This window comes from Lineus longissimus, chromosome 19 (genome assembly GCF_910592395.1).
Source record: "Lineus longissimus chromosome 19, tnLinLong1.2, whole genome shotgun sequence".
NCBI classification, from domain to species: Eukaryota; Metazoa; Nemertea; class Pilidiophora; order Heteronemertea; family Lineidae; genus Lineus; species Lineus longissimus.
Genome location: NC_088326.1, coordinates 2,403,855 through 2,606,238, shown reverse-complemented (window position 1 = coordinate 2,606,238; position 202,384 = coordinate 2,403,855). Strand labels below are relative to the sequence as shown.

The 202,384-nt window shown below is 42.6% G+C and overlaps 18 protein-coding genes and 2 long non-coding RNA genes across 32 annotated transcripts; 11 read left to right on the top strand and 9 right to left on the bottom strand.

The window, feature by feature from the left end:
* Positions 1 to 527: 527 nt before the first annotated feature.
* Positions 528 to 7,898, top strand: LOC135503259 (bone morphogenetic protein 7-like). Of its 2 annotated transcripts, XM_064796751.1 has the most exons (7): positions 528 to 739; positions 1,108 to 1,197; positions 4,552 to 4,983; positions 5,380 to 5,563; positions 5,855 to 6,249; positions 6,497 to 6,567; positions 6,827 to 7,898. In XM_064796751.1, exons 3-7 carry the CDS (start codon positions 4,596 to 4,598, stop codon positions 7,085 to 7,087), a joined length of 1,299 nt encoding a protein of 432 aa, XP_064652821.1. In that variant the 5' UTR covers positions 528 to 739; positions 1,108 to 1,197; positions 4,552 to 4,595; the 3' UTR covers positions 7,088 to 7,898. The 2 variants fall into 2 exon arrangements, with proteins under 2 accessions (XP_064652821.1, XP_064652822.1); XM_064796752.1 differs by having other exon boundaries at positions 528 to 1,197.
* Positions 7,899 to 14,012: 6,114 nt separating this feature from the next.
* LOC135503162 (uncharacterized sodium-dependent transporter YocR-like) lies at positions 14,013 to 23,181 on the top strand. Of its 2 annotated transcripts, none has more exons than XM_064796555.1 (12): positions 14,013 to 14,777; positions 16,024 to 16,195; positions 16,388 to 16,571; positions 17,139 to 17,253; positions 17,545 to 17,746; positions 17,843 to 18,005; positions 18,269 to 18,391; positions 19,091 to 19,239; positions 19,552 to 19,643; positions 20,098 to 20,249; positions 20,408 to 20,537; positions 20,793 to 23,181. In XM_064796555.1, the coding sequence occupies exons 1-12, from the start codon at positions 14,739 to 14,741 to the stop codon at positions 21,090 to 21,092; spliced, it is 1,821 nt and encodes a 606-aa protein (XP_064652625.1). In that variant the 5' UTR covers positions 14,013 to 14,738; the 3' UTR covers positions 21,093 to 23,181. The 2 variants fall into 2 exon arrangements, with proteins under 2 accessions (XP_064652625.1, XP_064652626.1); XM_064796556.1 differs by lacking the exon at positions 19,091 to 19,239 and adding an exon at positions 18,804 to 18,946 and having other exon boundaries at positions 14,016 to 14,777; positions 20,793 to 23,176.
* A 1,228-nt stretch (positions 23,182 to 24,409) lies between these two features.
* On the top strand, positions 24,410 to 27,843 carry LOC135503161 (uncharacterized). Its single transcript, XM_064796554.1, has 4 exons — positions 24,410 to 24,780; positions 25,361 to 25,574; positions 25,942 to 26,042; positions 27,157 to 27,843. The coding sequence occupies exons 1-4, from the start codon at positions 24,729 to 24,731 to the stop codon at positions 27,714 to 27,716; spliced, it is 927 nt and encodes a 308-aa protein (XP_064652624.1). The 5' UTR covers positions 24,410 to 24,728; the 3' UTR covers positions 27,717 to 27,843.
* Positions 27,844 to 27,949: 106 nt separating this feature from the next.
* Positions 27,950 to 34,088, bottom strand: LOC135503159 (organic cation transporter protein-like). Its single transcript, XM_064796553.1, has 11 exons — positions 33,789 to 34,088; positions 33,147 to 33,580; positions 32,769 to 32,872; positions 31,379 to 31,533; positions 30,701 to 30,869; positions 30,371 to 30,518; positions 29,954 to 30,063; positions 29,442 to 29,662; positions 28,866 to 29,047; positions 28,617 to 28,753; positions 27,950 to 28,286 (listed from the first exon to the last, which is right to left on the bottom strand). The coding sequence occupies exons 2-11, from the start codon at positions 33,543 to 33,545 to the stop codon at positions 28,205 to 28,207; spliced, it is 1,707 nt and encodes a 568-aa protein (XP_064652623.1). The 5' UTR covers positions 33,546 to 33,580; positions 33,789 to 34,088; the 3' UTR covers positions 27,950 to 28,204.
* Positions 34,089 to 34,939: 851 nt separating this feature from the next.
* Positions 34,940 to 40,133, bottom strand: LOC135503336 (uncharacterized). The gene is made up of 3 exons (XR_010449886.1): positions 40,011 to 40,133; positions 36,558 to 36,768; positions 34,940 to 36,238 (listed from the first exon to the last, which is right to left on the bottom strand). It is a non-coding gene; the product is annotated as an uncharacterized LOC135503336 (long non-coding RNA).
* A 1,895-nt stretch (positions 40,134 to 42,028) lies between these two features.
* On the top strand, positions 42,029 to 44,048 carry LOC135503104 (uncharacterized). Its single transcript, XM_064796442.1, has 2 exons — positions 42,029 to 43,259; positions 43,481 to 44,048. The coding sequence occupies exons 1-2, from the start codon at positions 42,144 to 42,146 to the stop codon at positions 43,712 to 43,714; spliced, it is 1,350 nt and encodes a 449-aa protein (XP_064652512.1). The 5' UTR covers positions 42,029 to 42,143; the 3' UTR covers positions 43,715 to 44,048.
* Positions 44,049 to 44,530: 482 nt separating this feature from the next.
* LOC135503033 (neo-calmodulin-like) lies at positions 44,531 to 51,541 on the top strand. 2 transcript variants are annotated; one of them, XM_064796297.1, is made up of 6 exons: positions 44,531 to 44,777; positions 45,558 to 45,753; positions 49,566 to 49,596; positions 50,061 to 50,204; positions 50,834 to 51,082; positions 51,356 to 51,541. In XM_064796297.1, exons 2-6 carry the CDS (start codon positions 45,577 to 45,579, stop codon positions 51,394 to 51,396), a joined length of 642 nt encoding a protein of 213 aa, XP_064652367.1. In that variant the 5' UTR covers positions 44,531 to 44,777; positions 45,558 to 45,576; the 3' UTR covers positions 51,397 to 51,541. The 2 variants fall into 2 exon arrangements, with proteins under 2 accessions (XP_064652367.1, XP_064652368.1); XM_064796298.1 differs by having other exon boundaries at positions 44,531 to 44,682; positions 51,356 to 51,444.
* LOC135503399 (uncharacterized) lies at positions 51,535 to 56,260 on the bottom strand. Its single transcript, XM_064796959.1, has 4 exons — positions 55,562 to 56,260; positions 53,692 to 55,157; positions 52,830 to 53,070; positions 51,535 to 52,574 (listed from the first exon to the last, which is right to left on the bottom strand). The coding sequence occupies exons 1-4, from the start codon at positions 56,258 to 56,260 to the stop codon at positions 52,125 to 52,127; spliced, it is 2,856 nt and encodes a 951-aa protein (XP_064653029.1). The 3' UTR covers positions 51,535 to 52,124.
* A 1,038-nt stretch (positions 56,261 to 57,298) lies between these two features.
* On the top strand, positions 57,299 to 60,979 carry LOC135503032 (U5 small nuclear ribonucleoprotein 40 kDa protein-like). Its single transcript, XM_064796296.1, has 7 exons — positions 57,299 to 57,480; positions 57,778 to 57,907; positions 58,304 to 58,397; positions 58,711 to 58,876; positions 59,203 to 59,325; positions 59,531 to 59,734; positions 59,967 to 60,979. Exons 1-7 carry the CDS (start codon positions 57,376 to 57,378, stop codon positions 60,180 to 60,182), a joined length of 1,038 nt encoding a protein of 345 aa, XP_064652366.1. The 5' UTR covers positions 57,299 to 57,375; the 3' UTR covers positions 60,183 to 60,979.
* Positions 60,980 to 63,455: 2,476 nt separating this feature from the next.
* On the bottom strand, positions 63,456 to 78,328 carry LOC135502873 (protein PHTF1-like). Of its 5 annotated transcripts, none has more exons than XM_064796031.1 (16): positions 78,277 to 78,328; positions 76,237 to 76,364; positions 75,850 to 75,906; positions 74,677 to 74,755; positions 74,317 to 74,413; positions 74,013 to 74,130; positions 73,612 to 73,736; positions 72,175 to 73,330; positions 71,656 to 71,718; positions 69,772 to 69,855; positions 68,502 to 68,654; positions 67,623 to 68,027; positions 67,140 to 67,358; positions 66,660 to 66,815; positions 66,242 to 66,337; positions 63,456 to 66,072 (listed from the first exon to the last, which is right to left on the bottom strand). In XM_064796031.1, exons 2-16 carry the CDS (start codon positions 76,276 to 76,278, stop codon positions 65,920 to 65,922), a joined length of 3,003 nt encoding a protein of 1,000 aa, XP_064652101.1. In that variant the 5' UTR covers positions 76,279 to 76,364; positions 78,277 to 78,328; the 3' UTR covers positions 63,456 to 65,919. The 5 variants fall into 5 exon arrangements, with proteins under 5 accessions (XP_064652101.1, XP_064652102.1, XP_064652104.1 ...); XM_064796032.1 differs by lacking the exon at positions 78,277 to 78,328 and adding an exon at positions 76,843 to 77,247; XM_064796034.1 differs by lacking the exon at positions 69,772 to 69,855.
* A 365-nt stretch (positions 78,329 to 78,693) lies between these two features.
* LOC135503004 (cholinesterase 1-like) lies at positions 78,694 to 86,425 on the top strand. The gene is made up of 13 exons (XM_064796254.1): positions 78,694 to 78,794; positions 79,027 to 79,361; positions 79,679 to 79,828; positions 80,074 to 80,242; positions 80,400 to 80,591; positions 80,831 to 81,036; positions 81,399 to 81,549; positions 81,969 to 82,153; positions 82,330 to 82,459; positions 82,728 to 82,890; positions 83,180 to 83,346; positions 83,826 to 84,048; positions 84,457 to 86,425. Exons 2-13 carry the CDS (start codon positions 79,101 to 79,103, stop codon positions 84,500 to 84,502), a joined length of 2,043 nt encoding a protein of 680 aa, XP_064652324.1. The 5' UTR covers positions 78,694 to 78,794; positions 79,027 to 79,100; the 3' UTR covers positions 84,503 to 86,425.
* A 3,807-nt stretch (positions 86,426 to 90,232) lies between these two features.
* LOC135503246 (tRNA-splicing endonuclease subunit Sen2-like) lies at positions 90,233 to 122,672 on the top strand. The gene is made up of 8 exons (XM_064796723.1): positions 90,233 to 90,322; positions 95,645 to 95,843; positions 96,193 to 96,299; positions 116,373 to 117,330; positions 119,331 to 119,384; positions 121,009 to 121,147; positions 121,914 to 122,164; positions 122,336 to 122,672. Exons 2-8 carry the CDS (start codon positions 95,646 to 95,648, stop codon positions 122,393 to 122,395), a joined length of 1,767 nt encoding a protein of 588 aa, XP_064652793.1. The 5' UTR covers positions 90,233 to 90,322; position 95,645; the 3' UTR covers positions 122,396 to 122,672.
* LOC135503398 (uncharacterized protein K02A2.6-like) lies at positions 91,146 to 95,264 on the bottom strand. Its single transcript, XM_064796958.1, has one exon. The coding sequence runs from the start codon at positions 95,262 to 95,264 to the stop codon at positions 91,146 to 91,148; it is 4,119 nt and encodes a 1,372-aa protein (XP_064653028.1).
* Positions 96,664 to 111,425, bottom strand: LOC135503247 (uncharacterized). The gene is made up of 3 exons (XM_064796724.1): positions 110,911 to 111,425; positions 99,151 to 99,355; positions 96,664 to 98,220 (listed from the first exon to the last, which is right to left on the bottom strand). Exons 1-3 carry the CDS (start codon positions 111,076 to 111,078, stop codon positions 98,186 to 98,188), a joined length of 408 nt encoding a protein of 135 aa, XP_064652794.1. The 5' UTR covers positions 111,079 to 111,425; the 3' UTR covers positions 96,664 to 98,185.
* A 2,839-nt stretch (positions 122,673 to 125,511) lies between the features above and the next one.
* On the bottom strand, positions 125,512 to 165,671 carry LOC135502724 (oxysterol-binding protein-related protein 1-like). Its single transcript, XM_064795700.1, has 24 exons — positions 165,584 to 165,671; positions 164,801 to 164,935; positions 163,703 to 163,788; positions 163,400 to 163,474; positions 162,831 to 162,942; positions 162,153 to 162,238; positions 160,924 to 161,068; positions 160,454 to 160,566; positions 160,038 to 160,277; positions 159,587 to 159,712; positions 159,066 to 159,171; positions 147,855 to 147,958; positions 147,227 to 147,404; positions 145,018 to 145,156; positions 137,134 to 137,209; positions 132,553 to 132,687; positions 131,526 to 131,800; positions 131,085 to 131,163; positions 130,753 to 130,871; positions 130,433 to 130,550; positions 130,097 to 130,249; positions 129,780 to 129,903; positions 129,304 to 129,394; positions 125,512 to 129,113 (listed from the first exon to the last, which is right to left on the bottom strand). The coding sequence occupies exons 2-24, from the start codon at positions 164,922 to 164,924 to the stop codon at positions 129,011 to 129,013; spliced, it is 2,907 nt and encodes a 968-aa protein (XP_064651770.1). The 5' UTR covers positions 164,925 to 164,935; positions 165,584 to 165,671; the 3' UTR covers positions 125,512 to 129,010.
* Positions 165,672 to 167,606: 1,935 nt separating this feature from the next.
* Positions 167,607 to 170,832, top strand: LOC135502725 (uncharacterized). 2 transcript variants are annotated; one of them, XR_010449819.1, is made up of 3 exons: positions 167,607 to 167,786; positions 169,782 to 169,878; positions 170,215 to 170,832. It is a non-coding gene; the product is annotated as an uncharacterized LOC135502725 (long non-coding RNA). The 2 variants fall into 2 exon arrangements; XR_010449818.1 differs by having other exon boundaries at positions 167,610 to 167,786; positions 170,211 to 170,832.
* A 2,279-nt stretch (positions 170,833 to 173,111) lies between these two features.
* On the bottom strand, positions 173,112 to 175,308 carry LOC135503069 (kelch domain-containing protein 9-like). The gene is made up of 2 exons (XM_064796358.1): positions 174,601 to 175,308; positions 173,112 to 174,221 (listed from the first exon to the last, which is right to left on the bottom strand). Exons 1-2 carry the CDS (start codon positions 174,768 to 174,770, stop codon positions 173,393 to 173,395), a joined length of 999 nt encoding a protein of 332 aa, XP_064652428.1. The 5' UTR covers positions 174,771 to 175,308; the 3' UTR covers positions 173,112 to 173,392.
* Positions 175,309 to 175,353: 45 nt separating this feature from the next.
* LOC135503083 (uncharacterized) lies at positions 175,354 to 179,991 on the top strand. The gene is made up of 2 exons (XM_064796406.1): positions 175,354 to 175,419; positions 177,074 to 179,991. Exon 2 carries the CDS (start codon positions 177,074 to 177,076, stop codon positions 179,744 to 179,746), a length of 2,673 nt encoding a protein of 890 aa, XP_064652476.1. The 5' UTR covers positions 175,354 to 175,419; the 3' UTR covers positions 179,747 to 179,991.
* Positions 179,992 to 182,539: 2,548 nt separating this feature from the next.
* Positions 182,540 to 188,535, bottom strand: LOC135502919 (myotubularin-related protein 9-like). The gene is made up of 13 exons (XM_064796117.1): positions 188,403 to 188,535; positions 188,117 to 188,264; positions 187,783 to 187,942; positions 187,414 to 187,565; positions 186,939 to 187,067; positions 186,613 to 186,769; positions 186,087 to 186,191; positions 185,670 to 185,898; positions 185,049 to 185,272; positions 184,758 to 184,827; positions 184,464 to 184,563; positions 184,015 to 184,139; positions 182,540 to 183,498 (listed from the first exon to the last, which is right to left on the bottom strand). Exons 2-13 carry the CDS (start codon positions 188,261 to 188,263, stop codon positions 183,414 to 183,416), a joined length of 1,683 nt encoding a protein of 560 aa, XP_064652187.1. The 5' UTR covers position 188,264; positions 188,403 to 188,535; the 3' UTR covers positions 182,540 to 183,413.
* A 199-nt stretch (positions 188,536 to 188,734) lies between these two features.
* Positions 188,735 to 200,120, top strand: LOC135502958 (zinc finger C2HC domain-containing protein 1A-like). 5 transcript variants are annotated; one of them, XM_064796182.1, is made up of 12 exons: positions 188,735 to 188,788; positions 193,105 to 193,172; positions 193,396 to 193,530; positions 193,739 to 193,765; positions 195,991 to 196,129; positions 196,407 to 196,555; positions 196,765 to 196,915; positions 197,322 to 197,381; positions 197,624 to 197,697; positions 198,137 to 198,294; positions 198,779 to 198,820; positions 199,600 to 200,119. In XM_064796182.1, exons 1-12 carry the CDS (start codon positions 188,773 to 188,775, stop codon positions 199,760 to 199,762), a joined length of 1,182 nt encoding a protein of 393 aa, XP_064652252.1. In that variant the 5' UTR covers positions 188,735 to 188,772; the 3' UTR covers positions 199,763 to 200,119. The 5 variants fall into 5 exon arrangements, with proteins under 5 accessions (XP_064652252.1, XP_064652255.1, XP_064652254.1 ...); XM_064796183.1 differs by lacking the exon at positions 188,735 to 188,788 and adding an exon at positions 192,727 to 192,840; XM_064796185.1 differs by lacking the exon at positions 197,322 to 197,381 and having other exon boundaries at positions 199,600 to 200,120.
* The last annotated feature ends 2,264 nt before the right edge of the window (positions 200,121 to 202,384 follow it).

Here is a 202,384-nt window from a genome sequence, read left to right as displayed (position 1 = left end):
GTTGGAGCTGAATACTTCAGTTCTCCCCTCAGGTGCCCAATACCACCTACAGCTTTGCATTTTATCACTTAAACATGCCACATTAACTTTAAAAACCGTGAAGGAAAATGTCCGTCAAAAGACTTTTCACTTCCTGATGTCTGGTCGCGTCGCCAGCGGGCATGTTCGTGGGCTGGTTTTCTGACCCGCGTTGCGTTCGAACTCTCCAAAGAAGACGAACAACCAGGGATAATTTGGCTTCACGAAATAATAGACTTGTGTTCAGTTTATTATACTGCACTACCTGACAATAGAAAGATTATAGTCTTTTCAGAATAACCTTCTCGGGGCGTTTAACGTTCTTTCCAATTTCTGTAGATGGAATGCGTTTCAAATGAAAGTTCAGACGGAATATTTTTATGTCCATTCTCCGCAGATATGGCTATTGGGCATAATGCATCACAAACAACTCGTCAGCCGGGATTAGAAAACTAACTTGACATATTCTACAAAAATCCATTGCCATTGAATTGGAAACCGCCTATAACCTTAAACAGTTTATACCAAGTGGTTTGGTGTGTATACTAAGGAAAGGAAAGAGTTTATGACACACGAAACAACAAGTAACCCAGGGCTAAAGCTAACAGAAGAAGCTAAAATTGGAATATCTAGTCTAATAGGAATAACACAGACTGGAATACTGGAGGAATGTTGAAGAAATCAGTTTGGAAATGGTCAAGAATTCGTTAGAGGATTTAGCGTAAGCATTTTTCACTTTTTGCTGTTCAGAAGTCAGGGGTCTGATATCGAGGTTTCATGCATTTATGACTGAAGTTGGAATAAAGACAACATTTGAGACTTATAGGAAGGACACAGACGGTATATTATACTTCCGGGGAATACTGACGGACAAGTGCAAAAATAACAGGCGGAATTGTCAAAACTTGGAGCATTTCTCCAACCTCAAGAAGTCAAAAATTGATAAAGTCATTACTAAAACTGGAGGAGAATCTAGATACCTATAGGAATAAGACACACGTTCTCAAAGGAAATGCACTTATTGTGGCATATTGAGGAAATCAGTTGATCACACCGCTGAGACAATTTATTTCATTTTTCTACATGTAGTTCAAAGACCTGAGTCAAGATCCGGGTTTGAAATTCGACATCAAAAGTCATGAATGAAATGCAGTGACCGGATTTTACTCTTAATTACTCGTAAGTATAAAGAAAGCGTATGATTTATAGTTATTCTGCTTAGTTTGACAGCATTTCTGCAGATTTTTTAAAGCTTGTATGTCCACGTTATCGTACCAAAATGCTTGTGGTAAGTTTTGTTCTTCAGATTTCTTAGTTTCTTAGAAATACATCGTTTGGTCTCTGTTCGGCCATGTTGTTTTAGCATGTTTACAAGTTAGCTTCTGCTCTGTACACCTGGCATTCATTAGGTGGACTAAAGCTCTGTACACACTGACAACATTTTGGGAAACATGTTGGCCAACATGTTGTCCAGGTGCGATGTTATCGAAAATTTGGCCCTATATACACATGACAACATTCGACAACATGTTGGGCAACTTGTTGTCGAATGTTTCCGAGAAATGAGGATTTTTGAGGGAATATTTTTGAGGGAAATTCATAAACAATGGAAGATTCCAAGAGAAGAAGATGTATTGTCGGTGGCTCTGCCATAATTTTACGTATCCTGATTGAAAGACGGCGAAGAAGACGTAAAGATGAGAAAAGAGTGTGGACAAGACCATGGATTTATATGAGACACCAGCATGGGGCAAATTTTGTAGCTATTTCTAGAATAGCAGCTTTCTTTTTGTTCTTGTCTTTATATTCCCTGGATGTTACATCCCATAAACAGGCACAACTTTCCCATACTGCAATAAGTTGTTCAACTTCACTCAGTAACCATTCCTTGCTTGAGGCTGCCATTTTGACTACATCACATGGCTTAAGGTAGATCATGTGATTTGTGGCCTATTTCTGATTGGATAAAACTCGACAACATCATTAACATCTCGGCAACAAAATTGATTTTGTATTATTTCGACAACATTTGAGCAACATTTGGCCAACATGTTACCGAATGTTTCCGAATGTTTCCGAACTGTACACACTGCCAACATTTTCGATAACATCGCACCTGGACAACATGTTGGCCAACATGTTTCCCAAAATGTTGTCAGTGTGTACAGAGCTTAAATCTACAACCAAACAATTAGTGTAGCTGAGTCATGTTAAGCTCTGTACACACTGACAACATTTTGGGAAACATGTTGGCCAACATGTTGTCCAGGTGCGATGTTATCGAAAATGTTGGCAGTGTGTACAGTTCGGAAACATTCGGAAACATTCGGTAACATGTTGGCCAAATGTTGCTCAAATGTTGTCGAAATAACAAAATCAATTTTGTTGCCGAGATGCTAATGATGTTGTCGAGTTTTATCCAATCAGAAATAGGCCACAAATCACATGATCTACCTTAAGCCATGTGATGTAGTCAAAATGGCAGCCTCAAGCAAGGAATGGTTACTGAGTGAAGTTGAACAACTTATTGCAGTATGGGAAAGTTGTGCCTGTTTATGGGATGTAACATCCAGGGAATATAAAGACAAGAACAAAAAGAAAGCTGCTATTCTAGAAATAGCTACAAAATTTGCCCCATGCTGGTGTCTCATATAAATCCATGGTCTTGTCCACACTCTTTTCTCATCTTTACGTTTTCTTCGCCGTCTTTCAATCAGGATACGTAAAATTATGGCAGAGCCACCGACAATACATCTTCTTCTCTGGAATCTTCCATTGTTTATGAATTTCCCTCTAAAATATTCCCTCAAAAATCCTCATTTCTCGGAAACATTCGACAACAAGTTGCCCAACATGTTGTCGAATGTTGTCATGTGTATACAGGGCCAAATTTTCGATAACATCGCACCTGGACAACATGTTGGCCAACATGTTTCCCAAAATGTTGTCAGTGTGTACAGAGCTTTAGCTGACCATTCCTAGTAAATAACCAAAGAAATGGATTAGAGTTGTGTTGACGAGATTAGGAAGAGGGTAATTCTACTTAACAAGGCGGCGGGGGAAGGGGTTAATCTAAGAAATATCATACATGGCATTGGTTGTAAGCAACTAACATTTAAAGGGAATCTATAGGCGGGAGTCAAGTGGACAGGTTTTAGTTACACGACGCCACCAATAGGTGTCTAAGCTCTCTCGCAGTACGGCGGCACCGTTGACACTTGTACGAAGAAGACAACTGAACCCACTTTCCCAACTGCATTATTATCAGTCACATGGAGACATCCAACCGTCTTGACTAAAATCGCCTAAAAATGAAAACAATAGCACACCTCAGAATGGAAAGCTAACAAAAACCTGTTATGCCATCGAACAAAACTGATGTGACAATCTATTTTTGCAATAGATTTCTGTGTAGGAGACGCAACATTGCATCTCTGTATGAGCTTTTTATATAGTTTCTATTGCAATATATTCGAATGCGGCGTTTCTTGGTGATGGCGAGGTGAAAGTGGTGTTGCCTCCGACGCTGCGGACGCCGATTGGCAGATGTGCCTCAGGTACCAGTTCCCCAAAGGGGATATGAAAAATCCAGGTCTCGCTGAGGACACTCTGAATTGACAATCGTTGGGTTTGATGTACTTCTTCCATCCTGGCCAGTGTGACAGTAATCAGTGTCTCTGTGGAAACAACGTCCTATCCTATTGTTAGATTGGTGCAGACCTAAAAGACATCAAATATAAGCCCACGGTAGAATCTTTTGTTTTGCGGGCACTGTTACCTGTGGACAGACTTCTATATTATCAGACCTGGTAATTTCTTTACTGTCTGGAACGTTCTGTTGTCTTTTTGCTGCATGTTGGTAGGTTCTCATTTTTATCGCTTATATGGTGAAGATTAATATTATAGGTTTCACAATCCATACGAACGACGAAGTACGGACTACGAACTCAGTGATGACATAAAATCCTGTGCTAATTCCTTTATTTTATGGGACATCCGTAGCCGTATATCATCTTTTATACCTTTAGTTGTAGAAAGAAATCGTGGCAATTTTCAAAGAAATCGTCCATAAAGTACCTTCACATACGTTTCAACGTTCAGTAACTCTTCGTAAGGCATGCTAAACCTGCCTATTGTACTCGACTATCACCGAAAATGAGCTCCAAAAGGAACTCCAGACGTGATATCAGAAACTGCCACTATTATCTCTGCATAATTGATGGTGCTTTTACTCAGCCGGCTGTTCCATTGCCTGTCAATCAATTATAAAATACCCGGATTATCAATTAGTACATGTAACCTGTCAATCAAGGGCGGATGCTCGTTGCGAAGTGAAATTAACAGTGTTTTATGAGACACGTGGATGAAAAGTGCATGCGATGTACTTTTGTGAGACAGACATGTACCTGATATGTTAAAGCGCTTCGCTTACCACAGTCTGGTGTTTGAAAATGGGACATTCAAAAGAGCAGAACGAAAGACGCTTAATTGGTCAGTTTATCATCACGTGACCATCCTTTTTGTCCTTTTCAGAATTCATCGTGCAATTACACTGATAGAGACCCCCTGCCGTCATCATGAAGACCTCATTTCTAAACATCATCATCCCAATCGTATTGTATCTGGACCTCGCGTCCTATTGCCATGGTTACATCTCAGCATTCTATGCCGACAACGGACTCTACCAGAGTATGCCCATCCGGAAGTTACGTAATAAGGAACGACGGGAAATGCAACAGGAGATTCTGACACTTCTAGGATTACAACACAGACCTCGTCCCTTCAAACGCAAGGCTAAGGCGTCTGCACCGAGGTTCATGATGGATTTATATAATTCTATAGAGGGTGATGATCAGAATGTCCGCAAGGCGGCGCGAATGGACATGATGGAGTTATTTAACACGACTGTGAACGCGATGAAGGAGGTCTATGATGCCGATATGATCATGAGCTTCGTCAACAAAGGTACACAGTGACATCATCATTAACTTTTCTCATTTATTGTTGCTGTCACACATTTCTGCTGACTGTGCTTCCATCTGACGATGAAGGGATGACGTAACTCAGCTTGTGGTCCCGTCTGATGGAATAGTTGCAAATTAGTAGCATTAAAAACGCTAATCGTATTGACTAGTCGTCAGACGACGCTGTCTGAACTTAAATGTACCTGAAATTCGCCAGCCATCCCCCAAACCACCTCATTCGCAACACATTCGAAAATCATTAGAGCAGCGGTAGAGAGAAGCTTCATGATGCGCCCACGTAAATATCCGTGATGCGGCGCATGGTGGCGAGTAGGCGCTTTATCATCATGGCCACCCAAGTAGTTCCTTTAAAATATGTGCATTGTCTCTCCTCCAGCTGACAGAATCGACCTCATCCGCCACGAGAGAGACAGACGACTTTTCTTTGACTTCAGCGAGGTGTCACTGGATGAGACGCTCATTGGGGCAGAGCTGAGGATCTTCAAGCGGAAGGCTTCATCACTGCCGGATTCAACTTATACTCTCTACATACACAAGATGAAGCAGGGGCTGGACTTCGAGTATGTATGAAAACGTTAATTGACAACCATTTTGTCTAAAGCTAGTCACAGACGATCCAATATGGCGGATGCGTCAGCCATATTTGATTTCCTTTCGGGCTAGTGGTTGGGGCGTCAATAGCGCGTCAGCCCCAGAGCTGGAAGTTAAGCAACGTTGAGCGTGGTCATGAATTGGATGGGTGGCCGGCGCGCGCGGACAATACACAGTGCCGCAGTTTCGCGTTACAGATGTCGCCAATCCCTCCAGTTTTTTTGCCAGTATCCTTTTTATATCTTCAAACTTCTTTCCAGGGACAAAGTTCTTGAGCTGGTCCACAACATCACGGTGGAGTCCTCATTCAAAGGTTGGCTCCACTTCAACATTACAAACACCGCCCTTCCCTGGGTGGTCTTCCCGCACGAAAACCTCGGTCTGTACATCTCCGTCATGGACGCAGATGGCAACGAGGTCAAACCACGTGACATAGGAATTGTGGGTAGATCGGACAAACACGAAAAGCAGCCATTTTTGTTGGCGTTTTTCCGGATCCCGCGAGAGGTTCACGTGAGACGAACGAGAGAGGCGAGGAAGAAAAGAAACAAGAAAAAGAAACAACCGCGGTCGTCAAAGAAACATGATGAGCCGGATTATGATCCGGACGAGATGGCATTTTCTGACCAGAGCTGGTCCTGGGGACGAATGTCATGTAAGTAGGAAGCTCCCCCTATCTGTAAGAATGGGAAAACATACGAAAACACCTAAACGACTTAGTGAAGGCTGACGAAGAAGAAGAAGGGTCCGTGTAGTTTGATTCGCTTGATGTGTGAGCAGCTTGCGAATCGACCACTCAGAGATGTCTCCGGAGTACTGCGACACGAACGATCATCAATGCACCTAAAACATGGATCAGGTTTCGGCGTTCCCTCAACACTTGTTTTTGCTTCTTGTTGCAGATAACAGATACGACCACCAAGTCTGCCAGAGACGGACGCTGTACGTCAGCTTCAAAGACTTAAAATGGCAGGTAGGAATCCCAATTTGGAACATTAAACTTGCGACTCTTTGACTGGTCTGTCATCGTACAATAGGATAGGAGTAATCTTGAAGGGGACAAGTCGTTGACTCACCTTCACCTTACACCGGCAATCGTCGTTGTTCGTCACTTTCTTGTTAGCACAGTGTCTAGTCTAAGCAGCATAGTGGTTAAGAAACGGCCTCATTCCAATGCCAGTTCATACCTTCGCGAATACTACTGATGATATTTTGCACCATTTCTTTTTCAGGATTGGATCATCGCCCCCGAGGGCTATGCGGCCTTCTTCTGCCACGGGGAGTGCTCCTTCCCTCTGAACGCGCACATGAACGCTACCAACCACGCCATCATACAGACACTGGTCCATTCCATGCGGCCGCTCATGGTACCCAAACCGTGCTGCGCACCGACGAAACTCTCCGCTATATCCGTGCTGTATTTTGATGACAATGAAAATGTGATTTTGAAGAAATATAGGAACATGGTGGTCAAATCATGTGGATGTCATTAAAGCCGGGAACTTGGCTGGCGATAATTTCGGCGTTTTGTATGCGTTTCGTTCGACAAACTTCAAATAGGCTAAACGAGTTACTGATACTGACAGGTTGTGCCTTTTCCACGGAGATGGAACGACGGAACACAAAAGAAAGGTTCGCTTGGAAGACTTACTGGCAAACATCAGTTCCGACTTCGTGGTTGTTAATCCCACAAGTTGGACCCGGAGCAGCGCTCTCATCTTGTCTTGTTTTCCTTTCGGGTCATGAATCGTCAAAGACATTGCTTGAAAAATGCCCGACCTAAGACTTTTTGTCTTTTACAAGCAAATACAAGTGTTCATTTCATGTTTTATTTATGTTTCTTGGGTTGTACATACATATTGTTATCATGTTGCAAGTAAAGGCAAGTTGTCCGCAGTTTAGTTGTTACTAGAAGTGAAATCAGGTGTTTCTTTATATATAGGGACAAGAAAGGGCATAATAATATGTTGTTTTTCATTCATAAAAGGCTTCCGGCCAGCAGGACCGTGACCCATTGAAAATCAGTAGACAGCAATAAACACTTAACTCGAACGTAACATTATCATCGCCCTACCAGTGATTCGCAAGCCATGTCAAAAACCGCTTCGAAAATCCAAAGTAGAGATAATTGGTGTGACGTTGCATGTGGCGACACATGGTGGCGAGTGAACACATTATCCATCCCACGCCCAATGTCCTCCCTAGAGAATTGTTCTGTCCTTGTCTCTGTTCCTGTTCACAGTTCTTTGTTTTGTTCACTATCGACCACTGGCATTCGAGAAGTAAAGTTATGATAGATTCCAACCATAGTTAGTTTTTCGTGATTCACTCAATCCAAAAGGTTACACGGTGTCTTCGCAGTCACAAGATGTACGTCGGCAACTCAGCGAGGCTGACAGGGCTGATTCGGTCTGACTGTGACTGTCCCATCGCTCTCGCCGTCTTGGCAAGTCGGCCCAGCTGCATGACCAAGCAATTCGGATGTGACTGCCTCATCTCTCACCGCCTTGGCTCCTTGCACTCGCCCTGCGCTGCTTGCGACTCGGCTCCCTGGCCGAGGCAAGACAGTGGAGTTGCATTGTCAATTTAGTCCCGTTCCCCCGTTGTGGTTGTCCCAACTCGCTCACCGCGTTAACAAGACGGTGGAGATGACAGGTCCTGTTGCAAATTTCTCACCGTGCCGGCAAATCCGCGGAGCTAACAGGTCCGATTTGGTCTGGTTGTGACTGTCACATCTCTCTCACCGTAATACCAGCACGGTGTAGCCGCCAAGAAGCCCCATTTAGTCTACCAGGCTTGTTAGCTGAACCGTCCTGGCAACACGGTGAGATTGTTAAGGCAGTCACAACCAGTCTGAATCGGGCCAGACCGCTTCACCGTGTTGCCGAGACAACCTGACCGAATGGGCCTGGAAGCTCCAAACAGTCTTGCCAACACAGTGAGAGAAACATGACCCAATCACACCCAGACTCAGTTGGTTGGCAGCTAAACCGTCTTGCCCATCGTGTCGCCGAAACACGGCAAAGCAGCCACACCTGATTAGGTAAGGCTGTTACTGTCAGACAGTGGAGCTGATATGCCTCCGATTGGATCTGGTGGAGGCTGTCTCATCTCTCTCACCGTAGCGGCAAGACCGCGTAATCGCGGTCACAATCCGGCTTGGTTGCGGCCATGGTCCCATCTCAAATACCAGACAAAATCGGACCAATATGTTCCACCACACCACCGCATTCGATGAGAGTTGAGACTCTCACAACCGGACCGAACCGCACTGGCAGGTCCTCTGGGTCGCCATCTGGTGAGAGTGATGAGACAGTCGCAGCCTAACCGCATCTTCCCAACATGAGAAGGATAAACAGCCACAACCAGGCAAGACCGAGCCTTGCTGCTGGACAAGAGGGTTCGACACCCAAGCCCCATTCAGTCCGGTTATGTCTGTCTCAAGTCTCTCACCGTGTAGACAGAACGATGAATAATGAGGCAGAAGCGTGGCTGTGTGACCGTCTCATCTCTCGGACCGTGAAGGCAAAACAAAGGGGCTGCCAGATCCCATGTACATTTTGTCTCCTTGGGTCTATCGACATCTCGTTGATCAACGTGTTGGCAATATCATGATAGGGCAGTCAGGCCCGTTCGGTCTCATCTTTCTCAGACTTTTTAGATTGACAGTGGCAATGCGATTGTGCAGCTCAATTCGGTCTTGCTGTGACCTGTGTTGGTTGCGACGACTTCCATGACGATATCGTCTGGTTTTGGCTGTCCCTACTCTCTCACAGTGTTGCAAGACTGTTGAGCTGAAAGGTCTGGATCGGTTGTAGCTGTCTCACCATGTTGACCATACTTCGGAGGTCCAAGGTGACATCTGTTAGGTTGTGTTGTGACTGTCTCAACTCTCTCACCGTATTTGCAAGACGGTGGAGCAGCCTGATTCGATTCGGTCGTTATATCAAGTGAAGATCACCTGGGCAGCAAGACGGTGGAGATGCCAGGTCCAATTCGGTCTTTACTCATGACTGTCTGCTCTGTCTTAGAAAGTTGGGAAAGCGGTTTGGCGGCCAGGTCCTATTCGGTTTGGTTGTGACTGTCTTCATCCAATTAGCAAGACGCTGGATTTACAATGCCTTATCTCTCACACCGTGTAGTCAACACTTTGGAGCTGCCATGTCCGATTTGGTCAGGTTGGGTCTGTCTCATTCGTCCCACCGTGTCGCCAACGCGATGAGAGATATCAGATCACCACAAATATACCACATTCTGTCTGGCTGCCCCATCTCTCCTATTCGGTCGTTGATTCATCGCTCACCTCTTCAAAGAAGGTGGCGCTGCAATCGGTCTGGTTGGGACATTGTCTATTGTCTCACCGTGTCGAAATCGTAACACAGCCAGGTCCGATTCGGTGTGGGTTTGGCTGTTGCGTCTTGCTCTTCAAAAGACGAGATGAGATAACCTTGGAGAGGAGACAGCCGCAATATCTTGACTGAATTAGGCCTGCGTGCCCCAAATTGTTGTCAGTGCGGTGAGAGAGCTTTAACATCACCAAATTAGATCGGGCTGCTCCACAGCCATGCCATGACGGTGAGAGAAGGAACACAGCCACGCAGCCAGACCGAGTCGGACCTGGCAGTCCCACCGTCTTGACAATGCGTTCAGAGATATGAGACAGGTACAACCAGACAGCATGGGCCTGGCTGCTCCACCATCTTGTCGACGCAGTGAGATAGATGAGACGGCCACAACCAGATCAAATCAGACCTGTCACGGTGTTGCGAAGACAGCAGGGCAGCCAGGGCCCATTCTGTCTTCATGTTGCGGCTGTCTTAACATGCATGATTTAGTATGGTTGTGACTCTCTCAACGTGTTGGCAAGATACCGCAGCTGCCTAATCCAATTCGGTCCGGTGGTGACTGTTCAACAAGGCGACAATTCGGTCGAGCTGACAGGCTTATTTTGTTGTGGCTGGGACAGTCTCATCTCGATCAACGTGTTGTTAAAACAATTGATCGAGCTCCTAGTTTCGATTCGGTATGTGCGGACTGATCTCATTTGTCTCAACAAGTTGAAACTCGTTGGACTGAGTTGTCAGGCCATTGGGTCCGGTTGTGACTTTCTCATCTACTTCACTGTTTTGACTTGACGGTAGAGCTGCGCGCCAGGTCCGATTCAGTGTGGTTGTGACCGCCTCCTTCTCATCATGTTGGCAAAACGGTGGAGCTGGGAAGCCTGATTCACTTTGGTTACGGTCGTCTCACCTCTCTCACGATTTTGAGAAGACGTTGTAGCCGAGAGGTGTTGGCCTGGTTGGGCTGTTACAACATGGTCACCATCGCGTTGGATTGGAATGACAGTGTAGCTGCCGTGTTCGGAAGACAGTAGAGCTCCAAGGTCCGATGTTGTCTGGTTGAGAACGTTTCAAATCTCTCACCATCATGTTAAGAAGACAGTGAAGCTGCCAGGCCGGTTTTTGTCTAGTTGGGACTGTCTCAGGGCTCTCACCGTGTTGGGAAGACAGTGGAGTTACTAGGTCCAACTATGACTGGTTGTGACGGTCTTAAATCTCTCACCGTTAGGAAGACAGTGGAGCTACCTCGTCCGAATTTGTCTGGTCGAGACCGTCTCAAATATCCCTCATCGTCACATGACAGTTGGGAAGACAGTGGAGCAACCAAGTCAGAATTTGTCTAGTTGTGACTGTCTTATGCCTTTTACAGTGTTGACAAAACAGTGGAGTGGACAGGCCATCTCATGATCTCTCTCACTGTGTTGGAAAGACAGAGGGCTGCCAGGTCCAATTCAGTCCGACTGTGACTGTTGTTTCTTTTCTCAGAAGGACACAATAGAAATTTTCAGAGATGAAAAAAGATTTTTGCTTTTGTCGGACATACTCATCATGCCATGGCATCCGATATTTAATAAATAAAACATGAAGATTGCACTGGAATATCTTGGGACACCCTGTATGTAAAACAGTCAAACTATCACAGGCGGTATCATCCTGTCCCATCATTGTTACAGAAAGAGATTCCATGGATGTGTTTGAATGATAGTTTCCATTTATTCTTAATTGGTCTTTTGAGGACATAGTCTCAATCAGAATACAGGGACTTTGAATTGGTTGTATTCTGGTATTCTGGTTGTGACTTTGTCCCGAGGTCTGAAGATGGATTTGGGATGAATGGAGATAGTAATCAACACCATGGAATCTCTCATGGCGAGGTTTCTGATGCCTTATAATTACAATGAATGAAATCACTATTCTAAAAAGTTGCTCCCCAAGAGACAGCTTCTTGAAGGATCTAGTCTTCCAACTCCCTGAACTATTCTCTCCTGGTTTTTGTGACTATTTGATGTAGATTGTCCATGACAGTGTGTCCTTAATGGGGGACTGTAGGCGAGGCGAGGTGGGCCAGATTAAAGATACATTGAGTACCTGATAGGTGGCTGTTCTATCTCATAGCACATCTGCACTATTGATGGTTGTATGAAGTATCATTTGACCGTGAAGTACCATCGAACCCAATTTCCAACTTGCATATTAAAGACCACTGATCATCAGATAACTCAGATAAGTCTATAGTCCCCCTTTAAAAACTCTACTCCTCATTCTCCTTCTTGTGTTCACTGTTCACTGTCCCTGTCTGCTATAGATTGTTCCAAGCACAGTGCAGCAGATTTAAAGTCGTTATCAAGCTGGAGACATTTCTCCTGGTCCTGAATCGCATCACCAAACCGTCCTAATCTGTAATGTATTAACCCCCTGTTATAGAATAGCACCGGTAGTTTTTCGTTGTTCTGTAAGCCTGCCGTGTAGTCGTCTACTGCTTTGTCAAAGTCCACCATGAGGTATCGGAGATAGCCTCGGTTGTTGTACGCGACTGCCAACTTGTCTTTTCTGGAAAGAAGTAAAATCTTGTTGTACACATAGCTGGAGGGGGGGGGGGGGGGGGGGCTGTGTTTTGCGTAGAACTAAGCACGCTCCAAGCAGCTATGTGTGTACCATGTGCAGTGCACATCCATGCCTGTGTAGTGGAAGTGCGGTAGAACTAAGCATGCTCCAAGCAGCCAAGTGTGTACCATGTGCAGGTGCACATGCGTGCCAGTGTAGTGGCAGTGCGGATGTGTGCAACGTTGCGTGGCTTCATTTTTTGGGCGGAGTGGCTGTGCATTGCGTAGAACGAAGCATGCTCCAAGCACCTAAGTGTGTACCATGTGCAGTGCACATGCATGCAGTGTACTTGCAGTGCGGATGTGTGCATGTGTGTAACGTTGCGTGGCTTCATTTTTTGTCTCAACAAACCCAACGTACAGAGAGCTTAAATCTTCTCCATTATCAGTATTTTTCATTTCCCTGGTTATCCTCTCTATGTAGATGGTCCATGCACTTTCTGCATCTTTCCTCTGGCCAAGGGAAGCCAGTTTTTCAGCGTGAGAAAATACTTCTAATGTGGAGTCCATGAGTTTACATTTTCTCAGAGTAGTTGTTATAGTCGTTTCTCTAGATTGAATTTCTTCTGTCCTTGCCGTGGTGTGCAATTCGTGTAGCGGAATATTTTGTCCATCGCATAAATTAAACTTTGTGAACAGAAGCGTGATAGAAGGTGATAGTTATGATACACTTCTTTTTCGGCCCATATGGTGCTGGATCGAGTAAAAGGAGTAGTTGGCAAATTACAAGGACTTCTCATGAGAACAACAGCCCCGCCCGTCAACTCGCACCGCCTTCAACCAATCTCACATCACGATTCGAATGTCGGTTTATCTCTAGTTGAATAAAGTTTGTTGAACCCGATGCAGTGTTTAAATGCCGTATGTTATGTAATAATGGCTGAAAATTAAGTTGCTTTTCATACTGGCTAGGCTCCCAAGTCTCGTGGCTTCGCCCCAATCACGTTTGAAACGATATAAAACCGCCAACCAACAGATTAGAATCTGTCGCGGAGACAACGTCCGTTCTGTCTTCGCGGATGTGCCTTTGTCGTCACAATTGGTCCGGTGACTTAACATTGTTTTTAATTGTTCTTAAATTGATTGCGCGTATACATGGGTTACAATATCTTGACCACCAAGGTTTTTGCATTTTATCAATATTATTTTATCCCGGCTATATTTTTATCCGACCATGGGGTTCAGAAATCAGGTCAACTACTTAAGACTTCAGCAGATAATTAGTCAGGGCACTTACAGACACATGTGGGTTTGAATTCAGGTCATGCACCGACATAATCACGGGACAGCCGTGACTACACTCCGGATGCAGTGGACCGGCCTCGTCTTGTCGCCCGGTAGCCATAGACGAAGGACGATCAGGATGACGAAATGGACTGCAAAGGAGTCTAGCCGTGACATCTATTACTGGTCCCGGGTTTCCGACAAGACAAGAATAGTTTGTTCCGTGGGGTCGTCGTTGGTGAAATACTCAGAGATAACCCAGTAATGAAATTGCATTTTATAATACGAACATAACTTATTTTACATGATATCAACTGTGTGTTCATAAATACATATGGACGTTTTGAATATCGGGACATTCTGAATATTGGGTCAACATATGCATGAGATATATAGGATGAGGTTCATTTTCAGTGGATCTCCATGCATATTGACGACAGACGGTAATGTGACTTCTCTTTAAATCATACATAATCATTATCTCTGGAATAACCTTTCCGACAGCTAGCTCCCAACAGTGTAGGGTGTTGGAGGATGTGTAAGCCTAACATCAAACGTACGGACTGCGGTATCATTGGGTTTAGTTAGGACTATGTTATAGTGATGACAAATGAATTTCAGACTGGACCAAACATGATTCAAAAGGATAAATTATAGTATCACCAGGGATATTTACGAAATTTTAGACGAAAGCTGCCGCTCAACACCGCATTCAACCTTGTCCAACGACTATCCAATAATCGGTTATATTTTTACACAGCCGGTCCTACCGGAGGATTTGCTTGCAAACACCGTATGTCTTGATATCGCTCGTAGGATAAAATATTGATCATACTGGGTGATAACTGTGGGGGAATCTATTGTGACTTTTAGACGGCGAATTCGAAGAGGACACAAACTGCTCGAAAAAATATTAAAGGATTACATAAATAACAATAAAGATGTGAAAATACACGAAGTCAAAAAATTAGTCAACAATGGGTTCGGTCGCAACTGAAGCGACTGTGCTGACTCAAGTGAGTATAACCTTAACCGGTTTCCTCCTCCACTGGTGCCGTAACCTTTGTTCCTGGGCAAGGCAGCGTAAAATAGCAGTGGCTGATACACGGCGTGACACGCTTATGTGGTGCAAAATGTTAGTGTACTTTAGCCAAGCAGAATGACTGGCTGTGTGCATGGGGCCTTTGCATGGTGATGCATACAAGTATGTGATGAAATAATTATCCATTATCCTTATAAGGTTGCCATAGGGATGGAATATTCATGCCATAAAATGTGACAACAGCCATCTGTTTTGTAAACAGTAACATCAGACAAACACATATGCAAATTAGCTCATTAAATATGTATTGAATAATCGCAAATTCAAAATATTATTTCCGTATGCCTATGATATGCAAATACTTATGTATGCCAAACGTACAATGTAGCTCAATGAGTAGTGTCTTTTTAAGAAGTAAATACAATGTAGTTTCAAACTAAGCTTTAACGCGGTAGTCAAAAGAAATGTCCACTTGTTCCTCTTATTTGGGAGTGCACCCGAAAATAAAACGGAATGATTGACTCAAATCCGTGGCACTTTAGGGATTTTGCGGAATAGCATTCCGCGATAATGAGGTCACTGCAGCTGCTGCCCTCTATTTCCCCATCGCTGAATTACAGGCAATGTCGGACAAACATGCGGTTTCGTAATGGATTCAGGCTTTCTTACCAGGGCAGTTAGATTCAATCTGGCACATGTCCGAGTGTTGGAAATACTACATAATTGTTCTGAATATTTCTCTCTCTGACTCTATGGTATCATTCATGCTAAAAACAATGCAGGGTCAAAGATAATTGACTTTGAAATAAGCTCAAATGCGTAGAAATAAGTGTAGATGTCCGACTGTCACGTGACTAAAACGTCATCAATATCTTATTCAAATGACCTTGTGAGCTATAAATAGTAACGTCGCGGAATGCTATTTGAGCTTTACCTGAAGGTCTTGATTGTAGTACAGAGATGTAGCATTGCAGTCTTCATTCTCCAAAGCAGACATAATATTCTGCGCAGGAATATGTGCAGTGTCAGTTTCTATGCTATCACATCTAAAATTTAACGATCTGTCGAAACAGAACATGCTATGAAAACTCTCTTAGACCGTGGCTCCGTTACACAGCACGTGCAACTCGATCGCGCCAACAAGGCGCTGTATGAAAATATGCACACAGTACCATGCTACTTTACAGTTGAGGTGGTTAGAATTTCAAACTATTTTTCAGCATTCTCGGTTAACATCGAAAAGCCTCCGGTCCCTCCGCCTCAAGAGGATCGATGAAGAACCACACTTCACGTCGGCATTCGGGTTGGTTATGGCCTCCCTGGGCTGTATGATAGGGTCCGGGAACATCTGGAGGTTCCCCAAGGTTGCAGCTCAAAGCAGTGATGGGAAAGGTGAGTCAAACCACTATTAACAAACCATTACGTCGTAATAGTTTTTTTGTTATAGCCTTACGTCCATTGGCCGGCATCCTTCAGCATAATCCTCTGAGGTATTAAATACGGTTCAGGTTTAAGGCGTCACTTTAAAGCTGAACCAGCAAATACGATAGATTAATTTATTTTACACTCCTAATTTACTTACAGGCTGCCTCGTTTTCATTCTAATATGGCTGCTCTTCGTGTTCCTGTGGTCTATCCCCATGGTGATCCTGGAATATGGCATCGGTCGTTACACCAAGGTCACCTTGATCAAGACTTTCAAGAGGATGATGGGACAAAACTTCATTTGGGGCGGAATATGGATCTCTGTGGTAACCTTTTTGGTTGCGTAAGTTTTTTTTGAACAAGGGAGTTTCGGAAGGTCTGAAATTCGCGGGCGCGTGTGACTTATTCTTTGGGCAGTTACGGATACATCAAACAGGAAAAACATTTTGAGTTTACATGCATAAAATGATGTGCTAAGCAGGCTACATAACCTGTAGGTCTAGTCACACACAGATGAACGACTACCGCCAGAAGGCTTGCCGTCGACATAATTGTCTTCCCCCCCCCCCCTTACTTCATGTCCGCACTACAAGCACCTTCTAGTCAACGCCATATGAACTAACACCGCCAGTAGGTTTCTTCGAAGCACTTCCCCTCATCGTCCTGGTCACAGCACAATACAAACATGAACCGTGTTGTTTATACATGGATGAACTACCGTCGCCGATGGGCTTGCTTTGTTTTTATATGGACATTTGTTTTACATGTAAAATCCTTTTAAGAATATATTGCCTGGACCTTCCGTAAAACCACCATAACCCATCATATCAACACTTCTAAGTTGTCATTAAAACTTCACGGTTGGCATAATCCTCTAATCATTAAAGCTGAACTGTCTATTTTCTTCCAGTTGTTATTATGCTGTGATAGTCGGATGGTGCTTGTATTATTCCTGTATATTTATCGCCCAAAACCCACCGACCAACTACACTGAGAGCAAAGAGATACTCGATCATTTTGTTCAGGTGGGTCAGATTGCAAATGATTGGATGTAAATACGTCACGTGACTTCCTGTTGTACTGGCGAATCAGACGCCCTCACTTTTGTCGGTGCAGTCTTCCTAATAAAACCGACCACAAGGCATTATTTACCTAAACTGCACACACTGTCTACTTTTAAAGGGAGGTACAGTGTTTTACCAAAGATTTCGGAAGGAAAGTCGGAGTGGAAATTAAATGAGAAGCTAAGATAGCGCGGTTGAACTGTTCGCGTATTTCATAGCATTGCCGATCACGTGACTTTCCGTTTCTTTCAGGAGTCCGCCTGGGGTTACATCACACTGCTGGCGACGGTTCTCCTTACGGGCCTCATCTGTTTAGGGGGCATCATAAGCGTCGAGAAAGTCAACATGGTCCTGGTACCAGTTACATTCATTATATTGCTTGCTACTTTCATCTGGGCGATGACGAGACACGCGGCCGGCGATGGACTTCGGTTCCTCTTTTATCCACATTGGGGTAAGTTTATTTGCTGTCTCACCTAGGCGGGGGTTATAAAATGGTCAGTCCAGCTTTAAAATTAAGTCTATACTCAGTTCATCTTTAAACTTGCAGATTCATTCCTGAGTGTCCACGTCTGGGGCGAGGCTGCCTATCATAACCTGCTCTGCGTCAGCGCTGGTATGGGACTGCTCCTGACCTATTCGAACTTCCTCACAGAAGAAAACGGGGTCGTGCGGTACGGAGTTCTCATCGCCATTGGAAACAATGCCATCAGGTATGAATTAGACCATCGTGAGATTCAGGGTTGTTTCACTCCTACGTCACATACAGAACAACATCGAGAGGCGGAGTGTTTCGAAAACCACTGGTTATATATCAGATGGAAGGATGGTTCATCCTGGTGACAGTTGTCAAATGCAGAGAACCTCTGGCTTCAATTTTCGTCGTTTTTAGTATTTTTGTTAATGAAAGCTTGAATTTAATTTGCCGTGTTTCAACTGTCAACTTTTAAGTTTTTACATTTATCGTTGTTTTCAGTTTGCTGGTGGCCATGATGATGTTTGCCATCGTCTTCGCCGCCATCTCTCCAGAATCCCCTGAGTTATTATCTGAAGTTCTGGCAGCGGAGGGCCCTGGGGGAACGGGGGTCACATTCATATGGTAAGGAGTCTATTTTGCATATTGGTTCCAGGTTCTCTCACCAGGGGTAGAGGGCTTTCGTATTATGGTTTGTTTGATTGTTTTAGCAGATCATGATGATATGAATATCGATATCTAGCAGTTAACATTATGCAAGCAAGAGCACCAAGCCTGACGGTGAAAGTGGTTCAAGTGAACTGTTACCGCCGCTAGGCTTGGTTCAGTTCGCTATCATTGTAGGCTTATGTAAGGAACAGTACATGTACATATAAATAAATCCTGGCTGATGATAACAATTACTGATGACTGCTGACCTCAACTGGCAACCTTCCTTCCATCCGTCTCCCTGCATTTTCATTACCTAACCCATGGGGGATATGGAAGTACGTCACTTCCGCTATCCTCCATAACCCTAACCCACCCTCTCTTCCAGGCTTCCCATCATCTTCGGCAGTCTCGGATTCGCTGGGCGGCTCTTGTGTATTGTCTTCTTCTTTTGCCTGTTTTTATACGGCTTAACTGCAATCGTGGCATGCATCTTTGTCAGTATTCGGAACCTCAACGAAGCTTTTGAAGGTACGCAAATATTAAAGATTTTGAAATCATTTCTTTTCTTTTCTTGGTGTGCAATGGAACATTACTATAAACTGTAGCAGAGCCGATTGGCATCTCTTTCTCAAGAACTGTGGATCAAGTTCGTTTTTGGCATCATTTTTTCAGGCTTCCAGTTTTGCTCTCGGCCGATGGTGCAGTGGGTCGGGCTATGCTTAGCTTGCTCTATCTCTCCTTAGCCTTACTCGGTATCTCCGCCATTACGGCCCAGGTGAAGATGGCGACTCAACAAATTATTGATGTCTCAAGGAAAAAAGGTACCGTGATGACGTCGTAAATCATAGCTGCATCCCTGGCCTCATTCAACCAGCAGGCTCTTCCACTCTGTTTCGTTATGAGCCGGTCTTTAACTGACCAAAAACGATTTAAGCGAGGTTCAGTTTTCAATGGAAAAAACGTGACGTCACCGGTATGGTCTTCTCTGCCGTCCATATCGTCACACTTTATGACAAAAAAACGGGTCAGTCGAATTTCAAAAGGTATCGGAGCCACCGGAGACACGTGGGAGGCGCCATTGGTGTTCAGAGTTGGAACTAAAAATAACTTCAGAATGTCTTCGTCTGTTTCAGTTTCGCGTCCACTGGCTATATTTCTTGTGATGAATCTAATGTATTGTGTGGGCATCGGCTCTATTATGAGTCCAGAGTTCCTGAGAAGCCAGGTAAGAATGTGCTTAAACCCGTACTTTAAAACAGTGGCTGGCACGAGACTGGCAGTTTTGGGTTGCAGGTGGCGCCACTGTCAAAGAATACGTGTTCAATCTGCGCACCCAAGCTGTCAGGGTCGTGACAATTTGATTGTCATGAGGGCCCGAAACAATTACATATTCAAATTTTGGAAACGGTCTTTTCAAGACAATATACTTGGAATATTACACTGTCGCGTTATCATTTTCTTTGCGCGCGGCAGTGTTTTCCCCTATTCAACATGGCCGCCAACATCGGAGGCCGCCACTGTTTTGTCCTTGTTTCCATTATCGAAACGCATCTCTAGGAATATACATGTAGCTCCGTCTGCTATGCAGAGCTACCGCATATCCAGATATAATGGAATCTCGCAGTGCTTGAAGTAAGTGGTTTACTAAGGCTGCATTGCAAGAATTGATATATTTTCAGGATAAAATCTGGAATTCAGGCCTGATCATCTCCGCCCTACTCCTGGTAATCATGTCCGTCAAGTACGGCATCACCAAGCTGAGGGAGAAGGGTATAAACGAAAAAAGCCTCGACGACTGGAATCTGCCCGTGATCTGGGAGTTAACGATTAGGTAAGTCCCCTCAAAAAACTTTGTGGTCTCCTAACTTTTCTCGACGAATTTGTAAGTTGTTAGATTTCTTCGCGGTGTGTTGTGCATTACGGCAATGAGTCAAAAACGCGGCCGTGGCATGTGTGATGCATTTATCGACGAATGACGGTTATTTTCAGGTATCTCTGTCCAATCGAAATCATTCTGATCCTGATCTGGTGGTTATATGATGTAATTACCCGATCACTCTCCAGGGAGGGACACTGGTACGATATCGTAGCGGATGGTGTTCTAACATATATCATCGCTGTAAGTATCATGTCTTCACATATCTCACTGTTAATGCAGTAAGTGTCATGTCTTTACATATATCATGTCTATCTTTATTTCGCCATGGGGATATGTGTAAGCTTCTCAGTTTTTCTTCATCTTCATCATCGTCTTCATCTTCTTCTTCGTCGTTACCTGCACCGGCCAATACGCTGCTTGGCGTTGATAATATTTTGCTCCTTCTGTCTGATTTGATTTCTTTCCTAATTCTCGTTATTTCTCGCGACATTTCAGTGGGTTTGCCTGCTGCTCCTTGCGCTCTTCATGAACATGCTGATCGTCTGCTGCCGACCACGATGGTTCATGGCGCTCGAGGATGAGCTCTGGGAGGAAGACGATATGGATGGCCTTTACGACATCGGAGGAGAATCTCTGATGGGAGACGCCCCACATACGGCAGCACCGGGAGTTTACGACGAGCCTGCCGCAAATTACGGCGCGTTGGACGATGTGGATGGAGTCGAGGAGACGGCACTTGATGACCCTGCCTCGGCTCCTCCTGCGCCCCCCGCGGAGGCCACAGACACCACGTGATGAAGAGGCGAGGTTTCTCACCCTTGGCCTTTGAAAAGAACATAATCGGCGTGTGATATGTATACTGTGTGTGTGGTAAAGTCCACATTCCTATAAATACATGTATATGCACCGCTCCCTAAAGATTTCTGATTCACACTACTGCTCACAAAAACTCATGCTAACAAAAACTACTACTCGCGAAAACTACTGCTCACAAAAACTTCTGCTCACAAAACTACTACTCACGAAAACTACTGCTCGCAAAAACTATTGCTCATAAATCGCTACCTCTTTGGGCATATCGCTGTATGCCAGTTCTCACCAAGTTAGTAAGACATTTTGGACATTACTGGTTTTCCATTGTATTTCCAGCGAATTGAATATTTGGACGGAGTAAAACTGTGGGGTATAACAATGTGTAATGGGTTACTGTACATGTAATGGCCATATTTCTCTTGTGCAATGCGTCATACCAATAACACTTTGATGTAATACACGGGCAGAGACATGTATTCATCCACGACCGGACCACATAGTGCTTATTAATATGTCAAGTTGTGGTAAATACATGGCTGGGATGGATCAAAGTGGAATTAATTCTCAATCTGTGGTTGATTCTAAATCTACAGACCCAGGCCATCACAGAATTAAGCTTTTTTAAAATATATTTAAGAAAATATGGTTTAACTGGTCAGTTCTGAACTTGTATGTTGATAGAGTCATATCAATGCGCGAGTGTCGATTTGACGGATATGCTGTACAGAAGTCTTTTGTTTTCTTAGGCAGTTGGTATTGGAATGTTTTAGAATTTTATTATGATATTGGTAAAGGGTTCTTCTTAACACATATGAAATTTGGTGAGGACTGATTGGCCCTAAGGTCCTTTTTTACCAAAAACTATGACTAGCAACGTACATGTAATGTACACAGTGTATAATACATTGTTCTGGCCATATACTGGAGATTTTTGACATTCTTATAGTCGTCGTACTTGATATACATGTACTGAAAACGCAATGGAGACCTTTGAAGCAGTGAAGTGGCAGCCTAAAGCAAACGGCTCCTATAGGACATTACAGTATGTAGCTTTCTGGCCATCTGCTGTAAAGATCCTTGTTACTTTTTTACCCCTTGGAACATGTTAACAAGCGCGCCTCGAAATTGCGTTCCGCTCATACAGTAGAGGAGAAAATTCACAGTACTGTTAAGGTACGTCAAAAGTGACGTCACAGCGTTCACGAGCTCCATGGAGACTCCCCAGTCTTCCGATACGACCGCGGCTTCCGATACGACTGCGGTTTCCAGGAAGTAGAAGGCGCTGGAGGGGAGTGTGAGGACCACGAAGGTTGTGCTCACCGCAAGAAGCATGTAGGTCACCTTGGACAGTTTGTCTGAAGTTTCCTCGGCTTCCCCGCTCATTGTCTTCCTGTTGCGGCGGCTCTTCCTGATAACGTATATAATAGAACCGTTACATAACGCGATGGTTAGATAAGGGATGACTGTATAGACGAAGAAAATTATCCAAGCCCAGGTGGACGTGAAAAACGCTTCGTATGATCTGGACGCCAGGACGCATACGCCACCGGGTTTGGATCGATCGAGGCCAAAGTTACCAAACATGTGACTGTTGATTGAAAATATCACCACAAATTCTGCGATTACAGAATAAATTGAGTATTTCTTGGTGCAAATTAACCGCGCTTTCATAGGGAAACAGACGGAGATCCATCGTTCTATTGTTAGGAGCATCACGTTCCAACTCGTCAGTTCCCAGACGACGAAGCTGAGAAAGATTACGACAGAGCAGGACCAGTTTGTCGCCGTCCTGACCTCAATCCCAAAACAGAATTGCAAATAGTCTTGTCCCAGACCCCAATAGAGAATTATGGTGTCCACGACGGCGAGGTTTATGAGGAGGATGCGCGTAGAAGTATTTCCGAACTTTTGCTTGAGGAGAACGAGGATTGTTAAACAATTGAAAATCGTCCCAAAGACAATCAGAGTCGGGCTGGCGTACCACCAAAGGTTCCGGACCAGCCGTTGCAGATCTTGGCCGCCATTTTGACCGGAAACGGTAGTCGTGGCGGTCGTATTTGGCTGTGACGTGCTGATGACGACATTCATCTTACCTGATTATCACAGATTATAGAATGAACTGGTTAAAATAGGAGTAAAATACACTTTTAAAGTGCGTCAGGCAAGAGTTTAGTCACACTACTGATGCGTGGGCAGTGACGGTGGAGGTTGTCTTCTGAAGTAACTTTCTGTCTTCGCGACTCGGTGACCGGTCCAACCAGTTCATCCACATAAAAAAAGGTTTCATGCAAAATTTCTTATTGTACTATGGTCGGAACAACCATTCCTCACCGCGGAAGCGTCGAACGTGAGTGAGTCAAACGTCACATACATGGTGGACTCTGTGCGTGTGTCTTATACCTTCTGTCAGATATATCCGAGACTCTTTATTTATAACAGTACAAGTCGACATGTAACTTGTTTGTGCGATCTATTTTCGTCCAGTATTACATTAATTACCATGTTGACTGCCGTTCCTTGTTTCATATTCTTTGATAGTACTATAAATTTAAAACCAGACCTAATTATACACCATGTATGAGTTTGGAATGTTTCTGAGGGTATCTTGGTGGCAGTCATATACCGCCAGTGCAGATTTAGGCCGTGGTCAGCCCCAGCGAGGCTGCAGTTTGGGAATCAAGGTGTGTCTGCACTAAACCCTTCCCAGAAAGAAAAAAAAATCCAATTTCCAAATTTGCGTTTCCGGGCATCTGGAGGTACCACAATGTCGCATGCATTTTGAGAATTACATTCACCTTTTGCTTTGCGCTGTCGCATGCACTGTGCGACTCAAGGAAAATCGCATTCAGTGGAAACCTCAGTTAGGGTGCGACAACGGTCAAAGACCGGCTGGCTCGTTAATCAATTTCTCCATACGGTTTTATTATCTCGGCATAATAGCACCAATATATCATTGTATTGTGTGAGAAAGATTGAAAGCATTCGATCATGCGAACAATATGAATCCCATAAATCAATACAAAATACCTTGCCCTCATGGGAAAGAACATCACCAGGTCATTCATAAGGTCCATAGCAACGGAAAACACGTTGCTGAGCAACTGGCTAGGTCTGTTACGCTACGGTCTTGTCAAATAGTCAAGTCAATATCGCGAACAGTGTATTGATATATTCGATTCGAAGGGAAGCTGATTTCATGTTACAATAAAAATGGCATGACCATTCTACGTTGATATAATTGGCGCTTAAGTGGCGTAGATCACGTGATGAGTTACCGCCATTTTGTTGCTGTCGGTTGAGCTGTGATGAGGTAAACTGGACACTCGGTATACGAGAGGATTCGAGAGGAGACTTCGGGGGAAAGGAGGAAGACCTGAATGCCACTGCCCGATTGGTTACATCCACGGATCGAAGCGGAACACCATCCACCAAAGAAGAATTCCGTGAAAAGAATATTATAGCGGATTCATAAAGCATGACATGATGAGTATTCATATATCTCATCGGATGATTGGGTTTTCGAACCAGGACAACAGGACCCTGCGGATTTCATAAAACGTGCCTTTGCGTCCTTACAGGTCATCGTGGAGAGCCACTTCACCTGTCCGAGACCGAGTGATGGATGTTATCATCTACTGTTTAAGCCCTGTGATATTCTTCATCAAATCAGGTAGGTATCATCCTGACCACCAAGGTTTTTGCATCTTATCAAGTTATATTATACCCAGGCTGCGTTTAAAGGGAGTGTAAGACGATGAGGTTCAGGATTGGTAGGTATATAGGCCTAGATGAGATAACTGATTATATCTGTATATCAGAGACTGATCATATTTCAAAGGATAAACTCGCATTATTACATATGATCTTCGCCTTGTCATCCCTCAGAATATACATATACCAACAACTTTCTTCACAGAAAAAATGGATTGGTAAAATCTGAGCTAGTTCTCGGCCAGCTCTACTGAAGTCGAGCGTCATTTCCTCCTGTTCAATCTAATAAGTCTTCGGAAGCACTAACGACGGCGCAGTACCCCATAGGTCGGCGCATATTGTTCCAGCGGTATTGCCTCCGTAGCGGGTTGTCTGGAAGCTAAGCAATGTCAATACCATGAGGGGCAGATAAGGTCGGCGTGGATGGAAGATTAAAAGTGATTAAAAGCGCTTTATAAAACCCGTTGTTCCTCAGGGATACTATCCGAGGACGTTTCAAACGTTAACTCCGGTATGTGTTTTCTCTCCTCACCGTACAGCTAGCGCTGATGAATACTGCCCCGGCAGCACCACCGCCAAAAGGGGCTTCTGGTGCCGGGGAGAGGGTGTTTACTGCTGTGGGACCCATAGAGGTCTGCGGGAGGACGACCGCTACTGCTGTTGCGACTGCACAAGGAGTTTGAGCTACACCTCCAGGGGGCTCTGCACCTCGCCGAGGAAGACTGACCCTTCTTGCCCAGAAAGTTTGACTGAGTAAGTACACGTACTTTTAGTCTGCCCAGGCTGACGAAATGAGCTGTTATTTACACAGCGGGACGGGTCAGGCTGGTCTAACGCAAATTTTCGATCCGGAGCTATAGCTGTTTGAGTACCAGAAATCGCAATTAGTTTCCCTTTTACACCGTCCCTCTAAATTCTCCCATGTGATTTGTTGATCCGCCGCTACCGGTGAAGAATGAATGAGATTGTCCCCGTTTGACTACTTTTGCGAGCCTGACACAGCTAAGTCCATGGCCTTTTGATGAGAGCGCCAGCGTCTAGATGAGTCAACATTGATTATCTTTGACAACTGCTTTCCCAACAAGAAATGACGAGACTCATTCTGGCTTCTCTGTTTCAGAACCGTAGCGGGTATAATAGGTGGTGTCGTCATAACGCTTCTAATTTTATTCACGCTCACCTACATCTGCTGTAGGAAGCATGGTTTTGCTAGGGGAAAGGGTAAGTACATGGGCTCTATCTGCAGCAGGCATACTACCAAAAATATATAAGTCCGTAGAAAAATCTCTGACTGCCAGTGTTCTTTGACATTTTGCCCGGCGCTCTGCACGAATCCATCAAAGCGAGTGGACCTTACGCAAACCACAGTAGTTTGCGCATTTTGATATGCACCGTCAAAGTTATTACAATTTCCAGTTAGTCTGCCTTGAGTTATCCTCGAATACCCGAGTCTGTCGTATGCTCCTGCCCTCGCACATGACACATTGGTCCTGAGATCAAGGGTTAATGTTCGCTTCTCCCGCCCTGCACAGTGCATGGCCCCAGGTGGTTTACATCGGTTACGTCACGCCCGTTGTAGTTGTTGTTGTTGCGGGTTTCCTTCACGGCCGGAATGTACAAAATTTCATTCCCGTTGGATTTGAATGCTTTTTTGGAGACATTAGTCATGATGACATATTCACATATGAATAAATGATACGTAAACTATATGATTGCTGCAAAAGTGGGACTGTATGTCTCCATGACTGGTTTTGTGATACATTGCGTGCATTCGAGCATTGCATTGTCTGGTGAAGTGTAACTAGCAACGAGAAAAAAAATAGTATGTTGTGGTTTTCATGACCAAAACGTTGTACACTGTACGTCTGAGTAGGCCATCAACAATTATGTTTGTTTGCCAGTGTATCCATTAGATAATAGACCGTTTTAATCATCTGGATTGTATTCGAACCGAAATGTGCATGGCAGAAGTAATCATTACCCCAGAGATCTGTATTGTCGCGACAATCAATCAACTCCTGGTGGATGGTTGGTTTTTTTCAATTTACCGTTCAGGTGTAAAAGTTTGAATCCTAGGATATCCACGTGGGACAAAGGATTCGCTGTAAATATCTGAGGTATTCTCGGTCATGGTCCCCATAGGACCAAACCTTAAACCGTACCCGTACAGTAGACACGAAAAAATTTTCAGGATGACATTTCAGACTGCTACACCAGCAACCGGGGGGGGGGGGGGGGGCATGCCTTTTCCCTTGAGGTGTACTGCTAAGCACACTTAAATAATATAACGTTGTGTCCTTTCCACTGATAAACATCGGTCAGCTTCTATTTCCAGTGTTATCAAGGAAAAACTCCCGCGTCAACCCAGCTAGGCCCGCCACGAGAGTTCAGCAAGTTCCCGGGGGCCACGCTGGGGATGCCGAACAAGACACGATATCCCCACCGCCATATACTGTCGACCCGCCTCTGATACAACCACCGCCGTACCGTCCAAGAACACCACGTGACCTACTGACGACATCACGTGATATATTGTCGCCTCCGCCGCCTTACTCCTGTGGAATAGACCCAGGATACCCACCCGTCGAGTGCCCCATCCCAAACTATGGTTACGGTTATTTGGGTCCGTTTCCGCTCACACCGGGCTACCCGGTCTCCGGTACTCAACGACAGGGACCGGTCACCCGGCGCCAATCGCTGATTACTTCGGGGGTGAGTGTTACGGACACTTCAAACATGTCCAGAGGAGAAGTAATGCAGGTGGCCAACTTGGGCCCCACGGACTACCCGCCAATGGAGGAATATTTACGGAACGATCGAGTAGCGGGGACACGGGGACATTCTATGGATTTAAGGTCCAGAGATTCCCAGGAGAACACGATTACAAAGTATTGATTGAACTAGTTTTGTGTAAGGAATTATCGCTCTTGCGGGTTTGTTAGAGACGGAAGGGTCGAGTTGAAATGTATTGGCCGACCTTAAACTGAGGCGCTTTTCCCGAAGGCTTGGGCGGAATATTACCCGATGGGCATGATTCTAGCGCAGACCAAACACTATTCTGTTAATTTCAATTCGATCAGTCCTTACTTTAACGAGATGTCCTGTCTCCACATGAAATACAAACGGGGTAGTGATTATACTGCATTGAAATCAAGGTGTGGTTAGCATATTCACCCACTGCACCGCAAATGGTATACAATACCACCACACACCCTAGCGTTTTTGCTGGGCACAAAAAACTTTGAGCGTCCAAAACGCAGGCAAGTTTCATTGATCAACACGTGAGGCTGTTGAGTATTCAAGAAACCGGAGATTTTCTTAACATGATCGTCGGATGCCTAGCCGCCGATACTGATCTGGGTAACCAATGTTGTTGTTGTCGTTTATTCCTTGAATGCTTCCATCTCCTCCTCCCTACCGTTCATTTTGATGTCCGCATTATCTGTATCTCTCTTCTTCCTCTTTCTGCAAAAGAAGGACTCGAAAATGAATTTTTGTGAGCAAGCAGCAGACGTAGTGATTTTCGCGAAGTTCGAGATTGTACCCCTCTCTCAAAAAGGTAGGCTCGCGAAAATAAAGGGGTTTATAACAGTATGCGCCAAAAGCGTACATTTCTTCATACTCTGTAGTCCAATAATAGGGCATGTTTGAAGTCAATAAAATAATTCACATGTGCTCGGAGTAATTTCAGTCAAGGGTTGCCAATCCGCTTGTTCTGTCGGTAAAAAAATTAACAAGATTATATGTTTTTGAATGTCACGCATAGATCAAGCTGAGTCTGACTGATAATCTTACCTTCCAAATTTTTCTCCATCTTCTAGCGTCTCCGGCAACTTCCGGTTTAGCGTTTCCGGTAAGAAATAGTTTAAGGCACCTGTCACAATGGCGAATGCGGCTAAGATGAGCACTGGTAGCGGTCTCCATATTGACACCTGTAATTGAAATGGTAAAAAGAGATTGGGGATTCAGGTCCGCCAGTCACGTGATTGATATTAGGCAGACCCGAGTACGATTGACCGCTCGTTTGCTGAGCACTTTACCTACCAAAAAGGCCAGTTGAGGCGCCAACAGACCGCCAACTCTGGCCAATGACGACCCCGTCCCTACGCCAATGTTGCGCACGACGGTCGGAAACAGTTCGACAGTGAATAAGTAAATTGTGCAGAAAGCTCCCTGCACGCAGACTCTACACATGAAGATGAGGACGACTACCAGAGGCGTGAGCACTGAAAAGTGGAAAGAGGAGGTGTGAGGGAATGATATCTAGAGACTGGCCGGAATAGGTGCATGCCCTATGTTATTTTCGGACAGGCCAATCACCGTGCGTCACGTGAGTTTGGAAAAAAATCAAATGCTATAAAGTTGTTTACTTTCGGTCTGGCGAATGAAACTCCACCATTCGAGGGCAGTCTTCTGGAGGGATGGGCTGTCGATCTACGATAACTATATATCGACTGGCCCATATTGCGCCTATTTTAGTCGGCTTCGATAAATATTTGAAAGGAGCCAAATTGCATCTTTTAAACGCCCCCATCGTCCAAATTTGGTTACTCTATGCAAAATAACTAGACTGGCCTTGTCCGTCCCACTACAGCGGATCGATGCCTTTCTCAATCATACCTTGAAAATTCATCACAACGGCAGAAACGGCCAGCAGCGTCCCCAGGGTGATTAGTGTCCCTCCCATCGAGACCCTCCTACCCAGTTTTATAATCACGGGGATCACAATTGCGAAAGCCACGGGCACCGCGGCGCCAGCCAATGCGACACCGATGTAGGCGTTCGTCCCCAGGTTGGTTGGCATTAGCATCAGGCCGTAGAACGAACCGGCGCATGTGAACCTGGAACCAGAATGGAAGCGATGAATATTGAATATGTGATTTTGAAATCCTTGGCGTCATAATGGCCAATCTCAGAGCTTTGGGTTTTTTGAATTTCTTTCCAGAATTCAGCAGGTCAGTAGAAGAAAAGAAATACAGATAGATGTAATACGGATGTTGCTCTACATCCCTGGATGTAATAATCTCGCCCACTTCCATTAGCATTTGCAGTGAAGGATCTCAAAGACCACCGCGACATGATGTTGCTAACATTTATCCCTATGTCATCCCAGCATTGACATCACAACGTACCATTGTAAGAAATTGATGCAGCTTATCTTCCTAAGATTGGGCATCTTCATGATGTCAATCAGGGTTGGTTGATGGCCAACTTTTGCGGCGAGGTCCTGTGCTCTTTCAACCTGGAATGGGGTGACAGCAAGCAACACATTCAGTAAGGTTGTCAAGGCAAATGTAATCGTTTGTGGCTTTTTGGGTACGGTTTCAAGAGCACTCACGATGCGTTGGGGTTATGAACGAGGCACGAGTGGGAGGGGAACGGTCCGTGGCGCCCAGTTGCAGAGACCTGCGCTATTCATTATCTCTACCAATGATGACGCTTGCTAACCAGTCAAGGTCACTGACACGCAGTGCTAATTAGGTAAAACTGATCGTTTTCTTTGCCAGGGCGGCGAGAAAGGGAACCAATATATTGTCGCGACCACTTACATCTCTCGTTGCCTGCTTTATCTCCGTGACTAACTGCCCGTAGTCGTGGAGCTTCTTCCCGTTAGTTTCAGCGATTTTCGCCAGGAGGAGCTCTGCTTCGTCGAACCTGTGTTTCTGCAGCAGCCAACGGGGAGACTCATCAATAAAACTGAGGAGATAAACAAAGTTATGGTAAGGTAAAATGGGGCAATTATAGCCCCTGCAATCTGCAATGAATATTTTAGAATTGTTGGCTGTAGAGTGTGCTTCCGGAGAGTTTACGTATTCGTGTTGGTTAGAAATCTAACCCTCTCCAGTAATTTTATTGTAGAGGCTAAACAATGTACTTACAAGAATGTTGGAAGTAGTATCGCTGGCACGACACCTAGGATCATCTGTAAGTGGTAGGCATCTCTGACGAACCATGCAATAAGGGGGAGAAAGAACATGGCAGTGTCGAATCCAATATGGTAGATGACGCTCACAAAGACTCTTTGTTTCTGGCCTGTCACCTCCAAAACTAAGAAAGTGTTTTAATGGAAATAATGCGAATTAAAAAAGCACTGCCCTTCAAGTCAAAAACTATCGAGAGTCCGAGTGCAAATATGGCGCCACTAGTGGCTTAGAGTGACAGTTTGGTGAAATATTAACGGTATAGTTTATTTATGGTACACAATGTACATAAGATTCAAATTCTAAAGAAGATGCCGGTGACGATTCCACGGTAATTGATTTCTACTCTTAAATGGGGACCATGATTCTTAATAACGCCATCTATTGTGATGTTTTTGAACAAACTTTACTTCTGGTGATGCAATAATGATAGAAGAAAACAACTTCTGCTCGGTCCCAAAGAACTTGAGAACCCGTCTGGTTACTTATCAATGCGCATGCGTTAACCGGATACAAAATCTTGATATTTTGTGTCATCTTCGACCGTGATGAGAATGGGTGAGTAGCGCCTCTAGCGGGGCTCAGTACGATTAAGTGATACATTCCAGGTCCTATTCCTTTATGGTATACACTTACTGAGCACGAGTCCAACTGCAAAGTAGGCGCCCCCAGATGCACCGAGTAATAATTTCGTCACAATGTAGAGGTAGATATTTGGTACGAATGCCTGGATCGAACCCATGACCACCACGCCGGTATAGGTCAGGAAGTAAGCTATTCGTCTTCCAAATCTGCAAGTAGAAGCTGACATTGAATGTACCAGAAGGGCAAATTGATGACGCCTTTCTGGTGTTATATGGTCCAATATCGAGTGCCAGTGTCAGTCGTATGCTCCTCTCATCGCACACGTACGTCGTAAGCTCGGTCATAAGTGCCGAGTGGGATGCCCTGAAGGACATCCTACAGCGGGTTCGACCCCTTAGGGAAAGTGAGTGTGTCCTTTTCCAGCAAGGTAAATTCACATTCGCCATGGTAAACTAACATCACTTCACCATGGTAAATTAACAATGGCCATGGTTGATCTGAGATTTCTTTCGTAAGGGATTACTCACGCTGCGCGGCAGTCAACTATTTGTGACATGCGCAGTAGAGGCTACTTTGAATATCAAATATTGGCGGTTCGCGGAAGGTTTTATACCAGTAAAAACTAAAACCAGATTTCTTCTGCCAGTATTACATTGGTTCATCAAGCACACTCGTCACTCGCACTGAACTGGAAAAGGTACGAAACCTGTGAGTGTGATATCTTTGGGCAAACATATCAATGGGAGATCCTGTTATTACTAATTACGCATTATTTTTACTGATCGCATTTGATGATTAGCCAAAGTATCGATATTAGAGTCATTACTCGTATGAAATTAGGCCTAAAACCAGATTAGACTAGTCTTCCGTCCGGGTCTGGCTTGAGTGCATAACTGAAATCATTTATGAATACATAGAAGGTCAAGAGGACCATCATTTTTTAATTTGATTATCAATGATGTCATCGTTATTTGCTGCTAATAATTAGAACGCTTCCATGAATCAAATTTTGAGTGACAACACAATTACCGTAAAATGTTCCATTTTCGTTAGGACTTGAGCCAAACCGTGGGTGTAAGATGTTTCACCAAACACCGAGGATCGAGACAGGAGATATTTTGGGATACCCTGTACACCGTTGCTCACCTCCCTGGGTGTTTTTGAGATGCCCTGTGCACCGTTGCCAACCTATCTGAGACATTTTGAGATACCCTGTACACCGGTGCCAACCTATCTGAGACATTTTGAGATACCCTGTACACCGGTGCCAACCTATCTGAGACATTTTGAGATACCCTGCACACCGGTGCCAACCTATCTGAGACATTTTAGGATATTCTCTGCACCGGTGTGCGTACCTATCTGAGACATTTGGGATACCATGTCCGACGGTCCTTAACTAGCTAACGCGTTTAAGGATACCCAGTAAACCGCTGCTTACCTATCTGAGATCCATCCCAGAATGGTTGTCCCTAGCAACCAACCAAACATATAGACGGTCTGGGTCATGGGGACAAGCCAACTCCTGTCACAAGTCAAACCAAACTGCAACGACGAGAGATAGAAGATAGATGATATCGCGATCACCGAGATAGTTCAGGAAAAACTATTTCATGCTAAGAAAATACTTCACAGAGACATGTGATGTCCTTTCCTAGCCACGGTATGAAAGGAATATATTTTAAGACAGTCATAATTATTGATAACCGATTTCCTTTCTTCGAACTGGAGGTTCTTATACAGAGCTGGCGAACTATATAATGGCCTAACTACTTTAAAGACCCCGGGAATAGAGACCTCACACGCTCGGCATAGGTACCTGGGAATAGATCGTCGAGATGTACTCAGATTGGTCAAAAGTCCAAGAAGAGCAACCAATCGTCTTCGTCGTATTCCCGACAATTTCCGATTCATTCCAGTGACGTAACTGATACTCGGTAATCTCCGTAAAATTCAAATCAAATCGTCTGCATTTACTATTAAAAAACTCTCCCGACAGAGTCATCTCCCGCGGTATCCCGATAGCCTTCTGGTCGGCGGAAGAGAAGTTTCCTAATTCCGGTATTTTGCACCAGTAGTCCTGTTTGCCCCCTGCGAAGATGATGGACAGCGTATGCCAGCCAACCGGGATGTTCCCGAACACAAATATGACGTATTTCAAAATCTGATATCGTCCGAACTGCCCGACTTCTCGGAGAAGATCGTCGAATTTAAACATGGCGGTTAAGTTGCTGTTTGACACTGATGTCTAATCTGAAATTAAAATGTTTTAAAGCTTGTTGTTTGGAAAAGTCACGGTCCTGTTGGAAGCTATTCTTGTACAAAAAACTTAAAAATTTCTCATGCCCAGGTTGTACCTTGTTAATCATGCAATAAGACCACACGTCCAGCGCTTTTGACATATATGTACACTTTTTCGGAATCGGCTTCTTTTGAAGGCTGTCCAAAGAGAGGTACTCACCCCTTGCCCCTTGACACTGACTCAGAACCTTACACTGAATCGACTTGACAACGGGTTCCATCCGGGGCCCCGTCCCATGTGAAATAATGCAATCACGAAACAAAACGAAACACACCTCCTCATATGAGATATCAACTACAAGGTAACTACGACTTCGTAGAAACCGGCGACTCTCTGCCTAGATCGCGCGATTGTGGATTGACAGCGGGTGAGATCACCCACTGACCTATAGAAGTGAAACAAGCAGTACACCTTGGCCCGTCAATACATCGTCCCCATTGGTATAATGTAATGTATTCTGTCGTTTGCTGTTGTGTCTAGAGTATGATTATAATGTCAGATCGCAATGACGTGATTTGACCCGCAGCGTAATATGCGACAATCAATCAGAGAGGTTCCGATTTTTATCAGAGAACGAGAACGAATTGAGGTTTTTCAATATTAAGTCATCAAGTCGAGTTGATTGTTCCGTATTGGTGTTTCTCGGTATATCACACATAATAGCATCCTGAAATTCAGGCCAACAATCGGCACCAACGAACGAGTGCGAGTGGAGAAAAAGACGGCTGACTCTGGTTTTTCGAGGATATGAGAGACGCATCCCACTGTTTCATTGAATTTCTGACAACATTGACCGCGATATTCGTAGTCAAAATGCCGCCTCTTTCTCGGATATATAAAACCGAAGCTCTCTATGAATGGGATCCAGGACGGGTAAAGTTAGTGTTCATCGCCGATACCAGTAAGGAAATACAATTGAGTTTCCCTTTTCGTGAGGATCCTTCGCCCCGTAATGGGCTCACACCATAGGACGTAAGCCTCTCAATCAAGAGGTAATATCTGCCTATCTCAGGCCTAATGTAGCAATGTATTAAATCAAACCGACCGGTGAAGGCGTGATCCATTTGAAGAAGAAATTAATAGGGGTTTTTCGCAACCTCCCCCCTCGAAACGTCAACGCGAACGCCTGTCCAATTGTTCGACATAGTTATCGGGAGGTCGAACAATGAGATAGGCGTTCAATTTGGTGTTTCGGGAGATTTACGAAAATACCCTACTGTGTAGAGTACTGTATAGCCATACAGAATAGAAAGCAACAAAGTTCATTTATTTTACAAAGTGAAAACAATACAAATGATGATGGAAAACTCACAAATATTAACTTTGATTAAGGAGAAGGTGTATTTAGAAGCGGCCCCCTTCTTATGAGACAATCGGGCCTTGCTAAACCCCCTAAGAGGAGGAAGTTGTCGCAAATCACCTGAAACGCCTACGTGAACGCCTGTCCCACTGTTCGACATCGAACACTAATTGGACAGGCGTTTGTGTGGGCTTTTCGCGGGATTTGCGAAAACTCCCTATCAAGCCCGTATCAAACGCGTTGCCGATTCGTACCGCTCCAAAAGGCGACCCTTTCCTTGTGGTATGCTGATAATTCGGCATTTTGGTAGATCGCCCTCCATCGCGGACACCATTTTTATAATAACACACCGTAAAATGACCCAATTGATATTACCGAGCGAATCAATTTCCTGTCGCGACGACCAGCATTGCGTTACATGTACACAGACCAAGTTGATTTGGCGGGATCTTCGTAAACTGGGCGGACGCTGCCCAAAAACAGTATGGGAATGTCGATTCAAAATTTCACTAGTATTAAAGTGTTTAAACCGCTATATTTATCAAGCATTTAGGGGAACCCCCAAAATGCAGGAAAACAATGTTCAGCATGTTTTATTTACAGACATTTTGAGGGGCGTTTTGAGAAGCTGGCATATTTCATTAGATCCTCCAAAACTCTAACACTATATATGGTGTTGCGAAGGTAAACATATATTATCTTTACATACGGTGGACACGAATGGGAGCATACGGAAGAGTGTACTCGAATAGCCAGATAAGTGTACAAGTACATGTTGTCCTATCACTACACCAATTTCATTTCCGGATCACAAATATTTCCGAATTTACCGAACTTCCGTTCATCAGTATCCTGACCGGTCGTCGATCGTCGAACAGCTTTCCGTCGGCGGCGGCTTCTTCCCGAACACGATCGTCCGTCCACACTCCATCAGCATTAATGAGCAAATACTTCCAAATAAGGCAAGAATTAACATAATCACATGAACGAAAGGCTTCCGGAGACGACCGTCGTCATTTCCGGTTGAAAACGCCGCGACCTCAATTCCGAATATCACAAGGGAAACAATGAGGCAGACTATTGAAGTCCATACGGTCCATAAAACAAGGCGGTATGTTTTATGTTTGTAGGAGAGATACCCTATCACACCGGCCATCCCGTATATCAGTCCGCCCCAGTAGCCTGCTCCGACAAAATAGAGAAATAGGTCCATAAGAGTTTTGCAGACTTCGAAAATGAGGAGGAGCATTCCCAGGAAGATTAGGGCCACGCTCAGTTTGGCCGCTTTGGTGTCCTCGTAGTTGATGATCTGGAAAATATAAGAAAAGATCAATCTGGGATTATTTATGAATTCCTGTTTTACTGCCCAATCAGAAACACGTAATTCTGCTTCACCGAGGATGTATTTGGAGACGAACCAATGACAGCGGGATATTTCGGACCTCCATGGATGACGCTCAGTTTCTTTAAATTCTTCTTGGTCTGTCCAATCAGAGACAACGAAGTTTGGTCTTCACCAAGGTGGCCGATTCAATTAACCAATCACAAGTGGTACCGCATTTTTCCTTCCTTTTGCATTGTCCAATCAGAAACTAATAATTATTATGGTATCCTGATGCAGTACAAACCTGGTTGTTCTCTCGCTCTGCCTGCAGCCTTGCTTGATTCTCGAAGTAGGTGTATGTGTCAAGGCCGCTCATGGCAACAGAGTGGTCAAACTCCGGTCGGGTTACTCCGCCAGGCCCATCGCTAAAGATTGTGAAGGGGCTGGCCGAGGAAAGAGGCACCCCGGATGATATCACGGGCATCGTGGAATTAATGCGAGTGGTTTACATCAGTCTGAAAACATATGCTTATGTTTCACATTGCGGACAACATCTTAAGTTATCAGTTGTACATGTAATGAGCATCTTACATGTAACAATGTTTACCTCTGTGCGCGCCCAGCTTTGGAGCCAAGGTTGTGTACGTGCCTCAAGCTTGTCAGACACTGAGGTCAAGAAGTAAAAAAGTCATGCATTGATTAACTAACAGGGCGCGCAGCAGGGGACGAGATGAGTTATGAAGACATGGAGAAAACATTAATATTATCAATATGAGTCCGTAATTCTTACCACTCGATCGATTTCATTTTCTATCGACAGAATGTATATGATAAGATGATATCGTCTGTAAAATAGAACACCTTTTTTTGAATGACGCGATCGTCCGCAGATCTTTCTCCGGTATCCCCACCGCACACTGAGCGATTTGTTTGAACTCGAAAACAACTCAACAGTAGTTGAAGTTGCAATGTATCGATTTGCAGTTGCACACACCCATCGCACATTGAGCGATTCATTGATTGTAACTCTATGATCGCTCGATGTGCGTTATGCATGCGATTCACTGCAACAAATGTGGACAATAAATGATGTCGCACAACCGGTCGTATAAAGTTATTCGTTGCTCCTCGATTCATTGCAATTACAGGTTCAGTTCAGTTGCAATGAGTCTCTTGGGGTGCGACGGTCTTGCAATTGCAAATACTCTAAGGTTCTAAATACTCTAACGAATCGCTCAGTGTGCGGCGGGCATACTGGACTGAGCAGATCAGCGGACTGTGGCCTTTTCTGTACACTCCGACACAGTTGAACGGCCTCGCTCGTCCCTCAACCAAAGAAGCTCCGATTACGATGACGCAATGGACTACACCGGGAGTCTACTTTTCTGTCGTTTGGGAAACATTGTAGGCGGGGGATAATACTTGACTTGCCAAACTCAGCTCGACGCCGAACTGCAGCGCCACTCGCGGACAAAGATAGAACAACTCGACATTTTTTTCACCGGTTTTCTCGCTGCGCATGCGTACCAGCGGAAATCAACAAAAGATGACGCTGGTACGCATGCGCAGCAAGAAAACCGGTGAAAAAAATGTCGAGTTGTTGTATCTTTGTCCGCGAGTGGCACTGCAGTTCGGCGTCGAGCTGAGTTTGGCAAGTCAAGTATTGGCGTATTTTTAGCCAAGTTGGTATACATAATATTAGACAATAGTATGAAACATCTGCAGATCCGCATGTCTCTTTGCTGTACATGTATATACACATTTTATTATTTGAAACAGAGTACAAAAAAATGTCATCAACAAAGAACAAGAGTACGTGTATTGACTGTTTATACATTGATCCGATTGTATAGCCACCTTTTTATTACACGCCAATTATAGCTATATTTATCTCGAAAGGAGGACTGCAGGGAGCTTAATGGATCAATTATTGACCCCGCCCGGCCCCTACGCACGACCCCACCCAGAAAATATGCTTAATTAACCCTTTCGTCGTACATGCCAGTCTCGACCGGGGTTCGACAATTTTGTTTGAGAGGCTATAGGAGGCTAGCCGCCAGGACTGCCAATTCTTGCTTACCTCATACCTATAGCCCCCCCCCCCCCCCCCCCCCACCCCTTTAGAGGTAATACCGACGAGCAAAGCTCTTAGATCGCCTTGGATATACTCGGGGAAGTGAACAGCCACTTTTAGTCCATATATATCAATATCGCATTGTTTTTATTGTATTGTTTTTCATGCGGGCGTGTCGCTGGAGAACACGCGATGCCACTTCATAAAAATAGCTTCACGTCCGGTAACCTGGACAGCATGCAGCTTACGCTGACGTCAATCTTGCTATCATAACAGAAAATACCACACAGGACTTATGTCAACTCAATTTGCAAAATGATGTAGCAAATGGCACGAGAGCCAGCATCATACTGGTTTTTCAATATTAGGCAGGTTTCGCAAGCCATACAAAGAGTGCGAAAGACGAGGTACCAAGCACGAAGAAATGCCGCATTTTATCGACGTTTATTTCGCCGATTCCTCCCAATGGAAAGAGGATTTACGAGTGTCGCGTTGATGTACTAGCACAGGACTTGATGCCACCTCAGACCTATGTCGCACTTTATGGTTCGTGCGTATGGCAAAACCTGTCTAACACAATGTGGGCCGTGTGGCATATTGAGTCGCCAGTTTTCAAGTAGCACCCATTACAGTAGGGTCTCTAGCAAATCGGCGTCAGTCCGCAAACTGGCGCTGTTTGTCCGTATGTCTCTGCGACCTGATATGCCATTATGACATCATGACAATTGTGATTTGAATACCGCCATGACAGCGACTCATTCGTCAATAATCGATCCGACAACCGATTTTCAACATGACTAGCGATACGCACCGGCGCTTCTTGCCTCAAGCTGCGCTAATATCAAACCGGTATAAACCACAGGTCGAAGCAATGACCAGCGCAAACATGCGATTTGTGTCGCCTGCGATCATGATCGTTTGATCACAAGTCGCGGCGACACAGATTGCTCGTTTGCGGGGCGCCTAATTAGGTTATGACCAGTACATGGCCAATGGTTCTCAAATGTCTGATATTATACAAGTTTGTTAATGTTCATACACGTCACATTAGACGGACGCTGACAGCTGACAATAAATGACGCGACATCTCGGGTGGTATTGCCTGGCGCTAGAAGTGTCGAACAAATATTGTACTAATTTATTATAGAGATGATTTCCTTAGAATGTGACAGAGCTGTCATTGTATGATGCTCAGTTGATACTGATTATGAACAGAAATGCTGCCTATGCGTGGAGATATTCAACGCGGGAGAGTCTCCTCGTGGAACCAAAACGCGTTTCGTCCCTTCCCTTGCCGTTGAAACATTTCAGGCATAGCCCAATATGCGGTATATTGTCTTTAAACAAAGCCCGCGCACGCCGAGGCCTATATTCCCATTGTTCTACTAGCTTATCTCAGGGTCATCAGGGCAAATCTTGAAAACGTCGACCCTCACGAAGCAGCTTTTATGGGGTCGGTAGGCCAAAACAGACAAAGGCAAATAACCAACGGACCCATCACGGCCAAGTTGGCGACTCAACTTAGCCTGGCATCCTCAGGGATTAATGTTCAGTTTACGGACATTATCCTCGCTTTTCTCAGGGTGACATTGGACTTTGGGGTTTCAAATGAAATGTAACATTCTGCTTATTATGAATTAGGTACGCCTACATGTCATAATAAAAGACCTAAATCAAACTTACCTTTTGGTGATAACCTCCAATGAGATGTCCAGATGCATTGTTGTTTGAGGGGTTGAAATAAATAACGCTTGGTTGCGTCAGGTGATGGTCACATCTGTCGAAGACAAGCATTCACTGGAACAACGTCTGCCATCGTATCACCAAACAAACGGATTCTGTACTGTGTTCACGTCTCCACGCAGAGAGGCGCGGCAATCACTGTGTGGAGTGTGTGTAACAGTGCTCCTGCCTCCGTTTTAAAAACATGCAATGTTGATGATATCCAACCTCGTACGCAGGACCAATCCTTTGAACGAGGTTGTCGGCTGCATAGGGGGTCGCGTGACCCCTTGATTTTCCTGGCATGCGTTCTTTGGTGAACCGTATCAATCTAAAACCACCAATCGAAGACAACGATTACCCGATTATGCTAACATCACAGCTTCAGGTAAAGCAATAATTTACTGTTACAACGTGTTGCTAGGGGTGTTGCTTCTCCCTAGCAACGGAATATCGCAGACCTATTGAGGTGATGCGGGGAGAAACAGTAATGAGTTTGAGAAGAGAGGAGGAGGTACTTGATGGCGTTTGCTGTATATTGTGATGACGTCAATGGCAAAGTCTTGATTCTTGAAAAAGATGAACAAGTAACAGAGGAAAAACATCAAGGTCCAACCGGGGATTGAACCCGGTACCTCTTGCTTATAAGGCCATCACTCTACCGACTGAGCTAAAGGGAATTTCCTTCTAGCCCGGGCTAGTAGGAATGATGCCACCACTACATACTCCCCCTGTTCGGGAGAGTTGTGTCCTCACAACCGGGTTCTTCCGTGATACAAAGGGTTAATTCAATGTCCAAAGACACGCCAGCATCTAAACAAATTATTAATACCCTTTTACCACGTTTGGCGCCAAATGTAACAGAGGAAAAAAAATTCCCTCTAGCCTGGGCTAGAAGGAATGATGCCACCACTACAAACAAACAAACCGAAACGTCGATTTCTACTAGTGTTGTTTTTCCACAAAATCCTGTCATTGACAAATACTTGACTTGCCAAACTCAGCTCGACGCCGAACTGCAGCGCCACTCGCGGACAAAGATAAAACAACTCGACATTTTTTTCACCGGTTTTCTCGCTGCGCATGCGTACCAGCGTCATCTTTTGTTGATTTCCGCTGGTACGCATGCGCAGCGAGAAAACCGGTGAAAAAAATGTCGAGTTGTTTTATCTTTGTCCGCGAGTGGCGCTGCAGTTCGGCGTCGAGCTGAGTTTGGCAAGTCAAGTATCAACCGTGAATCGATTACTAGTAACGACATAGCCTACAAAACCTGGACTGGCATGAAACTCAAGACGTGTCATCATCGCGTCTCCTCCTATCGACGAAAGGAGGTGGCGTGATGACCTCACGTCTTGAGTTTCAAGATTTTGCTTGAGGGACTATTGCCGATAGGTGGCGGTCAAATAGTTGGATCATTTACACAGTGTAACAGAGTATAGTTCTTTTACGATGTCAATTATAGCCGGTGTAGAAGTTTAAAATGTCCTAGGATAAAATGTCCGGGAACAAAGGATTCTATTATGCGCTTCAATCTCTGAGCTATTGACGGTCAGAGTCTCTATAGAACCATATTGCAGAATACAATAGGGCCGGACACTTTTTCCAGGAGGGACACTTTTTACTTCCCCCCTGGAAAAAGTGTCCGGCCCTATTGTATTCTGCAATATGGGGTGTAAAAGTAAAAAGTGTCCCCCCCTGGAAAAAGTGTCCGGCCCTATTGTATTCTGCAATATGGTTCTATAGAGACCCTGACCGTCAAGAGCTCAGAGATTGAAGCGCATAATAGAATCCTTTGTTCCCGGACATTTTATCCTAGGACATTTTAAACTTCTACACCGGCTGTTCCAACCGTGACACCGGCTGCCCGCCGCTGTGTAACATATGTGATCACGATATTGAAGTTTCGAATTTATCATACATTGAGGATTGAGGGATCCTTATTGTCTCTTATCTCTACCACGGCGATGTATGCATGCATGGTGGCTTCCAATCGCTTGAAACATGTTGTAATAAAGTTGATAACATATTTACACATTTCAGTATCACACATTGAATCAATTTTACTAAATTATTCCATTTCTTGGCTTTAGAAACATGTTGTGGAGATACTGTATGCACGCCCTCTTTCAGTGGTGGAGGTTCATATTCGGATTCTTCCAGTGGATGGGATGGCGTTTGAATGGAACTGCAGGTATGCTGGACACTATCTGGAATGGCGCAGCCTACGAAATGTCGGCACACGTGATGAAGATTTCTTGGCGGTTCAAACCCGATCGTTTCTGGCGAAACTCTACCCAGGATTACATAGCAACCCACGTGGGATTTGAACACCCTGATGTTGTGAGGAAGAAGACAATTTCCTTGTATGCCGTTACACCCTCCGAGGCTGTTTTTGTTGAGGTGCCCGAAGACGTAGAGTTGTACAACTGCAAGAAGACACCATTGTTATATATAAGGCAACACGAGGCGGCAGTTAGAATTATCCGGATGCCCATTTCATCTTTCAACAAACTTGCTGACGTCATCGGTGACCCAGACGAGAAGACCGTGGTCTTCCTGCATTTTGTTGCTCGCAGTGGCTCCACCCTGCTGATGCAGATTCTCACGACATTTCACGGAGAGAAGAGGGCCATAAGCATATCGGAGGCCGGCTCAGATAGCCAGTTGATTTCCGACAGGGGGAAGTATTCCGATGACGAATTCAAACGCGTTTTCCGGAATACGTTTCGTCTGATATGCAAAGATCCAGCGTCGCTTATAGCAATGAAAATGAGTTTCCCCGATTCTTTGGAATTGGCACCCTTGATCAAGGAAACGTTTCCGAAATTCCACCAGTTCTTTTCGTACCGCAATGCATTGCCGCTGAACCGTTCGAAAGCTTTATTATACAGTCAGATCGTCAATTTCAAATCGATGAACTTTGCCCAAAGATGGCCCCTGTTCGCCCAGCTCCTCCGTCTGCCGCGAGAGCAGAGGCTCCGAGATTACTATGGCGACAAGATGTACCAACGGCTGAAAGGTTACCTTCCAAACTTCACGATGTATCAGACCATCTGCATCCACACTGCGATCCAGTTCGAAGCCTACCAATCACAGTTTAAAAATGGCGTCGGGGTAAGAGGTGTCAAATATGAGGACATCCGAACAGAACCTAAGATGGCACTTGAGAAGATCTTGGACCACATTGGATTGGCAAAGCACAGATATCAGGTAATGAAGCATGCAAAGGGGTAGTTCCGAGGGAAAGTTGCCCCCGCCATGGTTTTCTATCCCGATGTTCAAGAATTCTGAAGAGAAAACGATTGGGGCAGGGCGGCAGCCTTTTTTTCCACTTCAGGAGCACAGGGAAGGTTCCGGAGAGTATCATTACTACCGAATTTATGATAACTGATTTAAATGCCTGCTCAAAGCCATATTGTGTGTTTTTTCAGGTACCGGAAATGCTTAAAGCAATGGAGGAAGACGCGCACATAAACGGGATCCCAGAATGCATGAGCAAGAGGCACGCTGTGGATCACGATAACGTACTTCCGGTCGAGTCTGCCATGCCTGCTACCATCTCGCAGATCGATGACCTCTGTAGCGCGTTGGGTCTACCCCTGCTTTCGAGGCAGCATCCTTTGGAGGGGACGATCACTGACGCCACGGTGTCTCCAAGATTATGATCGATTACCTCTGCACCGCTATATGGGCCTGCCCCTTCTTTTGAGTCACTATACCCCATTGGAGGGGACGTTAACTGACGATAAGTTGCCATCCTGGTTATGATGCAAGCGCTCATAAATCTTTCATTTGAAGAACACGATCATTAACACAGAGATGTCTTCGTGTTATTTTCGGGCCAGAAGTCTGATTATCTTGACAGACGTCCTCAATGAGTAACTTTATTACCGGCAGGCGGCAGTACACTCTTAGAAATTAAAGCTGTAGTAATGATGCACTTTCACATTCTTGGTTTTTATTGGTTCTTGACACATGCACATGTATATGTATTCTTACTAAAAACGGTTTTTGAGCATGTGTAGAAATGAAAAACCTTTTGATATATATTTTCACTGGAACGCAAAAATTTGATTTTGTCGCAGACTCCTGCGCAGTCACCTAACTTCGCCGTTATGTGACTGCCAACATAGGCCGCCATTTTGTTCCGCCTTCTCACAGGTGCTTGAAGTAGATCACAGGTGCTTGAAGATACCAGAATCGCGATAGCGATCGAGCAGCCCCAAAATAACTGATATTGTTCATAACCTGAAAAATAGTACACAAACACGTATCACTCGTTTATGTCCAGGGTTATATGAGTGTTCCTGTGTTGATTTTGTGCGGACCGAGCGATCACTAATTGACCTCTTGATTCGGCCATCATCTCGCGCCTGTGCCACATACGGGACCTCACGGCGAAATGACAATCTGTGTTGGAAGGGAGACTTTCCTTCGATCTGCTTTGAGAATGTCGCTGAAGCGAAAGAGACTGCGCACGCACTTATCGCCTGCGTAAACAGGTCAATAAGATTGAAAATCAGTCTGACCCAAGCCTCCCTTACAGTTGCCAAGTAGAAGGCCGGCCGCCTCCGATCAAGCCTCTTGGAAGAGGAACACCGCTCCGGTTTGGCTTTGAGAAAAACTCTTCGAGGTTTGTTGACGAGCTTTGGCTGTTACGCCTGTGGCCAAATACCCCGGCGTCTTATTTTATCGTCTTTCGTGTTGATGATTCAACGTCACAAGTAGGTGAGTAGGTACTTCTGTAAACTTCAGTGTGAGCAAAATATCCTTTTGATGTGAGGTGTGTGTATAACCTAACTATAGTCGTATTATTTAATGATTATAAATTGGCAAGTTTGATGGGATCATCACCATCCTTAAAATCGTCGTCGTCGTCTTTTATCATTTGATGAGTGTTGTCAGTTAGGTTAGCGTTTTAATCGATTGATTGGGTGATCGACTTTTTGATAGATTCTGGATCTTCATTCGTCTGTGCGCTGATTAGTGTACCTCATGGTGGTGATGAGCATATCGTGTCCGTCTGTTAGTGAATGAGAACACGGCGGGTTCACCTTCGTAATTTGCAATTAGTGCCAGTAAGGGTCTTCGATCGCGAGCAGCGGGGAACGATGACCAAGGGTTGGGATCAAGGGAAGTAGTCTTGAGACAATATCAAGAGCGATAGGCCAATGACTCGAGATATCTACACCTTATCTCCAATGCATTATACAATGCAGTGCATTATTGGGTTTTTGCCTCACCAATAGACTGCAATGCACTCAGTGCACAGTGTGATGCATTGGCTCATGCATGGCGCCAACTGCAACACAATAAAAACACGTTGTAGGCGTTTTGGGGCAAATATTTATTATATGAAAAGAAAGGTATTTTCTCATACCAATTCAAGTTGGAAAACAACTCAACACTACTTTTTGGTATTCGGCAAAATATATTTATGAATGTGTACAATTTTGGTCAGGGCACACCTTGTGCAAAGAAGAGTCACTTGTTTACGATTGTTTGCAGCAGACGTCATTCGCTCAAGATGGGGAACAAACTGGACACAATCTTGCACTTCATGCGGAAGAACAAAATCACCGACATCCGGGACCTTGTGCATGCGCGGAACTCGATGAACAATTTACTTCAAAATGGCGGTCCTGGCGCCATCTTAACCCGACATATAAACATTGACGAATTGCAGTACAGCGTTTCATCTTTGGTAAGTGGAGTTGCAGATTTTGTGTTGTCGACGAAATTCATGAATTAGGTTAACTCGGAGCGACTGTAGTGGCCACAGAAATAGTTGGAACGCTCGTTCCCGGTGTTCCCTCACTCCCGGTTGTCCCGGCAGGTGGTCTAAACGATGCTACACTGCTATGCAAACAAATCAATGTTGTGACCAGATCACCGAATTTTGGACTAATCCCCGTGATCATGGGTACATCATTTTTGGGTTCAATGTTTTGATTGAATGGCAAAAACAACTCGTGGAAGAGTCTAAAGTTAACTCTTTTCCCCCAGTCGCATTATATAAGCTCTATACGATCTCGTGCACTAAACGCCCTTCTACAACCTGATCCTCAGAAGGCGAAGGTTTCTTTAGTTTCCGGGTTTTTCTTCCATTTCCGTGATTTTCTTCAAAAGCAAGGTCACTATTGACCCGTTTCTGAGATAAAAAGAAGTGCGTGACGCTGTTTCCAATATAGAATCGCAACCCCTTTCTAATTAACATACCTGCAGATCGAATTGATTGATAACTGTGTTGTCATGGAAACAGCATCGTCTGTGAAAAAGATATTTGTGTCGTTGATAGTTTCCCCTTATCTTCTTGTACAGCAGTTGCCAATGAATCGGAAAAAACCCTCCTGGGCTCCCTTTTGCCACTTTATGGTACTCAGCAGATCTTGCGTGCATGTATTTACATAAAAAAGATGCCTTCCCTATTACATCACGTTGGGACGTGCACCGGACAGGGAGTCGAATCCACGACCTAGAGGTGATCGGCGGGCGTTGATGTTGTATGAATTTCGAACGTCGGTCCTTCAACACTGTGTTTACAATCCCGCTTGTCATTATTTCCATGCCAAGAAGCTACCTGAGATGCAGGCGGGTATACTCAGACTCCGTCTGTGCTTTAGCCAATTATCTCAAAATTGTGGTTATCACAGACACTGTTGTTCCGTTGCTAGGACCAGTTGCTAAGCTAAAAGGAAGACTACCGGAAAAGGTAATGACGGTATTTGCAATCTTGTCCATTTAGAGACCTCGTGGTCGTCAATCAAATCTGCCTACCTGCTCAATGGTGATGCCACACCATGGATCACGGGGGCAGATCGAGGATTTTGTTCAGGAGTGATCGCCGTGATGTGTTGCTGGTACACCGTTAAAGGGGGAGCCCTCCCACAAATAATTTTGAAATCTAGATGTTTGGCAATTCCGGAGCCGTTGGCACGCTGTTTCGGACACATTGAATCTTCTCAAGGAAACTCGTAAACCATACGCTTTCAGGCAAATTCTAGGGCCGTTGGCTTGCCGTTTGCCTAAATCTACGTGATCTTTGGATGCGATTAAGGCCAACCATGGCGATACATACATCGAAAATCCGTTGGTCGTCGTGAGCAGGATGACGTCCAGACCCCAACCGCCACCTTGATACGCGGCGCCTGGATCATAAATGCTGGTAGAAGCGATCTTGTCAACCGTTGCGTGACATTCTCCGGGAACAAACAAAAATTAAGTTAAAATTAATCGTAATTCACCTGGCGTAACCAGAGCTATTGAGTTACATCAAGGAAGAAATCTAAGAACGTCATCGCATCTTGCTAATGACGTCTATAGATCTTGTGAAGAACGTCACACTGCCTTCGCCTGGATTATCGACCGTCGCGTGGCCTTCCCCCAGGAATCAAAACAAAATCCGTTGTATGTATGTATATCAAGGACTAATCTTGCAGTAATCCCACACACGAAGGACCACATAGAAAGACATTATTGACGAAGCCAAAGAAAGGACGCATGCCAACGATTAGTGGCTTGGCTAGGCCTAATGGTATACAAGCGGTAGATTGTCTTCCAAGGTGTAGGCTATAGAACGGATTTGACAAAATGGTAAGTTTGATCTTGTCTTGTTTTGTTGGAATTTTGGAGAGAGTTTGGCAAGAGCGAAACCTGCGCAAAATAGGATCTTTAAGATCTATTTGAAATAGCGCTACGCGTGTGCAGGCAAGGAGATGCGCATGGATACGAAATTGAAAATTAGTAGATTGGCGGTGGTCAAGGTGCCTCATCCATTGTCAGTCACGTGCCGGGCGGACCTGAAGCCGCAATGGTGGATTAAGTAACAATGGGATCGTCTCGTAAAGCGCCAGAAATTGACAGACTCGGCGCAAGTAACAATTAACACTCACTCTGAATGTGTCACGTCCCGATGCCGCTGGGGTCGTTAATAAGAGTTATTTGCCGCCGTCTTCTCATCTCCTAGGCCACGCGTGCAACAAGTCCGGGCGCACAGCCATAATTAACTGCAGCCCCCTCCCGACGCAACTGTAATTAACTCTCAGTGAGGACATGTTGTCGTAGCGTGCGTGACATAAAGATCTGATATCTCATTTTACAAATCCGAAGGGCAGATCACTGTAGGAAAGCTACTGTGAGCGAGGTTGAGATGAAATTCAGAACTCCAACACCCTGTTGAGACTGAATGCCAGACATATTGAATTTAACTACAGAATGCTTTCGCATCTTCCTCCTTTGCGAAGACAGGCCTGCTCGGCAAGCTGGAACGCCAGTCCGATCAGCTCGCCGGCATTGTGCCGATGGACGGTGAGATAGCAGTGACACCTGTCGGTGACTTCACGTACCTTATTCTGGCCCATGACGGTCCTGGCTATAATAGTCTTCTTTACAATTGATTGCGTCAGGAAATGAACAACTTAACGAATCATTAACAGAACCAATCAGCAGCCACAGTCACATATTCCCTCTAGTTTCCATGGTAACCGATAATGGCTTTGAGTGCGTGACGCCAAGAATTGGTGATAATAAAAACAGTTTTCATATTTGTTCAGAAGCAATTTTGGAACAGATCAGTTCATATGGTAAGTACATATTCCGGCGTGGCCTTTCGTTTTCATATTAATTAAACAACCGCTCTATCTTGGATCGCCCAAACTATAGCGCTTCTTCTTTTTTTCCACATTATGTTTGTCGTATTCTTCATGTAGTTCTTCTTAAGTTTAATCGCTGCCACCAGTGATAAAGGACCTGTAGGGAATGGCCAGGGGGGATATCACACAGCCAGCGGTCGAGGAAATCTCGGGTAGAAACTTCAACACTTTCATTGACTTCTCCTGTCCTTTGCTGGTATTCGGGTCTTTGACCAATAGGGAGGTCTTGGTTTGTCATAACAGGGTTGAATGAGTCGGCGTGTCCATCATAGCAATATTCGGTTTTCATCATGCTCGTATTCGTAATAGGTGGCCGACTGTTTGTTGGCTGTATGGCGGTAATCCCCGCGGTAATCACGAGAATGTCGATAGTAGTCTCAATTAGTCCATCTGTGAATTACAGAATTAATCTATTTCCATCCTTGATAAACAAAGCTAATGAGCTTGGACGCATAAGGTGTCGTATTTCTGATTTGCCCCCGTTTCGTTTTATTCAACCTACTTTTCGATCAGTGAATCTGGTCACTGAGAGGTTCAATCGACTTGCTATCGACCGATTCCGCTCCTTTTTCGCGATATTGATTCCGGGCGGGCAATTAATACCTTGCACAGAAAGTCAACTCACCCTTCTGACCTTTTCAAACAATAGTCTGGACACGGACGTGTTCGTGTCTCGGAAAATCTTCGTAGAAGTAATGCCATAAGGGGTATTATCCTCCTGGTCAGGTAAATCCCACGCCCAAATTGTCCCTGTAACTCGGGACTTGATGACACGACAAACTATCGTAGTTCGTAGTTCGTTCTTCACTGGGGTTGCGAAACCGGACTTTAGCTTACCTAATCTGTGTTTCTTTTTTTGTTCCAGGTTGAAAAGATGTCGGAGAAAGAGATCAAAGGTAAGATGAGAAGACGGGGTCATCCCTATGTTCCCCGGTACCTATGTTCCCCGGTACCTATGTTCCCCCATATAGTTTTTATGGTACAGTGATACCGCCGCATCGAAAAAAGACAGTGACGGACATCAAGCGGAGTAAACGGCCATCGTTAACGTCATTCGATGAACGTATTAAACGTTCACTAAAATAATGACAAGTGCATTATTCGCGCTACTTGATGCCTGCAGTCATCATCTGCCGCTGAAGGGAGTTTTCGCAAATCCCCCAACGCGAACGCCTATCCCATTGTTCGACCTCCTGATCACGATGTCGAGCAATGGGATAGGCGTTCGCGTTAGCGTTTCGGGGGAGTTGCGAAAAATCGCTACAATGCGAATCGTTCCCCAGCGTCGCCAATGGCAGATTGGCCGGTCATCGAATTTGCCCATGATTCCCGCTCAAATTACGTCACAATCGTGTTTCAGAATACAAAGAACACTTCTCCTTTTTCGACAAGAACAATGACGGAACGATCACTGCGACCGAGATCGGCACAGTGCTGCGGTCACTCAACATGAATCCTTCCGAGCAAGAACTGGCAGCCATGATACAGGAAGTAGACAAAGACGGTGGGTATGTGGGCATTGTCCAAATGGTATGGCCGGTTTTCTAGATATTCGATGGAGGTCGATTCTTTAAATTGCGAAATGCTATAAAAATCTTTGAAAATATGGCAGTAAATGTCAATAGACTTTGACAAGGCTTGCTGTGGCGAGTTGTTACAAATGACGTGGCATGAGACGATATGACACGATGAACGATGTCCCGTCCAAATCCCGGTCCGAATTACATATCTATACAAGCCCGTTAGCCTAACTGTTCACGTGTGGCGTGGCTGGAGGATCAGACCCGGTGTGACAGCGGATATAGTCCCCCTGGAGTCATAGTCCGGTAGCATTGTATTTGACCAATTAAGCAGCATGATCTATTGTACCGCTAACCCTAACCAAAACATTTAGCAATGCGGGCTATTGTTACACGGACTATCAGCCCTAGGACTACTATACCTTGCACACCGGGACAGGATAAAGGGAAATGATGTCAGGTTTGAAGCGCTTCCCTATTGGTTCAAACTATATTGAGTAACTTTCAAGTCAAACCGACCTGGCCCGTCCCACTACAAGAGGATCGGAGCCTATTTCAAGTCATGGTGTGTTGTGATGACGTCATCATCGGTGTTGCCTCTCCTGTTTTTCAGGTAACGGTACGATAGAGTTCCCGGAGTTCCTGGACATGATGGCGCGTCAAAAAGCGAAGGATTCAAAACTGACAGAAGACGACATCGTGCAGGCGTTCAAAATGTTTGATAAAGACAATAATGGGTTTATTAGTTTGACAGAGTTACGGGACATTATGACGACGCTTGGGGAGGCGCTGACAACAAAAGAATTGGAGGCAATGGTTCGAGAGGCTGACATGGACGGCGATGGACAGATTGATTACAAAGGTTCGTTTCACCTTTTTATATTCTCGATCCCTGTTTTATGTAAAACGTGTCTCGTCGTGGCCGTTGGAACACCGGATACACTCCCCGAGGTGGCTTTCATAACACACATGAATTACCACTGGCTAAGGAGTGTAAAAATTTAATAACCACGACGTTGCTCTCATCTTTTTCACAAATCGGAAAAGAGTCAACGGATTTTAGTAAGATTGTTCTACTTCGATTCGGAATGCATTGTAAACACCCGTGGTGACGTTTCATTTATTTATTTTTCAGAGTTTTCGAAAATACTTTGCGGGGTAATGGAGAAGGCGTAACGCGACATTAACATCGTTCTCCAAGCACATCGAAGTATATTCTCCCTGCCAGTACTGACTTCCATTCTAAAGTGACGTTCCTGGTTCCTGGTCAGTTAATTCCAGGCTGATTGATCGCTAAAATTCTGGTATCTTCACGCAGCTGTGTATACTCCTATAACGTGGAGCATTCGGGGTCATCTTCGCCTGTACTCGGCAGCACTCGTGAAAGTCCGGAAAACCGACAATGCATGCTTGACTGTATAAAGTATACCCCATTTAGCCACATCACTCCCGTAGCAGACCGCGGTATACGACACTTCGGAACGTCCCGGATATGACGATGGTACGGTTTGCGCAAACCGTACCGTCGGCATATTCGGGACTAGTACAATAATGAAAAGACAGTGTTCATCGGTGTTTATAAAAGTGTCTCTGTAAATAAAACGTATCTATGTATCCATTAGTTTTGGTTGAAATAAAGAAAATACATGTATCTGTTTAAACCGATACCTTTCCCAGGCGTCATTGACAACGCTGTGACACAGACGCCCGGCATGCTCCTCCTTTCCTTCACTGACACGAGTCCCGAGGCTGTTGATTCTCTGACCAGAAAACGAGGTGGTTCATCCTCCACGTAGAATCACCAAAGGGGGACACCGCACTCATCCCCTTTGCCCAGCCGATCGGGCGGCCAACCGTATGACGTGTCCAATGGAGAAGATGACCTGGCTGACCGTTACGGCTTTTTATTTGACCATCAGAATTCGCTCCATTTCGCTTTGGAGTACATGAATATCCATCAGATTTTTCGAGTGCCTGTCGATGTTGATATCTAACAATTTCTGCACGTCGTCCAGTATCTCAGCATCGACCCCTGTCGCATTCCGGCGAGCAGTCGATCTAGCGAACTCGTAGTTTATATCCATGCGCACCAGCTGAAAGTTTTTCGTGATGACAGCCTTGATAGCCTGGAAGTCGGTGGTGATGGCAAACCTGGGTCGAACGAACTTTCCCATTGCAAGCCACCAGATAAGCAGAACACAGCCGTATGTGACATTCTTACAGCAGCCCTTACGTCCTCCAAGCAGAGCCGGCGAGAAATGGAATGGGGGCATGCCGTCTGGTGGTGGATAGGGCGTGTCCAATGCCATCGACAGAGGTTTTAGAGTGTTCAACACTGGAATGTTGTTATTCATCTATAAACACGAGAAAGATTAAAAAATTAAACGCGAATGAATTTTAATTTCATGGAAAGAATGGGTTACATCATGATTAGTAGGACAGCATTTACTTAGAGAACGGGGTTTTCTGAAGCAGATCAAATTTTACCGCGTTTCGGATAAGCCCGCCGTAGGTTATGACTTCTCATGAATGCATGACATTTGAAATGATTGACAGAAATCGTTCGCACTAAAGGCAAAATGCTGAGTGTCGAGAGGAGTTGGACCTACCATCACGTTGTTGGGCCGTAGATCTTGCACCACGAAACCATTCGAAGCGACAAACCCGCACGTTTGAACAATCTGGTAGGCGATGTGCAGACGGTCTCGGAGTGGTAGGTTGACTGTCTGGCATAACATGTGGAAGAGGTTGTTTTCGATATATGGTACTATGGCGAACAATATACCCATCTTGTCTCGGTAGATATCTAGGATCTGCTGGATACTCTGGTGATTCAACGATTGGAGTAACCTGAAGAAGTATTACAGTTATGCCACAGTTATAGTGTGACTGCGAAGAAAACTTGGCTTTCACCCAGGTGCCAGCGAAACATAAACCATTCAGGATTAACCAAATTTATGTTCACTGGTACTAATATTACCTGCCGCCAAATTCAGAAGACGTGTTTTGCATATTGTTAATCATCATCAGCATCATCATCGCCGGCGTCGTAACACTGGTGGATTTTAGCCGGAGATATGGAGTCCACTACAGGGTACTGTCGTGCACCTGTGTGGGATCTTCACTTGCAATTGCCCTGTACATAGGCGTAGACACTCGGGTACAAGGGACCACGGCTTCTAGTCTCATCTGACACACCCTCCGATCATTACTATTGAACCTCAAACCTGTTGAAGAGCCAGGAATTGTGGCTTCCTTGAAAGCCACGCCGGTTCCAGAAATACATGTCCGGGATACGCAAACCCGGGCCCTATATTGCGTGGCAGCCAGCAGTGTTAACCGCTTTTTGGTTATGAGACTTCTCAACAACATAAATTTTGCCACTGACGGAACATACATGTAACGCCTCACATAAAGTAATCAAAATTTCATAAACGTATTGAATTACTCCCATCGACGTGCCATACATACCTGGTATAATTAATTTGCGCGGCAAAATTGTTATGTTGAATAACATCTGATCCTCTAACTCGTCTCGCAGCAGCCATCTCACCTCGGTACCAGCATCGAAATACGTCACTACGGCTGGACACTTTGTTGATCAAGTCTGAGATTACAACCTGATTGTCCCCGTATACAATTTCTGAACTGATTGCTTGAAGTGTGCAGGTTGTACGAGATAAATGTGGCAAGGGAACGTTTGCAATGCGGTTCTTATAGTCACGATTTTGTCTCTGACGGAACAGTTCAATCAGTTCTATGATCTGCAGAAATCTACCATGCGCTGCTTCAAATTGACCTGCAAGTTGTCGACATATTTCTTCCCCTAGTTCCTCAGTGACAACACCATCCAAAAGCTTCCGAGTCGTGTTCCTTTTCCAGTCGCATATACGTTCATCTTTTGGAGCTGATAGGCTTAGGAAAAACTGGTTGACCGTTAACCCGATGCGAGTAAGGATAGTCAACTTCAGAAGACGGTTCGACTTGGTTGCCGGGAATAGAATGACGACGTTGTAGCATGACTCGAGTTGTGTCTGAATATCTCCAAGACCACCTAGTTTTCTACAGTCATCGTACAGTTCACGGATTTTAGCAGTCACTTTTTCCTTGAGAGTATCAAGTATTTCATTGACGGCTCCAGTCGATTTCACTACCTCACTGAGCTTCTCGAATAGAAATCTAGTGAGTTGCTTCCTGCACGTCCTTATGGTGTCAATTGTCCATTTCTGAGAAGTACATATTTTGAGATCTAGTTTTTCGCTTTCCTCAATGATTTGCTCTTTTTTCCCATCAATAACTCTTCGAATGGATTCGTGCAAATTGTCTTTTTGATTCGCAATGTAACCCATTATTTTATCAACAGTAACTTTCTCTTTAAGCTTTGTTGCTTTTATCTTTTGTTCCAAGCTGCACAGGGCTGGTGCTATCTGCATCCTATCTGACACGAAGAAATCGAAGGCGCGGGTTGCCAACGCGTACAAAGTATTAGCAGTGTTATACAAATGTTCCTTGACACAGTCTTGAAAATGGCCAATGGTATGAGTGATAAATCTCTGGAAGTCGTGTACAAACTCCTCTTCAATAATACCACCTTTACCATGCCGTACACTTCGGATAGCCGTGCAAGAAATCCGGAAAAAGCGGTCACATGTTGTCAGGTTTTCGTCCCTCCGTAGGTGTCCCCGGTCTTTGAGTTTTAGGAAGACTCCTTCTCCTTTTGGAGGCCTATCCTGCACTTCAGCGATGTCGTAACCACTGGGATCCAGATAATCACTTGGCCCACCCCTTGGTCTCTCTTCATCCTCGTCGTTGTCAGACCCCGATGGTGTTGGCAGGTCCTTCAATTCGACGTCTTCGTTCTCCTCGCATTTGTTGCAAACGAAAAGTACCTTCATGTGAGGAGCCTTTTCTTTGATGTAATTCAAGAACTTGTCATCCTGAAATGACAGAACTTCACCTACTAGATATAGATTTTCTACGGTTATACCTTTTTGAGGCTGTAAAGAAGACTTCCACAGCTGGACACAGTCGTCTTGACCCTTAATGTATCAACATTTTTCAGCTCCCAGACAACGCACGTCGGAAGCTACGGAGGCAATACCGCTGGAAGTTCAGCATGGATATAGTATGGACACAGTAGGCACCAAAGTAAACCAACACACTAGCTGAATCATGTCTCCACTTTTTGTCATTACAGTTGAAAACCCTTGAGGACCTTAAATACTAGCTCGGTGATAACATACTCCTCATACTTGGCCTGCTGGAACTTACCCACGGAGGGCGTTCCAAAGTCTCTAAAGATAACGAGGTGATTGCAAATAACAATCAGTGAAAAACTTACCATTTCTGTCAATTCTGGGTTGGCATCGATCACATAGATGAGAATTTGTAGGATGCCATCTAGGCACTCCTGGACGATCTTGTCTAGTGTCTCGTTCTCACTCATTCCTGGCGTATCCACTATCTGGATCCCGGGCTTTAGGATATCTGATTTCACACCGATTACGACGGTTTCTTTTGAACCAAACTCAGGGTCGACACAATCATCCGAACGTAGCTTGATTTCGTTCCTCAAAGATTTCCTTTCCTTCTTCCGCCCAAATGGCCTTTTTTCGCTCTTCGCCTTGCCGTCCTTGTCGAAAATCTGGTAGAAACCCTCCTCGCTGTACTTGATCTTGACAATCCTTGAGGTACAAGGTGTACTTTCCACGGGAACCAAAGAGGTTTCGAGAATTTCGTTGATGAGGGATGACTTTCCACTGTTGACCTGTCCGCTGATTAGGATGATAGGGTCCCGTTTGAGGAAGGTGACTGGCATCAGCTCAGTTTCGATTTCGTTTTTGATCTTGATCGTCACTGGGTCAGTTTCATCGAGTACTTCATAAAATCTGTTTAACATCTCGGTGACACCATGGTAGCATTCCAAAAGTGTTGTCTTATATGAATGAAATCGTTCCACGGCATCTTTGAGATCTGGAAGTAAACTTGGTGAAATGTTCCCGCTGATCTGAAATTTTAACGATGGTCGCCTGTCAGCCATATTGGTCGAATGAGAAGGTTCGGTGTGGTAGACTCTTCGAATTTACGGAGCGGATTGTGGATGGAATTTTGCTTACCCTTCGAAAACCTTTTTTGAGTTACAATTACAATAAAGCAAAATGGAAGAACTATCTTCATCGTCTACTGAATATAAAAACTGTATGTCATGTGATTGATTTCCCTACACAGAGTCACATTGGATTACAATGATTACGCTGAACAAGCATAGGCCTACAAACATACAAGAGAACAAAGAATCTGACATCGACAATATAAACAAAAGAGTCATTCTCCTAAAAAATGACCCAATTTCATGGGCTTTTGAACATTCGGGAAAAATTTGCTATTTTCGTTCTCGGCAACATGAACATACATAAATTTTACATGACCTCCAACACGGGTTTCCAGTCGGTCTGGTTTTTTCCACTTGGCCACCAGGGGGCCAAAATTGAAAACGAGCGATATCTTGCTTATCTTACCTGGTCCAGTAGGCCCAAAAGGACGTGCACATATTTTATTTCGGGACGCGATTATTCGAAAATCGTTCACAGTTTATCATTGGGAATTGAAGATGACTAGATACATTTCTATGTTCTTGTCCCTGCATGCTCTCTAATCTACGTGAAAAATATTTAAACTTGAACCCAATTGGTCTAAAACTTTACTTTCAGATAAAAATCTTCCAGTTGAAAGCTACGGCGGCAGGGAAAGTACATCGAATTTTTTTTTCTAGGCAAGACGACTTATTAAGTTTGGGGCACGACTTTTTTATTTCAGGGGGACGACTTATCAAGTCGGGGGGGGGGGGGGGGCGACTTACAAAAACAAAAAACGAAGAAATGTTTTTTTTAAAGAATCACTGGCAAATTTCCGGATAAGATAAAGCTGAAAAATTTGTGGCGAGGATAGTCTTATTTGTCTTAATCATCAATATGATGAAGGAAGTTAACTTAACGGAAGAAGATTTGTCTTCGGCCTTACTTGATGCGACTGCGGTTTGTATGGAATTGATCAGATATATTTGAAACAATAACAACTACCTACTTCCGCCGGTTTTTTGTCCAAAATTTACTCGACAAACTCCCCGTTTTCTCAGAAACTACTTAAAGTATAGTTATGGAGGCAAAACGAAAGGCAATGCAAGGTGCTCTGGTGCCGGCGAAACGACCAAGAAATGAATTGGGCATTTACTCCGAGAATAATGGTGCTGTAATTGCTGCGGTATGTTTAGCTCTTTTATAGTAAAATACACTGCTGAATGCATGCATGTATGTACTGTACATATTTGTACATCTCTGCATCTACGGAGACGGAGATCTATCGCCGAAGAAGTGTACAAAATCCTTTTTTATCTAATCTATATCTTATCTTACCTTTTGGATTATATCCTGAAGGATATGGCATCTGCTGAAGGTGTTAGAGGTTGAAGAAATAAACATTTTGGCGTTTGAATGATTATACCGTTAACCTCAACAGCATCGTCAATCATCTCTTTTTGATTTCTCATTCTTATTTCAGAGCCCCGGTAGGACATCTAACCTCCAGGCACCCATCATGCTCCTCACAGGCCACGAAGGTGAAATCTACTCTGCAAAGTTCTCACCGGATGGAACATACCTTGTCTCAGGCGGATACGATAGGCTGTTACGTAAGCAGATAAGGGGGTCATGAACTGGAACATTCATGAACTGGAACATTCATGACCCTGAAACTAGTGAAAGCACGACTTGTGGAACCTGAAAACGATACTCCCACAGGTCGTATTTTTAGGGTCAGGAATGTTCCAGTTGAGTCATAGAGTGGATCCTGCTTCTGGTTTAAACTTTAAAACGACCTTGTCAGTTGAAATCTCGGTCCATCGACTTTGCTCTAAAACTTCAAAATGTCTGTAAATAGTGTAATCGATACTCAATCGAACATCATTTGTCAGTCATCTTTATTGTTTTGAAAAGGGTTCAGAGGTCCTGAGGACCTCAGGTACTGTACTCTGGCGCCAAAGGACTCCTTGCCTGACTGTCATTTTATATTCTTATTCATGTTTCAGATTTGTGGAATACATACGGCGACTGTGAAAACTTTGCCGTGCTCAAAGGTCACACTGGTGCCATAATGGAGCTCCAATTCTCAACTGACGGGACGTAAGTATTTCAGCTATCAGAAATTACTCTTGCTTTGGCATCGGGGGTGATAGCTTAATGAAGAATACAGAGGAATGGCCACAAAGCTCTGAGGCACAATGTGGCATAAATCTCTCGGATAGCAGATCTTGTTAGTGACAATGGACTAACCTGGACTCTCCAGTGCGCATCTCAAAAATTCAAAACACAGAAGATGTATCACTCCCAACACAAAAATGAAATTCTTCATTTGTTGGTTTTTCTGGTCACTCTTGCTCCGGCTTCTTCATTGTCTATTATCGGATAAACTAAATAAAACAGTGTTCATTTCCAGGACGCTTTACACTGCCTCAACAGACAAGACAGTAGGAATGTGGGACATGCATTCAGGCGAGCGCATCAAACGATTCAAGGGTCATGGGACATTCGTCAATTCGGTTGGGGTAGCAAGACGTGGGCCTCAGTTAGTGTGTAGTGCCAGCGATGACGGAACAATCAGAGTGAGTGAATTAGTTCTTTTACTAGTTTTAGCTGAGTCTAAATAAACAGCAAGCCTTCATGTACAGATGATGTTAAAACCTATATATCACTGTGCCAATTGCAAAGCTCTATATTTTCTGTTGTAAGAGTGTGGTGGGTTGGTTACTACTTGTTGATATAGTCTTTGGCAAGAAGCCCATTGTAAGGTTTGGCTTTCCCTGGCATATAAATAAATAAATATAAATAAATCATTGTTTTATGTCTCATTGAAGTTAATCTAAATACCGGTTAAATCACTTGCCCAATGTCATTGAGTATAGGTTCTAATCAATGGTTTCTGTTGCAGTTATGGGATTCAAGAAAACGTGGTTGTCAACAGACTTTCCAGAATGTCTACCAGGTCACATCTGTCACATTCAACGACACAGCAGAACAAATCATATCAGGAGGTATCGATAATTTCATAAAGGTAACATTTACATTATTCATTTGCAAATTAGCATTGACCCGCTAGTCTTGAATGACCAATCAGGCCTGATTATGTTTGTGACAGCCTGCCATCAAACTCTATGATACACTCCATCACCAACATTATAAAAACGTTGCCCACTAATGAAGCCCCTGATTCTTCATGGGGAAAGATATCATCACCATCTTTATTTTGATGTTTTCAGGTGTGGGATCTCAGAAAAAATAGTCTCCTCTACAAAATGCAAGGCCATGTTGATACCGTGACCGGCATGGCAGTCAGTCCCGATGGGTCATATCTCCTCTCAACAGCCATGGACAACACAGTGCGGATATGGGACATACGTCCATTCGCCCCTCAGGAGCGATGTGTCAAAATCATCCAGGGAAATCAGCATACATTTGAAAAAGTAAGGTTTCTTTGTGTTTTGAGAGGTGGGCATGGTGGGTGGGGCAACTTTCCACTATCCTACTGGCTGTAAGAATGAAATCGCAACTCTGGGCGACAGGTTTGATTTGACAAATCACGGCAGTACCTCTCATTTCTGAATTTACAGTCCATTGGGTGACTGTGATGAGTCGTAGCTTATGCTCATCAGAATATTTTGCATTCTTCTTGACTTCTATTCTTGTTCGTTTCAGAATTTATTGAAATGTACGTGGTCACCAGACGGCAGTAAAATCACAGCGGGATCAGGCGATCGGTTTGTTTACATCTGGGATACGACAACGAGACGCATTCTCTACAAACTGCCGGGACACGCAGGGTCGGTGAACGAGGTCAGCTTCCATCCGAAGGAGCCTATTGTGTTGTCATGCTCCAGTGATAAACAAATCTTCTTGGGCGAGATTGAATAACGATGATTCTATAAGAAATAGACAATTGATGAACGGTCATGGATGCAGCAAATCATGTTCCAAGTGGCTGCGGTGTTGAGGCAATGGCGCTGTGTTATACAGCATTGGTTTCCAAACCTCGCTGCTGGCACCCCTCGAGGTGTAAATTTTGACTGTAAAATTTGTTCCGTGGCAGGTGGCAGCAGCTTCAAGGACAGAGTTCAGGTATTGTGTGACTGGCTGTAGCAAATCAATGCTGAATCAATTGTCCGTACAAGAATGTGGCATACATTTCTGGTACCAATAGATCCACCTAGTTTGTGTGTGGTCGAATATAGCAGTGTGAAGAGTGCCTTACACACCTCTAAAGTCTAAAACTTGTTTGGGAAAATATTCCGGCAGGTCTATTGTCATCTGAAGCTTGGAGTGACATAAGGCCCATGTATGAGCATGCCAGGACCAGCCTCCCTTCTTCTGCCCTCTGAATTTTTGAGCTGCATTATTGACATTCAGTCCATTTTCGCTAACAGAGTTGGCTCTCCTAGAGCCCCGCTTGTCAGACGATGATATGTTTGTTGTACATTCTGAGGGATAATTTCATGGTAAAGGGGTCCAGCATCCAGTGCATCTCATAATCCTAAGTGGTGTCTCCTGATCACTTGTCCAGTACACAGAGCTCCACTCAGGATAACCAGATTCCTGGGACCTGGAATATCCTTGTGATACCCAGAGTTCTGCATATAAAGGGGTTTCTGAAATGTGTTTGAGGCATTTGTACTGACTGAATTTGTGCGTTTCTACTGCCATTAAACATGTTAAAAGAATCCAATAAACTTTTTATCAAAAATATGACTTTTTTGCATACTTTCCATGTTTATCAACCCATTGCCTCTGCTGAGTTAAGTTAGCAGAATCCCATTTACTCTGCCATGGGGTTCCAACTCATCTTAACGGAACCCTTAGTTTAGTTGCGGTGACTAAAACTTGTCGGCCACCAAACCAACAAGGCAACAACCGGGCCCTGATGTTGCCTCAAGAACGCTATTTGAGATACCTGCAACAAGTAGGGGCCTGTCTTCAAGAGCACAGTGAGACATAAGCTCTACCAGAGACAGAGGATCCTGATGTACATGAGGTATTTCAAGAAGGCTCCTTGAGATGCCAGGTAGGGTGCTTGGGCTCGTTTTGAAGAGCAGAGTAAGATAGAAGCTCAACCAGACTCGAGCAAGGAAGGGTTCTGATCTTCATGTGTGCAGCTATGGCTCTCCTGATTGTTTTAAAGTCTCCTTCAAGTAGGCTACTTGAGACGCCAAGGAGGTTGCTTTGGCCTGTCTTCAAGAGCACAGTAGATGGTCTACCAGCAGCTGAAGGGTCCTGATGTTGTCTCGGGTACATGAGCTCCTTCAAGTAGGCTTCTTGAGATGACAGACCCAAGCAGCCTACTCGAAGTACCTCATGTACCTGGGTAAACATCAGAGACCTCTGCCTCTGGTAGAGCTTCGATCTCGCCAACGACTGCGCTTGAAGACATGCCCAAGCACCCTATTCGGCATCTCAAGGAGCCTACTTGAAGTAGCTGTTTTACCTTGGACATCATCAGAACCCCCTGTCTCTGGTAGAGCTTCTATCGCCCTGTACTCTTGAAGACAGTCCAAAGCAACCTACTTGGCATCTCAAGTAGCCTTCTTGTAGTAGCTCATGTACCTGGGTGAACATCAGGGCCCGCTGCCTCTGGTAGAGCTTCTATCTCACTCTGCTCGAACTCTTGAGGGCAAGCCGGCCGAAGCAACCCACTTGGCAACTCAAGTAACCTACTTGAAGGAGCTCATGAACCCGAGACAACATCAGGACCCTTCAGCTGCTGGTAGAGCTTCTATCTCACTGCGGTCTTGAGGATAGGCCCAAGCAACCTACTGAGCAACTCGAGTAGCCTACATGAAATGGACTTTAACACAATAAGGAAAGCCATAGCAGATAGCTGCAGACATGAACGTCAGGACCCTTCCTGCTTGAGTCTTGTAGAGCTTCTATCATACTCTGCTCTTGAAACGGGCCCAGATATCTGACCTGGCATCTCAAGGAGTCTAGTTGAAGTAGATCATGTACCCGAGACCTCGTCAAGGCCATTCATCCTCTGGTAGAGCTTCTTTCTCACCATGCTCTGAGCCTTGAAGGCAGGCCCAAGCAACTGACTTGCCAACTAAAGGAGCCTTCTTGAAGTACCTCATGTACCTGGCACAATATCAGGACCCTCCATCTCCAGTGGAGCCTCTATCTCACTGTGCTCTTGAAGACAGGCCAAAGCAACCTCCTCGGTTTTAAGAGCAGAGTAAGATACATGCACCCCGTGTTTTCCATCGAGGCGGCCCCCATAACGCGCCCCGTAGATAAGGCAAGAGGTGAAGGTCACGGTAGAGCATGCGGGTCGCCTCAGGAGGAAGGAATCGCATACATAACAATACGCACTGCGTTGTATCGTTAGTGTATGCGCGCTCTACCGTGACCTTCACCTCTTGCCTCGTCTACGGGGGCGCATCTATGGGGGCCGCCTCGATGGAAAACACGGGGTGCATACTAATATATAACACATTGTAGGCTACTGGAGTTGCTCAGTAGGTTGCTTGGGCTCGTCCTCAAGACCACAGTGAGATAGAAGCTCTAACAGGGGCTGAAGGGTCCTGATGTTGTCTCGGGTTCATGAGCTCCTTCAAGTTGGCTACTTGAGATGACAAGGAGGTTGCTTTGGCCTGTCTTCAAGAGCACAGTAAGGTAGAGGCTCCACTGGAGATGGAGGGTCCTGGTGTTGTGCCAGGTACATGAGGTACTTCGAGAAGGCTCATTGAGATGCCATGAAGGTTGCTTTGGCTCATCTGCAAGGAAGGACTACCGCAGACAGAGGGTCCTGATGTTATCCCAGGTACATGAGGTACTAAAGTAAGCTCCTTGAGATGCCAAGTAGGTTGCTTGGGCCTGTCTTCAAGAGCATTGCGAGACAGAAAGTCTACCAGAGGTGGAATGGCCTTGATGGTGTCTTGGGTACATGAACTACTTCTTGAGCTCGGGCCCGTCTTCAAGACCACAGTGAGATAAAAGCTCTACCAGAGACAGGCCTGTCTTCAAGAGCAAAGTGAGATAAAAGCTCTATCAGAGACAGAGGTTCCTGATGTTGTCCCAGATAAATGAGGTGCTTCAAGTAGGCTCCTTGAGGTGCCAAGTAGGGTGCTTGGGCCCATCTCTTCCTCTCCAAATTAAGGTATTTAAACATTCAGGTATATACAAAGACAGACTCCTTACTTTTGTAAATCCATACATTTTATTCATTCTCTCCGCACAAGAAACAAATATTCAACCCTCTGGACAAGATATCACACAAGAGTCGATCATATCAGGTCGAACTACCTACAAATATTCCTCTACAATCACTTAATATTTTTGTTGAATTTTTTGTTACTGTGAATGTTTGTGTGATCCTAACTATAAACCTTTCAAGAAAATCTTGGCAATTTAAAGCTCTGTGTATCTGAGTCAACCGACGAAGTCAACTAACACTATAATCTAGTTGTTGCATTGTTTTAACTCTTACACAACTAAACACATACATCTACGCGTTACAGATCCAATCACATACTTGTCAAATGCGTACAGGTACTTTTTGCCCTTGTTCCACTACAGTCTGATAGATGTCAAGTCAAAAGTTCTTTGGGAGCTCGCTGTCTACAATTCTGATCAAATAAGACCAACATCAGGTGTCTGGGTCACAAGCAAAAGTCCCCTCAAAAGGTTAAAAAATACAAACTACAAAATAAGCCAAACAGCTAAATTTTCATGACAGATCACATGCCAACGTGTGCTAAGTACATGTGTTTACTAAGAGGATAACCTTTTTTAGAATTCTACGTTTTTTGAGACAATGTACAGAAGTCACAATGTCAACAAGTTATACAACATAATGCAAGAAGTAAGTTATAACAAAACAATGAATAAATACAGCCAAACACAAGAGGCTGTCATGAGGGTGTGCCTTTACCGAAAATATTTGCCAGTGGGTGGTCCAACAATCACTACTGGACTGGCTTGTTACAGACCGCCCATGTAGTGGGCTAGGCCTGGGAAGAAAATGCCATATTGGCCTCCATGCAAAAAGATAACTTGAATACAAAGCAGGTTACAAGAGAATAAGTTAAGACAGATGATGTATAAGGTAGAATGGGGTACCCCCGGTTTAAATGTAGCCTCTGCCGATGATATTGATTGATATCCCCATGCATCAACAACGCAGGGGCTCAAAATAAACCGGGGCTACATACCCCATTCTACCTTACCTGAAAATGCTACAGGCATGCACAATATCGTGGAGATTTTACCTCCTACGGTCAGATGACACAGAAACTTGAGCAGGAATTGATAAATAGATGGGAAGCAAGTACCTGGTGAAGATTAATCTATACTTGATTGGAGGCAAGTTGGCTTACAACTTCCGTCACACAGGGGCGCTAAAATTTTATTGACACAAGTTCAGCACTAGCTTGAAAAGGAGAAAAAATGTCAACAGTAATAATTCACAAAACCATCACCCAAACCAGTTTCAAACAATTTGATACATTGTCCACACTCAACACTGCCAACCAGAGCGGTTCAACTGGCGTCATTGAAACCACTATCCAAGGAACACCGGATGCATTTTACAATAAACTGCATAGCACAACACATAAATTACAGCAAATGATTGGCAAGTTTTCTCACGAGAAAAAACGAAAAACGATTGTATAAAGAAGAAAGGCCGCAAATATTTCCATTCTAGCTTGATCCTTCGTTACACATCCCGCAGACATAAGACTTTTATTGCAGCAACCTGAAATTGCTGTTTGTTTGTTCGGTAATGGGTAGTTGCTGGTGACCACGACATGAATTGGTCACTGCGATAAAACAAACTTAGCCATGACTGATTTTACAAATTGCCTGTCTGCGAGACCTCCCCAGACCTTATAACAGAAATAATTTGTTGTACAGGTAAGTCAATCAATGGGATCACGTCTGAAGACGTCACACCATCAAACTACCCGATTCTTATAATTTACAAATAAATTACATTTAAGAATACAACAAACATGATATCTGAAATGACATCAGTCAGTATTGTGCAGTGCAAACTGAAAACTGTTGCACACGACCGGAAGTTCTGTATCAAAATTTGAAATGAGCCCCCTTTTTCAGTCTTCGCACTACATTATAATAACCAATGACACATTCAACAAAGAATTGCACATTATAATCTTTTTGCACAAATGCAATTCATGCAACAAATAATTTACTCCAGAAGTTTAACATCAAGAGGTAAAATGAACACAAATATATTTAAAATACAAATCAGAAAGTCAATAACAAGATTCCAGAATGGGGCAATAGTGACCCATTCTGGCCAAAGGAGGCTGCCTGGTACAATCCTTGAAAGTGAGATTTTGATACTGACCTATTAGGTACAAATTAATCACCTTTAGACACATTTGAAATTACTCAATCACTCAGGAAAGTCCTACTCATAAATCTTCTTTCTCAATTTTTTTTTTCACTCTTCCTTTGCCGCATATGCAACATCCCCCTCCTAGGCCAGAGTCGTTAACAAATAGCCACAGAAGCACCCTTGTGGCAGAGGTTGAAAGCTTTCACCAACCGAAGAACATGAGTCAGTGACCAAGTCCAAATACGGAACAGGCACTGGGCATAGACCTGCATGGCACCCGTCTTGCAATTCCCCACCTCACGGCTTCAGTTTGATCTTGTAAAGCTTAAGTTTGAATCCAAGCATCTCCGTCAAAACGGCCGAGAAGGCGGATAAGATGACTACTTTTGTTATGTTGTAGAGGAACGGATTCGCTGCGAGGCCAGAGATCTTAAAGGGGCTCTCCAATTCCTGGAATGGATGAACGACAGGTTATGTAGGGGAAAATTAGCAATTGAAGTCTACAGTAGTTTTCATAAGTGAATGTCACTGTCCTCTTGGACTGCTGAGCGAAAACTACTGGGCCAATTTCTTCAAAGTTTGTTTTTACAAAGTCTAATTTTGCAACCCAAGTACCTACCTTCAACAAAGCCTCTGCTAACTTGAGCACATTATTTGCCAGCATCAATTCTTCCTTCTTGTGAGGTTTCTGCTCCATATGTAAGTACAGGTTAATCTGGAATGGAACATCAACCATAAAAATTTGCGAAAACGTCACAAAATGTACAACTTCTTCAGGGAAAAATGGTTACTCAGTCACAGCACAAATAGGGCAGGTAAAAGACCCCAAGTGACAAACATGAGTGGCTTGCGTTATATTCTACTTCTGGCCGAAGATGAATTCACTAGGCCAATAATAAACCCAATTGGTGCCTAACCATAGTGGCATGCCAAATGCTCATATGCTGTGGAGGAGGAATACTCCCTGGAGAACAGGTGACACCTCCGAGTGCAGAGCAAAATGAAGAAGAAGGCCAGCATGATGGTGATTTTCTTACCTGCTCCGTTATGAGAACGGACAGATTCTTGTATTTTTTGTTGATCTTATTGCCAAGCGTCATGAAACGTAACAAGAATATACCGAGTGTCAAACTCCACACGCCTAGCTCCCAGTTATAGATCTGATCCAGGAAAGATTCTGTATCTTTTAAAAGCTGTAAAAAAAACAAAACAACTGATACCATGATCTTCTTCAAAGCGTCAAACGACCGAGCCAAATTCTTAAGTTCTGTGAATTTGATTGTAGCTGAACTGATACCATGATCTTCTTCAAAGCGTCAAACGACCGAGCCAAATTCTTAAGTTCTGTGAATTTGATTGTACCTGAACTGATACCATGATCTTCTTCAAAGCGTCAAACGACCGAGCCAAATCCTTGAGTTCTGTGAATTTGATTGTAGCTGACTTCCACCTGCTTCTCGCACTAAATAGTAACGTATCATGCTATTCCAAAATGGCGTCGCCCAGGTTAAACTTACTTGAACACACATGAGTGCCACTAAAGTGACGGCAAGTAAAAAAGCAGCAGACACAATGACGTCCACAGATCGTTGCGGGCCACGCTTCTTGAGATACGAACGAAGCGACAACCAGGTCTTGATGTTGCGAACCTTGTTGAGGCGGAAATGGGGCAGATCGTACTTCCGGGCACGGCGGGACGAGGTTAGATAACAAAAGTGTTTGGCATACCACAGGCGCTGAAACCAGAATACGTAAGTTATCGAAATAGGCTGCGCAGACATTTGATATAAGACTTTTGATTTTATTACTGATGAATACACGTATGCAAGCTGATTTTACTTTTAATCATTGTTTGACAAACCTACTGTTGACAATTTATCTGACAAATCTGATTGCACCACAGGAAAGGTAAACACAACTTCCTTCATTTTCATGTAAGTGGTCTTGGCTTGAAAACGCTTTAACATGTACAATTTCCAAAATCTCCGCATAACCCTCACCTGTTTAAACGTCCTCTCCGCAACCGACAACAAGAAAAACAGCATACACGATAAACAGATTCTCTGTAGCGCTCCGTTCGCCATGATCACATTCGACACCCACGACTTCCCGAACATCAGAAACCCGAGCTTACTCAACATCTCGTAATTCTCCAAGTCAAAGTATCCGAACTCAAACTGATGATACAAGCGGAACAATGCTGGCGTGAATGCTAATAAAAACGAGAATATAGCACCGAGGAACAAGTAGTCTGCTGTTTCGGGAATTTTGTCAACTTTTTCTATGATTATCCACCCGATGTCGAGGACAGTTAGATCAACCTTTTTGCACTCATCGCCCTCCCAAATGTAGCAGCTGACTTTGTCGTGGGCCGGCGTATGTGAGTTGTGGACGACGGTGTCGGACTGGAAGGAGAAAGTGGGACAATTTGACAATCGGAAACATCTAGCCAGGTGCATATACGAGGAGCTAAAAAGTTAGTATAAAATGTAATATAAGGCAACGTCAATACATGTATTTAGAGATACAGACAACTATACCATGCAGTTGCCTTTAAAAATCAATCATTTGTCCTAAAAATCTCGCACAATTTGGCCGAGAGTAAGATTTAACATCTCTTTTACGGCCATCCTTTGGACTGGCAATGCTTTTCTTAATACAGAGCTGTCCTGATAACAGAGGTCAAATTGTAAGGAAACGACTTATTGGGAGCAAAATCAGTGTCCCTAATAGTGAGAGAGTGTATCCTGCAAACAGGTTTTCCGCTGAGAGAGGTTCCACTATACTAACTGTCTGGCTTAGACCAGTATAACCGAATCCTGCATTAGACCAACAGAACAGATTACTTACTGCTTAGACCAGGAAAACGGAATACTTACTGTTTGGCCGATATTTGACCAGTAAAACGGATCGTCGTGCGACGATGTCTCCTTCTCGTCTTCGGAAAGTTCGCTACCTGACGTACACGAGCTGGTGTCGGATGTTGCCATGTCCGAGTTCATCCTGTCCCACTCTGCCTCCGACATTGGACCCTGGAAAAAATGGAGAAATAAAAAATTCAAAACATTCTTAAAACATGGAAATTTCAAAATTTCAATAAGGAATAGGATGTACATGTATTTGATTTGGCAAAAGTTAAAGGCCATCATCATTTGTATTCATTGTATTTTCTAGTGGCACAGGTAAATAGAAATAAACATTGCCATAGTGCAGTTATTATGCATGCAAATTTACAGAAACTTGGCATATATAATATTTGGGTGTCAGTCTACACAACAGTAGTTATATGCAGAATATCAAATTCTAATTCTAATATGTCTGATCTAAAACTATGTCTATGAAACACACTCACATGAAGGGTTTGATTTGCATATAGCTGATAGTTTCAATTGAAGGAATTGATACCAATCTGGAGGGATAGGTCAGGTGATACCAATCTGGAGGTGTTGACGTGCTCCCCAAACAGTATTTAGCATTAGTCCTATTTAGAATCAAACCTATTCCATTAATCTAAAAAAGAAGCTAGATGATCTGCAGAGAACTCGCGGTCACAGCTGAAAGTGTGAACGATTCAGGTTTCAGATACCCGTGATGTCAGCAGCCGAAATTGGTTGAAATGAGATCGCCACGTTTCCGACCCTGAACCAACCCCAGCAAGCCTACTCGCCAAAGCAGTTTTCCCAGCAGGGGCAAAAGCTGGGTGGTGACTTACCTTAATTCAGTCCTTGTGGATGGAGGATGGTTCAAAATGTTCAGGAATTTCATACTTGTACAAAAATTACCCCCCCCCACCCACTAAAACGTATTACTTCAAAGTTTTCCCCCAACTCAGAAGGTTAGAAAGCCTCTTTCAGAAGGTTAGAAAGCCTCTTTCAGAAGGTTAGAAAGCCTCTTAGACTTCAAGTCTTAAAGTTGTTTCAAAATTTATTTTCTTTGTCAGACCGATGGATGATTTTTTTCATAATAATGGGTAATTTTCTCAACAGCAGTTGAAATGAATCACTGAAGCAGCAAACTTCACCACGAAAACCAAAAAATCACCACCAAAAAGAACATTTCAAAAACACCTCCGTCCATAAAAACGATAACACCACCCTTCTTTAGAGCGCCACCTATTGAGAAGCGACCATCAAACAAAACATTACTAACATCGCTCGAGTTGCTCGACTCCAGTTTGGTCTGGTGGAGACGGACATTCAGCAACTGCGACAAATTACATTTGTGCGACGCTTTCTGCAAAAATAATATCACGACATTCAATGAAACACACAAAATAAAGAGAGTGTGCGGTTAAACGGGCTGTTTGCACACCATAGGTCCATGCTAAAACGTGTCTCTTTCCAGTCCAGTGGCCCCTAGTGGTGTTCTTGGAAATAAAGTGGCCAACTTTTGGCGTCAGGTGTTGAACGTGTTGAAGTTGCCAACATCACGTCTGCCAAAATTGCTCTGTTGTCACTGGTTGATTTGGCTGTCAACGCTGACCCAGCATCATCAAGTCAGCGATTTCTATCCTCCACAACACAGCGCCACCACTAGGAAAGTCTGATTACCTGGAAAGTGACCAACCAACAGAGCAATATCAATCATGGATGCATTTTCGCACGACTGACCTGCTGACCGACCTGATGCTGATCAAATGTTCTTAAAATGCTCGTGTGCTTACCCAGGGAATGCAAACAGCCTCTTTAAAATGAAGGGGAGATCACACTGGTCCCGCGTACACAATGCAGCCAACTGGATATTTGGAATGGACTGCTCTGGGCCATGGTACGAGGGTCACAAACAGTGACTGACCTGAACACCCCTACAACAAAAGTCTTTGGGCTCTCTCCGGCAGTGTACATAAGACCAGCGTGAAGATGAGGGATGCCAATCTCCATTTTCAAGTAAAGGTTCTAGAATAGAGAGGGGACTGAAGCTACAACCTCAGAGGTGACAGGCAGATCCGCAAATCAATCATACCTTTTTGGCACTTTATACTCCCTTTTTGGGTTTTGCTCGAGACTTTTAGTTTCTAGAACCCCAACATTTGAAGAAAGCAATTCCTTCTATCACCAAACTGAAACTGGCATTCCCCATTTGTAAACAACATCTAAAGCAAAAACAAAAGGGCATTCACAGTCTGGTCTTTCGGTTGGTGCAAACTCAGTGTAATATCCACGTCTGGCAGAGTGGAGGCAATTCACAATTTTTTGTTTTGGTGGATTATGCAATTTCTTCGTTTTTTCCAACTAGAACTTTTCTTGGGTGATTTTCATTTTCACAAATCGCCATTTTGCAAAATCCGCCAAGACAGAACACCCAAGAAATATGTACGGTTTACTGTGTGTTGATGAAACAGATAGAGGGTAGAAAGGTCAAGTTTAAAATCAAAATATTGCCATACATAATTTGAGATCCATCACCTCACGAAAGACAAAACTGTGAATACCAATCAGTGAAGATATGTCCGCAAATATCGTTATCAATCCACCATGTTCTAGATCATGCAGTTATGAGGAGAAAGAAAATGGAATGCAGGGGTTATCAGCAATTTTTCCAAATTCTCTTTTTCAAGGCCATACACGTCAACGTCAGAAAGGCATAGATTTTCGTGTAAATTAATGTACAATATTTATATTATTGTCAAAGTAGTATGTACCAGTGTATACTTTGAGTTACCATCGTGATTCAGATAAACCGGTTACGGACCACAAAAGACTTGCCAGAATTCTTTGTGGCTGGTGAAACAGAAAGGAGTGCCTTTGACCCCTTGAACGATCCGCAGACGAAATATTCCAACGAATCAATCTTGGCATGTAGTTACCAATACTAACTTGAATCACCGCAGTGAAAACACGAAGAAGAAGAAAAGATGGATTATCTGGTAAAACACCACCAGAACACGATGAGACGAAAATTTACCGATCACCCATGCACAGAATTATTTGTTATGTTTTTATCGTAGACACTGAGACAGAGTCATTCTTAGAAAACCCCTTCAACCACCGACAAACATTTTTCAAATATTTTGAAACCAATTGTCATATTTACCAAAGGACACTCGGAGTCACCGTCCGAGAATTTAACTCCTGATTTTGAATAGCGAAAACGCCCCTGTAAAAATATGATATTTTTTTGAAAATCATCGTCTTGACTTTACACTGCTTCCTGTTCAGACACAGCTTCACTGAGTGCGAAGGTAACAACAACAACAACAACAATTTTGAAATTTGAACTTAAAACGAAATGAGCAGTTTAAAAGAACTAAATGAAGTGCACCCTAACGCAATTGTTTCTGTTTTTGGGCCAAAGAAATTTTGCATCAAATGAAACTGCTGAATTTAAGCACGGTTTAGTAAATGGCCACACAGGGTCAGGGTGTAAACACCATTCCTTGAGAATATTTCGAATTCTATGACATGCAGTGTCGGGGGAAAACTTCCAACAAAAAAACATCAATAATTTTTACAACATCGAGAGTTTGAAATAAAACTTCGCAAATTAACAAAAGTAATACAAACTGTTTGAGATTTTTAGGTCGTAAAGATTTCTACTTGGACGGTTTCTTACCCTGGATGAGGTTGGAGTATTGGGAACTGTGTCGGCCTCCGACTCGCAGGAACTCGCCGCTGTACTCTCCTTAGGGTCACGATTTTTCCCCGAAAGCGTGTCATGTTTACGCTTGGAGCCGGACGATTTCTCCGAGTTGATGTTGACCTTCAGGTTCGACCTTCGTCGCCGCCGGACCGTCTGGCCGCTTCCGTATCGCCGTTTATTCGAAGAGGAATCAGATCTGACATCCTGATCTTGTGAGTTTGTTATGCGGATCTTAGGAGGCGCGTCTGCCTCACCACCACTGGCACCAGACTCCGCGTCTGCCATGTCGTTAAGTAAACGATCCGCCTCGATGCTGCTGTCATTTTTTACCTCCACTTCACAAGAGCTGCTCAAATCACTACGTTCCGCTGCAAAGTCTAGACGTTCCGTTTTTGAATGACTTTTTTGACCATTTGAGCAATTGAGAGATGAATCTTCGTCACTTAAGGAGGCGCCCGGTGACGATGTGTTGCCGTGGTTACCCGCGGCACCAACAACGGTGTCCAGATTTTGTAACTCTAAGCTGTCGTCAAAATATTTACCGTCTTTCGGCATGATTATTTCTCCGACAGACTCTAAAGGCATTGAAAGTGAATTTAAATCCTCTTGTGTGTTCCACGTCACGTCATCTGTGCCGTCAAGCGATTTGTACTCCACATTTTCAACATCTTCGTCACAACGACACCACTGGATTTCACTAGATTTACATCCGCACGGTCTCCGTGACTTGACAGTCTCAGACTTCAACTCAACGACCCCGTTCATACGCGTTTCACCCGCCTTTTCTGATCTATTATTCGACACGTCTTTAACAACAATCAATGGTGACCGCTCCGCCACTTTTTCAGAATTATTCCTTTCCGGAGATTGTCGATCGCCAGTTCGAGTTTTTGCGAAACCGATTTTCAGTTTATCGTGTTGCTCTTGGTTGATTTTTAGTCGGTCGTTCTGCTCTCGAGTAGACAAGACTTTGACGCCTTCATTTCGAAGCGTCTTCCTAAGTAGCGACGTCTCTTTTCCATCCTCCAAGACGACGATGTCGCCATTGTTTTCTTGTGATCCACTTTCATGCTCAGACTGTGTTGTTGAATACGGTCGAGATTTCCGTCGTTTCGACCTTTCGGCGCGTCTGAAAAATTCAGAAAAAGTTTTTTAAATTACATAATTGTCCAGAGGATTTCATGTTGTCTTTCAACTTCCTTCGGAAAATGAGGAAAGAAAATCTCACATTTCTTCACATTTTCAGAGTTTTCATTTCACAAATTCAAAGTTTACAGAGAGCAGACGCACAGAACTTTCTATTTCTGCTGTCAAATCACACCATTTTCAGGAGGAATAGAAACCTTCCAAAAAATCGAAAATGCCATGTGCCTGCACAGATGGCTAAACATCATCCTGAAACTGACTTACTTTCGTAACCTCTCCTCCTCTCGTTGTGCCTTCCTGTTCGAATGCGTCGACACAATTTGAGAATGCATGATGCCGAGGATAATGAGCAGCATTAGAGGCGTTATCACATCGGACGTTCGCACCATCTGGAAATAAACACGACAAATTTAACCGAACCAGGCATCACACAATATTGAACCTCAAAGAGACAAAAACAAGCTGACATCCCTCCAGTACATACAGTGCATTGCCAATGCTGACATCCCTTGAGTACATACAGTGCATTGCCAATGCATCGATCTGCACAGTGACATCGTCACAACAAAGGCTCACTCGGGGCAGTTAGAAATGCCCCTACCTACTCCAATGGTACTTTTTAAGGAAGGAATAGAAACTCAACACAGATTTTTTCATCAACTTACTTGTTGTCTCTCCGGTTCCCCGCTTTCTAAAGTGAAGTAGAGGACCAGGGTTGACAGATGTAAAACGTATAACAGTATCATGAGCAGCCAGAATCTGAATGACGTCTGGTCTCGCCACCTGCAACGAAAATGGGAAATCAATTAGTGTTTCGTCTCGATGAAGACAGAAGGACGCACTACTCTGTCACTCTAAAAGCCTTCCCTGGCTTCTACAGAACAGGAGGGAGGGGAGGGAGGGTGGTGGGTTGTGTTGGAAAGAGGGTGGGCAGGGACAGAGGGAGGGAAGGAGGGGCGAGATCCTTACCATTTGTAGAAGAACGGCAACAAGAACATCCGGATCAGACCTTTCCTGGCGATTGTAAATGCCGAACATTGTGGCTTCGCTTTCGTAAATGCAGATCCTGGAATAAATAACCTTGGTTAGACAGGTTATACCATAGAGATAAAATTGCTTTCAAAACCCATGAATTATAAGCACTTGTTGCAGCCAACATCATACTTTCCTAGTTCTTAGTCTAGGCACAGCTAGAAGGGTGCTGTCCCTTCTGTCCCCAAAATGTGACCTGCGCCCAAAAAAGTAAACATTTTTACTTATCATTTGATGTTCTGATCCATAGCGAAGGCGTCTAATGTATTTCCAACACCATTTGTTTCTATTTCTTACCTCTGACGAGATCTACATCTATAAACTCAGCCTTGACCTTGCCGGATTTCTTGGGGACATTCCGCATTCCATGAATGCCCTGAAAACAGGTAAAAAATAATGTTTAATTGATATGTCTCAACGAAATCAAATTTTACATTTTACAGGGTTTTGGTCAACAAAGATTTGAACGGTTTGGCCATGAAGTTGCGTAGGAGACATAAAACAAATGAGAAAATCTGATATAATTTTTGCGAATTGATGACTCACTCAGTCATTCAGATATGTGATATGATGAAGAAAGACTATCACAATAATGTGACATTCATAAAATGACAAAGAATAGTGGTTACATAAGTTGCTCATCCCTCCTACTCAAGAGGACAATCGGCAAAAATTACTATGTGTCACTTCTTTAAGCTATAATCACAGCTTAAGGTCCCTTCCCACAAAAGTCGGGTTTCACTCTCTGATCTGAAGCATTGAGTCATTCTCCCACATCACCACAGTACCAAGACGCCTACGCAGTTAGTGTTATTATTACGACTGAAACCCACGCAGGCAGTTTTATGATCATCTATATGCCAGGTATTTATGGCATTATCACTAAAGGATTTTTAATAAGGGATTACTCTGAGAAGTGACTTCACATGACTGTATGTTGTCATGGCAGTGTAGGGATGTTTACACCATACAGACTAGTAGGTTTATCTCACAGGTATGTTGTTGGGTGTTAATTAGGATTAGGGATGGCAGTGGTGTTGATCGGCAATAGCATCCCTCGAAGTTACTATTTATAGCTCACAAGGTCATTTGCATAAGATATTGATGACGTTTTAGTCACGTGACAGTCGGACATCGACACTTATTTCTACGCATTTGAGCTTATTTCAAAGTCAATTATCTTTGACCCTGCATTGTTTTTAGCATGAATGATACCATAGAGTCAGAGAGAGAAATATTCAGAACGATTATGTAGTATTTCCAACACCCGGACATGTGCCAGATTGAATCTAACTGCCCTGTTTAGAAAGCCTGAATCCATTACGAAACCGCATGTTTGTCCGACATTGCCTGTAATTCAGCGATGGGGAAATAGAGGGCAGCAGCTGCAGTGACCTCATCATCGCGGAATGCTATTTGGTGACACAGACATGTACCAGGTAATCTGAACGAATCCAGAATTGAACATACCTTGATGATTTTTTGTTCTACCGACCTCTCCCATAGCTGTTTGTCATATGTGCCGATCTGAAAAGATACCAAATATGAAAACATTGAAAAAAACATGCTAGAGGAAGAACGGGTTACAACTTAGCTCATAGCTGGCAAGGACTGTTGCTTGCTTTGTGAGACAGCTTTCGACATCGCTTGCAAATTTTTGGCAGGCCAACGAACACATTTTTTTCTGTATATTCAAGTGCACTGTTCATTGCAGTAGTTGGATCAGTGACTCTGTTGAGAGTTCTCAGTCACTTTAAGTATAGCTGAGTCTCCATAAAGGAGAGGTTACAACTGTAAAAATCGGACCTGACAAAATTGTAACCTCTGAGCTGTGGATAGTGAAAATTCATCACCTACCTTTTTCTGATACCAGTCCACCGTTCTGGTGATCTTTTCCATTCGATCTTCGCTTTGCAACCAGTTTCTTAAATTGTCTAATTACTACCCCGTAATACTAGAATCTCGTCAACTAGGAAATACGTCATCTGCAATGAGAAAGATTACAAACTCATTAGATTTGCATTTTGAACGGTTCTTATCTGAATTGACACTTCCCCATTTTAATCAGGCTCACTTTTTAATGAAACTCTGCAAATAGCACAGCAAGCCACCATATTTTCAGATTATCAAGTAACATATCTCCATAGCCCTTATACAATGTCATAAGGATGCCTGAAATCTGCTACCAGTGGAACGCATCCAAGTGATATGGCAATTAGTACATGTACCAGCTCCGATCTATTATATAGTGTTATTTTATTTCATTTCATTCTGAAAGAATCAATGCAGCAATTAATTACGAGAACTAAATATACATGGAAGTGGCCTAAGCTTGACATTTCCTAACTAATGAATTTATGGATTTCATAGTCATAGTCATACGAGAGCCATGCATGGTGGTGCGTACTTCTGCGTAGTAAGAGCAGGAACATATCTGGTGGAAGATACATGTAGCATACTCACCATGACACACTCGGCCTCGAATATTTCCTTCACAGCTTGGCCAAGTTACACGCACACAACAAAGGCACAGCATGTTCTCTAACAAATTCATGATCATCTTGTTGTCATTAAATGTATCCACACACGTCAGAACACTTAAGTCTCATCAGATTGGCAAAAAATATCCCTGTGGTGGTATTGGTAGGTCACTCATGTCAGAACTTGGGTATAGGCCAAACTAATTGTGAAACTGTGCAGTGTTTATAATTATGTGGTATTGACACTTATGCTTGAACAGTAAGTGCAGTGAACCTGTCTTATTTTAGTTTCAGACCCGGTCCAACCACAACCACAAGATCTCCTAACATGCCTAAGGCTCCTTTACCTTTAAAACTCTAACCTTAACCCTTCCAACTGGCAGCTCGTTGGGGTGGCTTAAAACTGCACCAGGGAGCACCAGGCTAACGGCTGCGAAAGCTACCAACAGCAATACATTCCTTGGCTTTTTAACAGGTATGATATTGACCTTCAAATGATTGTTGCTTGTTACAAGGGTATTTTAGGGTGTTCAACAGGTGGGAAGGTCACCTTTACTGCAATCAGCATCTTCAAAACTTGGCTGCTGCAGTGTTGGCAGGTACTGTAGCTGGTGACCTTCACATGGCATGCATGGTTGTTGTTTCTGTCCTGATCCAAACATCAATCATGTATGTATATTGTAACTGTTGTTAGATGTACAGGAACATGTTTACAATCCCCGTTCATGGCCTAAAAAAAGGTCATCGGTTCACTAAAAAAGCGCCACTGTTCAATTGATTCATATAAAGTTGAATGCGATCAAACTACGTCAGTACCAAACGGGGATTGTAAATTTAAACCCATGTACAATGTGACATTATAACCTTTTTTAAGGACGGCTTTTTCTGACTAGTGATAGATACACCGAGCTGAAATTCATGTGCCTGTTGTTTGCCATTGGGCTCTATGACGATGTCAGACGTGCAGTGGAAGCAAGAAGCCTTCTGAAGACTGAAGTGTTCGGAGTGTGCGCATTTGATTTGTTTGGCCCCCAAGCCAGGCCAAGCTGATTTGTCTTTTTTGCAAGACAAATGCCATATTATTATTATATATTCGGCACCGTGACACACACACACTAGGCCTACCCCCAAAATGAAATTGCAATGATGTCACGCATGCATCATCAGAGCACAGGCACTTGTAATAAAGTGACTGTGTTGTCAGTGGGGGTGTACTCTTATTTTCAAGTGCCTGTGATCAGAGAAAGAAAATCAGCTGGGACTGAGGCTGAGCGTTCTTCTTCGCACTGTTTTCTCACTGAATATACAAACAAAATATAAGCTGACACCTTAAAAGGGAAATGCACATATTTAACTCACATAAGGACCATTCACATAAAATTCGAAACACAGAAAGCGGAAAAAAAGAGTTTTATACCTGAAGACAGAATCCTGAATATTTGTTGTCAATTTTATAACGCACTCTCTCACCATCGTCGCAAAACTAATTCTAACCCTGCTGTACGCCGCCTTATGATTGTATGAATACATAAAAAATGAGACTCTGCACTAGTAGTACACCGTCAGTGCAAAATATAGTTCTACCATATTTTGCTTTCTTAACGCCACTGTCCCATTGTAATGATAAATTAAAGTTTAGAATTGCTCTACAAAGCCAAATTTTGTTTGGCATTAAAAGCAACCCCAAATTTTGGCAATCTTACCTTTGGAATGAGTCGAAACTATTCGGTCTTTTCAGGAAAATGTCAGATTTTTTAAGAAATGGCGCGGTATATAGCAAAGGGTAAACCGCCGCACGCATCTTTTTGTCATGGAGAGTGTGAAATAAAGGTCACGTGACATCAAAAATGGTGGCCGATTTCGGTTGATGACTAATTTTGGGCGAGAAAACCGTTAATTTTACACCCTTACACTCAATGAATTGCCTTATCTGAGGTACCTGAAGAAACATTATGACATATAGAATCGTAATAATATACGTTTCATGAAATAAGATGCCGATTCGTCGGATAATTTCACATTATATGTGGTAGTTTTGCGAACAGGAAATGTCCGTTATGTTGTTGTTGTCGTTGTCGATGATTGTTCTCACAACTCACAAAGTTCTTTTCTGAAGAGAGAGACAGGCCTTTGACGCACCGACACTAATATGTATTCTTACTTGCAGGTATACTGATTGTGATCGTGTCAAGGAGAAATATACACAGGCTATCCGTCCAGCCAAACTGCCCGTACAAAGAGATGGAATCGCTACAAATTTTGATCTCTCTTCTGATTTGTTCAACAATCGTACAGTGTCAGCGGGACATGCAATATGACAGCATCCTGACAATGTACAATCCAGAGACTGACGATTATAAACCTCGCAATGTGATCAATCTGGCAACAACATCGGGACCGATCTATGGCTTCACGGTGCCGACGTCCCAGAACGGGATTAGTGTGAATTGTTATCTTGGTGTGCCATATGCTGTGCCCCCTGTTGGGTACAGACGCTTCAGGGTAAGGGTTAACACACTCGGTGTTCTGTACAGTATGCTGTAGAGCCTCCTTTTGTGTACAGACGCTTTATTGTAATGGTTGTATACACTTGGTGTACTGTTTTCTGTCCCTCCTAATGTGTACGGACGCTGAGGGTAAAAGGGTTAATACAGTTAGTGTGCCATACATGTATACTGACAACCCATATGAATACACAAAGTTTCTTCACACTCACAGATTCAATCCAGTCCATTGAACAATGGCACTTATTTTGTCAAGGGATGACCTTTTTGGGAGCGTTAATCGGGGATTGTAAACTGGTTCCCTTTTTGCTGCAGCCCCCTCAGCGAGTGCGGTGGTCTCTGCCGTGGAAAGCCTACAAGTATCCGCCCGTCTGCCCACAAGACATGAAGAAAATCAAAAAGAAAGTCAACGGTACCGTCCAGATGAGCGAGGACTGTCTTTATTTGAACATATTTCAACCAAATGTATGTATATATCTGCTAGTTCTTTTTTGTGCTGATAATGGTCTGTAAATTCCGTTATTGGTCCAGCACACACCACATAATCTTATCATATTTTTGATTATTTGTTCAGGATCTACTGTAAATCAAAGACTAGCTGGTTGGCTGACTGAGTGACTGGCTGACTGGCTGACGACTCTCTCACAAAACCTTCTTTTGGAAAGCAGCCTTTCTGATACAAAACAGATCATCATCCTTCCTCGTTTCAGATCTCCATCCCCGAATACCCGTACTTCCCCGTCCATGAGCGCTATCCCATTATGTTCTATTTCCACGGCGGTGAATTCAACTGGGGCGCCGGACAATTGTTCCCAGGCCACTTACTCGTCTCGAGAAAAGTCATTGTGGTGACAGTGAACTATAGACTCGGACCACTTGGTAAGAAAAATTTCTGTTAATAGATATTTCAGCTCAAACAGAATCATTTGCCATGACCAAAATGGTATCGCTGGAAAGTGCTCATTCAAATGTTTACTCACTATAAGTCTTTTAGATTAGAGTTAAATTGATAAGTATCACATATTATTCGCTTTAGGTTTCCTCTCAATGCAAGATCAAAACGCGCTCGGAAACTTTGGCCTCCTCGACCAGATGACGGCCATGGAGTTCATCCAAGATATGACACGCGAGCTGCGGGCAGACCCAGATAAGATAACAATCATGGGGGACGAGGCTGGTGCAGCCAGTGTTGGGCTGCATATGATTTCTCCTTTGTCCAGGGGCCGAGGTAGGTCTGATTAAAGTTTGTGTGTTGATACAGTTGGAATTGCAAGTTCGTCTGACTAGTGTGTGTCTTAACGGCATCTCAACCAATTCGAGGCTTACATTGTTGTAGAGTCACAAGAAGGCCTCTTAATAACGACTAATACACACCATTTGCCAGTGTCGGCATCCAAATAAGAGGGCGCCCAAATCAGGGAGGTCAAAAAGCAACAGTGATCATTCATTTGTTCCATTTCCCTGCAGATCTCTTCCACACAGCCATAATGATGGACGGCTCGGACCTCTGCGAGTTCGCCTACATGGACAAGGAGCTCCGGCCACGTTTCAACGGGGAGGAGCTCGCAAGGAAGCTGCACTGCTTCCATAACGACTCCTACTACCTGTTGGATTGTCTTCGAAGGAGAAGCGTGGATAATATCATCACCATGGGGCTGGAAGTGAAAGTCCCGGTAAGGAGTAATGGGCTGTTTTGGCATTTTTTCTTTATGCTGATGTCGACTCCATCCATCTGTTAGCATTGAGGGAGGGATGCTTTTTCTTCTTTTCATTCACTTCTTCATTAAGTGCTGAGATGTGTAAGTAATGGTTGGTGATCAAGTGCATGTGGTCTTCCACGTTATGGATGGGTAACATACATAATATAAACAAACTTCTTCATTAAGTGCCGAGATGTGTAAGTAATGGTTGGTGATCAAGTGCATGTGGTCTTCCACGTTATGGATGGGTAACATACATAATATAAACAAACTAAGTGTGATGATGGGCTCTCTTCAGTGTGACCCATATCACTTTCTATTCTTCCTCCTTGCAGCCTGGACGAGTTGGTTACGCGTTCACGCCAACTTGGGACGGTGCCTATGGCTTCCTGCCAGACACGCCAGCCAAGGCCAGGAGTTTGGGACGATTTGATCATATACCTCTGATAGCTGGGATTACGAAGTATGCAGGGGCTGAGAGAGCAGGTGAGTTGATTTTTTGTCGTCGGAATATCCTACAATATACTTATGCTAATTTCGCCACCATCCCAGGCCTTTCGATTGCACAGACTTCGTTAACACCCTCTATTTTTCATTTTGAATTTGGGCACACCTGTGTCCTTGAAAAATCCATTCATAGGTGAGTAAATCATAAAAGTATTTTTTTTTAATGATTCCATATGATTATGATTATATAATATGAAGCCAGATAGAATACTCTTACACTGTTATAGCCTCTAAACATGTGAAATCCTGTATTTCTTTCATTTTTTCTCATTTTCACCTTAACTTGGGCATATTCTAAAAGTACTGTAATTTGGGCACCAGTCAATTTGGGCACACCCTAGAGGGTGTAGCCAGAGTGCAATTGAGAGGATCCTAATCTGTTGTCCTTTATATTTTAGCGGCAGTAAGTGGGAATCCGCCGGGAAATCAACTAACGAAGGCGAACTTCATACTTTCCATAAACCAGCTGATAGCAGAATGGCGAGTGAAGAATGTGGATGAGGTCGCTGGCTTGCTCGAATTCAAATATACGTTTTGGCCAAAACCTGACAACGATACAGCTCGGAAAGAAAATTTCACTGATGTAAGTCTGCAACGCTTGGATAGACTTGTTGTAATATGAACTTGCGGGTGTAAGACTGGAGGACAACCCTTCACCATAATTCTCTGTGCCCCTCATGGTCTCAGTAGGCAGTATGGTTTGGCCCTCAGCCCTTGTATTGTTTACCCCTTTTTGAAATATTCTTCTTTCTTCCTCAGCTTCTGACTGACAAGTATTATGGTACTTGCGTTGATGAGGTCATTAAGGCGCAGAGACGGTACACAACCGACGTCTACCAGTTCGTGTTTGATTATGTCTCGCCCAACAGTACGAATCCACAGTGGATGGGTAAATATGTTCTGTAGACCCCTTATTTGTTGCCCTTTATGTAAGGGAAAGAGCTTTGGTTAAGAATCAGCCCAACAGGTGGAGTTTGTGCAGTTTATGTCGTTTTAAAGAGACGATTGGGATTGTCGATGGACCCCCTGTTCAACGGCATAAATCTACGCCGTTTGGCACCAAACGGTTGGACGGGAAAATAACGTAGATCCACGTCATCAGGCACCCAAGGTTTTAAAGCCTCCTTCACCATAACGTATGACCTGTTCCCTTTCAGGTGCGTTCGCGGGACAGCAGTTACAGTACCTGTACGGTGCACCCCACTTTGACGATCCAATGTGGGAACTGGCAATGTTGCCGAAGCCTCAGTCATATGGACGGATTGACAAGAATATTAGCGACTTTTTAACATCGATGTGGACTAATTTTACAAAGTACAGGTGAGTGAATGTCACGTAGTCGAACAGTGGGATAGGCGTATGGGCTTGGGCTAAGAAGAAAGCAGTTTGAGCCGAGTAACCTTACGAAGTGAAATGGACTTTGTGGCTGTGAGTGGTTCAGCTATGTCAATAGGCATCTAGTTTGCAAGACAGTTGCAATTCGCTTGGTTCCGTTGCCTGTCATTTCTGTGGCAGAGCCTGGTGTTGATGAATACAATTATGATACTAGGCATTCATTTGATATCCTCATAGTCATTGTTCTCGACTTTACCCATATCTCCATGTCCAGAACCCCGACGCCCGATCCGGTAAACGAAACGTTTTGGTACACGTTCAACTTTGACAACTTGACTTACGTCAACATTGGCATCAACATCACGAACCACACCATGTACCGGCAACAGTATTATGGATTCTGGAGGGCGTACTATCCGGAGTTTGCAGAACGATATTACGGTAGGTCGAGTTTTACATGTTGGGATATTATGACCTATTTGCTTTGAAGGAAGGACTAAGGTCTGCTAGATCTGCTCATTGGCGACTCTGACCCTCGGCTGGCAGTCAAGAGGACCCTGGTTCGAACACTGTAGGCATGAAACTCTGGGCATGTCTCTGTGTCTGACTTGTCTTCCACCTAGGTGCTCTGACTTTCGGCTCACCGTCAAGAGGTCCCCGATTCCGTCCCCAGGGTTGGCATGAGACTCCGGGTAGGTCTCGGTGTCTAATTTACCTTACTCCACCTAAGTGTGTAAATGGTTACCAGTCTGACTTGCTTGTACAGGCTGTATGGTTGTATTAAAGCACTGATTGAGCAGCTCATCTGGGCTCTTCTGTGAGGTTTCAGGATAAATCTGAAGTCAGATGATAGCCTCTACTGCAGTTGATAACAGGCCATAAACCCAAAAACATTTTCCAGTCATTTGCGTTTATTTCAGACTGGTTAACACCATACCCAACAATGAAACAAGAGGAATACTACATCTCGATCTGGGTGATGGGCGCGGTCGTCATCTTCCTGATTTTCCTCCTCACCATCCTCGCCTGTTGCTATCGGCGACAGGATAAACAACTGAAGAAGGAGCGATATCTTTACTCAGATGACGAACCATATCGACTAGGACCGGACGAATACCAGATGGATAAGCACACGGAAACATCGTACGCATGATAATTTATCATTTATCTTGTGAAATTATATTTTTGGATTGATTTTCGAGAGCAATTTCTGCACAATTTTTTTCCCCGACGAAATTCAGGGACATAACTAAGAATGGCATTTTTCTCCTTGGGCAATTTAAATGCCGTAAGTGGTGCAGATATTGGTTCAATAGAAGGTATTTAAGCAATGCTCTGTGTGCCATTAACCTATGTATGTATGTAGCCTGTCCAATCAGCTGTCGCCAATATAAATTTAAAATGGTGTAAAAAAACAAAAAGGTTACATGGATTTGCCAAACTTGAGTGAAAATCATGTTGAGGAGCATCTTTCGGTTGCTCATCCCTTCGACTTTGAGACCTTATGAATGAGCTATCGCTCATAGTTTAACGACTTTTCTATTTCTTCAGGCGGTCACGTGGTTCCATGAATGGTTTTCTTGAGTCCGAAGCATGATCCCGTCCAACGTGCGATGCTGTGGAGGAATGTATTTTGTTGGGGGTCATTCATTGAGCTTTGAGACACACACACCCTATGAACCTCCCCTGCCACACCTTCCCCCAAAGTAATGACAAACTGATCCCATCAGAAAGAGCTACAGTCAGATTCATTTGACGATTTGTAATTTAGATTGGCCCCTCCCTGAGCCTTTCAAATGTTTGCCAAGGATGGCTGTTTGTGTAACAGTGGAAAAACACCAAGGTCCAGCGGATGTTTGAACCCCAGACCTTAGGTTTACGAGGCCATCAGTCAACCGACTGAGCTGATAGGTAACTCCCTTGAGCCTGGACTTATGAATATGATCCCCAAACATTTGGTGTAACATCAGGGGTATTTTACAATATGATTGACAGGTGTCTCAATGAATGACCCTCGGGTTTGTAGTATGTAGATGAATAGAGATTACTTATTTGGCGGTGGAAGGTTCCTTCATTTTCACTTAACTATCATGGTGCTGTAGACATGTATATATAAGCATGGCTTTTAACCCTTTGACACCCAGGAGTGTGCCATAAAATACTACCATCAGATGCCCAGCGGCCTACCCGATATGCCGTGAAGAAAAAAACAGTTTTTCAACCAGAAGTGCTCGATCTGCCTCCTCCAGTCGCTGTCCATAACTGAATGAGGCAGTGAGGTATCCAAACACATTGAGCAGCTGATCAAAGTGGCCAGGGGAGCAGATTGAGGGATGTCAAAAACTGACCTTGGCATCTGGGAGTAGTTATGGGTCGAATGTCGTCCTGATGGAAGTGAATTGCGCACTATATTCAGTAGTTTGAAGTCGTAATTGCTTTGGCATTCATTGTTCATGGCTTTGTAGGATAGTGTACACTTTAGGTGCAGGTTGCTTGGTATTCAGCTTTTGTATTCAAACATGGATTTTGTATTATTGTACAGTGTAAATACTTCTATCAAAAATAAAAAGCGACCCTTATATATTTTTGCTTCTATGTATAATTATCTTGCATATTTTTTATAGGCGTAAAAAGTAAAGTTAGAAACTTGAGGAATTTTTACTCTCTGCTGGTCCTGTCAGCACATTCCATTGATTTCTTAAAGACTGTGTCGTTGTTTCAAAATTTGAAGTTGAAGTTGTATCTTAGCCTTAGATCACTAACAACGACTTCATTTGTTTTATCAAGCAAACACTACATGTAGGACCAACTTGGTTCATTTCTGACTCCTCAAATCCAATTATTTTAGACTTGTAGAGCCTTACATTCCAATATTGGTTTTGACCTCCATAAAGTTATTTAATAAGATTCTCATTAGAAGCAGAATCTGAACACATATACTATGTGATAACTGTGTACCATTTCAGTTTCATGGAGCTTTACTTTGATGAATGTTCTAGTAATGATAGTGAATATCATATTTTAAAATCATTCCAAAACCACCATGCCATCCACAGCTCTTTGTACAAGTTTATGATGCATATTCACAGTATATCATGAGTACTCGCTGTATCTGTTTATGATGCATATTCACAGTATATCATGAGTACTCACTGTATCTGTTTATGATGCATATTCACTGTATATCATGAGTACTCGCTGTATCTGTTTATGATGCATATTCACAGTATATCATGAGTACACGCTGTATCTGTTTATGATGAATATTCACTGTATATCATGAGTACTCACTGTATATCATGAGTATTCACTGTATATCATGAGTGCTCGCTGTATATCATGAGTACTCGCTGTATATCATGAGTACTCGCTGTATATCATGAATATTCACTGTGTATCTTGAGTATTCACTGTAGCTGCATATCGTGTTCACTGTATATATCCATTTTGTACATTCCATGTGTCATTGTGAATTCTTTATGAAAGAACATATCAGGCAAATATATTTACACATTTTGTACATCCTGTCTTTTTTGAGGTTTTTCCTTTCTAGATATTTAACTGTAACTATTTACACCCTTGAGAGTCCATATCCTGTGCAAGACATCATCAGGGCAGTTAATCCAAGAGATTATAGTAATGTTTATCCTGGGTGTCGATGATTTGGTCTGATTGTTGAATGTTGAGAAGTTTTGACCCCAGCCAGCAGCCTGCCACATCAAGGCAGTAGCTCTCGACATGTGAAGGATTATATCATTACACAGAAATAAGACTGCTATCAAGAATGTTGTGACAGCTCCTGACTGATTTTACAGTATTTCTACTCCCGGAATAAGATTCCTTTAAAACCTAGAGCAGCACAGCACCTGTCCACAGCAAAAAGTGAGGCTGAAATGCCTCTCGGTCTCCTGAGTGACGTCTTCAGCCTTAGAAATTAATGTTCGTTGACCCGTAATTTTTAGGTGTGGTGTCTTTCCGTGGCCCCCGGCTCTTCGGCTGATCGCTCGCATCTGCCCACTTCCGCTCTCCTGTCTTTGTGTTGAAATAATATACCTTCCCCGTCTCTGAAATCATAAACAAGAGATTGAACTATTTGAAGTTTAAGATGCACGCTGAATGCCATCCTGAGTTGGCTGTGACTTCATTTTTAGTCTGTAATTCAAACCCCTGGTAGGAGAGGATTGCTGAAAAGATTTAAGAGACATAATTGTCCTGTGATGTTTACGCACAAAATGAGATGGTCCCTAAATATGGATGTTAAAAAATATGGATGTTAAAAAGTGTCATATTTGACCTTAAGACTTTGAGGTGACCCCTCCCCTCTCGCATGAAATATCCACGCCACTGAGACGGTCCCCAAATCAACAAGTTGGTTGCTAAAATGTGGAATACTCGCTGGAACGAAGACGGCTAATACCAGCTGAGGCGGCCGCTGTGAGAGTGGTCGAGTCACTCTAAACTTACTTGGGTCAAGAGCTTTTCCATTGAAACGTGTCGTTGGTCTTTCTCGTGGCTGCGGTGGTCGCTATAAGAAAGGTAAATGATACGTTTGTTAAATTAGTAATTAGACGTGAAAGTGAAGATTTCCCTGACGCGTCTCAGGCTGTCCATGAATAAAAGAACTTTGACTACGCCAGAGTCCCAACAGATCTTAATTGCCAATGCTAAGTTGCACCAGAGTCTTTTTTATTCTGGTTGTGGTTTATTACTATGATTTCCATTAAAATTGACCGTACAAGGACAAAGTCACAACCAGACAACCGGGATTAGACCACTTCAACATGTTCCCCGACCTTTCATGAAAAGACCTACCGGTTTTGGTGGAATATAAACATCATCGCTCGACCCATCATCGCCCTCTTCTTCCTCACGCTCGAGGGTCCGCGGCCGTGGCTGGGTAGGCCCGTCCGTCATAGGCCTCCCCTTGTCCTTTCCGCCATCTCTCTCTCTGTCGTACACCACGACCGGCGCCGCCAACTCCTGGACGTCTTGGGGTGTTTGCGGCGTCTTTGGAGGATCTACCTGCGTCGCGTGGTGGTCACAATTCAGTTCTTCGTAGTTCATGCGTGCGACCTGTCGACTGCTGGGATCTGGATGAAAGTAAGACAAGTAAGACATGGATAAGGACTCATCTTGACCACCAAAGTGTTTGCATCTTTTCAAGATCCGGTTATTACTCCCACAGAAGAGGACCCATTCCCTTACCTGGTATACACATGCATGGCCTCCTTGGCTCCTCTATCCACACTCTGAACTCCTTCCCTCCCGGCAAAGTACCCTTCCCTCTTTTCTTCAAAGTACTTTTGAACGCCTCGACCGCGTCTGCCGCAATCTGGTCTTGACGGACCCGTTCCTCCTCCGCCTTTTTCCTTTCGGCTTCTTCTTTTTCCTTTTTCGATGGACCGAATAAACCCATCTTGATAGTTTGTAAATGTGTTTGGTTGTGACTTAGTCTGTATACACTCCAGATGCAGTGATATTGGGCTCGTCTCTCGCTTGTAGAGGAGACAAATAGGATAACGAAATAGGCTGCCCCGGTCTGTACAGTTCGTCTATGTCCGATGCTCTCCCGTCTTGTCTTCCACAGGAAACCTAACATAACATGGGCACAAAAATTAAATGAGTGTATAAGTCAAAGTGTCAACAACATTGCTTTTTTGAGCCGGATTTGTATGTACATCATAAGGGCCTAATGTGGTCGGGAATCCGTTAAACATACTGAGGTGTATGCTAGAGTTATAAAACTGCTATGGAGGCATTCGACCCGTGGTATATATGTCACTGATTTGTGGCCCTAACCGGTCGTCTCTTCTCAGAACTTATTCAGTACTTACAACTTTAATAAGACGAGGCCAGCAGGTCGGCCTTAGACAACCTGATCGCAAAGCCGCAGCCTCAATAAGACGTATCCATTTCTTCAATCCGTTCAGTCTGTTGTCTTCAGAGAAGAGTGATCCGCGGTAGTCCTCAAAATGTCTTCCGACGGTTCGGATATAGATTGTGACAAGACGCAAAACGGTCTATAAAGTTCCCGAAATCGTTTATGCGTTCAAAATCTAAACGTATTTACAAACAGGGGTAACAACTTCCTTCTACAAGTACATGTATAGTCACATTCCAACCGAGAGGTAAACGGTCCACCTTTTCTACAGGTCTAGGCCTAAGCCTGCTAATGCCCAATGCTTGAGTGTCACGCAGAGCAAATCGTCTCTTCGGTCGCATTAATTGACTGGAGGTGGTCCAAGACTCTTGGTAGTGTGGCGGCACAAACAAAACGGGGACAACAATATAATAAAATGGTTTGCGGATTATATTGTGACGGCTCAATTAGGCCTTGGCAGAGCGAATGATGGGTCTTGATTTCAAACTTCAGTTGATGTTTTATCAAAAAATTTTTATATGCTCGTTCAAAAAAGTATTTGGTGTGTTAACAATTGATACGCCATCGTTGGTCGGCAGAATGAAATAAAGTAAACAAACATGGTGATATTTCGTTATCATACTGTGCGGTGTTAAGATTTTTAGTGTTTCCGTTTCTGAGTGTTCCCATTGTTCGCGAGAACGCTGAGAAATAGATTGGCACGTTTTTATGTGTCTTCGCTTTTTGCAAAGTCTTGGTCTCTCTAACTGTCCATTGTACGGATCACTAAAAACAATATTGGGAACAACCACATATGTTAGTACAGCGGGACTGAGTCATGATACTATAGCCGCACGTACACCACCTGAAAATGGACCACCAATCTTGGTTCGCGAATGCCGCACCCATCGAAAATCCACCAAGCGCGTACACCAGCGCTGCAGCTAGTTATAAAATCCGGCAACAGATGGCGCGCAAACAATAAGCAGAAAGCGCCATTATTCGAAAGCGCCGCCTGTCGCCGAACCATGGAATTAGCGCGTACACCACGACAAAGACGAGCTTTTAACAAGCCGGGCGAATTTGGACCGGCAATTTGTATCGGCAATGGATTGCCGAACCAATTTGTCGCGGCAATGTGGTGGTGTACGTGCAATTGGTCAACCAATATTTCGTGGTGTACGCGCAGCTATTGATAATGATAAAACGCCGAGCAGTCTTCTTGTAAAATTACTGTATAATGGATCAGGAGTCGGCACAACCTTACGCGGTGCGGGCCATAACATCTCTGAAAAGTATCATTATGATTAAGATGGGTGATCGGGCATTTAGGATCTCTTTCTTAATTAGGTACGGCGTTAATGAGCCAATAAATATCATGTGACATCCGTTCAACACCCTACAACACCCAGCAACGCAATTAAAGATGCGCAGTCGTTCCGGTTCCAGAGAGAGTTCACATTTTCGCGCAACCCACCTACGCCAGCACGTGGTCGAAATGAGATAACCAGGAAATGTGTGATTTTAGACAATTTTGCGTAAAAGTAAGACAAATAGGTGAGTTAATCTATTTCTATGGCAAATTCAGAAACTGTCTACGTTCTTGAATCAGTATCTTAGTATGTACTTTTTCTAATAACACCGTTTGAAGTTGAGTTGCATTAACAGTGTAGTATAGTTATATGTGGGTAGGTGGCACCAGCGTATCGGCAGCAATTTTGGTGTAGCAGGAGAAATAGTCACCGAAAAATCAGTGTCTTTTCTCTTTATACCAATCTGGAGAAACAATCTGACTGGTTAATTGGGCCAGGGGTTTGGTGAGATTCAGTTTTGTTGACAAAACAGGATATCTAATCGGCAACCCTGCATGTTTTAATAGATGTATTCAAATCGCCACCTTTAGCATCTTCGCTAATCATAACTCAGGAAATCGAATGTAGTAACACATGAAACGAATGATTTTATTTCCGAGCTCTCACTACACAATGGCTGCCCACTCGGCATACAACGTCTAGCCAATCGGTATACCACATCTCCTCCCCCTTAAGTTTCCGAACAGTCCAACTGGGAGGATTCCGCACCACAAGACAATATTTTAGTATATTAACCGCACATAACACCTTGCCAATAATTACTGCAAATTTGGTTGTGAAACACGGTAACTAAAACCTCTGAAAACAAAAAATCACAGAACCACTTACATGTAGGTTCCAAAACAACCACTTAAGCAAATATCTGTGCTATGATAGTGGGACGAAAATTTGCGGAGACAACATCGAACGAACTTAACTAACTCGGAATTGTAAACTTATGACCTGAACACAATGTCTTAACACAGTCTACTCTTAGGCAAACAATATAGTGCCTAGTGACAATCTGATTACAAATCTAAACGCTCTGGTGCTTTGCGAACACGTTGGGAACGACGGATTGGTTCCGGTGGTTGTGTCACCACTGGTGATCGCGGTATAACACCCTTAGCACTTTCAACATTTCCACCTGACTTTTTGTCCTCCGCAACGGGTGGAGCACTGTCTTGCACCGGAGTGTTAAGTGAACTAGAAGTAACATTAGGAACCTCAGAAACTACAGGCACACTTGGCTGTGGAACAATATTAGTGTCACATTCAGCCCCAGTGGCTGGTAGGCCTACAGTAGGAAGTTCAGGACCAATGTCAACTTGCTCCTGCACATAACGCTTGCGGATGTGATCAACATGTCTGCGAACCATGCGACCATCTACTAGTTCCACAACAAAGGATAGTGGTCCAGTCCTTTCAGTGATTACCCCCTTAAGCCAACAAGGACCACTACTGAAGTTGGTTACATAGACCTTATCACCCACTTCGAAATTGCGCTCCTTGGCATGAGTGTCGTGGTACAGTTTCTGTTTACCCTGTTTCTCTCCAACAGTAGCACGTACATCCGGATGTAGTAAATCCAGATGAGTTTTAATTTGACGGTTGAACATCATCTCCGCTGGTGTTCTACCAGTAGTAGCATGCGGAGTACTGCGGTATTTAAACAAGAATCGTGCCATTTTTGTCTCAATGGAGCCTGACACTAACTTATCGATACCTTCCTTGACAGATTGAACGGCTCTTTCCGCTAACCCGTTTGACGCTGGATGTTTAGGCGCAACTTTGATATGTTTCACCCCATTCCTACTCATGAAAGTCTGAAACACTTCACTAACAAAGTTAGTCCCGTTATCACTGACAATGGTATCTGGAATACCAAACATAGCAAATGTTGTACGCAGTTTCTCCACAGTCAGTTCAGCAGTACTTGAGTTCATGACATGTACCTCAATCCACTTAGTATACGCATCAACGATTATCAAGAGCATCTTTCCCTTATATGGCCCTGCATAGTCAATATGCAGACGGGACCATGGCCTGGAAGGATATTCCCATGGATGAAGTAATGCCTTAGCAGGTGCATGTCGCCTAACCTGACATGCTTCACAATGTTTCACTTTGTCTTCCAAGTCTTTATCCAAGCATGGCCACCAAACATAATGGCGAGCAAAGGTTTTCATGCGCACGATACCCGGATGTGCTTCATGAATCACTCCAAGTACTCGATTTCTGGCGGCTTTCGGGACTATAACACGTGCTCCCCAAAGAATACAGCCGCCCTCCACCGACAGTTCCAATTTCCTAGTGAAGTATGGACGAAGTTCCTCCTCCACTTTTCCCGGCCAACCAGCACTAACAAATCGACGCACCCGAGACAACACTGGATCGCGACCTGTGAGATACTTGATCAGCTCAACGTCAATCGGTGAAGTGTCCATAAACTCCAGAAGACAAATAGTTTCAGCAGGCAACGGCACTTCGATAGCAGAATCAGACAACGGCAATCTACTCATGGCATCAGCAGCACACATTTGTGAACCCGGTTTGTATTTTAAAACATACTGATACGCACCAAGAGTTAGAGCCCAACGTTGAATTCTCGCAGAAGCCAAAGGTGGAACAGGCTTGTTCTCACTAAGTAAATATTCTAGCGGCTTATGGTCATTGTAAATAACAAACTCATGTCCGTATAAATAGGAATGAAACTTTTTCACCCCCCACACAATCGATAACGCTTCTTTCTCCAACTGAGAATAGTTACGCTCAGCAGACGTGAGTGTCCTCGAAGCAAAACAAATGGGACGCTCGTCACCATTTTCAAAACGGTGAGAAACCACAGCTCCGATACCTTTTGGCGAGGCATCACATGACAGTACAATGTCTTTGGTCGGATCGTAGTGGACCAGGACCTGTGAAGACTGTAGTAAGTCCTTAGATTGCCTAAACGCTGACTCCTGCTCAGAACCCCAGTGAAAAAGCACATTTTTCACAAGCAGTTCATGCAGCGGAGCCAAAACCATCGATAAGTTCGGTAAGAACTTTGCATAATAGTTCAAACAACCTAAGTAAGACCGTAACTCCTTAACGTCCATCGGTGTTGGAGCTTGAGCTATTGCACGAACCTTCTCCTCGACCGGGTGGATACCCTCTGCATCAATCTTGTACCCAAGGTAAATGACGCTATCCGCCAGAAATTTGCATTTCTCCATGTTAAGCTTAATCCCTGCTTCATGGAGTCGGCGCAGCACCTCATCCAGAATTTCCAGATGCTCCTCATCAGATGCACCTGAAATTAGCACATCGTCCATCCTCGCAACGACGTAGGGGAGACCACTGAGAATGGAATCTATGATCCTTTGAAAAATGGCGGGAGCGGAACTAACCCCAAACGGTAGGCGGTTGTATTGAAACAAACCCTTTGAGGTATTTATTGTAGTGTACTTTTTCGACTCTTCCTCTAACTCAATCTGTAGGTACGCATTCTTAAGATCAAGCTTAGTAAACTTTTTGCCCCCAGCCAACTTAGCGTACAGGTCTTCGACCTTTGGCATTGGGTATTTCTCTACCCTCGCAGCTTTGTTCACCGTAAGTTTAAAGTCACCACAGATTCGGACAGTTTTCTTATCTGCTTTCATAACAGGAACAATGGGTGCCGCCCAGTCAGCAAATTTGACCGGAGTCAGTATACTCTCGGAACGCAAACGATCAATCTCCGTCTCAACTTTATCTGTAATCGCATAAGCTACACTACGCGGTTTAAAGAATTTTGGTTTAACGTCAGGATCAATGTAAAACTTGCCCTTGACGCCCTTGACCTTGCCAAGCTGACCGTCTCCTATGTCAGGGTATTTACTTAGTACAGAATCCAAAGTAATCCTATGCACACCATCCTCCTGTTCTGAATCAGCACGGTACACTTGTTTCCAGTCTAGACGAATCACAGACAGCCAATCACGGCCTAGTAACGTTGGACCAGCACCCCTAACGACTAGTAATGGTAAATCATAACATGTTCCTTGATATGAGACTTTCACATCAAGCCTACCTATAGCTGGCAGCGGTTCGCCCGTGTAAGTGCGCAACCTACACCTTGACGGTTTTAAACATGCAATGTTCCCAAACTCCTTGACAAATGTTTTCTCACTCATCAATGTAACAGCGGCTCCAGTGTCGATTTCCATCGACAACTGACGATCGTTAACGGTCATCTTCGTAACAAATGCGGACGCACTCCCTGTAGTTTTCATATGATACAAATCAAACAGTTCATATCCCTCATCTGCATGAGTTTCTGCAGAGTTCACCAGATGGACCCCCTTACCGGTTGGCTTTGGCTGAGCCGGAGGTGGTTTACCCTTTTTCTCAGTCAGGCAAACTTTTCGCAAATGTCCGCGCTTTCCACAAAAATTGCATTCTGTGTTCTTATGTGCACATCGGTCCGCTTTATGTGACTTGTCACCACTCCGGAAACAGTAAGTGGAACGACCTTGATACTTGGTATCAGTTTTACTATTAGCACTAGCGGCACTTCCACCGTGTTTGCGTTGACTTTGTTTCTTCACAAATTGTACAGAATTACCAGTACCACTACTAGATGCACTACTAGCTTTAGATAACTCTTTAGCATCTTTCGATGCCGTTTCTGTTGCCAGAGCAATTTCAACAGCTCTCGCAAATGACAAGTCTCGTTCAGTCAGTAGCTTCCTCTGTATCGACTCATTTTTAAGACCAACCACAAACTGGTCTCTCAGCCTTTCATGCAATGACCCTCCGAATGCACAGTGCGTGCTAAGGCGTTGTAACTCTGCCTTATACGATTTAATCGACTCGCCTTCTGCTTGTAATCGTTTCATGAAACGAAACCTCTCCACTATCGCCAACGGCTTTGGACAGTAGTGTGCCTTCAGCGAGTTAACATTTTGGGCAAATGTTTTGTCCTTAGGGTTATCTGGGGCCACCAGAGAGCGTAAAACAGCATATGGTTTAGGGCCAATAAGAGTCAGCAACGCCGCAACCTTTTTCTCATTTGCCACAGCATTGGCATCAAAGAACAAATTCACCCGTTCCAAATACGTTTCAAAGTCCTCGGTTTCGTTATAAGGTCCAACTGACCCGATTAGGGCACTCGCAGCAGCCATCGTAAGCAGTACAGCAAGTACAGCAGCAGTACCGAAACGAACAGTGTCCTCGTAGAGTATGCACAGCATATACAGTCAGTAGCATGTATGTAGTACGCAGCAGCCCACCGGAGAAAACCGCCGGTCTATCTAACTTTCTAAACGTATTGCAGCACTTCAACTATTACCCAGCAGGGTCCCAAAGTCCTCGTCGCCAGTTTTACCATCTTCGCTAATCATAACTCAGGAAATCGAATGTAGTAACACATGAAACGAATGATTTTATTTCCGAGCTCTCACTACACAATGGCTGCCCACTCGGCATACAACGTCTAGCCAATCGGTATACCACACCACCCAACCACCTCACCAAAATTACCATATTTTCTTATTCCATCTAGGATGGCTGACCTCTTGACTGCCAGTGCTCATAGGAAGAGATTTGCCCCTCGTTGCTGTGACCCACCACTTCCTGTAACCTTAGAAACCATCACTAAGCAACCAAACTGTTGGGGAAAATGGCCTGTTTACACAGGCTACTTCCGTGATGGTCAAGTCTATGTTACGCACAGTGGCGACATGGAGTGGCTGCATAAAATGGTAAGACAGTAAGACAGGGTTTAGTATTGAGGTTTCGTCTTTTGGTTGCCATGGCAACAGAGCCTGGTCTCCCTTTCTCAAAATTAAAGAGACAAGAGACTACTCTTCTATTATATTGGACACAACCTCAAAATTGTCCTGTCCTCTGAAGAAAGACGCATTGCTGGGATTATCCCTTTGAGACTATCATTCATAGGTCACAACCTCCAAATTCTTCTGTCTCTAACCAAAGACACATTCCTGAGATCACACCCTTGGAGTTGGAGACTCATTGTCTGGAGGACACAACTTCTAAATTGTCCTGTCCTCTGACTAAATTGTCTACTTTTTATAAATGCGATAATTTTAGGGATTCTTTGGAAAAGGTGCATTATCGCGAAGTCATCCTGAGCATGGTAGAGCCAACTATAGTCGGTACACCGGACAACGTCTTCCAAAGGTCATCAGCAAACGAAGGTAGGATGTGACAAATTACTTTTTTCTGTCCTCGGGTCCAGCTGCTCCTGGCTTGATTCCCTTGCTACAGATAGGTGTCTCTGGTGCTCTCTGATTCAGAGAACAGTAAGGACGCTAGACCTCAGGTGAAAAAAACACAACTCGTTGAAGTTTGTGGTCGGACGTGACGGATCGTATTTCTGTCCTTGTCACAGATGTATTAGTAGAAAAGAATCGAATGATTTTGTCCCAGGTCTAAGAGCTCTAATCTACTGTGGATATTCAAAACAGCCCGAGGTTTGGGAACTATTGGCAGTTCTAGATTTTACCTTACCGTGACCTTTGAAAAAATTTAAAGAAACAAGTTTTATTTTCAATCATTTATTTCAATAAGTTATTTTACAACACTCTTCCAATCCAAACTGATCATCACGACATTACGCTCAACACGTGGGCGTCTTCTCATTCTAAACCTCTTTCGCCTAAAGCACCCCATCCCTATTGTAAATCCAATAACCTTCTTCTTTTTGGCACTATCCCCTTACTTCAAATTGGGTTTTTTATTTTGGTAAAAACTCATTTGGCTTTTTGGGTAGGAACAGACTGTGCCGCAAGCCCCGTTCTCACCAACGAGAAAAAAAAAGATGAAGAAATAATGAGACATGCATGTATGTTAGTTGGGTATCTGTCAAGGATGCTAATTTCTCAGCACCAACAAAATTTTTGTTACAGTTAGTTGCGGTGATAAATGTCAAAAGACAGAATATCTCGCATTTGTTGGGGTCGTCGTAGGTGCCGTGAACAATAAAGCATTGTCACTGGGACTTGCAATAAATATCAAATCCAGGTTTTATATGCAGACAAGTGTGTTTTTATCGCTCATTTGCTGCAGTCCTTTCCGATTATGAGAGGTACGAGGGTATGGCAATAACATTATATTTCACAAAACGGAAAATAAAGAAATCATATAATTTGGGTGCACTGTGTTATTAGCAACTTTTTTCTTACCAAATGGGCGCTGAAAGTGAGATGATATCTGATAATCCATTAGCGCTGTCGCTGTTTTCGCTACGCCTAGTTCCATTATCACAACCAAGTGAATCTTTTTTTCAAGTTCCTGAGTTCTGTTGGTTTGCAAAAATTTTAAAAAGTCAGAAAACTTTAAAAAATTCAGATGTCAATCTTTCTGAATATAATACGATATGCTAAATACTTTCATTAATTAAATGTTAGCTTATTCTGTGTTCGTTCATCTTTGGAAAATTGAGGGAAAAAGAAGAATAATCAGGGCCATGAAATGATACATATTCGCTTCAACTGGTTCTGTAGATATCACCTTGGTAACTGTGACTGTATCGGTGCTAAAAACATTCAGATTCAGTTAGATTCATTTTCAAGAGACTGGATCATTCCCAAGTAAATAATATTAATTGAAATTAACTGACATGCTATAGTTAGTGATACTAGTTTCTTTTCTTGTGAAAGACCACTGTGTATGAAGAACCAGAGCTAAACCTTCCAGAAGTTTAGCCCATTGATCATAGTCATTTTTCACGCAGGGTATTTCAAGGCAAATTGGGTATTTTTGAATCGGTTATACCCGTCGGCATCAAAATGTGCACTTGTCTACCCTATACAACAACGAATTTGAACATAAATTTGTCTTGGCACGAAGTGAAATTCAAATATTTCACAGATCCAATCACGCAAAGTAAGCATGCAAGAATCTATTTGTTTGAAATCCTTGAAGTTATTGAACATTTTGAATACGACCCAATCGATTGTACAAACAAGATTTTCTCTTTATCTGCCCGAATCAGTCCATTTATCTGTCTCGTGTCTCCCAATGTAAAGCTTGTTCCATCCGAAAACCAACCAATCAAAATTGTCCATATTTCTGTCCGTCATCAGTAGTAAGGGCTTGAGTTGTCTGACCAGTTCTCTGAAAAGAATGATAATATTTACAATTATTTCAATTTTGATTGTTGAATTCTTGTCGCACCAGTCGAGTCTTCGTGTTGTATCCTGTGGAGTTGGTAGCTCTGGCAATTCAACCCTTCAGTTCCATGCGACCTTTCGTCTGACAGAAGACGAGTCACACGGTCAATAAACGCAACTGACACCTAACCGTGATAGCTGGTAAAAACACTTATGCACCTTGGAGGAGGAGGAATACTCCTTGGCGAATAACACGCCTGGCCTAGTGTAAACACTGAAGAAGAAAAAAGAAGATCTCAGGGATCCAACAGAATGAAGAAGGCGGTATTTGACTGTCAAAAAAATCTTTATTGTGATTACAACTGTAGCGGCATCTTAAGAATGATATTTGTGTCGGAAATTATTTTGCCATCCGCTGTGCCTTGGGCAATATCACTTGTCCTCGGGCAAATAAAGCATATCGCCCTTGGTTAGGATCCATATTTAATAAATGTTTAATTTCCTGGAACATCCAGTTTGGAATGGCAACAAATTTGCTCTGCAAAAGAACCGACTGTTAAAGCTGAAGCAAATTGTTGCACGCTTCAGGACACTTTGTGGTATCTCAAAAGCAGGCTGTGTTTTTGCCGCCCATAAACTAATGGCCAAGCACAGGATTCAGCCAGCTCGGGTGTTTACTGGGCAATCCAAAACTCCCAATTTTTATAAGCGTTTTGCTGCATGTTCCCTTTAAGGAATAGACATTCGTGTAGTTACAGATTCCGTTTTGACTTTTTTTTGCTGCATGTTCCCTTTAAGGAATAGACATTCGTGTAGTTACAGATTCCGTTTTGACTTTTTTTTGCTGCATGTTTCCTTTAAGGAATAGACATTCGTGTAGTTACAGATTCCGTTTTGACTTTTTACGCTTAGTTTTTAACAAATTGCTACTCACCGTCAAGATCAAAGTTGCTGTTTGGGAACACCCGCTTGGCGACTGGGCGGACGTAGATGCAACGACAATGGCTATTACTTTTGGTCGAAGAGGGGCATGCACTCCACCGTCTTCGGAACATGTTGAATCGGGCACACTGGAGCGGACCGCAACAATTATCGCGCTCAAGGCCGCAGGGACCTCCTTTTAGTATGGCACCGTCGCACTGAAAATACAAAATCGTAGAGAGACTGTGATTTCTATTTCTGGACCACCAGTTATTTTGAATGGCGTACCCCTTTAAAAGAAATCTTGCCTTGAACACCAGGAGAGTAACGACTCTACCAGATGCCTTGGTCCTCTCCCTTGTATCATCTTTAGTACTAGTACATTTGATTGCGATCAGCGTGACCTGGCCCATCAGTACAGTTGTGTCTCCGAAAGAAATAGCGATCCATTTAAAACACGGACATAAAACGTTTTCTAGTTTCTGGGTTGAAAAAACTGTTTTAACCGCTATTATTCATCTAACGGAAATTGCTGTACTTTGTGAAAGTGTTGAAAAGACTTTTTATCGATTGATGCGATGTTTTGATGTTTTCCCTGCACTTTGTTTCATTTCACTAATTCATGCCTCAGTCAATGTAATCCTTGTACCCCCTTGGTCTTGCTATCGACACTCCGTTAACACTTTGCATTTTTCCTTACGAACTGAAAGTGAATTTCCATCCTGTAAGTAAAGTTTGTTTATTATAGTGTCACCCCTAATGAAAGGGCCAGCCAGCTTTTTGGCTTATGAGACACTCTTCACTTCCAAACTCCTATCTCTAATGCCAGGCGCCTGGCGAGAAGGCAGTTTGTACCCTATATTTAACTAGCTGGCGGCTAACCAACCGGCCGCATCGGAAAGAGGTTACCAGCGGGCCTCGAACCTTCGACCTTCCGTTCACGAGGCGGGCGCCTTAACCACTAGGCCATCGAGATCCTGTAGAGAGATATACAAATTTTATACCTAGTTTCAGCGAAGTTGCATGGATGGTAACTGTGCTACAGCATTGTGTATAACCGCATTTGACCCACAATTAAATACCAACGGTGAACCAAAGGGTTAAAATAATTGTTATGCAGTTTCCCTCCCACACTCCAGTTCACTTAAAGCGGCAATCGTGACTTTCAACTCCGTCATAATTAGCGGGGAAGAAGTCACCCACGTTTCGTCAAAATCCAAAGTTCTGAGTCTTGTTTCCGTGGACGCTCAACGGAAACTTAATTTCACGTAAATGGAAAGAAGGCGTGTTGGAGAACTATCGTAAATTGAATTTAACCATTGTGGATTTAACCATTGCAGTTCAAATTCATTCTGCAGAGGTCTCTTGAATTTGTGTTTCATTAGTGTCGCCATTGAAATTGAAACAACATTGTGGAATTAGGTTCCTGTTTGCAATTTACCAAGTTTTTCCAGGGTGATTTTTATATAGTTGATTGGGTGGTGATGCTCAAAATTACCGTGTTGTTGATAGATGATAATCAGAAACAAGATTGGACTAATTGTTACATAGTGGTGTGTTCTGTTGATTTTTGAGAGCATTGCATTTAGAGTAAAGCTTTTTTAGCTCACCGTTCAGGGGAGCTTATATGATACCGTGGCGTACGTCGTCGTCGTCCGTCATCGTCGTCCATTGTCGTCGTCGTCGTCCGTCGTTAACTTTTGACAAAAGAGTGGCACGTTTCTTAACCACTTGACCCACAAGGTTCATACTTGGTGTGTGGGTACACCTAGGCAAGACCTTCTTTCAGAATGAAAATAAGCGCAATTTGACTGCTTGTCTGCCATATAGGTGGTGCTCTTTGAAAACCTATTTTTCTACTATCTAAGAGTTGAAACACTTTCCAAAAAATAGGTTTCATATGAAACATGCGAATAACAGACTCATTGTGGGAATAATGACTTTATTTCTATAAATAATGCACTGTAAACAATCCATCTTTTTTCACGGCCTGAGAGGTCATTCACAAAGACCGATCACCTTAATGAAAGAAGTTTTAAAAGCTCTTCCTTGCCCAGAAGTGGCCTCGGCTACCAACACAAGAGGATTTCAAGTGTGGAAACGCGTATTCGAGAGTACCAGAGGGTTGAAGGAAAGTTTTGGTCATAGTTGCTTTGTTTGCCGAGTGATGCTGTTTTCAGTAGATAAAGCAGATCGCCGCATCAAACATTTGCGGTGTAAACAATTCATCTCTTTTCACAGCTTGATAGATTATTCAGGATGACCGATCACCTCGGTGAAGGAAATTCTGAAAGAGACACATGCCATGTTTACTCTTCTTTGCCAACAAGACGAGTGGCCTCTTCTCTCAAGAGAAGAGGATTTCAAATGTGGAAAGGAGTACTTAAGAGTGTGACATTTAGAGTGTTAAATGAAATGTTGATGTTTTAGAAAATGTGGTACAACAAATCTTCGGTGGGCATTGTATAGTAGGCATATGACATCAGTTGATGAGCAGTTGCAAGGATCTAGAACAGTTCTTCTGTGGTATTCATGCAATTGGATGTCAACCCACAGATGGTTAAAGTAGAGTGGCCATGTTCGCCTCAACTCCCACCACAAGAGGCTCTCCAGTGCGGGAAGGGTTTCAAGTGGGCAGTGCCTATACACATGTCACGCCTAATAACCAACAGTGTAAATCACTTGGAGGATGTTTCTGTGACAGATTTCGCAGTGAGTGGCCTATCCATTTATTTCTAGCAGGTGGTCGTTTCTCAGTCTCCTTAGACTTGATCACATTTTCAAATGTCCTGTACTGTAAAGCACAAGATTTTTTTCTGGAAACTTTTGAAAAACCTTCGATTTTCAATAATGTTTTGTCGGAACATGACGTTTCTTTTGGTTTTCCCAATAAACAAAAATGATGATTTGCAATATTTTCCCAATAAAAAAAATGATAATTTAAATATTTTCCCAATAAAAAAAATGATAATTTAAATATTTTCCCAATAAAAAAATGATGATTTGCAATATTTTCCCAATAAAAAAAATGATAATTTAAATATTTTCCCAATAAAAAAATGATGATTTGCAATTTTTTCCCAATAAAAAAAATGATGATTTGCAATATTTTCCCAATAAAAAATTATGATTTGCAATATTTTCCCAATAAAAAATGATGATTTGCAATATTTTCCTAATAAAAAATGATGATTTGCAATATTTTCCCAATAAAAAAATGATGATTTGCAATATTTTCCCAATAAAAAATGATGATTTGCAATATTTTCCCAATAAAAAAAATGATGATTTGCAATATTTTCCCAATAAAAAAAATGATGATTTGCAATATTTTCCCAATAAAAAAAATGATGATTTGCAATATTTTCCCAATAAAAAAAGATGATTTGCAATATTTTCCCAATAAAAAAATGATGATTTGCAATATTTTCCCAATAAAAAAAATGATGATTTGCAATATTTTCCCAATAAAAAATTATGATTTGCAATATTTTCCCAATAAAAAATGATGATTTGCAATATTTTCCCAATAAAAAAATGATGATTTGCAATATTTTCCTAATAAAAAAAAATGATGATTTGCAATATTTTCCCAATAAAAAATTATGATTTGCAATATTTTCCCAATAAAAAATGATGATTTGCAATATTTTCCCAATAAAAAAATGATGATTTGCAATATTTTCCCAATAAAAAAAATGATGATTTGCAATATTTTCCTAATAAAAAAAAATGATGATTTGCAATATTTTCCCAATAAAAAATTATGATTTGCAATATTTTCCCAATAAAAAAATGATGATTTGCAATATTTTCCCAATAAAAAATGATGATTTGCAATTTTTTCCCAATAAAAAATGATGATTTGCAATTTTTTCCCAATAAAAAATGATGATTTGCAATATTTTCCCAATAAAAAATTATGATTTGCAATATTTTCCCAATAAAAAAATGATGATTTGCAATATTTTCCCAATAAAAAATGATGATTTGCAATATTTTCCTAATAAAAAAAAATGATGATTTGCAATATTTTCCCAATAAAAAATGATGATTTGCAATATTTTCCCAATAAAAAAATGATGATTTGCAATATTTTCCCAATAAAAAAAATGATGATTTGCAATATTTTCCCAATAAAAAAATGATGATTTGCAATATTTTCCCAATAAAAAATGATGATTTGCAATATTTTCCCAATAAAAATTGATGATTTGCAATATTTTCCTAATAAAAAAAATGATGATTTGCAATATTTTCCTAATGGTGTAATGTCGTGCGTGACTAACCCACCCTCACTTTTAAAGTGAGTACCAATTATTTCTCGGAGTTGATTGCAGATTAAAATCTTACGTGCGCATTATTCATTAGTAAATACATAACAACCGTTACTTCATTTAATTGGTTCGTGATTCGTGTAATTTGGCATGGTGATGACTTTCAATGAATATAAGGCAACTTCGTGACGATTGAATACATCATGGACACTTTCACCACTTTCACTACCTTCAAAATAAACCATAGATAGCCAGTTGTAGTGGTCTAAAAATATAATGGTTTACTGAATTATCAATTAGGAGTAGGAGTTTAAGAGAAGCCCACCATTTTTTCAAAGACGCAGTTCATCACTTAAGAGTTGAAACAAAATTGAAAGAGCTTCAAAGTTTCAGAAATAAAATAGTTTACAGATGTACAGGAGAAAAACAAACGGATATTAACACGCCTACTCCTTTAAGATCATGAAACAATTTTCCCCATTATGTTTACCATTCACTGGCAGAGTCAGTCTTTGATAAAGTGAGACCACAGCTGGGGAGGATATCAATGAGCTATCAATCTTTCTTTCAGTGTAATTGTTTTGATGACGATGTTACGTCTATGAAAGCAGAAGAGAGAATTCATTGAGCTCCATAGAGAGGTGTCCTCATTAGAGAGGGCAAATTGAAAGTAAACTACCAATTTGGGACCTAAACTAGTGTCCTCAATAGAGTGGTTATCCTTATTGGAGAGGAGTCCTTTAAGGGAGGTTCCACTGTTTTTTAAACCGCTTTTGAGTCATATGGTGGTGAAACTTGTCAAGGATTCTGAAGATATAGTTGGTAAAATCAAGATACCTAAATATCAATGCGCAATAATAGGATCTGATAGACCTTGAAATGATTCAAAGCCAAATAACATTTGACGTCATCTTCGTGTCATCTCGGAACTATTTGGGCATTTCCAGAAGGTCATCGGTATATTTTGGGAACTTTCCTGATGCCGAGAATATCTGCTTGACTGTATTGGATACATCATTAGCCACGTCACTCTCGTAGCTACTTTGTGAGGCCTATGTTGTCTGATCATTTATAGAATAAAAGGACAGTTTTTCAAAAGTTAAAGTTTCACGGTTTCTGCAGACGTCTTTGTCTCTATCACATCTTCAGATGTTCTTCGTTTGAGTAGGAATCTCGCAGTTGGGGTTCAGTTCAAACGAAAACCTGCTCCGATTCTATCACGCTTCAAAGTAAACATCGGCATTTGTATGTCATCCCAAAGGTTGTTTATAATACTTGCGGGTGCTTCAAGCCCCTGTGCAATGATTCTGGTAGCTGCAACGTAAGAATCATCATTGCTGTGATCAATATAGCACAGTGATTATCAGTTTCACCTGCAATGCACTGTTTTGCAAGTGAAAAATCCAGGATTCGTGGACTTTTGCAAGAATGTCTGCAGGGGTTGGCAAGGAGTGTCCTTTTCAACAACAGCAACAACAATATTGAGTGCCTCGCCTCTGTGCGGAGGTTGTAATGCCCACTATTCCTTCTTTGAACATAATTTGGGATAATATGATAATTGCTGCCCTTGTGTGGTCATCTGATGGTGGCATATTATAAAATTACCAATCAACATTGTGTCAGTTGCAACACAGGACACACATCAATCTGAAATTACAATATCGCTACCAGCGGGTCGTCTTTAAAAGTTTCTTTTATTCTACAGCAACAAATCAGACTTAGCACTGTTGTTAGCAAATTAGAAACAGGCGGAATTTAGGGAAGCTGTTAGCTGAGACAGCATGTAGCATCTGTCTAATCAGTTTACAGGTCTACACATCCCCACGTCAGTGTCTGCTTTTTGGCTTGAAGGCTTCAAGTAGACACCTTTAATTAATTCTGTCTTTGATTTTATCCTACTCCTCCTTTAAATGCATAGGATGACGTAGAATTTAGACCTAGAACTTCGTGGTCAAGATGCTTTAATTAAGTCTTAAGGCCCCTGTAGGGTTGTCCATAATATTGTACTGTTATAGAATGGTGAGACGCATTGACATCATTAATGATTTCTAAGTCTTGACTCAATGTGGTACTGAGGCCAACTTGTGCATTGCAAGCCCATTAAATCTCCCATGCCAGACATCCGTCTTCTTGAAGGTGAGAAGTCTCCACTGGTAAGGACATGTTGTCCATATGGAAGAAGACAGACTATCAAAGAAGCTGTTGAACTGCCCGTGGCAAGTTGGGGGCAAGAGAAGAAGGGGTAGGACATTTGTCATATGGCTTGGTGCAGTGAAGCGAGATGGTAGGGCAGCTGAGTTTGGTGAAGACTTGATGGAAGCTGTCAGTGACAGAAGACAGTGGCAAAGACCCCTAGCACTTTTGATGGCTTAAACCATCATGTTGTACTTTGCACCACTTGACATCAACGACATTTGACATCTCCTGCTCCGCATGTATATTTGATGGCTGGCCTTCCCTTGGGAGGATGACTGTTTTAAATGTACCAGGTTCCTCGGAAGTGCCTCAGACTATCAATCAGCTCCTAGAGTTAGGATCTGAACCTAAAAGCACCCTGAGGTAGATGTCAGCAAGATCATGTCACAGACTGGGCTGTCGACCTCACTAAATTTCATTCATAAGTGTTTTGTCTGCATCATTTTGGGCTCTGGAGCGTTAAGTACTGGTAAGATTTCTCTCAGGTATAACTTATATACTTCAAGAGGCGGCGCATGGTGGCAAGCAGGGGAATTATCCTCCTGGCTAATTAAATCCCACACCCAGGTTGTCCCTTTAACAGCATATAAATAATACCCTGCAGTTACTAGTCTCTGACATTCGTTGAGAAGTTGCAAGAAGTCACTTTTAAAGGGAGATGTTTTGGATTTTTTTATAAGCTACAGAATCCTTAGAAATGTTTCTCTCTTGCTTTTTCAGGTGTTAGTTTCTAACTTTGATTGTCAAGTTACAAAATCCTGGGAAAAGATAGCTTATTGTGGCAGTTTCCTGTTATGCCTTTATCTGTTTCTCTGTTATTTATACCAAAACTTTTCAGTATCGGTGCTGACTACAAAAGTCCCCGGGGAAATTAAGATGGATTCATATTTCATTTCCAGCTTGTTTTTCACCCTTGTGAGCCAATGATATATGATATATGATATATTTATAAGACAAAACCGTATCGTGAATGTCAGAAATGCATTTGGTCTATGTAATTTAGCCTGAAATATTGGGTACAAAATCTCATTTTCTCGTTAAAAAGATTATTTTCTCACTTTCGAGAAGACATGAGACACTCATAATTTTAACCCTCGGGCCTTTGAAGTTTTGACTTACTGTTGTGAAGCTGTTAAATTTGATTAAATCCACCCTGAGAATCAATTCCGCAGCTTGCTGAGAATCGGGTGGGCCTTCCAACTTGCCGAGCTGGCCTGTCATGGGAAGGGAGAAAGATTGTCGGTACCATTGGAAGAGCCGTGTTGTTGGACGGTATAGAGTCGAGCACTTAACCGAATAATGTCAAAAATGTCAAGTAGTGAAGTGGTTAACTGTTAGAGGATAATATCCTCCCATCTTATTGGTTCCAAACAGGGTCTACATATGACTCCACCCTTGGGCATGTTTCCGACATAAGGGAGTAAGTATATATCGAGTGGAATTGCCTGATAACTCAGGATAGTATTACCCGAGACCCTGGGGTATACAATACTCCTTTTATTTTTATTCCACAGATAGGGTAACCGCAGTAACACAAGCCTTTCTGGACTTTTTGCGTAAACCAGATACTAAAAGTCATGGATGAGAACTCCATTATATTGGTGATTCCAATCTGGGCAATTGGCCATGACAAATTTGAAAAACTGTCCATCAACTACATGTCTTTATAGATTTGATGGATGAAATATTAACGATCGAATTTCATGAGACTTTTTCGATAACAAGTCCATTATAATGTTTAGTTTGCATGTTTTCCACCAATCTTAACAATACTCCATAGAAACGCTTTCAATTTTCACCAATTTCTTTTCACACTCAATGTGCCGTATTTCATTTGTGAATCTCGTTGACGACAGAGTATGCAATACGGCAATCCAATATTGACTCTATAATTGGCTTGTTGGCCGCTGGCTCTCCGATATTTACGCAAGTTTTCTTTTCGATAAATATTCATCAGCGGCCGTTGATATCAATCGTGTGGCGTAGGAGTGTGACATCGTCATTCGGATGTTTGAGAGTCCGGACTTAGAAAATGTCAGAAATGTAACATTTACCTAAGTATTCATTTATGAAGCATGGTACAAGTGGGACAATAAGAAAGTACATGTCTTTATCTTTCAAGGGATCCAGTTTGAAGAGTGTGCTCTGCTTTCAACCTTGATTATAGGGAATAGACTGAGAAGAATCTCAGTTTATTGGCTCAATATGATAGTTATAAAGAGCCAAGAATTTGATAGTTTCAACCAAACAGTTATCCAGAGATTTGGATCTGTGTCTGTCTGGGATTGGCACACAGGCTCATTAGTTTAATATAGCAATTGGTGTATCGTGGAGCTATGAGGCTGTTCAAACAGCTCAATTTTTATTTACTAATTATGAGTTCGAGCAATTAATCCAGAAACAACGGTGTCAATTGACAATGTTGGTGAAGTTGAACTGTTCACACAGTGTCAAAGGAATTAACACCATTACTTAACCTTTCACTATTGGTGTACAGATGATAACCTCGACCATAGTTGATACCACACTGTCAACCCAGAACTTTAAATTACAAACTGCTACAAGAATTATTGCGAATTATAGTTTTATTGAAAAACGTGTGTGGCCATATTGACATTTTTGTCACTATTCTCAAAAACTATTGGAAATGGATATATGTGAGGTGTTTTGGCAGCTACCATTTGTCAATGGAGCATCTCACACGACTGGTTTTCTAACGCATGATGGTTTTTTATTGACCATCTGTTTAGTAATTGACCTTGATATTCTGATGATTGTTTCAAGAACCAGTCAATAATTACCCTGGAAAATCAGTTCAACAACTGACCAAAACCAAGTGTATTAAGTGTTTTGTTCAGACCACTCCTAAATAGTGTTATTGGAAGAAGGAAAATGTCGTTCTGTGTCGACATTTTTTATTTTCTCTTTAGTTTTTCATCAGGCTTGTGGGATCATAAAAAGGGTGTCAAACATATTGGAAACAGATAGGGAAGGTGTTTTTCAACTTTTTATTTGTAGATGGATCATAAGATGTTTATTCCCACCAGGCATTTATCCGATCACTGCTGCCCTGATTGACCTTCCGTTGATCCTAGTTGAAGGTCAGATGACTTGATCGAACTTTAGATACAAGGGTGGCAAAGAGCGAGGAGATTTTGATGACAATGATACGAGGTTGATGATGCCCATTTGAGTAGGTAGCACTCGGCTGGCGTTACTTATCAGCTTAGCCGGGAAATATGATGTATGTTTTGGAAGGTCAGATATATTTGTTGTGTTTAAGCTAGACTGAAATGTCCCACTTGCAATCCAAAAGTCTAGAAAGTTGTTGGGTGGAATTCCAATGTCTAGTGGTAAGGTTTATCGATCATAATGAAATTTGAACTTAACGGGTTAAATAAAGTAAAATAGTTCAAATACGCATTCTCTTACAGCTGGTTCCCAGCGGTGTTTCGATTTTTCTATTCGTTTGTTCAGTAAATGGAAATGATGATGGTTGCTCTTGCCTGATCCAGCTCTAAAAGCTTCTCACCTACTCCCGTAATTTTCTGCCGATGTTCTATTTTTTTCTCGCGATGTTGGTTTTTTTCTCGCGCCCCAATCAAATTATGCCCTCTGTTTGGAAGACTGCTGGTGAATGAACCATTGTGTGGTTCGTAATCCGCATTGTGGTGAAAATAATAATCCCAGAAAGCCTGCAGATGCTTTTCTTCGAGGGTCTGATAGTGTTGCCTGTTTTTTCTTCTTTATCTTTTTGCTTTCTCTTCAATTAGTTGTTGTCTTTTCGAGAAAGTCAGAACATAGGAACACGGAAAAGGTTTCTGTTTAAAACTCTATAACAAAAATGGCCTATAACTAAGGAATCTATGTAGATTTTTAAAACATTTCGACAACATTTCAGGCCAGTTGAGATCACCAAGTAATTGCCTAGCCTCGTGTCTTCCGTTGCTGTTCCGTTGTGCACTTTCTGTTTTGTTTGCATTTGCTGCGACAGATTTGTCTTTCAGGATAGAAGTCTTATAAGATATTGACATTGTGTGCCAAATCCACACGGATACCCAGATTAATGGTAAAAACATCGCCATCTTTTGTCACGGGGTGCCTAGCATTATGATACGAGGCAACGTTATGTTTTTACAAGCAGTTGGTGTTGGCAATATTCACGCCTGTTGTGCTGTTCTGTTTGCAGAGTTCGAATTCTCGCATTTAGTGTTTTTATGTCATTTATCATGGCATTATGATGGCTTTATCATCACTTTTAGTTAACGCGTTCATTCTTCTTTTCGTAAGGGAAATAGGCGCTTTTTCAGCTTTAAACACAAGACAGAGGACATTATGGTTCGGTTTTTATGACCTCTAAGGAGGAAAAATTACTATGAAAAATACTCCAATACTGAAATGGTAATCTTACATGATAAGGTGATAGGTTCAGTTGACCTACATGTATGCCGTTATAGACATTAAAGAGACATGTATGTATGCTGTTATGAAATTTTTTTTTAGGAAAGCCATTGAAAAATGCCAAAAGTATGCCTTGGTAATGAAATAGTGACATAAATAAGCATAAGCTCCACTGACCTATACATTTATAGAATTTTAATTCAGGGAATGGCTTGTATATCACTCCATGATATTATGGGAATTCATGGGATTGATGTGGCCCATATTTGTAACTTGGTGACTGTACACAATTTTTGGATAGCTGTTAAATGTTGAGTAGAAAAAAACTGCAAAATGTCAATATATATCTGGCTGATTGATATAATGATAGTTTCTGATTTGGATGTGTCTAAATTATAAAATGAATCACACTTGTAATCTGGGTTGATCTGTAGCTCTTGTTGGGCATGAAATGTCACTTGCGTGGCTTGTGGAATATGGGAAAGTCAATTGCAATTAAAAATGTGGAGATGATCTAATGAGAATGTCAAAAATAACTGTCAGGTGTCATAACGATGAGTTGTGATATAATCTCTTGCCCTTCTGTTACGTAAAGTTCACAGCGCATAACGACATAATTAACACCCCTACCCAGATTATATTTCCCAGTAGTAAAATTCCAACAATTCCTTCCCACAGGCCACGGCAAACCAATGCTCCTGATCAAAGCTAATTGCATGGTGCTCTGTTTTGCACAGTGTAATATTAAAGCTATCTTGTCTCCTGATCAAAGCTAATCACATGGTGCTCTGTTTTCCACAGTGTGATATTAAAGCTGTCTTGTCTTTCATAGACTTTGCCAAAGGGCCTCATGAGAGTGAACTTCTGACAACATGAATAAAACCAAGAAAGATACTCACCACGCCGGCCTCTGAATCCTCCGATGAAGCCTGCCGTAATTCTCTGAGATAAAAGTCTGCCAGGTCTGCTGAGCTTAGTCCAATTAAAATTGTAACTAATAAAACGCCCACTATTATATTCGAGTGTAGTTTGTCCATTGACGGTGAGCAGGACCTCCCTGAAACCATGGTGGTGGTGGAAAAGTTTTGCGGAATGTGGGAGGAAAATGCAAAAAAAGTTTTCAGGTTTTAATCCGCAGTTGTTTTTTTCCTCCAGTTGTCAGTTTTTGAAACAATCCGGTTTGAAGTTCGAAAGAGTCAGCAAAAAAGCAACAAACTCTAGTTTGCAGCAAATTTCCTTGAAAGGGGTTTTAGAATCCTATGAAGATGGTTCTTCTGCCTGTACTCATCAAACTCACTGCTATATCTCCCTTTTGCTCAGTTGTTTAACTTTTGCAAGTATTGTTGTCAACTCTGCAGCAAGTGAGTGTATATCCCAATCCCAAGTGGCAGTGACTGAGTCAGGAAGCTGCCCTTTATGTCAGCCAGCCCTCTTGTGGCATTTTGGTGCACTAACTGTCTCTGACTGATCGTGTGGTGATTGTCTGCGAGGGAAGAGAGGATCATCAGTGGGATGGTGAATGATTCATGGTTGTTTTTGTTGTTGGGTTGTGATTTTGGTCATCTTCAGAAGACATTTGAAAATATGTCACTGATCCTTGCGGGCAGTAAAATATGACATCACATCAGAAGACATTACTGATCTTTGCTAGTAGAAAAAACATGACTCATGGAAAAATATTCAATGGTGATGTCAGGGGTCGAAGATGACATTGCATTGGAGAACATTTGAAAATTCGTTACTGATCTCTTCAAGCAGACACTGTGTAAGAAGTCTTGAATAGTGATTTTAGAATTGAAGATTTTTTTCGAAATGACCCCCCTCACATCTGGAATCCTGTTGGTGGAACCTTCACTAACTGATTTGTACGCCCACATGTTTGAAGTGTAACGATGGCCATCGATCAATCAATCTGTCTCCTCAACACTGGAACATTTGTTTCAATTTGGACCTCGTAAAATCTGTCGAAGTTCATTTGTCAGCAGACGTGATACTTCCCTTGAACTGTCTGGAAAGGCGTGACAAAATCCCCATGGCCTGTTGTAAAATCCTTGCATCCCAGTTGTTGGCATCTGATTTGGAAGTTGCCGATGCAAATGGAGTAGTTAACCGACTCAAATTGAACCTGACGTCACACGTTCGACTTCAATTATTGGTATGATGTGGAATTTGCAGTCAAAGCATGACAGGATTGTCCAATTCGGTGGATGATGCAAGCCAGTTATCCCAGGGGGATGTTGACAGGAATGGATAAGTTGGAAGGGGATGGCTGTTGTGCATCAAATGCATCCCAGAATTGATATTCAAACATGTTTGTCTGTAAGATGAAGTAGATATTTGGTAATGTGGTGTATACTGCCCCTGTCCAATGAGGATACAGTCTTGATTTATGGATTTGTAGGAAAGGTTAATTTTGTGCGTGGACTTCACCACCTCAGGATGGCTGTCAGATGTTGGTGTGTCAGAATGGCAACTTGTCAGCGCCATTCTTTGCGGCACACCCTGTATAGAAATTTAAATTATAGCCAGGTCGTCAATATGTGGTACATCATCATGCCTTCAGTGTGAATAATGATTTCATTCATTGTGTGGGCAGGAAAACGAAGCCGCAGGTAGATCCTTTCATCTCTGCCAATCAAATTAAAGTTAGTCATTTCCCGTTATCAAATTATTCCCAACATCCTATGATACCTCACACTGTACGATATGCGTTAAATCAAGAGTCATTAGGACTTAGAATGTTGATTAGCAATACTACAGCTCCTAGGTCTAGGTACCACGTTCTGACACTAGGGGGCTTTTACAAGTTGGGTCAACTTCTCTTCAATGGCAGCCACTGTGTTCCTATTGGTTGGTGTCTTAGTATTATTGAAGATCCGGGATGAATTTCAGCAAATTGTCACTATTGCGATTGCTCGTCTTAAATTGAGAGATTTTTTCATGAAAAGCGGCGTCTTCCAGAACATTCATTGAAATAAGCTCACTCCCTGTGAGTTTTCAATTACGTTCATGCCTCACAGTTTGAAGTCTAAGACAAGATCGACTTAATGTCGTATTGTGTCGGGAGAAGATATTAAAGATCTGTATAATCCCCTCATTTTGGATTTTAAAAATTAGCTAATTTCACTCTCATAATTGCCATTGTAGAAGAATCACTCCTATTCTAATCCCATTGGTTTTGCCAATTTTCAATTCTGATTGACGGGCTGCAGGTGCAGTTTGCAAATTCCGCTGACAACTGTCGATGACCTTACGAAAAATACCTGTTAGCGAAAAGTGACAATATTACAACAATGCCACTCTGTTCTCTACTGTCCTGGGCAGTTGTGGAGGTACTACTAAGCACGGGAGCAAAGGCCTACATCCACATAAACATTTCACGCCATCACACGCAATTGTTAATGAGGAACCGGCCGTAAAACAACATATGTGTTGTGGGTGATAGGTTATGTCTCACACCAGTGTGGAGAAAGGCCATGATGCATCATCTCTGACAAGATGGAACATGAAACATTGAAATAATTGGCTTTGCCGTTTCCAATCAAACCCACGGAGTGGCTAAGTGTTATAAATCTCTGTTTCACATTTGTTAAAGTATTATCAAGGCTAAATCCCTTCAATTATGCTGTTGCCTGACATGAATTGGCAACCTTATCATTCTCAACGATCTTCGTTATTAAATTATCGTGCGACAATAACGGGAATAATTCCGTCACTTATTGCATTCTGGGTGTTTTGACATCCCGTGTTCGATCGGGATTACAACGTCGATGTGGTGTTATAAGCAAAAAATAAACTCTGCGGGGGATACTTGATATATCTTGAGTTGCAATTGACTCAGGGTCAGGCTTATTGTGGGTGGCGATGGGGGGACCCTCATCTCCCCCTTGCATGTTGTACTCAAGTCCTGAAGGGGCTGCTTGGTGACCTCGGGCAGGATTAGAACACCAATGTGGTATTATTAACAAAAAGTTAAACTATGCTGGGGTGCGTTTGGTTCTTCGTAGATCTTGAGTTCTGCTGACGCGGCACAATTTATGGCAACTCCACAAATATTCTGCGGTCACTTGATCGAGTATTATGACATCCTGGCATTTTCGAGTCATCTCAGGAATGAGAATCAATGGTTAAAATAAAAAGATTCGAGATCAATTACAGGAAAATATCAGAAAAATGCCATGATATTGATATTTTCTCTCACATATCAGGCATATCCTTGCATATTGTCGTAGGATTGGAATGCCCTGACCAGAGTTTTGGCATTCCTACATCTCGATGTGCAGCGGTATCAAGATCCTGTCAGAATTTTGATTGTGGACTACACCTTTAAGGCCAAAATACCACACCAGGCCATAAGTCATGAGCAATCCAATGAGGTCTTATTACTAGTGGATGATGCCGCAGGTTGCTCGAGATCTAGAGATCCATTTCATTGGTCCTTTGAGGTGGAGGGGCTTGTAGCTTAGGGTGATGAGATCAATGGTATGAGGATTCAGGGATCCAAGCTACAGCTCTGGTACTACAAGATCAGTGTCGGGTCATATTAGTAAAGGTAGAGGGCATTTTTATCAGTGCAAAATAGCACCTCGCAAACATGCAATTTAAAATGTTTCGACCTACGATCTTGATAGCGTGCGACAAAAATCACTGGTTTGCAGTCGTCATTGCAGGCAATTTGTTTAGGGTGAAAGAGATAGAGGGTGTCCTTCGTAGAAAGGTTCTACTGCGCACCAAAACCTCCTATGGTAACAGGTGTTTCTCTGTCGGTGCTGCACGCTTGTGGAATGAGCTGCCACAAAACATAACTTCCCAGGAGTCCACTGCAGCATTCAAAAATGGGTTGAAGACCTGGTTATTCAGGAAGTTTTATGGGGAGTAGCGCTTTAACAGCAATCGTTCTGAGAAGCGCTATATAAGCACTACAATATTATTATTATATTATACTGCAACTCCTGAAAACTCAGACTAATTATTCTTGCTAAACCGTCTGCGGAAACCCCCGCAACAGCATCACGAAATAACATGGCCACAAACATGAACAGACAGGTGTTCTTCCGACAATTGCTATTCTGACGTTTTAATCACTTCCGGGCATATGAGCTTGACATTCAGGGGCGATTCATGATTAGGCGCTAATAAGGGGAGTGGAGTACAAGAATTGTAAAGTCGTTGATGTTGGCAAGTGGTAATTTTATAGACCTATGCTGTAAGTGTGCAGAGTTTTTTCTCATTCAAGAGGTCAAACAATGATATGAGTTACCAGATAGATGGTCTGACAGTAATCTGACATCATCGTATGTCTCCCAGAGAATGAACTTATAAAAAATACATGCACCATATCAACATCAAACATCTGTATGGTTCTAAATGTGGACGATTAATACTCTCTATTGTGTAGGCTCCATTATCACTTAGGGAGGGAATGAGGCTGGTAATCGCTTCCCGGTCAAGTGGGCCTGACAATTCTTGTTGAGTGAGGGAACGATCTCAAGGCAATAAACGTACATCATAAAACACATATCTGTCGCCGAAACATGTCTGGGGAGAAAAACGTCCGAAGTGCCGGGGAAACGAGCAATTGGTGTTGCCGAGACATGCGATTATGATCACTGAATTGTGTGACAAAGAGATCTCTTGTCTGCAGGTTACACATGTAATCGTTTGGATTGATATTGATTGCAAGTCGTTGCGATCACTGATGCTTGCTGTGACCTCCGTAAGTAAGCGACCAGCGACTGAAAGAAGTTAAAGTTTCGGGTTTGTAGTCTGATATCAACTATGGTAGGTTATCTAGGTTATCATCCAACTTTATACTTTAACCCCGGTCTGTCCTGAAACCTTTCACTAGACCTCAGATGCGCAAAAATGCTCATCCTGCCTCGGAAGAGGAATGCACTGTGGAGAATAACTTTTCCAAAAACAAGCAAGTCAAATCTTTCATTGTGTAGGTGTCAATAACACTTGCTGAATGGGTGAGAGTTCCATTATCATTGTTCCAGTCGGATGGCTTTGCAGTTCTTGTTGTGCCCAAAAAAAATCTTGAGACAATAACTGCACATGACAAACAAGAAAATGCAAAAACATGATATTGTTAGTCAAGGGCATCTGCTCACAAGGCCTAAGGCTTAATCATGTCAATACAGGATGTATCAAAAAAGATGTCGCAGGAGAATAGAAGTCCTCATGGTGGCTAAAGGTATCGGTTAGCCTAGCTTTGCCTTACTTTGTTTGCTGTATTGTTCGAATGAGATGACATTATGATAGCTTATCACTGTTGTTGCTACATGTAGTTCACACCACCTGTGGCCTTTCACTCTGTTTATTCCTGATCACTGTTAAAAACACTTTCGTGTATTTCCAGATATCTCCGCCATCAGACATGGCAACAGACGACTGACCTCCAAAAAGGTGACCTTGAACCTGGAAAGGTCAAGGATACTGATGCAGAAAATCAACAAAGGATAAAAATGACTCGGAAATGGTATTCACCGTTGTCAGAGGAGCCAGAATCGAAAAGACTTTGTAGGGATACCTCAGGAACTCATGATATTGGGGAGGGTGTAAAAAGTGGAATCGTTGGTGAGTGGGCTCCATCGGGGCATGGTGATGCTTGGACTCAGTCTTGGATGAAAATGGATGTTGATGAAGCTGTGTCTGCAACTGATGCCTGGGGTGATTTAGCCTCGAAGGATGTATGGGCAGATCAGGAGGCTGATGTGGACTTTTGGTGCTCGGAGCCTGCACCAGTTGGCAGTGCAGCAGAACTTATGGCGGGTGGCAGCACAGTAGAACTAACGTCTGGTGTTGATTTAGCAAAAACGCCACCCAGTGGAAGCAATAAAGAAGGACAATGGACAACTATGAGCTCAGAATCTGAATCAAGAGTTGTCCATTCACAGAGCAGAACATTTTCTGAAGGTGAAGGTCGAATTCAGACTCTTCAAGGTCACGTTGAGACAAGTCAAGGTCATGGTCATAAAGAGATGCCTCAAACTTTTGAAAGTGATATTTCAGGAATGGATGCCTCGAAACCTGTCTCACCCCCTGCAGAGAACTTGCTTCAGACTGAATCAGTGTCACCCTCTTCTGAGGGAACATCTCCTGCTGGACCTGTGGTGCCACCTATTGAACAAATAGCAACAGAATCCGAAGTTGAATATGAGGAGGCGTCCGTGGTAGATGATCCGGACGGCGATGTTTTGGTTGTTGACGACAGTGAGGGGGACGAGGATGGCAGAGGTGACAAACTAGCATGGCGGTTATGCTCGAAGACAGACCCTTTTCCTGTCAAGGAGTACAGTCAGCTAACTCTTGAAGAGGTAAACTTTTGCACAAAAAGTCGGTTTTACAGCTAAACGCTTTTCTAGTTTTATCACTTAGCGCACAATTAGGTTGCTTTTCTTGTGATGCACACATTTCCCTCCATCCACAATTATACTCTAATCACAACCTGTTGGTCAGTATAGGCTGGGGCAAATTTCGGAGCTCTGGCTGCGACTCATTTGCAATGTCCAGAATCAGCAAGGCAACGATAAGAGCTGATGTCTAGATGATAGTACCAAACTTTGACAATAAGAGCAAGTCCCAAGCTATCCCATCCAAATGAGGTGAGACGAGGATAATGCGAGTAATTAACCGTTATCACTGCTGCGTGAGCAACATTCTGATTAAGCTAAATCCAACTGAGGGAGGACAAAGGACGTACAGTGAGATTAACCTGACTGGAAACTGGGCTCTCAAATATACTAAATATAGCCATTTAGCGCTGTGTGGACCACAATTAGAGGGTGCCCGATTCGAAGGGGGCCATAAATCTTTCTTTTTTTTGGTTTTGGTTTTTGACCATCCTTCAGCTTTTCATGAGGTTAAAATGGCCAAATATGCTCCTGAACACCATGTTGATTGTTGGTGGTGCCCCAATTTCACACCATTCTTGGTAGTCTTCCCCCCAGTCTCGGCGATATGTGGGTGTCTATCCCTCCATTTACAGTCCTCCTGCACCGTGTTGATTCAGACAGAAGAGCAACTTCCTCCAAGAACAATGTTATGGCAGCAATAATCTCTGCCGTGGACCAACAATAATGGATGCCGCATACACTCCCTGTAGTTAATGATGCCCCTCTCAATACCGTGTGGGTGTCTAGCTCTCCATTAACAGTCCTGCACCGTGTTGATTCAGACTGAAGGGCAGTCTCCCCTGGGAATAATATCCTGGCAGCGCTAATCTCGGCCATCGACCAACAAAGGCAAATACTGGTTCTGCCTACTTCAAGGTGTGGGCAGATTTTCCCTTCAATATCTTTGTGTTTGGTGCTAACGTCATTGCCAGTGTTGTCATACTATTAGATTTAGCGAGACCAGCTCAGTGACATCATAATGCCCTTCCTACAGCATGCAGTGCATCAATCTGCATTGTATTTGTGATTCTGGTAACGTGAGCCCAGATAATGACCGGAAACGCTACGAAAGCCAGAAAAAAATGTTATGATGAAACTGTCATATTTTGGGGTCCCAGTTGGGGCAAACGTATTTATTCGATTCCCAAAGTGACTGCATTGCCAAAGTTAATTGGAGCGGGTAAATGTCTGGGGAGGTGTGAATAATTGACAGAAATGAAGATTTGTTGATCGTCGATGATGTGGTGTAATGCCTAAAACTGGAAGCAGTTTCATCTTTCTGTCCATGTTTGGTAACTCACATCACGTCTAAACCTCTGACTGAATCAGAGAGTGAAAGCTACAGAACTACATGTACCATGATTGAGGAGGATTTGCGAAAAGTGTATTTTTCTCAAAATTGCCCCGTTGACGTCAAAAATTGCCCAGGGTGGTCAGTCGACTGAGTCAATTAATCTGCTAATAATTGTGATAATCAGACTCAAAGTCACATTTAATAGACCCTTTGAAGTGAACGTTTACTCAACGATCTTTCAGCGAAAATTTGCATCCACTTTCCCTGGAAGAATGATTAAGCGTTGATTAGTATCAATTCCGTTAAGTAGGAAGTTTATTGAAAGATGACAGTGCAGTTCTTCTTTAACTCGTTCCGAGCAATCTCGGCTGGGTTGCCCTTGCTACAGAAATCTTCACTGAATACAAATTTCAACATTGCTATTGTGCAGACAGATATACAAGTACCATACATGCCAAGTTTCATCGAAGTTGTATGCATGATAACTGCACTACGGCATTGTGTAGGCCTATAATGCATTTATATTTTCCTGACCTACGACCTGTATCCCTTTAATATGACCTACCTGGCTCATGCCTATAGCCTCCCTTTAAAAATAGAGTGTATTTCGTTCCTTTCTTTTTTTCAGGCTTTTTTTCTGATGTATGGTTTGGGGTGTCTTCGTTTGCTGGACCATGATCAGGTAGGTAGGCCTACTGTCAAATCCTGAGGGAATCAGGGGTCGAAGGGGTATGCCAATATTTGACAAATTTCATTGGTTGAACCAAGGAAAATACTTTGGAGACAATGGAAACAAGTTTGCAAGGAAGGAACTGTTTTGCTAAAAGTAATTAAAACAGTTCTAAAATCTTTAATTAAGTCAGTGTCAGTGAACTTGAATAAAGTAAAAATTCAAACATTTCTCGAAAGAAAGCAATTTTGTGTATTTTTTGTGTTACTGAACAAATAATTAGTCCTTCATCAAAACTTCACAGAGCAAGAATTATTTTTCTGCTAGTTTGATACGAGAAGAAAAAAACAGGTCTGAAACGCAGCTATCACAATATGAATATAGGGCCACATATTGCCAAATTGAATTCTGTTAACGACGAACATTATGAAAGACAACAATGACTTTCTAATTAATCTTATAAAAACAACAAAACATTGCATTAATTTATTTCTTGTTTGTGAAGCTAATTTCCGTTTACCTCTGATGAATGATTGAGTCGCGTTAATCTTTGTCATTTCAAATGATTCAGTGTGATTGGAGAAAATCTATTACTATTATTTTTGATTAACACTTTCGTGCTGGTTTTCATTTCGTTTCACATCGTAACTTGTCACAGTTCAGGCTTCTCAATTTCAGTACACCTTTTAATTTTACCCCAATTTGGAGACATTTTGTCATTGCAAGTCTGTGAAGTAAACAAAATAAATTTTGAAATATTTAATGGTGAAAATTTTGTTTTCTTCTCTGATTTGAGGGAAATGCGGCACCCTCTTTCACCATCTTACACTTGTAATGTACGTTCACGCCAGCCATGCTGTATTTTTTCCGACACATCCTTAAAGTTGAAATCAAATGCTTGCAAGTTGTCATTCAATTAAGCAGCACACAAGATCTAATGAGCAACGCTTCATTAAAGGCACACACTCTTGATGTCCATTGTCTTATCTTGTGGCACAGGTAAACAGATATAAACTGTGCCATAGTACAGTTATTATGCATGCTCATTTGCTGAAACTTGGTATTAATACTATATGTATACCAGTCTACACAAGGGCATTGTTGAATATATATTCAGTACATATTTACACGATTGGAAACTTTCAAATTCAGTTTCAATTTTCAAATTTTTCAACGAACCTAGGAGACCTTTAATGAACACCAACCAATTATAGACGAGCTTTATTTTGGTAGCAAATGGAGCAAACCTCATAAACGTTTGTAATTGAACATCTGATGCGAGTCGTCTCGTATAGCTAAAATGATTATGGGAGTGTGATTGGGTGTTTGAATTTTGTAAGACCTTCACCACCCTGGAGAATCAAAATCATAAACTCTGAGCATTACGTGCTAAATCTAGGTTCTGTGTCGTTTCGTAGTCCTTCGATAATCGTCTTGGAAAACACTGCTGCCTTGCTTCCTAGATTTTAAAATGTTTGGTAACAATTCATGAAAGTTAAATCACTTTACAATTGGTTTATCAGAGGACTTGTATCAGCTCCTACCTTTCCCTGAAGTGGTTATAACCAACCATTCATGGTTCCACCTGTGCTGTATTGAAAGGGACTGATGCATCCTTCTAAAACTTCATTTCCAGAAACCATTGACTATCCCAGAGACCTGGGCAAGATTCTGCGAGATTCAACCGTCATTTCTCCCTGGGTATATCGCCTACCACTACTACAGAAGTAAGGGGTGGGTGGCTAAGACCGGCCTGAAATATGGTGCAGACCTATGTAAGTATTATGATTGTCCCATAAAAGGACTATTGACAGCTTTGGTGTCTATATCAGTAGGTTGACTGTCGGTCCTGAAATTTTGTGGCCAACTGAGCTGAATGAGTAGAACACTCGTAATGCTCATCAGACATGGTCCAAGTTGTCCCTGTTTGAAGTTGGTGGCCATGATTGGCTCACAAACACTTTGACCAGACGTCTACACAGAAATTATACAAGTATACAATTTATATGTAACGCTCATTGGGCATGGTGTAAGCTTTATCCCTGTTTGAAGTTGGTGGCAATAATTAGCTCACAAGTACATTGACTGGTCATCCATACAGAAATTACACAAATGTACAACTTATCTTCTCGTGTGTTTTCAATTATCATCAGATAATTGACTTAACATCTTGTGGAAGACTGGACTTCCTGCTGTTGTTCAAAGCCCGACAACAGCTCTCACTGTGCCACAAAATCACATTTTCAGGTCCAATAAACTTCCAATCACCCAAGGCTGGAGTTATATAGGATTCACAACAACACTTGTCAGGTTTCACTTGTCACGAGTTAACAGACTTTGGCTTGAAAACACGACATGAGGGTGAAAGGTGACATTGTGAATCGTATGTAGCCCGCTCTTTGGAAGCAATTGAATTGTTCTTCATGTCACACTTGAAAAGAGAAGAGTGACAAGTTACATGTGAAAATGTGAACAACATGTTGTACCACGATTGTAAGTACAAGTCCGTCATTGTATAAACGTCTGCCTCTTTCTTTCCAGTGTTGTACAAACAAGGCCCATCATTCTACCATTCCTCCTACTCTGTCCTCGTACGTCTAGTCGATGAGGACACGCTGAAAGAAATCCCAGAATTCCCTCAGCGACCTTTGACCTGGGCGTCCCTCGCTGGCGTAGATCGCGTCATAGAACATGTCGCCAAGTCTGTATTATATTGCTACGTCATAAAGCCACGGAGGGTGTCGACAGAAGCTATGATGTCACCAAAATGTATCCCAGAATTCTCTGTGAAGGTGAGTTTTAAGTGCTTTTGTTGTTGACTAGAACATTGTGATCGCCGCACAAAATTTTTCATCAAATTTGCGCTACTGCCATCTGATGTTAGGAAAAGACACTGAGGCTAGAACTGCTGGGGAAGTTGAGGGGAGTCAATGAAATAAACGTAGCACTTTATATCTTTGCAGGAGATCTTACTCAAGAGGTGGGTTTCTTCACAGGAGCGAGAAGGAAAAGAGGAGGGTTAATTGCCAACATCAGCAGATATGAAGTGGAACCTCCCTTAGGAGACACCTCTGATTAAGGACACCCTCTGTAATAAGGACACTGCAGTTGGTCCCAGATGGGTCATTTCCATTGCATTTAGCTTCCGTCATGAGGACACCTCTCAATAAAGGACATTAATGGAGAGATTCTACTGTTCTCCAGAGGATACTGGATACCATGCCTCCGTTTGTATCAGTCCCGTGACAGGCAGACCTGAAGCCGCAATGCTGTAATCAAATACTCAATGTATTTCTCTCATTCAAAATGTTCGCAACAGAAATGTGAGTCAAATAAATGTTATGTGACTACAAGAGTTCCTCTATGTTTCTTTTCATTCACGGTCAGTATGTAAAAATCTGCAGCTGGCACCCTCTGACCTCAAAGGTGACAGGTGCCCATATTTCAACTGCACCACTCCAACAGTTGTGCTTCAGGAGCTGGAGGTCCACCAGAGACACTGTCACATCACTTAAGGACCCGGAGGTCCACCAAAGACACTGTCATATTCCTTCAGGACCCAGAGGTTCTATCGGGGACACTGTCGCATCACTTTTGGAGCTGGACGTCCACCAAAGACACTGTCACATCACTTCAGGAGCTGGAGGTCCACCAAAGACACTGTCACATCACTTCAGGACCCGGAGGTCCACCAAAGACACTGTCACATCACTTTAGGACCCGGAGGTCCACCAAAGACACTGTCACATCACTTTAGGACCCGGAGGTCCACCAAAGACACTGTCACATCACTTTAGGACCCGGAGGTCCACCAAAGACACTGTCATATTCCTTCAGGACCCGGAGGTTCTATCAGAGACACTGTCACAACACTTTAGGAGCTGGAGGTCCACCAAAGACACTGTCACATCACTTTAGGAGCTGGAGGTCCACCAAAGACACTGTCACATCACTTCAGGAGCTGGAGGTCCACAAAGACACTGTCACATTACTTCAGGAGCTGGAGGTCCACCAAAGACACTGTCACATCACTTCAGGACCCGGAGGTCCACCAAAGACACTGTCACATCACTTCAGGACCCGGAGGTCCACCAAAGACACTGTCACATCACTTCAGGAGCTTGAGGTCCACCAAAGACACTGTCGCATCACTTCAGGACCCGGAGGTTCTATCAGAGACACTGTCACATCCCTTCAGGAGCTGGAAGTCCACCAAAGACACTGTCACATCACTTCAGGACCCGGAGGTTCTATCAGAGACACTGTCACATCCCTTCAGGACCCGGAGGTCCACCAAAGACACTGTCACATCACTTTAGGACCCGGAGGTTCTTTCAGAGACGCTGTCACATCACTTCAGGACTCTGAGGTTCTATCAGGGACACTCGCATTACTTCAGGAGCTGGAGGTCCACCAAAGACACTGTCTCATCACTTCAGGAGCTGGAGGTTAGTCAGGGACACTTTCAGCTTGAGGCCAACTATCGTAGGTTTCTCGGGGTACCTCATGTACCTGGGACAACAGCACTCTTCCACCTCTAGTAGAGCTTCTACCTCACTGTACTCTAGAAGACGGGACCAAGTTGCCCACTGGGCACTCACTAGCAGCCTACCGAGACTAGCTCTTGTAACTGGGACAACAGCAAGACCCTTCCACCACTGCCACTGGTAGAGCTTCTATCTCTGGCTGGGTGTTAAGTTCGGCCCAAGTACCCTACTTGGCAACTGAGGTTGTAGTCTGCTTGTAGAAGCTGATGTTCCTTAGGTACCTCTTGCAGTGGGATCAGCATCGGTACCGTTCTTTCTCTGGGGGACCTTATCTCGCTGTGCTATTGAAGACGGGCCCGATTACCCAACTTGGCAACTCGAAGCTTATAGTAACTTATGTACCTGAGGTAGCTTTGTCATGGACCTAGGGCTACATCAGCACGATTCTGTCTGTGGCAGCGCTTCCATCTCATTGTAATCTTGAAGACAGGCGCAAATACCCTACATGGCAACTCAAGCAACCTACTTGCAGTAGTTGATCTCTCCGAAGTAGCTCTGTGCCTTGGCACCTCTAGTAGCCTATGATCTCCCCAAGGTAGCTCCTTCCTTGACAAACATTCAGACCCTTCCGTCTCTGGAACTGCTTCTATCTCATTGTAATCTTCATGACAGGCTTAAGTACCCTGCTAGTACCTCAAGTAGTCAACTCACAGAAGCTGATCTCCCTGAAGTAGCTCATATACCTTGGACAACATCAGGACCCTTCTGTCTCTGGGAGAGCTTCTATCTCATTTTAATCTTCATGACAGGTCTAAGTACCCTACATGGCAACTCAAGCATCCTACTTTGCAGTTGCTGATATTCTGCCAAGGTAGCTCATGTACCTTGGTCAACTTAGGAACTCGTTGTCTTCTTGCAGAGCTTCTATCTCACCATACTATGGACAACAGGCCCGAGGAGCCAACTGGGCACCTCACGCATAGCCTTCTTGAAGTTGCTGATGAACCTGCCAAAACATAATCATTTCCATGATGGTAAAATCCAGGGACAATATATCCTGTTACACCAGTATGTATTGACTCCTCCCCGCATTCTGGAAGGTCTGGAGGACACGATTGTGACACCCTTGCCCCCCTCAATTTCAACAAGGACAATAGGAACCGTCAAACAAGGTCTGAGAAAGCCTTTAGGTGAGGAAAGTTCAGTTGTGCCTTTGTCTTCCGAATTGGCCATTTAAAGTTGTCAGTGTCTTTGTCCACAGGTTGTGTCAATGTCTTTGCCCACAGGTTGTGTCATTGTCTCTGTCCATAGGTTGTGTCAATGTCTTTGTCCACAGGTTGTGTCATTGTCTCTGTCCCTAGGTTGTGTCAGTGTCTTTGTCCACAGGTTGTGTCATTGTCTCTGTACATAGGTTGTGTCAATCAATGTATTTGTCAACAGGTTGTGTCATTGTCTCTGTCCCTAGGTTGTGTCAATGTCTTTTTCCACAGGTTGTGTCATTGTCTTTGACATCAGCAGAAATGCTAATGCTGCTAGTGTGGCGTGTGATGTGGATGGCATTGCTGAAACCCTCCCGAGCTCCAGCCAATCGATTGGACGTCTTTTTTGGGTCACCCAGTACTTCAGCACACAAAATGACTCGAACGAATTCATCTTCCACATGAAAATTGCCTTGTATTATCTTTAAATACACATCGAGTCCAATTACTTACAAAGATTCTATACATGTCGATATTTACAAAAAATGTACATGATCGAGACGTGATCTGGAGATTTGAAATAATTTACAAGACTAATGTTCTATTCAGGTTCTTCAGAAATGCGAGTTTTACAATTTCAACAAGAAATACCCCAAACTCATGTTTACATGTAGGTTCAGTTGCACAACCTAACCCTTCATCAACTCCATTCCACCTCTCGGTAGAGTGACGTTGGGCCCTAGGAATAAAAACACCTGCCAGACATAGAATTGAAGTATGCCCAGTGAAAATGAAGTTACAGATAAAAAATTGGACAGCAAAAATTTACATTTCTCAAGAACTTGGACCAAATTATATCAAGGGTACCTCTATAAATTTATAAAGCCATAAATATACATACCACACCTCCCTTTCCCCCCGCACTTTTTTATTTTTTAAACATCGTATAAGAACAGGGTTTTGTTGAAAGCTGATTTGCCAAGTTCCAAGTACTGACGTATTCAGAATACTTCCAGATATGTTTCCATAAAGATTTAGAATGAAATGTGGTGTTCAGCCCAACGAGAGCCTTCTGCCCCCCCCCCTCCCCCCACCCGACCAAAAAGTTCAATACAGCCTACATACCTCTCACAACACGTTGGATCATGCTTTCAATCTTTTAGAGAATTACCCCAAAAAGATATTATCATATGACTCATTTCAGCTAATTTGTTGCACACAATATCGTTACAAGATTCACAAACGTTACTTACACATTCGAATTCTTAAACTCACTCACTGCAAAAGTTTGAGAAATGTGTAAATTTTTAAAAATCTGAAAAAGATTTAGTAAAGTTCATAAGAAATGAGTGGCAATATACCATTAAATGCCAAATTTTCGCAGCCATTTTCTTCCTCTGCAAATATCAATTCAATTCCAAACAAACAGTTTGATTGGAAAAACTGAACAAAAATTTGTTACCAACCAAAAAGTTAAAAAAATTAATATTGAAATTTAGAACTTTTCAAAATCTTCACAAATCCTACGTTACGCGTAAACGATGCGAAGCAGGAAGGATGTCAATTGTAACTTGGACTGTATTGAGGCTAACAAACACCTGCAACAAGGTTCTGGTTGCCTGGATGTGCCTGAGATTGGGAATCTGAAAATTGTCCACACTTCATTGGATATCTAAGCTTAAACCTACAAGACAAACTATTTACAGAGTATAAGTTAATCACAATTTACTGTTTATAAATCAACTTCCAAGTTACAACACGTCTGCTTTCAAAGGAATGGAAACTTTTGTGGCTGCATCAATGGGAACAGGGACAACTGCGAATGTGGCTGACCCACCATTTTGCCAAAATAAACCTCTACCGGCAAAATGTGCAATATTCATTCATAAACCCACACCCATTATAATAACCTGTACTATGCACGTATTCAGAACAATTATCTTTTTTTCCTAAAATGAACTGTAATGATGTTACTGTAAAAAACATTTGCAAACAAGTTTTTTTTATTTGGCAATAGATAGTCATGTACACACACATTATACGGTCATGCTAATTCCCGACCTACCCCGACTTTTCCCGACATTTCCCGACTTGCGGAAAATGCTGCCAAAATATAGTGTATTAATCATCAGAATATTTATATTTGTACTGTTTACATACATATACAGCACGTCTGTTAATTTCAGGACTTTTAAACGATGCTAAGTTGAGCAAATCAACTCCAATAATTAATTTATGCTGGGTTCAGACAAGGCCATATGCATGTACAGTTTACAAGAAGCGACAACCACAACTAACTAAGATTACCGACCTGCAGAAAAATTGCGGTCGGTTGGGTAGATGTAACTTGCTTTGCTCAACTTAGCATCGTTCAAAAGTCTTGAAATTAACAGACGTGCTGTATATGTATGTAAACAGTACAAATATAAATATTCTGATGATTAATACACTACATTTTGGCAGCATTTTCCGCAAGTCGGGAAATGTTGGGAAAAGTCGGGGTAGGTCGGGAATTAGCATGACCCCACATTATATGTAGTGTTAAGTTTATTTCTTATAGTGTCACCCGGAATGAAAGCCTGATTTGGCTTACGAGACACTCTTTACTTCCATGATCATTACTGGTTGCTAATGCTGGCTCATATAAAGAAGAATGAAAGAGTTACATGCACCTCCGTTATTCTTGTTGAGATCACAACCAAGGTTGAAGAGGAATAAGTGGTGCGCAGGTCAAAACTACCACAGAAACTCTCGATGATAGTCACGCTAGCACAATAAACAAGTAAGATAATCTACACTTGCAATGAATATTAAATAAATGTTTACAAATCTTGCATACTTAACACTGGTCAACAATTATACCATCCAATTATCACAGGGAATCATTCACCCATCTAGCTGTCTTATGCAAACATGCAACAATCGTTTGCAAGGCAAAATACAGGTCCGTCGGTCAGTGGTCTGCCACATGGTGGCATCACTTGAAATATGATGTTTATCCAGTGAAAAAGTGGAGGACCCACACTTATGAACAGGCAAATGTCTCCATTCATAGATCTGAAATGGCCCATGGTAGATTCGTCCACGGAGGTCCATGGATGGAATGTTGGTGATTAATCCCAATCATTGATCCACGGTTGGAGACCTTCGCCTGTATATGAGAAATGGCGGGAAAACATCTGGGGGGGGTCTCCCAGAGAAAGGGTATGCACATCCATTCGATATCCTCTGTATTTTACAGACAGTTGCATTGCCTTGATATTGATATCTTTTTAAATGTGACCCATCACAGCAAAACCAGGCGCATGTCACTCTGAGCTTGGCTGGTTGAGACGGACTGTCTGTTCATTTCTCTATTGTTTGTCTTTTGCGAAATATGAGCACGTCAATTCCTTCCATTATCTCCTGGTGTCATTTAGGCTCATCTTCTGTGCGACAAGCGCCTGGTTTTGCTGTGACGGGTCACAAATATCCTCTCTACTTATCACAACACCTTGACCTTGACCTATATACATGTACACAGACAGTTCTGATAATTCTCTACCGTGTCACGACTGCATCCAATTTCGAATCCAACGACCAAAGCAACCCCAGATGTGCTCGATCTGACTTCGGATTTGATGTCAGTTTACGGAACAACATCACTCTATTCTCGTCACAACCCAAAGAAATCCACCATTTAGAATAACAGCATCAGAATAGTGTAATATTTAGTTCACACAGACTCCTCCAGAGGGTGAAGAAGGTTTGAAACAGGGATAGCATGAGCCATACTCAATCGTAATCATAATCGGCCCATTTGTAATAGCTCAAAAAAGATTTTCTGTTCTTGACGATGTAATTTCCCTTGGTTTCTTCCTCCAGGTTCCCCTGAGTATTATCCAATCGCAGACTAGTCACAGCGCCCTCTTTGAGTAATAAATTATGACAAAATAACGCTAGAGAGACTGCATCAAAATATGTCGGGGGAACGAGCCCAGTCTCGTGCCCAGTAGTCGCCCGTGAATAGCCAGTCTTCTTTGCCGGTGGCTGGGTTGTTAGTGTATACAAACCATCTGGAATGAGAGGAGATAAGAATCTAATGAACGATTCAGCATTTAGGCCAGGCCACAAATTCGCATTCATACAACATCTGGCATTGTCGGCTTCAAAAGTTTGAATCTGGTTGCACAAAATGATGTTGACAAAACGGAAGGAATGGACAACGAATGATCGCGGCAAATTGACAATCGCACCGTTCCTTACCTTGGTCTCCACTCTTCCTTCCGTTTCTTACGCTCTTTTCTCGCCGTTCGCTGTTTTTCTTCTAATCGTACTTTCTCTTCAGCAGCCAGATCTGGAAGTAAACAGTGACCCTGATGTCATATTCACTGATCCCGACGGCGTAGTGGTTGAGGAGGGGTCTACTTCGAGAATGAAAGGTCAAAAGTTCAAGACCTCTGATGATATTGCAAACTGCCAAGTTTTGACGGGTGTCATATTTTTATGGATTTCGTGAGTAGCTTAGATTCGCCAAATGTAAAAATTGCAAAAAAATATCATCTGATTTTGAAAAATGGAAGAAACTTTGTACTCCTCCAAAATAGAAATCCAAATTTTTTATTTTTCAGAAACTTTTGAAGGCCCAAAAATTCGCTGATTCACAGTTTCTCTTTCTGATGCCCCCAGTTGGAGTCACTGAGCCTACGTCACACCAGCCTGGAGCGGGCTGACCAACGTACCTATATTGCCGTCTTCTAGCTGTCGTATATCTGGTCTGCACCGGCAGTCGGTTGGAGGGAGTTTCCCCTGAAGGGAGTCGGACATCTCGTTCAACATCATGGCAAACATTGTGAAGCTGTAGTACTGAAACAGAAGGTGGAAACTAAGCAGACGAACCCAATGTGAGCAGACGCTGACGTCAACAACTCAATTTTTTTCAAAATCAAAAGGGTAGGTAGAAAAAATTTGAAGAATATTTGTTGAAATTGACGGTTTTAACAATGCTTCTTCAAAACTTTGTTGACATGGAAGCAGACGACGCCTCAAGATCACTTACTTGAGGTGAGTGTGCAGGTCGCTCGTCCGCCTGCCACAGAAGCTGTTGAGTAGGAAGATTCAGGTCACAGGCCGAGCCCCGCGTCGGTACAGCACCATCTTCTAATGACACGTTAGACATTTTCTGCTCACAGTCCTTGAATTCGTCACCGTTCTGCAAATAGCATGATTTTTCCTTGAATTGAAATTACCATGGCCCTCACAAAGTGTACACAGGCCTGACAATGTGTTAACCCCCTTGCATTGTGTACAACAGCATTTTGATTTTCATGACCCAGGATTAAATACGAACGGCGTACATGTACCCTTTTAAAATGCAACACACAGTACGACTTACCTGAGCTTCAGTCTGGGTTTTAGGTGGAAAGTTTTTACAAAAGTTCTCCCAGACATCTGTGTTGACAGCAAATATTCCATCCACCCATTTCCCGTATAGAGCTTTTATCTTTGTTTTACTGGAAAAAAAACACTTATTTCGTTTAAATGTGGACCAGTCAGCACCATAGAATACAAAAAGAAGGCAAAAACAAAAAAAACTTTTGCGATTCAGTTTCTTTTACCAGCTCTTACGCCTTGTCTTCAGGTTTTATTCTCTTAACTTATCGAACAGATTGAGTGTGAACCTAGAGGTGTTTGCCCCATATCAGTTTTACTCACTTTTTGTCATAAATGTACCCCTCGACTTTGTGCAGATCCCGTCCGAACCAACCGCTGGGTTTGAAGTTGATGACGGCTTTTGTTTTGGTGGTGTGGTTGATTATTTCCATTCCACCTGACTGAAAAGTAATCGAGATAACATTTTATTGCAAAGACACGTGCCGTCATTTGTATTCATTCGGGATCCTTAGCAAAAACTATTGGCTCGATTTTTAACTTAGTTTTGGTCCCAAATTGGTAGTTTCCCTTCAATTTGACCTCTCTATTAGGGACAACACTTGAGGGTATCCTTAATAGAGAGGTTCTGCTCTATTTTATCGATCTGTACTCACGTGTTCGACCCAGAGTTTTCCTACGATAATGTTGTGAACTGAGCAATTGATGTTGTGCCACGTATAGACCTCCCCATGTCTGAAGCAAGGAGTAGAATACGACTTAGATACATAACGTGGAGAAAATGGAAGAAATTAATTTACTCAGATTTCTCCAAAGGTCAACAACAGTGAAACGAACAACCAGTCCATCTCGGCCTACCAAGTTCGGAGCGACATGAGTCAGGTTTTGCGGAGTTGTAAATCTATGTAATGCTATCATCAAGCTCGGTGCCAATAAAGATTGTTGGGGTGATAGGCCAGATGAATACTGCCTCTAATGCACAGCTGACAATATCCTCATTTCAAGTCACAATTGACATCCTTCCTGCTTCACTTCACCTACGCACCGAGTAGCACGCCAGGGATGTTAATTGTGACTTGGACTGTATCTATACACACCTGAGTAATTCTAACGTCACGGTCCCCTTTGGTTGCACCTCCAACGACTTCCCCCAGAATTTTAACTTCGGGTGAATCGCTCCGTGGAATATAAACTCTGGCGATTCAACGTGGAATGCACTCACTGGAGGATGATGGGAAACTTGTTCGCACACGATTTTAAAACCTAAATCCTCGCGAGTTAGTTCATATGTTTCGCCTAATAACGGATTGAATGGTTTTCCTAGTCGATCCCAATTTGACGCGCTTGCTGAGATGGCGAAAGCGCACACGTACTGAAAGAGACAAGGAGAGGTTGAGGACCAGTAGTGACATCTATTGACAAGTGTTAGATACAATAATGATATAATAATGTCACGCATTTATATAGCGCTCCTCAGTAACGGAACTGTTAAAGCGCTGTGGGATATCAAATTATTACCCCGGTCTCCACAGAAATCAATCAGGGGTTTCAAGGAGCAACCAGAAGGCGCTCACTTGAACTTGACCAGTCGAGGAACCAAGGAGTGACTCGGCCAAGAGTCGAACCCACGACCTCCTGATCATGAGGCCGACTCTCTTCCACTGCGCTACCGCTGATGTCGCAGAATGGCAGCCAACAGTGGCAGAGAGAAAATACTAATGTTAAATCTGTGTGGAGAATGGTTGTTGTGATACCAGGGCTCGCATAAATTGTCAAAACTCCAACGTAAGGTCGCCAGTGACTTCCACCACCTCGTGCTCAATATTTACCAATGAATTACCGCACGTCTGCCGAAATCCGCCAATGTTGACATTGGCTCAGATTGTGATGAGTGAATAATTCATAATGTGTATACTGCTCAAGTATTAACCTGAGGCACCTATGAAATATGTACGGCGGAATTTGCGCGATTATGACGCGTGATCTTGGCGTTTCTATTCACCGACCGATGAAGCGCCACTGGCATAGTGAAATTCGCGCACCTCCTATACTTAAAATACCGCAGCAATTTTAGGCCTGTTTTGTGTGCCATGACAACAAAGGGAGCTGACCAGCTGTACTTACCTGAAATCTCTCGACGGGGTCATCACAGTCACACGCTTTTTTGATAAGTGTCGCGTATTCGAGGTACTCCGTTATGCGCTGGAGGAAACTTAGGGGTTCGTTGAATATTACTGGCATAGTTATCTTGGACAGTTCCTGAAAAGATAAACGGTTGAAACTTGACTTAAGTAAAAGACAATACATGGATTTCGAAATAACCTCGATTCGTAATCAGTGAAGAAAAATTGTGAAATTTTCATTTTTTGAGAATTTTTTTTTTTTTGAGAAAATTTTTTTTTGCGAAACTTTTATTTTTTGGCAAAACCTTCATTTTTGGAGAAACTTATCTTTTGGTGAAAGAAAATTTTTTTGGCAAAAAATATTTTTTAGGAGAAATTTTCAAGAATTGGAAAAATAAACAGGCAAAAACATTAAGTGGTTTACAGTTCATGATTTCAATTACACAATTGAACCTCTTGAAATTATCACGCTTCTGCACTGAGAGTGTCCTTGTTCCAACTCAGGAAACATGACCCATATCTTTCATAAGGCAATGAATCATTCCCATGGTGTCTTTGTACTGAAATCAATTGGTTTTATTTGTAATCCTATACCAAAGTGCCCTAAAATCGCCATGGACCAATATGGTCCAAGTTGTTATTGTGCAAGTCGGTTTGAAATCTAGATGTACAAATGTGACCCGCTCTACCAAAACTAGGCGCTTGTCGCATCTGAACTTGACAGGTTGATACGGACTTGTTGTTCATTTCCCTATTGTAGACCTTTTGTGAAATGTGACCAAATCAGTTTGTAATAGATTTCACAAAAGGTCTACAATAGGGAAATGAACAACAAGTCCGTATCAACCTGTCGAGTTCAGATGCGACAAGCGCCTAGTTTTGGTAGAGCGAGTCACAAATTTCTAAAATTCAAGGCACAGTTCTTATACCCACTCCAATGTTTGATCAGAAATATAAATAAAAGTTCAAAGTTGGGGTTTATGATCTGATATTGACTGCAGTGGAGGTGTCATCCACCTTTACACTTTAAAGTGATACTATGATGTGATTTACAACTTTGCGGAAATATGTGACCCGCTCTACCAAAACTAGGCGCTTGTCGCATCTCAACTCGACAGGTTGATACAGACTTGTTGTTCATTTCCCTATTGTAGACCTTTTGTGAAATCTATTACAAACTGATTTGGTCACATTTCACAAAAGGTCTACAATAGGGAAATGAACAACAAGTCCGTATCAACCTGTCAAGTTCAGATGCGACAAGCGCCTAGTTTTGGTAGAGCGGGTCACATATGTCCGTTTTTAACTGTTGATCACAAATGTAAAGCTCAAATTTTCCATTTTTGATTAGATTCATTATAAAATCGCTGAATGTAAACCACCGCGACCGCGAAGATGTTCATGTTGTGACGTCATCAACGAAAACATCGTCGGCGTAGCGCAATTTCAACGGCCGTGAAGCGAGCCGTCCGGGCGGGATTAAACCATCAATTTCTAGAAAATGTGCATTTCGATTTGAAAACCTTACCGATTTATGAGAAAGTGACGTAGTCATTTGTCAAAAACAGCTGAAACATTATATGGTGAAATTTGACACGAGTTACCCTTTAACCCTTGTCTATTCTGAAACCTTTCAGTAGATATCAGATGAACTGCTCAATCAGTGCTAACACAAGCATTCCTGACCGGTATCCATTTATACACCTTGGTGAAGTAAGGAAAGTTAGACAAAGTGACATGCCTACAATCCATGCTGTGGGTTCGAACCCGGTGTGCAAGGGATAGTAGTCCTAGGGCTGATAGTCCGTGTAACAATAGCCCGCATTGCTAAATGTTTTGGTTAGGGTTAGCGGTACAATAGATCATGCTGCTTAATTGGTCAAATACAATGCTACCGGACTATGACTCCAGGGGGACTATATCCGCTGTCGCAGTGACCTCCTGACCACTAGGCAAGAGTCTCAGCCACTTGTCCACAGCGGCTTCCCATCAACAAAAACGTCAACAAAACCTCAACAAAAACGTGTCGATATCATTTCTATTCAAATGACTGATCTTTATCTTTTACAATCACATCAATGGGGACCCCTACGTCAATAAATTCCTCATTTCTATTCAAATGACTGATCTTTATCTTTACAATCACATCAATGGGGACCCCTACGTCAATAAATTCCTCATTTCTATTCAAATGACTGATCTTTATCTTTACAATCACATCAATGGGGACCCCCTATTGACATGCCGACAATCCATGCTGTGGGTTCGAACCCAGGACCTCCTGACCACTAGCCAAGAGTCTCAGCCACTTGTCCACAGCGGCTTCCCATCAACAAAAACGTCAACAAAACCTCAACAAAAACGTGTCGATATAATTTCTATCTAAATGACTGATCTTTATCTTTTACAATCACATCAATGGGGACCCCTACGTCAATAAATTCCTCATTTCTATTCAAATGACTGATCTTTATCTTCACAATCACATCAATGGGGACCCCTACGTCAATAAATACCTCAATTCATCATAGGTATTTCCCAAATGTGACCCGCTCTACCAAAACTAGGCGCTTGTCGCATCTGAACTCGACAGGTTGATACGGACTTGTTGTTCATTTCCCTATTGTAGACCTTTGGTGAAATGTGACCAAATCAGTTTGTAATAGATTTCACAAAAGGTCTACAATAGGGAAATGAACAACAAGTCCGTATCAACCTGTCGAGTTCAGATGCGACAAGCGCCTAGTTTTGGTAGAGCGAATCACAAATACGCAATAATCGGAAATGATTATGTTATATCGATCTCTTTTTAACGAGAAAGGTTTTCTATCAATGATGATAAAGTCACGATAAAATAATTGTAAACATCAATTACCTTACTCGTTTCAAGTGAATGAACTTTCATCAATGAGAAACCCGCCATGCGTCATAAAGATTTTCAAATTGTCGATGGTATATTACCAAGTATGCAAAAATCAATGCAAAATTGGAACTGATGCCAATTCAGATTTTTTTGGCGAATGAAATGCGTTCAATAAGCCTCCCTAGGGCTTTTATCAACTGTTTAATCAGATATACGGAAACCCGTCACAGACAAAACAGACGAAAGGGAAAGAGGAAGCGATTATTCTTTCAATGATGGTAAAGGCAATAACAGTAGAACCTCTCTATTAGGGCAACCTCGGGACTGACAAGTGTCGTCATTAGGGAGCGTCCATTAAGTATGTACGCACGAAAATGCCAATTTTGATACCCCCCTCCCCCTGTGTGCACCTTGTACGCATTGCCTCAGTGCGTACGTACTTAATGGATGCTCCCTTACCAGAGAGGTGTCCTGATTAAAGAGGTCAAACTGAAGAGATGCAACTGATCTTTGACCAAAACTAGTGTCCTTTTTGGAGAGGTTGTCCTTAAAAGAGGGGTGTCTGCTAAGAGAGGTGCCATAGTACGTCACAAATTTTCCTCGTTTTTATTAAAATACTTCGACCAGATACTTTTCAATACGGATGATATCAAGCGGTGTCAAATATCAATCACTTTGTCGCCCGATCAATACGCAAAATCAATTGGCAGAATGAAACGTCGAGAAACAAATCAATATCGTCATGGTAACCATTTCGTACGCTAGAGTAAACCATAACGCATGTCTCTTCCAAATATAGTTAAGGTCGTAAATAACGTGTCTGAACTTTTTGATTCCCCTCGAAGGATTTTCTAGATTGGGTTTCGACGTTCGTTTATTTTTGATGCGATGAGTCGTTTGAATGAAGTGGCATACTCGGGGGATCAGTAACAGTCAACAATGTTGCCCTGAGAAAGAGGAGGCGTTTGATAGAAGAGAGCAGTCATGTTTCATTGTTGGAGAAGTTGATATTTTTCTGTCGATAATCGCAGCCAAAGCGGTATATTTTCAAGATCGAAGAGCCACCAGCCCTTATAAGGAGACAAATTTCCGATACCAAACCTTCCAGTACCAATATAGTTTCGTTTGTAACATAATATCCCGTTCAAACACGAGAAGTCAAAATGGTACAAAAGATGTTTCTATTAATGCAGAATTTCCATCGTGTGACTATTAAACACACCCACACCTTATCCGCAAAACACAACAAAAGAAATCTGCACGACTCATCCTTCATTGTTGTGGCTTTATATACCTGCTGGGAGATCAGTAGATTGAGATCGATGTGGGCACTTTGATCAAGATGCAAAGTCCCATCAATTATCGGTGCGCTGTCATAAAAAAGGTTCTTATCATTTTCACCACAGGTAGTATTTTGATCTTTGCCTATATTGGTACTGAAAGTTTTTGCGCTCCACCACATTGCAAGCTCCCTATATCAAGTGAATTAAGGTTGTGATGAGTGTTGCATAGTTCTCTAAAGCACTGCGCAAACTAGCGACTTTAGTTATAGTGACCTGCAACCTGATCCATAACAACATAACAAGTGATTGTAATTTAACGAATCGGTAGCAACATTCCAAGTAGTATTATCATGTTGACATGGCTGAGCAGTCGCAGGTCGAAGAAATTAAAATCGTTTGTTTGCATTGCGCTTTCCTGTATCTTCGGCGGACCTACCTTGCCTATACATTGTCTCAGTATACTCCAGACACTGAAATCATTTCTGGAGAACATCGGCACCGGTAGACACATCCTAGAATGAGAAAAATTGACGAGAGATTAGCAAAAAATGATTGCATGACAACCTGTGACGAAGTATCAACTAGATTGAGAGGAAGAATTGTGACGTCTGCTGAAACATAAGGTCGCCCAAAAAGAACCTTCAGAAACTCAATTCAGTTATTTGGCGGCCATTTTTTATTTTGGCAGCCATCTTGATTTCGTCTTTTGTGGCTGCAGGATATTTGAGACGGTCCCTAGCCCATATTTTGATCATCACGCCTCTTATCAAGTCCTTAGTCTCGTTTCAGCCTTGTCTCGTTTCAGCCTTCTCCTGATTGTGATAACAGTGTGATACACCATGAGATGAAGTGGCAACAGACCAATACGCCCTGAAGTAGAACCCACAACAACTTATTGATTTGATGGAACTTGCCTCGAGCGACGTAAGTGTTTCTGGATCCGTCCCCATTATTGTCCTGCATAACGGCTACAGTTATTCCGTTACTAGTGAGATTGAAATCTCGAAAAGACAAGTGTGGCTGTCCACATGGTGCGGAACTAGAAAACAGTGCCACACATAAACTTCCAACAGAAGATAGGAGAGCATGACCATAGACGGAGCCGGTAGGCCTGAAACTGGACCAGATAGGTGGGTACAAAGACATAAAGCGGCCCCCTTTATCTGAGCTAGCTGCAGCAATCTCCAGGGTTGACCTTTGGAGCTTATAGCTGAGAAATGCCAGTCTACAGAATGAAAAGCAGAGATGGCTGCATTACTAGTGTTAAGTCTCTTCTTCCGCGTAGAATAGAACATCAATCTTGTGATGATGTTGTTGTCATAGCCCAGCCGAGATCAATAACGGGAGGAATACAATGAACATGTATGCTGCTACGACCACTACATACCTGTTGCCACACACGCCTGAAGGAGTATTACTATATATCATCTAGCGAGAAATTCCATAGTGTCTTCTCGGCGTCGTCAGTAGTCTGCTGATAGTCATACATCTCATCAGTTAAAGCTGGTGAAGAGGATCAGCTCCTCTTGACACATGTGGCTGGGTGATCAACATAGCCTTGCTCACAACCTCCAGCTTGCAAATATTGATACCTTATCGTGTCTGCTACATTGACGATTGTGTAGCATCTTAGCATGCCGATCAGCAAAGGGAACACAGCTTTGCTCACAACCTCCCTCTTGCAAATATTGATACCTAATCATGTCTGCTACATTTACGATTGTGTAGCATCTTAGCATGGTGATCAGCATAGGGAACACAGCTTTGCTCACAACCTCCCTCTTCCAAAGATTGATACCTAATCATGTCTGCTACATTGACGATTGTGTAGCATCTTAGCATGGTGATCAGCAAAGGAAACACAGCTTTGCTCACAACCTCCAGCTTGCAAATATTGATACCTAATCGTGTCTGCTATATTTACGATTGTGTAGCATCTTAGCATGGTGATCAGCAAAGGAAACACAGCTTTGCTCACAACCTCCCTCTTCCAAAGATTGATACCTAATCGTGTCTGCTACATTGACGATTGTGTAGCATCTGTAATGCTCTCCCAAATGGTATTCCCATCAAGTAGTCAAACCGAATCCAACGGGTTTTCAATTCTGTCGCGAGAGTTGTGTGTTTGGTGGGAAAGTTCGACCATATTTCCCCAGTGTTGGTTCACCTGCACTGGCTCCCAGTCAAGTTCAGGATCCAGTAAAAGATCCTGCTTCTAGTGTTCAAGTGCTTGAATGGGGAGGCTCCGGGATATCTCGGATCCATGATTCAATTAAGAAGGTTTGATCGCCAAGGCCTTAGATCAGGACCTGCGATGTTCCTTGAGGTTCCTCGATTCAAGTGCCAGACTCTTGGTGGTCGTTCGTTTGTGGCGGCTGCTCCAAAACTGTGGAACCAGCTGCCGCAAAAGCTTCGTAAAACTGATTCCCTCCAGACTTTCAAGTCAATCCTAAAGGCCTACCTTTTTGCAGAAGCCTTTGGGAAAAAAGCGCTCCAGAATACCCACTCGCTGAGTAATTGGAGCGCTTTATAAATGACAACATTGAGTGATTGATCTTAGCATGGGGATCAGCATAGGGGACACACTTCATCCTCTAAAGATTGATACTTAATCACGTCCACTACATTGACAATGGCTCAATGACGTCAGAGATGACTGTATACTATAGCATCTTAGCGATTAGCCAGTGTGGTCATTATCATGGATGAATCATGCAGAGATGACGGATAATGCTACTGGTGGTTCGTGATGGGGCTCCTTTTGAAATTGCATCTTGTTCATAATGCATCATGCGTCTGGTGCGTAATGAGATTCTGGCAGCCAGTGGTCACTCATTCTTTTTCATCAGCATTTGAAAGCATGGATGGCCTTGCCAGGTTGGATCGCAGAACAGGTTTCGTCGAAAACGACAAAGGAAATTCGTCTGGGCGAAGGAGGTCATCAATTTCCAATGAAAACTTCGTCCTATTTTTGCTCGAACTGCATACAAGGAACCACTCTCAGTGGCCACCTCTCTTAACTGGACACCTTCTCTGTTGAGGACGCTTTTAAGGTCCCGAATTCGACATTTCTATTGAATTTGACAACAAAATCCGTACTTTTCAACAAATCAATGTAGGCCACCTTTCTGATGACTTTATCCACTTGCATCACCATCTTCCTGTATCTCTTCATGGCAATCTAACCCAACAACTGCACAGTGCAACCATCGATCGCAACAAAATCAATCACTCCTCAATCATTGATTCCGATCGAGTCTATCATGGATGAATCTAATTATAGCCTATCTAAAGGTCCACTTAGCGAACCGTGACGAGATGGAATCTGGCTGGGACTGACATTAGTCAGGACATTAGTTAGATTTTTAACGCTGGGCGCAGATCATTATCGAAAATCGCTGATTTGTGCTTGTACACAGTGTACATGAACCTAGCGGTCCATTGAATGTGAAAAGCATGCCGGTTTACCTGTTAACAGCATTTACCGGTTTACCTGTTAACGGCATTTACCGGCTTACCTGTTAACGGCATTTACCGGTTTACCTGTTAACGGTATATCCAAGGAGGAGACATTAGGGACACATCCAGCCTTTCTTTAATGTTTCTGGTGACATATGCCCCAAGCTGTTAGAGGGTTAAAAGACAATTTCAACCCCATTGTAAAAACTAACCAACAACTATTAAACTCGATCCGAAATTTGTCTACCCTTTGCATAATTTATCGGGCGTGGAACTCGGAGCATATGGAACTTCAAAGATATCAACGATATCTTGTGTGTACTATTTCATAGGGTTTTTGCGGGCCATGCTACACCATGGACGATACGATCAATACATTGCCGGCTTTCACACAGTCTAACATTGGAAACCGTATCGGTATTTTGTTGTGTATGAAATGTACTTGTTTTCATGCCACAAAGGCATGTACTGAATAGAGGGTTGATCGGGAATCATGCAATGTACATGGATGCACTACACTTATGCAGATGTGTAACCCTTGTCGTGTAGAGTATGATGACGTTGTCGATTTCATAGGTGTAGCCATGATTTAGTACAACCGTAAAGTTTCCAAATCTTGATTGACATTCGTTGTAGTCAAATGCTCAATGGTAATCCTAAATGTTTAGCTTGGCATTTCTGAACACTAAATCAAATAGAAGCCTGATTCAAATGGTGTCTTCATTGCGATTTCACTCAATCAAATTAATTGTTATTGACAAATATTTCAAATTCTGAGGTCATCAAATTCTACGAGAGATTCGTGGGGACCCGAACAGACCTGTCTGACCATTCCCAATTATGCCGAGAAATGGGTTTGAATGGAAGATGATAGTCACCAAATGAAAACTTAACAGCATGAGGGAAATAGGCCCACAACACCTTTTCATCGAGCATAACGGAGGTGCCACGTATAAAAGTAGAACAACATTTTGGTGTATAATGTTCACGGTATGATCCCGTGACATAAATAACAGGCTTTGCAAATCCATTCAAACTAGAAATCACAAAGTACTATTAAAGGTCTGTGGGGTCGTCATGCTATGTGCAAGTTTATTTGCACGACACGTCACGCGTGAATCATCCTTCAGACTTATACTCATCAGAAAAAGAAACTGCATCAGAAAAATGCTACAATTTATTTTGTGCTTGTACCGCTTGCACCAACCCATATAGCTCAAAGCACTTGAAAATACACTTGGAGTCACTGTTCAATACTATTTCTGCACTATGTAGATAACATGGTACATGCTATTGTATAATCAACATCACATCCTGACAGACCCACGGGACTCCAGCTCTCCAGGTTCGCATGTAAAGTGGACAAGATCCATACATGATGTAGGGTACCGGCGTTAAGGTCATCTCGCTAGTGTTATGGGAAATCACAGTTGCTGGCATTGAGACGATTGATTGGCCTTGGATTAAGTATTATTATTTTGACACCTGATCAACGTTTCCGCCGACCTTGACCTTAGGAGGATCGCAAGGTCAACTTTGCGTGAAATGGGTCAGCACTTTATAGCCCTGACCTTGATGATCTCGTGACCTCTCGGTGTCACCAGGAGATGGCCCAGTTCCACTGTATAGAAAGACCAATTTGGGACCCAAACTACTGTTCCTAATATAGAGGGTGTCCTGCTAACAGAAGTGTCTGCTAAGGGTGTTTTCTCTGCATTTTTCGTTATCAAGTTCCCACCAAGAGGTTTTGATGATCATTCACTCAATCTAATACCAAAGGGTTAAAAAAATCAATTGATTGGCTTTTCCCATGAATACCTAATGCCGTGGTCACACTGGGGTTTTAACACGAATTGAATTCGAATTAAAACGTTGATACGTATTGGGGCGTCACACTCAATTCGGTTCATACCGATCTCAATCCGCTTTAACCAACACGGTTCTTAAACCGAATTGAATGCGAATCAGCTAATCCGAATCAACGAAACCGTATTGAGATTTCAAGTGTGACGCGCTTGATACGAATTAAGGTTTTCGATCGCACTGCGCATGCGCCCGGCGCATGGAAAGTGACCTTTGACCGCGGGAACTAGTGCTCCGAACTAGTTAACTGATGTATTTAAATTCATTAACTCAAATCGTTTTTCGTTATGCCATAGAATAGGGAAAAATCAACTCCCTTGCCGCCGGTTCGTTGGTCAAAGGTACGCTGGTCAGCAACATCGTCGCGGCGGGGTTTTCCCCGGTTTTGGCCTCGTTTTCGAGGGCGAGGCCGGGATTCACCGCATTTAGCGACGGTGGTGTTGACTCGCTGAGGACACTCCTTTTTGACCCGAACTTTGGCAATAGGCATGGCCGGGAGATGGAAATGGTCAAGTACCTTACGCGATTTTAACTTGTTAATAATGACTGTGTGATACTGTGATATTATATACTTATATGTTTTGTACTTGTAAATTTTATTCTCCCATATGGGAGGTTAATAAATAATAATAATAATAATAATAGATGGCGCGTCGTTAGTATGCATTGAGTGTGGCGCGTTTTAAACCGATTTGAATGCGTATTCGGGCCAGTGTGACGCGACCGTTCTGAAACTGGATTAACCAATTCGTATTCCGGAGAGCGCTCTACGGAATTCGGTTTCAATTCGCATCCAGTGTGAACACACCATAAGGTGCATACTGGGAGTACTCATAAATACTATGATAAATACACTTTATTTGCCTTTCATACAAGCACAATGCATTTGAGTGGGCATTGGATTAAGTGGGGGAATCATTATGCCTGGTGTTCATGCTTAAAGGGTGCATAGCACTATGAATTTTTCAGAAGAGATGTGCGGAAGTCATCACTTAGATGGGCAACGAAATTGCCAGTCTGCACGTAGAAGCGTTCGTCGCAGATACAAGTGATAAAATCAAACTGGTTAGACATATCAGACTCTGCAGCAATGACTGATCTTATCGAAGGTGCCAGCAATTCTATCGTTTTGTGTCGCATATGATAAATATCGAATGTCATCAAACAAGTTCAAATAATCTCCCATTCACTCCTCCAGCTGTCTTACCTATTCTACCTCTGGTACTTCCACCACCATCAGCCCCCAAATACCAGTGCAAGGAATTACTGTCGTGACCTTTCGAGTCTGATGAATAATGCACATGCTAAGGTCAATGATTAATGATATCGTCTGTGTCATTTAGCATTAGCAAATAAAATACCCGTGAGGAGTAACAGACAAATCATTTCCACAACAGTTCCTTCCACTGCTTTTTTTGTAATTCTCGGCATTTCGCCTTCTGAAGGGTATTACGTGTTCAAATGCCAAAGCAAAAGACATCTACCACTATGACCTTTAACAAGCTCCGGGCGTCTACCTTTGATTGCACTCTCATTAATAGCATAACAAGGGTTGGATTTGTATATGATATATTGTATAGATACATGTATATACCACTGACGACCTTTTGATATGTTGCAACCTTGCTGACACCTCTCTTATCAGGACACCTCTCTACTAAGGACAGCATTTGTCAGTCTCAAAGGCGTCCTTAATAGAGAGGTTCTACTATACAGTAGAACCTCTCGTAGCGGACACCTCTCTATTAAGGACAATCTCTCTATTAAGGACACCAGTTTTGGTCCCAAACTGGTTGTCTCCATTCGATTTGACCTCTCTAATCAGGATACCTCTCTATCAAGGACAGCATTTGTCAGTCTCAAAGGCGTCCTTAATAGAGAGGTTCTACTATACACTCAACTGCTCTGGTCAGTATGTTAACTGCCAAACTGGTGGTGGCTATGGCTGACACAGAGTGGGTTAAAATCAAAATGTCAAATTTGGTAGTGAGATTTTGACACCAAACATCCAAATGTCAAATTAGCAGCAACGATTTTGACCCTGTTATTGAAAAGAACACATCAGAAAACTATACTCGGTTATAGCAAAAACAAAGTGGATCAATATTCCGAATGTTAAGATTTTGACCCCAAATATTGAAAAGAATACATCAGAACAATATACTGGCAAGAGCCTATTGTGACAGTTTTATAACGAGCCAACAGTAAATATACACACATACCAGTGAATACCGGTTTGCGCTGTGCTAGCTAGCACAGCTATTAAGCTAACACATATCAAACGGATTATAAAATCCCAAGCTGTCAAATATAAGAATTTCTTAACCTACCTGTACGGATAGCAATTGGACGCGAGTGCCATCTTGATTTCAAATTCGGTGGATTTTCGGCAAAATTTCAAACTAAGTTAATCCATAATTGCGGCTAACTAGTTATCCTCAACCCCAGCATAGCTATGCACTACGCGACTTGTTACACGGCTGACATCGTTGAGTATTGTTATTGCAGTCGCTAGCTTGCCGTGTAGGAGAAAATCACTCGTTGGTCTTAGAAGATTGATTATTCTAATAGAGCGGCAGAGCGTGAAGGCTCTATTGGAGATCACCCATGGCAGACAACATACATCGAACAATGTCTGAAGAGTTTAATTGGAAATGACCTATATCGGGTTTGCCATTTTGAGAAAAATGGCTTCAATGCCAACGATACGCGTAAACCGGTATAATTCTGATAAAAACAAGATTGCCACAATAGATTTTCTAGACCCCATGGAAAACGCACTGAAAATCATCCAGTGCTGCCATCTGATGACTAGGAAATGCACTCAAATCTCATTTGAAACTGAAGCCTGTTCAAGCTCTACCAACATTTCAGTTGCCGAATCCCTCCCTCCAGCTGTCGCTGGCTGCAACCAACACCATCTATTAGGAGATGTAACTCATTTTTTAACACAAAAATTCAAAACGTGAAAACTGTCGAGCAAAGGAAATGTTCCTACCTTGCTTTCCACTTTGAGAGATTTTCACTTGGAGCAGAGTTGGACGTCGTTTCGACCTGTTGTTTCATCACTACCTTATTCTGGGTCTCCGCGATCGACGTATTATCACATTCGAAGTACGAGTAGTTTAAAGAATCTTCTGCAAAGACAGAAAATATGGCTGTCTAGTTCATAAGGCATTGAAAAGGTGACGGCACTACCCTATATACAGTAGAAGCTCTCTTTAAGGAGACCTTTGGGATTGACAAGTATGATAGAGAGGTGTCCTGATCGGAGATGTCAAATTGAATTAAAACAGCTAATTTGGGACCGAAACTAGTGTCCTTGATAGAGAGGTGTCTGCTAAGGGTGGTTCCACTCCAAATATGAGAAGCCCCCCTCAACAGCCCCTGAAATTCTCAATCAGAACTCAAGAAGAATCAATACCAGGATATGTCTGTGCCGTCTGAGGAGTAGTCCCGAAGAACAGCTGCTGGAAGAAATCGACAACGGCAAAAAAGCCAGAATCCTGTGTTTGCTCCATGATGGCTGAAGATACTGCGATGAATAAAACGAAATGGACAAAGTCTGGTCCGAGTAGGCCTACTTTTTTTTACTTTGTGATGGGAAATGAGGAAGATATTTGTTAGTGATACACGCAGACTCTTGACTCCACTGTTGCTAACGAGACTATCCAGACAGAAAGGCTTGGTGGAAACTATATAGAAAATATGACATGAGTGTACAGTGGAACCTCCCTTAGTGGACGCCTATCTAAAGGACAACCTCTCTGTAATGAACACTTGTTTACATCTCTAATTGGTTTGTCTTCATTCAATTTGACCTCTATAATCAGGACATTTCTCTACAAATGACAGCACTTTTCTGTACCGAGTGTCCTTTATAGAGAGGTTCTACTGTACATGTTATTTGGGTTGATAACTCGCATAGATGATGTTGTATCTGAATAACCTATTGTGCGTCCTCTTTTGATGTCGTAATTGTGCCCGAGATAATATGTTTCATTACTGGATTGGGTAGATGATAGTTCGGGCCTGTTGATGCATGGTAGTTGGTATGAGTAGTTGTTTGTGAGCAACGTGATCGTTCGAATGAGACGTCAAACCGAGGTTCCTTGTATCTGGTGTCTACGCCAGGGCAAGCAAAAGATCCCACCAAGCGAGAAACATGAGTAGGTTGCGTGAACTCTACCTCTGGCCAAAGACTGTTCAACTAGACCAATGAACCCAAATGAGCCTTAAGGCATGTGGCACGCAAAAACGCTCACCCCGCCTTGGAGGAGGAATACTCCCTGGAGAATAACGCCTCTGAGTGCAGAAGGAAAGGTGAAGAAGATAATGAAGGAAGAACAAGGAGTATCTTGAAGAAACATGAGGCTCTTAAACACCTAAACTGACCTTTGACCTTCACTTCCAGATGTCCTTGGTTATATTTATAAGTGAGACCCTCCTCGATTCTTTGCCGCACCAACATTTTATGGCAGATAACGCCTTCTGATACACTCCACGCCTTCTAGAATGCCTCACAATAGAAACAGGTGCAAGCCGGGCCTATGTATAAAACTTTGACTCCTCTAGGCCTAGTATAGGCAATACTGTTTAGGACATGCAAGCTTTGATACGAGTGTATGGAGGGGGCTATTCAACATATCGATTTCAACCAGGTGACAAGTTTTTGAGAGGTTTTCAGAGAGCTCGAGGGTTTTGGGTGTGACGTCATTCGAAGAACACAATACGACTCATTGTTACATCTCGCTTTTCCATATCGACAAGAAACGATCAGCGATTGGACCACGAATGCATACTGTAAACCCGAAGATTTACGTGCCCCTTCATTTTTGCAAATGTCATTGTTACATGCAGGTCCGTTATTGCAGCGGGTTGGCAGTGATATTGCCAAGTCTCTCAGTGAAGCGCTCCACAAACATTCAGTTTGGTCAGCATTTTAACAATAGCTCCACACAGTATTTGGGTAGACAATCGTCCAGTTTTGTACCAATAACTCGAACCCTACCTTAAGACAGTGGCAGGGCAGGAGTCTCTGTGGGTCTTTAAGAACCCCTTTTGCAACATGACAGCCCAAATTACCTTCGAGATTAACAAGCTATCCTACACTGGTCCCTAAACTCACCAATTCTCGACAAAATTCCTTGATCACATTTTCAGTAAGACTCTACCCTGTTTAAAACTTGTCCGAACACAATACCTACCATCATCATCACAGTCATAAAACTCATCATCATCCGTGTCGTAGAACTTCGGCGGCGACTTGCTACCGGCGTTCGTCATGGACTGTTCGAGCTCGTGGTGTTCTGTCGCCAGGACGTGAAGCGCGTCCTGCAGCACCCGTGAACGCTCCATCTCTTGTTGCAGCTGTAACTTCCTGAGCTGAAACACGGAAAGGTAACCGTCAGAAGCAAATATAAGACAATAAAGATATTCAACTCTCGACATCGTATTCATCATTCTTCTTCAGCGTTTGCTCTGCACTTGGAGGTGATTTTCTCCAGGGAGTATTCCTCCTCCAAGGTAGGACCAGCGTCTTCTGTGCCACTACAGTTCAGGCACCAATGGATTTATTGGCCTGGTGACACTTTGGCCAATGTAAGAGTCGATGCAAGCTACTCGTGTTTCCCACATTCCTACCTACATCATGCTGCTCTGTTCACTTGGATAACATTAACCAAAGCCAGCTGTGTGCTGCCATCTGTTAGAACATTTTTAAACTAGGCTCAACTGTATGCCAGCTGACTGAAGGAGAAGGATTCCATGGCAATGCGTGCTTCGCCAAGCTTTACTTAGAGACAAACTTATATTGCAGCCACTGATGTCACCTACCTCTTCCTGTTGGCTAAATAATGTCACACAATGTCCCAGGGAGCTGCACATGTCCCGCGACGACTCTACAATCTCGACGAGTTCCTGACGAAGTTGGGAGAGAGCTGAAACGACAGATAGTATGACAGTTACAAATAGAGGGAGCTGCACATTTCCTTCGAGGACTCTACAATCTGGACCAGTTCCTGCTGAAGATGGTAGAGAGCTGAAATGACTGATAGTGTTAAAGTTACAAATAGAGGGAGTTGCACCTGTCTCGCAAAGACTACGATCTTGAAGGGTTCCTGACGAAGTTGGAAATGAGCTCGAAGGAACTTGTTTCACAATCCAAATTAGCTAGCTGGTAATCTGGGAAAGCTGATTTAAACAGACCACGTAGACTACCCTGGACCCGCACCTACAACCAAGCTCATTAATGACACCACGGGGCCAGGGCAATGGCCTGAGTCGGCCTCATCACAAAAGTCCTATGGGCGTCATTGAGATTTCCCTCCAGTTTACGATGATCCCTTCTCCATTCATTACGCTAACCACAGGCCTAGCGCTACGCGTTCAGGGTGATCAAAGATTAACAGACTAAGACGTCTTTCACGAGTTTACAATAATCCAGATGAGGCAATGATAGGACAGGACCGAAGACACTGAACCTGGTAACTTGGCCTGCACTCTTGCCCAAGAATGCATCAAAAACATTTACCACCCCATCAATGTGGACAGACCGACTGGTACCTCATAAATCAACAAATTGTCATAAGACACGCTAGCACCACACCACCCGCAATTGACAAACTGCTTTATCGCCACTCAGCACAGCAGACGCCCCAATATGATATCAGCCATGTCAACACCATACGGCCATTACAGTGGCGTTGCCATGGCAATATGTCTCGCAAGTATTTTAAAGGGCTGAGTACAAACGGATGGCAAAGATTGACAGTGAGAAGCTTCTGAGATGTATAGTTGAAAATGAATGAAAACAAGTAAAAAGTGCCAAGAAAGTTTGTAAGATTTCGCCAGCCATTCGATTCGTCAAGTCAATTAAATCATCCCTCAGCTCAATGATCACCCTGAAGAATCATGCAGTTCTTAAGATTGCGAGAATCTTATCGCACTTGGGTATTCATGGCAGACCTTCCAACTAACCGAGCAGACTGCCCTGGATGGTGCTGCTTGAGTCCTAGGCTAATTTATGATTACCAAAGAAGGAGTCACCGAGTGCACGCAGTTTGGTGAGCTTTAACATCGCAAACATGACACAATTATTTTCACGATTCTATTGATTCGATTCTGCCGACCTCAACACCAGCTGGATGAGAACATTTCCATCACATAGTGAAATCTCTTTCTGGCATCGCAGGACCGTTGTTCAAATAAGCTATGACCACTGCACAATACAACAAACGTGTGTGGACGATATTTGTATTGTGAGTTGGACAAAGCTACAGTACATTATGCCAGACGAAGAAAAACGTGAATTGATGCTGTGTGCGTTTTAAGAATGATGATTTTCCAGACTGCAAATCTACACACTGCGTTTTGTGATGGGGCATGCCCTTTCCTTTCAGTGTAGCGAAGAAAATATTTGACCCATAGGGCATGAACATGCTAAACCATTTGTTGGACATTGTACCGGGTACTGTTAGGCAGTTTATCAGACGCAGTACTCATCTCCCTATACCTGCTGACCTGCTATGTTTAGATATGAGAAAAGACCACCATTGAATTTCTAAGCCATTCAGCAGTAACTTGACAATGTTTGACCATGTCGCATCAATTACGCATAAAGTTCAGAGTCTGGAATTAAGATGTTTTGGACAGTCTGGTGGTGATAGACCCATGACAGACCACAGGACTTCCACTGAACCTGGAGTAGAGTACCACCAAACAGTCTGGTGGTGATAGACCACTGACACACCACCGGACTGCCACTGCAACCGGAGCAGACTAGCACCAAACAGTCTGGTGGTGATAACTAGACCGCTGACAGACCACCAAACTTCCACAGAACTCGGGAGTACACAAGCACCAAACCACCAGCCAGTGTTATCAATTATGGACTTTCGAAATTTGTTTGAATAGCGGGGCTCGAAGATGAATGAAAAAATCATCTCCTCAATTAGGTTATGACAACTAGGCGTATTGATTTATGTATTATTTGGGTGGCATAATTTGGTCGCATATCTTCAACTTGAGGACCAAAGTTTTTATAAGGTATCTTATCATAACTTCCAGTTAAAGCTGTTGTACATGTAAGGTATAAAAACCTGCATTTTTAACCTATAGCCCGGTGCAATTACGGCCCCAGTACAATTATAGCCAATACCATGTAGAAAACAGTTGGAAGTACACATTAATGCACATAGAGGCTATAATTGTAGCATATTACCTTACAGAACGGTGGTGTATATCTAAGAATAATCCGAAGTTAATCAAAATTGGCTATAAATCTACATGTATTCAGGAAACACTGTATCCCATTGCAATATGAATCCATTTAATGTGCCAAATGCATTTGATGTACTGATTGTAGACACAAATATGGCAAGGCGAGGTTCTTATCAGTTTATATCGCAATTATCTTGATTGCCAGCGTATGCTGTAGGATGGCTTGGTATTGCTTGGTGACTGAAGGGTGGTGGGATGGTCTAGTGCCTTATGCAAGTATCAATTCGTGTCTTGTACCCCCCCCCCCCTCCTCAAGGGTACGACACCTTATCACCCTATAACGACATCTTAAGACTCAAGCATCACCCTTTTTTCACCAAGGCTACTTTTTCTTTCGTCAAGACATCACCATCAACAATATATCAGTTATCACCATCATATAAAGTAACCGGACTAATTTTACTGGGTAAGGCTGTATGTTCGACAAGACATCGACACATTAGCATCCTTATTCTTTCCAGCTTCGCCAAATTTTCACTAAAGGAAAAATAAATACTACTCAAGCATCGGCAAAGATTAGTGGTGATAGCTTAACTACCCTTGAGGAGGGGGGTACAAGAAACGAATTGATACTTGCATTAAGGGAGACTATAGGTAGAGGACAGGTGGGTCAGATTAAGTTTTTTGGGTCAGTTTATTATTGAAATTTAGCGAATATTTCTTTAAAATATAAGTCATTTCACAACTTCAGACTGATTTTGAAATTTCTTTCAGTTTTTCAATTGAAATTTTTTTCGCTATCCTTATTTTGGTTATTTGCGAAAACAGCAAAAATACGATGCCTGTGGAAATTTAGTGGTGTACAGTGGAATATATTACACCTCAATCAAAGTCGAGATCATCGCTAGAATACTGATCGACCTTTATCAGTGTCATCCCACATTCGCCACAGACTGACCTGGCAGGATGCCACTACAAAGACTATTTGGCAATGTCTCTAACAATGCGATGAAAAATATCTTGATATAGCGCTCTCCATATATCATCAGATCATGAGGTTTATTGCACTCAAATGGCACATATCTGTCGTGAACAGTTTCAATCTGATCACGCCATTGCAGAAAGTACGCCGTAGTTTAAGCGACAGATCGTTGCCCTTTGACCGAGACGTAAAACCCAGGTCGCTATAAATTCTACCTGTTGCCTTAATGCAAGTATCAATTCGTGTCTTGTACCCCCCTCCTCAAGGGTACGACACCTTATCACCCTATAACGACATCTTAAGGCTCAAGCATCACCCTTTTTTCACCAAGGCTACTTTTTCTTTCGTCAAGACATCACCATCAACAATATATCAGTTGTCACCATCATATAAAGTAACCGGACTAATTTTACTGGGTAAGGCTGTATGTTCGACAAGACATCGACACATTAGCATCCTTATTCTTTCCAGCTTCGCCAAATTTTCACTGAAGGAAATATAAATACTACTCAAGCATAGGCAAAGATTAGTGGTGATAGCTTAACTACCCTTGAGGAGGGGGGAGGGGGGTACAAGAAACGAATTGATACTTGCATTAAGGGAGACTATAGGTAGAGGAAGGTGGGTCAGATTAAGTTTTTTGGGTCAGTTTATTATTGAAATTTAGCGAATATTTCTTTAAAATATCAGTCATTTCACAACTTTAGACTGATTTTGAAATTTCGTTCAGTTTTTCAATCGAAATTTTTTTCGCTATCCTTATTTTGGTTATTCACGAAAACAGCAAAAATACGATGCCTGTGGAAATTTAGTGGTATAAAGTGGAATATATTACACCTCAATCAAAGTCGAGATCATCACTAGAATACTGATCGACCTTTATCAGTGTCATCCCACATTCGCCACAGACTGACCTGGCAGGATGCCACTATAAAGACTATTTGGCAATGTCTCTAACAATGCGATGAAAAATATCTTGATATAAGCGATCTCCATATATCATCCGATCATGAGGTTTATTGCACTCAAATGGCACATATCTGTCGTGAACAGTTTCAATCTGATCACGCCATTGCAGAAAGTACGCCGTAGTTTAAGCGACAGATCGTTGCCCTTTGACCGAGACGTAAAACCCAGGTCGCTATAAATTCTACCTGTTGCCTTAATGCAGGTATCAATTCGTGTCTTGTACCCCCCCTCCTCAAGGGTACGACACCTTATCACCCTATAACGACATCTTAAGGCTCAAGCATCACCCTTTTTTCACCAAGGCTACTTTTTCTTTCGTCAAGACATCACCATCAACAATATATCAGTTGTCACCATCGTATAAAGTAACCGGACTAATTTTACTGGGTAAGGCTGTATGTTCGACAAGACATCGACACATTAGCATCCTTATTCTTTCCAGCTTCGCCAAATTTTCACTGAAGGAAATATAAACACTACTCAAGCATCGGCAAAGATTAGTGGTGATAGCTCAACTACCCTTGAGGAGGGGGGTACAAGAAACGAATTGATACTTGCATAAGGCCGGGCAAGAAGAAGACCCGACACATCGGAATGTAGCCAGGGATGGACTTTTCCTCCCTGGCCAAAAATATCGCCCAACCCTACCCTAACATAGAATAGACAATACAAGAAAAACAAGACAACATACCTCATGATATACCCTCTCAGTTATACATATACCAGTTGACACAACATTTCAAACATTCGCAACAAAATCAACAAGATTTTAATACATGTGTGAACATATTTGTCTTCAAGTTGACTTGTCAAAAACTTGTCAAACATATAAATGAGGCCGACACACACTGTTGGCCCATGTTGACAGTACACTTGCACCTGACTTTGGCAAGCTACTTGAAAGATGGGTGTTTGCTATTTTCTCAGTATTCATGTCCTCAAGTGGGAATCATATTTAAAGGGGGACTACAGGCATGAAGGTAAAATTGGTGGTCTCCAAGTGGCCAATATGCACAGTACGGGAAGTGGATTTTGTTCAATTTGGTAATAAAGGTGTTCCTCGTACAAGTGTGAATAGAGTCAATGTCCTCGTAAAACTAAAAGTGTGAATTGATTCAATGTCCTTGTACAAGCATGAATAGAGTCATTGTCCTTGTACAAGCATGAATAGAGTCCTTGTTCTTGTACAAGGATGAATAGAGTCAATGTCCTTGTACAAGCATGAATAGAATAGAGTCAGTGTCCTTGTACAAGCATGAATAGAGTCGATGTCCTTATACAAGCATGAATAGAGTCATTGTTCTTGTACAAGCGTGAATAGAGTCAATGTCCTTGTACAAGCGTGAATAGAGTCAATGTCCTTGTACAAGCGTGAATAGAGTCAATGTCCTTGTACAAGGGTGAATAGAGTCAATATCCTTGTACAAGCATGAATAGAGTCGATGTCCTTATACAAGCATGAATAGAGTCATTGTTCTTGTACAAGCGTGAATAGAGTCAATGTCCTTGTACAAGCGTGAATAGAGTCAATGTCCTTGTACAAGCATGAATAGAGTCAATGTCCTTGTACAAGCATGAATAGAGTCAATGTCCTTGTACAAGCATGAATAGAGTCAATGTCCTTATACAAGCATGAATAGAGTCATTGTTCTTGTACAAGCGTGAATAGAGTCAATGTCCTTGTACAAGCGTGAATAGAGTCAATGTCCTTGTACAAGCATGAATAGAGTCAATGTCCTTGTACAAGCATGAATAGAGTCAATGTCCTTATACAAGCATGAATAGAGTCAATATCCTTGTACAAGCGTGAATAGAGTCAATGTCCTTGTACAAGCGTGAATAGAGTCAATATCCTTGTACAAGCGTGAATAGAGTCAATGTCCTTGTACAAGCGTGAATAGAGTCAATGTCCTTGTACAAGGGTGAATAGAGTCAATATCCTTGTACAAGCGTGAATAGAGTCAATGTCCTTGTAGCGTGAATAGAGTCAATGTCCTGTAAGATAGTAGAGACACCTAGAAGCGACTTTGCTTAACTTTATCTAGCCAACCTTGGTCCTGGTTGTAGGCTCCCTTTAAATTAAGGCAAAAGATCAATGGAGCATTTGGTACAGCTGTACTGAGTGAAGGCCTATGACGTGACCATTTAAAACAACTATCATGGCCCCCAGACCCACATCTAAAACAGCAGATGTGTCCTCAGTCATTCATAAAACACAGATACAATAATTAGTTCAATTGTGTCTCTGAGATGATGAATAATAAATTGGAGCAATCAACTGAATAGGAATATCTGTGTGTACAAGTCATGGTCGTCAGCAGATCTGATGGGCTGTGGGCCAAATCCAAAAGGAGCTTAGCTTTTTAATTCGTGACAACATTTCGGGGGCAATCTTTGCAGGTCACTGCAACAAAAATCACCCGTTTGCGAGGCACTCGACATAACTAACATAACCTCAAAACTATCTTTAAACTGATTTCTGTGTTGATTGGGACAAAACATATGGATCAACTGTGCAACCACTGAAACCACTCACCTCACAGAAATTGCACGAAAGATGACAAAAACCGTTTTTATCCATAGACAAAGAGGTCAGACCAACAACCAATGACCACAAGCTTTAACTGAGAAGTGTGATCAATTCACTTTGAACACAACGAGGCATGCCTGTGTGTGAATAGCTCTGATTTATAAACAACTCAGATTAGTGGTCATAATAACAACTAAGAAACACAAAGGACACAGGGCCAAATTCATAAAAGTCATTTAAGGGTTACATGTGTGTAACTTCTCTCCAATCAGTTTCAGGGCCTATTCATATTCTGTGAAGATTTGCATGAAGGACCTGAACCTGTCTACTCAGTGGTTAAATGCTGTTTTAAGCTAAACGCCCTTTATGAATTTGGCCCACATTGTCTGGCTAAGTCAAAGGGACCATACTTAAACCCCTTTCACAGCCCACTTCATTTCTTGAAAATGTTTTTTTAAAGGGACCAAGGGGAGACAGAACTTTACTGGTCCCCCACTAGAAAGCTAGGCCTGGACCTGATTGTAATAGTTGTAGAGGGTGGAAGAGCCATGTTAGGCCTACACATTCAGTAAACCACCACCCACACAGAGAACAATTAATGGTCGTAATCTTTCCAAAAATATTTAGTTTACGCAACCCTTCCTTTGAAACACTATGACTGCCCACTTGTCCCAGACACAGGACAGTACACGCACACTTACTTTTTTCTAGTGCAGGAGGACTGAAGTACAGGGTCGGCTAGGCCTGTTCAAGACCATTCCACGAGTTTGCCTATTTTGAGGAAATCAGGGGTCAATGTTCCCTTCTTGAGCCCTGCAAACCAACCCCCAGATATTTCCTCCCATTGGCCGAAGTACAGACATACATCACCTTTAAGTCAGCATCTCAGATTTAACTGTCAACCTTGGTTGCAGTACCGTACTTCTGATGATTCGTATGATTAGAAATGATACTCAGAAATTATCCCAGGATCGAGGTTGGAGCGCGCATCTCAGGGAAGATAGTGCTTTCTTTTCCGTCGGCAAGATGAAGCAATGAAAATGCGGATTTGATAACGTTGCTACAGGGATGATTAGATTCCTAGAATCAAACGCTAGTGATGCTTTGATTGGGTGAAATTACTCTTGCGCTAGAACTTAAGTCAAGAAATCTTACTGAAAAAGTACCCATTTTTGTCTCCTCTGGGATTTTGCACCATAGTTTGAACTCAAAATGACCCCCTTCTCCTAGAAAATTGAAACGTGCAATTTGCTAAGGTATGACTTATGAGGTTGGGGTCAACTTACGATCTCCTGTTGTTTGATACAATGCATTGATCTCAACTGAAGAGACGATGTCAATGGTTATGTTGTCCTTGACCATGAAATTAGACGTCCACACGTAATAATATCCAGTGGTATTGAATTTCACATCACATATCATTCATCTCTTGCCACATAGCCACACATGCCACCATATGGCACATAAATAACGGTGCACTTAATCACATTTAAGGCCTATCATCAACTTATGGTCATGAACGACACGCGGGAATTCTGTAAATTGAGAACGACCGATGATGCAGGCATTGACCAGCCGGGCCTGATGGTGCTTCAGTTGAGAGTCACCTTGGTACATGTATCAGGCTGCAAATGCTGTTTTTGTGGGAAAATTCGGTACGATGCAAATTAATTGTCAACATTTGCTCTAGATCGCCGAGCTTTTTCCCCATGCTTGGAACTAGGTCTGCAAATTAGACCAGTATTGAACTATTATTTCATAATGTGCGTATTATATATCTGCCCTGAGCACGTCAGAAGTCAGGAGATCCATCTGCGTACCAGCATCCATGCTGACACATTGCTGGACTTCATGGCAAAGAGGAGCCAATCCACAAAGCAATCTGTCTGCTATCTTGAGAGAAAATGAAACCCTCCCTTCCAAATCCATCTCTGTCACATCAAGTAGGCCTACCTTTCTATCCAAGATGAGCAGACCCGCTCCCCCCTCTCACTCAGCAGACCAGTGCTCATTCTAAATTTCAAAATGACCCCTCTCTCGGGGATGGCCAACCGAATATACGTCCCCAATCCCAGCGGACTTTTTGTGACAATTTACCCATCAATGCTTCGACTAATTACTGCACCAGAGTGTCATATCATCATGGCAAAACATCAAAATGGTAGCAAGTTAGTAAGAAATACCCTTTTGACTAGCTGCAAGAAATGAATGGGGAGGGAATAATGAGATGAGATGTCACAAATGAATAGGCCACACAAGTTGTAATATTGTACATTGGTGAAGATGTACCGATTTAATATCCTAAGAATGGAATAAATGAATCAAACTTACAAAATAGGAAAGTTATCCAACCACTGATTCCCAATGACCCATGGAAGTGAACCGAATTCAATTTCAGGTGACAGTACCAACCTGCTTATTCCTATCACATCCTCTTTCAGACCTTATTCCTCAGACTGATCAGGAACACACTGAAGTACCCCAACCACACAATACATGCCGCTTGTCCTGGACAATACCAGCCACCATGCAACGCTCATAAAATCCTTATTTATAAATAGAGCGATGAGAGAGGATGTAAAATAAACAGTGTACTAAAGTCACCGGTAAAATCCCCGCCCTCGGCCATAAAACATGAATGAAACACAATGACCTATAAATAGAGCACAAAAATCTCGGTTACTATGGTATCCGTTTTGGAAATTGTGAGAAATTATCCGTTTTTCCACTTTTCTTTCGGACCCTACCCAAGGAAGTCTGGTGTCTGGCTGACTGAGTCCCGACTTGTGGTGTAATGGTTAAGCAGATAAAACTAATACATTTAGTCAGCTGGGCAGTGCACGTGTACTTATTCACCCTCGAATGGTTTATATTAAAGGTGCCATATTTATTAAAGACGCAGCACCCTACTGATTCTAAGAAACGGTTTATTGCCGAAATAAGAAACCTGTTGCAGTGTTAAAGGTACCGTGCCCGTTCTTTAGTTAAAGGTGTTAAAGGTACATGACCTACCTCCATTTAAGGCACAGACCTCTGTTAGAAGTACCACAACCTATTTTAACATTATTGATATCGTTTCATCAACCCACCAGTCAAAGTTAGAGTACTGAAACTATTGGACTTAAAGGCTTCTTGTTTGTTCAAAATTTGAAATTTGAAATTGAAAATTTTCAATTGTGTAAATACATACTGAATATAAAGTTCAACGATGCTGTTGTGTTCACTGATTTACAAATACTATGATGGCCAAGTTTTAACAAATTTGCATGCATATTAACTGTACTACAGAACCTGAAGGCCATACCCCTTTAAAACTTTCAAGTCAAAACGAAAGATCATAGAAACCTGAAAGGAAAAACAACAATTGTTATATTTCTGGGAAGGTGGCCTAATTTTAAGCTTTGTGGAAGTTGGAAGAAGTTTTCAGCTCTCAAAATTTTCTAAATTCAATTTGATCAAACCTGTGAGTCAAACCAATGCACAGATATAGGAACCTGCATTATGATTAGTTCAGAATGATTACTTAAATTTATTCTACACGATTAAATATTCATTGATACAGATGCAATTAATATGTATAATATAGTCGAACACCTGCGCTGTCAGTGCCTAGATGATCATGGTTAATTTTGCAAGACCAGTCATTAAAGCCTACTCTCCAGCCCTTGCTTGGTGAACGGTAAACTCTAGCGGACAATCACAAATTTGTGCTGCCATCTACTCATAGACGTCTGAACCATCCCCAAATGCATCGCACAATCCACCAACAAGGCAAGGACCAATCAGAGGTTGGGGGACGTGCCCTCACTACTGACCTCAAAGAAAAACATGTTTTTCATTCAGAATTGGGACGAAACAAAGTAATAGTGTTCGGCTCCCCCAGAGAGCCTATGGCTGCCCAATGTCCAAAGTCCTACATATATATATACACATATGTTTACGCATACACATTGGTACAATTAGTGCAAGGGCATGACCCTGCATGGGTTTCTTAGAGTACATTCCTTCAAAGTTGAGAAAATTGCCTCGTACAAAAGTCGGCCCAAGCCTTCTTATACAACTCTCAAGAAAAATGTGACTCGCTCTACCAAAACTAGGCACTTGTCGCATCTGAACTCGACAGGTTGATACGGACTTGTTGTTCATTTCCCTATTGTAGACCTTTTGTGAAATCTATTACACACTGATTTGGTTACATTTCACAAAAGGTCTACAATAGGGAAATGAACAACAAGTCTGTATCAACCTGTCAAGTTCAGATGCGACAAGCGCCTTGTTTTGGTAGAGCGAGTCACAAATATACATAATGTTTCTAAAAAAAATAAGAAGATAGCGTCATTCCTACCGTGTGCCTTTGTAGCGGACACCTTTCTGTCTTCTGCTACACTGTTCACGACCGTCTGCAGCTGAGCAATTTGTTTCTCCAGAATCTGTTGATGTGCTTTGCTGTTCTGTAAATAGAGACAATAGTTTGGGGATTCAGCAAGGAATGGGTTGTCTTGAAGGTTATAACATATGTTATAACATATGCTATAACATATGTTATAACATAGGAGCTGGTGAAACATAGCAACGTCTACTATGCAGGCCTAGGGATGATGAGTTGTATTATGTTACAGCGTCAAGGCAGCGTCAAAGCGTTAAAAGTGCCACACAAACGAGAGATTTTTGACGCTGTGAACAGCAATAATCATCACACACAACAAAACTTGCTTGTTAGTGGTGGCTTGCGACAAGAATTCATTATCAAACACAGCGATTACAAGTTCTTCCTGTACACAAGCGATTCTTATCTCACACCTCACGGTGATTATTATCACAGGTCAGAGTGACAAAAAGCACTTGCTGCGGGACACATATACCCACCTCGAGCGCATCCTGCATGGAGCCCAGCGGCAGTAAGTCTTCCATGTCTTCATCGACGTAGTTACTCCCAGTCTTGGTGTAATAAGTACTGTACGAGATGTGCTCGTTGAGCGCGTTCAACCATTTCTGAAAATGATGTCAGAATTGAGAGATCAGTTACGCTAGCAGAATCACTGACAGCCAATCCGGCCACATAGCCACAGGTGCATCAATGGAGAAAAAGCTCTTGGGATCAAGGGAGGAACAGGAGATGACAGCCAGGCTTATTAGAGACACAGGCCTGGTTTTATAAGAGACACAGGCAAAAGGAGCGGCATGCCATGTGGAAGATGTACCGGGAGAAAAAGGAAGAAATAGATTGAACCAGTCCGTCTCAACCTGCCAATCTCAGAGCGACGTGCGACTGGTTTTGCTGTGGCTGGTCACATTTCTCAATAAACTGCCTACCTACCTGTCGTGTGACCTTAGAATCAGTCAAACTGACCGTGAGCGTATGTGACGTGTCGTCAGAGAATCGAATAATGAACGTGTTAGCGTCGGCAGGTTTGAGCTCAACTTTCGCGTCGTCCAAATATTTGAAGCTTTTCCGCCTCACACCAGTCGCAGCGTCAGCGCGCTTGTTGAAGTAACTGAGAACCCCTCGTTCTAAGACAACCCACATTCCCTTCCAACCGCGGAGAAACTTGGAGCGCTGAAAATACAGATATTCAGAATATCATAAACTGGTTGGATCTCGATCTGACCCAGCGGTACCTTTTGACAAAGCTAGTTTATTTATTGTAAACATACGTGTATGCTACGACACAAATGGCCGACCAGAAATCACGAAACAAGTCCTTGTGTTCTTGGATATGCAACCTGACTTACCCGATACAATGGCCCCTCAAATCTCTTGACGTTTTTCTTCAGTTCTTTGATGGGTTGCACATCGAGTATTTGTTTCGTCTGGTTGTCTCTGGCAAGTTCGAGCGCACTTTGACCTGAACGGGAGAAGAAGAGATGAAATTAAATGCATTCCATCATACATTTGCCTGCATTGCATCATGACATCAATCTGAGAAAATTGAACTTAAAGTATAGAATTTAACTGAAAATGCTTGGAAAGTTTGACATTTTTGCTTTGAAATTTGGAGGACAGATCAGATATAAGGCAACATTGGGTGATATGAATAAAGACTAGCAAATGCTTTTATCTAAAACTCCATGTACATTTACACTAGGCTGTTCTGTACAAAACTGAAGTAAAAGCATTTGCTAGTCTTTATTCATATCACCCAATGGTCTTGTTAACTCCAAATGGTACATATTGCGATTTGCAATGGAACTCTTCCTCTTACCGTTCATGTTGAGAGTGGAAGTATCAATGCCGTTCTGTATGAGTAACACCGCAACCTCTTTGTGACCTCGGTAAGCAGCGCAGTGCAAGGCAGTATTTCCAGTCTTGTCTGTAAAGTTCAAGGTTTTCATTTGATTCGTCTTGAGCTTAAAGAGGAAAGAAGACAAATAAACTACATGATACTCTAGTTTCATCAACCCGAGACTGCTCCTGAATATTCTAGTTAGGCCCCAAACTATGCACATGGTTGTTCTCTTGGCCAGACTATGGGTTAGTGCAACCCGCTCACTAGTGTGCGGCCTAGTCACATCAAGGCTGGATTACTGCAATTCACTGCTCTATGGCATTTCAAAAGACCTTATGAACAAGTTGCAGAGGGTGCAGTACGTGGCGGCCCGCATCATCACGCGCACCAAGCGTCGAGACCACATCTCCCCTCTACTACGTGAGCTCCACTGGTTGCCGGTTGAGCAGAGGGTGAACTATAAAATCCTCATGCACGTTTTCAAATGTGTGCATGGAATAGCGCCTGGCTACTTGTCAAGCCTGGTCAATATCTATAGGCCAGGAAGAGACCTTCGGTCGGCTGATGACAATAGACTAGTACTTCCAAGAGCCCATACATACAACTTGTCTGATGGTTATGACGTTATTTTGCAGCTTTTTTGCATTTGTTTCTTCTTCGTCTCCATTTAAACCAGTATGGCTGGTGCCCTCCAAGGAGCCTCATGGCCTAGTGGTTTACACTGCTGGCCACCACGCAATAGGGCCCGGGTTCGATCCCGGGGAGAACCCAGGATCGTATGTCTGCATGAACCGGCGTGGCTTTCAAGGAACTAAAATTCCCGGCTCTTCACAGTCCTTCGAATGAGACTCAAAACCGAGGTTCCTTGTACCTGGTGTCTATGCCAGGGCAAGCTAAGACCCCACCGGGTGAGAAACATGAGTAGCTTGCGTGGACTCTATCTCTCTCGCCAAAGTCGGACCACTAGGCCAATAAACCCAATTGGCGCCTAACCGTAGTGGCACGCAGGATACGCTCATCCCGCCTTGGAGGAGGATTACTCCTAGGAGAATGACCCCTCCATGTGCAGAGCGAACGCTGAAGAAGAAGAAGCTGGTGCCCTCCGTCTTCCGACAGGTTTTACTTTGGAGTGTCCATCGATCTACTAGTCCGGTCGCTTACTGGTTGTGACATTGTCTCCAGTAAAAGCCCAGTCAAAACCTTACCATTTCAGCCAGCTTCTCTAAGTCTCCGTGCCGCGCTGCCGAGATGAACTTCTCACCAGCCTTTCTCTCTTCGACATCTTCTGTCGCTGAAAACAGACGAATAATGAAAGATAACTTTTTTGTCACTATCATGATGAGCAGTGGAAGTTCCGTCCCATTTTTTGCTCTGTCCTTTTTTCATTTTAGACTAATTGTATATTTGTGCATTTCCAAGCTTGTGAAGCCAGTGACTAGAACTCCTTATTGTATCGTAGGGTCTAAACCTTTAAAGGGTAAGTCGTGTTAAATTTCACTATATAATGTTTTAGCTGTTTTTGACAAATGACTACGTCACTTTCTCATAAATCGGTAAGGTTTTCGAATCGAAATGCACATTTTCTAGAAATTGATGGTTTAATCCCGACCGGACAGCTCGCTTCGATGCCGTTTTTGTTGATGACATCACAACATGAACATTTTCGCGGTCGCGGTGGTTTACATTCAGCGATTTTATAATAAATCTAATCAAAAATGGAAAATTTGAGCTTTACATTTGTGATCAACAATTAAAAAAGGAACTATTTCTGCAAAGTTGTAAATCACATCATAGTATCACTTTAAAGCACGATGACCCCATGAATTTATCCTCAACATAATTAATGAGGGTAAGAGGGTGCTAACGGAGGGCGGGGTATGTACCTTCAATTAACTCCCTGATCTCCTGATGATTTGTAACATGTTTGGCCATCTGCCCCTCGCCATTGATGATAGAAACATCAGCATCATGCTGGAGCAGCAACGTCACCAATTCCTGAAGTTAAAGTGACAGTATTATCTATCTAAATTGATAGCTTTGGGGATTTATCGAAAGTCTGCTCCCTCTTTGTAAACAACAGAAAAGAACCAGGCCTCTCAATTACATGATTCCTACACCGTATAACGGTGTAGGCCGTACAGGATGTCCTCAAATTAGGTCTTTTTTTTTTGTTTAATAATATGACCCCCCTTAAGCATTTTTTGACCCCTAACGTAACCAAATCTCATCCAAATGGCCTAATTTTATAGTTTTACCCTAAAATTATGATTTTTCAGGTGTATGTGGTGATATCAGTCACCAACTTTGATTTATGACGTCGCTGTTCAGGCAAATTGGCGCGATGAAATGTCCCCAAATTAAGCTAAAAAGCAAAAAAACATGTCCCCCAAAATAGGCTAAAAAAATACAGGGTGTAGAGGTCTCCACGTAATTGAAAGGCCTGAGAACCTACCACTCTGGCTGTGTACGCCGCCTTGTGGAGAGGTGTATCACCGGAATCGTTGATCACATTCACATCAGCGCCATGCTGGGGAAGAAAAAGAAGACAATTGTAGGTTAATGCCAAATAGCGAGGGAATGTTCTACGAAGACAATACACACACCTGATGACACTTTCATATATTATTATTTGACTGCTTCATAATGGCGCTTCCCATTGTTTTTTTACAAATTTCATAGCAGGTGTAATTTCAAGATGCATGAAGTGGCTTGCCCATGGCCATCAACGCTGTGAAAACCGCTAGGTTACACTTACATTCGTCAGTACTTTGACCACATCATAATGTCCAAAGTAGCTGGCCAAATGAAGAGGCGTCCAACCCTTATTTGATTTATTGTTGCCTGAAAAAGGATAAGAGGCAAATTAGACTCCTGAGCAGTGTGGAACTAGATTCATAGATGACGTCATTCTGTGACTGCCCACACAGCACGCCATTTGGACCTGCTACTCCCAGATTTGTGGAGTGTATCACACTAGTGTTGAGATATCAGGATCAATTGTTTTTCACTACACATTTACCTTAAAAAGGTTATCATGACCACAATATGCAATTCAGGTCATTGGTGTGACTGTGAGCACACCGAACTCCACTAATTAGGACAGGGGTTCAAATGAATGGACTCTTAGTGACAATTCTGAGTAAATATTACAACCTGCAGGGTCAAGGGTTGACCACCGTTTGAAGGAGTTCAGCTTCAGGATTTCAAGTTCTAGCCAAAATGGTGGTGTCTATTGTCAACCCTTAAAAAGGTTAGTAGTCTAGTGCTCATCAATAATTAGGTCAAAGTCCAGCTGTGACAGAGGTGATGGCGATGACCATGATCAGCACACAGGACACAATGGTCAGGAACTGCACATGACCAGACCAATAAAATAGGCCATACATGAATCCATCCAATTTAGTAAATACTCTACTCAACGATCTAAGACCACTTTATTGATTGACAGATTCCAACGAAATCGACACAAGAGGCCAAGCCAGAACATAACATCATGACCATGGGACAGCTTGGTGTCACTGCCCCACTTTCTATCGATTCAGATTTTGAATGACATCCAATGACCATGTGCATAATATCCCACTTTCTTGAAATGATCTCAGATCGGTGAAACTAGAGTACTAGGCCTACAAGGTATTTGAAATGAACAGAAGCACTATTCCATGCATTGATTGATTAAGCATGAGATTTAGAAACTGATTGCCCTATTAATGAAAATTGCTTGATAATTTTGTGCAACATTATGTTTAAATGATAGCCGCTTGAAATGATAGGCACCTGATATTTGGAATGGAAAAACCTCTCAATTGGGGTCAGAGAGAGTGTAGAAATAAAAGTGAATGCCGTTACCTACCTCTGCAGTTAACATCAGCCACAGAGGTGTCGTTGTCTCCTTCCGTCAAAAGCTCTGTCACCCTGACATTGTTACCATGACGAGCTTGATACAGGAGCTCCTCATTGGCACTAGAAAACTCCATGAGGCCAGTAGCTGGAAAGAATCAAACGTTTTAACACAACGGACGATTTTGAAACAGTTTCAGTGTTTGGGTGTTGACCAGTGATGCGTTTCATCTGGCACAAAGGGTGACAGTGGCTTACGGCATTCCCCGAAGTTGGCTCAGGCCTTCCCATGTGTTCTGAGTGTCGGTTTTGTTTGGGGTCTGGTTCGTCTTTGTTGAAGTTGTCCTTCCACGCATCACATACCGAAAATCTAATTGATGCTCGAGTTCAGTGGCACACACTGCACCCGTTCTCCTCCACCAGCGTGTTCGATACACCTGCATGCAGCAGACCAGGCAGCAGTGAGCGACCTGCATGCCTGGGCCTGGCCTAGGTTGGAGCGAAGTACTCAGGTTCAGTCACCTCTTCTTGGCTAGGCTAGGGGCTGGCAAAACAGCGTGTAGGTTTACGCTCAACATACTCACAGTCACACAGTCAGTCATTCACTGCAGTGACACTGACACACTAGACTACAGTCACTACTACAGACTCAGTACACTTAACACTACACTCTACACTACAGTAACAACAGTGGGCTTGTCCAGGTGACCTGTCAAAATGCATCAAAACGAGTGAAAATCTTGCAACAACGTAGTCACCAACAAAAGTGGGAAACAAAATGAGTTGCACAACAAACCTTCAGTTTCAGAATATGCGGAAAAAGGGCATTTTATCGGGAGAAAACCTCAAAACATGAAATCAGGAAAAGCCCAAGTGGTCACGTGATTTTGATTCCAGGAAATTTTTGGTTCGGTGTTATATCCAATCCGCGTTAGCAGGTCATGTGATCATTGAGATTTCGCGGGAAATGAAAATGGTGAACCTCAATCACCCGGGCGCCGGGCCAAATGTCCAATTTACATGCGCCCGCTGAAATTGTGACACAGTCCCTCTGCCACCGTTTGATCGGCCACGCACAGATCCAGTGTGTATAGTGCACTGCTTGTAACATGGATTGAAAAGCCCTCTTGTTATGTTTTGATAAAAAAACATTTTAAAGAAGTCGTGATAGTTTTTTTCATAACACTTTGAAGTGTTTTTGTGTCAAACAGATACATGATAAAGATATAGATTTTAACAAAATTGAATGGCGCAGTCACGGCGCTCAGTGTTGCCGTGATCCGTGCTCAGTTGACAGCCATTCTCCAAGCGTCGTCAATGGTGATCATTCTTTTCAGGTCTCACTCGACCTACTGTCTCTGCCACTGTTTGGCTCCCCAGTCACCCCTCAACAAAGGGAACAATCGCCGGCCAACAATGGTCATATTGGGACGTATTCAAGGCTGCGTAAACCTTCGGCAGGGTCTATTCTACAGACCAAAGACTTTACAGACCTTGTTTTTTGGCTATCACTTTTTTATTAGTGGAGACTTTCATAAAATCTAAAGTGATATTAGACCAGAAACGGTTTCCGCATATGCTCAGAAAGACATTTTTGAAAAAAATTAAATTTTAGTACCTTGATTTTGAAGAAATAAAAGTCTGTAATTCTCAGAATACGCCAGTAAAGGGTTATTGACTTGGTACACTATGTAGCAACACTGCCATGGTGCGCTATAAGGGGGAGGGCACATCCAGAAGACATGGGGCACCACATAGAACCTGACACAATTGGGGACAAGGCGCACCAAGTAGCGAAAAGGAACATCCATTAGAGGGAAGGGCCAGGCCGGTCTACTGTCTCATTGGCAAAAGTCATTTCTGAAGAACAGCAGATAAACAACATAGAGCCATGGTAAATCCTTATGCATTTAGTGTCACATCTTCACAAGTCTTCGTAATTGTCAGGTACCGCCATCTAAGCTAAGAAATTGGAACTAGGCATTTGCGTAAAATTTAAAATATCGCCCGTTTTTAGGGCGGGGACGATTTACAGCTGGAACCCCTGAACCAGCTCCCGCAGATCCGACATTCATCAAGTCAAAGCAAGTATGAACCTGGTTTAATCAATGATGCAGTTTATCTTAACTATACTATACCTAACAAGTTGTTTATATACCCGTCAGTTTCTTGCAGCATTGCTCCCATGGGTACGTCTTGTATACGTTCCATGTAGCACTGACTGCTGGTCCACGGCAGGGGAGCGTGGGAGGAAAGATTATGGTTTAAATTGACCAGAACCTGGCTACACTGCCGTCTTGCCCACACGATGTGAGAGCCGATGTGACTGCCATCAAGTCAGGCTCGACCCTGGCTGCAGACCTGGCTGCTCATTTGTCAGGCCGACACGGCGACAGAGAGGAGACTGCCAAAACCAGACCGAACGGTTTCTGGCTGCCCAACCGTCTTGTCGATGTGGTCAGAACAACATCGAATTAGGTCTTGCCAACCCAGTGACAGTAGTGAGGTTTCGCAACCACCCGGTTAGGCCCTACGACGACGTTTATCTATTGTGTGAGTTCACCCGAACAATAGATAAACGTCGTCGTAGGGCCTAACCGGGTGGTTGCGAAACCTCACTAGTACCTGCCGTTTGTACCTCTACGTTTGGTTCGCGAAACCTGCCTAATGTCTTTCCGTGACCACAGCTCTGTCGTACGCATACACATGTGTGTATGCTAGGCCAATCCCACATTTTTGACAATACCAGTTAATTGATCCTTTGACAGAACAAAAGACTCTCGTTAGCTCATGAAACCTAATGTTCAAGTGTAGCGGGGTAGTGCCCGGATGGTGTGACGCGAAATGTATTGTCTTCGGTCATGTCGGTCGCGGTTGATTTGAACGCCAGTCAGTTGGAGTGTGAACTGCGTAGAAGATCACCGGAACACTTTCTCCGATTTCAAACATAAAATGCCTTCGATATTTCGGTAATCAAGTCAAAACTGCTGCAGCAGAAGGTAGGGCGAGGTATGTATGCTTCGTATTGGTCTTGATTGGTTTTAATAGGTTTTTATTTTAGTAAAAGTCGTGCAATCGGGCAGAGAATGAACTGCGCAGTAAGAAACTCCAGTCGCAAGCGAGACAAAGGCTTACTACACGGATCATGTGCATCGTTGTACATTGTATTTCATGTACATGCTCGCTGGCGATATCAATTGCCATCTCTAATCAATAACCATTTGCCCTCACAAATTAACGACCCAAGTCTTGGTCACAGAGACAACATCTACGATGATGTTGATGGTCTCGAGGTGCTGATATAATTTTCCCGGTGTTATTTTTAGTAAGGCGGGACTTGTTTATTTTTGTGATTGATGTGTCTTGCGACCGTTGTACCTTGTGTGTCATATCATTTTAGAGTAATGTTTTTCAAATCTAAACAATTATTCACTTGGCTCCACGATCCCGACTGCGGTGTAGCACCCGACTATAACTGGCATGAATAGGGAATACGCTGGTTATGGATGTCAGATCGTGGTTCCCTGACTTTTGCAAACAATTCCACTGGGCGTATCCCACGCGGCGACACCAAGGACCGCTGGCTGATCTATTGATATGTTCGCAGTAGGGTGTCAAAGTCGGAGAGACGAAGAGCCACTCGTCTCTTGTAGGGGGTTCATTGAAAGTGTTTGCATTTGTTAGCCTATAAAGTTAAACACAAGATTTTAATCCTTGTCTTGGGTGTCTTTGAGAGAACTGATCACACACAATTCCCAACCTACTCGTCAGCTAGCTGACAGATTATTTGGGTCGAACGTGTTGCTGAGATGTTTTTGAAGAGATACTTGTGGCTGTTGGAGAGACTTCTTGTTTAGTCAGTTCCATCTGCCCCCTCTAAGGCAAACTATGGTAACTAATAACTTGACTGCGGAATGATCGCAGGTTGAAAACAATGGTTTCGCAGAAAAACCAGACAAAGGCTTACTTCACGGATCATGTGCATCATTGTATTTCATGTACATGCTCACTTGCGATATCAATTGCCATCTCTAATCAATTACCATTTGCCCTCACAAATTAACGACCCAAGTCTTGGTCACAGAGACAACATCTATGATGATGTTGATGGTCTCGAAGTGCTGATATAATTTTCCCGGTGATATTTTGGTAAGGCGGGACTTGTTGATTTTTGTGATTGATGTGTCTTGCGACCGTACCTTGTATGTCATATCATTTTAGAATAATGTATTTCAAATCTAAACAATTATTCACTTGGCTCCACGATCCCGACTGCGGTGTAGCACCCGACTATAACTGGCATGAATAGGGAATACGCTGGTTATGGATGTCAGATCGTGGTTCCCTGGCTTTTGCACACAATTCCACTGGGCGTATCCCACGCGGCGACACCAAGGACCGCTGGCTGATCTATTGATATGTTCGTAGTATGGTGTCAAAGTCGGAGAGACGAAGAGCCACTCGTCTCTTGTAGGGGGTTCATTGGAAGTGTTTGCACTTGTTAGCCTATAAAGTTAAACGCAAGATTTTAATCCGTACCTTGGGTGTCTTTGAGAGAACTGATCACACACAATTCCCAACCTACTCGTCAGCCAGCTGACAGATTACCTGGGCCGAACGTGTTGCTGAGATGTTTTCGAAGAGATACTTGTGGCTGTTGGAGAGACTTCTTGTTTAAACAGTTCCATCTGCCCCCTCTAAGGCATACGATGGTAACTAATAACTTGACTGAGGAAAGACGCTGAGGTGGTTGGTGATGCTTCTAGTCTAAAGTTTGTCATAGGGCCTCCTCCGATTTAAGGGCATAAGGACCTAGCATGCGTATGCTACTTGGTGTGCTGCAGATTTTGGGAGCCCATCAGCGGGCAATCAAGTACTCAACATCAAAATTCACATTGTGATTGTCTAACCGGAGGATATGCCTTTTTAAAATTATTGAAAGGAAATATTGATCTTGACTCTGTCCTTAACCTTTATTTGTCTCGTCATTTCAGCGGTGATGTACCATGAGGCCGGCCTATGAGATGTGGTAGCGAGAATGGTTGGTGTCAGTCTGCACAAGGACGATGACGCAGTGTTAAGTTTGAACCGGTAAGAATACGTCGAAATTGCGTACAGAGTTTTCATACTTAGATACCCACTTCATTTGAATGAGAAATATAGTGGAGATCCAATTGCATATCCCAATGCAAGCAAAAGTAACTTCCAAATGATGCACTGTGTAACGTAATGATTGACTCTGATCCAATCTTGCAATCATGGCGGCACGCATCAAACTAGATGGATGCTGGTCTTGAAGGCAAACAGATGGTAAATGAAGATTGCACCATAGTTGTTATTATCCTTAATCTGTCAGTGTGCTCCTGGGCAGCCCCCCCCCCCCCCCGCAAAACAAAAACTTATATATTTAACTTTATCTTCAGAAAGAATGACCAATTGCATTCCCCGCGACTGACTCGCGGCATCATTCCATCGATGTAACAAGTCACCTGTCCTACTTCTCCAACCCACGGGACGAGGCCGCCATGGAGACGAAAGTTAACAGTGGATCAAGGGCACTCGTATATCAGGATGAATACGTGTAACAGTTTTAAATGCCCTAGGATAGAGTGTTCCGGGAAAGAATGATTTATTTGCGCTTGAAGGTCAAGAGTCTCAGTATACCCATACCTTAGCCTGACAACAATGAATAAGAAGGACACTTTTTCCAGATGAACATTCAAAAATGCTACACCGATACGACAATGGAAACAATTTTCATTTGAGATAGAACCCTCGTGGACCATTGCGACATTTGCGGTCGGGTTCACATACGATTCACATTGTCACGATGTCGTGTTTCTCATGTCACTTGCCTAATATAATCCTACAAGGTGGCGCATTATCGCCCACTGCTGGGACTTTGTCTTGGCACGATCTTCACTTTGGAATAAATTGATCAGTTCAGGGCAGCCTAACCTGTCATATGAGTTGTCTGTCCCATTCACAAACTTGATCTTTATTATGCACTCAGCAGATTAAATCCAATACTTGAATAAATTTCAATAAATTTCGTGTTTGAAAAAAGATCAAAATCTGTGATGTACACTGTCCTTACGTATAATGAACGCTCCGAATAGGTGGCCACAGTGTGTAGCCACTTTTGGCCAATCAAATTATGAAAACACTGGAGATTTACAGCGCTGAAGCGGTCCATGTCCCCTTATCGGTAAAAGTGGCGTTAAAGGTGTTCTCATGAATATCCCGAGTACGGGTCCACCATAGAACCAACGTTTTTATGCCTGATGGTTGTGAGACCAGTCGCCCAAGTTAGAGTGAACTTGTCTCTTCATTCTGGTTGTGACTTGTCCTCGAAAGACCATGCTTCGTGGTGGTAGATGTTAACAAGATTTGCCCTGATGACCTTTTGATATAAGATAATAGACCATGGAGATTAAGGCCGAGGTGCGAGCGGTCTTTGTTTAAACGACCATAGACGGTGTATTGGGCAAAGACTGGTGTCTTTCAACTGCCTGCTATGGGACGGAATAACGCACCAGAACGATCAACCCGCATACATACAACATGTCTTGACTGAATGCAAGAGGGTTAACTGGTACATGTATACATAATATTCTGTCATTGGCAGTCTCCTCTCTGTCGCCGTGTCGGCCTGACAAATGAGGAGCCAGGCCCGCAGCCAGGGTCGAGCCTGACTTGATGGCAGTCACACCGGCTCTCACATCGTGTGGGCAAGACGGCAGTGCAGCCAGGTTCTGGTCAATTCAAACGACAATCTTTCCTCCCACGCTCCCCTGCCGTGGACCAGCAGTGCTACATGGAACGGATACAAGACGTACCTATGGGAGCAATGCTGCAAGAACTGACGGGTATATAAACAACTTGATAGGTATAGTATAGTTAAGATAAACTGCATGATTAAACCAGGTTCATACTTGCTTTGACTTGGTGAATGACGGATCTGCGGGAGCTGGTTCAGGGCCGGGTTCCAGCTGTAAATCGTCCCCCGCCCTAAAAACGGCGATATTTTAAATTTTACGCAAATGCCTAGTTCCAATTTCTTAGCTTAGATGGCGGTACCTGACAATTACGAAGACTTGTAAAGATATGAAACATGTGGATTTACCGTGGCTCTATGTTGTTTATCTGCTGGGGAGAACCATATTCTTCAGAAATGACTTTTGCCAATGAGACAATAGACCGGCTAGGCCCTTCCCTCTAATGGATGTTCCTTTTCGCTACTTGGTGCGCCTTGTCCCCAATTGTGTCAGGTTCTACGTGGTGCCCCATGTCTTCTGGACGTGCCCTCCCCCTTTATAGCGCACCATGGCAGTGTTGCTACATAGTGTACCAAGTCCATAACCCTTTACTAGGCGTATTCTGAGAATTACAGCCTTTTATTTCTTCAAAATCAAGATACAAAATTTTTTTTTTTTTAATTTCTTTCTGAGCATATGCGGAAACCGTTTCTGGTCTAATATCACTTTAGATTTCATGAAAATCTCCACTAATAAAAAAGTGATAGCCAAAAAACGAGGTCTGTAAAGTCTTTGGTCTGTAGAATAGACCCTGCCCTTAGATACGTCCCATTCTGACCATTGTTGACCGGCGATCGTTCCCATTGTTGAGAGGTGACGGGCGAGCCAACTGTGGCAGAGACAGTAGGTCGAGTGAGGCTTACCATGAAATGATCCCCATTAACGACGCTTGGAGAGTTGGTGACCTCCGTTGTCGTCTGTGATGTGACTCCATGCACGCCGCAGAGGAGCATCCTGACAAGGCACCCTTTTACCGTGTCTACGATCTCGTCTCCATCAATGCGGCGTTCAAACTGATTTGAGCAGGGGATGCAGAAGGGATAGAGAGACCTGAATCGGGCCTGATGTTGATGTATCACCAATCTCTCATTGTAAGGGTCGTATAGGGGGAGGGGGGGGGGCAGTTCGAAGAAGTTAAAGGACCAGGGATTGATGGAATTCAGCGAGCAGCCTAGCTGGCCCATCGATCTGATTCTCAAACAACTCAAATCCATTATTAGGATATTGCCACAACCAACATTATTCCATTCCGCCGTGTATGAAGGACGCTGTCACAACCGGCCCAGGACATTGTCACAACCAGCATTACCTATCCTGTCCTCATGACTGAGCTACCCATTCCATTCATGGTAAAATGTCATACACGTTTACAGTAGTCACAACTAATCAGACGACGGGCAAAGGTAGAAATTTAACACTTTATGTATACCTCCATCTGTCCAAAGATTGTGCAGGGACGGGACACAAGAAGAGGTGTCTACCAAGAAAGAAAACGGATGAAACGAGTGAAAAAATAAAACTGTGTATTTTCCCTCTAAAAGATATCTGAACAGGAGGTCGATCTGTACAAGTATGGCTTGGATGGTAGACTAACATTGAGAAAAACTGTATCTCATCCAGCAACTAATAAAAACAGGTATTAAAACTGATACAAAATGAAAAATTGTAAAAACACTGTATCTCATCAAGAAACAGGTACAAATGGATTGTTTGGTCTCATGGTGAAACCTGGCAGGAAGACTAGCTTTAAAAAAGTTGCACTTCCGGATTAATGGATAGGTAAGGGGTCAAGACACTTTCAATTTGTACAAGTCTCCAAACACAGCATTCCTCTCTCCAACACCTCCGTGTATGAACACATCCTCTCCATCCGTCATACAGATATGTCCAGCTCTACCAACCTCCGTCACACCTAATTTATAAACAGACAAAACGGGCTTCAATTTCAGCAGGTATGCTTCACCGACAGGGAATCGACTCTTGCCGTCAAAAGTATCTCCACCATGAATGAAAATGAGGCCATGTCCTTCAACACCAATGTGGTGCTTTCGTCCACAGGGCAATTTTGTCACAGATTTTAGTTTCAAGGCTTCAATTTTCGCATCAACAGAATTGAGAACATTAGCTGTTCGATGATCAGGTACAGGAGAGTACCCTGGGTGCTGCTCAATAAGTTTATCATCACGCCCACCGAAAACAATCACACGTTTTCCAATCATAGTTGCTGTATGTCCCGAGCGAGACGCAACACCCATTGGATATTCGCGATAACTACCGATGCCTTTCCCCAAGTCAAGCTTCAGCGAGAAGGCATTTCCAGATCTGCGCTGGATTCTTAAACTACCCTCGCGTCCTATGATTAAAATTTCGTCCTTTGCTAATAACGTTGCCGTGAAGGAACTCAACCCAGCCCCAACAGGGAAGCCACTTGTCGCCACTCCTTGCCACTTGTCTTTTTCGACGTCGTACATGTGAACATCGCTCGTTCTTGCTTTGCCATCCCATCCTCCAATCAGAATCAAGTATCTATCTCCCAGGACGACGGACGAGTGGTGACTAAGAGCGGGCGAGCCATGGGTTGTGACTTCTACCCACGATGCTTCGCTTGGGTCAAATCTGAAAATAAAAAAGAATTGCCAATTTCATATTTCTACTTCAGTGTGATTAATAGGTGTGATTATTCAGTGTGTTTATTAGGTGTGATTATTCAGTGTGATTATTAGGACCAAAGACAGATAGTGAAGTTTGACTCAAAATACATGACAACTACTTATTCCTCCAGCTGTCTCCAGAAGACAGTACAACCTCTCTTTACCAGGACTTCCAAATCTCGCTTTCAAAGTATACTCGATTTTGCCACCAACTTGTTTATTTTTATCAAACGGGAGGCGTAATCAAGATACCTCTATACATAGATCAGCATTTGCCAGTCGTCTAAACACTATTGAGACTGGCAAAAGGTAATCAGGTTGTGAGCCTACTCCCAATTACATACTTGTAAAACTGATCAGATGGAGATGTGCTCCCTCTAACAGTGATTCCTCCATGGATATACCATGATCCACGTACAAAGCCTCCAGTATGGTGTGCTAGGCTAGGACCAGACGAGCTCACAAACTCCCAGGACACTGGGACGATTGTTGAAAGATCTTTTGACTTCGCCATTTAGGCATAGCCACTGAAATGAAAAGAATAGAGATTTACTTTTTGCTTCATGCTGATTACTTTGCAACTTCTTCATACACAATATGGGGTACCAACTGACATGTTATCGATAGGCCTCCATGCCAGACCTTTTTCACGGAGGATGGAGGAGCTTCTCTAGCTAATGTCACCACTCATGATTAAGCACACAACCAAGTAAACAAATTCATAACATCAGATTCCAGCAGGACCACAGACTGGAGGCCTAGCTGTCCAAGTTGAAACAATGTATCTATGTGCTACCATCTACGTGTATAGATATTTGTACAGTACATTGGTACATTGAAAACCTTTTGACAGGTCTGGCTTTAGCGAATTCTTCCCTATTCACAGATAATCTACGCATTCACTGGTTATAAAAACACTTCATTGTTTACTTCAATATTTCAAACTGAGGATGTGACAAGCTGGAAACCATGTCGACTTTGCAGCAGCCAGAATTTAATGAAAATAGACAATATTTTTGAGGCAAAATTCACAATATTACACACCGTACAGTGGCGCCCCCTTTATTGTTGTCTTTGTCTAACCATAATTCCTTTCGTCATCGAATCCGAATGGTTTTCTCCGCCGAAATTTTGCCCGCAAAATAAGCCATTCTGCAGCAAAAGTAAGTACAAATTTCCCGATTCAGTTATACCATCTAATGTACGAATGACTCCTGCACATTTTGGTGTTAGAATTTTGGCGTGGGATGGCTCACGGGCGGCAAAATAGGTGTCACAACCGGGTCGTCTTTCGCATCCTGTCCTTGGTTGTGACGTGCGGTGCAAACATTTTCGGCGTAAATTGGGTTCACATTTTCATCAATTACTCTCTCCTGATTCAATATTTTTTTAAAATTTCAACGCCATGGTTTACATTGGAACATTATGATCAAGAACACGTAAACTCTTAGTCATGATTTTGTGTGATATTCTAGTAAATTTGGTTCAAAATGTGGTGTCGAAATAGGCGGCGCCGACATGGTCCCCATACGTCATTGATGGGTCGCCATCTTTCTCCGTCTCGCGCGGTTGCGGGAGAGATTTTGCTCGAGTTTGTCCCCACTTCAGAGACCTAATTCAGTCAGTAAAACACCTTATCGGCTGACTATCTAGTCATTATAGACATTGCTAATCAAATAGTGACTCAATATAGGGGAAATAACCTATAATCCATGGTGTCTGTAGAGCGTATGGGATGCAGGCGAAATGTAGTAAAACTGTCATGTCCTTTGTGCATCATTTGTGATTCACTCTCACTGTCCTTTTCACTCGGCGAGCTGGTTATCCTGATTTTGTGAAAATGATTTTTTTCAATGAAATAAGACTTTAATTGTTGTTTTTCTGTTTTAGTTCAATAAGAGTCTAGATTTTGAAACAATTAAATTGAAAAAAAAGTTTATGTGAGAACTTAAGATTAATTTGAAGAACATACCACATCCACCGTACCCAAAACGTAATTCATAATTGTAGGCCTATACCCTGGCTTATCTCAAAGTCTGTTGGTGTATTACTATTAGAGATTATGTTGTTTGAGATGGTATACCAGTATTGATTTAGTGTCAGTGTCTTTTGTTATGAATTATAGCTTAAAGCATCGCTTATAGGCCTAACATTTTAATTAAGAGACAAGCATTGTCACATAGAAGTGCTTTGCTTGAGGACCCACACTAGACAGTGTTTGGTGCAGGAATGCATGTGTTTGATAGCATGTGTGATCTTGACCAAAAAAGAAAAGAAAAAACTAAATAGACATCACATCTGGTAAAAAGAATTTGCATTTAATGTAATTGCAAAAGGGTCATGGAGTTTGTGTTGACTTGCTTGTGATTGTGACAAATTGTCCCGGGGATAAAGTGTCTTTATTTAGGAATATGTTGTCTGATATTTTTGGTGTTGGCCAAGCTGACCCCCTTACCTCAAAAAGAAAAAATCAAGCAATTTTGAGATGATACATCAACATGGTGTCACATTCATTTTTGATTGTGACTTAGAAATTGTTTCAAATGAGACGAATTGTCTGGTCACAACTTGTATAAATTTCGGTGGGGGGGGGCTGATCTCTCATGGAGACTGAGCTCCCTTGTGCAAACTTGTCAATCGCCTCTGTGCCTGAAAATATTCCCATAGGTGGTATGCTCTGATCTTTTGTTTTACTTTTCAGAAAGGCCTGCTGATGCGAAGATTTGATGTCTCCCAAACACAGACATGTTTTTTGGGGTGCTCATTATTTACCAGTTACCGTGGTTACTTACCTGTTTATTTTCTTGTATCTTCCAGATGGAGGTCGAACCCGCTGACACCGAGGTTGACTACTCAATCATTCGAGATCCCATCTTCACGAGTGTGCGGAGCCTGGACGATTACGTCAATGTTATGTCGATAGGGACGCCGGAAATCAAACGGATCATATCTGAAGAATGCGACGTCATCCTTGAATGCAAGGTCTGCCAGAGTTTGTTCCGATCGCTGCCTAATTTAGTCTCCCATAAGCGTGTTTATTGCAAGACGAAGTTTGCGGGTTACATGCCTCCCGTGCCGTCGCATATCACCGAGGATGAGACCGTTGTATTGGAGCCGACTGATCCGGACGAGGATGGGGAAAAAGATCAAGAATCGAAAGTGATGCGCCCTGTATATGAGAGTGTTTTAGATGGATCGTTCGAAGGAGCGTCGATGGGTTATAAAGTTTTGACGGATGCGTTATTGAAAGAACAAAGTTTAGCCGAAGATAAGGCAACGACTGTCGTTGAGTTGGATACGATACCTGGGAATTCGAACGCTATGTTCCAGTCAGTTGAGACCTATCAAGGCAAGGCACCATCAGATGCAGAACTGAAAAATATTGCTAAAAACAAAAAGCGTAAGCGTGAAGCTGAACTAGAAGGGGAGGGTAGTAAGAATAAGATTGTCAAGGTTGTGCCACAGGCAGCGACCCACAGCCATGTTAAGTTCTCGCTGCGTAACCGCAAAGCCACCGACACTGAGTCGGAAGACGTGGTCAAGAAAACGCCGGGCAGACGGTCGTCTTGCTACGAATGGAAGAAACACGTCAACGTCAAGTCAGTTTCCTGCAACATCTGCTCGCAGAAGTATTCGTGTTTGAAAACATTGCGATTTCACGTGGAAACCATCCACCAAGAGAAGCGACGATTTTACCCATGCCCGTTCTGTAAAGCGCTATTTTCACAGGTTTGGGGCACGCGGCGTCATGTTGAACGGCGACACAATAAATCGTATGAGCAGTGGACCAGGATTTCTGACGAGGTCAAAGAGAGTTCGTTCCTTGTTCCTGTCGATGAGTTGGACGAAAACGGTCGTCCAAAGAATTACGAGCTGGCTACCCAGAAGAAGAGGACGATGGCATTGGGGATGGCCACAAAGTCTAAAGTACGCGCTGTCGCGACAATAAAGAGAGCAGCTGAGAAGAAATCTGCTGCGAAGTTGTCCACGACGATGGATAGCGATACTGGCAGTGTAAGTGGTAGCGCAAGCAATGATGATGATGATGATGATGATGAAACACTTTCCAATGAGGATTCGCCAAAACCACAGACCGTGTATCGCAAACCTGGAGAGGTGAAGACGCCGACGACGTTTAGTGCGGTGCCCGGGAAGATTTTGAAGGTGAAGGTTTCGCCCATTAAATTAGATGGAAAGGACGTGAAATCAGCTGACGGCAAAGGAGGCTCGAAGGACGGAAGAGATGAGATACGTAAACGAAAACGGACATTAAGTCATGATACCGGTTTGACGACGACTGCAAGTGGAAAGAAAGTCTACAAGTGTTACAATTGCGGAGCATTGTACGACATTAAAGGATCGTTGAATAAGCATATCAACAGAGGGCGCTGCTTTAAGAAAGGCACAAGTGCCGCTGTGAAGGCGAAGGTTAAAATTCTCGATACGAATAAGGCGCAGGTCAAGGTTGAGAAGGATGAGAAGAGTTCTGATAGGACACCCGAGAAAGCCGAGAAGTCCGACAAATCTGATAAAGCGGCGAAAGATGCGGCTGCAGCGAAACGTGAAGCTCTTGCAAGTGTTCTCTCTCCCAAGCAGCTGCGTAAGGTGAACTCGCTCATGGACAGAGACAATATAAAATGTCTCCAGTGTAAGAAGCAATTCACCGCTTTGATTCTCCTCAGTCGTCACGTCATCCGCCATCTTGGAATCGTGCGCTATAAGTGTAAGTTCTGCCTATACAAGAGCTTCAACCAGGGTGAGTGCATGAAACATGTGCGGAACTCGCACAAGAAAAATGATGCGCATAAATTCGTTATGAACATTGACAAAGATTCAGATGATACGAAATCTGATGCGAGCTGCCGCGGATTGTCTGCCGAGAATGCGAAATTCAGCGGGACGAGAAATTCCGCTGGTGTCTTGAAGACGATCAAGCAGAAGAGCCCTGTGACCAGTGGCGCCTCGAGTAGCGAGGCACCAACCTCCCCTGGGGTTTCTCCGGCTTTCAATCTGCACGTCGCAAAGCGCTTATTCGCCGGTGCCACTAAATCTGGTGACGAAGCGGAGACTAAAGTGGTAATGGTTAAAGACGAACCGCCAAGTCCGACCGGGAGTCGGTCGGGTAGCCGGACGCGTAGCAGTAGTGTTGGTAGCACAAACAGTGCCGGTATTGACTCAACAAACATTGTTGATCCGAACAGTAAGAACTATAACATTTCAACGCGAAACTCACCACGGCTGTTCGACACGAAACCTTACAAACGTGTCGATGGTTTCGGGTCTTTGACGACCCGGCATGGTACTTATGAGAAAAAAGACGGCGCTGAGGGCAGTGCTGATGAGAATTCCGGAAAGAAAGGTAAAGACGGGTACACGACGATTAAGAATGCTGGGAATAAAACTCCACCCAGGGACAATAAGACAGCCGAACAAATTAAGAAAGAGAAGGACCATAGCACAGAGAAACTGATCGAAGAAATCTTTGGATGAGAAAATGATGCTGTCACCAGGCAAAAGTGTCTTCCCTGACTGTTTTGAATGTGTCAGCCTGACACATTTAAAACAGCGCCGTGCCCCTGCATTAGTGCATGCGATGTTGCGTTGTAACAGAAAACCTGCGAAAACCTGTGTCATTGCTTGCATTGCGAGAAAAATGGTTCATATGGCTTGCTAAATGCAATTGCAACGATGTGAATAGCTTTTTAGATTGCTTTAGGTTAGATGAGAAACTTTCATTGTTTTATTATTTGAAAGTAAAGTGTTGGTGTAAACTAACTGGTGGACAGAGCCATATTTTTGCAATGATACAAAACTTGTTCCATTGTTTTATTATTTTTCATCATGAATAATGAGCTGAATCGATCAAACACAATTGTTGTTGTCGCATCTTTCTCTTTCTTTGAAAATTTTGTTTGGAAAATTTGCTGTTTCTTGGAAAATTGAGAATTTGTTATTGTTTTGAGAATTGAGCATCATTCATAGATGTTGACCCATTGTCTCGTGTTGTCCTGATTGTATAAGCCTCCACAAGGGGGCGTGACACTGACTATTGTTGTTGAGTTCGACGTTCCTTGCCAACAGTCTTGCAAAATTCCAGGATTCCTTGACTTTTTGCTGAGGTGGCAAGTTGTGTAACTGTGCCTGAACTCTCCTACTTTACACAAGGAGTAAAAATTGTCTGGAGCAGTTAGCTTTATACATTGCGATCAGTGTAAAATTTGTTCTTTTTTGTCAATTTCTTGAAATAATGAAGTCATCAGTAAATATCTAGGTCAGCTTGACCTGCATGACATGGGTGAAGATTTTATATCAAAAACCTTGTATCAGGCATAGTTGATTACTGGATGTCTGATTCTTATTCTTATTCATATCTATTTGAATGACTTTCATCGTGTACTTAAATGGCTCAAGATGTAAAATTTGTGATAAGTTAGGAAATAGTAAGTATAAGTACTCAGTATATTTCAGTACATTTTTGGAGCATGTTGACACCAGTGCTAATGCATGGATGATCTTATTGTGTGCGTTCGAGTATTGAAAAACCTTGCTATTGTTCATACCTGCTATGAATGGTCTCAAGACATACCGGTATTGTAATACTCTGGTTAAATTCTCTTCATTGAATACATATGTTTGTAATTGTATTGTGACATACTATTGAGTGTATCATAAAAATTGAACAACCTTTGGAGCACAATAAGAAAACTGAGGTAAACCTGTATGGTTGCTGTTTCACTGAAAGGCACAGTCCTTAGTCCTTTTGAATTTTTTGTTCTTGTACTTGCATTTGTGTACATGTATAGAGCAGATGTACTCTGCACTGAGTGTACATGTATAGACCAGAGTTACTCTGCACTGAGTGTACATGTATAGAGCAGATGTACTCTGCACTGAGTGTACATGTATAGACCAGAGTTACTCTGCACTGAGTGTACATGTATAGAGCAGATGTACTCTGCACTGAGTGTACATGTATAGAACAGAGTTACTCTACTCTGAGTATGAGAAAAAATATATTATCCAAGTCATTTCATTGTATATGATTACGTCACAAACCACAGAGGCACTTGGCCTCTAAAATTGCTGTGCAGACGTGTTTCCAATTCAAATAGGCATTGGTAGAAATACCTTAACAATATTGCATTTGACTTTGTACATTGTATAATGTAGCCATTAGATATTTCTGTCGTGTAAATATGAGGTTTTGTTTGATGGTCGTCCGTTAATGACACCATATGTGTTCTTTCTAATTGTCAATAAAGTTTTGTTTCATTAACAATGACTTATGTTGTCTGTTTTTGATGGTGCGCTTGACATCTTGTGTGAATGGTATGTGGTGTGCATCTGTGCCCTTAACTACACCCTGACAATATCGGGCATTTGTGACCCGTCACAGCAAACCAGGCGCTTGTCACTCTGAGCTTGGCAGGTTGATACGAACTGTTTATTCATTTATCTATTGTCTGCCTTTTGTGAAATATGAGCACATCAATGTTTTTCTATTATCTCCTGGTGACATTTAGGCTCATCTTCTGTGCGACAAGCCCTGGTTTTGCTGTGACGGGTCACATTTCACTCAATACATACTTACTCCCTCATGGAGAAACAAACATGCATAAGGAGGAGTCATGTTGTAGGCCCTGTTTGCAAGAGGATGCCTCTTACTGGTGCAACTGCCAAAACAGAGCAGCCTGGAGTGTCTACTGTTACCCACAACCAGTTTCTTCAACTTGATGATCTATTGTGGTCTTGAACTTCAATTTCTTCTCAGAAAAGACCAACCCAGTCCAAGCTCCTCAAGGGAATTGGCAATTGGGACAAGTAACTCCAAGGTTGTGCCAGATTGAGGACCGGTGTCTTCACATCAGACTTCGTCTCGATCACATTCCACTTGGTCTGTGGCTTTTGATGGGCCTTGGCACAGAACACCAAAGGAGAAAGGAACCATTGGGGGAGGGACCAGTAAGGGCTGTATATCCATTGACTGTTCACCTGTGCGTCTTTTTTCCTCCCTCCATATTTGCATGTGACCTTGTGATGCACCACACAAAATGAACCTTTGTATGGCTTATTGGATGTTTCCCTTGGTTGTACAGGGAACTTGCAATGCATGGAGACAATGGTAACAACACAACATGCTCACAAGGGAATGGATCAGGCAAGAATTGTGGAGGGGCAGTTTTGAACATTATACCATGTAATACTGCTTGGACTGCTCACTTGAATACTGAATGTGCCTATGTCCTTGGCCTCACTGAATGTGACAAGGACAACAACTTTCATATTGACATTTATTTTCTAGTCTTTCTTTGTCATAAGCAATATTCAAAACTGGAACCAAAAACATGATAAAGGTCCAAAGTTTGGCTGCATCTTTCCAAAGACTTTACAAAGAGACTGACATTTTTGACTGATGCACCAAACAAACATAGTGTATTCGATTATCATCACAATTAAGACTCTCTGAAATATGAGACATTCATGGAACATCCAGTGACGTAATTTAGTCTGATGGCTTACAGCCTATTTGGTTTTCAAGATTGTTCCAGTTTTTCACAATTGGACTAACCAGAGTCCTTCCATCCCTTAAAGAGGTTGGCAACAATAGAATCTGATCACATCAATACATGTACATTTTCTATATATTACACATATAATCACTTAAGTACATCTTTCGCTATATACAACATGAAGATTTGTTCAGAATTTACAAATATACACAGGCAGTGTCGTCAAGTATAGTAAAACCTCCTTAGGAAATCCTTGGGACTGACTATTGGTGTCATTGATAGGGAGACGTCCTGATTAAAGAGGTCAAGTTGAATGAAAATGACAGGTTTGGGAACAAAACCGGTCTCCTTGATAGAAAGGGTGTCCTTAACAGAGAGGTGTCCTGTTGGAGAGATTCTACTGTACGTACATGTATCATTACAGTGGTTGTGCACTCTCCTGACACACATTCCCACTCGGACTTAAACTGAGAGTGCGTCTCGCGATGTCGAAATGCAGAATTTTTCCGCAATGAAATGCTCTCCTTCTGTTCTCTAACACGTAACACATGTATTTGGATTCGTTTGTCTAGCTGAACACTTTGACTAAACAACAGCACATTTAGTTCTCTCTAATTCACAACCAGGAATGTGTCGTGCCCCCATCTTCAAGACTGTGTACTCGGTGGAAGTTGTGCTGCGTGTGCAATAAGTCCAGTGTCGATGGCTTCCTTTTCTAGCGCAGCAAGCGTCCTGAAAGAAAAGAATTAAAGGATCAGTCAAATAAGAAAGGAATTAAAGGATCAGCCAAATTAGAGAAGAATTAAAGGATCAGTCTGAAAACTCCTTGTTTTTCTAAGAAGATGTACCCCCTTGTGTCTGGAGTCAAAATCGATTCTAAGTACACAAATCTATTTTTACCACCCTACGTGAACAGCCTGGTGCCTCTCTACATCAACGAACTCATTTGCCCGTACACTACCACCCGATCACTCCGTTCTGAGACACAGCATCTTCTCATTGAGCGTCCATTCAGGCTAGTAACATTTGGGGCAAGGGCATTCTCAGTGCATGCCCCTCGAATGTGGAACGCGCCAGCTCATGACTTGAGGAAAGAAATTGACTCGAACACTTTCAAAAAGAACTTGAAAACTGTCCTATTCCAAGAACATTTTGGAGTGTGATGAGCGCTTTTGAACATTGTATGCAGTGGGAAAGGCGCTATATAAAAGTTAATTTCATTCATTCATTCATACGGAGGTCTCCTACCTTCGTAATCTTACAACGCGTGACTTCAACTCCTGGTCACGCTCCTTGATCTTAATGATCTCCTCCCAAGCCTCTTCTTGTGGCCGTTGGTCCAACAGGTTACGCTGATACAGCGGCCATAATAACTGCAACAAAAAGAGTGGGAATATTGTACTGTCAATCGTCAATATTTTTGAGGGGGGATCAGGGGCAGAGTGGTTAGAACCAGGCGGCTGTAGTTTTGACACTTGCACGGATCAGCACTGTGTCCTTTGGCAAGGCACTTAACCCCACTTGCTTCTTTCCACTCAGGAGTAAATGGAACAAGGCTTGAACGGGAAGTTAATTTTTTTAATTAATTTTAGCGCACAAATTCTAAACTTTTGATGTGTAGGTTGGACCCCTAAAGTACCAACCCCTCATGCTAAGAGAACTTTCTGGAACACTCCGGGAAAGCATTGCTCACTTACCAGACTTTGGGGTGCTACTGATGGCCATATGACAGCCATATTAGGCTCGTACAGGGAATTCATATAAGTCTGAAGAACTTCTGGTCGGTTTATATACGACCTGCAAACAAACAAATTAGAAATAAAACTAACAGCCGGGGGTCAGCCACTACAGAGATGACCTTACAAGAAATAGCCCTTTTGTCCAGCTGGCTGACACCCCCTTTCGTCGCCCTGGCTGACACACCAATTTGTCCCCTTGCTGGTGCTCATAGAGATGAAAGTTGTCAGGAATTAGTAAAAGACGTGGCTCACCATAAAGAAACTGTTTTGTTCGGTAGATCATGCTTCTGTCTCTCGAACTCATTATTGCACATGAAAGTTCCTAGAAAAGACAATATTGGGTGATTTGTAAAAGTAGAAGGAAACCGGAGACTCCAGAGGGAACCTATGCTGTCGAAGACAGTTGCCCTCTGATCACATGAGCACACATGGTATAAAGTGAAAACAAAACTTTTTTTCAAAATGCACGCGATGCTGGTCACTGGGTCTTTGCAGTCTCCCCTTCTATCTTAGTCAGGCAAAGTGAGTAGGTACAAATCTTACCGAATTGTGAAGCGTATGCATGCTGGAACAACGTGACCAGGAATTGTTGATTGAATTCAAAGGAACACGGAAACTGTTGCCAGATCTGCCAGACGCAATCTAAGAAGATCATAAACACCGGGGATTCGTTCCGAGTCTTGGTGACGGCGTATGCAGACTTGGAGCACCTGTCCGCGAATGGGTGGCCCGCCTGGACCCACTCTCTCTCGATTAAAGCTTCAAACCTGAAAATGCAATGCAGGGAATTGAAAGATCACTGCATGCATACCCAAAGACTTACTCCTCGGCCCAGAATCTTTCTATGTCACTTTTGACAAGAGCCTCACTCAGATCCTGATGGTTAACACTGCCGGTAATGATGATGATGATGATGGCATACCCACCCTCTAACTGTCCTGCAGTCCGGATCCAATATCACCTGAGCCAGTGATGTGACTTGTAACGTGGTATCAAGCCCCTCGGATCCATGAACCTCCTCGGCCAAGAATCTTTTTATGTCAGTTTTGACAAGAGCCTCACTCAGATCCTAATGGTTAACACTGCCGGTAATGATGATGATGATGATGATGATGATGATGATGATGATGATGATTATGATGATGATGATGATGACATACGTACCCTCTAACTGTCCTGCAGTCCGGATCCAATATCACCTGAGCCAGTGAGGTGACTTGTAACGTGGTATCAAGCCCCTCGGATCCATGAACCAGGACAGAAGCAGCCTCCTTGTCGATGCATTGAGCGACGACGCAGCCACACGTTAAGATGTCCTTGATGGTCCCGAACCAACCACTTGATTCGATCTTAGACAGCCATTTGTCCATACTAGCATTTGTGTCGCTACATGCTGCAAAAATAAGTACAAGACTAAAATTGAATTTGTGACCACACCACCTGGCCACTCTTGGGTGCAACAACAGCAGGCTTATGTGGAACGACAGCTGGGAAGTGCGGCCCAGGGGCAGGGTGATGGGATGTTACAAAATAGCACGAATAAGCACAGAATTTTAGGCTCTGTGGCCACATTTTCCATACCTTCCATCATTTTGATTAGAGATTCATGTTGCACATGGTATCTTTCTATAGACTGGTGGATCCGCCTCCACTGGGGGTAGTGATGCTCTGGCTCAACACCTCCTCCTGCCAAACGAAAATTAAGTTGTTGATTATGAATTACATGCAATTTTAAGAATTGAATTGATCACATCATAAGAAAGGAAACAAACTAGGATTAGAACTTTTGTCGGAGACCAAATGCAAACTCTTATTCAAAACCAACAAGAATTTGGAAGCTTTTTCTTCTGCATTTGCTCTCCATTTGGTATTCTCCAGGGAGTCCTCCTCCTCCAAGGTGAGGTGTGCCACAGTGGCAAGGCACCAATTTAGGTTTATTGGGCAGGTGACTTTTGTCTTCACCCAGGGCTCTAGTCGGTGGCAAGCTACTTAGTGGGGTCTTTTGCTTGCCCTTGGACAGACACCAAACACTAGGAACCTCAGTTTTAAGACTATTAATTTCGAAGGACTGAAGAGCCAGTGTTATGGCGAGTAAATATAACCATACCTTTAGCCTGCGCCATTTTTGCCAGTCCCGCATTTCTGGTATCGATGATATAACCTCGCTTCCCGATACCGAGCGTGGCATTTACGAGCTTCTCGTCTTCCTTACATCTGCGGGAGTTCGGGCCGGTGAGGGGTTGGCTACTACGCAAGATCACCATCTACAAAGAAAAGGATGAACAGATTTGGATAATGATCCATTGTTTACTAAAATATAGACGGATTGTTAAAATAACTGTCATATTTTTATATTTTTTCAGAGTATTTCTTTTTCTTCTTCTTGATTTGAAATTTTCAGGAGGTTGCGAGTCCATTTTCTCTACTTCTTACTGTATTTTCCTTATGATAATAACTCAACACCGGGAAGCGTCCAAGGTATCGGAACTGTGCCACGCGTATCAACGTCTCATCGTCGATACTTTTCGGGACCACCAGAGCTCTCGGGTAAGAAGGGCAAAGCTGGAAATGGACAACATTTGTACATCATTCAGTCAAGATTTTCAAAAACAACTAAATTGCAATGGACATGGTGAATATTTTTGAAGACATAGAACCAAAAAAATCAAAGCCCCTTACTTTTTTCTTTCTGTTCTAAGGCTGGGCACACACAGTGGAAAATGTCTTTGAAATCGCATCGCAGAGGTCTTTAAAATACTTTTTTCGTAGAAATGTAATCTAAAATTCCCACCTCAGGTCTTGCAAATTCATATTAACAGGAACGACCGTTTATCTCAGAGTAAGTAACCTTAACTCATTCTTTTTTGACAAGAAAATTTTTGAATCTAAATGTAGTTCGAACATCCACCTCAAAATTCTTGTTCCGGTGACAGATCCTCCAGTCGTCTGAGGTGTTGATGAGGCGGGAAAATTCGGAATCAGCGGTATACGCCTGCCATCCGTCCTCGATGATGTCAAACATCGGTCGGAAGAAGAACGGGTACGCCAAATTGATGTTGTCTGAAAATCAGAAATTTTTTTCTGTAAGTCTTTGAGTGCCAATCCCCATTCTTTTAAAAGCTGATTTCAACATTTGAATTGAATGGCCTTTTAATAGAAGAAGCTTTTCGCATCAAGGTCAAAAGAAATAGTTTTCCGTGCCAATGATGCCATCTTAAATGACAGATTTCTACAAAATTTTGAGTCTATTTTCTTCAAATTTTCTAAAGTCGCCTACCTATATGAGACAGCTGTTCGACGCTACTGGCAACATTCAAACAATCATCCACTGTTGGTATCTCAAGCAACATCAGCTGGAAATCTTTACATTTCAAAGTCAATGTCCCGCTCGACCCCGCAAGCTTTTTCTCAACATTGTCGACGTTCTTATGGAGGAGCTGAAAAAATTAAAGTTACATTGGAAGTTCACTTGTTGAGCGAGTTAATACATCACTGCCATTTCCCCCAAAAAGGTCCCAAGCCTTGTTTTGATTGATGATGAAATAACTTAGAGGCCTCTGGTCGTCTGGGGCTAGGCTTTTGCAGAGACGTCGCAACTGACATAGGCCTACCCAGACTTCCTCCTGTGTTTCTCCTCGAGAGGATATGATCAGATGATGTCCTGTGATGCACAGCGTGCCCTCCAATGGTTCTGTGTACGGGCGTCTCAGCACAACTTTATCCACCATAGGTGTTTTGATGAACTCTGCAAATTCCATCCTGAAAATATAAAAAGTTATTGATTTACAGTAGAGTAGCCTCAGTAGGAGGAAACTGCAGGGCCAGAATTAGCGGAGGAGGCGGACGACGGAAGCAGTATCTAGCACATCAAAAGGGATTTTCTCACATTAAACTTACTTCTATATGAAAGAACAGGTTAGGATTAAACTTAGAATTCAACAATTGTCGAAAGAATCATGATCTTCTGAGCAGAAAGAGTGAATATGTCAATATTTTGACAGAGCAGAAATTTTATCTTAAACCGGAAGTAGGGACACCTGTTGACTGAGTCCGCACCACAAGTCAAAGTCAATAGATAAAAATAATTAGCCCTATTGCTGACCATATGATAGTTTCCAGAAGTTGTGCGAAAACAATTGGTTTAATTTATACGTTTTTGATAGCCTATTCAAAAAATTTCAGTAACTTTTCATAAAATTTACATTTTTTGGCCAATTAGAATTGTGGAATTTGTTGTCTGCCTGCCAAGGTTGCTAGTGAAAACAAGATGGCCGACTTTGAAGGTTTGTAAAATGTTTGTCCTCAGATTTCACTTTCCACTCCTTTATTGATCAAAGTTTCTTCATTTCAGCGACGACGCTGAAAGTACTAGACATTTATGCTACATTCTGCGGAGTTTATTGAATAATTGATATCTGTTTTGGACCATAAAATCATGGCCTAATTTTCATTTTGACATTCTTCATTCACCTCATCATCTGTGCTGTCTGACCTGTCACTCTCACGTCTCGGACTCAGACTCAGTGCAGTACCTATGACAGTATTGACTTGTATTTGTAATGACACTGAAGTCAGTTTCACAGCTCATGTCTGACTCCATTCATCATTAATTCATAGCACATCATCAATCAACAATAGATAATGCCCATAGGCCTACCGTCACATGCTGAGGCATTCCATATGAAATCAACAAGTGGTTCCCAGGTCATAGTCTTAGAATTGGCTAATTTTTACATATTTTGTAGGTTATGGGGCCAATATGAAAAGTCCAAAATATTTTTGTCATATTCCTGACGGTTAGCCCCCCAGGAGGGTCCAAAAAAGGGGGCGTGGCACCTTTTGGGGGGCGGCCGCCTATTTCCTAGCCATCTTTGAATGGCTATATCTCAGAAAGTATTAGAGATACCCTTTTGATTCTTTCAGGGTGTTTTCTTCTTGGCCCAAGGACTGCTTTAAACCCATTAATTATATACTGAGACCTTTAAAATGAAAATTTATGGGGTTTCAATATTAGGTGATTTTTGACCAAAATTGCGTTTTTGGGGGGCTCTACCACCCACACTATAACAGGGTGGGGACAAATGAATGGTTGTTTTGGAAGTATCCTGTAATGACATTGTCTTGGTGTAAAAGAAACATCCTGAAAGATTCAGAAGTTTCTGAAAAGTGGTTCTGAAGTTGGTCCCACCCCCAAAATGCCACATTTTGAGGGTCCAAAATGGCCAGGTAGGAATGGGTTAATGATGAAAAAAATAATTTTCCTCAAGAGACCTTGGTACCCTCTACTTGTGAGTAAAAAATCTTTTTCAAACCAGCACTCCTTCTAGGGGAAATAAATAGTTTCCCTAGTCAAGACTGGTATGCCACTCGTCCCTATATAACATGTACATTAATGTACATAAATGTACATAAAAATTTTTTTCCATATAATACTTTATTTATAACAGTAGGAACAACAGCTACAGTATTTGAATAGCCCTGGAAACACTGGATTGTCCTTAGCATTCTTCTAAGAACCATAGAACAATAAGTCCCATCTAATTTACTACAGTTTGGTCCACATGTAGATCACAAAAGTCAGTGCATGAACCGCTGATAGCCTGCTTTTATTCTTGTTTCATCAGCTGAGGAAATGAAATAACTGCGTCCTAGACCACAAGTTGTTGGGGCATCAATTATGGCCAGGATGTGCTCTAACGGTACCCAGCAAACATATTTTGGAGTTGGCCATATGATATTTGAAGCTTGACTTTGAGGATGCATGAATGACACTTGTATATCACTATGTTCCTCAGAGCAGTCGGAGATGTTCCCAATCCACCATGCCCCATTTTGAGGGTCCAAATATTTTCATTTTGAGGGTCCAAAATGGCCAGGTAGGAATGGGTTAATGATGAAAAAAATAAAAAGATGTTTGCTGGGTACCGTTAGAGCACATCCTGGCCATAATCGATGCCCTAACAACTTGTGGTCTAGGACGCAGTTATTTCATTTCCTCAGCTGATGAAACAAGAATAAAAGCAGGCTATCAGCGGTTCATGCACTGACTTTTGTGATCTACATGTAGACCAAACTGTAGTAAATTAGATGGGACTTATTGTTCTATGGTTCTTAGAAGAATGCTAAGGACAATCCAGTGTTTCCAGGGCTATTCAAATACTGTAGCTGTTGTTCCTACTGTTATAAATAAAGTATTATATGGAAAAAAAATTTTATGTACATTTATGTACATTAATGTACATGTTATATAGGGACGAGTGGCATACCAGTCTTGACTAGGGAAACTATTTATTTCCCCTAGAAGGAGTGCTGGTTTGAAAAAGATTTTTTACTCACAAGTAGAGGGTACCAAGGTCTCTTGAGGAAAATTACTTTTTTCATCATTAACCCATTCCTACCTGGCCATTTTGGACCCTCAAAATGTGGCATTTTGGGGGTGGGACCAACTTCAGGACCACTTTTCAGAAACTTCTGAATCTTTCAGGATGTTTCTTTTACACCAAGACAATGTCATTACAGGATACTTCCAAAACAACCATTCATTTGTCCCCACCCTGTTATAGTGTGGGTGGTAGAGCCCCCCAAAAACGCAATTTTGGTCAAAAATCACCTAATATTGAAACCCCATAAATTTTCATCCTAAAGGTCTCAGTATATAATTAATGAGATTAAAGCAGTCCTTGGGCCAAGAAGAAAACACCCTGAAAGAATCAAAAGGGTATCTCTAATACTTTCTGAGATATAGCCATTTAAAGATGGCTAGGAAATAGGCGGCCGCCCCCCAAAAGGTGCCACACCCCCTTTTTTGGACCCTCCTGGGGGGCTAACCGTCAGGAATATGACAAAAATATTTTGGACTTTTCATATTGGCCCTATAACCTACAAAATATGTAAAAATTAGCCAATTCTGAGACTATGACCTGGGAAGATTTTCTTAAATAGGTTGATTTCATATGGAATGCCTCTGCTTTGTTTATGCGATAATCATAGGCTCTATCTATCTTGTAGTACTGTAATTTGTATGACTGCCCAGCATGGCTTAGCCCTAGACCTAGGTGATAGGATGCGGCAGACAGTGACACACCAAAGTATAGCCAGACGGCAGAGACCATGTAGTATGTACAGTCGATGCTTTGCCATTGCTGCCAATTGCTGGATGCAATGGAATGTCCTTGGTATTTTCAGTAGGCCAGTATATCCATCCTGACCTGATCATAATCGTATTCTATGCATCACCCCCCAGTATAGGCCTACATTGCGTCATGATGTCATCAGATAGGTATTTCGGTGTACCATATCGCCTATCGGCATGGTGTATGTTAATTTGTTATTGCACGTCGGACCAGAATACTGATACTGTTAACTGATAGTGAAATGGTTAATGAACATGACCCGATGACGATGGACCATACTATTACCGAGAATTCATAAACACTAGGCCTAGTCTTTATTGATTCTTGCTAATACTAATACATCACGTGTCCTTGGCAATCAGAAAAAAAACTTGGCAAATTTAAGGTGTAGGATACATGGTGTTTTCTTCCATGTTTTTCACACTCACTCCATGGTCAAAATGATGTCCACGAGAATTGAGTAGTGCCATTGATCCATGATTTATTATTTATTTGTTACAAATAGATCTAGAAATCATGTCTGACTTAGGCCATTTGGCATTGGTTCCCATCTTTTATTCAGTGTGCAAGATGCATGCAAGTACTTTTGAGGGTAAAAAAGCATTAAGAATCATTAAAATATCTAAACTTTCAGAAATCTTGTACTTGAAAAGGTCGTACATTGACATTTTCTACAGTTCATGTACATGTACATAGATCCAAAAACTACCAACAATCCAATGGATCAGTTTTATCAATATTATCTCTCTATCAGGCCACCTTATGGAACCTTTTATCCCACTCAATGGATAATTGAACTCTTTAATATCCCTATAAATCTGTGGCACAATCCCCGTTTCGATAGATCAGCTACAAGAATAATAGCCTAAGAATTTGTAGAATGTTCTTTCCTTTGTGATAATTCTGTATTTGTCCATGCATTGAAGCAGAACTACCCAATGAATGAATATCAAAAATGTGTTTTGAGGATATCCACCACACCTAGCCTGCGATGTTTTTGTGTGGTCAAAAATATCATTAGACGTAAAGGTCATCCCTTATGGAGATATTGCTGAATGTTTACCATATGCGTCTGGTGGAGCTAGTGAATGCTAGTATAAAACTATACCCTTGACATTATTGATCAGTTGAAATAGGGCATTGGGACAGACATCTTTTTAAAATCAAAACAACTATCACGATTAAAATGGAGTATGAAGAAGGTGGGGACTATTTGCAAAGATTCTCTTTGGTTTCTTTCCGATACAAGTCTGTTGTAGTAGAAAGCTAGTATGACGGACCAGTCAAAACCCTGGACTAACCCTCAAGACCTTCCTCAAAACACTTTCAGTGTCAGTGCTGATGTTGGTGTACAGGGTAACCAACTGTTTGTTTGATGGGATCAGTCTCCTCGAAATCTGACTTAATTTCCAACTAACCTTGTTTAGTCCTGTAGTTACATTTAAGCTTGTTATTCTTTTTTTCAGAGGGTTATGGCAGTGGGGGTCTGACACCGTGCCCAATCTGTGGCCGGTCCTTCAATCCAGACTCATTGGTTAGTGCATGTAAACAATAACATAACTTGTTTTCGTGTCATTGGAAATGGAATTTCTAATGGAAAAGGCAATAAATGTAAGACTGTCAGTCTGTGCAGTTTGATGCATTAATGTAATGCAAGTTTAACGTCTGCTCTCGGCAAATTGTCAACAATCACTTCTCTTCATATAACAAGTCAATACATGAGAAAAGGAATGATATATTTCACATCCGTTTTTCAGTCCCGGCATGAACCAATTTGTAAAAAGTCTGCTCTGAAGGCAAAGAAGAGAAAGGTGTTTGATTCGGGCAAGCAGAGGGCAACGGGGACGGACATCCCAATAAAGGCGACCATCCGTCCCGGACAGATTGGCAAGGTGAGAATAGAAAGATCCCGTATTAGTTAAATCCAGGGCTTTTCAACTGCAGTGGTGTCCTGATGTACGGAAATCAAGTGGTCTTTATTTGTTAGAAGACAAGGGACCACTTGGTTCACCAAGGACCGCTGCATCAAAAACAAGGCCCGTCAGTGTACTACCAAGACCTTTTCAATGAAATTTTGATGTAAATTCTCTTTGATTTTAGGAAGCAGCCCCTAGATCTGGAAATAAGGTATCTATTTCAAATGTGAAAAGTAAAAAAAGCACATAGTAAACTGGGCTTGAAATGATCTGTTATACAAGTACGTACATGAAAAACGAAGGGTGGTGTGATTTTCAACCTCATCCCAGGTACATAAGTGTAATCAGTCCATTCCTCGTCTCTTTTATTTTGTTTTTTTTGTGCTTTATTTTCTAAAGCAGGGCTGATATTTTTCAAAGTTAAAGTTTCGGATTTATAATCTGATGTCAACAACAGTCGAGTTATCATCCAACTTGATACTTGAACCCCATCCTGAAACCTTTCAGTAGAAGTTGATGAGATGTCAGATGAGCTGCACTATCAACACAACAACCTGGGCATATCCGACTGGTATTATTATTATTAAAAACATTTTTATAGCGCTTAACGTTGTTAAAACTTCTAAGCGCTTTACAATTTATAATAACACATAACATTAATACATGATAGAATAAAAGTCATTACTAAAGAAAACGTGCAAAGGATTCAAAAGAATTTCTTAAAAACATGAGTTTTTAGTACAGTTTTAAAACGACCCAGGGTACTCTGGCCACGAACACTATTTGGCAGCTCATTCCATAGCTTTGGTCCCGCCACTGCGAATGCAGAGGAGCCTATCACCCGGTACGACATTCATACATCTGTGTGGAGGTGGGCATATAAGTCAAAGAGACCTGCCTTGAGTCTCATGCCGACAGTGGGTATCAAGCCAGGGACCTGTTGACTGGTTACCAGAGACCCAGTCGATCCACTTTCACCACTGCGGCTCGTTACTGTTTTTCTCCTTGTCACACAACATTCAAGTTCTACTAAGTCCTCATCCTCAAATACGAGAGCTCGTTACTGAATCGACTCGGTCGCTTGTGCAGAGTTTGCACTGAAGTTCAGGTTGCTATGTAATTGTGTTGAAAAAGTTTCATCGAGACATTTTTCAATTCTTTAAATTGTAGTATGCTGAAACGCGGAGTAAGGTATTTATTGAATTCAGCTTCAAGCATGTGTGCTGTATTGACTCAAGTTAATTCATCAATCTATGAAGAGCTCTGCATATGACTTTGATGGCAAGTCCGTGCATGTAGCAGTGCAGGGCATGTTATCAAGAATTGACAAAGACCAAGTTGGTGGAAGCAATTCCACAGCATCTTATCTAGCACTGGGTAACGAATTCTGACAATTAGGGGGATTTTATTTTGTTTCAATTTCTTTATTCTTGATGTTTAGGCAAAACAACCTTAGTCCGATACATTGACTTGTTTTGCCTTGCAGCCGGCCCTTCAGCTGTTCGGTCGGTGCATCCAATCTGCTGTTCAACATTAGATTGTCAACTGATCATTTTTGTTAAACCTTGCATTCTTCACACACCCCCAAATTAGTTCAGTGCACATTTGTTTTCTGCAATGAAGTGATTATGTACTTTCATGATGTTTATATTTTATAACATGTTTATGTACATGTAATGGCATTTCCCATATATTATTTCACCCTTTTGTTACTGGCCATTTTGGTCACTACGAATGAGATACCATGAGGACCTGCTGACCTAGCTTTCCATCCACGCTCCGTGGAAACCATAGTGTAACAGCATAACAACAGGGGATCTTACCCTGTGTCACAAGCATCCAGGCCTTTCAATTACGTGGAGACCTGCAATTCACAAGTCAAAGCGACAAAAATTGCAAACTAGACTTGCATCAACTAGGAAGCAGGCTGAGTTGGCAGGCCTTTCAATTATGTGGAGACCTCTACACCCTGTATTTTTTTAGCCTATTTTGGGGACATGTTTTTTTGCTTTTTAGCTTAACTTGGGGACATTTCATCGCGCCAATTTGCCTGAACAGCGACGTCATAAATCAAAGTTAGTGACTGTTATCACAATATACACCTTAAAAAATCATAATTTTTTGGGTAAAACTATAAAATTAGGCCATTTGGATGAGATTTGATTATGTTAGGAGTCAAAAAACGCTTCAGGGGGTCATATTATTAAAAAAAAAAGAAAAAAAAGGCCTAATTTGGGGACATCCTGTACGGCCTACACCGTTATACGGTGTAGGAATCATGTAATTGAGAGGCCTGGTATCAAGTTCATATCAGGAGCTAGGGACACAGCAAGGAGGCTATCCATTTCGAAAGATCAGGATGTAAAACTTAGGTCTGTCTTGATCACACATTCCTCGAGTCCTTGAGCAGGTTGCTTCACTTCTCCTTCATTGCAGCCACAACCAGCATCGAAGAACAACTGGCGTCAACAACATCAAGAATTCATCGCAGCCATCAGGAATGCGCGTGGCGTAGACCAAGCTTTGAAGGCCGGGGGACCCCTCCCACCACCACCCGCACCGTCCCTGAATCCAGGTAAAGTTCGAGGGTTCAGATCAAATTTAAAGACTGGGCCATGGCGGATTTGGGGGATGGCGCATGAGGCAAGTGGGTTGGACTGTGTCGCAGCCCCTTTCCAGATTTCTAGATGCTGAGGGACCTACTGCCTGTTACCACTCTATCACTAAATCGAAGTAAAGTTGAGAAAAACTTTGGTTGTATAGCTCTATTTGCTGCAACTGGAAGTGATCCAACTTTGGAAATATAATTAGATCAAAGATCATAAACTTAAGTGTATGATGATTATTTTCAGATTACGTAACATGTCGCTATTGCCAGCGTCGCTTCAACGAGAATGCTCACGGCCGCCATGAACCGTTCTGTAAAGAAAAGCACGGTCGCATATCAAGTAAACCAGTCATATCAGATCAAGCTAAGCAGCGAGCTGCCGCTAGGACTGTGGTAAGACATTAGGCCGCACGTTATTTATTTCTTGGTTTACAGGATGACCAACCTTGAATTCGGGACTTTAAGAGCATAACATGGTCGGTGAAGATAAAATTTGGATTTTGAGATTCTATAATCTGGATTTTTTTCACACTCACTAAGATAGTTTTACACATATTTATGGTACAAATCAACTTCACAACTCAGTTTTTGTCATGTTTCAGTACAAAGCTCCGCGCTTAAAGCAAAAGACCGAATCGGACATGGCGAACGGCGGTGACTATGGTGGATACGGTGGTGGTGGTTATGGCTCGAGTATGAATTATGGCTCACCAGGGACGGGGAGTCGCCCACCACCTGGTGGAGGGAGAGCAGGTATGTTTTGAAAAAAGTTTTGCTTGACTTTTCTGACAGTTTCTGTATATAATTAGATTTTGCTTGTATTAACCTTTTTGATTTGAAAATTTGTACCTTATTTTGGTTGTTATTTGCGGATATGACATATAATTGCAATTCATGATGATATGAATTGAAACAAAACTGAAAAACCGGAATAAATGCATAGTTGGGGGAAAGAATTATGAAATTTTAATATTTTTAGAAAATTTCATGAACTGCAATAATAAATAGCCCCAAAAAACGTTGTAGCTAACAGTATTCTGTTTGTAGTTACTGTTTAACTTTTAACATAACTTTTCTCTTGTTGCTGTGTTAAAACAATGAATGTTGGAGTGTTTGGCATTAACCATTTGACCACTGTTGCTCCTTTTGCTAACGATAGGTGCCGCTAAGTCTGCTAGTAGTCGTGGGTCAGCAAGAAGTGGGACGACATATTCCTCAGGTACGATGCTACATCAAATTATTTCCTGAAACGCCGAGCTCCAGCCTAGGCCAACACCCGTGGGAGGACAATTTGAGTTGCCGATTTTGATGCTGTAACTTATTCATCCGAATTTGAGATTTCATCGTGTATCAATGGACACATGATGGTTTGCTACAGAACAGAGTCGTAAAACCATACCACATTATTACCTCCAAAGTGTCTTTACTTATCTTAACTGTCGATACCTGTTTTTTCTTCAGCTCGGCGAGATAGTGGTGGCAGTTTTAATGGCGGCTACGGGAACATGACAAAATCAGAGAGTATGCCACAAGCGGTGAGTCAGCCACCTTAAACTGCTGCAAACAAACTGACATAATCTGTAAAGTCAGGCACTGGGCCCAGCTTATTTACTTAGTAAGGTGATGTAGTATTCTAAAACAGTTTGGTTGCAATGTAGTGTATTTTCTGTGTAAAATGCACTGTGCCTCGTTTTCGCCACAGCGGTTTTGGTGATTTAGGTTGGTACGAAATCTGATAACGGTCAAGTTTAGTTAAGTTTAGTTAAGTTTAGTTTGATGTATTTTAGAATAGAACAACCCATATCATTGGTTTGGTATCAATTCCACAGGTGCCGAGGTAGGCCCACCTGTCTAAGAACACAGTTCGATTCTGACAAATTGTATCCTAGTTCAGCAGTCACGGATGTCACAGATGTCTTACATATTTCCCCTTGAAAAAAAACTGTGCAACGTACCTTTTCTATTTTACTTCAGAGCGACCAAGGCATGGGACGACCGATGCGTACAGGCCGCGACCCACAGACCTACCAAGATGCGAAAAATAGTGTACGCGGCACGGGAATGGCCCGAAGCAATATGTCCAGGTATAGCAATAGTATGGAATCGTTAACCCATCTCTCACCGGCTGTAAGGTACGCTTCTGCTTTGCTTGGTAACATTGGCAGAGCATGTCCTATGCAAGGATTATGATTTTGGTGAAACTATTTTTGTCATGTTTGAAAGTGGTATTTCCTCTCTTTATGCCAACCATTGTAACTATCTAACTCTGAGACAAGATTTGAAGTATGAGATACTGAAAACTGCCCAATTTCCTCGTCTCTGTATTTCTGGATTTGCGAAATAGATAAGATAAGTCCTTGCATTAGACCTGTCTTCAGCTTTCTCTAACAACTCTCTCAGTCAGCTGACTTAAAACATGTTGGCCTTTCAACTGAAAAGAATCCCAGCTCCCCCCCTTGTCGTCGTAGAGGTCCTTAGAAATGAGTTAATGGGTGACATCTAGTGTTCAAAATCAAAAGCTAACAATAACATAATCTTGCCTTCCTAGCAGTCCCTTAACCCCTTGTCATCTAACCACCTCCATGCTCTAACCTGCTCTTTTCCCACCATCCACAGTCCGAGTGATTTTGACTCGCGGACGAGTCCTTCCAGGTACAGGTGAGTAGTGTCTATGTTCTGTGCATGTGTGCTCATTTTGCCATCATCTAAAGTGCCGCACAAACAAACGATTTTTGTCGCAACAACCAGCGATTAGGAAATGGCCACATCCAACCAACCAGCCTTTGATGTCACAAGCACTGTAACACGGTGTCAGCCTGTGATGTGTCCTGTCCCTTTTCTGATGTCACTTAGTGTAGAAGCTCATTGACAGGATAGATTATCATTTCCCTAAATGTCTCTGTTGACCAAAACATTGAGCTGTTTGCTCTTTTTGTAATTTTCTGCTTTTAGGAAGTGGCACAATACGTTATGCACTCTCAGACCCCAAACAACGGCAATAAATGTTGTGATTTACCCTCTGTGTCACTTGTTTCTGACTGTATTTTGATTTTTGATTTTGTCTCTTTCTTCGAGAACACTTGATGGACACATATTGTAAATAAAGTGGTATCCGGCAAGGGACTGTTCAGGCCTCGTGACTAACGCCCAGGGCCCATATTCATAAAAGCCTGCTAAGCCTGGCTTCTGGTGTTATGTTTAAGGCAATGCTAAGACATGGATAACTGGCTACCTTGCATGATTTATTTGGTTTATGCATACAGCCTGGTGCTGCTGGACTTTGTGTTCAGTTATATCAGCAACAAACATGTGAGTCAGGATCCCAGACTCATACTGGTGACACCACTTGGTTTTCTGATAGACATTTTTCACCTGGCCAGGAAAATGGCTTAAACCATGCAGTCTCTTTAATTGCACAAAATCATTTTATATTTCAGGGGCACTCCACCTGGCAGTGGTAGAGGTATGACCAGCAATGCAAGCGCGGGCCGCCAGGGCAACGCCGTTGGGAAATTCTGTCATGAGTGTGGGACTAAGTACCCGATTGCCACGGCAAAGTTTTGTGGGGAATGCGGAATCAAACGCATGGCACTTGGTTGATTGTGATGCGTTTATCTAAATACCATGTACAGTAAAAAACTAGTGTCCTTAATAGAGAGGTTGTCATTATTAGAGTGGTGTCGGCTAAGGGAGGTTCAACTGTAATTTATTATCGTGCCAATAGGTGGCATTGGTACCCACGGACAAACCTAAATAAAGGATGCGTAGGAGAATTTTGACATCAGAACTGTAAAATGTGACTCACTCTAACAAAACTAGGCGCTTGTCGCATCTGAACTCGACAGGTTGATACGGACTTGTCGTTCATTTCCCTATTGTAGACCTTTTGTGAAATCTATTACAAACTGATTTGGTCACATTTCACAAAAGGTCTACAATAGGGAAATGAACAACAAGTCCGTATCAACCTGTCAAATTCACATGCGACAAGCGCCTAGTTTTGGTAGAGCGGGTCACAAATATGATTTCAGTCCGAAGGGTTTGTGTAGGTAGTTCAGGTGATACCGGTAGTCGATGTATCAGGTGGCCATAAAAAAACGTCCTCAACGGTTAATAAGTCTATATTGACTTATAATTAGTCAGTGAAATTCACCACACACAGTACGACTTGGATATTGTTAGTTCATGCAGAGATTTATCGAAAGTCCACTTGACTTCCTCATTGTTTTGTGCCATTGAGTTTGTCAAAAACAAGTGATAAAAAACGTGATTTTCTGGCGACGGAAAACTTCAAAACTGTACGGAAGTTGCAGCAAGTATTTGGTCATATTTGAAGTATTCATGCGACGAGCTGTGATAGTTTTCCGCCCTGGACAGTGAGAAGTTCAAGAATAGATCACTTTTCTTCATTAAAACCATTTGCTTTACGAGTTCCAATAAATATTTGTTGATGTTTGTGCTATCATTATGTGATTTTAACTATTGTACATTTGTAAATATGATAGAAAACATCAAAATTTAAGTCCGGTCAATCTCCCTGTTTGGCTTTTTTGTTGAGGGGGGACACTATGTGTTGTGAATAAATCCCTCTACTCTTTTGATGGCAATTCTGTTTGTCGGATTAACTGGTAAACAGAAAACATTTCGTCTCAAAAGGCTGTGTGATTGCACGATATCAAAATGTTGACAATCTTGTTTCTTTTCAAACCTGAAAATGCAAATAAACAAATAGAAACTGCTGAATCTATTTATCGGTTTCCCTCATATACTTTTAGTTGTTCTTGAGGAAATAAACAATGGTCATAGGAATGATATGATAGCAATCCATGTTGTTCAATTTGAGCAATTGTTCATGAAAAATCTAAATTTGGGTCATGAAAATGTTGAGTTTGGCAATAGAGCACTGATTGTTGAAATAAATTCTCTCGGGTAGTGTTACAGAATGCACACAGTAGTAAATGGCCTCGGGGGGAGGGGGATTGAGATTGTCTTACGTATACACCCACTATCAAAAACACAAGGTACTATGATGTTGTACACATAAAATTGAGAATGCCCCCCCCCCTGGGTCAATGGTAGTTTGTAGAATCAACATAGAATCTCCTAGTGTTCAAAGGTCATCAATCCTTCGTGTTCATCCTATGATTTGTACTCGTTAAGAAAATGCTCATGTGTCATTATTGATCAAAGCAGGCTGTTGTCTGGGGGACAGTAGAACCATTTTGGGAGATGACAAATGCCGTCTTTAGATGGGGGTGTCCTGATTGCAGACAATTGGATAGAAATTGTCAAATGTCCAAACCGGTGTCCCCTATGCAATGTGGAACTCACTAGGCGATGACCTGAGGAAAGAAACTGACTCCATCACCTTCCAAAAAAACTTGAAAACTTTCCTCTTCCGCGAGCATTTTGGAGTGTGAGCGCTTTTGAACATTGTATTCAGTGGGAAAGGCACTATACAAAAGATAATTTCATTCATTCATTCATATGCAGAGGTTGTCCTTCCAACAGAGGTGTCCATGAAGGGAGGTTCTAGTGTACTTCAGCAAAAGTCTATATTGTGGCCATTGATAAACACCATCCAGACAAAATCCATTCCTCAGCCGCCATCTTTACTATGTAAACTTTTTGTTGAAGTAATGTCAAAGTAACTCCGTCCTGAGAAGAAAAACAAATTATTGTATATTGAGTTTTCTCAACGGTTTATTCCATGTAATTATAGAATTGTAAATTGGCCAGTGGTGAACAACGTCGTTGAATCTAACCGATTAGCGCTATTGTCAATATCAGGGATTAGGAGACTTACTTAATGGAAAAGTGCATTGGGCTGAAGAAGTCATGGTCCAAATCTTCACCAACTGGCCAATACTTAAAAGTGTATAAATTGTGTGCGAGTTTTGATATTATATTTTCTAAGAAACTTTAGTTGTAGTTTTCCACGTGCATTTCAACCATACCGTCCTTGATGATGATATACTATGTCCTCATAGTTCTTATATAGTAACCGGTCTTTCCATTTATGGGGCCTAGCCTATTCATAGGTGATACATGTACAAAAGATTTGGTCCAAGGAGACTGGTTGACTCCGATACCACAGATATGATGTAGAGATTTTTACACCAGCATTCCTTCTGTGGCAATGATTTCTGGTTATCCACTCAGCCCATTTGGCATTTTATACAAGGATATTGGGGTTCAAATCAGAACTGACCCAAGCAACAA

Coding starts and splice junctions, on each gene's coding strand:
- LOC135503259 (XM_064796751.1), top strand. CDS start 4,596: ATGAAGACCTCATTTCTAAACATCATCATCCCAATCGTATTGTATCTG. Junction 5,564..5,854: donor AAGCAGGGGCTGGACTTCGA/GTATGTATGAAA, acceptor ACTTCTTTCCAG/GGACAAAGTTCTTGAGCTGG. Junction 6,250..6,496: donor GTCCTGGGGACGAATGTCAT/GTAAGTAGGAAG, acceptor TTCTTGTTGCAG/ATAACAGATACGACCACCAA.
- LOC135503162 (XM_064796555.1), top strand. CDS start 14,739: ATGGGTTCGGTCGCAACTGAAGCGACTGTGCTGACTCAA. Junction 16,572..17,138: donor GTGGTAACCTTTTTGGTTGC/GTAAGTTTTTTT, acceptor ATTTTCTTCCAG/TTGTTATTATGCTGTGATAG. Junction 17,747..17,842: donor CCTCTTTTATCCACATTGGG/GTAAGTTTATTT, acceptor TTAAACTTGCAG/ATTCATTCCTGAGTGTCCAC.
- LOC135503161 (XM_064796554.1), top strand. CDS start 24,729: ATGGATGTTATCATCTACTGTTTAAGCCCTGTGATATTCTTCATCAAA. Junction 24,781..25,360: donor GATATTCTTCATCAAATCAG/GTAGGTATCATC, acceptor CTCACCGTACAG/CTAGCGCTGATGAATACTGC. Junction 25,575..25,941: donor TGCCCAGAAAGTTTGACTGA/GTAAGTACACGT, acceptor TCTCTGTTTCAG/AACCGTAGCGGGTATAATAG.
- LOC135503159 (XM_064796553.1), bottom strand. CDS start 33,545: ATGTTTAAATTCGACGATCTTCTCCGAGAAGTCGGGCAGTTCGGACGA. Junction 30,064..30,370: donor TAAAGCAGGCAACGAGAGAT/GTAAGTGGTCGC, acceptor ACCCCATTCCAG/GTTGAAAGAGCACAGGACCT. Junction 29,663..29,953: donor TGCATCAATTTCTTACAATG/GTACGTTGTGAT, acceptor TTCTGGTTCCAG/GTTCACATGCGCCGGTTCGT.
- LOC135503104 (XM_064796442.1), top strand. CDS start 42,144: ATGTTGTGGAGATACTGTATGCACGCCCTCTTTCAGTGGTGGAGGTTC. Junction 43,260..43,480: donor TGGCAAAGCACAGATATCAG/GTAATGAAGCAT, acceptor GTGTTTTTTCAG/GTACCGGAAATGCTTAAAGC.
- LOC135503033 (XM_064796297.1), top strand. CDS start 45,577: ATGGGGAACAAACTGGACACAATCTTGCACTTCATGCGGAAGAACAAA. Junction 45,754..49,565: donor AGTACAGCGTTTCATCTTTG/GTAAGTGGAGTT, acceptor TTTTTGTTCCAG/GTTGAAAAGATGTCGGAGAA. Junction 50,205..50,833: donor ACAGGAAGTAGACAAAGACG/GTGGGTATGTGG, acceptor CCTGTTTTTCAG/GTAACGGTACGATAGAGTTC.
- LOC135503399 (XM_064796959.1), bottom strand. CDS start 56,260: ATGGCTGACAGGCGACCATCGTTAAAATTTCAGATCAGCGGGAACATT. Junction 55,158..55,561: donor ACCCAGAATTGACAGAAATG/GTAAGTTTTTCA, acceptor CTGTCATTTCAG/GATGACAAGTTCTTGAATTA. Junction 53,071..53,691: donor GCGCAAATTAATTATACCAG/GTATGTATGGCA, acceptor ATACTTCTTCAG/GTTACTCCAATCGTTGAATC.
- LOC135503032 (XM_064796296.1), top strand. CDS start 57,376: ATGGAGGCAAAACGAAAGGCAATGCAAGGTGCTCTGGTGCCGGCGAAA. Junction 57,908..58,303: donor CGGATACGATAGGCTGTTAC/GTAAGCAGATAA, acceptor TTCATGTTTCAG/ATTTGTGGAATACATACGGC. Junction 59,735..59,966: donor ATCAGCATACATTTGAAAAA/GTAAGGTTTCTT, acceptor TGTTCGTTTCAG/AATTTATTGAAATGTACGTG.
- LOC135502873 (XM_064796031.1), bottom strand. CDS start 76,278: ATGGAAAAGATCACCAGAACGGTGGACTGGTATCAGAAAAAG. Junction 75,907..76,236: donor TGGACTGGTATCAGAAAAAG/GTAGGTGATGAA, acceptor GTATCTTTTCAG/ATCGGCACATATGACAAACA. Junction 74,756..75,849: donor TAGAACAAAAAATCATCAAG/GTATGTTCAATT, acceptor ACCTGTTTTCAG/GGCATTCATGGAATGCGGAA.
- LOC135503004 (XM_064796254.1), top strand. CDS start 79,101: ATGGAATCGCTACAAATTTTGATCTCTCTTCTGATTTGTTCAACAATC. Junction 80,592..80,830: donor TCCTTTGTCCAGGGGCCGAG/GTAGGTCTGATT, acceptor ATTTCCCTGCAG/ATCTCTTCCACACAGCCATA. Junction 82,891..83,179: donor ACTAATTTTACAAAGTACAG/GTGAGTGAATGT, acceptor CTCCATGTCCAG/AACCCCGACGCCCGATCCGG.
- LOC135503398 (XM_064796958.1), bottom strand. CDS start 95,264: ATGGCTGCTGCGAGTGCCCTAATCGGGTCAGTTGGACCTTATAACGAA.
- LOC135503246 (XM_064796723.1), top strand. CDS start 95,646: ATGGCTGACCTCTTGACTGCCAGTGCTCATAGGAAGAGATTTGCCCCT. Junction 119,385..121,008: donor GTTTGCTGGACCATGATCAG/GTAGGTAGGCCT, acceptor CTTCATTTCCAG/AAACCATTGACTATCCCAGA. Junction 122,165..122,335: donor TCCCAGAATTCTCTGTGAAG/GTGAGTTTTAAG, acceptor ATATCTTTGCAG/GAGATCTTACTCAAGAGGTG.
- LOC135503247 (XM_064796724.1), bottom strand. CDS start 111,078: ATGGTTTCAGGGAGGTCCTGCTCACCGTCAATGGACAAACTACACTCG. Junction 99,356..110,910: donor AGGATTCAGAGGCCGGCGTG/GTGAGTATCTTT, acceptor TTGTATTTTCAG/TGCGACGGTGCCATACTAAA. Junction 98,221..99,150: donor CAGCAACTTTGATCTTGACG/GTGAGTAGCAAT, acceptor CATTCTTTTCAG/AGAACTGGTCAGACAACTCA.
- LOC135502724 (XM_064795700.1), bottom strand. CDS start 164,924: ATGGAGTTTTCTAGTGCCAATGAGGAGCTCCTGTATCAAGCTCGTCAT. Junction 159,713..160,037: donor ATTCTAAGGTCACACGACAG/GTAGGTAGGCAG, acceptor CATCATTTTCAG/AAATGGTTGAACGCGCTCAA. Junction 145,157..147,226: donor TTATGACTGTGATGATGATG/GTAGGTATTGTG, acceptor CTGTCTTTGCAG/AAGATTCTTTAAACTACTCG.
- LOC135503069 (XM_064796358.1), bottom strand. CDS start 174,770: ATGGCGAAGTCAAAAGATCTTTCAACAATCGTCCCAGTGTCCTGGGAG. Junction 174,222..174,600: donor CCATCTGATCAGTTTTACAA/GTATGTAATTGG, acceptor TTTTATTTTCAG/ATTTGACCCAAGCGAAGCAT.
- LOC135503083 (XM_064796406.1), top strand. CDS start 177,074: ATGGAGGTCGAACCCGCTGACACCGAGGTTGACTACTCAATCATTCGA.
- LOC135502919 (XM_064796117.1), bottom strand. CDS start 188,263: ATGGAATTTGCAGAGTTCATCAAAACACCTATGGTGGATAAAGTTGTG. Junction 187,566..187,782: donor CGAACAGCTGTCTCATATAG/GTAGGCGACTTT, acceptor TCTGATTTTCAG/ACAACATCAATTTGGCGTAC. Junction 183,499..184,014: donor CGCGTTGTAAGATTACGAAG/GTAGGAGACCTC, acceptor CTTTTCTTTCAG/GACGCTTGCTGCGCTAGAAA.
- LOC135502958 (XM_064796182.1), top strand. Junction 193,766..195,990: donor CCCCTAGATCTGGAAATAAG/GTATCTATTTCA, acceptor CCTTCATTGCAG/CCACAACCAGCATCGAAGAA. Junction 198,821..199,599: donor ACGAGTCCTTCCAGGTACAG/GTGAGTAGTGTC, acceptor TTTATATTTCAG/GGGCACTCCACCTGGCAGTG.